Here is a 288,358-nt window from a genome sequence, read left to right as displayed (position 1 = left end):
GGCAAAACAGATAAAATAGACATTTAGACCATATTCAAGTGGCACTTAGTGTCTCCCGGTTTAATATGTTGGCAGCTCATGCATACATGCCAACATTACCCATTCCAATGTATAGGTGCTTCTTAAGTCTTTCTTTTATCCTTTGTCTCTGTCACTTCCAATTGCCTTGCCCCATTATAAAATTGCAACTACAAGTCCCAGAAAGCAAAGAAAAAACACGACTGAACTTCACACTTCGAAACTGTGACATGCATATCAAATAAACATATGAAATGCTGTGATTTTCAAAATATTTCTTGGAAGCCTTTTTAAGAAAGTTAAATCATGCATATCTGCATTTTCAGCAGCACTGATACACTTTTTCATAAAGGAAAGTAAAATCAGAAAACATAGATTTGTACACCATTTGTAATTGGCAGTCAGAGTGTGCCAGTTTGATATATTAACAGAACATGTATACTTCCAAACATAACCCATTACACTCCTCAGCTGCTTATGCAGTCCTCCATTTTTCTCTACATTCACAAGTGGAACTACAAGTCCCATAATGCAAACACAATCTCTATAACTACATACATATCTACAGGTTGGGATGCATCATGTTGGCAAGTAGGCATATACTCCTAACACATTAAACGTATACACACCAATTGCCATTTAAAAGTATACTACAAATCTTTTCCATCAACTGTTCTTATCTTTTACAAAATTTTACAGAGATTCTGCAAATGTACACCCACATTTCTTAAATTTCATGAAAATGCTCCTAAAAGCAACCATTTCTACTTGTCCACCAATTTTATTAACTTTTTACCCACCACTCCTCCTTCCATTACAAATATGACACTTCCTTCCTAAGAGTATTTCGCCATTACCACAAATCCTCAATAACTTTATTTCACAATTACAGGAAAGAAGCACATCAGTGCAATCAACAACCGAAAAATGAATACCCTTCACATCCGGCAAAGTAAGTACATTAATGTACCAGGTATATTTATGTTATTATAGGAGCACAGTGTCACTATAGATATCACCATAGACTACTCTTTTCACACCAACATTTCTTTCACTCTAGCCCATTATATTACACTATTCACACTCCTACTATTCCCATCTATACACCACCATTGCAACACCCACTCTATTCCTCAAAACAGCACAATCACTGTACAGATTCCAGCACACTACCACTGCCTTCATCACTAACTCAACACCATCGCACCTCTGTACACTTGTATTCTCACAACCTTTCCAACCACACCTAATATACCACCTCACAATCAAACAGCCCTCTATTCATCACTGCAATCACACCTACCCACACCTACCCACTCATGCACCATACATGCACAATTTTCCAAAACAACACACCAAGATGCCTACTAGACAGCAAATCCGTAGAAAAGAAAGAAAAACTGGAGCAGAGAAGACTAAAAGTATACCACATAGTCGTTCACCTTGAAAACAATTTATAGAAAAGATTAAAGGAGCCAGTAACCTCAGTCGCCAAAACTAAACCAACCACTTCTAAAGAAGGCAAGGCTGCTCTTGCAAAAACAAAAAGTAAAACGTTATGTGCAAAGAAAAGCAGACCTACTAACAAACCACAACCTCTATCTACCAGTGTTAACGTAGTCATGGTAAAGTAATCCAAATAAATGATGTTACAAAAACCACAGAGTTCTTCACAATCTTATGAAAACAAATGAAAAGTCACATTCTTCCCTTAAAAACTACCGCAGGAGAGTAATCCTGCAAGCTCTAATTGACAGCACTTTTCGACTAAAGCGAACATTGTTCATATTGATTTTAAACAGAATGCAACATCTAACTAAATGAATCAATACATTACAACAAGTACATGTGGAGTGTCAATATAGAGATCTTTCACACTTCTGTAACGATGAATAGATTCACACAAGCAGCACAGAACAATATTTCAATGAAGAAGCTTATAAAGAGAAACAGCAAAAACAATTCTCATAGACAATAGTGGTCGAGGGTATGAAATGGTGGAACAAACCATTATGGCAAAAGAAACCCTTATATAAAACCCTTTTAGAAAAAAAAATCACCAACAAACCAAATTATCCTTGCAACCAAACAAACCATCCAGTGTACAAATGGACATGCATTTCAATGTGTAATGTACCCCAACAATACTTTAAATCTTTACGGCAATTCCTCAATCACTATATAAACTAAAAGACACAAATAAAAGGAAAACTTAACAAACCAAAAAAGAAATAGCTAAAGTTCCATCCACATATCTTTTTCCACTCCCTCTCCATTCCCAGCCCCTCTTTCTACCACAAAATGACCCAAAATGTATTTCCACACATTTTTCCCACTGCGCTGTCCGCAGTCAGCTGCGGTTGTCTGCGGATCCAACATGGCAGGCGTTTCCAAAAATATGATGCACCTCATGCTTTGTATTGACCAATCAGTGGGGCGTGTCCGATGCACGTGGATCCCACATCACGCCCTGGACCAATCGGAGGCCAGACCTACTTTTTGGTAGTTTAAAAATAATGACTGGCCAGATTTACACTAAATTTACAAAAGCATGCATTCGGGACCAAGCTTGCGCTTCTGGGGAAAATGTTGTAAAAATCCGTCCAGCGGTGTGGCCTGTAGGAGTGAGCACAATTGTTTTTACATTGCATATAGCAGCAAAACCACAAATTTAGGGACTCCTATAACCTTACCCCCCCACCCCTTAACAAAACATCACCAAACTGTGCAGGATCAATCTGACTGGGCAATATACTTTCTATCCAAAGTTTTGTGAGGATTCGTCCACGGGGGGGAGAAGTTTTAAGCCATCCAAAAAGTACTCTTCCTATGGGTTGAGTAACTTAATCATAACTACAGGGCCGCTACCGCAGGCCCTGTAATATTCACTGAAAACACTTTGTTAAAGGGACGCTATGGTTATAAGTAAAACTGAACAACCTCAGAAATTCCCCATTCATGGTAAGCTAAGCAACCATCACTTGTGCCACCAACGTGCACTGCTAAGACTAACACCCAGTACATCAAAGATGACATCAAAAATGTCATTGATGACATCACTGATTACATCACATATCTGGGCCACTTATTCTTGTTTTTACTGACAATAAGAATTTCCAAAATGTAGAAAGTACTGTATATCTACACATTAACCTTTTCATATGTTCTTAAAGTACTTTCCTTAGAATTTAATCTGAACTCATAATGCACATATATGGTGTTTGTGCCCTCCACATCTTCAACGTGCAAGAGAATAAAACGGACACTCCCCAGACGGGGAATAAGGCAAAGAGAGCAGGCTGCGAGATTTCAAGGAAAGGTTTATCTAGATCTCTGAGAGCGCGCTGGCAAAATTAATGTTACAGTACATTATATAGGCACAATGACATATCTAACATATGATGCTACGTTGGACCCGGATTGGTCAGCCAGGGTGATGTCTTAGGTGTGGGAATCATCTCTTCCTCCTGGTTGGTGTTTGGTTGTTGGGAGGATGGAAGTCAGATATCTGTGCTCCGAATGGGTGAAGGTCAGGTCGCCGTGAAGCAGGATGGTCACTATCTAAGCTAAGGAACACATCCTAAATAATGCATGCACTAAATATTAGTTGATCAAAAAGACTCTCAGTAGTTTATCATGTCATTATACAAATCACACAGGTGTCTATATCATCTATACCATTTGGATTATACAGGTCACAGGTTAAGGTTCTTGACCACTATAATACACTGATTGAACTGTAGGTTTAGTCTCACAAGAATCTCAGGTATGTGGCATTTGTTAGTATTAGGCACGATATACTGCAGCAGGGGTCTAATGTTAGTTGGGGGTCTGTTTGGTGGGCCTTGTAGCATGGTCAGCGGTCTGGCACATGAAAGGAATATCTTGCAGGGACACAGGGTCAGAATGGCAGTAAGTTTCCACCGGTGAGGGTGCAGGGGCAAGGACACGTTTGTGGAGATGAACGAGCTATGTGCTTAGTTCATGCTGGTTCACATGCAGGACAGTGATCTCAGAGGAAGACTGATGTGATACATTTATTCATTGTTGCAAATACCTCCGGCTTCAGCGTGATAATGGAGCCGCAGAGTTTTCCAGTCAGAGTGGGAATGAAGGTGGGGGCCATGTGCTCTGTGTGCCCGACCGCAGTGGGGAGAGGGAGAGAAGCGTTTCGTACTATCGCAGTGAGGACTGGTCACCAAGATGGAGCCGAAAGGGGGTACAAAAGATGGATGCCCTGTGTCCTGCTCAGTGGTCCCATCTACACGAAAGTCAACGAAAGTTAACATCGCGTAAGGGCAAGGGGCGAACCCACTACTGGAGGCACTTGGTCCAAACTTTGTACTGAGATGTGAAGGCAGAGAGGGGCCTGCTGGCCCCCGCTCCCACACATTGGGGCAATAAGCACACCTAAAACACACAATTAATTTGTGTACATGATGATTAACTCTAATGGTATTGTAATTTTGTGGTGCTGTTGTTTCCTCCTTCCTCACTTTAGTTACCCTGTATGTGTGGCGCATTTGTATGCATTGTGCGTTTTGAAGGCATGTCCCCAATTAAGCACAGTCCATAATAAAGACAACCTGCTAGGGAAATAGGCCAGGCGATAGTGTTGCAAGGATAACAAGTTTTAAATATGCAGGATACAAACATCAGCAAAAGACTCTGCTAGTCGAGAGCGCTTGGACCAGTCCAGCTCAAATATCAGTTTAAAAAGGCACATTTTGACGTGGCATATAGTACATAATGGGTGCCGCCGATTGGTGGGACCCTACATATGGGATTGCTCCATAGGAGATGACAGGCTACGATTGGTTAGTTCTTCACTGTTGATCAGGATACACGTGGGTCAGCTAGGCTCATCCTTGCAGTGAAGGTCAGGTTGCGCGTTAAGACAATATTTCTATCTAAGCTAAACATATTAACCCAGAATATTAACTCATTGTGGCAGGCACCTGGGCAGCACGGGAAGTGGTGCCAGGTGGAAAGGGGGAAATGGGGTAATGAGGATAAATACAGTTATTCTGACCCACACAGTGAAGACTTCATTGATGCCACCATTATTGCGCTCAAGGTCTTCTCCGGGGGTTTGATCTTTAATTTATTCTTCCTTTTACCCTGTGTTACACGGAGCATGTGTTGCTGTTTGAGAGAAATATAGTTGTGTATGCTCGGAACATCTAAGGACACTTGATGGGGTTTGGGACCTTGGGTTGTGGGTTTATCAGGGAATTCAATGGTGTGGGGTCGATTCAGGGGTGTGAAGCTGGCTTCGACCTGGCTGGGTGTGGGCTAGAAGCCTAATGGCAGTTTAGGTGATATGATATGATAGGTTGTTTATAAAGTTATAAAGCATTTAATACCCAGAGTTTTCTAAGCATGGACCCGGGGATCGAACCTGTGGTGCTCCGTGTTGTTTTGTTTCCAAGACGAACACTTTGCCCCTGAGCTATCCTCCCAAAAAAGTGATGATGGATGAAATCAGAGCAGGGCCTGGTGCTGTTTCACGCTCATGCAAGATGGATTCCAGTGAAAGATACTAAATATTAGCCACACTGAAGGGACGAGGGGGAAGTGGACTTCCATGGGAACAAGGATCATGCGGGGCCAGTGTGTTGTACAGGAATTTCAGCCTTGTGTACCACAACTGCAAAAAACGTGAACCTGCAGCTTTTCCCTTCAGTGCTTAATAAAAAATCGAGTCAAGGGTAACAAGCTTTTCTAGTGCCATGCGCCTATGTCTAAGCACTATGGGGCCTGTATATATGGTCCGAGAGTGTGGATTGCTCCCCCCTTGTATGTTTTGTATGTTATATCATCTCATATGGTGTTCACCATACCTGGAAACCACTGGGGGGTTGGGATATGTCTATCTACGTCCTAACATTTTATATATCTATTTTTTCTACTAACACTAGTATGTGGTACATTTTAAATTGTTACCTATCTATTCCATGTTTAACATTACTTACAACACTGATAAGGTAGCATTTATTATTTTACTATCCAACATTACTAGATTTGAAATATTGTACTTCTATGGTGAATGCTGCAGCCATTGCCTATGTGTGTGTATGATTATGTTCCCGTATTTACAGCAACACTCCAATATCATGTTTTGTTCAGATGAGTACAGTCTTTAATACTTTAAGTACTTCGTAATAGGTCTCCCAATCACTCCTGACTTCCTGTTAGTAACATTATAAACACAACCCCTTTTAGAGACCTCTTATCAAAATGTATTTCATATATGATGTCATCAGTGAGTTCATCAATGACATTTCTGAGTTAGTCTTAACAGTGCACAGAGGTGGTGCGGGTTATGGTTGCTGACTTTACCATAACTGGTGAATTTCTGTTTTACTTGTTCCCTTTAACAAAGTATTTTAGTAATTTCATGGATTTTTACCAGTGTACTCTAATTTCCTACAACTTACTAATATCATACTTACCCCAACGTAGCAACATTTCTGTCCACTTTACAAAGTTTCACCTTAAATCTCTGCCATTTCCCACCTTCCAGCATTATTTGTAACACTTCTATACATTTTTGGCAACTTTTTCCAAAGTGTTTTCATTTGTTGACATCTACGAACGTCTGACATCATCGCGGACCTTTCGAACAGCGTCACGTGACTTTGAGCATGTGTCATGATGACATGGCTGCAAACTGGTCTGCACTTTGCGATTGGGTCTGTGCTTCGCGGACAGTTCGGAGCTTCATTTTCTACGGATCTAGGAACTTTCTCAGGTCATACACCTATTCTTATTCATGATCCATTAACAATCTACCACAGAACACATACTTGGAAGAATATTAGCAAAACTGCTATTTATCTTTAATATTTCATCAGCTATTGCCATCCCTCCTCCCCAAGAGCCACTACCACCACCAGCTGGAGGGCCTACACAGCAAGAAAAGTGCAGTACTTCCAAAGACAATGATGAAAACCAAGAAGATGAGGTAGAGGAAGTGCCTACTTCTAGAACCCAAAGTGAATCAAGGGTGTGGCAGTTCTTTACCACTGTTGGAAATGTACCAATGGCTAAAGCTACCAAAGTAAAATTCATTGAGTGCAATGTTGTACTCATTCGAGAACTACTTGGACAATACTGCAGAAAGTCCTGGTTACCTTGCAACAGAAGGTTTTTGTTGAACCTTATAAATAAAAAGATTCTCAGAGGGTGCTAGAGGGCCGACCAAGAAGGCGGCTCCCTAAGAGAGCTCCTTGCAGCTCCTCATAAATCCTGACTAATCTACATGTCTGTGGTGGACAAAAGGATTTCTCTATTGCCGAAAAGCTGCGGGGCGTGCTGACAGCCAGATCGAAGCCAGTATTGCTGCCAGTGGTGCAAGCCCCACGACCCTATGTAGCCCGAGAAGGCCGCTAACCAAGGCCTGCCTGCCCACGCGCTGCTGAGACCCACGTAAGGGAGATCATTGCTGACGGCACTGCGGGTGACTGCTGGAGCAGAGACCTGCGAGGGGAGAGCTGTCGGGCCGCAGAGGACCTGCCCGAGGGGAGAGCTGCCGGGCTGCAGAAGACCTGGCCGCTGCGGTGGGAGGGCCCCCACTGGACACCCAGCAGCATGACGCCCCAAGGAGAGGGGGTTGGCTAGGGCACCCAGAAGGAAGAGGGCGCGGGTGCACCGATCGCTGCTGCACACTTCAATGGCTGCCTAGACACAAAGCGCCAGAGCCGCACGACAGACTGCAGACAGCCCTCCAGGTAGGAGTGAGGCAGCCCAAGCGCAGAGCCAGTGGAACATGTTTGCTCCCTCAGCCGGAGAGCTCTGGGCAGACGCCAGCTGCGTGCGTGCCCGGCCTAACCACGCGGCAGCCCCTGCGGGGGTGAGCCCGGTCTGTGCCTCGGTGGGCACCGCTGCCCTTCACTGGAAAATGCTGCAAAGGCTAAATCCCTCCCGGGGTGCAGCAGAGTCACGCACAAGAGGCAAAGCACTGAACCTCCGCACAGACTATATAAGCAGCGTGTCTCTCCCCTATCCCCCCCAAGATCACAGAGGGGTGTAGGGGGCTGGAGAAACTGGAGCGCAGCGCTGAGTAACACCAGATAAAAATCCCCAGCGGTGACACAGCGGCTGCCCCTGACCCCCATCAAAGCAACAACTATAGTGAGCGAGCAGACAAAGAGTGCTCCCCTGATAACCACCTAATGTCCACCTTTGTTAATAGGCACGGTGACAAGGGGCCCACATTAATCCAGGAAGCTGCTTCTCTACTGCAGGTGCACCTCGAGGGAATCAACTCACACATAGTTTAAACAGTGTTCGCCATCAACGCCAGCTGAGGAGACGGCACCCCCCGCAGCACCCCTGGTGAGCGGACCCCTAAAATTATACTGACCACATGCCAACAGAGCCAGTAGCCCACCTCCACACTGACCTAAGGGTAGACACTGCCTAAAACACTTGCCTCAACCAAACACAGAACACTAAAAACCGTGAGGTGACCCCCCCCTGCTGGGCCTCCCAGGTTGCTCTCATCACGGGCATGGAACACCAGGCACTGCCCCACTGCCGAGCTCACATCGCTCGCCACACTCCTACATTAAACACCCAGACAACTAAGTCCCAACTGCGAACATCACAGAGTCGGCCATGGGTAAGACATACAAATCTCAGAGAAAACTAAACTTTGAAGCTAGCTCCTCTGCCAAGTCATCCAAACCCAACAGCAGGCCTGGGTCACCCACATAAGATGAGGCTCAAGAAGAAGAACAACCTCAGAACCTTGATATCAGATAAATCCTATTAGACTTGAAATACAGAATAGACTGGGAAGCAAACTGGACTCACTATCCTCCAAGGTTGACAGATGACAACATCGCCTTGATAAACACGAAGACCGGCTAGAGGCAGCCAAACAGCGGGTGTCTGGCCTAGAAGACGGTACAACATCCCTGACCTCGCAAGTCTCACTGCTCGAAACTCAGATGAAAGTCGTGAGTGAGAAGAATGAAGATTTAGAAGGACGCTCACGAAGAAATAATATTAGGATCATCGGGGTCAGAGAACACCAACTTGGAATCAGAATGGAAGAACACGTTGAAAAGATCTGCAGAGAGGTACTGAGATCCTTTCACACCTATTTGTGGTTGAAAGAGCGCATAGGGTTCCCAATGCGAAACCAATTCCAGGAGCAAATCCACGCCCGATCATAGCGGAACTTCTAAACTACAAAGACTGTGATTCAATACTTAAGGCAGCCATGGAAAAAGGAGACCTCCAATTCGATGGAGACAGCATCCAATTCTTTCCAGACTTCTCCCCAGCCGTCCACGCTCAAAGGCAGTCATACACAGCCGTCAAATGCTGACTGCAGGACAACCAAATACAGTACTCAGTGCTTTTTCCTGCAAAACTACGCATCCAGCATGACGGCAGAGTTCAATTTTTCGTCACCCCGAGGAAGCCAATGATTACCTGGACCGAGCCGGCTGTAAACCTGATTCCAATAACCCGAGACCATAACGCAGAGATCGGATGAGGAGAGATCCACCATAAACCGTCTCCCGAGCAGAGTAAGAAGTCGGAACATGATCACACACAATGCCACAAGACGTCCACCACAGATAAAATATCCTGTGAAAGGAGCCCTTCCCCCCCTTGGAAGGCTGCTGGCACCCCAAGCACAGCAATGTTTACTTATTTGTGTTTAAGGGAGGGCTCATTTTGGGTCAGTTGGGAGTTTCCCACGCAAGGGAGGGATATACGCGGGCAAGTTGGGGTTTGCCCGTGGGGGGGAAAGGAATTCTTTGGGGTTATGGAAGACACACTGCTCAGGGGAAAAGCACCAGGAAAAGAACCACCGCCCACCACCCGCTCAAGCCACCGCTCAGGAATCACATCTGAAAAACAAGAGCCCCAGCATCAACAAACTCCAGACAAAAGAACAACAGCATTTACCATCATATCCACAAACGACAAAGGGAAACACCATCGTAAAGAGATGAATAACAAGCCACATTCAATCTAGCTATGTTGAATATTAAAGGGGGCAACCAACCAACCAAAATGTGGAAAATCACCCAGTATCTCAGGAGACACAAGATCAACGTGGCTCTGATACAAGAGACACACCTCCTTCCCAACACAGAAAATAGCTGGGCCCGAGATTGGGGCTGTCACAGGTACTTTTCATTGTATTCTTCCTTTGCTATAGGAGTCGCGATCCTGATCAACAAAAAGACAAAGTTTAAATTATATTGGCAGAAGGACTCATGGTACGAGGGATACTAGAGGGAAAAGTGATTGCCCTGGTAAACTCCTATGGCCCAAATACTGATGGCCCAAACAATTTTAACTTGGTGATGACTCACCTCATGTCCACAAAGTCAGCTACGATCATCTGGGGAGGGGACCTAAACACACCACTAAACCCCCAAAAAGACAAATCCCACGGTGGGACGTGCCCCCCCACCAAAGCCAGCCTGCAGATCACAGAGATCTGCAAAGCATATGATCTCATTGATATTTGGATGCACGAATATTGGGAAGACTGTGAATACTCATTTCACTCGTGGGTCCACAACACAAGTTCCCGGCTCGACTACCTGTTATTGTCTTCTCAGAGTCAGTTTCGCTGAGGACAAAGTGAAATCTTACCTAGAACCCTCTGAGACCACACGGCAGTCACCTTGGAATGCACAGCGATGGATAAGAGAAAAGGCGGGCACACTGGAGATTCAAACCAAGCTCCCTCCAAGACCAAGTTTTTGCGGAAGAACTACATTCAGAAATCAACACCTTCATCAAAACCAACCAGGGCTCGGTCGCATCAGTCGGCACACTCTGGGAAATGCTGAAATGCTACGTGAGGGGGGTGTGTCTGGCAAAAGAAAATGGTATCTTGAAGTTGGTCAGAAGAGAATTCGACATGTGCAAATCCAAATTGAGAGAACTCAAACAAGAGCTTGCAACATCTAACGACCATCACCCCCGAGCTGCACTCAAAGAAGAATTGGAAAACTTCAAAATCAAAGCAGAAAGGGAAGTGAAATTCTTAGCCAGGGGCCACAAAATACGCCAATACAGTGAAGGGCAGAAACCAGGTGCCCTCCTCGCACGACTAGTGGATGCCGAGAGGAAGCCAACCCTGGTGGAAAGGATCCAAAACCAACATGGCACGCTAGTATACACAGAAGAAGAGATTACGGAGTCCTTTTGCACATATAACCAAAAATTCTATGACACAAGTTACTCCAACGATCCATCTGACCTAACCCGCTATCTCGAAAATATTGAACTGTACTGGGTGTCCGCCGAGCTGCGATCTGCGAGAACCGCTCAATATCCCCTCACAGTAGAAGAAATCCTAGAAGCAATTAAAGGGCTCCCTAACACAAAAGCCTCAGGGCCCGATGGGCTAACGGGTGAATTCTACAAACACATCGCCCACATGCTGGCACCACTCCTTTTGCAAACCTACGAGGAGGTACTCACCACTGGAATACTAGCACCATCTCTATGCAAAGCAAATGTCATCCTGCTACACAAACCTGGAAAACCCCAAGAGAAATGTGCATCGTACAGGCCAATTTCACTAATCAACCTGGACAACAAAATGTTAGCCAAAATCCTTACCTCCAGGCTACTCTCACTTATGCCGGGCCTGGTGCTGGCCGAACAGGCGGGCTTTGTACTAGGCCGTAACACAACATTCAGAATAAAGGGAATGTTTGGAGTCATGGAAGCGATCGACCCTGAGTGCCAGGCAGCAGCGGTTCTTCTAGATGCCGAAAAAGCTCTCGACTCTGTCGAATTGCCCTTCTTATTCACTATACTGAGATGCATGGGTCTAGGCAACTACTTCCTCAGGTTAATAGTACTCCTATACAAACTCCCAATATCTAATATCATCTTGGGGAACACGAAATCCACCGACATAGAGCTGAAGAGAGGAATGAGACAAGGATGTCCATTGTCAGCCATACTATTTGCGTAATGATGGAACCCTTGGCCTCGGAACTATGGACGGGCCACCTAGATAAAGGGATATCCCTCGGACCTCACAAACTAATAATTTCCCTCTACGCCGATGACATAGCCTTCTTTATAAATAACCTGGGAGAAAACTTGAACCCAATAATGAGAGTGGTGCTCAGATTCGGTGGATTCTCGGGACTGAAGATCAATCACACAAAATCAATCATCTTCACATTAACAGTGAACACCAGAGAATTCACCGACGACTTTGGATTCCACTGGCAACATACAAAAGTGAGATACCTGGGAATCTTCCTGTCCAGATCCCATCAAGACATTATGCGAGACAACTATGGAACAACTATTGAAACTCTACGGAACAAAATAAACAGATGGAAGCTCCTCCCGCTCTCACTGTGGGGACGAGTTTCCCTGGTTAAAATGGTTATTTTACCCAAACCCCTGTATCTATTTGCAAACATCCCAATCCTACTATCACAGAAATGTCTTCAACGCATCCAGAGTATGATTCTCGAACTCCTATGGGCAGACAAGTTGGCAAGAGTTGCATATGCAACGCTCATCCAACCAGTGGCAAAGCGGGGGCCTAGCACTCCCAGACATTGAATGGTACTACTGACCAGCACAAGCCCAATTCCTCAGTCATTGGTTCCCAACACATTTTATTAGACCCCATGTCCAGGTCGAGAGAGCACTGGCCACCCCCTATCTGCTCAAGGCTATCATCATTGGCCAGTTACAGTTCCACATGATACATTAAACATTGTAAAAGTCACCTACGCAATCTGGAAGAAAATCACACAAAAATATGACATTCAAACCAGGTTTTCCCCTTTACTTCCAGCAATGTTTATACCTGGAATATCTCTAACTACTGAAAAATGTACCTACAATGGACAGATCAATTACAAATCAAATTACTAGGAGACCTGTTCCCAGAAGGCACATTCCTATCGCCACAACAAGCAAAAGACAGGGGGAGTGTTAATGCCCTAGACCAGTTTATCTACTTCAGCCTACGCCACACACTCCAAACCAACTTCAACACTTTCCCAAATCAACTGCCCACCTGGAATCTACTCCATGAAGTGATACAAAAACAGGGCGAGGGCAAACTAGTATCGGAGATATACAGGACTCTTCTGGGTTACACGACCCCCCCCTGGAAAAAACCCAGGAAAAGATCAGAAAGAGCCCTGAAGAGGTCAATTCCAGATGACGACTGGACCTACATTCTACAACAAACCCAGAAGGTATCCCTCAACACCAAGTATAAACAAACTCACTTGAACTACCTGCATCAAGTGTGCCACACTCCAATGGAAGTCCACGCACATAGGCCAACAATCTCGGCGGCATGCAACCAACTCTGGACCCAAGTGCTTGAAAAAAACCTCCCCAATCATCGGGGAACAGCTGTCCCCGGATCACACGCTAACTTCCATCAGCCGTCCATAAACTGACAAGCCACCTGCTAGTCCTAGCAAGAAGAAGAATTGCATGCTCATGAGGTTGCGGACCCCCACCATCCCTACAAAGATGGCAAAACAATGGGAAATACTGTCAAGAGGTGGAAACGGACTTTATAAAGACACTACCACTCCACGCGCGTCCCCCGGACATCTGGGGCCCTTATATCGCATACTTGCTATCAACCGCAGGCAACCCCTCCTCTCAATCTCCGGCTCCAAACTTTACCTCAGGGGAACTGCCAAGATGAGGGAAGAGCACCGAAAAGATGTAAACTGTTGACACTTAACTGTAACAGAGACAGATACACTGGGCGGGGCGGGAAAGGGGGCGAGCGAGGGGTTCGGGGCTAGGTTCTAAATGGTGCATAGTTTGTTTGTTAATTTGTTGAAAATCCCAAAAATACAATTTTAAAAAATAAATAAAAAAGATTCTCACTCTGGTTGCTGTGTCTCAAAATGTGTTTCTTTTATTGTCCATAGTGTAGACCCATGGTCTAGATAGGGGATCCGGCAAATGGACAATACTCCTACGTGACCACCTCCATGCTCTGCCACACCACCTCCAACCATTGCAATGCTCTCAGAAAGGTTGTTCCTTTCTTAAAAAGTAGTAGGCCGTCTTCATCCACCTTATCTTCCTCAACAAATACTGTAACCACTACGAAACTGACTAGAAGAAAGGAAGTATGGATGGGTTAGCATGCCGCGATCCACACGCCATAGAAAAAAACAGCACGTACAAACCATTTCCACGCTTATCAAGGCTCTTCAATTTTCATAAAACTTTCACAATGGTCTCTCGCAATAGCTGCATTGCCAAATTTCACTGAATAATGAATTAATAAGTACAAATTGTAATGAAAAGTAGCAAGTCAAATGTTAGGACTTGGGTTTTTTCCTCCTGAAGAACTGTCCGCTTAATTTATGACAGAGAAACACGTGTCAAGGATCAGATTTGAGGATTTTTTTGAACTGGAAATCAATGCAAGATATTTGTTTTGAGAAAGAGTATTTGATCAACTAAGATGAACTGAAATATTACAAATCATTGTTTTATTTAAAAGAGGAATTGACAAACTGAGTCAAATTGAGACAAGAAAAATCTCTTGATAATTGAGAAACTGAATTGGGGATTTGAGGATCAGATTTGAGGATTTATCTTGAACTGGAAATCAATGCAAACTATTTGTTTTGAGAAAGAGTATCTGATCAACTAAGATTAACTGAAATATTACAAATCATTGTTTTTTGAAAAGAGGAAATGAAAAGCTGAGTCAAATTAAGACAAAACATCCTTAATAATTGAGAAACTGAATTGAGGATTTGATTTGAGGATTTATTTTGAAATGGAAATCAATGCAAATTATTTGTTTTGAAATAGAGAATTTGATCACCCAAGATGAATTGAAAAATTACAAATCATTGTTTTTTTTAAAAAGATCAGCATACAGTTATTGGTTAAAGTACAAATAAAACTTACAAAAAACTATGCAACTCAAAAATTACAAAAGAACAACAAAGGGATGCGTGCAAGGTTTACAGCATTCTGTCTTTTTGTGAAAGTCATTGTTTAAGCTTTCTGATCAGCGTCAGAAACAGGAGTCGCTGTGCAGCCCTTCCCTAAACAGATTAACAATTGAACAACTCTACATAACAAAAACACAAACAAAAAATCAAGGCTCACCAGTAAGTTGTGCTAAGGTTGATTCTCAATAAAGAACCACTAATGTAACCACACAGCCTACTTCTAAAAGAGGCTGTTGATCCATATCTTTGGAAGATAACAGTACTCTGTATATACTGCAACACACCAGTGTGCAGGGGGGAGCAATTCTGAAGTGCTTTTGAAGCTGTAATCAAGGAGCAAGAGAAACACTACCCCCTACCTTAGATGTAACACTGGCACAACATCTTCCCCTGTCCACCTGCTGCTCCATATAAGTGCTTGGTGCCTCTTCCCTCATTTCCCTCCCCACCTTACTTTCTGACCTCTCATGCAACAAAAGTAATCAAAAAACAACAAAAAAGGTTCGCTTAGGAACCACCTTTCACAGTTAATAAATTAAACTAATAAATTAATCTTATTGGGCCTCATTCCGAGTGCGGTGATAAGGGTTTAACAGACCAGGGAGCTGGATTATTAACAGGCCCGTTATTAGCTCCCTCCCCATTCCCATTGAGCCATATGGGGGCTCGAATGGGGATGGGTATTTTGAATGAGGAATTACCGGGTCCTCCAAGGTTGGAATGACCCAGTAATTCCTCATTCAATGAACTCGGCCCCCCAGACCCGAGTTTGGAGGCAGTCATGACGCTAATAGCATCATAGCTACCTCCAAACTCGTAATGAGGCCCATTGACTCCATCCATTAGCATTTTGTGTTATGCTAATGGAAATAATTTGGCATTGATCCTCTATTCCAGGTGCTTGAAATGGGGATAACGGCCCGGCAGCCCAAGTTATTGGGCCAAGCGAAGCAAGGGCAGATAACGAGGGCTCAAGACAGTTATAACCTTTTCCAGGCCCTGCATTGGGGGATAAGGCCATTATCACCCCGGGTTGCCAAAGAGGTAACCTAGGGTGCTAAAAACAAAAGGATTTTCCTTCCTACACCGTAACACGTGCAGCATCCTGCTGTAGGAAGGAAAATCCTTTACCAAGATGACCACCATGGAAAGAGAAGGTGGGGCGCCATACGGAGCCCCCCTTGCCTTTTCATGGCAGCCTGTGGCCTTTTCATGGCAGCCTGTGGAAGGCGAACAGAAGGAGTGAAAGTGGCTGCAGCGTGGGTTGGCCATGAAAATAAAAAATGGGGCGGAGCCTGGGGAGAAAGATGGCGGCACAGAGAGCTGGCCATCAGGTGCCTTGGAACACAGGCTTGAACAAGTGGTTCAAGCCTGTGTTCCTAGCCACCTGATTGACTGCCTTCCCAGCCCAGAGTGCTAATATGCAACTGTATATTAGAGAAAAATATAAAAGGACAGAAACAATTTTCTGTCCCAAATACTTTTTGCTAGCATACAATAAGGACCTTTATGACTATCCACAGTGTCCACATCTCGCTTTCCACACCATGGATCATTGAAAGAGCCACATGGCATGTGCACACCATTGCACAGAGCAGTCCTTCTACCCTTTTTAATTTTATATTTGTAACACTCCCCCAATGCATGCTTTCAGTCACACATCCATCCACCAATCACTTCCAAAAACTACAAAGAACCCTATGACCATATTAAGATTCCACACGCCAACCGACACTTAACAATCTTTTACAAATGTTTTGCATCTGCATTTCTCTTACTTATACAAAGGAATTGTACACAATACACATATGAATTATGCAGTGAGAGAAGTGCATAAATAGAAGGAGCAGTACAGATGGGCATGTGCTCATGAGAACCCAGGGGGGAAATGCCAAGGTATGCCAAGGTGGGACACTACTGGGTAACTACTGTAGCAGAGGAGTCTCAAGGGTGGGCTGCATCTGTGCCATAACATCCCTTTAACAAAGTTTTTTTCTGTCAATTTAATAGGTTTTTATATGTGAAAATGTTTTATAGTGTTATATCACTGTATATGCGTTATTAATCATTATTTTTCATATATATAAAAGAACTATAAACCTCCTGGGGCTGGACATTATAATTCAATTGGCTATGGGACATAGCTCCACCATGACCCCAGCTGAAACAAACCAACCCTCTCTTTCACTGCACCAACCTGCATCCTACCTCAGTGTCCACAATACCTGAATAATGTAACCAATGGCCAGTACTCATGCTTGCAGCCATATCCACTCTCAAAATCCATTGGGCATAGGCTTTGGTCATGACACATTGCCCAATAAGCAAATCAGAGTACACATTTACATTTGCCAAGGGCCAGGCCCACTACCCAGACACCAAATGTATATCACTCGTTTTTCAAATTACATTCAAACTTTTTCAAAAAATGAATAGAAGACGTATTTCCAAAAACATGTTTTCAGGCCCTTGCTAATGCTCATCACGCATGTTTGTTGTAATCTAGTCCATCACTTCCATCTGTAACCGCAAGCAGAATATTTTGCCACATACAAACCTACTGCTTCAGCTATACCGCATACCCCAATAAGCAAATGACAGTACACATGTCTCCTTGCTGACAGCCAGGCCCATTACCCAGACAGCAATGTTATATCACTGTGTTGTATACTTACATTGTATACTTTAAAATAAAACGCAGGACTTATTTCCAAAACCATGCATCCAGTTCTTGCTGATCCTCTTTGTGCATATTTGCTGCAATCCCATCCAGCAGTTCAACCTGTACCACAAGCACATTTTATTTCCCTTTCAAACCTATCCCAATTTCAAAAGACTTTACCAGCTTATCCCTGGTGCCCATGCCCACTTTAAACCCATTGCAGGTCCCTCGTAGTCATGGTCAGTAGCCTTATGCCATAACCCGGACAATCTGGCCACTGTCCATGGCCACAGGCTAGATCTCAGTCACCAATGGTATATCACTATTTTTTAACGTAATCGTACCAAAATGTCGACCTGACAATTGCGACGGACGAAAATGCTGACTGTTTTTTTTACCCTCCTTTCACCACATATATATGTGTGTGGGGGTATAGAATATAATATTAATATGGGGGGGCAGTGTGGGTGTCCGCCCGCATATATATGTGGTGTTAAGCATTAAAAAGAAAGTCTGCATTTTTGGCCATCGCAATAATCACATAGATCCTTTTTGAACCTATAGTATGACACTTTTTAAAAAATAAACCACTGACACATTTGCAAAACCATGCTTTCAGGTCCTTGCCAATGCTCTTTACATGAGTTTGCTGCAAATCCACCCTTGTTTTATTTTTCAAAGTGTCAAAATGTACATAGATACATTAGTCATATAACTTAGCTCCCGGTTGACAAAACACATTCTGACTTTGCAGACACATTCAAGGTTAGAACAATTAACTTTCTGGTAACTTTTGTATACAATCGTCAAACAGCAACAAAGTTATGAGCCATCTAAAATTGTTGACACCCTCCCTCTAAATCCCACCAAACTTTCCCAGAAATGTATTTCTAGATCTAAAATCTTTTTGCAAACTTTTGTTCAGATTCGTCAAATGGCACCACATTTATAAGCCTTTACAATATGTTGGGACCCCTAGAATAACATTTACAAATTTCATGCAGGTTCATTGATTGGAGCTAAAGTGATAAGCCATCCATAGTCTGCTTTTCACCAACCCTGTAATGCAGAAATAGGCATATATGCCCCCAAATATCTCATTATTGCCTTGGACATCCAGACTGTTCTCGGACATTAGAGTTGAAAGACACCTGTTTTCAAGGCTTTATAAGGCCATATCCCATCCCATCCCATCCTCATCACCCCTCACCTCCTTAGACATTAGTTTGACAGGTGCAATGTTTTAATATGTTTTCACTGCTATGTTCGCGCACAGCAGCAGCTGTTTGAATTTCTAAAGTTCCAAAATGTCTTAGACAATCTAGATGAGTTGTCCAAAAATGTCTTTTTATTTTGTTTTCTCCAACAACCTCGCAAATCCCCTGTTATCAATGTAATGATTTAATTATTTGATGATTGGGGTCCCTTATCTCTCATGAAGAACTTTGATTTCAGATAGAAACACATGTTGGCTATTTGGCTACCTATTAAAAGAATACATCACAACTGCGACACATCCAGTTTACACTGACCTGTTCTTGTGATTGTTTGTTTATAAGAAATGAAGTCTAACAAACATGTTCTATTGTAATGTACAATGGATTTTCTAATTTGGGATTAGTGTACTGTTCATACTATGTGAGACTTCTAATTTTGTTTGGGTGACCACTGGGCGGGTGTCACCTGGTGAGACCACTGCAGCTTCATAACCCAGTATACTAACTGAATTGTTTCTTGAATTGACCATTTGCTATTATTGGGCATCCGTAGCTTGATGGAGGCGTAGCCCAACTTCCCTGGACAAGTAAACTATAACTTGCAGACAATGCACATGAGTATAACCGCATACCCCTATCAAGTATAGTAACATTTAATAATAGTCAAGGAACCATTAGGGGCACTTATATGCATAGCAAGTGAAGATGATATTTTATACCATTTGCATAGATGATACTTAAGTAGGCTTGGAGACAAACTAAACCATCTCTGAAGCTAAAAAATCCTCACTGATTAGCAGAAAATATCAGGCAGACCCTTGCAAAGAAGCACACACATACAGAGCTGTAACTTCCCATAGCAAGACTGAATGCTGCGCAGTGATTGGTCAAGGCAGGTAGGCAAACATATTTGCAAGCCTGAATTTCGGTAGTCAGTTCATGCAATAGCAACAAAGAAGTAAAAGACTCCAGAGTTAAGGTACAAATACTGCACACCGACGAGTTAAGACACATATGCTCAGCTGAGTTCCCAAGCCAGTGTTCAAGAGATATATAAAAAAATGATGTTCCTTGCTCGCACATCGAAACGTATCACAATGAAGATCACAATTAGGCATGGGTGAAACAACGAGCAGGGCAGCATATACATGTTAAAAATGAATGACGAAGGAGCAATGCTGCCCTCTGTAGGAAAAACCTCACTGACAGCGATCCAATCACTAACACAAGAACCCTACAAAACATTGTTGCAAACCAAGTATAATGGATTAGGCCTTAATGGCTGAAAATATTCAGTGAGTGACTTCTTTTGGAGGAAAAAATCTCAATCCAGAGGAGAACCACACATCCACATGCTTTTGTGGTTAAAAGATGCTCCCAAATTCTGACATGTCAGTGACACCACTGTTTTACAATTTATTCAAACACAAATCACCTGTGATATCCCTTCATAAACCACACATAGTCACCTACATATTCTTACATTTCCAAAAACATAAAAGTGGCAAATACTGCTGACGTCCATATAAAAACAAAAGTAAATACTTTTTGCATTTGTTACAGCCTGCTGAACCCTTAGGTTTCTAGGCACTAGTTAAATTATAAGACAAAAATGAAATAAAGAGTATGACGAATGCAAGAAACAAACTAGACAACACGACAGGGAGTGAGGGGTGTCATGGTGTCTTGTTTCAAGAATCAGGGGTGGAGGATGGGGAGACGGTATCTGAATATCTTAGTGAGTTAGCTCAGTAGATCTTTTAGGCAAAAAGCCACATTTGTGTTTTCTTTCTGAAGGTCCAGTAGGAGAGTTCCTTTCTCAGGGTAATGGGAAGACTGTTCCAGAGCTTGGCGGCCATGAGAGGAAATCGTTGTCCTCCTGCAGTCTTTCTGGTAAAGGAGGGAACTCTAAGAAGATGGCTGTTCATGGATCTTAGAGGGCATGGTGGGGGAGTATTTCTACACCCGTTGAGATAGGTAGGCCGGGGCAGTGTTCATGGTGCACCTGTGTAAGGTGGAGAAGGTTTTGAATTTAATCCTTTCTCGATTGGGAACCAGTGGCTGTCTTTCCTGGCCTTTGTGACGTGGTCGTGTTTGGAGAAACCTAAGGCTGCTCAGAGGGCATTGTTTTGGATGGTTTGAAGCTTGCACATGTTGCGATGGAGGTTCCTACAAAGAGAGCATTATGGTAATCCAATTTGGCTCTGGTGGTGGCTCTGGCTATGGTGAGCTGGTTAGTTGTGGTGAGGAATGGCTTGCTGGCATTCAATAGTTTTGCAGTGTGGGCAGCGGAGAAAGCAATGGCATTGACCTGGCGATAGTGGTCATGAGTTGTGTCTATGTAGATGCCTAAGGTGTTGGCTGCAGAAGATTTTTGGATCCAGTTGCCGTCAAAGTCAAAAGCTTGGTAAACTGTGTCAATGCTGCAGAGGGTGAAGTGCAAGCCTACAATGAGGATTGTCATTTTGTCGCCATTGAGGCATAACTGAAGGGTTGCCATCCAGTTTTGGAAAATGTCATAAACTGAGTTGATGGTTGTGGCGTGAAGGTGATATGAACCAGAGAGGGGGAGGAAGATTTGTGTGTCATCGGCATAAAAAGTGTAGGATATGCCGAGGGCATCTAGATGATCAAAGATGGGTTTGGTATAAATGTTGTACAGGGTTGGGGAGATGCAGGACCCTTGTGGGACTCTGCAGGTTACTGGTGCCGGTGGGGCAGCATGGTCGTCCTTAAAGACATGGGAGGATCTGTCTGCTAGAAAGGATCTGATCCAGTCTGTTGCTGCTAGTGAGAAGTTAGCTGTCATGGTGAAGTGCTTGCAAAGTGTCTGGTGGTCGACAAGGTCGAATGCTGCTGATAGGTCCAGCATGAGGAGCAGGACGAGTAGATAGTGGAGATAGAGGGATCAAGCACATTTTTTTTTTATTGAAGCAGGTGGATCCAGGCTTCTTTCGCGACAGTTGGCATAGTATTTTTTGCAAAGGAGGAATTGATGACAGAAGTGTTGATGGGTGCAAGTGTCTATATTGATACGGGCAGCACAGGCATCTCCTTTGCATCAGGAGGTTTTGAGGCCTTTGGTTATGCTAGTGACTTTGGATTCCGATACTTTGCGAAAGTCAAATTGGGGAATGGGTTGCATGGTAGGAGGAGTGGGTGTGAGGAGGTGGCTGGTGGTGATTTGGCAAGTATGGATAATTGCTTAGCACAGATTTTCACCTGAAGAGAGGCCATTTTATGATGAGCCCTGAGGGAGGGGAGACTGGCGACTCGAGTTTGCATGGGATCATGAAGAGTTTGCGGGTGTTGGATTGTGCGTTGTTCATTCTGACATCGTAGTTTCAGGCTTTGGTGGTGTGAACAGCTCTTTTGTACACTTTGGCTAGGGAGGTATACAGGGCTTTCTAGATGGAGGAAGGGTATTTTCTCCACGCTGATTCTGCAGCACGTATCTTGGCAAGGAGCTTGAGGGTGAACCAGGTTTGTTTGGCTTTGCGCTTTTTAAGTGAGGCTATAGTGTTGACAGCTAGACAAATTATGCTGTTGAAGACTTTGACCGGGGACTCTGGGTTTGTGTCCATGTTTGACGGGTTTATGAGGGCTGAGAGGAGGGGAGTGAGGCGGTCCTTGATAAGGTTTTTGGTTTAGCGGGCTAAGGCATCAGGTTTCATTAGGTGATGGAGGCTGGGACTTTTGTTGATGGGGAGGTTGAATGTGATGTTGCGGTTAGACCATGGGCAGGTAATGGTGGCGAGCCGGCGGAACCATTGCAGTTAAGGTTGGCAATCCATTCGAGGGTGCAACCATGGATCTGGGCAAGTTTAGTGGTTTGCTGGGCACAACCAATGTGACTGAGGGTAGTGTCTACCCTTTTAGCGTGTGGGTTTGTGGGGTCATTGAGGATGTTATTGGTTTTATCTGGGTGCTATTACATAATCGGGGTGGCATTTAGATTTGCAGTAAAATAGCAGTATTTTAACTTTGTAGTATTATAGTGGTATTTTAGGATCGTGGTAAAAATAGTGGTGAGCTTATTTATGGAAAATGCCCTAAACAATGAAATAAACATCCCTCTCCCTTTTATTTATATTCTGTTTAGTGCTGTCTGTAAGTGTATACTAATGGACTTCACATTTATAGGAACAGAGTAGCATCAGCTGTTTTGCTGGTGAGTTATTTACTAAACCAGCCTACCGTCTTTGATGGGTCTGCTCAGCTACCAGCATGTGCACACACTTTTCTAGCTGGTTCTACAACCTTTACCACAGGAGGTAACTGTTTTACCGCTTTTGAGTTGCACTATGAGGGTTACACTATGACCCTTTCTTATTAGTTCCAATTTTAAAACTATTCATGTGGACACAATAAAACAATCCCACTAATTCCGTTTTTGCAGTTTTTATGTACATAGTATAATGTCAGAAACAGTTTTTTGCAATGCACATGTTAAAACCAGTTACAATAGATACATGTAATTTTTGTTCACAATGAACAACATTCATTTATCTTACCAAGGCCTTGAAAATCGATGTGGTTACAGAGTGTACTTGTCTAAGAGAAAAGATATAATACACACAGCACAAAACATGTATACTTTCTCTTTATTACAAATGCTTGAGAAAAACATTAAAGACTTTGTTAAAATACTATTTAATCCCGACTGCTTGACTGACAGAAAATGCACATGCTCTCCTTTGCAGGCTCCTCAAAGTTACCATACTTACTCTTAATATGTAGTATTTATGTGCTGAAGGAGCCCCTCTTTGGATTATCTCATCTGCAAACGGAATGTTGCAAATGTTGCAGCATTTGGCAACCCAGTTAAAAGTTGATGACCTCACCTCACCCTCTTTCGTATTACTGCCTGGTATCTCTCTCGTGCACAGCCTGGCTATGCCCACATGCACAGCCCAGCTGAAGACTTGATCTCTTCTCTCTGCAAAATGATGACTCAACTCCACCCCGTCTTCTAGCTAGATTTATAACATAGTACTGTCAATCTTTACTCATCCTGCCTTTTTTCTGACGTCTCCCATCATCCTTCTAGAATTCGGACATTTCTCTCTCTCCGCCCAGCTTCTGATCCCACTTGTTTCCATTTTTCTTCCTTCAGCACAAAATGCCCTTCGGAATGGAAAAGACAGCCAATTCATTTTGCAAACACGTTTAAAATTCCCACTAAAGAATAAACAGAATCTGCCATCTGAGACATTTGCACTACAATGTTAAAGGGCCTCATTACAACTCAGGCGGTAAGGGTTTTACGGCGGCGTAAACAGCGACGACCCTTACCGCCTGAGTACGAGGTCCCTTAGCGCCATGGCGGATTTAACACCTGTGTTAAAATCCATGGCACTAAGGGACCATGGAGTTAATTACGCCACCGTAATTTACGGTGGCGTAATTAACGCCTTCCCCACTCCCATTATGCCCTATGGGGCAAAATGGGAATGGGGAAGGGAAAATGGGTAAATGGGGATTTACCGCCCCGCCCAGGTTGGAATGGGGCGGTAAGTCCGCCTACCACCATGGCGTAAACGTAGTTTACGCCATGGTGATAAAGTCACGGCCCAGGCGGTAACTTACCGCCTGGGTCGTAATGAGGCCCAAAGTCTATATTAATTAATTACTGGGGAATGTTATTTAATAGGGATTAGTTTGTTGATTAATCTCGGTTCGCGTGTTCAATGTAAACTATACAGTTGACAAATTCTCTATAAAATAGAACATTTTTTGCATTCATTTCACTGCCTCCATTGAAAGTAATGAATTGTCATGTACCACCCCACATAGGGATTTTGTACTGTCATGTGTCATTCTACGTGTGCCCGAGGGTAGTTGCTATATTTTTACATTTTTAGCATGTGTGTCTGTGGGATCATTGAGGCCAAGATTGAGGTCTCCCAGGATCAGGATTTTTCAGATGGACTTGATGGTGAGATTGATGATAAACATGGGGTCTTCCTCAAAGGAGGAGATGGGGCTGATGGGTGGTAGATGAGATAGAGGTTGAGCATGTTGGTGGGCGAGACAGTGATTTTGGTGGACAGCATTTCACAGTTTGGGATTGGGCTGGGTTGGTGGCCATGATGGTGATGATTTTTTTGAAGCCTCTGATGTGGGTTCTGTCATTGTGCATGATGGCATATCCTGGGGGATAGAAATGGAAATAGCAAGGCCTGCTGCAGGGTGGAGCCAAGTCTCGCATAAGGCAAGCAGGTCCAGATCATTGGCAGTGAGAAGGTCGTGGAGATCGGTGGCTTGCGCACGGACTGATCTGGAATTGATCAGGACGCATTATAATGGCTTGCTAGGATAGGCCTCTGCGGGTGAGCGAATGCAATGTTTTGTGGCAGTTGTGGGGTAGATGGCCAGGTGGGTAAAGGTGAACCAAATGTCGCTTTAGCTTCCCAAGACCAGTTGCCACAAAAGGACCAGTAAATAGCTTGCTGTCTTCTGGTAGACACAGTGAAAAGTGAAATCCCCTAAAAACACATACAACCTTAAAAGAGATGAGGCATCCATGTACATCAATGATTACAATGCAATAATTTCCCTCCTGTAGAATGTAAATATAGACATACAAGACATTTTAGACAATTCACATGAACTTGCATGATATGTCACAGCCTATCTCACCAAAGTTGAAAAGACAGCGCAAAAGACCTTTAGGATGACAAAACCCTGTCACAAAGATGGTACAGCTTTGGTATAAAAAATGCTGCCACATAGAGAATGTGGGTGCTACGATGATGCCTTCTCTCTCCTTATGATTCCATCTCCTCCTCACTCTCCTCTCTAGGCTGGCTCTCTTTTCATTCCAAAGTCAAATATGTGGCCTTGCTCCACCCTACCTGTCCTCCCTCCTCTCCTTCTACTCTCCTTCTGGCCAACTTCGCTCCTCTGATCATTTCCTACTCACTTTGCCTCCAGCACCCTGCTCTCCTTCCTACTTCCATTCTGTCAAACTTCTCGCCCCTCTTCACAGGAATCCTCCTCCTGCTCCCAACTGTGAGGCTAAAAACCTCAGGGTCATATTTGACTCCACACTCTCCTCCTCTCCTCAAATCTCTGACATCTCTAAGAAGTCACACTACCAGCTGCACCTCCTTAGAGGTATTCTTCCTTTCCTCTCCTTCCCCCAGAAGCTCACTTTCTCCAGAGCTCTGGTACTCTCTAGGCTGGTCTATTGCAGCAGCCTCTTCCTAAATGTGGCTGCTTCTACTCTCCGCCCCCTGCATCTCATCCAGAACAGGACTCCAAGACTTGTCCTTGGCCTCAAGCCCAGGGATCGTATCTCTCCAGGACTGAAATCTCTCCACTGGCTCCCAGTGACTGCTAGGATTAAGTTCAAAATCCTCTGCATTGTCCACAAGGCATTATGGGGCCTGGGGTCTCAATACCTTCAACTATCTCTTCCAAAATAACTTCCTTCTCGAGCTCTTCACTCATCCGCCTCCAACTACCTTAGGGTTAGTCGCTTCTCCAAGCAACGAGTTGGAGGTAGATCTCTTCCCTCAGCTGGGGCCTCCTTCTGGAACAGCCTTCCTGGCTCCCTGAAACTTGAGGAGAATCATCTCTGGTTCCGGAGCACCTCAAAACCTTTATCTTTGCTTCTGATTTTTCTCCTCCTCTCCCCTGCGGACTTCCTGGTTTATACTGAAACTGCACTGGTTACCTGGCCACCACATGATCTTGGGCCCAGGTCCCCCCGCCAGTAGCACACCTGCACTGGCTTCCTGCGGTTATAGTTAAAATTTTCAAATGGGTCCCCTCCTCTCATCCCCTTTTGAGGCAAAACACCTTGATGTCATCTTTTACTCATCTCTCTCCTTCTCTCCTTACATCACAGACCTTTCAAAGAAGGCCCACTGTCAGCTGCACCTCCTCAGAGGCATTCTCCCTTTCCTCACCTTCACCCAGAAACTCAATGTCTCCAGAGCTCTGGTCATCTCTAGGCTGGGCTACTGCAAAAGCTTCTTCCTCAATCTTCCTTTATCCTACCTTCGCCCCTTCAACTACTCCAGAATAGGACTATGAGACTTACCCTTGACCTCAAGCCCAGGGACTGCATCTCTCCAATCCCGTGGTTGAAGCTAGGATTAAGTTCAAGACCCTCTGCATCATTCACAAGGCTGTATGTGGCCTGAGGCCCCGCTACATCCATGGTTTTCTAGCTTCAATTCTCAGCAGATCAGATGCAGAGAGTGAGGGTAGATCTATCTCCTCCGCTGTAGCCTCCCTCTGGAATGGTATCCCTGCCCCACTCAGGCTTCAACCGGATCTCAATTTGTTCTGGAATCTCCTTAAAACCCTCCTTTTCTATTCTTACTTGCCCCCCCGCTAACACTCTTGTCTGCTGCAGTAACTAGCTGCCTGTTTTCCCTCTGAATTCTACCGGGCCCCAGGTACCCCGTCCAGTACACCTCCTTCATCGCACTTAGCATGTGGACCATCACCCCCTGCAATCCATGCAATCCCTGGCACTTACACAAAGGGCCCTCCCCTTAGCGCAGACCAGCACTTCCCTCCTCCGTCCTACTTCTTGTTACTATACTTGCACGATCCAAATGTCACAAGGCCTAGTAGGACCATTATTGTTGCCTATCTTCCGTGTCTCCCTCCCCATTTTTGTATTGTTGTGCCTTGTTAGACCATTTGTGGTATAGGCGCCTTATCTATTTCCAATAAAAATACAATTGCAAGAGAATTAAGTTTGCGAACCTCACAGCCCCTAGCTCATAAGGTAACATATCATGTTGTTGCCACAATTTCAAATTTCACACAGGGAATGGTTGAAATCTATGAAATCTCTCACTACACAAATACACCTTCTGGAACAGCCAATCCACAATTAAGTCTAACAGTAGCATCTAATCAGCATCATGAGACGGAAAATGATCTCAGTGTTAATCAAATAATAAACTGATGTCTTAGCATGGTCACGAGGTTAGGATAAGCCAATAGAGCTAGGTATTGTATAGAGTCACAAATGATGATGCCCAATCACATGCTGGGGATTTGTGAATAAACAATAACATTTGATGTCATTTCACTTCTGATGTTTACTATAAATGCAGCCATTTTCAGAAGCCATGTTGAATGTCTTTTGATTATCCCCCAGCACAGGCTGTGTTGTTATAAACGTGTGTTATTCTCACATAATGTGCATACATTTCTGGCACTTTGGATTGATTTTAGTTATCAGATTTTTGGACTTGCCTTACAATGATAACAAATAGAGCACTTTATTGCCGGTTACTTACATATTTGTTTCTACAATCTCCATGTTTAATACAGAGTAATATTTATTTATACATGTTAGGAATGTTTTATGATACAAATGTGAACTCTATAGGATAAGAAACCCTACCAATTCACTTAAAGAATTTAGTTTAGGTGAAACATACTTATCATCAAAACCCTTGAGATTCAGTAAAATGTCTTTGGTAGAAGAGAAATGTAGGTGAAGATGTAATGCAACAAACCTCCTGAAATTTGGCAGCCACTGGAAGCAAGTCATCCTTACCATGTGCCCACTCTCGGCCAGGGTATGACCCCACTGAGGACATCTGAGATGACATCACTGATGTGATCACATATATCACTTATGAAATCTCAGCTAACTTAATGGTTGAACTTGATATGAAGATTACTGGAGTTGAATCCACTCTAAGGGTCACATATCATTCAAATTTTATTCAAACCCCTGCATTTGGGGGGGGGAGATGGACACTAAAGCTGATGTTAACAGGAGATAGAAGGATAACTTAACCAAGTTGAAATGAGGAGGACATTTGACTGTGGATTTCGGAGTTGTCATGGATGAATTTATTGGTACGACGTTCATTGACCACCCATTTGTTTTCTGAAAATGTTTGCCCCAAAAAAAAATCATCAAAGGATATGGGTGTGGGGCCATATGAGCGGTAGGGTTTGTTGGGAAATTGGGAATAGATAATCGGGGAGGAGGGCCTGGGGGAGTCCCCAAATAAAAAAAGAAAATTATTTGATTTTTTTTTGGGCAAAAATATTCTGCAAAAAATGCAGCGAAAAAAGAATTGGGGATGAATGAACATAGTACCAAATTTATTACAGGAAGGGAGAAACCCAATGATGAAAACTTACTGTTCAAAAACAGGTAAAGAAAGAAGCAACCTAACAATAAACTGATGAAGAAAAAAGTAAATACAACTTTACATTAACAGATTGCAAACACAGGGATAAAATCACCACCATATGCAAATAAAGGCTCAATTAAATAATAGCCCTATGATTTCTACACTTGCTATTATGAACAATTTATAATTGATTGTATTGCTACTGTAAGGATATTTGGCGTGTTACAGCACAGAGTACAGCACTACTGCACAGGTAGCAAACAGCACAGAGTACAGCACTACTGCACAGGTAGCAATTTTTTTTTTGCAGCACCACCACAAGGGTGCGGTGCATTGCTATATGTGTTACCAGATTAACAAGGAAAGACAGGCCATTCAGTCAAAAACGATTTTAACATATAAGATGCAAATCTATTTTTACAGTTAAAAGCACACGTGCACATTCAAAAATGCACACTATTTTTCACCTGAAATGCATATGGTGCGAGAGACACATTTGAAAATAATAACTAACATTACTTATAACTAACCTGACTAATGAAACTAAAGTTAACATAATCCACTAATAAAAATGTGTCTCCACTGCAGAATTAGGCCTATTCTGAAAGTGAACTTTTAAACGCACATCCATTTTTTTTTCTTTTCTCTGCTGCCCTGTCCACATAAATTCAGGAAGCAAAAGAGCTCGAAAGAACAGGAAATCAGTTGGTTACAAAGTATTACTATAAAAATGAGCCATTGTGTAGAGAAGGAGGAGATGGCATGATTGATTCTGATTGGAGCAGCGTCATAGCAAGTATCATGCTAGAGGGAGTGATCAGAGTTTTTCTGGGGGGAGTTTGAGGAGAGAGAGGGCAGTCAAGATTTGGCAGAGCTGGGAGAAGGACCTATTTTTTCCTGGTTGGAGCATGCCTATCTGCAAAAGCTGAGAATTCCAGGCAATGACCCCGGTTTGAGAAGGAAAGGTGATCCTTTTTACTGGGGTTAATCTTCAAGGGAGCCACATTCAGAAAGAGAACAGCTGAAGAAAACTCTGAACAGATAAGGTAATTACATAAGTGTGGGAGCTGAGTGTGTACGAGACGAGAATGTTCAGTCAGAGTAGGAAAGGAGATTCCGGTGCCTTAATCACACGTTAATGTTGCAAATTGTGTTCTGTTCTCCGCCAGTTTTTTTTCAGTGTATTACAGACAATGCTGTTAATGTGCTGTTTTATTTATTTCTGTAAAGAGTGAGATCGTGTTTAAATGCAACTTTTATAATACAGAAAAATATTTGAAAGCAGACGGGTGGTGTGTCTTCTATTTACCAATACAGTGCTGATGATGAGGGGAGATTTTAAACAATGCATTTGTCATTTTAAGACAGATGTGTGCATGATCATATTCAGTATGGAGAGTTGAGAGTGATTGTTTGTAGCATAGCTCGTTGGAGGTACATGAGCCAACGGGAAGAGGGACTCTCTGAACATAGTTCCCTACCGTATATAAGGTAGTGGAAATTACCACAAAATTACCACATATAGCTCTCTGTCGTAAATAAGTCAGTGAGATCGCCCATGGTGGCACACTAACACTAACACTGAAAATGTGGTATTCCTAAAATGTAGGTCTGAGGTCTCTCTAGTGATTACACGAAAAATCTAAGCAAAGATAAGGGATTCTGGACATTGGGGCCACAAATAAAACAAGGGAATTATGCTCACCAAAATACCACCAACCACACATACCAACCAAGTATACCAAATATGCAGGACTGGGTGCTGAAATAATGCATGTCCACTGTATTATTGTTGCACATTGCCAAATCTGAATACAAAGAGTGATTATTGCTAAGTTATTTTTCGGCGGTAATAAAATACCGTCAGGCACCAAATCTCCACAAAATACCCTACACTACTTATGTTTGTAGTGTAAGGATTGCAGCTTTTGAAGAAAGGATGGTTTAATAGAATATGAAACAATCAAAACATGCCTCAACTATCGTAAGTTCCCTGGGTGATCAACAATGTGTAGGATGCAGGGATCATACTCTAAAAATGAAATGTCAAACAAGGATTTGTATCCAATGTCTGAAAAAACAACATATAGAAACCTGGCACAGAGTGGATGAAAATTGCTCACCTATCCAATTCCTTGAATTATAGGAAGTCCTCACCCAATTGTGGGGGATGAACAATAATAGAATTGTTTGGGTACAATGAAAACTCCAGGGGTTTTTCCAGCCTTTCAAAATCCTCAAAGCAATAAGCTGATGTGTAAGGAGGACATTATTTTGCTTCCAACATAGGCAGCATGTTCAGTTGTTGTGCTCGTGCAAGTAACTTAATTAGCAACGTCCACCAAGGATTTTATTGAAATGTTAATGAACAAATTGTCCAATAGCTACATTTTAACCTAAGAGGTAAGCCAATCATTCCACAATGTATATTTATCAGGCATCCACTTTAATTACATAATACTAAGAAATATATGAAAGGGGAATGTGTAGTTCTCACTATGAATAATCAATGGGCCTCATTACGAGATTTGCGTTAAAAAGCAAACCTTACCGGCATGGAGGCAATACTGCGTCCGGGTAGCTCTAACGCCACTAACAGCGACCGATTACGAGAATGTGTGCACACGTGTAGCGGCGTGCTGGTATCGTCTTTACCGGCATGCCGTAAATGACCCTAAAACCCCTGTTAGCCGCATCATGCAAAGTGCTGACACCTCCTCCACCTTTGTCCAACCCTAAATAATTGGCACTGGCAATAACGGGTCCAGCAATACTGGGCCCAGCAATACCAGACTCGCCAATACCAGAACCGAAGTAACAGCATTGGGCCAGAACGGGAAATAATACGGTGGCCATCTTGAAAAACACAATCCATTGCAATCCTGGAGACACAGGACCTGGATCCACACAACACCAGCTACTTCTCCAGCTACACCTCCAGCACAATGCCAAAGGTCATTAAAAAGGAGCATCCCGCCAGCGAAAGGAGCGATTCTTCAAGGACGAGTTAAACATGCTGGCAGACACTCTGGCTCAGAATGGAAACGTGGTCTTTGCATCAGACCTGAGGCGAGCTACCCAGCAAAAGAAAAAAGAAATATGGGAAGAAGTGGGCCAGAAGGTCAGTGCAGTCGGCACCACCCCTACACCGTCAAGGATGTCAAAAAAATGTGGATGACCTGCGCCTCCGTGTGCACAAAATCCTATCTGCAAATCAGCACCAGGGTCTGGCTACAGGCGGCTGGTCCAACTCCCCCATAAAGCTCACCCGATGGGAAGAAACATGTGCTAGCCCCATTGGCATGGAGGCCATTGGGGAGTGGGAGACATGGAGCATGGAGTGCTGTCATCGGCAGATGGAGGTGAGTGTCCAAACAAACCACTTGAATGCAAAGTACGATGCTGGCCCACAAATGTGACAGTGACATGAGCCAATGTATGGGCCATCACACACAAATGGACACATCCCTGCCTAGATGCTGTCCCCAGCACCGTCACATCTACATGCCTGCAGCATGCCAATGTCATACCTGAGACACACCACACAAACAGCGAAACAGCATGTGTCACACTGCACGCAGTGCACAACACAAAGGCATGTCACACAGCATACACCACCTTACACATGTGAGAAGCAGACGTATGCCTGAATAACCCCCCATATAGCAAGAAACCTGTATGTCACAACTCCAAGACAGCAAATCATCATATGTGTACAACTGCTATAATACCAATGTATGCATGATGCATGTACAACCATCACTGATGCCGTCCCTCTCTCGGTCCCCCACAGGCTCAGATTCCAACAGAGATGCTCAGGACACAGCTGCACAGGCCTTCCACATCTAAGGGTCTAGGCAAGCAACAACAGCCACCGAAGGCAAAGCCGACACAGGATGGCAAGGTACAGGGGCGGCAAAGAGTGGCGATGAAGGACAGTGCCAGGGTGAGGTATGAGTCCCTGAGGACGACAACCTGTCAACTGAAGTGGTAGGCACACCCAGCCCTGGGTAAACACCCCAGAACACCCCAATGTGCACCCCAATAGCACCACGCTTAACCAGTCTGGAGCAGAGGCAATACCAGAGGCCTGGAGCCCCACAGAGGACCCACCTGCATTGGGCCCCTTGCAGATGTCCCATCCACCTCAGCAGGGATCCGGAGCCAAGAGAGGCACATGGCACAAATGGAGGCACGGCAGCAGGAGCTGACAGGGCTCGTGCACCAGTACATTTCAGATGTACCCTGACAGGAGGCCTGTGAGAACACTGCAGCCATGAAAGGGGCCATTGAGTCAAGCACCATGCGCATATGTGAGGAGCTGTCAGCAGCGAGGCATGTCCTGGCCAGGATTGTCGATGCCTTGGAGGCTCAGCGTCCTGCCCCAACAGTGGAGCATGCGGGCACGGGGTAATCGTCCAGCTCCATCAAGACGAGCCCCCTGAGCAGGACTTCGCGCACCACGCGGCACACTGCCATGCCACCGCCAGAGGCTGACAGAGGACACAAGTAGGAGGGGCAGCCTGCATGTGCGGACTAATTTAGACTCATGTTGCATACCATTGCACACCATGAGTGGGGGAGTTGTGGGGGGAGGTGGTGGGGGAGGAGGTGTGTGTGAGGTGGAGGGTTAAAGCACTTTGTTCATATTACCTGTTCAATACACCTGTTGTGTACCAAAAAATCACATGACTGGGCATTGCTTATTGTGTATGTGTGCTTTATTGGTTTACAGTGCACAGTGTCCATGTACCCCTACACCCAGTGGCCAGAGTCCCACAAACATGGCACCCTCTGCATCCATGTGTCTTAGAAATATTGGCCTATCACAGACTGGTGCACAGCACGTCCCTCCTGTGCATCGCCACCTGGCTGATGTGCAACCCCTTCTTCTTCATCATCTTCATCCTCACCTGGTGGTTGCTGTTCAATATCAGGGGGCAGAGGCATGTTCCGTTGGATGCACATGTTGTGCAGCGTGGCAAATATGATGATCTTGGCCACCTTATCATGCCCGTACAGGAGTGCCCCAACCGACCTGCTGAGGCAGCGAAACCGTGCCTTCAACAGGCCAAAGGTCTGCTCGATCACCACACGGGTGTCGATATAGGCCTGATTGTAGTCCTCTTTGTGCCTGTTCTGCGGATTCCCAGACAGGGGTGAGGAGCCACAGCTTCAAGTGATAGCCAGCATCACCTGCATGAGGGCAAAATAAGGTATGTGTGAGTCAATTCCTAACATGACACCTGTATGTATCACTCTCATGCCTGCAGATATTTGTTGTTCACATGCACATGTCCCTGGATGTATGCACACATTTTAACTTGTCACAATGTGTGCTGTCCCATGGTCTACAGGTGTGGGTTGTGTCATCCAAATGATGCAGGGTGTCCACTTCCTTGCTGGTGTTCATACACTGTGGATATTTTCAGCTGTATTTGCTATCATCTATGTGATGTGGAGTGATTTGTATATTTTTGTACTAGCAGCATTGTCACAAGTCTCATCATGATATGATATGATATGATAGTTTATTCATATAGCGCCTATACGCAATGTGTTTCAAAACGCTCAATTAGTCGTTAGTCATTCAGCGCTTATTATTCCCATGGTGACATGCAGCACTACTGTAGTGGTGGGCCAGTGACAAGCAGTGTATTCCCTTGGTGGAATTGATTTGTGAGCACTCATGGATGCATGTCCTGTGTTGTGTTTTGCTGCGGTCATTTACATTGTGCATACTCACAGCATGTTGCTGCATTGTGTTACGGAGGGTAAGGTCTGATGATGTGCAGTGGATGTGTTGTGGGATGTGGGCTGGTTGCAAGTCAGGCACATTGTCATTGGTTTGCAGCTTCCATCATTTCTATGAGGTTTTGGTGTCATGTTCAGTTTGGGATGATTTGGAGCACAGTGTTTTGCAGTATAGGCATTGTCCAGTCACCACCCCAATCACACCGGGTGGTGTGTGCATCCCCCCCATTACACAGCCATGTGCCTGTCATGCAATTTACCAAGTAGCCAGGCACGTCGTCCAGCATGTCACTCCATGTAGCGTGGTAGCGTGGAGTTCAGCAGGACCATTGAATCATGAGTTGATCCAGGATATCGGGCACAACAATGTGTGATTAACTTGCTGGAGTCACATACCATCTGCACATTGATGGAGTGGTATAGCTTGGGATTGTGCTACGCCACCTCCATGGCATGTGGGACCACATGGGTGCAGTCGAGGGCACTGATACAAGTTGGTATGCCCACCAGCGCATGTAAGCCAATTTTGTGTCAGAGATCTCCTAGGCAGTCCGATGTAGGGATATGTAGTCGCTTGAGTGCTTCAGGAGGGCATCCAGCACTTAGTTCAGCATGCTTGAAAAAAAAGGTTGTGATATGACATGCATCTGCCCCACTGTGTGCTGGTATGTGCCTGTGGCCAGGATGTCGAGCACAGACACTACCTTCAATCAGGCTGACAATGTCATCGTGTACCATGTCCACAATGGTCGTGATGGTGTCCCGGTCCTGGCGGTACAGGGTGTGGATCTGCTCAGGGGTTAGGTTAAAAGGACTGGCTCTGATGCAAGGGATTGGAAGCTGACTGCGTGGTACCACTGGCTGCACTGGTGGGACTTGCTGCACCTGTCTCACCCTCATTCTCCTCCTGTGTCTCCTCTGTGGCGCCTGTTGTAGTTGTTGCTCATGGTGTAGCAATTCAAGCATGTCCTCCAGCCCCAATATCGCAACTGCAAGTGAGATCATTTTGGTGTGGGAAGGGGTATGTGGTGTGCTCCTTTTGTGCTGGGCCAGGCTCCATTGCTTCCGCCTGTGCTGATTGTGTGCACCTGTGGCAGTTGGGAACACTGCACATTGCTGTTAGCGGGTGATACGCGATGCTGGTGATGCTCGCATCGCGGTATCCCTTATTACCGCCTTTGTGATGCCAGTAGTTGCATGTCCACGTGACTTGTGATTTCCTCCTGTTAGGGGCATACCGTCATTGCCAGCCCAAAGGCCGCGTGCCCGCGCGCATGCCGGTATGGAGGAGCATGGTCTCAGCGGTGGCACTGATACCGGGTTGTCGACTCGTAATGGGCCAGAGCGGTATGCGGTGCCGTTATTCCCTTTCCGGCATCGTTTTTCCATTACCGCGGTTCTCGTAATGAGGACCAATGTATTGTTATATATTTACTTAATTCTGAACGTGTGAATCCAATGTTGGAAAAAAGAGCACATTTACTATCTCTCTACTATTTGTGTCCATCACATTTGTGCATTAGTTAAATGATGGGTGACTCAGGATCTTGTTTCATCAAACATCCCTACTCAATTCTGATCAGGTGTACATGCTTGTAATCGAGTTTAACCACTGAATAACTTGGAGGAGAATTGTAGACTCAGCTCACAGTACATTTTGGTAAATAATGAAGATTTAATTTATATTAGTGGGGACTTTAATTAGACATAGGATGCTCTGGGATTAATATTTCAGATGTAGATGATTCTGTTAATGTTAGGCTAATGTCTTTGTTTTTATTATAACGGAATATAGCTGGTGTTGCAACAAGCATGCTCCAAGAAATGTGGGCACTTACTGTTCCAAGTTTAGAGCGGCCCACTAATGTTCATGTTACCGCCACAAGGAAACAGGTGAGGTTGTAATTCTGGTTTAATTTGAATGTTAACTCTGTAAAGGCTTCTTCATTTGAACAATATGTTGAACTTGTCATTTTTCAGCATGATTGCATTTTTATTATTATTTTATTAGCATGCAATATGTTAAGAATAACACATTTTGATGACTCTGAATTATATTATCTATGTGTTAACAGTAAATAATAGTGAAGATAACATATTAGTTACTCTAGGATGTGATTTTTTAGTAATGTGTGTTCATTGAATTTCGTACGTCTTTGTGGGAGACAAATAATCATATAATCCTTTAGCAAAATCTTCTTAACTGATTCTTATAGGTTTTTCTTAAATCAACTTTTTAACAACCTCTGTACACCCACAATATTTGTGATAGTTATCATGTATCAACAATCTTATTCTCCACCTTCCATGTTGTATTGCATCTGCAAAAAGTCTTGAATGATTGCGGCCATCCATCAGGCTATTGATTTCAAAGGTATCCAAAGGTACAGTTTATATTTTTGAATACGATGATGGTTTCACTGTAAGAAAACTGTACAAAAAACATTTTTAGCATTGCACCACATACTGAAGTAAACTGGAAGGCACTTTCGAAACAATCACGTTAACACCATACAGGTATTGAAACAAATTTGTTTGCTATCTTCAAAACATTTCAGTAAGTGGTGCCCTCTATAATAAACCGACACTCATTTTCCAGATTTTTTATAATCATGCATGTAAGTGTTCTAAATACAGAACACTTGTTTAAAATCATAATCATAATCATAAGGAAATACAATGTTCTGTTTTCACTTCACGTTTTATAGAACTACACGTCAAGAATTTGACATATTTTTTCAAACTGCAGCATCATAGTAAAATGTGGTGTTCATAGATATAAAGCACAATATGTTTTACAGTTATAGTAACAATTACAAATACACACACGTATTAATGTTGATTATGATACACATATAGCTACTATATGTCATTATATGTAATTATTAAACACAATTTTTTCTAGCAGATATGAGCTAAAACTCAGACGGATTGCTATTGTAATTTCTGGAAAAAGATATGCCTTAAGAAATACAAAGTGTAAATGGTAAATCATTATGTAGCTTAGCATGCTGCAATGTTGTCTCCCCATTTGAAATTAAAAAGTAATGCTGCCATCTATTACGTAGAGTTCGTACTTAGCAATTTAGGAAAACAAGAAAGCAAAACACAGGAACATTCACAGAACAATAACGAATCCTCCACAAAACATAACAATATTAAAGATGTGACAAAGTTTCCATCTCGCATTGCCCAAATCATACGAATGCTATGCTTTTCGCAATCTCATCTTTTTATAATGACCCCTGGCTATCTTTCCTCGTTTTAGTTAGAAATAATTAGAAAACAAATATTTACCCTGTTCACGCTGATGCATTCAAATCACATAATTTTGCAGATGATGATATTCGGAAACAGAATAACATGATTATGGACATCATACCACAATGACGCCCATCCAGCTTAAACGTATTTCAAAATGTACATTTATTTTCCAACTGTACACCAACTTCAACCATTGTATATTATGTCCATTGTATAAAGTCCTAATGCTCATTCATACACATTACCAAATATACAAACTAAATCTTGGAAGCTGTTTTGTTATTGCAACCAGGCTCACCTAGGCTTGAAGCAACACAGAAAGGCCACCTCCAAACCATTTCAAATCATGCTCCATTTCTTAAAGCTTTAAACTCCCACAACAAATACGTTTAACAGTTGCTTCAACGTTGCGCTTGGCAGAGATCAGACATCAAGGTGATTTACCTGCATATTCTTTTAATTGCTACCCAGTTTCTCAACTTCCAAATGTGTATTCCATTCTCAGAGAAATGTATTTATTGCAAAAATGTTGTCATACCTTTTATTTAGTACAGGCCGAGCAGCTAACATTATTCTTTGCACTGGCAACAACTATTGAGATATCACAACTAAAGCAACATAAATGATTACACAACAGTCATGCCATCTTTTCTCATTAGAGGTCAGTGGACATGTCACAACTAGTCTGTAAAAAAATATATTGCTAGAGTTTTTGACAGGCAGTGTTCTAAATGCACTAGCATTTACCTATGCCCTAAAGCAATGTATTTCAAGCATACATACACTGCTGTATTAGAATTTACAGTGTATCATTTGGAAGAGATCACTGGTATCACTCTTGGAGATCTCAGGACTCGGTAAGTATTGCTGCCGGGAACGAAGTGGACGCACTGGAAGCCCTGTGTGCAGTGATTTCCATGATGGAGAAAACCCCATCCCCAGCCTTTAAATCCAACCTTGCAAGGAGGGAACTTTCAGGGACTCTTTTTAAAAACATCTCACATCCTGCTCTTACTTCCCACCCGGGTGAAAAGGTTCCTTTAACTTGTGATAATGCCAACAAAGTTCCTTCCTTCAACTGCTTGGACGGTAAAGAGACGGCACTAGACATGCAGTGACCTTAAAGGGTCCCTTTGATAGGTGGACTGTTTCCAAGCCTGTCCATGCTTTACACCATCTGCAAATGGGCACTGGCCCTGGAATAGGTATAGGGTCCAGTAAGACCAGATTGGCAGTACCACTGGAAAGATAGATATATTAGCCCTCTGTACTCACCTACCCCTGGTCCACACGTCTTGGCCCTGCATGATCCCATCAACGAGCGCCAGTCACTTACTATGGCAGGAGGTTGTAGTTCCAGCAGGAGACTCTTAGATGGAAATACCCTGAGTGGTATGCAGCATGCTAGTGGTTAGGTGCCCAGGTCAAGTTGTCCATACAGTGCAGCTGCCGGTAACATGGTGAAGTGTCCAATAAGGCTGGGTTCTTCAGCGAAATTGGAGGAAATTCACACCTCTGATCACAGTCCATTCTTAAACAGATCAACCCTCCTCCGGCTATGGGCCATGACACCATGGTTACCTTCAATTACCTCTGCGGACATGGTGCAACTTGAACTGCCTAAATGGGGGAGCCCTACCATCTGAGTTTTGATACACTTTGTCTCATCCTGTATTGTCTCTCTATTGTGTGTGAATCTGGAATTTTTGTTCTTCCTAGGTTTGAAACTGATTGCCGCGAAATTCAACCACGCACCAGGTGCCCTGATGCATATAAGGGGGGGTCTTCACTTGGCAGGGAAGGCTAGCTATGATGGTAACGTGTACAGATAGTCATAACGTTGCATTGTTCCCCTAGCCACCCTCGGCCCAGGTCACCCAAGCTTTTGAAGAAGTTCATTGGATAATGATGGCTCCAGGAAAGAGTTGATCCCAGAGGACCAAATGCAGATAGGAACCTTAAGGATCGCTAGCTGGAACATTAGGGGGTTGAGCCACTTATTGGCGGCCGAGGGGTCTTGGCATGTTTCGGCTAAGTTTGACATCTTCTTGTTACAGGAAACCTGGCTCGATTGCCCATTGTACGTGGAGGGTTTGCACCTGTACCATACACTGGCAAATAAAGGCCCCAGGGGACACCCTTTTGGGGGACTCATCATCGGTGTGAGCCAAGAAATCGGATAATAATGTGTGGTCACAGCGCACATGGGGGTAGTGTCCTGGCGGTAGAGCTTTGGTCAGATGCCACTGGGGAGAAGTGGAGGATGTTGCTTATAAACATCTACACGCCCCTTAGCCTGGGAAACATGGAAGAGGTATATGATCTGTTGGAAGAGGCTTTAGCTGTGAACAATGTGTACTCTGCTGAGAACCTGATCCTTTTGGGAGAAGACCTTAACGCTACATGCTCAGACGATTTGCATTGTGCCCCCAATAAGAAATGGAAAGCGGCAAGGGAAAAGTAATAGAAAGGGTAAGCAGTGGGTTTCTTTCCTGAGAAATTGGGATTTGGTTATGCTTAATGGCAGAACTAGAGGGGACATCCCGGGAAACTATAAGTGGTCCGGGAGAAATAGTCAGTCCACCCTGCATTACTATTTTGGGAACAATCAATTTCTTATGGTGGCTAAGGAGCTCAGGGTGGTTGATAATGAAGGCAGTGACCGTAATATAATGGCCCTTACTAGTAATCTTTTACCTACGACTAGTAATCCTCTGGGCTGTACAGGGTTGTTACCAAACCATGGGGGTAATAACATATCCTGGTCCGCAATATGAATACATAAATTGGGAGCTTTCGTCGATGCCCTCTCGAGTGAAACTATCAAGGGTCTGGGTATGCTTGGACGGACATAGGAGTAAAAATCAGATCTTGCACTGCTGCCCCTTTTCTACTTAAAACTGCAAATAAATATGATTGTGCTATCTGTGATGCTAAAAGAGCAATGCTTAGGAAACTAAGGGTAGTACGATGTTTGTCAGTGGCCACAGATGGAAATGATCTGTAGGGTGAAGCAGATTAAGAATGGATACAACAGTTGGCTCAAGCATTGGAAACCCTCAATACAAAATTCCCATTGGCAGAGTATGATCACGGTATTACGAAGACGTAATGCTAAGAATATATATGGAGCATTATCAAGGACTAGGGAGGATCCTAGAGCTAATATACTTAACCCCATACAGGAAAACAAGTGTCTTAGTGAGAAGGGAAGCACCCTATGCTGGAGGGCTGACCATTGGATATTGGGGAGAAAGAGATTGAAATTGTTATTAGAAACCTTAAGAGTTCTAGGGCCCCAAGGCCGAATGGCCTTGCTAACGTCATTTTTTTCAAACAAAACCCTAGTAAGTGGGCTGGAATTCTTAATGTGTTGTACGATAAGGTGTGTAACACATAGGAGATTCAATTATCATGGCAGCAGGCTGTGCTGGTCCCAGTCTATAAAAAAGGGTATTCGGCCATGCCGAATAACTACCAGCTGCTGTCACTTTTGGTTGACTCAGAAACATTGTTTTCCATATTTATGCAAAGGGTGTTGCAGAGCTGGCTGGAAAATAGATAATTGGTACACATTACAGAAACTTGTTTTCAGCCTGGGTGTAACACTTGCCACAATTTGAGGATGATGGACGTGCTGTTCCATGGAGCTTCTGACACCAGGGTTCCACCTTATATGTTATTAAAGTGTATTTTGGGTGGCTTTTGATGGTGTCTACCGTGGCAAGCACTGGGAAAAATTGAAAATTGGGACTGGCCCCTTGATGTTCTCAAGGGGCTGCACTATGATACCCAAGTCAGAGTCTTCCTAGACAATCAGGGAGATATGACTAAGTTAGTTCATATCATCAGGAGTGTAAAGCAGGGTTGCACCCTGGAGCCCCTTTTACATAACATATATATGGCTGACTTACCCCTGTCCTCCCCCACGCGGGGTTGGGTCCTTCCCTAGAATATGTAACTGCCTGATACCATGCATATGCAGATGACTTAGTAATGTTAAACTATACTTTGAGTGTTGAACCTATCATGTTTGATATCCTAACCAAATTCAAAAATGAGAATGATTTAATTATAACATGGGGAAAATGAAAGCAATGGTGATCGCACACAAAAGGTTACAAGCCCAACCTTTGTTACTAGCTTAGGGACACTTGAATATGTGGAGTCATACCCGTACTTGGGCCTGGACCGGAGTGCTAATAAAACACAGCTGGCTATTACCTGGGATAATTACCATATACACCCAGTGCTTCTATCCTATGGTCTGCTATGGATTGTAAGCCTTGACCATGGGTGACGTTAAATGGCTGGATATTACAGACGGCTAATTTTGGAAGCGTATATTAAGATTGTGCCCATTAACTCTTATAGAGTATCTTAGATTAGAACTGGGGCTTGTCTCCTTTAATGACCAATTTATGTCTAGACAGAGTTTGTTACATATAAAAACGAATTCCCATCCAAGATTCCAACTTTTGGCCCTGCTTGTTCTTACAATTGAAAATAATCCTAAGCGAAGTGAAGTGGAGTGGAATTTGATAAACTTATTGCTAGGCTGTGTGAGGGTATTGGTTGGTCTCCCGACGTCAAACATGGCACCAGGATCCCAATATTAAAACACATGTTTACAAGCAAATTGAAGAAATGGGACTGGACTAATAACTACCTGCACTTGTCTACATTATGTAGTTACAAGTATGTATCTAATGTCACACATCGGCATTTCCAAACACAAAGATACCTGAGACAGTGCCCCAACACCACGATGCAGTTTCTACTACTGAGTTTAAGGACGATTCAACTTCCTCTTCAAATTTTCCTTGGTGCAAGGCTTAAGATCCCAGTACCACATAGGACATGTCGAATATGTAAAGTACTGGGGGTAGTGGAAACCGCAAAGTACTTATTTACTGAGTCGGATAATGTCCAAATGGCACTGTTTCTGCTGTGGTGTATTATTGCAAAAGTACTACCTAATGCTAATGGAGGGCGGTCTGAGTAAAGAACACGGTCTAAAGAATTTTCCGCTTGACCTGACCCTATGATTGTGGGACTGATTTAATCTGCATGAATCGCTTGTTCAACCTTGATTCTAATTTTATCTAACAGTGTGCATCCTAACTCCGATTAGAGAATTTTATCGACTGATTTTCAGTTACGAATGACTAAAGTTTGATTACTGCGATTTTAGTGTTATTTATTATGTCGATTACTGAATTGGATTTTAGCTGGTCTTTTATATTTATTTTTTATAAGGTATTTTAACTGTGTTATATAATACGTTGTGCCAGAGCAGTATGGCATTTGGTGCTGAACCACGATGTATGAAATATAAAATAGGAAATATGTAATATGTAACATTGTAATTGGATTTGCAACTGTAATTTGTACCTGTGTATGTGCTTGTTAGTATTTGTTTTGTAAACGTTCTTTGAACTAAATAGAAATGCATTAAAAACAATATGTATATATATATATATATTTATATATATATATATATTCAGTGAAAAAACTTTGTTAAAGGGACATTATGGTTAAGTTGCGCTGCTAAAAACCTTTCAAATTCAGTGAAAAAACGTTGTTAAAGGGACGTTATGGTTAAGTTACGCTGCTAAAAAACTTTCAAATTCAGTGAAAAAACTTTGTTAAAGGGACGTTAAGGTTCCAAGTAAAACCGAAAAACCCTTGAAATTCACCAGTTATGGTAAGCTAAGCAACCATAACTTGCGCCACCACTGTGCACTGCTAAGCCTAACACCCAGGACATCAAAGATGACATCACAAATGTCATTGATGACATCACTGATGACATCACATGTGCATTTACCTTTCATGAAAAGTCTGTACAATGGATTCTTAGTGTATGTTTGATTGTTATATCATAACATAGAAACATTTAACAGATTCAAAAAGGAGCACACAAACACATTATATGTACTAATACATAAGAAATGTAACCCATATATACAACATACTAACCATTCATTTAAATGCACTATGTTCTAAAATGGAATATACCACAAGAAGATAAATTGGCTTCCAACATAATTACCTCACAAACACGACAGAACTGAGAACAAGAGCAGACCCACTGAGTACATAGGACATATCTTACCTGAAATAGTAAGTGTACTTAATTGTATTCATATATTTATAAACTTTCTATATTAGATAAAAAAATATATTATCTTTTTTTTTTTCTCACAGAAATGTCTAGTACTCTGGAATGGCTAGAGGAACATTTCCCACATGAAGAAATGTCACAAGATAGTGAAACTAATGGTAAACACTTTATAATATAAACCATTTAATTATTATTATTTTATATACATTTAACATATATATATATATATATATATTTATTTTGTACAGAGCATACCAAAATAGAAAATACTTCAGAAAAACCTGTTATGGATAACACTTTTCACAGAATAGAAGAAAAAATGGATTTATTGTTGACTAATTTTAATAATTTGAAAACTTTTGTGGAAGATCATTTTAAACCAAAAACCTCGTACCATTGCCCCACATGTACTTGTCCCTCCTCACCATATCCCAGTCAATTATCCCCAAACCCTCTCCATAACCCAAAACGTTTTGATGGAATTCCATCCCTTCTTCACCTAATAACAATCATGTTGAAACCCCTAATTCTCCTGTTTTTGTTTCTGTTTCTGCCTCACCTTCTCTGTCATAAATTATTAATATATGTTAAATAAAGTTTAATTTTTATATTGTGTTGTAAATAGTTTCATTTTTTTTTAAAACAATGTAGGTGTCCGCGGACAGTGCAGGTGTTCTGAAATGTTCATAAATAAATGAAAATGGAAGTGTCCTGAAGAACACTATACCTGTTCGTACTGTTCACTAGCAAGTTCAAACTGTGCTAAGAACACACGCGGTGTCATGAAATGTTCGTAAAAAAAAAAAAAAAAAATGTTCTAAAGAACACTATATCTGTCCGTAGTGTTCGCTATCAATTTTAAACTGTTCTAAGAACACAATTGGTGTCCTGAAATGTGTGTACGTAAACGAAAATGGAGGTGTCCGGAAGAACACTATACCTGTTTGTAGTGTTCGCTAGCAAGATGAAACTATTCTAAGAACAAACGCGGTGTCCTGAAATGTTCGTAAAAAAAAAAATTCAAGTGTCCTAAAGAACACTATACCTGTCCATGTTGTTCGCTAGCAAGTTGAAACTGTTCTAAGAAACCAATCGGTGCCCTGAAATGTTCGTACATAAACGCAATTGGACGTGTCCTGAAGAACACTATATCTGTCCTTACTGTTCGCTAGCAAGTTTAAACTGTTCTAAGAACACACGCAGTGTCCTGAAATGTTCGTTTCACGTGTGACACATTTTTAATTACTTCAGGACCCAAACAGTGTCTGTAGAACATCAACGCGCATGCGCTAACCAATCTCCGTGCATTTGGTGTCCTGCGGACATGCGCTTCCTTCGCGGACTTGTTCGCGAATGGATCATATGACCGCGCCCACTCTGATCGCGTGTTCTGAATGCGGACACTGTTAGTGTCCCCGAACAATTTAAAAGTACATTTTCAATTAATCCATAATATTTTTCAATAAAACCTCACCATGGCACAAGTCCCACATAGTAATCCTGAGTTTCTACATACCTTTTGAAACTTTTTGAATTTTTTTTGTGTTCGATCTGTCCGTGGACAGCGTGCATCTCTGCGGACCGCGCACAAGCACCCCTATAAAAGACCGCGCCCTAGAGCTTATTCTCATTGTGTTTCTGGCTATTCTTCAGAACACAGCGATTTTTGCTGCCACCTGCAGATTACACCATCATCGAGATGGGATCCATGGCTGAACTACTGCCATCTGGTTCTGCCCCTGCTTCAGCACCACCCCCACTCCCTCCACCACCACCTCCCCAAGGGCCTGAAGAGGGGAACAGGAGTGAGGATGTAGAGGAGGAAGAAGAGGATGTTGAGAATGAGGTAGAGGAAATCCCTACTACCCGCACTAGGCGTGAGTCTTGGGTGTGGCGGTTATTTACCATTCATGGGAATGGTCCTAAGACTTGTGCGAACCGTGTTACCTGCAATGAGTGCAAAATGATACTCAGTCGCGGGAAGCACGGTAAGTACAGCTTTGGGACCACTACTATGAAGCGACACCTGAGGTCATTTCACTCTGGGGCTATTCGCAGGGTTGTACCTTGCGAAGAACATAGCAGGTTGATTTCCTCTACTTCATCCTCTGTTTCTGATCCTGTCACCACAAGGACCACCTCTGTGGGACAGCGTCTTCCTCAAGCTGCCTCAAAGGCCATACAGAATGCTGATGACCCTTACCTTTCGAGGGTCACAGTTGTATGTATGTACTGTGACACAGTACTCTGTAGGGGGGAGCGACTTCGTAGTGCTTTTGAGACTATTGTCTCAGAGCACGAGAAGATCTGCTCACTACCCAAATAAAACCCACTCTACATCTTCCTCTCTCAGCTCGCCCTTTCTTATCCCCGTGGTTGGTGTCACCCCCTTTACCTTCCTTTCCTCTCCTCTCCTAGTGTGTCGTGTATAAAAAAACAAAAAAAATACAAAATATCAAAAATCAAAAATAAAATAAGTATCTTTTCAGAGCCGCTTTTCACAGTTAAAAAATAGAAGTGAAAATAAATGAAGCAGGGCCCTTTGTATTTTTTAGAAGTCCGCGGACAGTTTGCGAACTTTTAAAAAATTGGGTTGCTACCCTATCACAAACATTACAATTTTCTCTGGGAGGAAGTGGTGGCTCTGAAAAGAGCCTTTGGGAGGTGTTTGTAAGTCAAAAATTATAAATGCTGAACCCCTACTTCAAAATGGATGTTGTAATTCCAAAAAAGGTCGCAATGCATTTTGTACATTGTTTGTACTACGAAACAGAATATTTTCATTGTGAAAAGAGGACATGCCAAAATCTTTTATAAAGGCACAAACAGCTTTATTAACATTGCGCCTTGCTTTTTCCATTTGTGGACCAAATGAAGAAGAACGAAGCCACATTTGTCTCTGCGCAGTCCGTGAGAATTAGGAAACATGTCCATAACCTTCCCAAGTCCTTCTTTCATATCAAATTGCAAAATAATTCCAGTCACATGTCCTAAACTGTTCCCTCCACAATGAATTACAATTATGTCTGGTTGTTGCTCTGTCTCCAAAGTAGCACAGAGAGGTAGCAAGTCCAACCACTTCATTTCACGTACTCCATGCCAGTGTACTTCCACATGTGGGAATCCAAGATCTACAGCTACTCCACAGCTTTCTGCATGCACCTTCAACCAATATATCCATGAATCTCCCAAAATCCATACAATCTTTTTCCTAAAACACACAGACATAGCTATCTGTTGTTCTCTCAGCAAAAACAGTATATGAGAAACTCTCTTCTGGCACAACACACCCACTAAACTTTCCTGACCAATCCCTTTCAGTGCTCATTCTCATTTGCATGACTTCTGAACCCAAAAATCTGCGGATGTAACTCCCGATGTCCGTGAACTACCGCCATGTCCGCGGACGTATCGTAACATGAACAGCCCTTCTACCATTTCCACTTCACTCTCTCTGCCATTCCCTCATTGGATGTAGCTAAGAAGTCACATGACCATGCACCAATCACATTCAAGACCTCTACATCTAACTGCATCATCATAGATCAGCACTGCAAATGTACTGTGAATCTCTCTGAGTACAAGTGTCATATCATTGGCAAGCGCCATCTACCAGAAATACTGTACAAGTCTCCAAGATTTCTACTTGCAGCTCCATGCATATCCATATGCATGAACACAAACTTCAGGTAAGCATATTTTCTGTACAGTAGATGAACACATTTTCAAACAGACTTTTAGCTTGTGTAATCTGTAAAATGAATTTACTGTATTTTTTTCAATTTCCCAAAATCAACTATCACTTATAAACCTTTATTCTATTTACACTCAAATCATGTTAAACTAAACAATTTTAAATGAAATATATAGACTACATATATTTAAACAAACTTGCATGCAAGCACAATCTATGTTTAAATCTTTAAAAAAATACTTATACAATTTCATATTTTTTTGTTATTTATTTATTTACTTAATTACTTTAATTTAGACATGACATTGAGGCGCTATTACCTAGAACAGCTTAGTTACAGAAATAGTGGTATTCACTGGTATATAATAAATTTCACAAGACATAGTAAAGATTATTTTTTTTTGCTACAGTTAGTCATGCAATACAATTTGTTCATTAAGAAAATATCATATGTACTGAACTGATGCAATGTATCTTATGTAAATAAATTAGTGTAATGGTTTTGAAGAAGGCACTGAAGATTTCAATTAAAAAAATCAATATCTAAATTAAAAACAGCGCTATATACAAACAAAGTTACTAATTTGAATCTTTTACAATTGCAGTGAAGACCATTCTCCTGAAAAGAAGCAGCCGAATTTGAAGAATAAAGAAGTACTAAGAAGTTACCTGTTAATTTAAGAAAAAAAGTAAGTAGAATATCACCATAATATTTGTATCATTACTCAAACATACTGTAAAGTTAATACAAGCTATTTCTGTGCCTAAAAATAGAGATTGTGTACCATTGTGTCCAAAAATCTCCATGTCTTAAACAGCGATTTACAGCCAGCATGGCCCACAAATTCCTATTTTTGGACACACAAATTACCCAACTGAACCGCTACAATGTTCATATTATAGAACAAATAACTGTTTTAATTGTATACATTAGATTTACTATTTGTACTTTTCCACACCACTAGCTTACTTTTTTTTGTCATCTGAACCCCAGTTTAGTAACACATAAATTCAAGAATACCTATCCCTACTAGTTGTAGTTCCCAATGCACAATCACACACCATTACATACATCTTTATCATCCTACTCAAACACTCATGCACACAGCACACATACATTGCAGAACATCCCAACCCATACCTTCTTTATTTTTTTCAACAGACCCTAAAGAATGCCTACCAAAAGTCAAGTCCGTAGAAAGCAACGCAGAAGTAGAGCAAATGAAAATAAAAGTGTCCAACATAAGCATCCATCTCTAGCAGAATTTGTAAAAAAAGGTTGAAACAAAACAGCTAATACAGTCATTTAGTGAAACACAAGAAGTTTCAAGTACAAAAACTTTGCCTCCTCTATCAAAATGTAAAACAAACCAAAAAACAATTAACAGAAAATCAGCTATCACTACAGATAAAAACTACTTCTTTAAATGTTAATATAGTGCAAAGTTGGCATACCAAGAAAAGTATTTTAGCCAAAATGTACCGTCACAAAGTCCTTCAAAATCTTATAAAAACAGGAGAGAAATCAAGTTCAATGCTTAAAACCTAGCGTAGGAAATTAATCTTAGAAGCGTTGATGGACAGTGCAATTATTCTCAAAAGAAAGTTATTTATTTTACTGTTAAACAAAATGGAACCACTAACAAAACTAATAACTAAATTCCCAAAAAAACTTCTCAATAAGCGAAATGTCAACAGAAAGAACTTCTGAAGTATCTGCGGAGGTGAATGGAATCACACTACGAGCACAGAACCATATTTTAATGAAGAAGCGTACAAACAAAAGCAAACAAATACAATTGCCATACATAGCAGTGGTCAAGGTTATGAAAAAGTGAATAATACCATAATGGAACAAGAAGTACTCCTTACAAAAATATGCCCTGAAAACTTAGAATTACCCCTCCATTCAACTGAATCAGAACGACTAGTGTACAAATGGCAATGCACGTCAATGTGTAACATTCCCAAACAATGTTTCAAATCTTTCCACCAATTCCTCAATAAATATGTAAAAAGCAAAGACAAAATAAAAATTAAATTACTGCAAAATATGGATACCTGTCCAGTGCACAAGTACACAGGACTACAAGGACATTCATTGGACTGCATTACAGGACCTACTTGTAAACCACTTTCCATGATATAAAAAGGATATCAACACATCATTCAACTATAAGAAATCTAGTCTATAAACTGTACTATGCTAAAAGTCCTGCTTTAGCACTAGCAAAGTTAAATAACATCCTTCTACATGGTACAGCGAAAGACCTACTTGAAGAAATTGACTATATCCAGAAAAAAAAATTTGGAAGTGAAAGCCATTTACAGAATGAAATAGCTTTAAACCAATTAAGCAACAATTCTACACATGGCAACCTTTTGCTAAACACATACAAAAAAGAAATACTAAAATGTAAAAGTGCATCGGCTGAAGTACCAAACCATGTATGTGTATGTTGCGGTAGAACTTTTTATAAAAGTAACACAAAATCTGTAGACCTATCATACAAAATAGAAGACAATGAAGATTCTAAATGGTTTGAATTAGCTCTCTACCTTGTAGCAGAAAACAAATATGAAATAACTGAGCCCTTAATACTTTGCAGTTACTGCACTACAAAACTTGACAACAACCAAACTCCTTCACGTGCTATCACAAATAATTTGGAATTATACCCCGTACCAAAACCCCTACAACAACTTAATTTATATGAGAGCATCATAATTCAAACAGTACACCCATTTCAAGCATTAATACTCCTTTAACCAAAAACAGCAAAATTACCTCCCTCTGAATTGGTAAAAGGCATTTGTGGAAAAGTAGTTTATTTAACATTAGTTCTAAAAGAAAATGTGCATACTCTAGGAGTGCAATGTCCAATGCAGCAATCTTTAATTATCTTAGTAAATGGAGTACCTACAAAAGACAAAAAAATATGGCAACAGCTGGTAGATTTACATAAAGTTAGACAAGCCTTCCAATATCTTAAAGAGAATAATGAATATTACAAAGAAATTAATATTGAAGAAAACTTGAAAGATACAACTGAAATAATTCAAGAAACACAAGCAGCTGGTCAATTTGAGCTACTAGATCCTGCTACAATATCAAATACTTTAGACCATTATACAATTCATCCTTTGCACTCTAATGAAACCATGGAAGATGTACTGGAAACGTACCAAATGCGTCAAACAAAAGGATCACCAATCAGCATATGGGAAAAAAGTATAGAAGCACCTGCTTTTCCTCTACTCTTTCCTACTGGCAAAGGAGGAAGGTATGATGATAGACCTATTAAAATATCAGCTTCAGAATACCGCTCATTACGGATGTATTCTGAAGATCCCAGATTTATACAAAATGTGGAATACATATTCCACCTACTCTTTGAAAGTGAACTAGCAACTTTATGTTACGGAGTTGCACACATATTAAAATCAGGATCACACTTTCAAAATATAACAGCTACACAATTATTAGAAAAAGTGCAACAAAAGGATGAGGTTTTACAATCAAATATTCCAAATCTATTAGCAAATATGCGTGGTACTAAAGAGTACTGGTTTTGACGTCATGGAGATGTACGTTGTATGATCAGAAAGCTTGGCACACCCACTTGGTTTGTTACATTAAGTTGTGCAGAATATGCATGGGAAGATTTACATGATTTCCTACGCATATCAAATAAAAACAAAACAAACATAGATATTTTAACACCTGGAGAACTTTGTTCTTTGGATCCTGTTAATGTTTCAAGATATTTTCACCATCGCTTCATTGCTATGCTACATTTTATTTGTAATAAAACTGTTCATCCCCTTGGATAAGTGCAACACTTCTTCTGGAGAAAAGAATACGAAGCCAGAGGAGCACCACATATCCACATGCTTTTATGGATTAAAGATGCTCCTAAATTTGGTCAGGACAGTGATGCCACTGTTTTACAGTTTATTGAAAAATATGTCACTTGTGAAATTCCATCAGAAGCCACAACTAGTGATCTTCATGCACACATTTTACAATTTCAAAGACACAAATGTGGAAAATATTGTCGTCGCAAATACAAAAACAAAGGGAAATACTACACCAAATGCCCATTTGGTTTCCTTAGACAAGTTACAAATACAGGTCAAGTGAACAACCTCATGTCTTCAGTTAGACATAGTGTTAAAGGTAAGTCACCTAAAAATACATATTACATAAAAAGAAAAGAAGAAGAAAAGTATATCAATGATTATAATGCAATCATTGCCCACTTATGGAATGCAAACATAGATGTGCAGTACATTGCAGACAATTCTACTGCAGTTGCACGATATGTCACAGCATACTTAACTAAAGCAGAAAAGATAGAGCTCCAAGACCTCTGGAATGACCTGTCATCAGATCAAACAGTGTCTCAGAAATTAGCTGAAAAAAGCTGTTTAAAAATGCTCACCCATAGAGAATGTGGATCATATGAAGCAGCTGATCGTTTAACTGGTACTGCATTGTATGGTAAATCTGAAAATATAGTATGGCTAAGTCTTGGTCCAGCTAAATCTAGAAAAAGAGTTCTAAAATCATATGAAGATATAGAAACAATAGCCAAATGTGATCCCAACAGCCAAGACATTTTAAAAAACAATTTATTGGACACATACTACCCAAACAGAAGTAATACTTTGGAAAACATGTGTCTATACCACATAGCTCAAAACTACACATACAAAAATAATATGAAACCTGATGAAAAAAAGGTAAATATAGAGTGAAGGCAGCTTAGTTAAACTCACTAAACCAAATTTAATTAATTATATCAATTGTCATTAAAGACTCCTCAACATAAAGAGGTATATTACATGTCCCTGCTACAACTCTTCAAACCATGGAGAAAAGAAGAACAAATACTAGATAACAATGACTCATATGAGGATGCTTTCAAAGCAAATGAAAGCACTATAACTGATGTAAACTTTACACCGTACAAAACAATGTTGCACAATGAACAGCAACACGAAGAAGAACTCCAAGCCCAACTAGATAAGGACACTCCTGACAGTAGTCAACCTTCTGTAACAGGAAGCCAAGAACCACTGGGAGAACCACTAATAATAAATGAGGCAGAATTATCTATGATAGAAGTAGAAAACACCATGTGTCAGTATGAAGATAAAGAAGACTTAACTATACTACAATCAAAACTAAACAATGAGCAACGTAGCATTTTTCAAGAAATAACAAAACAAATTGCACATGGTGTAAAACATGAAAATAAAGAATGTTCCTGCCATAATTATAAACCTATACTACTATTCGTCAGTGGTGAAGCTGGTTCTGGCAAAACATTCCTAATCAAAATCATTAGTAAGTTCCTTCAACAATTGACAAACAACAAACTGTCAGCTGTTGTCACTGCCCCCACTGGATTAGCTGCCTACAACATAGGTGGTGTTATATTTCACCGATTACTACTATTACCAGTGGAACACCTGAACAAATTAGACTATTACAAACTTTCAGCAAAAGCTGCAATGGAACTACGCAGAGTATTGAAACAAATGAAAATGCTAATAATAGATGAAGTGAGCATGGTCTCCAACCTGATGTTAGCTTTGATTCACCTCAGATTACAAGAAGTACTCAAAACAGACTTTGAAGAGCTCTTTGCAGGAAAACACATTATTGTTTTTGGAGATCTGCTTCAATTAACACCAGTAAAAGGTGAGCCTATTTTTAAAACATTAGGACACAAACTCTGCCGTAAAACGGTTGGCAGCATTGGAAATGTCAACCTTTGGCAACATTTCCAATACAGAGAATTAACAGAAAACATGCGGCAATCTGCAGATCTCATTTATGCCAACATTTTAAAAAGTATCAGAGTTGGTATACTTTCTAAAGAAGCAGAAGCAATATTGAAAACCCGGCACATTAATGCACTTTATGGCGATAATGCATGTGCTACAGATGTTATGGAACAATTAGCCCACAAAAATGTCAATTGTATGGCCTTAATGCCAACTCTTGAAAGCTGTTTCAAATTCAATGAAATCATGCTAAGTAAAGAAATGCAACCAATCATGGAAATTAGCGCCACAGACAATCTAGATGTACATGGAATGACACTAACCATGTGTGACCAAGCCACAACTAGACTAAATAGTTTAGAAAAATCAATCTCAAAAACAGCAGGCTTAGAAAAGATATTAAAATTATCCTTAAATTGCAGAGTAATTCTTAAACGTACCCTTGACGTGGACCAAGGACTAGTTAATGGAGCACTGGGTACAGTTGTTGGCTTTCAAACATTCCCACGAGACAACAAAATTCAGTTTGTCAATATAGTCTTTGACAAACTTTCAGAAGTAAAAAGGATAGCACGCTCAACAGCTAGATTCCTTCTCTTCAAAGATATTTATGTACACAGAGAACAATTTTCTCTAACTCTTGCATACACAGTCACGATTCATAAATCACAAGGTCTTACCCTAGACAAAGCAATGATAGATATTGGTAACACAGTCTTTAAAGAAGGCATGAGCTACGCAGCACTATCACGCTTACGTACACTTGACGGTCTATTTCTAATCAACTTTGATCCAAGTAAAATCAACGCTGTTTTTCCTTGCATTTTAGAATACAATAGACTTCGCTCACTATACACCCCCCACCTAAACACATATTCTGTTCCACAAAAAGTAAAACTTTATTAAAGAAAAATAAATCAAACAGAAATGGAACAGGATGTCACTGCAAATCCTCCAAAGAGAGTAAAAGAAACTAATACTTCATCACGTACCACAAGCAAAAAAGAATCAATTAGGGAAAGTAAACCAGGTACTTCTTTAAAGAAGGAAGACAAACTCCAAAAAAAGCAGTTAGATACAGAACTACCTGGACCATTTAAATTCTCAAATATAGTTGGTGTAAGTTGCTACGCAAATGTAGCAATGAATATTCTATTTCAATTACCACCAATTGTTGACAATATTTACTTACACAGTACAGACCCATTGTGTTTGCAAATTTTAGTACTTCACAGAAATGCAGCAAACAATCCTGACAACACGTATAGTGTTTATGGAATAAGACAACAATTGGACTACTGTGCTGGAATGGTGAAATTCACTATAAACTCACAGGAAGATCCACAAGAATTTCTAATGTACTTACTACAAGTACTGGGAGACAAAAACATACCTATAAATGAAATCTTTCAGATTTCATACATGTGAAACATACATGCACTCTCTGCAACAATGTGACACAAGAAGAAATCCCCAATAAACGCTTCATATATATATCAATACCAAATTGTGAATCCATTCCATTTCAGCGACTTGTACAATGCAAACCATGGTAGATTATGCTCTACCTGCAATTCAGATAATCGCTCCACGTTAGTAATACAAACACATAGTAAATACATAATACTAATGCTTCAACGTTACAATGCAGATGGTACCAAAAACAACTCCAAGCTGACTGGATTCACACATGGTCAAATATCACTTGGTAAGAAAACCTTCACAACAATGGGTATAATCTACCACGCAGGAGCCACAACCAATTCAGGGCACTACACTGTATATATAAAAAAGAAATGTGGATGGTTTGAATGTAATGATAGTACCATTACTCTAAAGCAGAGATTACCAAAATTTGATAACTAAACTATATTTAAACCCTAAGTAAACTTGTGTTAAAAAAATATAAACTGTTAGAATACTCCAAAAGCTATCTAACTGCTCAAAGATTCTACAACAACTAATCAGATAAATGAATACCACTAAATTAGACCAAAAAATGCACAGTTAGAATACGCCAATTGGTATCTAACTGTCCCAAAATTTAACAATATCCAAATAGACAAATCAATACCACTAAAATATATCAAAAAAATAGACAGTTAGAATACGCCAATTGGTATCTAACTGCTCAAAATTTTATGATGTCCTAACAAATAAATAATATGTTACTGCTCCAAAAAAATGCAACAAGCCAAAGTATAAAGCATTAGCCAGAAACAACAAGTGAACACTGAAAACAAACAAACAAATAAACTGTAGCATAACAGAAAAAGGTTGTTTTTTTTAATCCAACATGTATTTTTTTTTCTCCCACAGACCCAATGATTTTAGCAACAAATACAGAAACTGAGCAAATTGCACAGTACTCTGATTTGTAATCTACTAAATATGAGGGTCCAAAAAAAAAAAAGTATGTTGATTATACAATGTAATAAGTCATTAAAAAATACTAATACTAACATGCTATTTTCTTTTATCACAGAAATTAACAAGAAAAACATGTACTCCGGTTAGTAGACCAAACAGTAAGTATACAATACTAAGGAGAACCATCGCAGCATATCACATCCATAGTATCTAATACCTTTGTTCCTTATACATTTGTTTTTCACCCAAAGTTATAAGCAAATATGAATGTGATATGCTGCGGTGGTTGTGGCCAGAGCATGCACCCAAGACTCTATGCCCTGGCCACAACCACCGCAGCATATTACATCCATAGAGTCAAACATTTCAACTATGGTCTATGGAAACTTTTAATGTCTGTGGACATTATAAGTGTTCTTAGAACACTTTCAACTTGTCAGCGAACAATACGGACAGCGTTTTCAGGACACCCCCTATGAACATTTCAGAACAACGCGATAGTTCTTAGAACACTTTCAACTTGTCAGCGAACAATACGGACAGCGTTTTCAGGACACCCCCTATGAACATTTCAGAACAACGCGATAGTTCTTAGAACACTTTCAACTTGACAACGAACAATACGGACAGTGTCCTCAGAACACCCCCATTTCGTTTATTTGCGAACATTTCAGGACACCGTGAGTGTTCTAAGAACACATTCAACTTTCCATCGAACAATACGAACAGCATCTTCAGGACACCCCCTACGAACATTTCAGAACAATACAAGAGTTCTTAGAACACATTCAACTTGACAGAGAACAATACGGACAGCGTCCTCAGGACACCCCCATTTTGTTTATTTGCGAACATTTCAGGACTCCGCGAGTGTTCTTAGAACACATTCAACTTGCCAACAAACAATATGGACTACACCTTCAGGACACCCCCTATGAACATTCCAGGACACCGCGAGTGTTCTTAGAAACGTCTTCAGAACACCCCCATTTTGTTTATTTGCGAACATTTCAGGACACCGCAAGTGTTCTTAGAACACATTCAACTTGACAGAGAACAATACGGACAGCGTCCTCAGGACACCCCCATTTTGTTTATTTGCGAACATTTCCGGACACTACGAGTGTTCTTAGAAGCGTCTTCAGAACACCACCATCTTGTTTATTTGTGAACATTTCAGGACACTGCGAGTGTTCTTAGAACACATTCAACTTGACAGCTAACAATACAGACAGCGTCCTCAGGACACCCCCATTTTGTTTATTTGCGAACATTTCAGGACACCGCTAGTGTTCTTAGAACACATTCAACTTGCCAGCCACAACCCCCATTCATATTTGCAAACATTTCAGGACACAGCGAGTGTTCGACAACGTCTTCAGAACACCACCATTTTGTGTATTTGCGAACATTTCAGGACACCGAGAGTGTTCTTAGAACACATTCAGCTTGACAGAGAACAATACGGAGAGCATCCTCAGGACACCCCCTACGAACATTCCCCGGACACTGCGAGTGTTCTTAGAAACATCTTCAGAACACATCCATTTTGTTTATGTGCAAACATTTCAGGACACCGCAAGTGTTCGACAATGTCTTCAGAACACCCCCATTTTGTGAATTTGCGAACATTTCAGGACACCGCAAGTGTTCTTAGAACACATTCAACTTGACAGAAAACAATACGGACAGCGTCCTCAGGGCACCCCCTACAAACATTGCCCAGAACCCACGAGTGTTCTTAGAAACGTCTTCAGAACACCCCCATTTTGTTTATTTGCAAACATTTCAGGACACCGCGAGTGTTCTTAGAACACATTCATCGTGACAGAGAACAATACGGAGAGCATCCTCAGAACACCCCCATTTTGTTTATTTGCAAACATTTCAGGACACCGCAAGTGTTCTTAGAAGCGTCTTCAGAACACCACCATCTTGTTTATTTGCGAACATTTCAGGACACCGCGAGTGTTCTTAGAACACATTCAACTTGACAGAGAAAAATACGGGCAGTGTCCTCATTTTGTTTATTTGCGAACTTTTCCAGACACTACGAGTGTTCTTAGAAGCGTCTTCAGAACACCACCATCTTGTTTATTTGTGAACATTTCAGGACACTGCGAGTGTTCTTAGAACACATTCAACACATTCAACTTGACAACGAACAACACGAACAACACGGACAGCATCCTCAGGACACCCCTATTTTGTTTATTTGCGAACATTTTCAGGACACCGCGAGTGTTCTTAGAACAGTTTCAGCTTGCTTGCGAACAAAACGGACACATATTGAGTCCTCAGAACACCCCCCATTCAGTTCATTTAGAACATTTCAGAACACCTGTGATGTCCGCAGAAAAATCGAACACAAAAAGAACGTCTAACACATAAAAAAACATAACTTTCATCCTATCTCATACACTCCCACCCTCCCCAAACACTCCTACACACCAACCTGACGCGCTTCACGCTCCACGCCGTCCATTCAGCGAACACGTTGCATGCCCGTGGACATCACGCAAGCCGATTGGCCAATCAGGACACTGTCCGCGGAGCGAACAGGGAAGTGTGTCCGCGGACCGAACGCAGATATCACTAATTTTTAACCTACTTTTTGGTCATTTTAAAAAAAACTACTGGATGGATTTTCACCAAATTTGCAAAAGCACACTTTTGGGACCAAGCCGCTGCTCCTGGTCCAAATTTGGTGAAAATCCGTCCAGCGGTTTGGGCTGTAGACACAAGCAAAAATGTTCCCATTCAGTCTATGGGGAAAAAAAAAGTTTTGGGACCCCCCCTTTAACTTTGCCCCCCCTGGACGAATCCTCACTAAACTTTGCAGAGAAAATCAGAGTGACCCAAATACTTTTTTTGCAAAGTTTGATGAGGATTCGTCAGGGAGAGCGAAGTTATAAGCCACCCAAAAAGTGCTCTTCCTATGGAAACACCAACTTAACCATAACTACATGGCCACTACCGTGGCCATGTAATATATGTATATATATATATATATATATATATATATATATATATATATATATATATATATATATATATATATATATATATATATATAAATATTTCGCCCACAAGGCCATACAAGTACATCCTAACATTCAAAATCACAATATAAGAAATAATAATAACAATATATCCTTCCATTTGGTAATGTGACAGGAACAATGGCCTCTGAGTCCCTCTTTTGACCAACAAGCCCATTATTCAATTAGGTTCACTTCAAATCGTCTAGAGGCCCAAATGTCCCTGTCCAACCGAGGTTGCCTAGAATCCTTTTCCCCACTGGCACTGCATTAGCGTTGGATAACACAGATTACTGGGGCCTGATTTAAGAGGGATTATCTTTGGTACAATGGTTGTGAGAGCAATTTCAATTAGACTGTGCATTGTTGGGCAGCATCTCATATTAATACCCAGAATCCCATTGGCCACTCTCTGATCCCTAAATTCTATCCATCGAAAGTCAAAGAGGCTCTCCCCCTGATATTCGAATCTGGTGCAATTTCGGACATCCTCATAGATTTTGGATATGCATCCACGTACCACACGGAGCCAATTTGTGCACTAGCACTTTTTCTAGGTGGTTAGGAGCCAATTTGGGGACATGGTTCAAAAATACTGTTCAACTTATATAGCTCCCCCTCAACTTGCTATTTGTCATACCCTACTCTGGCTGTCGTCTGCAAGCTGTGGGGCGAGCATCATTAGGGGCAGGAGCAGGATCTCGTTCTGCAAGACCATTCCTACCAGCTGGCTTGTTAAACATTGGATTGGCGGTGAGTGCACAGCCTGCCCTCCCAACTGTGGATTGCTTGGGTAGTTGCACTACTTGGACCAATAATGTTTTGGGGTGGGCCTGGGGAGCCAGAAGGGTATGGGGGTGTGGCCACTATTGGGACCAGTGCGCTCTCTAGTTACATGGATGGATCCTGTCCCTGCATAGTGCATAATATTAATAGGGGCATCATGTTTATAGTGTACTGTCTCCTCTGGTACTTGGATAACCTCATGGCACCCATTAATCTGGATGAGGACTCACTGTAACTCCTGCTCTCCCCTGGGCTTCTATGAGGGTCAAGAGAAACCTCTTTAGATCTATAAGCTTAGCCAGAACATGATTGCATTTGCATCTGCTGAACCCCCCCCCCCCCCCTAGCTGTCTAGTCCACAGTGGGCAAAGTCAGTGTGCCAGGTGGAGTAGATGGGCAAGGTGGACTGAAACACATCAGGGTACTGCTCCCAACACACATGGCCGGCTCCTCCTAGTTGAGGGCAATGCATGTTAGGGGGGACTAAAAACGGGTACAGCAGCAGATACAATGCAGTGTTTGTCCTCTGGCACTTCTATTTCTATTTTTCCCATGGGTACTGCAGTACTGTGGGGACCTGAGAGTGGTACCCACATGTTGGGATCTGGTTTGAATCCCTTTGAGATTTGAATCTCATTGTCCTTAAGTGTTCTCATAGAGAGGTCCCAGGTTGGCACTGCCCTCAATCTGCTAAGTTTGATTGTGCACTGTTTAGAACGGTATGGGCTGGGCTCAACAACACAGGCACTACTTCATCACTATCTCTGTCCATGTCCATGTCAGTTTTAGTTGAGGGGGTGTCAGCAATGGCGTTGGCATTGACAGCACTTGTTACTGGGTACTTGCTAAAGATCAGGGCTTCAATGACTGGGACAGCTCCACAAACACCCCCTGTCGCCCTGCGCAGGGACTGTGCCTGCCTGGGACACTAGAGGAGCTCCAAGGCAGACCCTTTGTCATTACTGTCTGTTGTAGAGGTGACTATGTTTGTTGAATTGTCTCTAGCTTGATGCTCTGGGCTGTGTGTGGCCGCTCGGCTACTGCCCGGGTGTGATTTTCCAAAATGTGGGTCAGACCATACATTGCTGTTCAAATCTTTAACCCCCACCCAGGCATCCTTGTTGATGCCAAGAAACATATTAATCTCCTTAATTAGGGTTTACGCCTCTCCAGTTATTATTGGGGGCTATGTATCTGTTTCTTATCAGCGCTGATAGCAGAACCATTGCCAGGTAGCAAAGGTTCAATTTTCCACTTCACAATCAATATGTTATGTTTTTATGTTGCCTGATCTTGCAGTGCTTATGTGCGTGATATGGAATGGGATTTCACCCAGGGTCCAACAGTCACAACAGTCACAAATACAAACTCATTGTGCCGTCCCAACCCTGCTCAACCTTCAACCTTTGTCCACAGAGAATCTCACCTCACGGATCGCGTTTAACTTCCCCCTGTGCGTGCACTCTACTGGGTTGTAAGCCACCTTCCAATGCGTGAGCCAAACACCCGTGCGGTTTCACTGCAGGTTTACAACGTTGCAGGTCGGATCAGGCAGCTTTAAAGGGATGTGGGCATGTCCTCTTGCAGTCCTGCGGTCCTCCCGGTGATCCTGTAGAAAGCCCCCTGGGCCGGTGGAATGAAGCCTGACACTTGCAACCTTTCCCCGTCAGGCTTTAAATTACAAATGTACAGTGCGTGTATGTTATATGTGTTTAGATGTGCCTACTATCTACAGTAATATTTTAACATACTTCAAAATTTTTCAAAATAGTTTATTAAAACATACCTTCATAATGTCTTCCTAGATGTGATGGCTGTAAAGCATGGAAGAGTAAAGGGGTACAAGTTTGGCAAAGCAGCTTGTAATGCAGCAGCCTCTGATTCACAGGACATATGCACTCTCAGAGTTGAAGGGACATCGGAACTCAGATGGTTATATTGAGAGTCTGTGCATCTGATGTAGTTGATAGTGTTTGAATGCATCCACTCAGAGTGAGTTGAATATAGTGTAGTGTCCAGGGTCACAGGACAATCAGGAACGAAGCAGGAACCACACAGGACGAGGTGAGTACACAAGGAATGCACTGTATCAGTTACAAGTTACACGTTTAGGTGGTAGACAGGAGAGCAGGGTCTGTGCATCAATCTAGTATAAGCTCCTATTCTGAAGTTCCGACCAACGGTCACTACCAGAATGTAGGGACCCCCAAGTTCTATGGTCCACTTAGCATTCCATAAGTATAGCTTAGCATGATGATACTAAAGATACATAATAATAAAGAGAAGGACACATTCAGGCCCTCGCTCATGCCTTTATCTCACCACGTAGTGACAGATGGCTTCAATGCTCGCATACACACATTGCTGTCCACTGACAGCAAGCGGGCCAGATACGAGTTTCAAAAAAGAAAATGGTGCTACACATGACTGTATGCATTGCTCACATTATGAATGAGAAGACTATGTGCGTAATTGGACCATGTAGATTCAAGGGCATATATCTAAATCGGTTTTGTACCCTACATGGCCTTGATCTTATTAATTAGGTGGGGCCATATTAAGCAGATTATAGCATGGAGTGAATCAACTGTTACCAATGTATCATCACGTGGTGAATTACAAACAACCACAAATGAAGAAAAATAATTTGGAAAGTAATAGCTAATCCAGCCATGGCCTAGATCCCCCTTAATAGTAAATAACCAGTTTCCAGCATCCACTGACTTTGCCTAATGTCCCCATTGCAATAATTCAGCTAGAAGCCTATGGGTCAGTGCCAATGCCGCCCACTTTTTCTGTGTTCTTTCATTCCAGAGATGGTTTTGCATGGACATGTCTTATGGAAATAAAATGGTTAGAATCATATCACCTTGTATTCCTTCAAGTATCCTTCCCACAGATGTGCAGTGTTCTCCTTTTGAACAAAGAAACGTGTCGATGCTACAAAATCAAACCATCTTCCCCATCCACACTGCCACCCTACAGGTGTACCCCTCCTCACATTTAGGTCCACACACCTTCCTCCACTGTCTACATCCGTGTCGACCGTCTACACTTTATCCTCTTTCACCCAACCTTTCTGATTGTGTATTATCATTCTCACATTGATTTCCTGGGATTTTGTATGATCTGACTCAAATCAGGCCCTTCAGACCTCCACAAAGTTGCCAACTACACATGTGGTCCTCTTTCACCTTCCTCCCCACGAGGCACAGATGTAAAACCACCCCTTCCCTTCCCTTCCTCAAAATGTGTTTTAAGAACATTTCTTTTTTGCCTTTCGATGGGATTACCCTAGAAAACCCTTGCATGCAGCAAAAAACGAACAGCTGTTCATTTCTGAAAGGGCAATGTATCATGGGTGAGTCCAGACACATTTTTCAAAAACTACTAAACAGATTTACACCAAACGCACAAAAAAGGAAAATATGTGCTATTATGTGGTCGACTTTTTTCTTATTTGACGCAAATCCAATTGGTGATTTTTGCTCTGTGTCTGTTTGAAAAATGCACATTGTTCTCTGTAGGAAAATGAATATCAGAACAAAAAGAGCTTTTTCTGCAGTTGTGCACATCTCACCTCCTGTATGTATTCTCTCTGCCTAGAATATGTGCATTTTGTTAAACCATTGATAATGAAGTAGTGTATGCATTATTATCTGTAATGCTCTTGCTTTTTGTGGGTTAGTGCATAGTTCCTACATAGGATTTTAGTATCATGAATCATGCACGGTCATGTCAAACATTTGTTGGGGATTTGGTGGTCTAAAGGCCTTTTGTGTCACCTATTGTTCGGTGCTTTCATTCTCAAGGATTGTAATTGTTCAAGTCGGTCGCGTGTGGACTTGTCATAGGTTTAATCCACACAATATTAATACATCATGCATGTTTTTTGTAGACATGTATTTTCAAGCCCACTGTTGCTGAGGCCATAGTCATTAGTCAGTCGAGCACTGTTTCTTTTGGGGATTTTGTGGGGAAGTGCAGCATGACATTCTGAGTTTTGGTAACAGCATTATATGATCTACTTTTTCAGTAAGGATGCACACAGGGCCAGGCACTTGGCTTCCATACTAAAAAAAATATAGGAGGGAAGGCAGCCAACATTCAACACGTTTACATTTGTGCAAATTCTGCATTTAATAATCCATAGGAATAGAAAATACATTTAGTGCAATTGAGAATGTGCCTGCATCCAGCATGCATTGCCCGAGCCTTTCTGCAAAAACAACCATTTTTTTTCTCACATAGAACAAACTGTTCTGTTTTTGCTGAGGCAGCCTGTGCATCCATATTTTAGCTGAGGAGAATACAAATGTAAGCAGAGTCCCTCTGCACACACTTGCATTCCTTTCAATCTTTTTGAAATTTCTGTTGCATGCTGAGTCTTCTTATTGCTCGTTCAATATGCAAACAAGTAACATTTTAATGTTTCAAGAATTCCTTCAGGCTAACCCACAAGTTAATGGAAACTCTTTAAAATCAATACTGCGATTTCAACTGCCAGTTTTTCAGCAAAGAAAGTGTCACAATTGTAAACGTAAATTAAGCTTAACTGGTTACATTTCAGTGGTTTACTCATCTACAGTAACTATTTGTGTGGATATATATAATTGTGGAAGACCTTCTACTCAGAATTAATATGGTTCAAATTACTAGAATGGCGTACAACCACATTTAAGCTCACTGCACCCTTCGCAAAGGAGAAATATGTATTTGCATATCAGCCTGGTCCCACCCAGAAGCAGGGACGCCATTTCACCAAAATGCCAGGGGTAGCAGAAGTGGCATCACACCACCCTTGAAACCCACACTGCAATTACATCACAGGAAGTCAATGGAACATGACCTTTCACCCCTTGAAAAAACAGCAAATCGTATCACATTGCAATGTTCCTAAGTAAACAACGAAAAATATGGTTATGCTATCACGGTGTGAGGATGGACTTCGAGGCACGGAGGAGGCGGAAGCAGAAGGTAGCACTCCAACTTGTGCAACCAGAAAAGTAGCTGCAGGGCTGGCTGTGTCGCACAGGAGAGAATACGGCAGCAAAAAGACTCTTGGTCATAAGGCAGTCTGTATAAATCAGAATGAGCAAAGAAAAAACATACGGTCAGCGAGAGATGTGGAGAAAGGGTTTTTTCACCAGGTTGCAGAAACAAAGTCTTGGAGTGGTGAATCCAGGACTACAGATCCCAGCATGCCCCTCTTCATTAATTGTGCACCGGTGGGAAAAATAAAAACAAGAAAATAAAAAAAAACGTACCTTACCCCCGATAGACTACATAATGGGACAAAAGGGGCGGGGAAGAGGACCAGGTGAACAAGGGGGGAGCAGGGAGTATGGAGGAACGAAGACGGGATGGGGGAGGTGTCGACACCAGCAATTGGGAGGGCAGAAACACCTGATAGGGGAGGAGAGGGGAAATAAAACAGACAAAACTCCGACTAACGAGGTGCTGGGAGTGCTCTTTTCCCCATTTTGATTGCAGAGCACTGAATGGATGAGGATGCTGCGGGCTATGAGTGGGCATATTAAGGAGGTGAACTACAGACAGCAGGGGTGCCCGCACTTGCAATCTGCTAAATTGCCAGAACGAAGTTGGGGAGCGACGGCGCATGACTTTGGTTGAACTTTTTATTTTCTCATGTTTGGACCGGACGGTGAGCCCGGCATCAGAGGCGTATTGGCAATGTCCTGACAGACAACGGCTCGCCGGACCACGAGAACATGGTGGTTCTTGTTTCTGGGGTGCGTCATAGCCTTTTATTTTCATTTTTTTGGACTTGGACGGGAAGCAGTGGTCCATGTAAGTCTTCCCTCCCGTTCTAACGACCACACAGAAAAAGAAAAGACTTTGAAGGTGTTTATGTTCCTAATTGTATCCAGAATGAAAGGTGTTTGAAATACATTCCTGACCATGACCGGCCTGCTATTTAACACACGGTAATGTGATATACATTTCATATAAGAATGGATCAACATATGTATCATTAATATCAGTGTGTATAGGTTCATATTACCAAATTACTGTGAATGCAAGCATTCATCGAAGGCCAAATGATAATGATGGCCCCGGGACCAGATGGACTGACCAACATAGACCTGAAACAGCATCCTAAAGCCTGGCCGAGTATGATCAGAGAGTTGTTCGACCAATGTGTAAAACGAAAACAGATCCCGAAGACCTGGACGGAGGCAGTCCTCGTACCAATCTACAAAAAGGGGATCAGAACCAACCCGTCCAACTATAGACCAATTGTCTTACTAGACATCATCGGAAAAATATTTGCCTCACTGATACTCAGCCATTTGAAAGAGTGGGCCAAGAAATCACCGGCCCTAGACATTCTCCAGACCGGCTTTCAAAAGGGAGCGGGAACAGCAATAAACCTTCTGATACTTAACACCATCAAGGCCAAAGTGAAGGGAGGCGCCCCAAACGTCCACATGGCCATGATTGACTTATCGCAGGCCTTTGATACAGTGGACCGAGACAAACTATGGTCCAAACTAGCAAATTGGGATTGTCCAGGGCCGATTCTCGACCCAATCAAGGCCCTGCACACGAAAACATCACTCCGAGTTTGACTAAGCCAACAGGGAACTCTATCAGACAGGATTTATACAAAAAGAGGCGTCAAACAAGGCTGCCCGCTAACACCTGCACTTTTCATAGCTTTTATCGGCGACTTTCAAACAACAGAAGATCAGGTGCAAGCCTTCCCTCCGAAGCTGGGAGAAGTAAAAATATCTAGACTGTGGCATGCGGATGACTTGATCCTACTGGATCAAACGCCATTGGCCTCCAAAGACAGATTGCCAACCTATCCACATATATGGAACATAACAACCTAAAGATCAACTCAAAGAAAACCAAAATCATTTCTTTCTGCAAAACCACTAAAGAATCACAGACGGCACACTCATGGTATCTGAACAAGTCAAAAATTGAATCAGTGAAAGAATTCAAATACCTGGGCGTTGTGATTGACAACACATTGAAAGATAACTCCCTCTTGAACTCTCTGTGGGAATAAATCCGAAGCCTAACAGCCCAAACTCGTGCTGTAGATAACAAATTTGGAAAATTCTCATGGTCACCAGCGCTCCAGTTTTACAAATCCATAGTAATACCAGCACTAACCTATGGAATGGCGGCGAATCTGAACCTACCACCGGAAACCTGGACTAAGCTCGAAGGTTACCTATGGAAGTCAGTCCTGGCTTTGCCAAAATCTGCACCTATGCCAGCCATACGACGTGACTTAGGCTTACCATCTGTAGCCTCAGTGGTAACCCAAAGTGCTGTACAACTGTACAGGAAAATTCTCTCTCCCAGCTCGCCGCCGATTTTTCGACTCATGGAAACCGAAATCTCCAAGGGAACCTGTAAACCTATACTAGAATGGGTAAAAAAAATACACGAAAAACTGGACGAAGTGGCATGCTCGACTGAAACGCTCCTAAGTAATCCTGGGAGAGTAAAGAGGAAATTGGAAAACCAGGACTGGATCAACACCAGTGAAAGGATCCTGCAGTACAAATCCCTAGAGCACCTCCCTCCCACCCACAATCGTCCGAGGGTCCCTTTAAAAAACTGTGAGAGATTCCCAGAGAAGAAGCTGAGGAAAATGTTTATGAGAGCGCGACTAAATTTACTGAACACAAAGGAAATCTTGGCTTCACGAGCTCGTATCCCTGATTCCCACTGTCGCCTATGTGAAGATACAGTTCAAGCTGAAACGATCTACCATCTTCTTATGTTGTGCCCAGTCTTAGAAGCAGAAAGGCAAAAATACTTGGCACCACTTACATCAGATGAAACTACACTGGACGAAGAAACTCGCTGGTATCGGCTAATCGCAGGAGACTCCCCCAGATGGTCCAGGATGACAGCTAAATTCTTGGACGTTGCACTCAGAAGGGCCAACACTCCTGTCACAAGTGGCCTACCAGCACACATGGAGTAGAAGTGCTTGCGAGCTCGACAGGGAGCCTGCTCGCTGGACAAAAGTGGTGTCCCAAGTTGGAAAATGGATTTTTGATTTTTGTAAAAACCAAAGAGGTTAAAACAAATAAAAATAAAAAAAATAAAAAAAGATGTTATTATATAGCACTTACGCTTCAGCGCTTTATATAGAACAAATATACATACAATATCACTTGGTACTCATTTATTAGGCACAGCCCAGGATCTTCAATTTAAAAAAAACAAACATATACGTTTTATTTTTAGTGGTATCAACAGAGACCAAACGGGTAGCAAGGGAGACCTCCGGAATCACAGGTGCGAGTGTGGCGACCCCCAAATGATATCCATGCCCAGAAGGGCAATGCAGCTCCAAAATGCAAGGCGATTCTTCTCTGAGCTAGAGTACCATCAGCAATCCCATACACGTGTTTCGGCCTTGTTGGTCCACTGTAGTAAGATGAAGCTGAGCCTCCCTAAGGCAAAGTGAGCAAGGGGTCCACATCTAGATTACCCATAACGACATAGGGTGAAACACCACATCTTGCAACACATACACAATCGTGGAAGCCCTTTTACAAAGAATATATATACACTACAAAAAAAACGTTTTTGAGGGGACGCTATTGTTAAGTTGCCCTAACAAAAACCTGTACACTTCACTAAAAAAAAACTTTCCACCTCCCCTTTACGCTTCAAATTAAAACCGAAAAACCCCTGAAATTCGACAGTTATGGTAAACTAAGCCCCCAACCCTGTCACCATCCCTGTGCACTGCTAACACTAACACCCAGACCATGAAAAATGTAATCGCAAATGTCAATGATGACATCAATGACGACATCACTTGTTTAGCCCCTTTCTTTTCCTTCCCTGCCATACATATATAAGAACAGTCATTAAAAAAATATCACTAAAGGAATGTTATACTTTACAATGCAACGAAACACCACTGCACATTCCCCCATTATAGTAAGCTAAGCAACCATAACTCGCACCATCTAAGTGCATTGTTAACACTAACACCCAGGACATCAAAGATGACATCACAAATATCATTTCCCAAAGAGGATAGCGCAACACCATCTCCTTCAAAGTAATGTGCATTGCTTGGAGCAATGTTATCGTGATGATGCACCTCCTGATGCTTTGATCTGGACAGAAAACAGAAGTGTTGTTCCATTGTAGTCTCGGGAGTAAAGCAGAAAAAATAACTTTCGATGTTGGGAAGATGGTCATGAGTGCTTCAACCAACTGTGCGAAATCTGCCAACAAAGTACGTTAAGTCAGGTATCCCAAGTGGCAAGCACCGTAGTGCAAAATTACCACATGAGGAGTGGTCATTCTACGCATGTATCTGCAAACTTGCCACAGCATTGGCATCAGTGTCAGCGCTCCACACCCCCTCCACTCCTCGCACATCGAAATGGTGTGCCACATGCCTACTCTCGGCATAGTGTTGTAAGCCTTGCACAAAAATGTCTCCAAGCAGCAGAACCCTGACCCTCTGCATCTCTGCCATTTTCAGTGTGCACACCGTCTTTCGACACAAAAGAGTAATGTGAACATCTGATTGACTGATGCCTACAGTCGTCTTTCCATGCAGGATTTGCTGTAGAAACCCGTATGTGACACTTCCTACCAGCGGACAAGTGTTGTCTACGTGCGGCGCGTAACTCTTACCCAGTCCTTCCACCCTTTCTACAGCGATATCAATGCGAGTCCCTCATTGGACACAACTAAGCAGGCGCACAATCATCCACCAATCACATAGACCATTGCAAATGTTATCTTCGTCATCAACATTGCGCAATTCAAAATTACTGTCAATGATTCTTAATGGAAATTGCATACCATTGCAAAGCACCTACTTCACAAGCTACTGTCCAAGGGTTGCAAATTTCTACGTACAGCTCCATGCATATCCACATGCATCAGTATAATGTACAGGTATGCACATTTTAATCAGAGTACATGTGGAAGTCTTATGATTTAAAATAGACAAAATAATGCCGGTAAATTTCCATAGGGAACACATAACAATACTCCCCCTTTTAAAGTGCAAGATTGCAGATTTGTCATTAACAAATTGCACGATTGCTTACTGTCTTCTGCATAACCTGTACATATGTTGCAAGCATATCTATTTAGGCATAGCTCTCAACCATTTTTGTCTGAAATGTGGATGAAATCAGCCGCTTTTGTTTTTGGCGGGTGAGACGCCCATTGGAATGAATGGCCGTGCAGGAGACTTGGCGGGTAAGTCTGCCCTTTACAAGGCAGGTGACACCCACCAAAAGCGTGTGAGTTGAGAAGTATAATTTAGGGCAGACCTCAATTTTGTATGTGAAAATGTCAGAGTTCTGTGCTCTGTACTGCCAACAGTAATGCTACTTGCAATGTGATCGTATGAGAATAGTAATCGCTCCCGATTGTGGTGCTGACATGTCCTTCGGAGGGTCTCCCGATTTTTGGACATTGTGCTTTTCATTAAGAAGTACAAAATGTTTGCCCATCTACTACTTTGCCCTATCGCTTACAAACCTCTCTCCTGTGCATACTACACTTTGTAAAGAACAAGGCATTTGCAAACCCTTAAAAAATGTAGTTATTTTGAAGGACTTTCAAGTACCATATTGAAAGTAGTAAGCAAATACTGCATAGAGAGAAGTCAAATGTGCACGTGAATTGGGTTGCAATATGAAAGTTGAATCCTCTGACGAAAGAAGTACAAGTAAAGTCTGCGGTATCATGACGGCTGAAAAAACACACAAAGTAATTGATATCGTTTTTTTAATACACAGTGAAGACTACTCTCCTGAGAATCAACAGCATCTACACTGCAGGTGACATATCTGAAGAAACCTGGTCATCTTGCACAAAAAGGTAAGTACAGTACAACCTTCATATTGTAACTACTCCTTAAAGAAGCTGTGTGGGTTATTTGTTTATTTTGGGCACCAAAGGAAGCATTCATTTGTAAACCATTCTACCTACAAATATCCATTTATTGAACAAATAATAACAGGTGGAATGGCTGACAAATCCCTGTGTGTTTGGTACTGAAATAGTATAGGACATCCTTAGAAGGTTAGATTGTGAAAATAAGTTGCAGTAGCAAGTTTTTGGCATTTTGGTTATTAATAATGGTTCTCGTCACAAGTAGGGCACTTTGTATTCTCATCTAAAGCACATTGTACTAGTATACAAACAGTAAAGTAGCTTTACCAAATGATAGTTAGAGGTCACTGTGCGTTGACACACCATGCCAAAGAGCTTCCCCATCACACTTATGCACACATGCACACAGCACACATACATTGGACAACAGACCAAAGTATACATTTTTTTCTCAACAGACACCAAAGAATGCCTACCAAAAAACAGCTCCGTAGAAAGGAACACAGAATTAGAGCAAATACAAATAAAGGTGCCCAATGTAAGCATCCACCTGTTGTAGAGTTAGTGGAGAATCTTGGTACAAACCACCTAATGCAGTTGGGTAACATAATAAAAGAAGTCTCAACTACCGAAACTGTACCACCTCCATCAAAAAGTGTCACAAAACTCAGAAATGTTGTCAAAAAACGGCTGCCAGTACAGCTAACAATGTTCCTAATAATCCTGATAGTGTAAGAAGAACCCATAGTAAAAAAAGTATTTTAGCAAAAGTGTTCTGTCACAGAGTCCTTCAGAATCTACTAAGAAGCGGACCAAAATCATCCACGCCCCTTAAAACGTACTGTAGAAAGTTAATTCTACAAGCACTCGTGGACAGTGCAATCCTTCTCAAAAGGAAGTTGTTCATATTAGTGTTAAAAAGGATGAAAGCACTAACAAAACTAAGTACCAAACTACAAATGAAACTCAGCAATAAACGGAATGTGAACAAAAATAATTTTTTGCATGTTTGTGGTGGTGAATGGAGTCACACACAACCACAGAGCCATATTTTAATGAAGAAGCATACAAACAAAATCAAACAAACACAATTGCCATCCATAGCAGTGGACGAGGGTATGAGAACATCAATATTACCATCATTGAACAAGAAACACTGCTTACAAAACTGTCTTCTGAAAACTCAGAATTACCTCTCGATTCAGCAGAACCACACCGTCCAGTATACAAATGGCTGTGCACATCAATGTGTGCCATTCCAAACAAAGCTTTCAAATCTTTACGTCTGTTCCTCAATCAATATGTAAAGGTAAAGACAAAAGTAAAATGAAAGTTCTCTAAAATATGGATATTTGTATAGTGCGGAAACACACAGGACTAAAAGGACATTCATTAGCCTGCATTTCTGGGCCTATTTGCAAAAGTACCTTCCATGATATCAAAAGAATATCAGTACATCATTCCAAAGTAAGAAATGTAGTGTATAAAATATACTGTGCAAAATGTCCAGCTTCAGAATTAGGCGATTTAAATACCACTCTTCTGCATGGTACACCCAAATACTTACCAGAAGAAATGGACCGTATTCAGAAAAAGTATTTTGGAAGTGAGAGCCACGTAGAAAATGCAACAGTTTTAGAGCACAGTAGCGACAATTCGGCACATAGCAACCTTCTATTACACACATACAGAAAAGAAATACTAACATTTAAAAGGTCATCGGCTGAAGTACCAAACCATGTGTGTGTATGTTGCCGCAGAAAGTTTTACAAAAGAAACACAAAAAATGTGGCCATAGCATACAAAATAGAAAACAATGAAGACTCTAAATGGTTTGAATTAGCTTTGTACCTTGTAGCTGAAAGCAAATATGAATTGACTGAACGCCTAATATGTTGCAGTTACTGTACTGCAAAATTAGACAACAACCACACTCCTTCACGTGCAATTACAAATAATTTGGAATTGTTTCCATTACCAAAAATCCTGCAACAGCTCAATTTGTATGAGAGCATAATAATTCAAACAGTTCACCCATTTCAAGCAATTATACGCCTTCATCCAAAAACAGCAAATTTACCTTTCTCTGAATTGTGGAAAGGCATTCGTGGCAAAGTAGTTTACTTGCCATTAGATCTAACGGAAAATGTGCACACTCTAGGAGTGGAACGTTCATTAGAGCATTCTTTAATAGTCTTGGTAAATGGAGTACCAACAAAGGACAAAAACATTTGGCAACAATTAGTAGACTTACACAAAATTACATAAGCATTGCAATATCTAAAAGACAACAATGAGTACTACAAGGAAATAAATATTGATGAAAGCTTAAGGCAAACCATTGAAATAATTCAAGAGCCATCAGAAACTGGACAATTCAAACTTCTGGATCCAGCTACAGTATCCACTCTTTTGGACCATTACACAATTCATCCATTGCATTCCAATGAAAGTATAGATGATGCACTAGAAACTTACCTAATGCGACAAACCAAAGGCTCACCAATGAGTATTTGGGAAAAAGGTATGGAAGCACATACTTTTCCACTGCTATTTCCAATTGGCAAAGGTGGGAGATACGATGATAGACCAACTCAGATTGGGGCATCAGAATACCGCTCATTACGAACGTATTCGCAAGATCCCAGATTTAGAGAAAATGTGAAATATATATTCCACCTACTCTATGAAAGTGAATTAGCAACACTATGTTATGGAGTTGTACACATTCTTAAATCTGGAATGCACTTTCAAAATATGTCAGCTACACAGTTAATACAAAAAGTACAAGAAAAAGATGAGGTTTTACAATCAAGTTGTGGAAACAGAAAAATGATATGAGGCCGGGAAGCCCAAAAAGCAAACACACCAACACAGGTTACAAAGAACATACAAGTGCTTTATTTAAAAGCTACAGCAGTTACCAAAGTCAATTGACAAACGGATAGCTATTTGGCTCTCAGAGTAACATAACGAACTTCAACGAGAGTTCAATGCGTTAGTGAGAGAGACCGTACATTGGAATACTTGGGTATTTTATACTGTTTGTCCAGCCCTTTGCCAACCCCCTCATGGGTTAACCATTCTAGGAGCCGGGCCTATGGGTTCCTTGCCAGGTCAATCCTTTAATATATGCATTTTGATTAGTTTCACTGATATAGTTGTACATTTACATATAGGTTAATGGTAGGACAAGGACTGAGTTCGCGACCCCGACAAGTGGCCTGCAGGCATATTAATTATTCATGTGTACGGAGGTCACAACGGCCAGAATCTTACCCAGAATGTCATTCGGCCTCCATTTTGATGTTCAGGGTGACTTCCATATAACAAGAGAACCTAAAATGGCGGCTTAATCCAAGATGACGACTTACATTACTTTCTCTAAGGTCAAGACATTGCCGTGGAGTTTGCTAGCATACGATGTTAATACAACTTGGCGTAGGCCAATACACATACAATTGTTGCGATAGGAGGAATAATATTGTTTCAATTCCGACAAACCCTCCTTTTGGCCTATGCCAAGTGCTAATATCATTTCTAATATCTTTGTAAATAACTCGATGCATTGTCGTCCATACATCCTGAATCATTATCTGTAATGTCTATAGCCATTAGGTCGTTCATCAGAACCTCTTTTAACACAAACTCTTTAGATGCTGTATCTGGGGCATACATTTTGTGCCCTACTGTGCTCACTGCTTGAGCACAACATCCCCCTAGCATTGCACATACACTAGGTAGACATTGGAAACAGCAACAAAGGAATAGCAGGATTCCCAAAATAACCAGAATAACAGAAAGCACCTTCCAACCCCAGGATCGTAGAGAATCCCAGAACCAGGCGCTAATATTCCAATCTCCCACAGGAACATGCACTTCAGAACTAAGGACGTGCAAGTTCTGTATTGCTTTGAAAATTGTCGGTGAGGAATCTGGTACGAAAACACAGCAAGCGGACCACACTAATTTGCATACTCCACCACGTTCTGCCAGGATGACATCTAATGCCATCCGATTTTGGAGCGCTACCAATCTTATTGCTTTTTGTTCTAGTGTCATATTGTAGAGTATATCCGTGGTCCGGTTGATGGTTCTCTCCAGTACCCTTGCTAGTCCCCTAATATTTTCAGAATTTGCTATCTGTCCCCAAAATGGCACAACTGATTTTGCTATATCTCCCAATACTTGCCCAGGGGTATCTCCGTTCTCGTCCTGCCATGGGCGAGCCTTGGAAACCTCCAATTTACTAGCTATAAATACCCCAGGTAACAGGATTCCTAAATAACAGGTTCCCTGCCAATCCTTGGGCAACCAGGGAAATGCTGAACTACCACAAACGAAATAGACAGGCCCCCCTACATACAGAGGCCTGTTCTCCCCGGTCAAATTTACAATGTTTACACAACCTTCAAAATCTCCCATTGACCGAGTGCCATTTCTTTGTACACAAAAGGGGACTGAATCGGGGCTATGATTAATAGAGCAGGAAGGAGGCACAGCATCCTTATTGCCTATCAGAGCCATTTTAAAGGAAATCAGAGTTTCAAAAGGAAGAGATAGATTATCAGATGGCCTAATAGAAGCAACATTAGGTTTACTTCTATTTGCAAAAAGCGAGCATCCCAGGGGAGTCAATTCACGTTTTTCAAAATCATTTAAATTAGTTCCATCAAAGTTCCCTGAGATGCTATCATTCCAACGGCCAAAGAACAGTGCTCTAAGAGAGGCATAGCAAGCAGCCGTTAAAGGTAAAGGGTGAATATACCATCCTAGCCCCTTGTTCCCATGTTGCGGTAAATGGGTACAAATCCAGCAATTACTCTTATTAAAAATGTCATGCGTTGCATTCATTATTATCATTAAAGTGTTATTATGGTACTTTCGTCTATGCTGGGAGTCTCTAGGTGACAAAGTGTGAAGGTGTACAGAGGGAGTCAAAGCAGTAGGTACAATCTCAATTGGCAGTAGAGGTTTTAGAGGGTACATTTCTTTGAAGTACCAAAGTCCCACAGCAGTAACTATACAAATTCCAATTATTATTAACACAACACAGCAATACGTTTTCGGGGCCCAGGCACATTGTTCGTTGTCCGAGTTGGTCACCCCCTTATTTATAAGTCCAATGCGAGCAGCAGTGGAGGTGGCAGGCATCGTAGTTTCTCAATCGACGACCCTAATGTTCGTTGCTGGCGACACTACGGTCGCGCAACTTCTTAGTCCTTCTTCAACCCTAGCCAGCAGAATCCCTTTTTTAAAAAAAAACCCTTCCTTTTGCAAGAGAAAAGACTCTCAGTAACTTTTTCTTTCCAGATGCACAGGCAAAACCCGTGCCGTAGTTCTATTTTCTTCGTCGAAGATTGTACCTGGTGGTACCCGGTACTGTTTGATCCGGAAATAGGGTAACGTCACCTCCTGAGGGAAGCAACGTATCGGAGGCGACGGAAGTCGCAGAACTTGAAACAGTGTTTTCCGGAAGTGACTTTTTCAAAGAGTGCGGAGACGAAATGGACTGTTCCCCAAGCTCCACGGGCTCAGAGAAATTCTCCGACGCACTCACAGCGCTGTTTGCTACTCCAGGATCAGAGATTGTAGCATCAGCGAGGGGTTCTGCTTCTTCTGTAACGTGTGGCGTCGGTGAGGAAGTTTCTTGACATGCGTCGCGTGGATCCAATGCTTCTTTCCAGCCACCCGCACTGCTGTTTTGCTGTTTGGGTGACCAACAGTACCTGGTAGGGTCCCCGCCAGCGAGGCGCGAGACAGGAAGACCTTTCGTAGGCCTTCACTAGGACCCAACTCCCAGGCTGAATATCGTGCCCTGGGCCTGTAAACCGTACAGGTAAAGCTGATTGGACCTGATGATAAATGAGATACAGATTTTTAGTCAACTGGTTACAGTAGTCTACAAGCAATACATTTTCTACCTCCCTCAAGGTTTTGGGCTTCGGAAGGCCCCAAATATTAGCAGGTCTCCCCATCACTAACTCAAATGGAGAGAGCCCAGTCTTAGTTTGAGGGGTGGTCCGCATGGCTAACAATACAATAGGTAAGGCATCCAGCCATTTCAGTTTGGTGCCGGCACATGTTTTTGCAAGCTTATTCTTTAGGATACCGTTATGTCTCTCTACCAGCCCAGCACTTTGAGGATGTCTAGCCGAGTGAAATCGCTTTTCAATGTGTAACGCTGTGCATATCTGCAAACTTACTGCTGCAACAAAATGGGGACCATTGTCCGACCAAATTACCCTAGGTAGCCCAAATTGTGGAAAGAATTCCTTTACCATAGTCTTTGCAGTGGTCATGGCAGTAGCATCCTTAACAGGGAAAGCCTCAACCCATTTACTAAAGGCACAAATAATCACAAGAACATATTTTAGATTGTTACACCGTTCCATCTCAATAAAATCAAAGTGGATGACCTCGAAGGGAACAGAAGGGGGCCCAAAGCTACCCCTTGGAGTTACTGTCCCCTTCCCTACATTATGCTGTAAGCAAATCATACAATTCTGAACATGTCGCTGTGCAATCTTCAAAATGTTATCATTCACCCAGACTTGTTCTAACATTTTCGTGATCTGTTGAGCACACACATGCGTAGGACCGTGTGCCATCGTAACCATTGCCAGCACATATGAATCAGGGAGCAACCATTTTCCTTCAGATGTATCCACCCAACACCCATCCTCATCCAGTTTCCCCATCCCTTCAGCCCACCTTTTGGATTCTTCTATTGTGGCATCAATTTGGATATCCTGCACAGACCCGATACCCTCATCCATTACATAGGCATATTTTGTTTCCCTTAGAGCATACATGTCTACTCTAAGGTCTGTAGCCGTTTGCCTGGCTATCTGGTCAGCAAAAGCATTCCCTTTTCCCACATCATCTATGACCTTACGATGTGCTGCACATTTCATGATCGCTAACTGACTAGGGAGTGAGAGTGCCGAGAGCAATTGCACTATCAGGGGACCATGCTGAATCTTGGTCCCATGTGAGGTTAGGAACCCTCTTTCCGACCAGAGCCTCCCGAAGTTGTGAGCCACCCCAAAGGCGTACTGGCTATCAGTATATATGTTTACTGTATGCCCTTCAGAGAGTTCACAAGCTCGGGTCAACGCTTGAATGTGAGGGGCAAACAGAATTAATTCATACCTTGTCAGCCATGCAGAGGTGAGGTGTTTTGCATTTGGGTCTTATTCAATAGGACATCTACAGAGTGAGGTACCATCAAAATTAAATCATGGCCTAGGACCATACCCTCACTCTGTTTTACAGACGCGGCAGCAGCAGCGACAGCTCGCAAACATCTTGGCAAAGCGCATGCGACAGGATCAAGGGCGGAAGAGTAGTAGCCGCACGGCCTATTCTTCCCTCCGTGTTCCTGTGTTAGCACAGCCAAAGCACATCCATCACATTCATGCACAAACAACACAAAGGCCTTGTCATAATTTGGAGTACCCAGAACCGGTGCAGAGCATAACGCTGTTTTGAGAAGCTCAAATGATCGTTGATGTTCCGATTTCCATGGCAGCGGCAAAGAATGTTGCCTACCTATCCCCGTGTGCTTTCAAGAGTTACAAATTTCCTGTCCACTACATGGATTGAAGTGTTACAAATTTCATGCCCACTATATGGTCTGAAGTGCTATTGTTATTACCCCCCACATTTACTGAACATACAAGGTGTCCATAGAAATTACATCATGACGACCGAAGAACAAATGCATAGATCACCCATTTCTTACTGTGTGAACCTTTCCCAATGCTCTGTGACACAACAAAATAGGGTAATGAAAAAAGCATGTGTACGCTGGTTGTTGCACCGCTTTCCGCGGATCCAAGATGTCGGGGCGCATCCAAACCATCTGACGCAGAACACGTCTCACAGCAGCCAATGGGCAGAGACTTTGCGTTCTTGTTCGTCGACCAAACAAGGAAGTGTGACCGTGGAGCGATCATAAATATCACTAATTATTTCGAACCTACTTTTTCATAATTATAAATAAACATTTATGGTGACAGAATTTATAAAAGCACGCTTTCTGGACCAAGCCCCTGTACCTGCTGCAGATTTCATCAAAATCCGTCCAGCGGTTTCACCTGCAGTCTATTGGAAAAAAATGTGTTTGGGACCCCCCTATAACTCCGCTCCCCCTGGATGATTTCTCGCCAAACTTTACAAAAAAAATAAGAGTAGCCCATATACTTTTTTTTGCAAAGTTTGGTGAGGATTCGTCCAGGGGGAGCAGAGTTATAAGCCGCCCAAAAAGTGCTCTTTCTATGGAAACAGCAACTTAACCATAACTACATGGCCACTACTGTGGCCATGTAATGTATGTTAATATATATATTCAAGGAAAAAACTTTAGTTGCAGAGACGTTAACGTGAGAATTTAATGCAACAAAACCCTGGAAATTCATCTTAAGCGACCTTAACTGTGTGACCCGATTGTGCAGCCTATGATCACAATGATGGCATCACAGATGACATTACTGATGACATCACTGGTGACAACACTAATTACATTGTATATAACTGATTGTATCACCGATGGCATTAGACATAACATAATTAATACGTTCGCTCATTAAAAAAAAAAAACTTCATTCTCTTAATAACAATTTAGGATGTGGACTTAGCGATGACAAAGGCTGTTTCACTGACCATCATCAAAGGCCATATCTAGTGGCCAGTTAGTGTTGCAAAATACCAATGTAGTACCTATCACTGTTTTAAAATAAACAGTGGACAATATTAAAAGATGTAGTCCGTAGCCATGGAGAAAGGCCATAGCTTGTGTCCTTTAATATGTTAGAATATACAGTAAGCACAGCCAAAGGCCATGGTCACTGGCTACTTTTGTGTTAAAGACCATGCCTAGTGGATGGTTAGTGTATATAAAGTACAATGGGCACAGCCGAAAAAACAAAGCTAGTGGCCAGTTAGTGCTGTCTAATACGCAGTGGGCACTGCCGAATGCCATTGCTTCAGGCATGTTAGTATTTTAAAATATACAGTGGGCAATGAAAACAGATGTACAAACTGCTCATGGTCAAAGTAGCAAAGGTTGTGGCTACTGGCCAGTATTTTGCTAAAGGCTAAGGCTTTTAGCTGATTAGTGTATATAACATACAGTGGACATGACTGAATGCTGACGTCTATGGTTTTTGGCCTGTTGGTGTTTTAAAATATACAGTGCACATGGCTGAAGACTGTGGCCAGTGCCCATGCTCGAAGGCCATGATTAGTACCCATTAAAGTGTTACAATATATTTGGCCACGCACACTGACCATGCTGAAGGCCATCCTTAATGCTGATTAATGTTGTAATGTAATTAGTGATGTATTCTGTGATGTCATCATTGTGGTCAAATGCTGTGCAACAGGTGCCATGAAGGTAAGGGAGATTTAGCAGAATTTCAGGGGTGTTGTTGCGTTAAGTTCTCACCTTAAAATCCATGCAACTAAAGATTGTTCCCTGAATTTTCAAGGGTTTTGTTATTCCATACATAATTGACATTACCAATACAGTCAATTAGTCTAATGAAAACAATGTATCATGTCTAGAAAGTAAAATTACAATAAAGTGCAACCACATTCCCCAAATAAACCTGTTTTAAAAAAATGTTGTTTGCATATTTATTTTTAAAGTGTTTACATGTATATATACTGTTGATGAATAGAACGTTTTTAAAGTGTTACTCTAGTTGTGTACAAATACTACATTCAATGCATCCTAAAATAAATCTGTACAAGACTGCTGCCCACATCTATATGTACACATATCTTTTTTTTCTTTTTTAAACAGTTCTATAGCTGCTGCTACCAAAGAGGCATGCGTGGCTAGATGCGACAATGAATGAGGGTGGTTACCCACAGCTTCCACAGGGCAAAACCGCGGCTATAATGCCGCGGCTATAATGAAATCATAAGGGTATGTATTCTTTTTAACACACAGTGTATTGAAAGGAACAATTAGAGGTCGTTGATGCATATATACAGTATGTGTTTTTATTGTTTGTTTTTATAACTAAAAAGATGGCCCTGAAAAGGACCGTTGTGTGGGATAAGGAAAAAATAGGAAGGAACTGGGAAGGCAAAAAGCACTGGGATTCATACATATACAAGACGGTAAACAAAAAACATTTTCTTTTCCACTTTTTATGTTTTGCACATTTTGTTACTTTTATAAGAATGGGGTAAAGAAAATTGACATTTAAAAATACTCCTTGTGTTAGCAATTGGCCGTATGTCCGAAAGAGCCTTGACCAAAGCATCTAGGGTGCTACCTCCCACCTCGAGCAAGCTGGGACAGGCTTTGCACATCACCACAAAGTTTGAAAGATCGGGTGCAGCTGGATGGAGTGAGGTTGGGTGTTAGTTGGTGGAAAGTAATGAGTAATTGTATTGGAACTCTGTAACGCAGATGATAAATACTGCTGTGCAGATCTTGCTCCATGCACTTTGACCTTATGTTTCACATGAGTCTTCCTATACAATTTGTCCCAATGCCTGTGGACAAGATATTGAATTAAAGTTTATGTTACCAAACTTTGTGACGGCTTGTGTGAAGGTCCTCTCTGCAAAACCTTACCACAGTAATTACACATGACTACCTCAGTCTCCTTCTTGCTGTGTTGGACCTTTAGCCGGAAATATTGCCAGAAAATGTGTTTGGTGCACATTGCTTCTTCTGTGGAGGTAAAGCCAAAGACACCCACAAGACCTCATCAACAATGCTGGCCGTAGATCTTTTAAAATACAATACCGTTGAGGAAAAATGAAAACTGTAAAAATAAACAACACAAAAAAGGACTCTGGCGCTTAATATAGAAAAAAAAAGAAACAAAATAGTATAGCTGTGTTGAGGAAAGGCCCAATCACTTCCAAAGCTGTATTCACACTGTTACACAGCTTTGCGTTTGTTTTTGACAGCTAATTGAATCAGTGGCTCCCGCTGCATGCCTACACAAACCGAATTCAGAATTCATTCCATTTCACCATTGTCTGCAGAATGCAAATCACAGTATATTATGCTCTTTTTGAAATTCAGACAACCGCTCCAGCATACAAATATGCTCACATGGAGAATATGTCATAGTAATGCTTCTAAAGGTGCAATGCAGATTGTACCAAAAATAACTGTAAGCTCACTCACTTTACACACAACCAAGGATCTCTAGGCAAGAAAACCTTCACAACAGTAGACATAATCTACCACACTGGTGCCACAACCACTTCAGGCCACTATGATGCATATGTAAAAATAATAAGTGTTTGGTTTGAATGTAACAACACTTCTGTTACTCTAACACATACGTTACCAGCAAATCTAACAAATTCATACTTAATAATATTACAATAAATTTACTCACTAACATATATTACAATACATGGTCAGAATATAGCGAACAATATCTTACTACTTTACACATATTCTTCATTATAATACACTTCAAATGTGCCATCACTATTATACTTACATAATACGTCTATAGTACTACAATAGTACTTGTAAAATCCAATAGAGTTGGAATACACCAACGGGTGCCTAACTGGAATCCATACCCTTCATTACAATACACACCAAACATGCAATCACAATGAAACTTACATAATACATCCATTGTAGCACTTACATGTATTCTGTAACAAGCATATAAATTAAAATCAAATCATGTAAATGCCTCAAACTATATGTAAATACAGGAGGGATTTGTTGATCCAAAATGGTCAGGCCTGCCAGTTATTTAATGACCCAGCAGGCAGACTCAAAGTGAGCCCAGCTGGAAAAGCTGCTGTTAACTTACGGTAGGCCCATAGTCTTCTTTTTATGTTATCACTTCTTGGTTGTATACAAGTCACCATTTTCTGTAGTTTTCTCATTTTAATTTCAGAACTCATTCTGTACATTTGCTGAATGTGTGGCTGAGGTAGAAGTAAGTGTCAGTAAAGATGTAAATATGCAAAGGTTTGTTTAGGTTGTTGTGTGTGAAATAAATTACCACTGCTATCAGATGGCATATCTCGTCAATATTTTTCATCAAGATAGATGAAGGGGCTGTTAATGTTTGATGCATTATTTACCTTTCACTACCATATTGCCTAAATCATATGTTACAGTTATATTTACTACTACTACTATCGAATGGTGTAGTTTGGTACTGTTTTGCACATTCTCAGATTAAGTGTTAGTTCATTGTTATGCATGTTTTTACCTTTAACTAACCCACACTTTAAAAAATATGTGACAGTTATATTTGCTTCTACTATCAGATGTCATAGTTTGGTACTATTTTGCGCATACTCAGATTAAGTTAAGTGGTAGTTAATTTTTTATGTATTTTATTAACTTTCACTACCATGCTGATTAAAATAAATATATTTTTAAATCAATAGCCTGTAAATGCATCTATTCATTTCCTGTATGCAGGTTTTTGAGAGTAAAGGTTTACTTCCGTATGCTTGTCCACTGGTCTGTTGATTGTGAACCATGCACTCTCACTTCGGGCCTGATTCACAGAGCGTTTTCCTATTGTGTGGCACCATTATAAAACACTTCTATGAATCAGGCATGTGTATTGAACATCACTCTTCCTATGGGGTTCCTCTACATCATCCTGATGGATAAAAAACCAAAACTGTAATAAAAAAAAGACATCACAAAAAGGAGTCTGCAACATACCTAAAATTGACAATGTAAGAAAACAAGATAACAAACTAAAATAAAAAAAAAATGCACAAACTGGTGTGCACTATACTGTCACTTTGTATATGCAACACATCCTTTCCCTCTTTTTTAACTTTATTTACTGTGCTCTAGTTTTAGATGAACCACCCACTGTATTTTCGGCCTATGCATTTTCAACCTACTGCATAATGTGTATCTGTATCCATTGAATGTACCTTCACCCACTCTACTCCACCCATTATATATTTATTAATGTATTTTTTTTATCCATTGTGTTTTTTGCAATGACCCAATGATTACTATGTGTGAAGATAACAACAATGTTATATGCAAAAATGTTGTATCTTATAATGTGCATGTGATGCACCACATACGAGATATGAGGGTAAAAAAGTGACTGTTTAAATGTGGTTCATAAAGTGTGGGTGTTTTCTAACTAATTCTGTTTTCTTTCTTTCAGATAGAAGGTTATTACTGTATTTTTACTTTTCTACATCCAATGAACATATTCACAGTCTCTCTGCCTCAGACACCACACTCCCACCTCTTTATTCTTATTACATTTATGTATATATAGGGATGACACTATTTTTGTAAACATATATGCATAAGCGTGGCTACCGTATCAGCCATTGGGTATTACATTTTGGAGGCGCGGTAAACCGCAGCAGCGCATGGAGGTTGTAGCCATGGGTTCAATGGTTCTTACCCTTGGTTATTAGGCCTCAATCTGCTGAAAGTACACTTACAGGCCGATTCATGGCAGAGGTGCCAAAACATGCGAATCGCAGAACAAGTGCAAAAATTGCAGGGAAACCAGTGCACATCGATTAATGGAAGTCCGTGCGCGAGAAAAATATTGGATGTGCGCTGAAAAAGTGCGCGGCGCACGCCGGCACACAGGTCATCCAACGGCATGCGCCACGGCCACAGCGAAATCGCACATAGCGCGGCGCACATAACAAAAGTTGGTGGAACACGGGGCGTAACACTCGGAATGGGGAACAAAGCGTGAAAATATGGGCGTCACGGGGGAAGTACAGGAGGCAAGTGCGCAGAACGCCCACACGCTTGCCTACAACTCGTATTCATGGAATCGAATAGGGCAAACCAGCGCACGGGCAAAGACGGGCACAGGGCCAAACAAGTCTGCCACAAGAAAGCAGGCGGTAGCGTCCCTACACCTGAAATAAATGTGCGCCAAAAAGTGCGCTAACAAAAAGCACCTATATACAGCTATGATGAATGATCCATACTGTGGCCCTCTAGGACAAATGAGGTGCAAAGGGGTACGCGACAAACACGGACACCCGCTGTGTGAAAAATAGCGTGTGCGTGTATTTCGGGGTGCGTGGGAAGTTCCACACGCGATTGGCCTTGGTACGTGTATTTTCGGGGTGTGCGTGAAGTTTCACACGCGATTGCAGCAGGGTACGTGTATTCCGAGGAGCGCAGGAATTTTCACACGCGAATTTGCAGGGTACCTGTATTTTGGGGTGCGCGTGAAGTTCCACACGCGATTTCAGCAGGGTACGTGTACTCCGGGTGCGTGGAAAGTTCCACACGCGAATCCAGCAGCCTACATGTATTTCGGGGTGCCGGGGAGTACTACACAATTGGCCATGTGGGTCCTCCCAGGTGTTACCTCTACACCCTCCACGGCCCCTGCAGGCAGCTAACACCACAGGGGACTACCCTGCACCCCTGCACATGGCCCGCAGGCCGCCCATCCACCATGGCCATGCCCCCCAGCCAACCCACATGTCACCTTGCACTACTGTCCACCAACGCATGTCTCCTAGCACCCCCACCCCCCAGCATCCAGGGGCACCCTCCACCAGGCCCCCATCCATGTCCAACTCATGTCCCCCTGCACCCCCACCCCTCAGCAGTCAGGGGCACCCTCCACCAGGCCCCCACTCATGTCTCCCAGCACCCCCACCCCCCAGCATCCAGGGGCACTCTCCACCAGGCCCCCACTCATGCCCAACTCATGTCTCCCTGCACCCCCACCCCCCAGCAGTCAGGGGCACCCTCCACCAGGCCTCCACTCAAGTCTCCCGGCACCCCCACCCCCATCAGTCAGGGGCGCCCTCCACCAGGCCCCCACTCATGTCTCCCTGCACCCCCACCCCCCAGCATCCAGGGGCACCCTCCACCAGGCCCCGCACTCATGTCTCCCAGCACCCACACCCCCCAGCATCCAGGGGCACCTGCCAGCAGGCCCCCACTCAGGTCCAACTAATGTCTCCCTGCACCCCCACCCCCCAGCAGTCAGGGGCACCCTCCACCAAGCCCCCACTCATGTCACCCAGCACCCCCACCCCCCAGCAGTGCAGGGCACCTGCCAGCAGGCCCCCACTCATGTACAACTCATGTCCCCCTGCACCTCCACCCCCCAAGCAATGTGGGGCAACTGCTAGCAGGCCCCCACTCATGCCCAACTCATGTCTCCCTGCACCCCCACGCCCCAGCAGTCAGGGGCACTCTCCACCAGGCCCCCACTCATGTCTCCCAGCACCCACACCCCCCAGCAGTGCAGGGCACCTGCCAGCAGGCCCCCACTCATGTCCCCCTGCACCCCCACCCCCCAGCAGTCAGGGGCACCCGCTACCAGGCCCCCACTCATGTCTCCCAGCACCCCCACCCCCCAGCAGTGCAGGGCACCTGCCAGCAGGCCCCCACTCATGACCAACTCATGTCCCCCTGCACCCCCACCCCCTGCAGTCAGGGGCACCCTCCACCAGGCCCCCACTCATGTCTCCCAGCACCCCCACCCCCCCAGCAGTGCAGGGCACATGCCAGCAGGCCCCCACTCATGGCCAACTCATGTCCCCCTGCACCCCCCCGAGCAATGTGGGGCACCAGCCAGCAGGCCCCCACTCATGTCCAACTCATGTCTCCCTGACCCCCACCCACCAGCAGTCAGCGGCACCCTCCACCAGGCCCCCACTCATGTCTCCCAGCACCCCCACACCCCAGCAGTGCAGGGCACCTGCCAGCAGGCCCCCACTCATGTCCAACTCATGTCCCCCTGTACCCCCACCCCCCAGCAGTCAGGGGCACCCTCCACCAGGCCCCCACTCATGTCTCCCAGCACCCCCACCCCCCCAGCATCCAGGGGCACCCTCCACCAGGCCCCCACTCATGTCTCCCAGCACCCCACCCCCCAGCAGTGCAGGGCACCTGCCAACAGGCCCCCACTCATGTCCAACTCATGTCTCCCTGCACCCCCACCCCCCAGCAGTCAGGGGGACCCTCCACCAGGCCCCCACTCATGTCTCCCAGCACCACCACCCCCCTGCAGTGCAGGGCACCTGCCAGCAGGCCCCCACTCATGTCCAACTCATGTCTCCCTGCGCCCCCACCCCCCAGCAGTCACGGGGACCCTCCACCAGGCCCCCACTCATGTCTCCCAGCACCACCACCCCCCAGCAGTGCAGGGCACCTGCCAGCAGGCCCCCACTCATGTCCAACTCATGTCCCCATGCACCCCCACACCCCAGCAGTGCAGGGCACCTGCCAGCAGGCCCTCACTCATGTCCAATTCATGTCCCCCTGCACCCCCACCCCCCAGCAGTCAGGGGGACCCTCCACCAGGCCCCCACTCATGTCTCCCAGCACCCCCACCCCCCCGGCATCCAGGGGGACCCTCCACCAGGCCCCCACTCATGTCTCCCAGCACCCCACCCCCCAGCAATGCAGGGCACCTGCCAGCAGGCCCCCACTCATGTCTCCCAGCACCACCACCCCCCAGCAGTGCAGGGCACCTGCCAGCAGGCCCCCACTCATGTCCAACTCATGTCCCCCTGCACCCCCACCCCAAGCACTGTGGGGCACCTGCCAGCAGGCCCCCGCTCATGTCCAACTCATGTCTCCCTGCACCCCCAGCCCCCAGCTGTCAGGGCCACCCTCCACCAGGCCCCCACTCATGTCTCCCAGCTCCCCCACCCCCCAGCAGTGGAACGCACCTGCCAGCAGGCCCCCACTCATGTCCAACTCATGTCCCCCTCACCCCCACCCCCAGTAATCAGGGGCACCCTTTACCAGGCCCCCACTAATGTCTCCCAGCACCCCCACCCCCAGCAGTGCAGGGCACCTGCCAGCAGGCCCCCACTCCTGTCCAACTCATGTCCCCCTGCACCCCTACCGCCCAGCAGTCAGGGGCACCCTCCACCAGGCCCCCACTCATGTCTCCCAGCACCCCCACCCTCCAGCAGTGCAGGGCACCAGCCAGCAGGCCCCCACTCATGTCCAACTCATGTCTCCCTGCACCCCACCCCCCAGCAGTCAGGGGCACCGTCCACCAGGCTCCCACTCATGTCTCCCAGCACCACCTCCTCCCAGCAGTGCTGGGCACCTGCCAGCAGGCCCCCACTCATGTCCAACTCATGTCCCCCTACACCCCCACCCCCCAGCACTGTGGGGCACCTGCCAGCAGTCCCCCACTCATGTCCAACTCATGTCTCCCTGCACCCCCACCCCCCAGCAGTCAGGGGCACCCTCCACCAGGCCCCCACTCATGTCTCCCTGCACCCCCACCCCCCAGCATCCAGGGGCACCCTCCACCAGGCCCCCACTCATGTCTCCCAGCACCTCCACCCCCTAGCAGTGCAGGGCACCTGCTAGCACGCCCCCACTCATGTCCAACTCATGTCTCCATGCACCCCCACCCCCCAGCAGTCAGGGGCACCGTCCACCAGGCCCCCACTCATGTCTCCCAGCACCCCCACCCCCCAGCAGTGCAGGGCACCTGCCAGCAGGCCCCACTCATGTCCAACTTATGTCCCCCTGCACCCCCACCCCCCAGCAGTCAGGGGCACCCTCCACTAGGCCCCCACTCATGTTTCCCAGCACCTCCACCCCCCAGCAGTGCAGGGCACCTGCCAGCAGGCCCCCACTCATGTCCAACCCATGTCCCCCTGCACCCCCACCCCCCAGCAGTCAGGGGCACCCTCCACCAGGCCCCCACTCATGTCTCCCAGCACCCCCATCCCCCACCATCCAGGGGCACCCTCCACCAGGCCCCCACTCATGTCCAACTCATGTCTCCCTGCACCCCCACCCCCAGGCAATCAGGGGCACCCTCCACCAGGCCCCCACTCATGTCTCCCAGCACCCCCACCCCCCAGCAGTGCAGCGCACCTGCCAGCAGGCCCTCACTCATGTCCAACTCATGTCTCCCTGCACCCCCACCCCCCAGCAGTCAGGGGCACCCTCCACCAGGCCCCCACTCATGTCTCCCAGCACCCCCACCCCCCAGCAGGGCAGGGCACCTGCCAGCAGGCCCCCACTCATGTCCAACTCATGTCCCTCTGCACCCCCACCCCCCAGAAGTCAGAGGCACCCTCCACCAGGCCCCCACTCATGTCTCCCAGCACTCCACCCCACAGCAGTGCAGGGCACCTGCCAGCAGGCCCCCACTTATGTCCAACTCATGTCTCCCTGCACCCCCACCCCCAGCAGTCAGGGGCACCCTCCACCAGGCCCCCACTCATGTCTCCCAGCACCACCACCCCCCAGCAATGCAGGGCACCTGCCAGCAGGCCCCCACTCATGTCCAACTCATGTCTCCCAGTACCCCCACCCCCCAGCAGTCAGGGCCACTCTCCACCAGACCCCCACTGTTAGGCGGAAACCTGTGCAGTTCCCTCTGGGACCACTGCAAAAGATTTAGGACTACAGGCGTTGGCGGTGAACCCACTTGGTAGCAGTCTGCACCAAACAAATTCACGTGGTAGCTGTGGCTGAGCAGTCAGACTTCTCTCAAGAAAAGTTGAGCAGTATGTGGAGTATACAAAATAGGGCAATTCTTCACAGCAAGACAAGCAAACACGCAACGAGGCTTAGTGTAAAGATATTAAGGTATTTATTTATAACAAAATGTCTATGAAAAACACTAAGGCAAATCACGGCAAACAAATCAAACACAATTACTCTACGGAGTAGACGATCAATCCCCCTAGCAATATCGACAACTCTAGGTTCTACTGGTACCACTTATTTTCAGACAGAGGTGTATACCTCAACCCAGATGACACTAGAATATTAGTTAGGACGGGAGAGAAAAAGATAGGCAGGTTACCAAATCAACACAGTTCGATCCTATCGGATAAAATGCAAGGCAGGAAGGCAAGAATCACAATAGATCGTAAAGTTCAGAGGCCAGGCCCACTCGGAGAGAGGCAAGGTGCAATGTCCCAAAAAGTCTCTAGTGGAGATGCATTCAAGTCTGTATTGCAAATTGTTATCGGTGGATTGAACCAGTTCAGAACAACAAATGAGAAAAGCTTGGAGGCTACCCAACGGAGAGGATTAAGACACCTCAATCAAACCGATCGAAAGGGAAGCCAGGCGGACACGGTACCTTGCTGTGGATAGCAGCTCCGTCGGGGGCAGTTGTTCCTGGTGGTGGATGCACGTTGGTTCTTTGCCAAGAGTAGAGATGATCTCATCGTCGAAGAAAAGTGAAGTCCGGTGCACCACCAGGGTAGAGACTATCCAAGGAGTGCTCCGTCACAAGGCACCACCTTTTGGTCGCGGTTCAGGGGTAGTGGCTATCCGGTTGCCGGGGTGCTTCTGCATGGGCAATTCGACCACCGCATCCTGAGGCGAATAAAAAGCAAAGGGGACTGGTTGTTCCCACCAGTCACGGGAAGAGACTCTCCGGCAGGGAGATCTCCTCTGTCGTCGGGAAGTGGTGAGTCGGTTCCGCAGGGCTCCACCAGAGGTGTCGTCGTGCAGGTCGGCTCAACGTTACCCTAGTCAGATTCTTAGGTCCTGTGGCGACTTCTGAAGATCCAGTCCCAAAAGCCCTGCTTTTATGCAGAATACCCCCATTCATTCAGCCTAGCTGTCAATCAACACATGCTAAGTGGTGAGCGGGAAGGCTCACCACCTGGGCCAATCACTCCAGAGTGCAACCGAGTTGGCAAGGCAACTCGGTCCAGGGTGCCTAAACCCCCTCCCACACCCCTGTGGTAACCCAGACAGAATGGCACCACTTTGAAGGGTCTCTGTACAGAGGCCCACCAAAAGTGGAACAAAGGGCTCAACCTTTGGTTTAGGAGTCACAGAAACGAACACAGACGCCATTTTACAAACCGAGTTCTGGCAGAAAATACCACTCAATAAACGTATTTAAGATAAGTAGATCGGTGGTACGTCAGAGATTAATGAGAAAAAGTATCAATCTCCAACAATGGGACGAGTCCCATAGGGTTATGTTCGGGGACGAACATAACAAGTAGTTTCCACTGCCACCAGCCAAAACTCGATGAGGGGGGACGGGACAGTGCCCCCTCGAGTAACAGATCCAGGAGTAATCGAATTACCCCTACTAGTACGTCCACAATAAGATGGTTTGTACTAGTTATGATAGTAAATTTAGGTCTAGTAAAACCAATGGTGATTTTACATGCCCGGGGAGACAGTAGTCAGTCCCCGGGTATGGAGTCTATGGTGGGGGACCCGCTAGGACGCCCCAGTGTTACGGCACGTAGGGTGCGGTGTAACACACATAGAAAAACATATGAAACCCTATGGAGTAAAAGACCCCATAGCCCATAGAACACATTGACATTCAAAGGAATTAACACACATTCATGTCCAAGAGTGGGAGAAAAAGAGTCTCACTTTTGGCAGGATGGAAAAAATAAACTCCAGAAATCCAGCAAAGCTGCTGGGGGACTCACTAGGTTAGGAAATTCAGCCTAAACAGAGAATTCCCCCTAACACTCGCCCCCCCAGACTAAGGGACAGGAGGATTTAATCCACTCCTGGATGAATCTCATACCTGTAGTCGATGACATACATCCTAGAGAGACCATCAGCATTTTGGAGGTGACACCCTGACCTGTGCTCAATGGTGAAATCAAACCCTTGCAGGCAGATCGACCATCTCAGTAGTTTTGGGTTTTCCCCTTTCATCTGCATTAACCATCTCAAGGGTTGGTGGTCAGTCTGAATGACGAAAGTAGAACCATACAAGTGCGGCCTAAACTTCTTCAGAGCCCACACGATAGCAAAGCATCTCTTTCGATTGTTGCCCACCTTGTTTCAGGATCCTTCAGCTTGCGGCTGATGAAGCAAACGGGGTGCTCCCTACCTTTCCCATCCAGTTGACTGAGTACGCCACCTATTCCTACATTTGAAGCATCTTTCTGCACAATGAAGTGTTGGCGGTAATCAGGAGCTCTGAGTACTGGGGCTTGGCAAAGAGCCTTTTTCAGGTTTTCAAAAGCCTGATTGCACTCCTCGTTCCATTTAACCTTTTTAGGAAATTTGGGCGAGGAGATGACATTCAGTGGAGAAGCTATGGACCCATAGTTCTCTATGAAATTCCTGTAACACCCAGTGAGGCCTAGGAAGGCTCTCACCTGGGTTTGAGTAGTCGGTGTTGTCCAATTTTGCACAACTTCAATCTTACTGAGAAAAGGACTTATTTCTCCACCACCTACCTCATGTCCAAGATAGACTACCTTACTCTGTCCAATTTGGCATTTGCTTGCCTTTATGGTCAGATTGGCTCGTCCAAGAGCCTGCAAAACATCTCTCAGGTGGGTTACATGTTCTTCCCAGGAATTGCTGAACACTGCGATGTCATCCAAGTATGCCATGCAGAAGTCCTCCATCCCATTTAGAACCTGGTTTACCATCCGTTGAAACGTAGCAGGTGCATTCTTCAGCCCGAAAGGCATTACCTTAAACTGGTATAAGCCAACGGGGGTAGAAAATGCAGTTTTCTCCTTGGCATGGTCTGTCAGGGCTATTTGCCAATAGCCTGACGTCAAGTCAAATGTGCTGAGTAACTTGGCGGCGCCAGGTTTATCCACCAACTCATCTGTCCTTGGCAAAGGGTGGGCATCAGTCTTGGTGACTGCATTAAGAGCTCTATAGTCCACGCAGAATCTAAGCTCTTTAGATCCGGCCTTTGGTACTAACACAACTGGGCTAGACCATGGACTAGTAGAGGGCTCTATTACCCCGAGATCGAGCATCTTGCTGACCTCACCTGTGATGTGGGTTCGTACGTTTTCTGACATGCGGTATCCTCTGCTTTTGACTGGCAGACAGTCACCAGTGAGTATGTCGTGCTGGCCCCAAGGGGTCAAGCCTGGTGAAAGCGAGAACAGGGAGTCAAACTTATTCAACATAGATTTGCACTCTTCTTGTTGCTCGGGTGTCAGATTGGAGGAGAGATTTACTCCTTCAATTTTTTCATCTTAAGGTAAGCCTCTGAGGAGATCCAGAAGAGCTTCACTCTCTTCTTCTTCCTCGGATGACGCTAGAAGCAACGCTCCTACATCAGGTCGCGAGACATACGCTTTAAGTCGGTTGGTGTGAAAGACTGTCGGAGCCTCCTTGGGATTGCCCAAGTCCACCAGATAGATAACCTCTCTGAATTTACCCACAACTCTGAAGGGTCCCATCCACTTGTCTTGCAAGGCCCTCTGCCTTGTTGGGATCATAACGAGAACGAGCTGGTCTTGAGCAAACTCAACCATGTTAGCCTTTTGATCGTGCCAGTGCTTGACCAAAGCTTGCCCAGCTTTCAAGTTATCGCTTGCTTCCGTCATCATGTGTGAAATTCTCCTCCGGAGACCTATCACGTAGTCAGTCACTCTGACTGGCTTGGGGGAAGGAGCACTCTCCAACCCCTACTTAATCAGGGCCAATGGACCTCTGACAGGATGACCATAGAGAAGCTCGAAGGGAGAGTAACCTACTCCCTCCTCAGGGACTTCTCTATAAGCAAAGAGAAGGCATGGCAGTAGAAGGTCCCACTTACGTTTAAGGGGTTCTTCTAAAGCACCTATCATGCTCTTCATGGTTCGGTTGAACCGTTCCACCAACCCATTGGTTTGAGGGTGGTAAGCTGTTGAGAACTTGTAAGTAACTTTACAGGTTTTCCACATGGCTTTCATGTAGTGGGACATAAAGTTTGACCCCCTGTCAGAGATTACTTCCTTAGGAAACCCGACCCTAGTAAAAATACCAAGGAGGGCCTTAGCCACAGCCGGAGCTGTAACAGTCCTCATAGGAATTGCCTTAGGATACCTAGTAGCATGGTCTACTACAACAAGTATAAACCTGTTGCCTGAGGAGGTTGGAGGATCAAGGGGACCAACAATGTCAATCCCTACTCTCTCAAATGGGACTCCCACACTGGGAGAGGCACTAAAGCTGCCACATTCTTGGAGCCAACCTTACCAGAGGTCTGGCAGGTGTGGCAGCTCCTGCAGTGTTTTTCCACTTCGGCCCCCATCTTTGGCCAATAGAAGTAGAGAGAGAGCCTTTCCTTAGTCTTCTTTAAACTCAAGTGACCAGCCAAAGGAATCTCGTGGGCTAACTGCAAGAACTGTGGTCTGTTCTCTTGGGGTACTACAAGTCGTCTGTAGTCTCAAGGTGCAGACTCGGTCGGTTCACTGTAGAAGAGGCCATTTTCCCAGTGCAACCTGTATTTCCCAGGCTCTTGCCCTTCAGCCTGAGCTTCTGCCTGGTGGCGAAGAACTTCTAGAGTCGGACATTCCCTCTGTCCCTTACTGAAGTCTGCCCTGCTGGGTCCACCTTCTGCCAGTAAAGACTGCAGCTCAGAATGGTCAACAGGATTCAGATCTCCAATGAGTTCCTAGCCTTCCATTAGCTCTTCCTCAGAGTCTAATTCTACCACACAGGGTTGTACCTCCCTCTCAGCCTCGGCTGGAGGTGGAGTTACGGGTGTAACTTTGGACAACCGCGGGGAAGTCCGTGTTGGCTGCACTGGAATGCTAGCTGCTGGGTTCGGGATAGAAGTCTTAGGTTTCCCTTTCGCTTCTGATTTCTTGGAGACAGCGACCGACAATTCCAGTGGAGCAGAAGTGATATCTTTCTTCATTATCTCCTGGAGAGTACCGCGCATGGTCCTCTCTCTTGCGTGTCTGGTTAGCTCCTGTAATCGTTTACTAGGAGGTCTGGGAGTATGTGATACAACTCCGAGAGTTTTCAAATTGTTACCCAACAGTACGCGTCCTGGTACCTCACTCTGTATGCTGACAGGTATCTTCACAGTCATGTCGTTACACTGGATGAGAACTGGTAATTGGGGAAGCATCTGCACAGGCCCTCCAGCTAACTTGGTGAGGCGTTTTGATGCCTTAGCAACATCCTCAGCCTGAAAAAACGATTTATCCACCACAGTTATGCTGGCCCCAGTGTCCCTAATGGCAGGAGTCTCCTGACCATTCACCTGGACACTGTCCTTATAATACTCTTTAGTATTATCGGGGATAGAATTATAGACATCTAAATTCTGTTGTTCCTACAACCCCAGAGATACTAAAGAAACGCTGGCTGAGACTCCAGTGGGTTTGTCAGCTAGCAGTAGAAAGTTTCCACTTCCTCCTCCTCTGGAGCGAAGGCTAAGGAGACAAGCTGAACCCCTGAAGGTTTACCCTTACATCTGGTATCTCCTTTCACGTGGTCAGTCGAGCCACAAACAAAGCATTTACCGAATCCTTTCTGGAATGGTGGCTTGTTCTGACCTCCTTCCGGTTTGGCACCAGAAGACACAATATTCTGCTGTGGTTTTCCCGGTGGCTTACCCTTCTGGTTTTGTTTGGGGCCCTCGTTGGAATTTGAGTTATTAGAATTCTCTTGTGAGTCTTTTTTAGGCTGTTTTCCCTCATCCTTTTTCTGAGTTGCCCCAGAATCCATGAGTAGCCCTGTTGGCAATCCATAAGTCAGCAGCCTTAGCTAGCTTCCGGGAATCCAATTTTTCGAATCAGCCAAGTGCTGTCTGAGCTCAGGAGAACAGGCATCATAAACAGACTCCAACATAAAAAGATTCCTCATACCCTCATAAGTGTTCACTTTCTTAACCCTTAATCCATCCCTCTAAGTTTTTCAACCATTCACTCACCCAGGTAGCCCAAGGGGTACCATCATAATTTTTTGAGGGTTCTAAACCTCTTAAGATACTGGGAAGGGGTCTTCCCGAATCTAGCTATCAAAGCTAGTTTCACACTTTCGTAATCCGTCTTATCCGCCTCCCCCAACTCCATTACAACATCAGTCGCAACAGGAGGGAGCCTAGAGAACAACCAGGGAAGTAAATCATTCCCGATGATGTCCTGGAGCCCATGATTGTACTCAAACAGTTTCAATCAATCCAACACATCCAATCTCGGTTCATACATACCCACTAATTCCTTCGGCATCCGGGGTCTTTTGGGACTGGAGCTCCTAGAGGAACCAGAGGAGAGAGAAGCATTTTCCATAGACAACTTTTTCATTTCTAACTCGTGATTAAGTTCTATTTCCCTGAGTCTTAACTCAGCTTGCTTCTGCTCAGCCTGGGCATTCATCCGTCTGAACTCGAGCTCTTGGTTTCGTTCAGATTGAGCCAAGAACCGTTTGTATTCTAATTCGAGCTTCATTTTTTCAAGTTCAAAATAAGCAGGGTTACTTGTGGGACCGGGTATGGGCCCCGTAGGCACAGCTGGTAAGGCAGGTAGAGGAGCTGGGGAGACAGTTTTGTTTGCCTCTCCTTCCTCGTCAGCCTCTTCATCGCTATTATCAGAATTATGATTTAGATCAACACCATCACTGTTATCTACATTTGCTGGAGAAATTGGTTCCTCTGAACCAGTACCCAGACTTTGGTTCGCCGCAATCTCTCTATTAGTTCTAACTTCTTGCCTCTTACAGGAAGATTCTCTTGCCTACAGAGAGCTCGCAAACTCTCAGTATTTTCACCTGACAAGGACTCTTGACTGTAAGTTTCCATCGCAGACATGTTTCTGAAAGTTGCTTTTTAGTGCTAAGCTTTGTGGTTAGTTATCCTAAAGTGTAGAAAAGCACTCTAAACTGTATACTCGATACAAATCCCACCACTGTACACCAGTGTTAGGCGGAGACCTGTGCAGTTCCCTCTGGGACCACTGCAAAAGATTTAGGACTACAGATGTTTGGCTGTAAACCCACTTGGTAGCAGTCTGTACCACACAGATTCACTTGGTAGCTGTGGCTGAGCAGTCAGACTTCCCTCAAGAAGAGTTAATCAGTATGTGGAGTATACAAGATAGGGCAATTCTTCACAGTAAGACAAGCAAACACGCAACGAGGCTCAGTGTGAAGATATTAAGGTATTTATTTATAACGAAACATCTATCAAAAACACTATGGCACTATCACGGAAAACAAATCAAACACAGTTACTCTACGAAGAAAAGAATGATCAATCCCCCTAGCAATATTTCGACAAGTCTAGGTTCTACCGGCACCACTTATTTACAGTACGGAGAGAGGCAAGGCGATATGTCCCAAAAAGTCTCTAGTGGAGATGCGTTCGAGTCTTTGTAGCAAATTGTTATCGGCAGATTGAACTAGTTCAGAACAATACGTGAGAAAGCTTGGAGGCAACCTAATGGAAAGGAGAGGATTAAGACACCTCACTCGAACCGATCGAAAGGGAAGTCAGGCGGACACGATACCTTGTTTGTGGAGAGACAGCTCCGGCGGGGGCAGTTGTTCCTGGTGGTGGATGCATGTCGGGTCTTTGCCAAGAGTAGAGATGATCTCGTCGTCGAAGAAAAGTGAAGTCCGGTGCACCACCAGGGAAGAGACCAGCCGCGGAGTGCTCCGTCACAAGGCACCACCTTTTGGTCGCGGTACAGGGGTAGTGGCTATCTGATTGCTGAGGTGCTCTGCACGGGCAATTCGACCACTGCGTCCTGAGGCGAAGAAAAAGCAAAGGGGACTGGTTGTTCCCACCAGTCAGGGGAAGAGACTCTCCGGCAGGGAGATCTCCTCTGTCGTCGGGAAGTGGTGAGTCGGTTCCGCAGGGCTCCACCGGAGGTGTCGTCGTGCAGGTCGGCTCAGCGTTACCCTCGTCGGATTCTTAGATCCTGTGGCGACTTCTGAAGATCCAGTCCCAAAAGCCCTGCTTTTATGCAGAAAACCCCCATTCATTCAGCCTAGCTGTCAATCAACACATGCTAAGTGGTGAGCGGGGAGGCTCACCACTTCGGCCAATCACTCCAGAGTGCGACCAGAGTTGGCAAGGCAACTCGGCCCAGGGTGCCTAAACCCCTTCCCACACCCCTGTGGTAACCCAGACAGAATGGCACCACTTGAGAGGGTCTCTGTACAGAGCCCGCCAAAAGTGTAACAAAGGGCTCAACCTTTGGTTTAGGAGTCACAGAGACGAACACAGACGCCATTTTAAAAACCGAGTTCTGGCAGAAAATACCATCCGATAAACTTATTTAAGATAAGTAGACCGGTGGTACGTTAGAGATTAACGAGAAAAAGTATCAATCTCTGAAAATGGGACGAATCCCATAGGGTTATGTTCGGGGTCGAACATAACATGTAGTTTCCACTGCCACCAGCCAAAACTCAACGAGGGGGGACGGGACAGTGCCCCCTCGAATAACAGATCCAGGAGTAATCGAATTACCCCTACTAGTACGTCCACAATAAGATGGTTTGTACTAGTTCTGTTAGTAAATTTAGGTCTAGTAAAGCCAATGGTGACTTTACATGCCCGGGGAGACAGTAGTCAGTTCCCGGGTATGGAGTCTATGGTGGGGGTCCTGGTGGGGGTCCGCTAGGACGCCCCAGTGCTACGGCACGTAGGGTGCGGTGTAACACACATAGAAAAACATGAGACCCTATGGAGTAAAAGACCCCATAGCCCATCGAACACATTGACATTCAAAGGAATTACACACATACATGTCCAAGAGTGGGAGAAAAAGAGTCTCACTCTTGGTAGGATGGAAAAAAACAAACTCCAGAAATCCAGCAAAGCTGCTGAGGGACTCACTAGGTTAGGAAATTCAGCCTAAACAGAGAATTCTCCCTAACATGTGTATTTGACAAGGGTGCAACAGTGATGCAACATGGATGCATGTGACACAGATGTGGAAGACTGATTGGCAGATGTGACATGGATGCCAATCTCAACACTGCGACAGTTGGCAGAGGTGTACACATGCATGCAAGTGTGGTGGTGTGTGTGCATGTGTAGTGCACTCCCTGTGTTGCATGTGATGTCTGGCTCACCTTTGCCTGCTCATGCTGTTGTATGTGTATGGATGGTGCTGGCTGTTGCAATATGACTGTGGTATGGCTCATGTGTGCAAGTTGAAATGACATGTGTGTTGGCGATTGTGATGCCATGTCTTAGGTTTGCCAATGCCACTCATGTACAACTGTCATGTGTGTATGTGTCCATTGTACAGTGCCCTGATGCCTGTGTCTTATTTCTCCCTGTCTGCGGCACCAACTGATGAAGAGGGCGGAGAAGGTGCTGTGGAGCACAGCGGCAGGGATCGCACCGTCAGCTGGAGACGCAAGGCCCGGCTCCCCTCCCAGGTTGTCATCTCGTCGGGGAGTGAGGAGTCCGGTGCCGCGTCCCAGGCCGCAGCTGCCGGGGGTAGGTCCAAGAGGCGGAGGTTGGAGTTGGACTCCTCGGCAGCAGAAGGGGCAGCTGATACCCCACAGGGCCCAACGGGGGAAGGTGGCACGGAGTCATCCAGGTTGGTGGGGGGTTTGGTAGAGGAGGAGCCGTGCAAGCGACAGAGACGGGGTCTGGAGGTGCGGATTCCACTGGTGCTAGTGGTGCAGTGCAGGACCAGGGACAGGAGGCAGCACAGGCCGCCACGGAGGTGCCTGTGTGCAATCCTGTCCCTGATCCTGTCACTGCATCATCTTGCACCAGCAGGGATGCCTACGTCCAGACCCGTTGTCAGGCAGGGGATGAGCTTACAACAACTGGCCTTCCTCTGCCTGCGGACGTGGCTATCCAGGTACGGGTTGAGCCTGTCCTGACTGGTGTGGCATTGCGATAACGGGCCATGCGAGGTGACCTGCAGTCTTTTCATGAGGAAACTGCACGTCATCTCGAATGGCTCGTTGACCGCGTCAGCATACTGGGACAGGTCACCCAGGCCGGATTCCTTCGTTTGCTGGAGCTTGTTCTGACCCCCTCCTCAACTGAACACCCTATGCGCCAGTCGTCCTCCGTGCCATCTTTCCATCCATTTGTCACCTGGGTGCCCTGTGGAGCTGCCTCTAATGGTGCGGCCAGGCTGGTGGAGGACACATCCCTGCCACAGTCGGGAGTCGGACGTCCAGCAGGGGTGGCCACATCAACGACTGCACCCCGGCCGGTGGAGGATGTGCAGGCAGCAGGAGCCAGGGCACGGGCACAGGCACAGCAGCAGCAGCAACGAGGTGGGAGCCATGATGGCTCGGGGCCTTTGACATCGGAGGAGCAGGCATCGGCCGGAGGGCAGGAGGACCCAGGACGGGAAGTGTCTTCCGTGTGGCAGCGGTTGGGCCACGCCATAGATGCGGAGCGGCAGCGGGCAGAAGAGGCACGGCTCACGATGGTCAAGGCGGAGAACTACATGCGGAGGGCCCTGAGGCAGGCCGAGTGCTTTTAGGCAATCCGCAGGGAGTTGGAGGAGAACATGTCGTCATCCCTGCGGACCCTCGGGGCCATGGAAGAGGACCGCCTCCGGGACATTGAGCAGGAGTTCGATGATGCCCTGGCCCGGAACATCCAGAAGATAGCCGTCGGACTAGCCCGCTGCCCTTGTAAATAGTTCTTTAGTGTTAAGTTTCTTTTCGGTTTTGTTTTGTTTTGGGGCGCTTGGACAATGCCCCAACTTCTTGTATATAGTTCTTCATTAGGTAGGATTTTATTTTATAGGTTTCATTTAAAGGATTGGGCACATGGACCCTGGATGTTCACTTTGTGTATAGTTTGACAATGGATTTGGATTGTTGATTTTTTTTTCCCATGGATCAATGGTTTTTTATTATTTTTGCACCTTGGATTTAGACTGACACTTTGGAGACTTGCTTTTGGATTGCTTTTCATTTGGATTTCATGCATCTTTTTCATTTATTGGACATGCTGGATTTCATTTATTATTTCCATTTTCTTCTGTTCCATTTCATTGCCTTGCTTTTCTGTTTAATACATTATCATTTGGTACTTAAATGTGTGGTATTCTCTCTTTGGTTTCATGCATGTAACAATGTGTGTTTTATCATTCACATGCTGTCATTGTGTGGGTTTGACGGATATATGTTGATGTGCAGACTAGCCATTTGGGATGCATCATGTGCTGGTGATTTCTTTGTGGGATGGATGTCATACCTGGTGGTGTGTTCGGACTGGGGTGGCGTAGGCAGTGTATTGAGGGGGCATAGGGGCCATGATTATCGATTGTCATGAGGTGCTGGGGGGAGATGTATGGGGGCCTGCTGGCAGGTGCCCCACAGTGCTGGGGGGTGGGGATGCAGGGGGACATGAGTTGGACATGAGTGGGGGCCCACTGGCAGGTGCCCTGCACTGCTGGGGTGTGGGGGTGCTGGGAGACATGAGTGGGGGCCTGCTGGCAGGTGCCCTGCACTGCTGGGGGGTGGGGGTGCTGGGAGACATGAGTGGGGGCCTGCTGGCAGGTGCCCTGCACTGCTAGGGGGTGGGGGTGCTGGGTGACATGAGTGGGGGCCTGGTGGAGGGTGCCCCTGGATGCTGGGGGTGGTGGTGCAGGGGGACATGATTGGGGGCCTGCTGGCAGGTGCCCTGCACTGCTGGGGGTGGGGTTGCTGGGAGACATGAGTGGGGGCCTGCTGGCAGGTGCCCTGCACTGCTGGGGGGTAGGGGTGCTGGGAGACATGAGTGGGGGCCTGCTGGCAGGTACCCTGCACTGCTGGGTGGTGGGGGTGCTGGGAGACATGTGTGGGGGCCTGCTGGCAGGTGCCCTGCACTGCTGGGAGCTGGGGGTGCTGGGAGACATGAGTGGGGGCATGGTGGAGAGTGCTCCTGGATGCTGGGGGGTGGTGGTGCAGGGGGACATGAGTGTGGGCCTGGTGGAGGGTGCCCCTGGATTCTGGGGGGTGGAGGTGCAGGGGGACATGAGTTGGACAAGAGTGGGGGCCTGCTGGCAGGTGCCCTGCACTGCTGGGGGGTGGGAGTGCTGGGAGACATGAGTGGGGGCCTGGTAAAGGGTGCCCCTGACTGCTGGGGGGTGGGGGTGCTGGGAGACATGCGTTGGACATGAGTGGGGGCCTGCTGGCAGGTGCCCTGCACTGCTGGGGGTTGGGGGTGCTGGGAGACATGAGTGGGGGCCTGATGGAGGGTGCCCCTGGCTGCTGGGGGGTGGGGGTGCTGGGAGACATGAGTTGGACATGAGTGGGGGCCTGCTGGCAGGTGCCCTGCACTGCTGGGGGGTGGGGGTGCTGGGAGACATGAGTGGGGGCCTGCTGGCAGGTGCCCTGCACTGCTTGGGGGTTGGGGTGCTGGGAGACATGAGTGGGGGCCTGGTGGAGGGTGCCCCTGACTGCTGGGGGGTGGGGGTGCTGGGAGACATGAGTTGGACATGAGTGGGGGCCTGCGGGCAGGTGCTCTGCACTGCTGGGGGGTGGGGGTGCAGGGGGACATGAGTTGGACATGAGTGGGGGCCTGCTGGCAGGTGCCCCACAGTGCTGGGGGGTGGGGGTGCTGGGAGACATGCGTTGTTGATCAGTAGTGCAAGATGACATGTGGCTTGGCTGGCGGGCATGCCCATGGTGGATGGGCTGCCTGCGGGACATAAGCATGGGTGCAGGGTAGTCCCCTGTGGTGTGGGCTGCCTGCAGGGGCCGTCGAGGGTGTAGAGGGAACACCTGGTAGGACCCACACGGCCAATTCACGTGTAGTACTCCCCGGAACCCCTGAAATACACGTACCCTGCTGAATTCGCGTGTGAAACTTCCCGCTCACCCCCAAATAGACGTACCCTGCAGGATTCGCGTGTGAAACTTCACGCGCACCCTGAAATACACGTACCCAGGGCAATCGCGTGTGGAACTTCCCGCGCACCCATGAAATACACGTACCCTGCTGAATTTGCGTGTGAAACTTCCTGCGCACCCCGAAATACACGTACCCTGCAGGATTCGGGTGTGAAACTTCACGAGCACCCCGAAATACACGTACCCAGGCCATTCGCGCATGGAAATTCCCGCGCACCTTGAGATACACGTACCCTGCTGGAATCGCGTGTGAAAATTCACACGCACCCCGAAATACACGTACCCAGGCCAATCGCGTGTGGATCTTCCTGCACACCCCGAAATACACATGCCCTGATGGAATTGCATGTGACACTTCGAGCGCACCCCTGAAATACACATACCCTGTTGGGATTGCGTGTGAAACTTCCCGCGAACACATTCCCCGCTTGGCGTTTGCTGTTTGACAGCCCTGTAATCTGGTCCAGGGTTAGCGCAGACATTTGCGATGAATTGGGGATTTTGATGGATTTTCCTTGCGCGAGGGTGTTCTTGGGGGCGTAACTGGCGCTGCTGCAGGGTCGCTGCGCCACTCTGCGCCACGGCTGGTTTTGGAGGCTAAAATCCATGAATACGCTGTGCGATGAAATGGTTTTTATCGCACGCGGATGGCGCAGCGTATCGCACGGGGACACTGCGCGCCAGACGCATGCGCCATTTTTGTGCGAAATTCTATGAATTACCCTGTTAATGTACCCACAAGAGTACTTTTAAAGAACTATCTTTTACATAAATATGCATATATGTATAACAACCGATGTGACTCACTACCTCAAGTATGATCTTTAACTGTGGCTATTAAAAAAGTCAATGAACTATAGCCATGTTTCTACTGAAAAATATGTTTTCATTGTATTTGTGTATTTATATGTGATAAGTAGTCCTCTGTACAATGTTTTGGGGTACACTGAGTGTAGTACGTTAGCACATTTGAAGTACTGCTTTGATGTTATGAAGAAACGTTGCATTGCCTTCATCGGTTAGGTGTACTCTGTCATGTGTATACAAATTGGTTATGTAGAACTATATGCTGTTGTTTGAAATCCATAATTAGTTGTGGTCTATCATGAATGCTGAAACTACGTAATTAAAATGTCTCTGTCATTTTTCAATTTTACCTTTAAATCTGGTGGCCCATCTCCATTTTGCCTCTGAGTCAGATTGGAAAAGGTAAAGACGGTGTGAGGAAAAAGTTCCTTTACTTTTTCCAAGTCTTGTTTCATCACCAAATCTTTGCCAAACCCTGTACTTCTCAGACTGAAAAATGTTGGAAATATTATGGAAAAGGAAACACTTTTGATGGCTTTTCATATAAAAACCTGTGGCTATGACAGCTGCCAGTGACACGTTGTTCTCTGTCAGAACGGGTTAATGCCAAGGGTACCAACAAGCCAAAGGGACGTTGTGTCTCTTTGGCAGCTGCAGCTGTGGCTATTACTATCTCCTTAGCCATGGGTATAGCAATACCAATTGTTGTGCATTGATCAAGATATTTCATGGATTTTACACTTCTGATTCTATGCCCTCATCTGTACCTTTGTGTTGTTTGAATGTTTACACGTTGTTAATATGTCTTTATGAATCTGCAAATATGTTACTTGTAGCCACGGCTACTGGTGGTTGCACAGACGTATGCCTGTCAAAGCTCCAATTGGATTTCATGCATTATGGCAGGCTATTGTAACCGTGAATATAAACTTGTTGGTCCTTATAATTGTTTGATGCAGTGATGACATTATTTTATGGATGTTTCACCACAGATGTTTACATGACTTTCTTTTTGGATGTTCTCACCTCAAGGCATGTGTGATTTATATCTGAAACGTTTCAATGTATGGAAAAAATGTACATGTCGCTCCGGCTATGGCTGGCCTCTCGTTTTAACAGGGTGTATAGCCGCGACTATGGAATTTGACTAATTTAAAAAATAAAATGTTGGTTTTGTTTAGTTGTCTTTTTCTATGTTCTACAAAGTAGTGTTTCAAAGGATTGTGGTTATAACAACAAATCTGTTCTCACTCACGGCTGTCTTCAGGCCAACAGGACCTAATGTATTTTTGTGGTTTATGTCACTGTGGTTATAAGGCCCCCTTCTGTATCTGCGGCTCCAATTGTGATGTAAAGGAATGTGTGATTGGTTGAGTGATGATATATTATGAAACATGTTGTTTTATTGGAGGGTGGTGTTTGCTTTGCATTATACTGAAAGTAAGCTGTGTCATTAGCATTTCTGAGGTTGAAGAGTGCACATCTGATATTTGAGTGGATATTTGTGGAACATTTGTATAATTTGGAAAATGGATAAAACTACTGATGAAGACACTAAACACGCTTCCACTGATTTCTCAGGGCCTGCATCCTTTTCAGAGGATTGCTGAGGAATAAGTGGTTTTGACTTAACATCATACAGTAAATGCAGATTTTTTAAGAAACAATGGCTAAGTTCATTATTTTTGGTTTGAGGGAATTGCAGAGTTTGACACATTGTCAAAATAATGCAGAAAGCAGTATTCTGAATATGCTGAAATGCTGCAATCAGTGTATTCCAAAACAGCCCTTTTAAGGACTACCGATTACACAAGTATGTATGTACCTATGTAACTCACTGCCACAAGTATCATCTTGGACCTACGGCTATAAAAATAGCCAATAATGTTTTAGGATTTGTTTTCATTGTTTTTGTGTTTATATGCAAAAGTACTGTTTTGGGGTACACTGAGTGTAGTATTTTAGCAAATTTAGATTACTTCTTTAATGTCATGAAGGAATACTGCATTACCTTCATTAGTTAGGTGTACTCATTCACGTCTATACAAATTGCTAATGCAACTGTATGCTGTTGTTTGAAATCCATAATTGGTTGTGGTCTGTCATGCATGCTGAAACTACTTTATTAACATTTCCCTGCAATTTTTCAATGTTGCCATTAAATCTGGTTGTCCATATTCATTTTTGCCTCCGAGTCACATTGGAAAAGATAAAAATCGTGTGAGGAAAAAGTTCCATTAGTTTTTCAAAGTCTTGTTTCATCAACAAAGCAAGGGACACACCTCATACATTACCCAATTCATTGCATCCACAATGAATTAGTATGATGTCTGGCAGCCCTGTACTTCTCAGTCAGAACAATTTTGGAAATATTTGGTGCCAACGCATTCCTCACAGTTCAAACCATTTAATTTTGAAATCACTCAAACCTAGGTCCATGTTAATATTTAGTTTTTTTTAAAAAAGACAGTAACCAAAATAGCCAACTATCTCTGATCATCCACAGAGTTTTAAAACCAGCCATGATATCCAAAGTCTTTCTCTATTTCTCGGACCATGGGCCTCATTACGACCATGGCAGTCCGGGAATTACAGTACCGGTAATGCTACCGGTACTGTAGTTCACGGCCCATCAGAGTACGAGTAGAGCTCGCGGGTGCCTGACAGCCCACCAGTTCTGACCTGGCAGGCAGTGCGGCACCCGCGAGAACAACTCATCGGATGAACCATGAATGAGCAAGTACCGCGTTTGCTACAGTCGCCATGACCCAGTAATTGCCCATTCGCGGGTGCTGGTCCCGGATGCATTTCCGGCGGCAGCCATGCAGGTTTCACCAGCACGGCTACCGCCAGAGTTGTAGTGAGGCCCAATGACTCCTAGTTTGAATGTCTACTAATGTGTAGGAGTAGGGTCTATATGATCTGTTTGTTATGGTGTTTGTAATTGGTTGGTGTTATAGTTTATAATTTATAATTCTATATTATAATTATAATATAGTACTTGTCTGTGTACTTATTTTGTACAGTCAATATTTGTCAGCCATTTTAGTATTTTGCATAGTAGATATAGTCTTCTTTTTGTGGTTTTTATTTTTGGAAAGTATAAAAGGCATCATGTTGTGCAGTGGTGTGCTTTTGATTGTAGAAGTCATTATTCACCATACTTTCATTCTTTGTGTCCAGCGCATCCTTTACCTGTCTTTTAACCTCATTCACCCTACCTAACTCCAATGTTCTGTATCCTAAGTACTATGTATACTTTATTTATCATCATTCACTTTATATAACTCCTTGAGCAGTCAGTTATTGCATTGAAACATTTTAAGTGCTATTGTAGTTCTATTGTCTCTTTCAACGTGTATATTCCATACTCAGATTTATTTATTTTAAAAAAAGGAATTATTATAGCTGCAGCTATACAAAAGGTGTGAGATTGGTGTATTGAGGATCGCGCCTAGCAATAGCTTTTACTGGGGTGTTTACCCACGGCTATCCAGCACCCACCAGGTGTGTGGCATTGCTATCCATGGGTAAAAGTTGCACCCTGTGCCATAGTGGTTATATACGGGCCAAAGGTACGTTGTGTGTTTGTCGACATATGGTAGCCACGGCTATCTGACATTCTGGGTGGAGCAGCATCATGGATACATGGAGTATTTTTCGGCGGATTTGGAGATACCAGGGGTGATGGGGAGAGCCATGGAGAGTGGGGGGCTTGTGCCCTGTTAGGGACACTTGTTTGCAATTTGGGTGAGTGAAAATAAATGTCCTTTTTAAAGTTTTTCTGTATAGCCGAAGCTAACAATACCTGTCCATGAGTTTTTTAAACATTTATTATAGCCACGTGTATGAAAAGCAAGTGCGTGAGCCCATTCACGCTTGTTGTTATCTTATGAGTTGATTTGTAGGCAAGTCTATTATTTAGCTGTGTCTATAAAGCCTATATATTTCCAGTGCAATAATCATATTGTTAAGTGCATGATACAATACAGAATATCATTTGTGTTTGTTATTTAATGTGCTTAGATGTTCCATTGTTTTAGTTGAAGTTTTGAAGGCTGGCTTAGTTTGATTTTGGGTTTGCAGAAAATGTATATGTAGCTGAGGTTATAAGGCAAAATTTAGAGCTGTGTCAAAAGAGATGCTGGGCAGGGATAACAAAGATTTCTGTAAGTTTGATTGTTATTGATTGTTTTTACTGTTCTATTTGTATAGCTGTCTGTGATAGGTTGTGATGAAAATGGTCATCAATTTTAATAGTTTTATTAGTATAGGTTCTCTTTTTGTGGTTTTCAATTTGGAAAGTATCAAAGACACAATTTTCTGCAGTTTTATCCTTTTGGTGCAAGAACTCACACTGTGCACATGGCAAGAGTATGGCTGATGGGAAAGTAAGTGTTAATAAATATTAATGTATATGAAGGTTTAGTTGCAGGTTGTGTGTGTTAGTTATATTAACCACTGCTATCAGATGGCGTTCATTGTCATTTTTTGTATCTGCTTGGATTTTGTGGCAAGTATTTATTAATGTATTTTTTAACTTTTACTAACATAGAAATACAAATTAGATTTGTCAATCAATGACGTTTATAGGTAGGCATTTTGTTGTATTCATATTGATGAGGTTGAAAGTGTATTTCATTGCATTTGTTGTAATTTTAATGCACTTTCACTATGTGTACTTTTACTTTTAAATGTTTTCAGATTTCTGTGAGGTAATACAATTGATGGTGTTTTGCAAGTTAATTTCAGTAATTGTATTATTTTTGTATTTTCTTGTGGCTGTGTTTTAGTATCTGTTGAAATAAAGTTGGATTTGTTGCATTTATTTTATGATTGTGTCTATATTGCTTTTACGGTGGGAAGGTACTGATTTGGTTCAAATACTTGTGGTGTTCTGTGACCACTGAAGAAGCTGTTCAGTTAACTCCAGTGAAAGGTCAACCTGTTTTCAAAATAAAGGAGTAGATAAAGAGAAACTGAAGAAATTACTTGCATAGGGAAATGAGGATTAGGTAAAAAGTAAATGTGGCAATCAAATTGTGTCTATGGAACACTTTAGTTTCTTAACAGATAAATTGGTTGCCAGTAGTTTAGTAAGAGGTTAAATTGAAACAGTATTCAAAGAAATTGAGGATTGACTGTTTGTTAAAGGTTTCCCACTGCCGGATGGACTCGCTGAATGAGGTGCTGACTGCTATGTAATCCATGAGGGATATACATTTTCATTTTGTGGTGCTCGTGCAATTTCCGATATGCATCGTTCTCATCATCCCAGAGGACTTGCACCAGATGTTGTACAGTTAACTCCCATGAAAGGCTATCCCACTTGTGATGTCATCTCTGATGTCATCGGTGTTAGTCTTAGCAGTGCGTGGTGGTGTCACGAGATATGGTTGCTCACCATCACTGGCAAATTTCTGGGGTTTTTCGGTTTCACTTGTAACCGTAACATCTCTTTAACAACGTGTTTTCATTACATTTCATATGTTTTTATTAGTGCAACTTAACCATAACGTCCCCTTAACAAAGGTTTTTCATTGAATATATATATTTATTTATTTGGGAAAGAGTTGAAGAAAACATGTTTATATAAGCATACCTGTACTATGTTTTGCTGGATGCAGATCTTGTTTAATCTGGAGAAAAAAAATCTTCAATAGTTGGACAGAAGTTTTTGATGCAGATATCTTTCATTAACAGGAGATATGTACTCTGAGAGTTCAAGTGTACATTTGAAGTGTTGACTTGAGATGATAGGGTTAGGTGTAGATGTTTTTGATGTGATTGGTGGATGGATGTGTGACGTTTTGAAAGCAGCCAATTAGGGAGTGTTGAGAACATGAAAGTGGAAAGGGTAGAATGTTTTCCCCTGTTCTACGTGGTCCATGGGCACTGTGGTAGTACAAGGACCGCAGGTGCCACATCTGGGTCATTTGAGGATGCCTGGCATGGAAAGAGTACTGTGGGGATTAGACATTTAGGTTTGCTGGGGGTGGTGTACAGGAAGAGAGGGTAGGAGGAGTTTTGTGTGCAGGAGTTGTGAGAGGAGTGACAATGGCTATGTCTAAGTGTTTGAGAAGGCAGAGTGTGCGCATTCTGGGGGACTCTTAAATTCATTCATCGAAGGAGTATGCTGAAAATCATGGCATCCTTGGAAATATTGGATTGGCAGAAGTGGATGTTTTCTGGCATGCAGTTTGTGGCTTATATTGGGCAAGCTTGCTTTCATTCTGTGAGAGTATGGCTCACTTTATATATACAGACATTGTGATTAGGCATTGTGGAGGGGACAGTTTTGGGTTTGAGACTACAGTGTCTTTGCAAATTGCCCTGAAGGATTTCGTTAAGCCTAATACAACTATTGCCTGCTGCACAGATTATATATTTTTTAAATAAATCAGAGGTGATCATGGAGATGTCCAACACTCTTTTTCAGTCCACAAATTGAAGAATCAAGGCAGCTTGTCAGTAGATCTGTATCTGCTTTTTTATATGCTGCAGGAATGTCATCTTCTGAGAGTGATACTATACATTCTGATGGTGTGATTTTTTGTTGTCAATATGAAGTTCCCTTCACAGATGTCAGAAATGAAATGTTCCTTTACAATCTTAAGAATGCATTGAAAAAGTTCCTGTAAGAAAATTAAAAAAGGAAGATAAAGAATGTACAGTACTACCGTACATAAAAGCAAAACAAGGGAAACAAAAGGTGTTTGTTAACAAACTCCCCAAAAAGGTTATTTTCAAAGCCACCACTTAAGATTACATAACTGACATTGTGTTTAATTTTCCCCTGACCCTGTTCAGTGGCCACAATGTCAGCAGTCACCGTAGTAGTTTGTGGATGGCACATGCCACATCTGGGTCTTTCAAGGATGCCTGGCATGGAAAGGGGTCTGTGTGGATTAAACAATCAAGTTTTCTGGTTGTGGTTTACATGAAGAGAGGGTAGTAAGTGTTTTTAGTGTTGAGTGTAGGGAAGATGGATGTGGCTAGCGCTAAAAAATGCTCTTTGTGTGAACGGTGGGAGATTGCTGGGTGAATAATTTGAAAAGGTGCATTGAGTTATGTGACATAACTTGTACTATTGGAGTGGAAGTATGCTTGTATACTGTGTCTGGATAAACTGGGTGAGGTTACTATCATTTTGTAAGACTATGGCTCATTTTAAATGCCCACATATTATTGTTGTTCATTGCGGAATAAATCGCTTGGGGTACATTAATCCACTATGTTTTCAGGTTGCATTAAAAGATATGTTATGAGACTGAATGGAACTATTTCTGTGTGCACAGATTCATTTTTTCAGAAATACATCCAAGGGAAGTGAGGAGATGCCCAAACGTGTTTTGTGCACAACTATAACAAGGTAGGCATATTGTGAATAAAGGTGTATGTGATTCTTTGAATGGTGTAGGCATGGCATCTTTTGAAAATGAAAACATCAAGATGAATGGTGCAAACAATTTTTGGAGTGATGGAGTGAATTTGACTGATTTTAGGAATCAGATGTTTCTTGTAAATATTCAATAATGCATTGAGAACTATTATGTGAAAACATGTACAGGGTATATGTAAAATGTAAGTAGTTTTAGAAAATAAACATCAGAAAAGCAAAAAAAACAAAAGTGAAAAGAATCTCTTTTGAGAGCCACCATTGTACAATACATTGTTTAAATTAAGTGTAAACCTCCTCACTCCTTCTAATTGGATGTTCAGTCTGTAGAGAAGGAGCCAAGAACACCGCTCCCATGTTGCCTATATTTTGGGAACCATAGTGTGAAATATGTGCAGTGCCAGTGAAGATAATACCAAGGAGAATCCTGGAAGCAAGGTTTCCATTGAGAAAACCATACCTGCATTCACGACAGTATGATGGCCATTTGAATGAAATCTCCTAAGAAGTGGGGAAAAGTGAGCAGAAGGGAAGATTGGTGATGCCACACGAAGCAGGGCTGATGCACCCAGAAGAGGCAAGAGAACATAAACATTCTATAGATGTTAAGAAAGTGTTGAAGATAAGCAACACTTTGAGATTGAGATTAAGATGTTTATGCTACATAAACTATGAAGATATAAAGTCCTTTTACATGTGTATAGATGCAAGAAATGCAAGCAGACAAAGCATTCTTAAGGCTAACTATGTAGTGAATAGATTTCGGCATGTGTCAAATATATATGTATAGGCGTGAATGAACTATGGACGATTCCACTATGCATTTTACCAGAGCTACCCAGAGATAGAAAGGCTTTCTCAGTGTGTCGCAGTTGAAAAGCAATTGAATTACAAAGGTGAATCAAAGAAAGGCGACACTGGACCAGCACCAAGAAGCCAAGGCTGCTCTGGGCCTGAAGGATCAGGCAGTGGTTAAAAGTCTGTGAAAAGAACAAACTCCTGTTCAGAAGACGGGCCGAGAACAATGAAGACGTCAGAGGTTCATTAAATAAGAATATTTTAAATGTATTTATTTATTTAGTTGTATTCAGTAATACAACTTTTACAAATTTCAATTATGAATCAATCAATTATCAATCAATTATTTAAAATACATTCACTGTAATCCCATTATCAATTAGCAACATCATATTATGAAATACTTATGTACAAATTCAAATTCAATTAATATAATTGTTATAATAGTTACAACAATTATAATTTTGATCTGCAGATTTCAATTTAGTTCAGTTCAGCATCTAATATCTTGTTTTACTTTTCAAACTCGTCCTGAACCGATCGGATAATACATCACCTCTACTACAGTAAAACCTATATCATCAGCACTACAATCTAAAATTAAATTAAAATCATCCATGTACTCACATCAAGAATTAATATAAGTTATTATACAATTCCATTAATCTTAATTTAATAAATAATTAATAATTAATACAAACTGAAACTGAATAACTGAAAAACAGAATAATTCCAGTTTACATACTTAAAATACATAAAATCACCTTTGAGAACCCCTAGCATACGTGTGTACTTATGTAAACCCCCCCCTACACAACAACATCTTCAGCTCCCCAGATTACACATGGAGGGTACATTCAGCCATATTTTCAAAATCATTTTCAACAGACGATATAACGCTAAATGTAACTTTGGACTTTCTGAATTTAGGCAATAGGACCAGGCATGATCCATTTGTATTTACTCAAGATCATTAACAAAGCTCCCAAGAATCTCAGTAATATCAGATGCCAGTCCTAGACACTGCGTAAACAAATGTATCGTAGATTCCAGTATACTCTCACTGCTGCATACCCGGCATGTGCATTCTTTATGGGGAATATTAAAACAAGGACATATCGTCAACAATGTAGATAGTTGGTTGGTCCTTAGTCTAAACAAAAACATTCTCAGTGCCAGACTCACACAACACTTAATATATCTTTCTGCCCTAAGATATATATGATTACCGCACACCACTTCCATGTGTGTACTTAAACTATACAAGTGATCATAATAATTAGTCCAGTCCCACAGGCACAGCTTCTTTTTAAATATCCATTTTAACATTTTACATTTTATAGCTAGTGCCACGACTGCAATCAGGGCTCCAAGCACTTTGACTTAGATATTTTACAACACAGAGTCCTTACTTACCCCCTTTCAAGTACTGACATGAGTATTTGACAAGAGAGAAAGCAATTCACAAAGTAGGGCAGTACATGTTTTAAGATATAGAGATCCTTGCCTCGCAATGGCCTGTCCTTCAATGATGTCAAGTCTATTTCCAGTCTAATATCTTCAATAGGCACCGACCGGGCCAGGCCAAGGACAGTTTTCCAAAAATAACATTCAACTCTATCTAACCACAGCATGTTCCACATTGCCAATTCTTCCAATCCATAGAGTATCATAGGGCTAATTCACTGCTTACATAATACCAGGATCCCTTCCAACGAATGCCCAGCCATCTGAATTGCACATTTTTTAATCAGATTTGCTAACTGTATTGCCTTGTGTCTTTTGTTTCCTTAATATAGTTATATCCTCTAGATGAGCTCATCTCAAGGTCCAAGTAAGGGTATTTATCAACCCTCGCTATAACGCCCATGCTTGTGGATAAGACAGGGCATTTAGTAATTTTCTGGTGCTGTATGCACACCCTTTTTATAAACAGGCCCTAGTACTGCTTCCTTCCAGGAATGAGGAATACAAGCTCTATTAAAGAGTGAATATAGTATTTTTGCCCACATCCCTGGGTTCACTTGAGTACTATATTAGCTAGACCATTAGGTCCGGGTGCCCTAGAGCTATTTAAACTCAAAATCGTTTCCTCTAGTGTACCCCCATTTATCTTCAAATGCCACCCTTGCAAAGTAAAATGAAAAATTACCTTTACCATTAGCCTTCATAATATAGTCAATCCATGCTGTTTTCCTGTATAGGGTTTAGGGTCGTAACTTCATTAGCTATTTTAGCTATATTCAGTTGCGGCCATAGAGCCTTATGATTTCTCTTACTAAGTACCACCACCATTTCTTGCCAACGTTTATTTCTAAGGGAGTGTTTACATCACTTACTCCACTTCCTATAAGCATTCTTAGCCATGCGTATTTTAGCATTCTTCACTTCATAAGTTTGGTAGTATCCCTAATCTTCTTAATATCCCTGCACATATTTCGCTTAGCTTCTCGAACCACAGGGTCGAAGGAATTATTATGCTTAGGATGTAACAAATATTGCCCGATACGGCAGTTCCCAATGGACCTAGACAATTGCCTAATCCAATATTCAATGGCGTTTCCACCCATGACACCCAAAGACAACATCACATTAGGATCAAGGCTGTCCACCTTCCTGCCAATCTTCTCCAGATTTCTTTCATTCCATCTTATAAGATTTCCTGCATGATTAGTCTGGGTAAGTCCCTTGTAACCAGGACTAATGTCTGGCAGAGGGACATTAGTGCGACCATTAGTGCGACCATTCATCATACTGATGTCCCACTGTTTATGGAACCTAACCAGTTGTTTCCCTCTATAATTATCCATTCCCTGGAGCATAGTACTTCTCTGGCCAACATTTGTATAAAGTGGGCCAGAAGAATTATCAATACAGCGAGCATTAAAGTCCAAACCCAACAATATTAATCCATCATTCCCATTTACTTTCATATTTTCAGCCAAACACTCCTCTAGTTTGAGCAGAAAACCCAAGATGGATTTTAAGCTAGTGGGTAAATAAACATTGATGACCAACAGAACACATCATTGCCAATAGTGCCCCCGGTCACTACCCCAAGGGCAGACACCACCTCATTGGTGTGCCACACTTCACGTGAGCACAGCCTCTGACTAACACCTATAACCAGCCCTTCTGTAGGCCTACCATTTTGCCCTTACTGGCCAACAAATGATATAGATGAAAACATAACAATGTCAGTGCCCATCAATATTGCCAGAGATCCATCCTTACGAAACAAATGACTGTGCCCACGAGTGTTCCAACTAATTAATACAATAGATCAGCACCTTTTGACTTTGTCCTGCTGAAAGTCACAATCGCTGTGTACCTCCCACAGTCACTGTGCATAGATTTAGCAGTTCCCAATTCCCCTGAAATGCTAAATATACCAAATTTTCCTGCCCCCCCCCGAGTTATCATTAATTATTTCCCCACATACCAACAAACTCAAGCCCATTACTTCCAAGGCATCAAAATTGGCACACATATATGTTAGGGAGAATTCTCTGTTTAGGCTGAATTTCCTAAACTAGTGAGTCCCCCAGCAGCTTTGCTGGATTTTGTTTTTTTCCATCCTGCCAAGAGTGAGACTCTTTTTCGCCCACTCTTGGTCATAAATGTGTGTAATTCCTTGGAATGTCAATGTGTTCTATGGGCTATGGGGTCTTTTACTCCATAGGGTCTCATATGTTTTTCTATGTGTGTTACACTGCACCCTACGTGCCGTAACCCGGGGGCGTCCTAGCGGACCTCCATCATAGACTCCATACCCGGGGACTGACTACTGTCTCCCCGGGCATGTAAAGTCACCCTTGGCTTTACTAGACCTAAATTTACTAACAGAACTGGTACAAACCATCATATTGTGGGCGTACTATTAGGGGTAATTCGATTACTCCTGGGACTGTTGTTCGAGGGGGCACTGTCCCGTCCCCCCTCGTCGAGTTTTGGCTGGTGGCAGTGGAAACTACTTGTTATGTTCGACCCCGAATATAACCCTATGGGATTCTTCCCATTGTTAGAGATTGATGCTGTTTCTCGTTAACCTCTAACTTACCTCCGGTCTACTTATCTTAAATCGGATGGTATTTTCTGCCAGAACTCGGCTTTTTAAAATGGCGTCTGTGTTCGTCTCTGTGACTCCTAAACCAAAGGTTGAGCCCTTTGTTCCAATTTTGGCGGGCCTCTGTACAGACACCCTCCAAAGTGGTGCCATTCTGTCTGGGTTACAGGGGTGTGGGAGGGGGTTTTGGCACCCTGGACTGAGTTGCCTTGCCAACTGCGGTCGCACTCTGGTGTGATTGGCCCAAGTGGTGAGCCTCCCCGCTCACCACTTAGCATGTGTTGATTGACAGATAGGCTGAATGAATGGGGGTTTTCTGCATAAAAGCAGGGCTTTTGGGACTGGATCTTCAGAAGTCGCCACATGACCTAAGAATCCAACGAGGGTAAAGCTGAGCCAACCTGCAACGACGACACCTCCGGTGGAGCCCTGCTGAACCGACTCACCACTTCCCGACGACAGAGGAGATCTCCCTGCCGGAGAGTCTCTTCCCCTGACTGGTGGGAACAACCAGTCCCCTTTGCTTTTTCTTCGCCTCAGGATGCAGTTGTCGAATTGCCCGTGCAGAGCACCTCGGCAACCGGATAGCCACTACCCCTGTACTGTGACCAAAAGGTGGTGCCTTGTGACAGAGCACTCCGCGGCGGGTCTCTTCCCTGGTGGTGCAACGATCTTCAACTTTCCTTCGACGACGAGATCCTCTCTTCTCTTGGCAAAGACCGGATGTGCACCCAACACCAGGAACAACTGCCCCGCCGGAGCTGTCTCTCCACAATCAAGGTACTGTGTCCGCCTGGCTTCCCTTGTTGCCGGATAGAGTGAGGTGTCTTAATCCTCGCTTCTCCATAGGGTCGCCTCCAAGCTTTCTCTAGCGTGTTGTTCTGAACTGGTTCAATCTGCCGATAACAATTTGCTACAAAGACTCGAACGCATTTCCACTAAGAGACTTTTTGGGACATATCGCCTTGCCTCTCTCCGATCTGAACTTTATGATCTATGGTGGTTCTTGCCTTCTTGCCTTGCATTTTTCCTGTGAAGTATTGAACTGTGTTGATTTCGTAACCTGCTTATTTTTCTCTCCCGTCCTAACTAATATTAGAGTGCCATCTAGGTTGAGGCATACACATCTGTCTGCAAATAAGTGATGCTGGTAGAACCTAGACTTGTTGAACTATTGTTAGGGGGATTGATCGTTTCTTCTTCGTACAGTAATTGTGATTGAAGTGTTTGCCGTGACAGTACCATAGTGTTTTCCATAGATGTTCCGTTATAAATAAATACCTTAATATCTTTACACTGAAGCCTTGTCGCTTGTTTGCTTGTCTTACTGTGAAGAATTGCCGTATTTTGTATACTCCACGTACTGCTTAACTCTTCTTGAGTGAAGTCTGACTGCTCAGCCACAGGTACCAAGTGAATCTATGTGGTACAGACTGCTACCAAGTGGGTTTACTGCCAAACACCTGTAGTCCTAAATCTTTTGCAGTGGTCCCAGAGGGAACTGCACAGGTTTCCACCTAACACTGGTGTACAGCGGTGGGATTTGTATCGAGTATACAGTTTAGAGTGCTTTTCGACACTTTAGGATAACTAACCACAAAGCGTAGCACTAAAAAGCAACTTTCAAAAACATGTCTACGATGGAAACTTACAGTCAAGAATCCTTGTCAGGTGAAAATACTGAGAGTTTGTGAGCTCTCTGTAGGCAAGAGAATCTTTCTGTAAGAGGCAAGAAGTTAGAACTAATAGAGAGATTGCTGGCGAACCAAAGTCTGGGTACTAGTTCAGAGGAACCAATTTCTCCAGCAAATGTAGATAACAGTGGTGGTGTTGATCTAAATCGTAATTCTGATGATAGCGATGAAGAGGCTGACGAGGACGGAGAGGCTAACAAAACTGTCTCCCCTGCTCCTCTGCCTGCCTTACCAGCTGTACCTACGGGGCCCATACCAGGTCCCACAAGTAACCCTGCTTATTTTGAACTTCAAAAAATGAAGCTCGAATTAGAATACAAACGGTTCTTGGCTCAATCTGAACGAAACCGAGAGCTCGAGTTCAGACGGATGAATGCCCAGGCTGAGCAGAAGCAAGCTGAGTTAAGACTCAGGGAAATAGAACTTAATCATGAGTTAGAAATGAAAAAGTTGTCTATGGAAAATGCTTCTCTCTCCTCTGGTTCCTCTAGGAGCTCCAGTCCCAAAAGACCCCGGATGCCGAAGGAATTAGTGGGTATGTATGAACCGAGATTGGATGTGTTGGATTGGTTAAAACTGTTTGAGTACAATCATGGGCTCCAGGACATCACCGGGAATTATTTACTTCCCTGGTTGTTCTCTAGGCTCCCTCCTGTTGCGACTGATGTGGTAATTGAGTTGGGGGAGGCGGATAAGACGGATTACGAAAGTGTGAAACTAGCTTTGATAGCTAGATTCGGGAAGACCCCTTCCCAGAATCTTAAGAGGTTTAGAACCCTCAAAAAGCATGATGGTACCCCTTGGGCTACCTGGGTGAGTGAAGGGTTGAAAAACTTAGAAGGATGGATTAAGGGTTACAAAGTGAACACTTATGAGGGTATGAAGAATCTTTTTATGTTGGAGTCAATTTATGATGCCTGTTCTCCTGAGCTCAGACAGCACTTGGCTGATTCGAAGGAATTGGATTCCCGGACGCTAGCTAGGGCTGCTGATTTATGGGTTGCCAACAGGGCTACTCATAAGGATTCTGGGGCAACTCAGAAAAAGGATGAGGGAAAACAGCCTAAAAAAGACTCAAAAGAGAATTCAATTAACTCAAATTCCAAAGAAGGCCCCAAACAAAACCAGAAGGGTAAGCCACCGGAAAACCACCGCAGAATAGTGTGTCTTCTGGTGCCAAACCGGAAGGAGGTCAGAACAAGCCGCCATTCCAGAAAGCATTCGGTAAATGCTTTGTTTGTGGCTCGACTGACCACGTGAAAGGAGATCCCAGATGCAAGGGTAAACCTTCAGGGGTCCAACTTGTCTCCTTAGCCTTCGCTCCAGAGGAGGAAGGCCAAGTGGCAAGTGGAAACTTTCTACTGCTAGCTGACGAACCCATTGGAGTCTCAGCCAGCGTTTCTTTAGTATCTCTGGGGTTGTGGGAACAACAGAATTTAGATGTCTATAATTCTATCCTCGATAATACTAAAGAGTATTATAAGGACAGTGTCCAGGTGAATGGTCAGGAGACTCCTGCCATTAGGGACACTGGGGCCAGCATATCTGTGGTGGATAAATCATTTTTTCAGGCCGAGGATGTTGCTAAGGCACCCAAACGCCTCACCAAGTTAGCTGGAGGGCCTGTGCAGATGCTTCCCCAATTACCAGTTCTCATCCAGTGTAACGACATGACTGTGAAGATACCTGTCAGCATACAGAGTGAGGTACCAGGAGGCGTACTGTTGGGTAACGATTTGAAAACTCTCAGAGTTGTATCGCATACTCCCAGACCTCGTAGTAAACAGTTACAGGAGCTAACCAGACCCGCAAGAGAGAGGACCATGCGTGGCACTCTCCAGGAGATGATGAAGAAAGAAATCACTCCTGCTCCACTGGAAATGTCGGCCGCTGTCTCCAAGAAATAAGAAGCGAAAGGGAAACCTAAGACTTCTATCCTGAAACCAGCAGCCAGCAGTCCAGTGCAGCCAACACGGACTTCCCCGCGGTTGTCCAAAGTTACACCCGTAACTCCACCTCCAGCCGAGGCTTAGAGGGAGGTACAACCCTGTGTGGTAGAATTAGACTCTGAGGAAGAGCTAATGGAAGGCCAGGAACTCATTGGAGATCTGGATCCTGTTGACCATCCTGAGCTGCAGTCTTTACTGGCAGAAGGTGGACCCAGCAGGGCAGACTTCAGTAAGGGACAGAGAGAATGTCCAACTCTGGAAGGTCTTCGCCACCAGGCAGAAGCTCAGGCTGAAGGGCAAGAGCCTGGGAAATACAGGTTGCACTGGGAAGATGGCCTCTTCTATAGTGAACCGACCGAGTCTGCACCTGGAGACTACAAACGACTTGTAGTACCCCAAGAGAACAGACCACAGTTCTTGCAGTTAGCCCATGAGATTCCTTTGGCTGGTCACTTGAGTTTCAAGAAGACTAAAGAAAGGCTCTCTCTCTACGTTTATTGACCAAAGATGGGGGCCGAAGTAGAAAAACACTGCAGGAGCTGCCACACCTGCCAGACCTCTGGTAAGGTTGGCTCCAAGAATGTGGCAACTTTAGTGCCTCTCCCAGTTGTGGGAGTCCCGTTTGAGAGAGTAGGGATTGATATTGTTGGTCCCCTTGATCCTCCAACCTCCTCAGGCAACAGGTTTATACTTGTTGTAGTAGGCCATGCTACTAGGTATCCTGAGGCAATGCCTATGAGGACTGTTACAGCTCCGACTGTGGCTAAGGCCCTCCTTGGTATTTTTACTAGGGTCGGGTTTCCTAAGGAAGTAATCTCTGACAGGGGGTCAAACATTATGTCCCACTACATGAAAGCCATGTGGAAAACCTGCGGAGTTACTTACAAGTTCTCAACAGCTTACCATCCACAAACCAATGGGTTGGTAGAACGGTTCAACCAAAACATGAAGTGCATGATAGGTGCTTTAGAAGAACCCCTTAAGCGTAAGTGGGACCTTCTACTGCCATGCCTTCTCTTTGCTTATAGAGAAGTCCCTCAGGAGGGAGTAGGTTACTCTTCCTTCGAACTTCCCGTCAGAGGTCCATTGGCCCTGATTAAGGAGGGGTTGGAGAGTGCTCCTTCCCCCAAGCCAGTCAGAGTGACTGACTACGTGATAGGTCTCCGGAGGAGAATGTCGCACATGATGACGGAAGCAAGCGATAACTTGAAAGCTGGACAGGCATTGGTCAAGCACTGACACGATCAAAAGGCTAACATGGTTGAGTTCGCTCAAGACCAGCTTGTTCTCGTTCTGATCCCAACAAGGCAGAGGGCCTTGCAAGATAAGTGGATGGGACCCTTCAGAGTTGTGGGTAAACTCGGAGAGGTCAACTATCTGGTGGACTTGGGCAACCCCAAGGAGGCTCCGACAGTCTTTCACACCAACCGACTCAAAGCGTATGTCTCAAGACCCGATGTAGGAGCGTTGCTTCTAGCATCAGCCGAGGAAGAAGAAGAGAGTGAACCTCTTCCGGATCTCCTCAGAGGCTTACCTTTAGACGAAAAAATTGAAGGAGTAAATCTCTCCTCCAATCTGACACCTGAGCAACAAGAAGAGTGCAAATCCATGTTAAATCAGTTTGCCTCTCTGTTCTCGCTTTCACCAGGCTTGACCACTTGGGGCCAGCATGACATACTCACTGGTGATTGTCTGCCGGTCAAAAGCAGAGGATACAGAATGTCAGAAAACGTACGAACCCACATCAAAGGTGAGGTCTGCAAGATGCTCGAACTTGGGGTAATAGAGCCCTCTTCTAGTCCATGGTCTAACCCAGTTGTGTTAGTACTAAAGGCCAGATCTAAAGAGCTTAGATTCTGTGTGGATTATAAATCTCTTAATGCAGTCACCAAGACTGATGCCCACCCTTTGCCAAGAACAGATGAGTTGGTGGATAAACTTGGCGCCGCCAAGTTCCTCAGCACATTTGACTTGACGTCAGGCTATTGGCGAATAACCCTGACAGACCATGCCAAGGAGAAAACTGCATTTTCTACCCCTGTTGGTTTATACCAGTTTAAGGTAATGCCTTTCGGATTGAAGAATGCACCTGCTACTTTTCAACGGATGGTAAACCAGGTTCTGAATGGGATGGAGGACTTCTGCATGGCATACTTGGATGACATCGCAGTGTTCAGCCATTCCTGGGAAGAACATGTAACCCTCCTGAGAGATGTTTTGCAGGCTCTTAGACGAGCCAATCTGACCATAAAGGCGAGTAAATGCCAAATTGGACAGAGTAAGGTAGTCTATCTTGGACATGAGGTAGGAGGTGGAGAAATAAGGCCTTTGCTCAGTAAGATTGAAGCTGTGCAAAATTGGACAACACCTACTACTCAAACCCAAGTGAGAGCCTTCCTAGGCCTCACTGGGTACTACAGGAATTTCATAGAGAACTATGGGACCATAGCTTCTCCACTGAATGTCATCTCCTCGCCCAAATTTCCTAAAAAGGTTAAATGGAACGAGGAGTGCAATCAGGCTTTTGAAAACCTGAAAAGGCTCTTTGCGAAGCCCCAGTACTCAGAGCTCCTGATTACCGCCAACACTTCATTGTGCAGACAGATGCTTCAAATGTAGGGATAGGTGCAGTACTCAGTCAACTGGATGGGAAAGGTAGGGAGCACCCCGTTTGCTTCATCAGCCGCAAGCTGAAGGATCCTGAAACAAGGTGGGCAACAATCGAAAGAGAGTGCTTTGCTATCGTGTGGGCTCTGAAGAAGTTTAGGCCGTACTTTTATGGTTCTACTTTTGTCATTCAGACTGACCACCAACCCTTGAGATGGTTAATGCAAATGAAAGGGGAAAACCCAAAACTATTCAGATGGTCGATCTGCCTGCAAGGGTTTGATTTCACCATTGAGCACAGGTCAGGGTGTCACCACCAAAATGCTGATGGTCTCTCTAGGATGCATGTCATCGACTAGAGGTATGAGATTCATCCAGGAGTGGATTAAATCCTCCTGTCCCTTAGTCTGGGGGGGTGAGTGTTAGGGAGAATGATCTGTTTAGGCTGAATTTCCTAACCTAGTGAGTCCCCCAGCAGCTTTGCTGGATGTCTGGAGTTTGTTTTTTTCCATCCTGCCAGGAGTGAGACTCTTTTTCTCCCACTCTTGGTCATGAATGTGTGTAATTCCTTGGAATGTCAATGTGCTCTCTGGGCTATGGGGTCTTTTACTCCATAGGGTCTCATATGTTTTGCTATGTGCGTTACACTGCACCCTACGTGCCATAACACGGGGGCGTCCTAGCGGACCTCCATCATAGACTCCATACCCGGGGACTGACTACTGTCTCCCCGGGCATGTAAAGTCACCCTTGGCTTTCCTAGACCTAAATTTACTAACAGAACTGGTACAAACCATCATATTGTGGGCGTACAGTAGGGGTAATTTGATTACTCCTGGGTCTGTTGTTCGAGGGGGCACTGTCCCATCCCCCCTCGTCGAGTTTTGGCTGGTGGCAGTGGAAACTACTTGTTATGTTCGACCCCGAATATAACCCTATGGGATTCTTCCCATTGTTAGAGATTGATACTGTTTCTCGTTAACCTCTAACATACCTCCGGTCTACTTATCTTAAATAAGTCTATCGGATGGTATTTTTTGCCAGAACTCGGCTTTTTAAAATGGCGGCTGTGTTCGTCTCTGTGACTCCTAAACCAAAGGTTGAGCCCTTTGTTCCACTTTTGGCGGGCCTCCGTACAGAGACCCTCCAAAGTGGTGCCATTCTGTCTGGGTTACCACAGGGGCGTGGGAGTTGGTTTAGGCACCCTGGACCGAGTTGCCTTGCCAACTCCGGTCACACTCTGGTGTGATTGGCCCAAGTGGTGAGCCTCCCCGCTCACCACTGAGCATGTGTTGATTGACAGCTATGCTGAATGAATGGGGGTTTTCCGCATAAAAGCAGGGCTTTTGGGACTGGATCTTCAGAAGTCACCACAGGACCTAAGAATCCGACGAGGGTAAAGCTGAGCCGACCTGAAACGATGACACTTCCGGTGGAGCCCTGCTGAACCGACTCACCACTTCCCGACGACAGAGGAGATCTCCCTGCTGGAGAGTCTCTTCCCCTGACTGGTGGGAACAACCAGTCCCCTTTGCTTTCTCTTCGCCTCAGGACGCAGTGGTCGAATTGCCCGTGCAGAGCACCTCGGCAACTGGATAGCCACTACCCCTGTACTGCGACCAAAGGGTGGTGCCTTGTGACGGATCACTCCGCGGCGGGTCTCTTCCATGGTGGTGCAACGATCTTCAACTTTCCTTCGACGACGAGATCCTCTCTTCTCTTGGCAAAGACCGGACGTGCACTCACCACCAGGAACAACTGCCCCCGCCGGAGCTGTCTCTCCACAATCAAGGTACTGTGTCCGCCTGGCTTCCCTTGTTGCCAGATAGGGTGAGGTGTCTTAATCCTCGCCTCTCCATAGGGTCGCCTCTAAGCTTTCTCTAGCGTGTTGTTCTGAACTGGTTCAATCTGCCGATAACAATTTGCTACAAAGACTCGAACGCATTTCCACTAAGAGACTTTTTGGGACATATCGCCTTGCCACTCTCCGAGTGGGCCTGGCCTCTGAACTTTATGATCTATGGTGGTTCTTGCCTTCTTGCCTTGCATTTTTCCCAGGAAGTATTGAACTGTGTTGATTTCGTAACCTGCTTATTTTTTTCTCCCGTCCTAACTAATATTAGAGTGCCATCTAGGTTGAGGCATACACCTCTGTCTGCAAATAAGTGATGCTGGTAGAACCTAGACTTGTCGAACTATTGTTAGGGGGATTGATCGTTTATTCTTCGTTGAGTAATTGTGATTGAAGTGTTTGCCGTGAAAGTGCCATAGTGTTTTCCATAGATGTTCCGTTATAAATAAATACCTTAATATCTTTACACTGAAGCCTTGTCGCGTGTTTGCTTGTCTTACTGTGAAGAATTGCCCTATTTTGTTTACTCCACATACTGCTTAACTCTTCTTGAGGGAAGTCTGACTGCTCAGCCACAGCTACCAAGTGAATCTGTGTGGTACAGACTGCTACCAAGTGGGTTTACTGCCAAACACCTGTAGTCCTAAATCTTTTGTAGTGGTCCCAGAGGGAACTGCACAGGTTTCCGCCTAAAACTATAAAACAGCCACTACCGGGCTAGCACCTTGCAGCAGCACCCAGTTCATGGGACTATCCCATTCGAGTAAGTCTAATTCCAATATGTCAGCAGATCTAATGATAGACAACGATGGCACCGAAGCCAACATTGGGAACAAATTGGCTCTATTAAAAAATGGGCTTGCCGCCGTAGTGATCTCTTCAACCAGTTTAACCATACACCTGGTCTGACGTGTAGCTAATGACTTATCCCATAACTTAACTTTTAAGTCATTGTTAGGCACCATTCCTTTATCCACTCTTGAAGAGGAGAGAACCACTTCTTTCCCTGGTAGCCCTTGAGCAAACTTAACCCCTGATGATGACCTCATTTTAGGGTTCCGCTCCTCCAAGAGACACTCTCATTTACAACTTCCTGTTTAGGACATATACCAGGCTTGGAAGTAAATACTAAAGCAGGTTGAGGCAGTGATGGCCCCACACTTTTAACCCCAGATAAGGCAACTGGCTCTCTGGCCCCAAATATGGTAGGATCCATTTATAAAGAGGACCTCTTAATAACACACTCCTACTGGTCCCATGCACTATGAGTATGAGTAACTCTTTTATCTTTAACAGGACCAGTTGGTCTTTCAGCCGCTGCCATAGATGGTTCCACAAAATCTTCCTGGTTAATTACTAACCGATTTTGTGTCCCCATTGATTTAGTCTGAATATCATTAAACAGTTTATCACCACATTTTACAGACATTGTGGTTTGAGATCTCCCAATAAGTAAGATTTTGGCACATAGGGCCTCATTACGAATCTGGCGGTAACCAAGGCGGTAAAACCACCTGGTTACCGCCGGACTCGTATTACCATTCCGCCTACGTGCTTCCCGGAATTACCGGGGCATTACAACCCCGGTTTTCCGGGAATCACCGAGGCGGAATGGTGTTAATCCCCATTCCCGTTGAGTCGGGACTCAACAGGAATGGGGATATTGGAAACACCCGCAGCATCTCGTAATGCTGCCGGTGTTTCCTTGTCTGCCTGCAGGCGGGCGGTGTTAAACCCGCCCGGTCAGAGCTGGCGGGAACATCACCTCCCGCCTGCAGGAGTTGTGATCAGGCGGTCCAGAAACAACGGTGGCGGCGGTTTTACCGCCACCGTTTTTTCTGGACCCCTTGATTTGTAATGAGGCCCATAGAGCCTCTAGTGTATCTCCCTCATTTGCTTCTGCTATGTTAACCGAAACATCTGTTCTCCAAGTATTCCCCGTGTCATCAAGTGAGATATAGCTACCTCTTTCTCCCTGCTTATCAAAATGTATAGGTACATCAGCCTGTTCTACCACTCAACTTGCTTCCTTTATATATTGTTCCTTCATAGAGCAGGTGTTCATGTGTTCACCCGGGTACTCAGGGTCCAGAGTCCATAGTCCTAAAGCCTTAATCACAACATTCAATTGTTTTTGGGTTCGGAGCTGGTATACTGCTAAACTAGAACAAATCCTATGCACATCATCCAATCTCTCTGAAATTTTTTATACTCAAAAATTAATGGAGCCATTGGCCACTAAAGGTGGAACCTCCCATCTTTTAACATCCCCACCTTGAGTTGCCATGTCTCCATAGAAGCGATCCATATCAGGAGACAAGGATACATTTCCTGGGTTTCGTACCTCCTTCCCCAGGGGAATTATGCTCAATGGCTTACTTTGTAAAGACTTACATAAGTTGAGATCCATTATTGTCAATTGAGCGCACCAAAGAGGAGCAGTCAATAATAGTATCCTTAATAGCATCCAAAATAATCTCTCCAACTCCTATCTAAGATACAGTAATATCCTCCGTCTCCATCTCCATGCTTTCCTTCTGTCCTGAAGGCAAACCTGAAGCAAAAAGGGCAGACTGATTTAACCTGTTGCCTTAAACTTCATCATTATCCAGCCCAATGAAGTAACCAGGAATTGTATATTGAGCCATCAAATGGTCGATCTTTCTTATTTTCTTCTTAGGCTGGTCCTTCAAATTCCGGACGGGACCAGGATTTGCTGTCTTTTTCCCTTTAAGAGCGTGTCACTCCTGAGGCCCACCAGTTTCATATTTTTAATTTTCATTATACACCACTGTATGGGCTCACAGGTCGTATTATGTGTCTCTGTGTGAGGAAATAGTGGGCGTATCCTTATTTATTAGGGAATATACATCACCTAGTAACAGGGGGGAGGGGTCACACTTACAATCTCAGATAATATAAAAACACAAAAAAACATAATAAAACCGTAGTGCTGATGGTTTATCCTTAATGTAGTTTGGCACACTAACCATATTTTTTCAAATGTAGCATCAGTAATCCAAAGATCACTCGCCTTATAGGCGTTCAGGTTACATCAATTTTAAAGTGCCAGTGCTAAAAATCTATCTATGATGTAAGCATTAAATACTAGTAATCCACATTCTTAGAAATACTCCAAGAAAAATATAATCCAACAGAGCTGGGAACGCCCGGCAGTTTAGGGAGCCGCCAGAGTCTGTCTCTCCCCCCAGCCCAGTGACGTTTACAAATACTATCCTTAAAAGGAATCAGTCAGAAGGTTTTAGAATTACCAAACACCAGTATCATAATGGCTGAGAGGAACATTTCTAATATCCTTTCTCAAACCAACAGGAGCAATGTGGTATGCGTGTCCTGCTTCTCACAGACAAGTGAAGTACATTTTGTAACAGGTTTTTCGCGTCCAGCCAAACAGCCCAAACAGTCTCTCCTTTTCAGAAAACACCCTTTTCTCCTGTTAGGCGGAAACCTGTGCAGTTCCCTCTGGGACCACTGCAAAAGATTTAGGACTACAGGTGTTTGGCAGTAAACCCACTTTGTAGCAGTCTGCACCACACAGATTCAATGTTGGTAGCTGTGGCTGAGCAGTCAGACTTCTCTCAAGAAGAGTTAAGCAGTATGTGGAGTATACAAGATAGGGCAATTCTTCACAGTAAGACAAGCAAACACGCAACGAGGCTCAGTGTAAAGATATTAAGGTATTTATTTATAACGAAACATCTATCAAAAACACTATGGCACTATCACGGCAAACAAATCAAACACAATTACTCTCCGAAGAAGAAACGATCAATCCCCCTAGCAATATTTCGACAAGTCTAGGTTCTACCGGCACCACTTATTTACAGACAGAGGTGTATACCTCAACCTAGATGGCACTCTAATATTGGTTAGGACGGGAGAGAAAAATAAGCAGGTTACGAAATCAACACAGTTCAATACTTCACAGGAAAAATGCAAGGCAAGAAGGCAAGAACCACAATAGATCATAAAGTTCAGAGGCCAGGCCCACTCAGAGAGAGGCAAGGCGATATGTCCCAAAAGTCTCTAGTGGAGAAGCGTTCGAGTCTTTATAGCAAATTGTTATCGGCAGATTGAACAAGTTCAGAACAATACGTGAGAAAGCTTGGAGGCGACCCAACGGAAAGGAAAGGATTAAGACAACTCACTCAAACCGATCGAAAGGGAAGCCAGGCGGACACGGTACCTTGTTGTGGAGGGCAGCTCCGGCGGGGGCAGTTGTTCCTGGTGGTGGATGCACGACGGGTCTTTGCCAAGAGTAGAGATGTTCTCGTCATCGAAGAAAAGTTAAGTCCGGTGCACCACCAGGGTAGAGACCAGCCGCGGAGTGCTCCGTCACAAGGCACCACCTTTTGGTCGCGGTAGAGGGGTAGTGGCTATCCGGTTGCCGAGACGCTCTGCACGGGCAATTCGACCACTGCGTCCTGAGGCGAATAAAAAGCAAAGGGGACTGGTTGTTCCCACTAGCCTGGGGAAGAGACTCTCCAGCAGGGAGATGGCCTCTGTCGTCGAGAAGTGGTGAGTCGGTTCCGCAGGGCTCCACCGGAGGTGTCGTCGTGCAGGTCGGCTCAGCGTTACCCTCGTCGGATTCTTAGGTCCTGTGGCGACTTCTGATGATCCAGTCCCAAAAGCCCTGCTTTTATGCAGAAAACCCCCATTCATTCAGCCTAGCTGTCAATCAACACATGCTAAGTGGTGAGGGGGGAGGCTCTCCACTTGGGCCAATCACTCCAGAGTGCGACCGGAGTTGGCAAGGCAACTCGGTCCAGGGTGCCTAAACCCCCTCCCACACCCCTGTGGTAACCCAGACAGAATGGCACCACTTTGGAGGGTTTCTGTACAGAGCCCGCCAAAAGTGGAACAAAGGGCTCAACCTTTGGTTTAGGAGTCACAGAGACGAACACAGACGCCATTTTAAAAACCGAGTTTCTGGCAGAAAATACCATCCGATAAACTTATTTAAGATAAGTAGACCGGTGGTACGTTAGAGATTAACGAGAAAAGTATCAATCTCCAACAATGGTACGAATCCCATAGGGTTAGGTTCGGGGTCGAACATAACAAGTAGTTTCCACTGCCACCAGCCAAAACTCAGCGAGGGGGGATGGGGCAGTGCCCCCTCGAATAACAGATCCAGGAGTAATCGAATTACCCCTACTAGTGCATCCACAATAAGATGGTTGGTACTAGTTCTGTTAGTAAATTTAGGTCTAGTAAAGCCAATGGTGACTCTACATGCCCGGGGAGACAGTAGTCAGTCCCCGGGTATGGAGTTTAAGGTGGGGGTCTGCTAGGACGCCCCAGTGCTACGGCACGTAGGGTGCAGTGTAACACACATAGAAAAACATATGAGACCCTATGGAGTAAAAGACCCCTTAGCCCATCGAACACATTGACATTCAAAGGAATTACACACATACATGTCCAAGACTGGGAGGAAAAGAGTCTCACTCTTGGCAGGATGGAAAAAAACAAACTCCAGACATCCAGCAAAGCTGCTGGGGGACTGACTAGGTTAGGAAATTCAGCCTAAACAGAGAATTCTCCCTAACACTCGCCCCCCCCAGTCTAAGGGTCAGGAGGATTTAATCCACTCCTGGATGAATCTCATACCTCTAGTCGATGACATACATCCTAGAGAGACGATCAGCATTTTGGTGGTGACACCCTGACCTGTGCTCAATGGTGAAATCAAACCCTTGCAGGCAGATGGACCAGCTCAATAGTTTTGGGTTTTCCCCTTTCATTTGCATTAACCATCTCAAGGGTTGGTGGTCAGTCTGAATGACGAAAGTAGAACCATACAAGTACGGCCTAAACTTCTTCAGAGCCCACACGATAGCAAAGCACTCTCTTTCGATTGTTGCCCACCTTGTTTCAGGATCCTTCAGCTTGCGGCTGATGAAGCAAAAGGGGTGCTCCCTACCTTTCCCATCCAGATGACTGAGTACGGCACCTATTCCTACATTTGAAGCATCTGTCTGCACAATGAAGTGTTGGCGGTAATCAGGAGCTCTGAGTACTGATGCTTGGCAAAGAGCCTTTTTCAGGTTTTCAAAAGCCTGATTGCACTCCTCGTTATATCTAACCTTTTTTGGAAATTTGGGCGAGGAAATGACATTCAGTGGAGAAGCTATGGTCCCATAGTTCTCTATGAAATTCCTGTAATACCCAGTGAGGCCTAGGAAGGCTCTCACTTGGGTTTGAGTAGTCGGTGTTGTCCAATTTTGCACAGCTTCAATCTTACTGAGCAAAGTCCTTATTTCTCCACCTCCTACCTCATGCCCAAGATAGACTACCTTACTCTGTCCAATTTGGCATTTACTCGCCTTCATGGTCAGATTGGCTCGTCCAAGAGCCTGCAAAACATCTCTCAGGTGGGTTACATGTTCTTCCCAGGAATTGCTGAACACTGCGATGTCATCCAAGTATGTCATGCAGAAGTCCTCCATCCCATTCAGAACCTGGTTTACCATCCGTTGAAACGTAGCATTTGCTTTCTTCAATCCGATAGGCATTACCTTAAACTGGTATAAGCCAACGGGGGTAGAAAATGCAGTTTTCTCCTTGGCATGGTCTGTCAGGGCTATTTGCCAATAGCCTGACGTCAAGTCAAATGTGCTGAGGAACTTGGCGGCGCCAAGTTTATCCACCAACTCATCTGTTCTTGGCAAAGGGTGGGCATCAGTCTTGGTGACTGCATTAAGAGCTCTATAATCCACGCAGAATCTAAGTTCTTTAGATCCGGCCTTTGGTACTAACACAACTGGGCTAGACCATGGACTAGTAGAGGGCTCTATTACCCCGAGATGGAGCACCTTGCTGACCTCACCTTTGATGTGGGTTCGTACGTTTTCTGACATGCGGTATCCTCTGCTTTTGACTGGCAGACAGTCACCAGTGAGTATGTCATGCTGGACCCAAGAGGTCAAGCCTGGTGAAAGCGATAACAGGGAGGCAAACTGATTCAACATAGATTTGCACTCTTCTTGTTGTTTGGGTGTCAGATTGGAGGAGAGATTTACTTCTTCAATTTTTTCATCTAAAGGTAAGCCTCTGAGGATATCCGGAAGAGCTTCACTCTCTTCTTCTTCCTCGGATGATGCTAGAAGCAATGCTCCTACATCAGGTCGTGAGACATACGCTTTAAGTCGGTTGGTGTGGAAGACGGTAAGAGCCTCCTTGGGATTGCCCAAGTCCACCAGATAGTTGACCTCTCCGAGTTTACCCACAACTCTGAAGGGTCCCATGGACTTGTCTTGCAAGGCCCTCTGCCTTATTGTGATCATAACGAGAACGAGCTGGTCTTGAGCGAACTCAACCATGTTAGCCTTTTGATCGTGCGAGTGCATGACCAATGCTTGTCCAGCTTTCAAGTTATCGCTTGCTTCCGTCATCATGTGCGACATTCTCCTTCGGAGACCTATCACGTAGTCAGTCACTCTGACTGGCTTGGGGGAAGGAGCACTCTCCAACCCCTCCTTAATCAGGGCCAATGGACCTCTGACAGGATGACCATAGAGAAGTTCGAGGGAGAGTAACCTACTACCTCCTGAGGGACTTCTCTATAAGCAAAGAGAAGGCAGGGCAGTAGAAGGTCCCACTTACGCTTATGGGGTTCTTCTAAAGCACCTATCATGCTCTTCATGGTTCGGTTGAACCGTTCTACCAATCCATTGGTTTGTGGGTGGTAAGCTGTTGAGAACTTGTAAGTAACTCCACAGGTTTTCCACATGGCTTTCATGTAGTGGGACATAAAGTTTGACCCCCTGTCAGAGATTACTTCCTTAGGAAACCCGACCCTAGTAAAAATACCAAGGAGGGCCTTAGCCACAGCCGGAGCTGTAACAGTCCTCATAGGAATTGCCTCAGGATACCTAGTAGCATGGTCTACTACAACAAGTATAAACCTGTTGCCTGAGGAGGTTGGAGGATCAAGGGGACCAACAATGTCAATCCCTACTCTCTCAAACGGGACTCCCACAACTGGGAGAGGCACTAAAGGTGCCACATTCTTGGAGCCAACCTTACCAGAGGTCTGGCAGGTGTGGCAGCTCCTGCAGTGTTTTTCTACTTCGGCCCCCATCTTTGGCCAATAGAAGTAGAGCGAGAGCGTTTCCTTAGTCTTCTTGAAACTCAAGTGACCAGCCAAAGGAATCTCGTGGGCTAACTGCAAGAACTGTGGTCTGTTCTCTTGGGGTACTACAAGTTGTTTGTTGTCTCCAGGTGCAGACTCGGTCGGTTCACTGTAGAAGAGGCCATCTTCCCAGTGCAACCTGTATTTCCCAGGCTCTTGCCCTTCAGCCTGAGCTTCTGCCTGGTGGCGAAGACCTTCCAGAGTTGGACATTCCCTCTGTCCCTTACTGAAGTCTGCCCTGCTGGGTCCACCTTCTGCCAGTAAAGACTGCAGCTCAAAATGGTCAACAGGATCCAGATCTCGAATGAGTTCCTGGCCTTCCATTAGCTCTTCCTCAGAGTCTAATTCTACCACACAGGGTTGTACCTCCCTCTCAGCCTCGGCTGGAGGTGGAGTTACGGGTGTAACTTTGGACAACCGCGGGGAAGTCCGTGTTGGCTGCACTGAAATGCTGGCTGCTGGTTTTGGGATAGAAGTCTTAGGTTTCCCTTTCGCTTCTGATTTATTGGAGACAGCTGCCGACAATTCCAGTGGAGCAGGAGTGATTTCTTTCTTCATCATCTCCTGGAGAGTACCACGCACGGTCCTCTCTCTTGCGGGTCTGGTTAGCTCCTGTAACCGTTTACTAGGAGGTCTGGGAGTATGCGATACAACTCTGAGAGTTTTCAAATCGTTACCCAACAGTACGCGTCCTGGTACCTCACTCTGTATGCTGACAGGTATCTTCACAGTCATGTCGTTACACTGGATGAGAACTGGTAATTGGGGAAGCATCTGCACAAGCCCTCCAGCTAACTTGGTGAGGCGTTTGGGTGCCTTAGCAACATCCCCAGCCTGAAAAAACGATTTATCCACCACAGTTATGCTGACCCGAGTGTCCCTAATGGCAGGAGTCTCCTGACCATTAACCTGGACACTGTCCTTATAATACTCTTTAGTATTATCGGGGATAGAATTCTAGACATCTAGATTCTGTTGTTCCCACAACCCCAGAGATACTAAAGAAACGCTGGCTGAGATTCCAATGGGTTCATCATCTAGCAGTAGAAAGTTTCCACTTGCCATTTGGACTTCCTCCTCTGGAGCGAAGGCTAAGGAGACAAGTTGGACCCCTGAAGGTTTACCCTTACATCTGGGATCTCCTTTCACGTGGTCAGTCGAGCCACAAACAAAGCATTTACCGAATGCTTTCTGGAATGGTGGCTTGTTCTGACCTCCTTCCGGTTTGGCACCAGAAGACACACTATTCTGCTGTGGTTTTCCTTGTGGCTTACCCTTCTGGTTTTGTTTGGGGCCCTCTTTGGAATTTGAGTTATTAGAATTCTCTTTTGAGTCTTTTTTAGGTTGTTTTCCCTGATCCTTTTTCTGAGTTGCCCCAGAATCCTTATGAGTAGCCCGGTTGTCAAGCCATAAGTCAGCAGCCTTAGCTAGCTTCCGGGAATCCAATTCCTTCGAATCAGCCAAGTGCTGTCTGAGCTCAGGAGATTCCTCATACCCTCATATGTGTTCACTTTGTAACCCTTAATCCATCCCTCTAATTTTTTCAACCCTTCACTTACCCAGGTAGCCCAAGGGGTACGATCATGCTTTTTGAGGGTTCTAAACCTCTTAAGATACTGGGAAGGGGTCTTCCCAAATCTAGCTATCAAAGCTAGTTTCACACTTTCGTAATCCGTCTTATCCGCCTCCCCCAACTCCATTACCACATCAGTCGCAACAGGAGGGAGCCTAGAGAACAACCAGGGAAGTAAATCATTCCCGATGATGTCCTGGAGCCCATGATTGTACTCAAACAGTTTTAACCAATCCAACACATCCAATCTCGGTTCATACATACCCACTAATTCCTTCGGCATCCGGGGTCTTTTGGGACTGGAGCTCCTAGAGGAACCAGAGGAGAGAGAAGCATTTTTGATAGACAACTTTTTCATCTCTAACTCGTGATTAAGTTCAATTTCCCTGAGTCTTAACTCAGCTTGCTTCTGCTCAGCCTGGGCATTCATCCGTCTGAACTCGAGCTCTTGGTTTCGTTCAGATTGAGCCAAGAAACGTTTGTATTCTAATTCGAGCTTCATTTTTTCAATTTCAAAATAAGCAGGGTTACTTGTGGGACCTGGTATGGGCCCCGTAGGTACAGCTGGTAAGGCAGGTAGAGGATCAGGGGAGACAGTTTCGTTAGCCTCTCCTTCCTCTTCAGCCTCTTCATCACTCTCATCAGAATTATGATTTAGATCAGCACTATTACTGTTATCTACAGTTGCTGGAGAACTTGGTCCCTCTGAACCAGTACCCAGACTTTGGTTCGCCAGCAATCTCTCTATTAGTTCTAACTTCTTGCCTCTTACAGGAAGATTCTCTTGCCTACAGAGAGCTTGCAAACTCTCAGTATTTTCACCTGACAAGGATTCTTGACTGTAAGTTTCCATCGTAGACATGTTTTAGAAAGTTGGTTTTTAGTGCTAAGCTTCGTGGTTAGTTATCCTAAAGTGTCGAAAAGCACTCTAAACTGTATACTCGATACAAATCCCACCACTGTAAACCAGTGTTAGGCGGAAACCTGTGCAGTTCCCTCTGGGACCACTGCAAAAGATTTAGGACTACAGGTGTTTGGCAGTAAACCCACTTGGTAGCAGTCTGCACCACACAGATTCACTGTTGGTAGCTGTGGCTGAGCAGTCAGACTTCTCTCAAGAAGAGTTAAGCAGTATGTGGAGTATAGAATATAGGGCAATTCTTCACAGTAAGACAAGCAAACACGCAACGAGGCTCAGTGTAAAGATATTAAGGTATTTATTTATAACAAAACATCTATCAAAAACACTATGGCACTATCACGGCAAACAAATCAAACACAATTACTCTCCGAAGAAGAAACGATCAATCCCCCTAGGAATATTTCGACAAGTCTAGGTTCTACTGGCACCACTTATTTACAGACAGAGGTGTATACCTCAACCTAGATGGCACTCTAATATTGGTTAGGACGGGAGAGAAAAATAAGCAGGTTACGAAATCAACACAGTTCAATACTTCACGGGAAAAATGCAATGCAAGAAGGCAAGAACCACAATAGATCATAAAGTTCAGAGGCCAGGCCCACTCGGAGAGAGGCAAGGCGATATGTCCCAAAAGTCTCTAGTGGAGAAGCGTTCGAGTCTTTATAGCAAATTGTTATCGGCAGATTGAACCACTTCAGAACAATACGTGAGAAAGCTTGGAGGCGACCCAACGGAAAGGAGAGGATTAAGATACCTCACTCAAATCGATCGAAAGGGAAGCCAGGCGGACACGGTACCTTGTTGTGGAGGGCAGCTCCGGCGGGGGCAGTTGTTCCTGGTGGTGGATGCACGACGGGTCTTTGCCAAGAGTAGAGATGTTCTCGTCGTCGAAGAAAAGTGAAGTCCGGTGCACCACCAGGGAAGAGACCAGCCGTGGAGTGCTCTGTCACAAGGCACCACCTTTTGGTCGCGGTACAGGGGTAGTGGCTATCCGATTGCCGAGGTGCTCTGCACTGGCAATTCGACCACTGCGTCCTGAGGCGAATAAAAAGCAAAGGGGACTGGTTGTTCCCAGCAGCCAGGGGAAGAGACTCTCCGGCAGGGAGATCTCCTCTGTCGTCGGGAAGTGGTGAGTCGGTTCCGCAGGGCTCCACCGGAGGTGTCGGTGTGCAGGTCGGCTCAGCGTTACCCTCGTCGAATTCTTAGGTCCTGTGGCGACTTCTGAAGATCCAGTCCCAAAAGCCCTGCTTTTATGCAGAAAACCCCCATTCATTCAGCCTAGCTGTCAATCAACACATGCTAAGTGGTGAGCGGGGAGGCTCACCACTTGGGCCAATCACTCCAGAGTGCGACCGGAGTTGGCAAGGCAACTCGGTCCAGGGTGCCTAAACCCCCTCCCACACCCCTGTGGTAACCCAGACAGAATGGCACCACTTTGGAGGGTTTCTGTACAGAGCCCGCCAAAAGTGGAACAAAGGGCTCAACCTTTGGTTTAGGAGTCACAGAGACGAACACAGACGCCATTCTAAAAACCGAGTTTCTGGCAGAAAATACCATCCGATAAACTTATTTAAGATAAGTAGACCGGTGGTACGTTAGAGATTAACGAGAAAAGTATCAATCTCCAACAATGGGACGAATCCCATAGGGTTAGGTTCGGGGTCGAACATAACAAGTAGTTTCCACTGCCACCAGCCAAAACTCGGCGAGGGGGGACGGGACAGTGCCCCCTCGAATAACAGATCCAGGAGTAATCGAATTACCCCTACTAGTACGTCCACAATAAGATGGTTGGTACTAGTTCTGTTAGTTAATTTAGGTCTAGTAAAGCCAATGGTGACTTTACATGCCCGGGGAGACAGTAGTCAGTCCCCGGGTATGGAGTCTAAGGTGGGGGTCTGCTAGGACCCCCAGTTCTACGGCACGTAGGGTGCGGTGTAACACACATAGAAAAACATATGAGACCCTATGGAGTAAAAGACCCCATAGCCCATCGAACACATTGACATTCAAAGGAATTACACACATACATGTCCAAGAGATGGAGGAAAAGAGTCTCACTCTTGGCAGGATGGAAAAAAACAAACTCCAGACATCCAGCAAAGCTGCTGGGGGACTCACTAGGTTAGGAAATTCAGCCTAAACAGAGAATTCTCCCTGACATCTCCTCAGGGCTTATCGCCACAAAGGTGGCCGGGCTGCAATTGAATACGTTTCTTATTTCCATGTGATGGCTGAACACACAAGCCCGAACTCCGTAAGGAAACTTGAGCGCCATCAGTTCCAGCAATACTATTTGTAACTCGGCATAGGCACAGCAGGTAAAACAGAATAATACAGCCCAAACAGACTCTCCTTATCAGAAAACGCCCTTTTCTCCTAACGGCTTATCGCTGAGGCTATTAAATGCAGCAGAACTCTAAAACATGGTATTCAGTCACGTGGATAAGTGAAAATAGATTGTCATGATATGCTACGCAACTCCAGGAGACAGAGTATGCTATACTCCCTCTTATTCCCAGGCACGAAGAACAATCTCAAGGTCAATTTTCAAAGGGCTTATTGACTGGCAGACATTAGAGGGATGATGGATAGTAGGCTTATTGGTGGGAAACTATGGTGAAGCCCAACCCACCAGTACCTGGATCCCTGCCAGCCTGCGTGCTGATGACGTATGTGGAAAAGTATTAACGGATACAAGGGTGCCAACCAATTATAGATGGCCATGCAGTAAAGGTCCCTATAGTTTGTGTAACCATTGGGATGTCATGTATTTGATGACATTTGTAGTGACCTGCACTAGAAGAGGGCTTAGTTGTACCACCTGATGTTAGAGACACAATCATTTATGGAATGTATACATAGATTTTCCCACTAAGCCTATCACTTTCTCAAATATGTTTTTGTAGTTTACTAATAGGATGACATTAGTAATGAAAGGTGTTTACTATATAACCTGCTTTTATATTAAACTTGCTGAGCGAGAAGATCTAGAGAATTGTCGATGTTCGTTGCAACTGTTTTTGACAATTTCAAATAAAACAGGTGTGATTTGCCAACTTCCTGAGTTAGTTTGATTATTGATGTTTGAGTATCTCTGCATCCCCGTCCATCTCAAAGTATTTCTACATCATATTAAAGGGCTGGGTCGATAAACCCAGTTCATATCTGCAGACACTGCGGTAGTCGGCAGACAGCATGTGCCACATCAGGTCCTTTGAGGATGCCTGCGATGGAAGGGGGGCTGCAGAGACTGCAGACATTTGTGGTATCCACTGACATTGGAGGATCAGCCAATCAAGTTTCCTTGGTGTGGTTTAGAGGAATAGAGGGGTAGCAGGAGTTTTGTGAGTAGGAGTTGTGAGATGATTGAAAATGGCCATGACAACGTTTTTCAGCAGGCAGAGTGTTTGGATTTTAGGAGGCTCTTAGGTCCATTGGTTGAAGGTGTATGCTAAGCATTGTGAAATAGCCACACATCTTGGATTCCCTGAATTGGAAGTGTTCTGGTATGCAGTGCAAGGCATGAGGTGGGTGGACTTGCTCCCATTATTTGCAAATATGGTTGAACTGAAACATCAGACATCATTATTGTTCATTGTGGAGGGAACAGTTTGGAGAATGTGACTGGAATTGCATTGCAGTTTGCAATGAAGGAGACATTGGGAAAGTTGAAGTAAATGTTCCCTAATTCAAAAAAAAAAGGAACGCATTGGCCAGAGACAGATGTGGATGCGTTCCAGTTCATTTGGCCTTCAAATGGAAAAAAGCGAGGCACAACGTCAATAAAGCTGTGTGTGCTTTTTTTCATGACATTATTACATAATGAGAACATATCATTTGGTATGGCCACCATTTTTCAGTGAGATGGAGTACATCTAAATGATTTGTCAGTGAGATGGATTACATCTAACTGATGTGGGAAATCAGATTTTTGTGGAAAACAATAAAAATGCTTTGAATCAGTATTGGTCAGTGAGAAGAAATAATTAAATTCAATGACATTTTTTCTTAGTTCAGTTTGTAAAACCAACATTTTTTAAAAGGTATTAGTCACCCTTTTTGAACTCAAAAAAATTAAAATTATTTCAACGCCCATGCCTGGAATTTTTTTAGAAGCAGGAGCTACCTGAGAAAGATATCGCGTTTCTCAAGCAGTCTGGTGTGTTAATTTGGTGTGGCACCTCATGGAAGTAGTCTTGTATGAATAAAAGCCAGGTTTACGTTGACTGAGTACACATTTGCGCTCAGTGCAGCAAACCTTGCTTGCACAAGCCTTTGGGACATTTCCAATAGTCTTAAAAATTGCCACACCCAAGTCTCCCTCCGAGTACTGGAGACATGGACTTCCTCCACTTGTTCCTCTTGATCCTCCTCTTCTGTATCACCATACCTGTTTCCCTCTCCAGGACCTTCAGATGATGATGATGGCGGGGGGGAGGGTTGGGAAGCAGAGATGGCAATAGTAGATGCCATTGAAGCAGGTTTTCAGAAATCTGCACAGCATGTAATTTCCAAATGCTCTCTCCTGCACAGCCAGATTGAGAATGAGGAAAGGTAATGGGTGCGTCCCGTCTGACGAACCGTGTGCGGACTGTCGTACTATCCATGACTACCAGGTCAAAATTAGACCTTGAAAATTAAACTGCCAGCAATCACGGACACCGTTCACGGACACCCCTGTCACGCTACACAGGTGCAGTGACATGATTATGTCTGGAGAGATACGCGGCCCTGAGTGCCGTCCGCAAAAGTGCATCATACCGAAACTGACATCGTGCCTGTCTGGGGGCACCCTCAATTTTGAATGCAGACACCACGAACAGTCATAGTTTTCGCTGACTCATAATGGGAGTTTTAAAAAAAAAAATTATTTCAGTGAATATTAATATATACAGCTGCAGCTACATCACCAGCCAATAAAATGCATGTATTTGTAGGCACAGCTAAGTCGAGCCACGACTGGGATGATTCTATCCATGGATACAGGCCCACTCAGCAACATTATACCATAGTCAAAACAGAAATTGGGGGGTTTTAGCACTGAAACTGCATAAAAAAAATTACAATGATATGATACATTATATGATATGATATGTTAAGTGATTTATAACGTGCCTGTACACAAGTGTTTCTAGGTGTGGCAAGCTTAGGAAGGGGTAGATAAAGCAGAACAAAACAAGCAATCTTACCAGGCCTTGTTTCATTCAGATCGTGCAAGGGGAAGGGAGAGGAGAAGTGCCAGAGGGAGGGAAGGGCAGAATGCAATAAGGGTGGCCTGCTATAGGTAAGAGCAAGGAGGCAGGGGACTTTAGGGTTCAGATACAGTCTCTAGTGCACAGTGGGCCGGAGGCAGTGCATGAGGCTACTGGTCATGAAGGAGCCTGGTCCCCATAAGGTTCAGAGGGAAGCCAGGTAACTAGTTAGTGCAGCAGGCAAGAACATCATCAGGGGAGAGAGAGAGAAAGCAGAAGCAAAAAGGAAGGTTGTGAGTTGCTTCTGGAACCTGAGGGGGTTGTGGTCAAGTCTGAGAAAGGCAGGAGGGCTGTTCCAGAGGGAGGCGCCAGTCAAAGAGAGAGATCTACCCCCTACACTCCTTTGGAGAAGTGTTTGACCCCCGGAGAGTTGGAAGTGGATGAGTGGAGGGCAAAAGAAGGAAAGTGCTTAGGAAGGGAGAGTTGGATATAGTGTGGTCCCCAGCCCCAGAAAGCCTTTTTGTCAATGCAGGGGGTCTTGAACTTGATCCTTACGGCCAGTTGAGAGATTTCAGGGCTGGCAACATACTATCCCTGGGCTTGAGGCCAAGGACCTGTTCTGTTCTGGATTAGTTGCAGAGGGCGATGATTAGAGGCAGAAATATTTAGAAAGAGGCCGTTGCAGTATTCCAGCCTAGAAGGAACCAGAGCTCTGGAGACAGTGAGCTTCTGGGGGAAAGTGTGGAAAGGAAGAATACCTCTGAGCAGGTGCAGCTCCTCAGAGATTTGGGACTTCTTCTGTGTTGTGAGGGGAGAAGTAGAGGGAGGAATCGAAGATGACACCAAAGTTGTTTGCCATACAGGAAGGTGCAGGTAAAGGGCCCAAGATGGGCAGCCAGGGTGAACGAGGGAAAGTGGGAGCATGGATAGCTATAAGAAGGATCTCAGTCTTAATGGCATTAATGCAGAGATCGTTGGAGGCACACCATTCATGAATCGCAAATAGACAGACAGGAATTAGTGATTGAGAAGAGGAGGCCCGACGGGAGCCTGAAGGAGAGCTGAGTGTAATTGTCATAACACTGAAAGTTAGGACAGAATGTAGAGATGAGGTGGTCCAGAGGTGCCAAGTAAAGGTTGAAGAGCCAGGGTGAGAGGTTAGAATCCTTGGGAGCAACACATGTGGAGAGAGAGGTGGTGGAGAGAAAGGACCCCGGTTAGACCTGGGAGGGTTGATCAGAGAGGAAGAGGTCAACCAGGCAGGGGCCTGATCCATGATGCCGGGTTGTCACAGAGAAAATTGATTAGGATGTCATGGTTGAACATGTACAAAGCAGATGAAAGGTCAAGGAGGATGAGGACAGAAGGAAGGCTAGAGTCGAGATTTTGTTCAGGAGAGCAGTTTCCATGCTTCTGGCTGCCCCAAAGCCAGACTGATGGTCATTGAGACAACCAACAGATTCAGTATGGAGAGTAAGCTGGGAGATGGCCAGATATTCCCGGAGTTTGCCCAGGAAAAGAGTGATAGAGTTTGGGTGGTAGTTTGCCAGAGAGGAAGGCTCGGCAGAAGGCTTCGTAAGAAGGGGATGCAGAGGCCTGTGCTTTAGGGGAGAGGGGAAAGTTCCAGTGGCAAAAGAGAGATTGCAGAAATTGGCCAAGGCTGTACAGAGTGTGCCAACGTGGTTCTTGATGGTTCTGGAGGAGCAGGGGAGCACCTGCTTGGATGACAGTCTCATAAATCAGACTAGATACATTGTTGGGAGTGAAAACTCAGAAAGGGTAGACAAGTGGAGGAGAGGGAGAGGTGACCGGAGAGGGGCTAAGAGAGGTTGGGTAGAGGAAGAGGAGAGAGAGCAGTCAGGATGTCCTGAGTTTTAGTGGTGAAGTAAGAAGCCAGTGCTGTGGAAAGGGTCTGGGAGGGAACAGGAGAGGTGGAGACTGCAGCAGAATTGGTCAGCTCCTTGCAGATTTTGTAAAGTACAACCATGTTGTTAGGGACCACAGAGATGCTGAGACACAGAGACAAAGGCTTGGATGTAGACTCTCTTCTTGGATGTGACAGAGAGTCTGTATTAACTTTGGAGCAGGCGGCAGGCCAGCTTGTCAGATCATACGTGACTCATAGCTGAGACATTGGGAGCCGGGAAAATTGGAACAAGTAGAGTTGACACTGCTGCCAAAGCCGAGGGTTCATTCAGTGTCAATGGCATCACAGTGGTGGAATCAGGTGCTGGACATGGTGCCAATTTCTGTGCACATAATGCATGAGCCCCATGCATATTAGTTTTGTGGTGTTTGTGCGATTTACGATACGTGTCATCCATATCATCCCAATTCATTCTCACCAGATGAAAGATCATCACAGATGTTCCAAGACTTTGCAATGGCACATTTGTTGGTCCACGTCTTAGAGTCTACATGCACAATGTGCACTATACATCATATGCCTCCTTTTTAGAGCAGTTTTCTTTTACCTTGAAATATCTCCAACTGTCTGCAGTAGTTTTTATTCCTATGGCTTTCTTCCTGTGTGGTGATGAATTGGGGACCAAGAATACATCATCATCGTTGCTGCTGCTGTTGTCATGGTGAGAAAAAATTGTAAAACTAAAAATAGACAAACTGAACCAATGACAAGACAAGGGAAAAGAGGATTAGTTTAAACATGTGTAAAAAGGAGGAACAATTAAAGGGTTAAACCGGAAAAAATTCTTGCAGTTACTTGGTTAACCTTTCACTAACAAGCACTAGTAGCAATCATCAATATACACTTTTTTGTTCTTGTGGGTGGGGTTCATTTTTCACAGCTCTGATTGGTCACTTTTGCATATACGGATTCCATCATATGGCGTGGGTGTAGCCATGTCAATACACCTCAAGTGTGATTGGACTGTTCAATGATGCGGATTGGAGTCACGAGTAGGCACGCAGTCGCAGCGTGTGACACGATGGGCTGGTGCATCAGGCATGAATACGCGCAGCCACTTTGAAGGTGCTTGACACCCTAATGGGTCATATCGCATGACAGGATTTTGTCACACGGCATGAGTGTAGCACAGCTGCGTCAATACATCACAACATGTGATTAGTCTGTTTGTTGACATGGCCAGCTTGTTATATGTTTGGCTGTTGCAACGGGTTCAGACAACTAGCTGCGTTGACGATGCCCGATGTCCTATTGAGTCATTTTACATGAGCAGATTTCATCGCATGGCATGGGCGCAGCCGCGTCAATACACTGCAGTGTGTGATTTTGTTGTTCTTTGGTAGGCGAATGAACGCTGCAACAGGAACAGATTGGCTGTCAAAAAAACAAAAGTGAAGCCGCATCAACTTAGCTTTCAATGTGATTGGGTCTTCCCTCGGCACGGCTACAGCCACGTGTAGGTGCGTCTTCTCATTAACTAAGGCAATTGGTCAATAATTTAGGCGCAAACAACATCATTGTGTTTAGGCATACCCACGTATACATAATACATATTCTGGTTGGCTATATCATGTAACTTCGGTTATACCCCTCCCCAAAGCATCTCGTTCCTGTTTTCTGTCTTTGCTTTTTGTCTCGTGGTGGGTGAAAATCTTTGTTAGCTTTCAGGAACTTTTAAAAGCAGTACATGGATATATCAGGGAGTCTTTTTTTATTTTGGATGTATGTCTTCAGACTTTGGAGAAAGATAGAAGAAAATAGTTTAGCAAAATGAATATAAAAATAAGCAATTGTAGTCTAGTTTTAGATGTGCCATACAATGTATTTTAGTACAATGTATTTTAGGTTGTGTATTCAAAATTATGGTATTATGCTGTGTGGTTGTGCAATGTTTGCCTATCTAGTTTACTGCTATGTATTTTTTTCACGATTCTTATTTTTCAGTTACTTTACATAAGTACACGAGTAGTGTTGTTCTGTATTAATCATTTAAGTTGGATTTTAGTATAAAACTTGAAGTAAGTCTCCCTTTTACCTGACTTTTTGTAGCTGCGGTTATGGTAAACAGTAATGAACTGTAGCTGCCATTCTAATAAATTTTTTTTTTTTTTTAATTATGTATTGTATTTTTGTATTTATGTATGATACGTAGTCTTAAAAAGGACTGTTTTGTGGTACACTGAGTGTCAAACTTTTGCACCTCAGGAGTACTGTTTTGGTGTTATGAAGGTAACGTGTACTCCGTCATGTCTATAGAAATTGGCCATGTAACTGGAAGTTGTTGTTCGCAATCCATATTTGATTCTGGTCTGTCATGCATGCAGAAACTGCTTTATTAACATTTCTCTGGGATTTTACCATTAAATCTGGTGGTTCATATCCATTTTTGCCTCTGAGTGAGATTGGAAAAGATAAAGATGGTGTGAGGACATAGTTCCATTAGTTTTCCCATGTCTTGTTTCATCATTAGAGTAAGGGTCATCCCTCGTACATTTTCAAATTCATTGCCTTCACAATTAATTAGTATGATATCTGGGTGCTCTGTACTTCTCAGACTTAACAATTTTGGAAAAACCTGGAACCAACACCTTCCCCGCAATCCAAATCATTTGATTGTAAAATCTCTCAAACCAAGGTCCATATTAATATTCAGTTTCTCACAAAAAGCCAGCAATGGAAACTGCCAACTGTCTCCAATCAGCCACACAGTTTTTCAAACCAGCCATGATATTGGCAGTATTTCCAGGAACATTATTTCTAGTTTGAATTTCTAGTAGTTTGTATGAGCAGGGTATGTATGATGTGTGTGTGTTTAAATTCTAATTGGGCGATGGTGCTGTTGTTAGTATTTGCGGCTATCCAACAGTTTACCAGCATGTGGCATTGCTAATCGCGGGTACATTCTCACATCCCCCCAATTGCAGCCACGGCTATATTCAAGCAAGTGACACTACATGTGTTTGTGGACGTGTGATAGCCATGGCTATCTGACATTATGGATGGGATGGCATCTTATATGCATTTGGGGATTGTAAGAGACTAGAGGATGTGGAGGAGGACCATGAGAAGTGGAGCTGGTGTTGGTAGACATGTTGGGGACATTTTCTGGAGTTTGGTGCAGTGGAAATGCAAATTTGAATTTGCATTTTTTATGAATAGCTGCAGTTATCAGCAGATGTCTAGGAAGGGCTCTTGTATAGCTGCGTCTATAAAAAGCACAAGCATAGGCACATCATTACTATTCTGCGTTTCATTCATTGCGCCTGGATCCGCAGGTATATTTAAAGCTGCGTCTATAAATATACATTTTCTGTGCAATAATCAAATGTTCATGTGGATGATATAGTTCATACTTTTATTTGTGTGTCTTATTTCACATACTTAGTTGTTCACTTATTTGATTTGAAGGTTTGACGGCCAATTTAGTTTGATTTTGGGCTTGCAGGAACACTTGTGTGTAGCCGCGGGTACACATCAAGATATGCAGACGCATCAATTAGCCATGGCTATGAAAGATGCTAGCTGGAGTAAAAATGGGTTTGTGTCAGTTCCATTGTTTGTTATTGGTTGTTGTTACCTTTGCATTTGTGTAGGGCTTAGTGATAGGTTGTGCTGAAAATGAGTTAGCCATCTCAATAGTTTTATTGGTATATAGCCCTCTTTTTTTGGTGTTTGTTTTGGAAAGTATAAAAGCGTTAGTCTTTATTTACACATTTGAAGGTTTATTTGTTGTGTGTGTTAGTTGTAGTGACCATTGCTATCAGATGGTGTTCATTATTATTTTCTTCATTTGCCAGTGTTTGGATTGTGTTTTGAGGTAGTTCAATTGCTGGTGTTGTGCAAGTTCATTTTTGTAATGTGCTTATTTTTGTATTCTCTTGTAGCTGCATTGTTGTCATCATTTCAGTGGATTTGCACTAAATGTTGTACAGTTATCTCCTGTGAAAGGTCATCCTATATTTAAAAGATAGTGTTACCGCTGCAGATGAGCAGAAGATGTATGAAAATCTTTCTTAGTGACCTATGCAGTATATATCATGATTTTTCACATGGATTGGAATCTCTCCCATTCATTAACTGTCTCATCTCCCATGGCTACCCATTCGAGGCATCATCACTGAATCTTGGAAGAGGTATGAGTCAGTGCACCTGGTAAATGCACACTTGGTTATGATAATGCTGTTGAAGTTCAGAAAAACGGGGGAGAAATAAATCGGCACTTAAAAAATTAAATATGACAGGTAATCTGGTGTTCTGTGATTACGTGCTGCCGTTCGGTAGATCTGGCATCTTCCTTAACTACCCAGTCACCACATTTTGTACACATCACTTTCATCATGATTAGATTGGGTGTCAGTAATAGAGGAGTTTGTGTACTAGATACCACTGCTGATGTAGAGGCTGTATTTGCAGTTGAGTTGTTGATGCACTGGTGGATGGAGGTTATGTAGGTGGTGCTGATCACATTCTATGCAAGGATTAGGCCCCATGTATTTTTCTTTTGTGATGTTCATGTGCTTTACGATAATCATCATCAAACATCATTCCAATGGATTTGTACCAGATGGTTAATCATAATAGATGTTCTCAGGCTTTGAGTTGAAACATCTGTAGGTCCATAGTGTAGTGTTTTATTGCAGAAAGTGCATAGTACCTACTGTGGCTCTTTTCTAGAGCAGTGTTCTTTCACTTTCAAGAAGCACCAACTGTCAGCTGTATTTTTTCATTTTTGTGTACTTCTTCTTTGGTGTTGAATGATGTTGTCACTACTCGGGCTCTCATATCCAGACATGTTGGTACGTCTTAGTAGGAAGGACAAAGCACAACTTTCAAAAAGACAAGTGAGAAAGACAACACTGCAAAAAAAGGAAACATTTTAAAAAACTTGTTTTCCAAGTTTAGTGACTTATCCTACTCTATTTTCTCTTGTTCTCCAAGTACTTATTCTACCCTATTTTCTCTTGTTCTCCAAGTTTACTTGACCTTCCCATCCTTTGTCCTGCATGCAACTAGTATAATGTTCTTTGTTTATTTTCACCCAGTTTATATAGCCCCGTTTGTTTTTTTTGTGGTGATATTTTCTTATAGATTTAAGTATTGTTGTATGAGTTTTTTTTTAATCCAGGTTGGATATTTGTTTTCCAATGATTAGTATGTGCAAAGAGAACTACAGTGCAACTGTGCACTAAAGTTCAATCTTTTATACAGCACATGTGACACACTGCATATAGAATATGAGGGTCATAACAATATGTGTATTAAATTGTGTTTATTAAAGTGTGTGTGTCAATTAACAGATTCTTTTTTCTTTTTTTCAGATAGAAGGCTATTATATATTTTTTTAAACATAGATGTATCACCGCAGCAATGATCCAGCCCAATGAGCCATTGGCATTTGGAGACACGGGTAACCGCAGAAAAGACTGGGAGGTGTCCTAGGTGCGATTTCGATGACGCATACCAACTGCTATAGCTGTAATGTGTGAAAAGTGCATTCTTCACATACTGCCTTTTTAATGTGTCTTTTGTTATTAATATTTTGCATTACATTTATGGACAGAAAGACACGCAATCAAATAGCCGCAGTTATACGATTTGGAGCATAATTTAATTTTTTGGTAATGCTTGCTCTACATTTTCTGATACATAAAATGTAATGTGGAACATTTTTTATATATGTGTTCACGAAGAACCTGTTTGATGATCTTGATGGTCTGGGTATCACCTACACTAATTATGCCGACGATACCCAGATCCTCATCCCGTTTATGCGAGATTACAATAAGGATTTGGCCTTGCCGAGGCCATCCAGGCATGGATGGCCTCCTACAGTCTATGCCTGAATGATGACAAGACTGAACTCATCATCCGCAGATCCACCCACAATCTAACTAAACTGGGCCACAACTACACCAGCTTCACTATAGACGGCAATCTCATCAAGGTAGCCAAAGAATTGAAAACCCTAGGAATCTTCATAGACTCCGCCCTCTCCTTCCATAAACAGATTAGCTCCATGGTCACCTCCACAGTTTACACTTGTAAGCTTATAAGAGCAGCTAAACCTTTCCTTGCCACCCAGAACTGCATCACCCTAGCCAGAGCCCTTGTACTATCAAAACTGGACTATTGTAACGCCCTCTATGTAGGAGCCAACAAACAGGTTACTAATAAAATCCAGACCTTGCAAAATAATGCTCTCAGAGCTGTGCTCAGCATCGCTAAGAGAGAACACATCTCCAACATCAGGAAAACTCACAACTGGCTCACCATCACTGACATAATTCTGCTCAAAGTAGCCTCCTTAACACACAAATGCAACAACAATGCAGCCCCTCGCTACCGTGCTGACAGAATAAAGAGATACACCCCCAACAGGCCCACCAGATCTGCAAACACCAACCTTCTTACAGTTCTTAGATACAACCGAACTAAAATGTGCAGTAACAGCTTCCAAGTGAAAGTGGCCCAACACTGGAACTCCCTACCACCCTCCCTCAGGACACCTCAAACCTATCCCCACTTTAGGCATAATTACTTACAATGGTTAAAGAATAAGGACCAATAACTGACCTTGCCGTTCTATCCATGTAAATATGTTCACCTGCTAACTGTATATCACTAACCAACTACTGACCAACTTTGCTAATTATGTAAATATGTATACCTATATTCTTTATATCAATGTATCCACCTGAAAATGTATCTACCTATGTATACACTGTAATTAACGTACAGCTCTGTAACCAAGCAGAGAATATTCCTGCTGCTCCTGCGCCCTCATACCTTCAGGTCTGGCACGCAACATAAATAAATAAACATAAACAGACATAAACATAAACATGTATAGAGTGTAGTGTTTGCAAACATTTAATGTAAAATTTGAAATATGTTTTGATAAATAATAATGCATATAAGTGTACATACTTGAAAAGGGTAAATAAATATCCAAACACATTTTGTTAAAAACAGGTTTATTTGGGTGGGGATGTGGTTGTGGATTTTCTTTCTGTTTTAGTTAGAACACATTATATACCTTGTTCTGTCGCTAAATTTTCTGGATTTCTACTGTCCAGGATTAGGCTTAAATGTTCAATGTCCTTTTTCATTGATTGCATGTCTTCTTGAATATTCATTAATAGTTCTTTTAATTTGTGAGTTATTCCAAAATTTGATTTGTGGGTCCTTGTTGTGGTGCTTCCTTTTTGAATCTCCTAGAGACTTGAATCACGTCTTCATCTGTTTGAAAATATTTGAAATATTATAAAATGATTGAAGATAAAATACACTTTCAAAATATTTGTGTTGGTTGTATACACATTTGATAGTTTGATAATAGGTAGATCAATGGTATTTGTTTGGTAACTGATATTTGTTCCTTTAAATATAAGTGTTAGTCTAATTATACATGAATATATTGAATGTCCTTACACAATCCTGATTGTGGTGCATTTTCTTCTGGAGCATTGTTTTGAGCATCTTCAGTTTTTAATGTCCTCCTCTGCAGGGTTATTCTGCTCCAGCCATTCATTGTACTGTTCCATTGTATTAGTGGTACAGAGAATAACTTCTTCTGAGTTCAGATTTAGAATTTGGAATGGAGGTAGATTAATGAGGAGAGAAAGTGGAATGTTTGTGTTTGCTCATTGATTGGTTGTTCATTGTTTGCCATCCTTAAATTACGAGAGTTAATTTTTATCTATGCTCCATAATTCACTAGTATTGCACTGCTGTGCTTTGCTGCCAATACGAAACTTCCAAGACGTTTGCAGTGGCCCAGAATCACTGGGCTGCATTGATCCACCATTGCCCTCAACATGTTTAATGGCCGCATCAAATCCTACTTAGCAGTGAGAGGTGGACCTCTCTTCTGGAAGCTAGCCTGTGATTGGATTGACCAAACTACATCCGCCTACCGTCAGCAGCAGCCAATTCCAAGGGCCACGACTAAGGGCCTGCCTGTGCCTGTCCGTGGCGGGCCGCTGGCCCTTCACGCTACCGTGCATCTCATCAGTCACTTTGAGTGAGTACCACTCTCCTCTTACAGTACCCATATCCCTCCTCTACCTATTTATTGTTGTCTGATATTTACCCAAGTCCTCTGCACTAAGCACGCTGCATATTGCCCCACCAGCATTATTAATACATAGTCAGCTACAACTCCACATTAAACAGCCACCTCACCTCGTGTGACCTGAAGTGACTTGCCGTACCACCTCCTCAAAGTCTACCTGAAACTCAGGTCGCTGTCTGCCAGTCTCCGCCGCATCTCAAGTGTACCCTAATATGCTGCATCGGCCCAAGAAACATCGCCACTTACCTCATACTCGCCACTCCTGCCCTTGCCGGGCACTCGATCACCCGCCAATGGAATTTTAGTTCACAGTGCTTGCATCGCCTGATATTAATATAACTGTTTTTATGACTATCCCAATTCGGATGCATCCAATTGTCCTGATACTCACGCTGTTTCAGTATCTACTGTTACAGTCATCAATTGTACAGCCCCTAGCACAAATGTCAATTGTGCAATTTCTGCTACACCTTCATTTGCGTTATCAACTGAGTAGCCTTCCGTTCTGTCATCAACTGTACCGACCATTCTCATGGAATCAATTATGCTGCCTTCCAACATGTTGGAAATTGAATTGCCTATTGCCATGCTATCAACTATGTTGCTCATTGCCTTGCGATTAATTGTGTAGCCCACTGCCACGCTCTCAATTATGTTGCCCATTGTCTTGCTTTCAATTGAGTAGCCCCCAGCTCTATTATCAATTTTACTGCCTACTGCCATGATATCTATTGCTGCCTCTCATCATGCTTTGATCTGAGCTGCATGATGCCACGTTATTAACTGTGAAGTTCATTGCCCTGCGATCAGTTGTGTAGCCCTTTGCAACAATTTCCATTGTGCTGCTCGCTGCCCTGCTTACTATTGAGTAGCCCATCACCTTGTTACTAATTCTACTGTCCAATGTCATGATATCAACTGTATTGCTCTCTGCCCCGCCTTCAATTGAGTAGACCCCTGCACTATTATCAATTGTACTGTCCACTGCCATGACATCAATTGTTGCCACACCTTCAATTGTGTTGCCCATTGCCCTGTTATTATCTGTGCTGTCCATTGTCATGTTATTAATTAGACACCGCATGTCACTGTACTGCCTGCCACATGCCTATTTCAGCATCAGCCACTGTGTATTAGCTGCTGTGCCACCTATCTTGCCGCCTAATACAGCAACCCAAAAAAATTGCTACGTTTGTCACATTCCTGCTGCCCACTCTCCTAAACTTGCTATTGGCAGCAAATTACCATCTGAAGAAATTCCCTCACACCCACCACATAATGGATCTGCCTTGTATTGCAGACACTTATATCCAGTTAGGAAAGGCCCTAGCCCATTTACGTTGCACTTGCCATCACCCTACTCCTTGCCCCACTCCTTTTCTCAATAACATTGCACCTTTCCCCATTACCTCATGTCCTACCAAACCAAGTATGTCCAGCAAAGGCTTGATCACACCACACTCCCACACCAAGGACATCCCATTATCTGCCCTAGCCCCTGACATACATACAAGACTTAACTGTCTTTCTGCGAGAACCTGGCAGAGATACGCTCATGCTGCTTAAACCCTTCACCCACAAAAACACCTGCTCACAGACTCCCAAGCCCTTACTCTCCCTATGCTCTCATGCCCCATCACGGGATCTATGAGAGCGCATAGACTCTCCTCTCGCTCATTCCTACGGCTGAGTAAACTACACTCCTCCACCAACATCAACCTCACATCACCATGCCCACATGCACCAAATGTCTATAAACTTCACATATTTGCCCATAGCAAGGCATCTACCAGGATGAAGGCTACCACTGTAAAAGGGGCACTCATCAACACCAGATCTATCACTGCGCACGCACTGGATATTGCAAACGGCATCACATTCAACTGCCTTGATTTTCTAGCAGTTACAGAAACCTGGTTATACTCAGACTATACACAGGATACACCATCTTCAGAAAAGATAGAGACACTTCTAGAGGAGGCATCGTTGCTGTATTTGCTAAAGCAGGGGAAGTCATCACCTTAAAAATATCCCTTACACCCACTTGCACACTCACCCTTCACATCAACTATAGGGCCCCTGGAGCCATCTCGATCTTCAGAGATGACATCTTAACACTCCTGATTCACAATATCAAACCTCAATCCAAAGTAATCATTATGGGTGTCTCGACCCTTCTGACGTCCATGCAGACCTCTTATCTAAATCTATGGAAGCCTATGGGTTCACTCAAAGGATTCTTGCCCCCAACCACAAAAAAGGACATAGTTTGGATTGTTTAGCGGACACCAACTGTATCACCAAAATACTATATAATACCCCTACGCCTTGGTCAGACCACAACACCATAATCTTTACCACTAACTTCAACATTAAAAATCAGAACCATTCTGTTTCAGCATCCACGGCTCTCTCTAGAAGCTTTAAAAATATGAATAAAGATACTGTTCTACCTCTCCTAATTCCCTTCTTGGACTCTAGGCATCTCGACAATGACCCATCAACCTTGGTATGTCAATACAATGAAATCATGTTAGAAGTTATTGATAAAGTAGTTCCCCTAAAAATAAAAAAATAAACGCTCAGCACACATCAACCCTTGGTTCACCCCAGAACTAAGAACAATGCATGCTTCTAAAAGATCTGCGGAAAACAACTGGCGCAAATCGCCAAATACAGTAAACAAAAGCCTTTTTCAGGCAGCAGCTAATAATTACAAAAAATAAATTATTTCACCCTAAAACAAAGTCTATAATCAGAGAATAACCAATGCTTAATCCAGTACTAGAGAACTATTCACTATCCTCCGTGAATTAGAATCTCCAGCACCTACCCCAGGCCACACAGTGAAAGATGAGCAATGGTGTTCCAACATGCAAAATTCGTTAGCAGACAAAGGGGGTAATTCATAGAATTCAGCACACAAGTGGCGCACGCGGCTGGCGCACAGTGTGCGGGTGCAGCAGTCTGCGAGAACCGCGTGCGCCAAAATCCATTTCCGCGTGTTCATGGATTTTAACATCCAAAACCAGCCGTGGCGCAGAGTGGCACAGCGACCCTGCAGCAGCGCCAGTTACGCCCCAACCCCTCCCCGTGCGCCATGAACAGCGTACAAATCCCGTACATGGTGCACCGGCCAGTGGACCAGCATACAGCACCCCAACCACGAAAAAGTTTGTAAAAATCCCCGCGCACCGCTCTGAATATACTTACCACGCTGCATGGGAGGTTTTACATGCGATTGGCCCTGTGCGAGCGGGGTACGTGTATTTCGGGGGTGCGTGGGAAGTTTCACATGCGATTGGCCCTGAGCAAGCGAGGTACGTGTATTTCTGGGGTGCGCGGGAAGTTTCACACGCGATTGGCCCTGTGCGAGCGGGGTACGTGTATTTCGGGGGGGGCGGGAAGTTTCACATGCGATTGGCCCTCTGCGAGCGGGGTACGTGTATTTCTGGGGTGCGCGGGAAGTTTCACACTCGATTGGCCCTCTGCGGGCAAGCTATGTGTATTTCGTGGGTGTGTAGGAAGTTTTACATGCGATTGGCCTTGGGCGAGTGGGGTACGTGTATTCTGAGGGGTGCGCGGGGAGTTTCACACGTGATAGGCCTTGGGCAAGTGGGGTACGTGTAATCTGAGGCGTGCGCGGGGAGTTTCACATGCGATAGGCCTTGGGCGAGTGGGGTACGTGTATTTCGGGGGTGCGCAGGAAGTTTTACACGCGATTGGCCCTGGGCGAGTGGGGTATGTGTATTCTGAGGGGTGTGGGGGGAGTTTCACACGCGATAGGCCTTGGGTGAGCAGGGTACGTGTATTTTGAGGGGTGAACGGGAGTTTCACACACGATAGGCCTTGGGCGAGCGGGGTACGTGTATTCTCGGGGTGCGCGGAAGTTTTACACGCGATTGGCCTTGGGCGAGTGGGGTACGTGTATTCTGAGGGGTGCGCGGGAAGTTTTACGCACGATTGGCCTTTGAGCGAGTGGGGTAACTGTATTCTGAGGGGTGTGCGGGGAGTTTCACACGCGATAGGCCTTGGGCGAGCAGGGTACATGTATTCTGAGGGGTGCGCAGGGAGTTTCGAATGTATTCTGAGGGGTGCGCGGGGTTTCACACGCGATAGGCCTTTGGCGAGCGGGGTACGTGTATTTCTGAGGGGTGCACGGGGAGTTTCGAATGTATTCTGAGGGGTGCACAGGGAGTTTCACACGCGATAGGCCTTTGGCGAGCGGGGTATGTGTATTTCTGGGGTGCGCTGGAAGTTTTACACGCGATTGGCCTTGGACAAGTGGGGTATGTGTATTCTGAGGGGTGCGCAGGGAGTTTTACACGTGATTGGCCTTGGGCGAGTGGGGTACGTGTATTTCGGGGGTGCGCGGGAAGCTTTACACGCGATTGGCCTTGGGCGAGTGGGGTACGTGTATTCTGAGGGGTGCGCAGGGATTTTCACACGCGATAGGCCTTGGGTGAGCGGGGTACATGTATTTCGGGGGGGCACGGGAACTTTGACACGCGATTGGCCCTGTGTGAGCGGGGTACATGTATTTCTGGGGTGCGCGGGAAGTTTCTCACGCGATAGGCCCTGTGCGAGCAGGGTACGTGTATTTCGGGGGCGCGGGAAGTTTCAAACACGATTGGCCCTCTGCGAGCAGGGTACATGTATTTCTGGGGTGTGCGGGAAGTTTCACACGTGATTGGCCCTCTGCGAGCAGGCTATGTGTATTGCGGGGGTGCGCGGGAAGTTTCACATGCGGTTGGCCCTGTGCGAGCGGGGTACGTGTATTTCCGATGTGCGCGGGAAGTTTTACACGCGATTGGCCTTGGGCGAGTGGGGTACGTCTATTCTGAGGGGTGCGCGGGGAGTTTCACATGTGATAGGCCTTGGGCAAGCGGGGTACGTGTATTCTGAGGCGTGCGCAGGGAGTTTCACATGCGATAGGCCTTGGGCGAGCAGGGTATGTGTATTCTGAGGGGTGCGCAGGGAGTTTCACACGTGATAGGCCTTGGGCGAGTGGGGTACATGTATTTCGGGGGTGCACAGGAAGTTTTACACGCGATTGGCCTTGTGCGAGTGGGGTACGTGTATTCTGAGGGGTGTGCAGGGAGTTTCACACGCGATAGGCCTTGGGCGAGCGGGGTACGTGTATTCTGAGGGGTGCACAGGGAGTTTCACACGCGATAGGCCTTGGGCGAGCGGGGTACGTGTATTTCGGGGGTGCATGGGAAGTTTTACACGCGATTGGCCTTGGGCGAGTGGAGTACGTGTATTATGAGGGGTGCGCGGGAAATTTTACACACGATTGGCCTTTGGGCGAACGGGGTACATGTATTTCAGGGGTGTGCGGGAAGTTTTACATGTGTTTGGCCTTGGGCGAGTGGGGTACATGTATTCTGAGGGGTGCGCTGGGAGTTTCACACGCGATAGGCCTTGGGGGAGCGGGGTACGTGTATTCTGAGGGGTGTGCAGAGAGTTTCGAATGTATTCTGAGGGGTGCGTGGGGAGTTTCACATGCGATAGGCCTTTGGCGAGCGGGGTACATGTATTTCTGAGGGGTGCGTGGGGAGTTTCGAATGTATTTTGAGGGGTGCATGGGGAGTTTCACACGCGATAGGCCTTTGGCGAGCGGGGTACGTGTATTTCTGGGGTGCGCAGGAAGTTTTACATGCGATTGGCCTTGGACGAGTGGGGTATTTGTATTCTGAGGGGTGCACAGGGAGTTTTACACGTGATTGGCCTTGGGCGAGCGGGGTACGTGTATATCGGGGGTGCGCGGGAAGTTATACACGCGATTGGCCTTGGTCGAGGTGGGTACGTGTATTCTGAGGGGTACGCAGGGATTTTCACATGCGATAGGCCTTGGGCGAGCGGCGTACATGTATTTCGGGGGGCACAGGAACTTTCACACGCGATTTCACTCTCTGAGCGTGGTAAGTGTATTCTGAAGGGTGCGCGGGAACTTTCACATGCAATTCCGCTGACTGAGTGGGGTACGTGTATTATGAGTGGTGTGCAGGACTTTTACATGCGATTTCTCTTGCAGAGCGGGGTACGTGTATCCAGTGGGGTGTGCAGGGTGTTAACCATGTAATTTGCCAGTGTGGGTCCTCCCAGGTGTGCCCTCAACCCCCTCCCCAGCACATGCAGGCAGCCCACACCACAGGGGACTACCCTGCAACCCTGGTCATGTCCCGCAGGCAGCCCATCCACCATGGGCATGCCCCCCCAGCCAGCCCACATGTCACCTTGCACTAGTGATCACTGACTCATGTCTCTTAGGACCCCTACCCACCCAGCACTGAGGGCCACCTGCCAGCAGGCCCAGACTCATGTCACTCAGCACCCCCACCCACCCAGCATTGAGGGGCACCTGCCAGCAGGCCCCGACTCATGTCCCTCAGCACCCCCACCCACCCAGCATTGAGGGGCACCTGCCAGCATGCCCCGACTCATGTCCCTCAGCACCCCCACCCACCCAGCATTGCGGGGCACCTACCAGAAGGCCCCGACTCATGTCCCTCAGCAGCCCCACCCACCCAGTATTGAGGGGCACCTGCCAGTAGGCCCCAACTCATGTCCCTCAGCACCCCCACCCACCCAGCATTGGAGGGCCACCTGCCAGCAGGCCCCGACTCAATTCCCTCAGTACCCCCACCCACCCAGCATTGAGGGCCACCTGCCAGCAAGCCCCGACTCATGTCCCCCCCAACACGTCATAAAGATGCACAATCAGGGGCCTCATGTGCACCAAAATCCCACAGCAACCCACCCCAGTCTTGAGAGGCAATCAAGTCCCCAATCCACCCCACACTGAAATGGCTTTTCCATGACACAAACTGAAAGTCAACTATGTACATCAAAACATGTCCCTCACACACACACCCTGGGTGCAAGTGATTGTCTAAATCTACTTTTTCACATGCAGTAACCCAATGAGCGAATACCACTCATGGAAGTAAGAAATAAAAAAGTATTCAGAACAAAATGAATGAAATGAAATGAAAGCATAAAACATATTTCAAACGATGAAATGAAATGTATGTCTGAAACATAATAAAAAAACATATGAAGAACCAATCCAAAGTGATGAAGAAAAAAAAAACATGTGTCCAATCTCACGGTCCACCAAATGAAATCCAAAGGAAACGTAAATTGAAAAATCCATTGATCCATGGTGATAAAATAAAATCCTCACATGATCCACTGTTCAACTATGTACACAGAGTTCATCCTGGGTCCATGAGCCCAACGAAAGAAGTGAAACCTATCCAGAAAACTACCTTAGAAAAGAACTATATACATATGTGTGGGGCATAGTCCAAACACCCCAAATCAAAGAAAAACAAAAATGAAACCTAACAGTAAAAACTATATACAATGGCGACTGGCTAGTCCGACGGCTCACTTTCCGATTTCCCGGGCCAGGGCATCATCGAACTCCTGCTCAATGTCCTGGAGGCGGTCCTCTTCCATGGCCCCGAGGGTTCGCAGGGACGATGCCATGTTGACCTCAAACTCCCTGCGAATTGCCTCGAGGCACTCGGCCCCGCCTTAGTGCCCTCTACATGGAGTTCTCTGCCCTGACAATTGTGAGCCGTGCCTCTTCCGCCTTCCGCCGCTCCGCATCTATGGCCTGGCCCAACCGCTGCCACGCGGAAGACACTTCCAATCCTGGCTCCTCCTGCCTTTGGCCGATGCCTGCCCCTCGGATGTTGAAGGCCCCAAGCCATCATGGCTCCCACCTTGTTGCTGCTGCTGCTGTGCCTCTGCCTGTGCCCTGGCTCTTTCTGCCTGCACGTTCTCCTCTGGCTGGGGTGCAGTTGTTGTGGTGGCCACCCCTGGTGGACGTCCGACTCCCGACTGTGGCAGGGATGTGTCTTCCACCAGCCTGGCCGCAGGGTCAAAGGCAGCTCCACAGGGTACCCAGGTGATACATGGGTGGGAAGATGGCATGGAGGACGACTGGTGCATTGGGGGTTCAGGTGAGAGGGGGTCGGAATAAGGTCCAGCATATGGAGGAATCCACCCCTGGTGACCCATCCCAGTAGGTCAACGAGGCATCCAAGATGACATACAGTGCCTTCACGAAAACACTGCAGGTCACCTTGCATGCCCCGTTGACGCAACGCCATCCCAGCCAGGACAGTCTCAACCTGGTACCGGATTGCCACGTCCGCAGGGAGAGGAAGGCCAGTTGTTCTGCGCTCATCCCCACCCTGAAAACGGGTCTGGACGTAGGCATCCCTGCTGGTGCAGGATGATGCAGTCACAGGATCGGGGACAGGATTACACACAGGCACCTCCATGGCAGCCTGTGCTGCCTCCTGTCCTTGCCGCTGCACCTTTAGCACCAGTGGAATCCCCACCTCTAGACCCCGTGTGTGTCCCTTACATGGCCTCCTCCTCCACCAAACCCCCCACCAACCTGTATGACTCCATGCCATCTTCCTCCGTCTGACTCTGTGGGGTCTCAGCTGCCCCTTCTGCTGCTGAGGAGTCCACCTCCAACCTCCGCCTCTTGGACATACCCTCGGCAGCTGCGGCCTAGGACACGGCACCAGACTCCTCACTCCCCGACGAGATGACAACCTGGGAGGGGAGCCGGGCCTTGCGTTTCTGGCTGGGGTGCGATCCGTGCCGCTTTGCTCCACAGCACCCTCTCCTCCCTCTTCATCATTTGACACTGCAGACAGGGAGAGATAGAACACAGGCATCAGGGCACTGTACAATGGACTGATACACACATGACAGTTACACATGAGTGGCAGTGTAAAACTACAGACATGGCATCACACTCCCAACACACATGTCATTTCAACTCACAACATTGAGCAAATCAACAGGAATCTTGCACCAAGCAGCACCGTCCATACACAAACAACAGCACGAGCAGCCAAAGGTGAGTCTGACGTCACATGAAACACGGGGAGTGCACAACACATGCACACACACCACCAGACTTACATGCATGTGTACATCTCCACCAACTGTCGCAGTGATGAGATCGCCATCCATGTTACATCTTGCATTCAGCCTTCTACATGTCACATGCATCCATGTTGCATCACAGTTGCACTCTTGTCACATACACACACATGCACATGTACACAGTGCAGATACATGCAGCAGGAACCTACATCCATGTGTGACACCACAACCATGCTACAGTACATACACATAATTTTCACATGTGCGCACCCACACATGCATTTGCCCAGCATGCTTGCCAACACATACACCATCGATGTGTCTCACACATGAGAGGAATCACATGTGGCTGGTTCACGTCCCTGTACATATGCATCCATACATGGCCCTACAAAGACATTTGTTGAACCTGCACACTCCTGGCACACCACAACACGCGCAGCATACAATCAGTAGGCATGTACACTTACCGCTCGACTCCAGGCGGGTCTGCCTCTCAAGGACCTGGACGTGGAGCGCTGGGTGTATACGTTCCAGGACCCTCATTTGGATGGTGGTAAGGCGGACCCGGCACCCCTTGCCATCCGCTGGCTTCAAGAGGTGCCAGGCCGTGCTGAGGGTCCTGGACCTGAAGTCCTCCCAGCGCTTCCGGACGTGTTGAATGTCGTGGGCTGCCACCTCCTCCGCGTTGATGGCAGTCACGATGTCCATCCAGATCCTCTTGCATCCTTCATTGTCGGCGGGCGAACTTCCAAAGAGGGCATCATACTGCCCCACGACATGCTCCACCAGGACAACAACTTCACTGGCACTGAAGCTGGTGGCCCTTTGCCTCTCTGGCTGGGGTTTGCCAGTGGTGCCAGATGGTGTAGACATGGCAACCCCAGAGGCAGATGTGGGTGGGCAACTGGGTACTGGAGCTGGGCTGTGGAGCGATGGTATCCCAGTCGGGAGTCTTCAGTTCCAGTAGGGGTGGTCACAGCAACTGCAACCCTGGCTGACGTGCAGGCACCAAATAGCAGGGCATGTGGGCAGCAGGCAGGCAAGCAGCAGCATATGGCAGGTGGGAGCGTGCTCGGGGTTCAGGGGGGCAGGAATATGGCCTTCTGGGCAGGAGCATGGTCTTCCGTATGTTGTTGCGTGGCCAGCTTGATACGGAGTGATTTGGCATGTGAAAAAATTGCACATCAGTGTGAAATTCGAGCAAAGACCCTTGGCGCATCTGTGACGTTACGCACATGTATGTTTCCAACAACACGGGTGCATTGTGGATCAGCACGTGAAAAAACCACATGTCTGTGTGGGAGTACTTGTAATTCAAGGAAAGGGCCGAAGCGCGTAAGTGACGTGACGCACGCGGCCGTTTCCTTCAGCACGGGTTAAAGGTGAGCGGGGCCAGCAGTTCACTGTACGTGCCTTTCATGGAGACCGACGTGTGTGTTGCTACTTCGTGTTGTTTCGTGCGCCATCACTACTTCACAGCAGATCAAGGACGTATCTCTTCTTTTGGCAGGGGTATTGGCTACACATGTTTTTCATCATCGCGCTAGTCGGACGGTGAATCGTGCATGCTATTTTTCCCATTGCGGGTGCCCCTGTGTATCGCACCCGTTTTCGAGGTCATAGTAGCCTGCGTGTCCCACGCGTACATGTTGTTCGTGTTACTGTGTGCCACCAAGTACTGCGGGAGGTTAATTCCACGCACGTAGGCTGCAGGGGTTGCATGCACGATTTTACTGCAGTTTTTGGGTGCCTGTGCGTTGCGTGACCCTTCACTACATCACCAGGGTCACATACAGCCTTGCAAGTGCAGGGGTGCTGTTAACATCTTGCATCCCACCCCCTTCACCAAAATTGCCCAGGACAATTGTGGTGTACACCTCCCATTGGCACTCCTCCATCTGTGCCGGCACTACTCCATCTGTGCTATGGTTGGGAGGCCACCAAAGGTGAGGGGCGCCTCAGCTAGGCATCCTCCTTGTGGCGGGCATGGTCAGGGACGTGGCCGGGGTGACCAGGGAGTAGGGGGACTCCAGGGTGTCCAGGGAGGCCGCAGAGGGGGAAGAGGCAGGGGTGTGCCACTTGTGCACAATGTTGTGCCATGTGTCAGTGCAGTCATGCCACCACCCCCTGTGTTTCCGGGAGATGCAGCTTCTGCATCTGGCACCGGCGCCCGTGTGACCCGCCAGTCCGTTTCATCGACTGCCACCGGTCCAAGGGTAGTGGTAGCTGCAGGTGCATCTGTGGACACCACCACACAGGCTCATGGTCTGCCAGCGCAGGCTGCGTTGGCACTTGAAGAGTCCTTGGAAGATTTCCAACAGGGCAGGAGGGAAACCGTAGGTGCACGCAGGGCTGCCCTGACCGAGACACGTGTCCCTGGGGCAGTAATGTCATCTGCTGCCCCGACCAGCCGGGTGTTGGCAAGTGCAGGGGCAGATGCAGCCAACAACACCCCGGTTGTGAGTCTACCAACCAGGACAGTCGCGGTCAATGACCCTGGCATGGCAGATATTGCTGCGCAGGGTCCATTAGAGGGAACCCAGCTGCCACTGATGCAAGTCAGGTCTTTGGTCGTCCCTCCACCTGCCACTCTCTTGGCTCAATCCACCGGTGCCACTGGCCATACTGATCAGGGCGGCATTTACCAGCCAGGGTCTGGCCACAATCCAAGAGGAGGAAGGTTGCACCTTCAGCACAGGCTGGGACCCCATACACAGCCACAACCTCCTGCATGTCGAGGAAGAAGCATTTCTGCAACCAGGAACTGGACTTCCTCGTGGACTACATGCGGGACCACAGCCGTGACATGCTAGTGGGGCCTAATTGTCAGACTATGGCTGCCCATTGTGATACCCACTGGAAGCAAGTTGCGGAACACGTGAGTGCATTCGGCCATGAGGTGTGCACGGTGCAAGAGTACAAAAAGCGTTGGAATGACCTCAAACGCAGTGCTGAGGATAAGCGAGCCTCAAATTACAACTTGATTCTGGTGACTGGCAGTGGGCCTGCACCTGAGGAGGAAGACCTCACTCCGCACGAGACACTCGTTGCGGAGTTCATACCACCTGAATCGGTAGTAGTGGGAGAGATGCCAGACTTTGATGCCCAGCCCAGTGAGTGTTGCTGCGTGTTTGCTGAGAACATGTGTCTTTTACTTGTGTGATGTGTTGTGCATGACTGCCACTACACGTGTACATGGTTCAGATGTGCAAGTAATGCAATGCTTCACTGATGCATGTCTGCTCTGCTGGATGGTGGGCATGTGGAGCGGACGGGGACCGCATCACCACTATTGCACCCTACTCACATGCTGGTCACCAGGATGCCCCTCCGGTCCATGTTCCAGCTCACTGGACCTACTGCATGTAGCCTGGGGTGACCTTGCTCTCAGCCCTGGGACTACATCATAGCATGACTGACGTGCATGTGTCCTCTGCCTGCATGTGGGTACTCCACGTAGGCATGCTCCCTTGCCTCTCCACCCCTCTCTGCACCCCAATTCCACCTTTGCACTGGTCTGCTTCAATTTTGCCGTCGAGTACTTGCCTGTTCATGCGTCCTGTATACATGCTAACTTCCACCAGCCAATCTGCCAGACATATGCTGTGGGGTACATCCTTTGTACTTGATGCAGGGTGTCTCACTTGGACTGTGCAGAGGTCAGATGCCCCGCAGGGACATGATTGTCCATGCATGCTCCTTGTGGATTCCATGCATGCCCCTATGTGTCCTTGCCTGGATGATCATTGTAGTACGTGTCCAGGGTGACATACATTGCATGGCATTTCATCAGCCTTCCCATGGCCACAGTGGCTCAGTCCTGCGTCGCACACATGTTTAGGGTGTGACAGTCTGTGTGGCTCACTGGCCTCAGCCTGTTTCATGGCCAATGACTCTGTCCAACTGGTATAGTGTCTTCTTCACACGTGGGTGTGCTCCGGAGGTTTCATCATGTGTCCTGTTTACTGTCCCATCATCATCTGCTGTGTTGTCACTTGAATCACATGATGCAAGTGGTGCTAGTCAACACTGTCTGTCAATACACAGGTCTATGGTCATCCTTTTGATACCATGCAAGGCATCTTTGCATTTGCACTTGGGGATAGGGGTGGTTTGCTTGTAGCCATGCTACCCCTTGCATGCACATTGCACGTGATGGCTGAAGTTGACCTTGCACTGCCTTCACGCTTTCTGATACACATCATGAAGTACTTGTACATGTGGATAGTGAGTAATGTACAAAAGTTCTGCACTGCATCGACCCACTTCAGAGCGATATACCACCCTTCTACATGCCTAATCACAGAAGCATGTCAAGTTGTCCCAGCATGCATGGCAGGTTCTCTTTTGTGTGTGACATGTCTGCTTCATGTGTCTGGTGTCTGTGTGATGTCTGTGTGTGTGTTATGTGCTTCTAACATGTGTAGTGACCTTTATTCTCTCTACTTTTCAGATGATGATGCAATGGAGCCAGAGGATGGTGTTGTCATGCCAGGTACAGGGTTGTTATCACTACAGCAACCCGGCACAAGTGGGGGTTTGGGGTGGTAGGCCACGAAAACCCACATGTGCTACAGTCCATCTTGTCTCTGGCTGGCAATGAATCCAACCCTGATGACCACTCTGACGTCCATGTCGAGTTGGATGAGCATCAGGTCCATATGTCAGGGGTGAGTGATTCTGATGTGGGCACTCCTCTGTCCGCGACACCTGCACTGAGGGGTCAGACAGTCTTGGAACCTCCACCTGTGGTGGATCGGGACGCAGGGTCACTGTCCACACCAATCGCTGATGTGTCTGGCCCATCACATCGACGGGGGCATGTGCAGTCGTGCAGCCGCGCGCTTCCAACACAACAAGGACACCCGGTCCTTGGGTCCTGCAGGAGTCAAGCGCAGCAACGCGGTCGCCACGCGCATCCGCAGTATACTGAGTGGGAGCAAGACGTGACTGCCAATTCTGAACGCCAGGGGCAGCAATGGAGAACATCGCTGTGAGCATGGAGTGTGTGGCCCAATCCGTGCACCCCCCTGCTAGGCAGGTGCTTCTCCAGCAGCAGGCGGCACGGTCCACGGCCAGCTGGGCATGGCGGCCTCAGACAGGGTACGCCAGGCTGAAATGGTGTCTTTGCGTCGAGCAATTGCTGCTCACGGAGGCCCTGAGGGAGGAGTATGCTACCTCAGATCCACTCTGGGTGTCCTTCTGATGTCCCAGGGGGAGTGATTAGAGGAGAGGTTTGAGCAGCTTGAGCGTACCATCTCGGCTGAGCTACATGCTTGCCGGGAGGTGCATCAGTTGTCCAGCCAGGCCGTGCAGGAGGAACTCTGTGTTACACGTGTTATCTTGCAAGAGGAAGCACGCATATCAAGTGAGGTTGTGAATGCAGACCTACGTGTCATCGCCGCACAGAACCAGGCTCACCCATCTGGCGACTTGCTGCCGACGAGGGGCAAGCTGCGGCTAGGTGTGGTCAGGCTCCTGTGCCACGTCCTCCTTTCCAGGAAGAGCCAGACTCGGATGACGAGGTATCTCCCACATAGGTGGGGCTGTGCAGGTGTTGAGCCCATGGAGGTTTTTTTTTTCCTGAACATCATCGCATGTGGGTGTTGAGCAGCACCCTGTACCTCCCCCCTCCTGGGTGCCCCCCCAACCCGGGTCGTATGTGGCCATTTTTGATTTTTCTTTTAGTTTAGTTAGTTAAGTTTCTATTTGATAGTTAGTTTAATTAGGTAATGTAGGTTTTTCATAGTTAGTGTAATTAGTTAATATAGTTTAAAATTGCTTGTCTATTGTGCTTTCATGTGACGGTCTGGTGCTTTGTGGCTTTTGAAAGCATCCACTGTCTGTTCCAGCTGGTCCCTTCAGGCTTGTCTTGTGTATGTGTTTGCAGCTTGGGGTCCTGACTCACATATGCCACTCCTGCTTCCCTTATCCATGGGCTCGCAAGGATGGTTCGGTGTAACAGCCTATTACACAAGGGCTTTGGACTGTCATATCTGTGGCATGTCTGCTGCTGTCCTACTTGTGTTAACACCCCTAGTAGGGATAATAGTGGTGCTATTGACCACTGTTCTTCTTTTGCTAGATGGGGGGTTTCATGGTTCTTGTGTACATTATTTGCTATACATTGTGTAGTATGTTTCTTATCTTTACTGTACATGTGCTTGTTGCAATTCATGCTGTAGATAGTGTCTACCACACTTTGCCTGTGAAAGTCGCACTGATGGTGTGATTTCTGATGTACGTCTCTGACATGGTCCAGTCATGAAATGCCTGAAGAGATACACACAGGTGATTTCAAAGCATTAACCATGTGTTTCATGCCCTTTCTGCAGGGGGATGAGCCTCCAGACCACCTTTGCCAGCAGACACGGCCCTTTGGACATCTGGAAGTTGGACACGTTTGGTGGTCCCGACATGCGCATGTGTTCGCAAGCAGAGCCACAGGGATTGTGCTCATACATCCAAAAAAAGCTGATGTGTTTCAAGGGACTCCAGGCAAGGTGAGCAGCACAGGTGGGCCACACCGCAGCCAACCTTCCACCAGGCCAGTTGCACATGCATGCTTAGTAGCTGCACTGACGGTGAGCTTGGACAAATATTGGTGTTGAAGCACACAATACAGCTGAGATTAATGGCTAGTTGATGGAAAAGTTGTCTGGGGCACATGCAGGGGCAGTGGCACATACACTCAGGTCGACCATGGTCCATTGAGGCAGTTGTATTAGCCATGTAGCGTTCCAAGACATGGAAAGAAGCAGCTCACAGGGACAGACAGAGAGGGACAGACTTGTGTGCAGTGCATTTTAATTCCATGTAGAATCTGACACATGCACTACCTACTTTATTTTGGTTATGGTAGAACAGGACTTGTTTTGAAGTCGTACCTTGCTATATGAGTCTGGCTGCTTACCAAGGGAACATTGCATGTTGTGTGAATCGTGAAACATTGGTCTTCCATTTGCCACGCACCCACCGGCGCCTTACTTACTGCATTGACTGTGTATGAACCATCACAGGGTGAATGTTACGTATGGGTACGAAGCACCACTCCAGATTGTTTCTTTGTAGAGTAGTTGGTTACTTTGGGGCATGTATGGTGGTGTGTTTGTGTGTTATGGGCACGCACAGCTTAGTAACTGTAGCTCTCTTTGCAGCATTGAACTGTTCCTGTTACTGGACCTGAGAGTGCACAGGCAGGAGGCCAGCACTCACCCCAGAGATCAGTTTCTCTTTGAGTTCCATTTTAGTAATTTGGTACTATGTGAATGATGAACAAGTTTGGTCTGATTGTGTAAGTGTTAATGTGGGTAGTACATTTTTGTGCATTCCCTACTTTCCCTTGTCAATCCTACTCCCCTCTCCTGCCCCTCTTTCCGGTTTTCCAGATTACCAATGCCTGTCCCGACTGCATATCACTGACCCTCCTTCCCCACCAGGGTCGCAGAGGCCTGTGTAAGTTTGGCCTTGCAGGCACCCAGACCACGGTGGGGGTGGTTGGTTTTTGCCACTCCTGCGCCTGTACACAAGAGCTGTGACAGTACAGATCAGTTTGTGGTGCATCATTGTATATCATGTACCAAACATGGTACACATCCTGTTGTGACATTGTTTTACTGTGCTACCTTGGTTGTTCCATTATTTTGCTAGTACTTGTGCTTTGTGATGTACTCATACTTCAAGTCATCTACTGAAGAATCTTCTGGTGTATTTTGCTGCCTGCAGGCTTTTTGCTTGTCATGTGTGTTTGCCTACTTTGAGTTCTCTTTGATTTGGCATTTTTGCATGTCAAGGTGGACTCTGAGGGTACTGGACACTTTTTACACGCAAGGTGGAAGATGGAAACAAAGGGGAAGGGTGATCCTGTGGCCAGGTAGGCTTCAAGGAAGAAGGCTACATACCCCAGGCACTGTTGATCAGTGGGTCATGGTGATTTGTGAGGGAGGGGGGTATTTTGTTTTTGACAGTTGCCTTGCCCTACAGTGTAATGGGCACCCTGATATTGTAATTGTGGTATCCTATGTACATGATGTATTCTGCTTATAAATGCCTGTTCATGTGTTGTGTTTACCTTTCAGGTGTAAGGGCATAGTTGTGGTTTGACATGCTGGGGTGTACACATGGTCAATGTTCACATGTGATGTGTAGAGGACACTGATGGTCACTTGATTGCACATGCATGTGTTGAATGCATGTCCCTACTGACACACACACTTGCACTATGATCAACAACATGTACAACCACCCTTCCATGTCTACATGTACACTCAGTTTGCCTTCTGTGGCACACTGTGTCCCTGCAGCACATGATCTATGACCATTTGTGGATCCTATACATGCGTAATTTGCTTTTTGATGTAGTTTGTCGTTTTGATGTGATGCTCAGGGTGTGCGTCACACACAATGGCTGGTCACTATGCTGTGTGCTGAGCAGTGTGTTGCAGGAGATGGACACAGCACACGGATTCTGCAGTGTTGATTTTGCAATGCACAATGTTCATTGTTATGTTTCAACTACAACTGTTGGAATGCATTTGTTGGTCAGTTATTTCATCTGATTTCATGTCAGGCATCATTGTCTGATGCCACTTTACATTTTTCACATGTCAATGTGTACATTATTGTTACTGTGTTGGTGTTTTGCTATTGCTTGCCATGTCATGTTGTGGTTTGGGAGGGTTTGGGTGACATACCATAACAGTGATAGTCATGGCCTGTTTTGCAGGTCTGTGTGATTCACACCTTGCATGTGTGCCTTTTGGTCACACAGGATTGGTTGGTTTGAGTAGCTAGGGATGCACACAATGTGGCAATTTCATGGCAAGATTCTCAGGGTGGTAAGGTTGTGACAGTTGACCATCTCTTTGTCATCATTGATTGTCACCTGGTATGTGCCAGGCATGTGTGCACTCCGCAGGGGTGGGAGTTTAGGTGAAAAATGTTGGCACAAGCTGGGTCCGGGCTGCCTCGCCACGTGCCCTATCCCCTCCCATGGGCAGCGCCTGTGCCTGTGATTGGGGATGTGGGGGCACCACCATGTCCACCGGTATGCCCTGCCGTGTTGCAATATTGTGCAGGACACATGCTGCCACAATGATCCTGCACACTACTGGGGGTGCATAGAGTAGCTGCCCGCCAGAGCGGTCAAGGGAGCTGAAGCGTGACTTGAGCAATCCGAATGTGCGATCCACTATGGCCCTGGTTGCAATATGGGCCGCGTTGTATCTTACCTGGGGTGGTGTGGTGGGGTTCCAGATTGGCGTCATCATGTGGTTGCTCAGAGGGTAGGCACTGTTCCCTGGAGAGGTGATAATGGTTGTGATTATTGGGGTTTGTGTATTTGAGTGTGTTTGACATTCATGCATGTGCACAGGCATTTGTACTCAACTAGGAGCCATGTGTCACCATGCTGCCCAGCTTCCAGGTCCCGCTCAGGGCAGACATTCTGTATATGAAACTGTCATGGGTGGAGCCAGGGTAGTTTGCATAGACAGAGGTGATGATTCCCTTTGCATCGCATACCACCTGTACATTGATGGAATGCCAGTGCTTGCGGTTTCGGTAGATGTGCTCAGTGGCCCTAGGTGGACGTAGGGCCACATGGGTGCAATCTATGGCACCGAGCCTTTTGGGGAAGTGTGCCACCCTGTAAAAGTCCTGGACAATGGCCTGCCTTTCTGCGGGTGTTCTGGGCATGTATATGTGCCTGCGGACTGAGGGACACGCAGTCATGATTGCCAAGACCTGGTGTAGGCAGCATGACTGTGTGGCCTGTGATAACCCCCCCCCCTACTATGGCAGTAGTCCGCTGAAATGACCCAGTGGCCAAAAAATGCAGGACATTGAGCACCTTCTCCAAGGGGCTCAATGCTTGGGAGCAGAGGGTGGGGGATGTAAGGTCATTTTCCCACTCCCTGACCAGGTCTAGGATGACACGAGGTGGAAACCTATACCTGCCGTAGACCTGGTCGTCAGGCATCCCAAAAAGGCTTGTCCAGGGGTAAAAAATGCAGGCCCTGGCTATTCTCCTCCTCCTGCGGTGTCCCACGATCAGTGCTGCGACAAATGGGGCATTCATCGTAGCAGTATGTACATGTCTGTTGTTTGTGCGCGCTTTTATACTGTGCGCGGGGACGCTTCCGCCTGCCTTTGTGTGGCAGACATGTTGACGCCTATGCGCGTCTTTTGCCGTGCGTGGGTTTCCCGTATTCAAATCCATGAATACGAGTTGTTCGCGTTCGTGTGGACGTTCCGTGTATTTCCCTGCAGTACTTCCCCAGTTACACCTTCTTTTTCACGCGTTTTTCCCCATTCCGCGTGTTACGCCCCGTGTTCCACCTACTTTTGTTGCGTGCACCGTGCTGTGTGCGCTTTTGCTGTGCGTGTAGCGCACACCGTTTGACGACGTGTGCGACCGCGGGTGCCAACCACAATTTTAACGCACATCCCAGGATTTACATGCGCACGGACTTCCATGAATCGATGTGCGCAGCTTTGGCACGCATGCGCTGCAATTTTCACGCTTGCGCTGCAATTTTCACGCTTGCGCTGCAATTTTCCGCACACATTAATTCCATGAATCGGCCTGAAACTGTCTTCACTTCAACGGAAAATAGAACAAAAAAAAGCTAAATTCTGTCTCGTCCAAACTTAGCCAACCTCACCTCCTCCAGCAAAGGCTAATAAATTCTCATTTTCACCACTTTCTATCCCAGACACTATTGACATCATTAGCTTAAAACCACCTAGAAGCACTAATAAAACACTAATAAAACAATGTGCTTCAAAATGTGTACCTTTCATCACCAGTCTTATTAACAGCTCATTTGCCTCTAACACAGTGCCGAGTGATTTAAAAACAGCCTGGGTTCTACCCCTACTCAAGAAACCAACACTAGACTCCAACATCCCGATAAACTTCCGTCCCATCACTACCATACCGTTTTTATTAAAAATACTCTATCGTGCACCCTATTTGCAGATCCAAAAACATTTTGAAGAGAACAACCTCCTGGTCCTAAGACAGGTATCAGGCCAGGTCACGGCACAGAGACTGCCTTATTAGATTTGAAAACGCAAACAGATCAATACAAAGACAAAGGGAATCTGTGCATCCTCCTTCTCTCAGATCTATCCACAGCATTCGATCTAGTCAATCATGATATTCTTTGCCAGAACCTAGAGAGCGCTTCCGAATTCTCATCAGACTCCATCAAGTGGATCAAGTCATTCCTTACCAATCGAGCCATGAAGGTTTTCTCCGACAACTCGGCAGCCCCTCCAGTCCCTGTAGCCTGTGGTGTACGGCAAGGCTCTTGTGTGTCACCCACACTTTATAATGCTTTCACTAAGCTCCTGTTTGATCAATTGGACAGCATGAGTATCATGTACACAAACTACGCGGATGATAGGCAAATACTAATACCCATTACTGGATGCCATGACACTGACTCTAAAAACCAAAACAAGATATATCTGGCCATTCAGGTATGGATGGTGCTTAACAAATCGTGTCTTAATGATGATAAGACCGAGCTAATCCTGATTGCCAATAAAACCAAGCAACCTCCCTCAGACATACAAATCTTTCTATATCGACGGTAATACTATTATAGTCGCCAATGAAATAAAAACATTGAGGGTGTATATCGTCTCCTCTTTTACCTTAAACAGACAGGTCAACGCTGTCGTCTCATCAGCCATTCACACTGCCAAATTCATAAGAGCCAGCAGATCATTCCTCTCAGCTGATAATTTGATCACCTTGTCCAGAGCCTTGATATTATCCAGGATTATTGCAACTCACGATTTGCAGGAATTAGCTCAAGAAACATCAAAAGAATTACAAGCTGTCCAAAACAAGGCCATCAGAGCTGCCTTAAACATTCATATACACAATCACATTTCTACTATCGGAAGGAAAATCCACTGGCTCCCTGTCAAGGACAGAATTAATTTCAAAATCCTGACTCTCATCCACATATGTATTACAAATAAGGCACCCTATACCTCAGCAACCTCATCCGCAAAGTCCATTCTAACAGACCAACTGGTTCCCAGTACACCAATCTCCTCATCACCCCAAATACAAAAGACAGAAAGCAGGACGAGCAAGTTTCTCTACTATAGCTCCTAAATGGTGGAATGCCCTCCCTACTCATCTCAGAAAACAACACCTCTTTCTGGTCCTTCAGAAAAAGCCTAAAAACCTCACTTTTCAAGACAGACCTCCAGCAATAGTTGCTCAGACATTAGCTCAACACCTGCACGAGGTGTGTATATAAATTGTATATAAATGCATACCATATCTTGTGTAAAATTGTAATTCTGCAATCATGAAGCTATGTGCCAAATAATTTGTAACCAACTTCTTAAGTATCTAACAGCGCCTAGTTGCCTCTGGGATTTGAGTGCTTTATAAATGAATAAATAAATAAGTAAGTAAATAAATATATAAATAAATAGTGTGTGTGGTAGGAGGTTGTCAAAAGTATGTCAAGTACCTCAGATGCTGTTGAATTGTAAAGAGCATTCGAGAGAATGTATTTTTTTTTATTGATGTTGATATATGCCAATGCATTTGGAGATAATATTGTATTATTATATTAAGAGTTTTTGTAAGTATTACATTTTTTATTGTTCGAGGGTGAGGTGTACCCTTAGGAAATAGTGCTGTTTTTGGGTATAGTTATTATTTCTTTTGATATTTGAAAGATGGAGCCAATTTCAGAAAGAGAGGAATCTCTTTGTTCTGAAGATTGTGGAAAATATTTTGATAATGGGGTTAATAGTGATGTTGAGGACATAGCTGATGAGTTCTCAAAGCATTACCTTGGAAGATTTTTTGGGTTTTATAATATTAGTTTAGATGGAGTGTTTGAAATTAGAGTTGTATGCTGCAATTGTGGAGAAATATTTTTGACAAGGAGCACAGGTTTTCTAAATGTTATTAAACATCATTGAGATGAAGAGTATGTCTCTGATTGAAAATATATATGTTGGTGATATGTTGGAAAAAGATCCCAAAGGCAATGAATGGGCCAATCGCATGTTGTGCTTAATTTTGTTGCAGTGATTATATTATTTTTTGGATGTTTTAGCTCAGATTTCTACATGTGTTTCTGTTTGGATGTTCTCACATGAAGGATAATGGGAATTGATTTTAAAATCTTTGTAATATGTTTTTCTGAGCACATTAGAAACCTGTCTGTGTACCCACGTCTATAGGTGGTTTTGGTTGTCTAACCGGGGTTATAGTCGCGGTTATGTTATTGGGAAAATCAGAAAAAAAAATTAAGTTTTCTTTTAATGTAGTGTGTACATATTGTATAAAGTATTCTTTGAAGGATTGTGTTGGGATTATTGATTGATATAGCTTGTAAGAGAAATGTGTAAGTTGTTTTACTTGTTATTGAATTGTGAAAGCTATGAAAGGGACATTTGTGTGCACTTTTTTTTTTAAACATATTTTTATTAAGATAGCAGGTCAGCTGTACGACAGTAACATACACACATCTGTACAGCCTCTGAATTTCTTACAACACACAAGGAAAGGAGCAAAAGAGAGAATTAAGGCATCTGTGTTACAGGTATGATGACACCACATACAAGATAAATAGAATTTACAGGTCAAGGTGAGGATTCAGGCGTTACATCTGAGTCTGAGTCAAGGCCACACAGGTAGAGGCGCAGCAAAGTCCAAATGTCCTTGGGCCGAGAGGGCGACGGGACCGACAGTACAAATAGTTCCTCATCGTCATTCACCATACAAAGTTCTTTCAAGAAGGTGGCCCTGGTCGGGGCGGTAGGGGACTTCCAACATTTAAGAATACAACATTTAGCGATGATGCATGATATATTAAATATGGTTTCCTTCACCTTTCCTATGTCGCCCAGAAGGTATTTCAAGGGCGAGAGGTTTGCCTGGATGGCTGTAATGTCTTCGAGAAGTTCCGCCACCTCCCTCCAGAATTCAACAACCAATGGACATGACCAATACATATGATAGGGCCCCGCATCGGGGGCGTCACATTTAGGGCAGGCACCTGTACAGTTATCCACAAATTTAGCCACTCTGGAAGGGGAGTAATGTAGTTGGTTCAAGACTTTAAACTGGATTAGCCTGAGCCCAGAGTTCATGGACACTGATCGGGTTAATTGACAGTACCGTGCCCAGCGGACCTCATCTATCGGAGTGCCTGTGTCTCGCTCCCAGACCTCCCTCATCGTGTTGCGTGAAGGGGAGTGGGCCTGCACCAGGGTGTATAGCATGGAGACCCCCTTGCGTAACTATTTGTGGACACTATTGACCTGATACACTCATGGGACTGAGGTTCCTGTGGGAATGTTGGCCATTTTGCCGAGAAGGCCGCCCTCATCCTGTAATATTAGAGGCGTTTAAGCTGTCCCCTTCCCACCACTTCAACAAAATCCTTGAGGTCACAGAACTTCCCATCAGGGAACATGTCACGTAGTGTGAAAAGTTAGTTGGGATCCCAGGATTGCTGAAGGGCCCGATCGAACGTGGGGGAGATGCTAGAAAAGTCCCAAATGGGAACTTCCAGGTCATAGGGGGATTCCAGGCCAATCCTCTTATATGTCTTGGTCCATGCATGAGTGGTCGTATATACTAGGTCAAACGGGCATATGTCAACATAGCGTGGGTTAAGGAGGACTGAACGAATGTCATTTGGGCGGACAGAGTGTTTCTCGATCAATATGTGTAGGGTCGTGTCCTCAGGGTCAAACCAATGTTTAGCAAATTGAGCTTGCGCACATAAATAATATAACTCGAAGTCCGGTGCAGCGATACCACCCTGCGCAAAAGGTTCAACCATTTTATCCCAACCCATCCTGGCTGTCTTCCCATTCCAAAGAAACGAGGAGGCAAGAGATTTAAGTTTGGCCAAGAAGTCTTACCGGGCCAGACAGGGATATTATTAAAGTAGTAAAGGAGCTTTGGGAGAACCACCATCTTCATTAACGCCACCCTCCTGTATAGGGATAGCGGAAGGTTGGCCCACAGTTGAAATTTAGTCAAAAGGGTAGACAGCGATTCCCCATGATTGTGCATGTACAACAGGTCTTTATTTCTGGCAACCAGTATCCCTAGGTACCTTACTTTAGTGGGGGCAGATCTAAATCCCTCTACTTCAGTTAGGTCTCCCGTGCCGTCCGTGAGAGAGAATATTTCAGACTTTGGTACATTAATTCTGTATCCAGAATGCTCTGAGAATTCCTGTATATCTGTCATGATGTGTTTTATATTCTCAATGGGGTCTCGAACATATAGCAGGGTGTCGTCTGCATATAATAAAATTATCTGAGGAGGGCCGGACATCCTGAGCCCTCTATGTGCGTGGTGTTGACGTATCTATTCTGCCATTGGTTCGATAGTCAGAGCAAAAAGTATGAGTGAAAAGGGGCATCCCTGACTAGTCCCCCTATGTAGATGGAAAGCCGGGGAGAGAGTGGTGTTGGTCAAAACCTTAGCCGTCGGCTGTGTATATAGTAGACGCACACAGTTAGTGTAGTACTGACCAAGGCCAAACCGTTCTAGTACCAGAAAGAGATAGGTCCAGGACACTGAATCAAAGGCCTTCTCTGCATCTAATGCGACCAAGGCCGCCTTGGCATCTGGGTCTATTTGTGCCATAACATTAAATAGGTGCCTCAAATTGAGAGCAGTAGACCGAGCTGGAATAAAGCCTGCCTGATCGGGGTGTACGGGAGAAGTCTGGTGGCCAGCACTTTTGCAAAAATGTTTTCATCAGTATTAATTAAGGATAGGGGTCTATAGGACGCCATGTCTTGTGCCGGTCTGCAAGGTTTCAGGAGGACAGTGATAATTGCCTCTCGCATCGATTCCAGAAGCACCCGCAGGCCCATCGCCTCCTCCCATACTTTTTAACAATATCGGGGCTAGTTCATCACTGAACTCTTTATATAATTCCGCAGGTAGGCCATCAGAGCCAAGGGAGCGACCGTTCGATAAAGCTTTTATGGACTCCAATATCTCTTCCACAGTGATTGGCCCATCCAATGCACTTCGGGTCTCAGCAGTTAATGTAGGAAGGTCGAGGTTGTCCAAATATCAGAACGTATCCTCTGTGTTTTTTTGATTGTGGTTGGAATAGAGGAAGGAATACAACTCCATGAATGCGGAGTTGATGTCCTGTTCTCCGTTCACCAGTGTTCCATTAGGGGTCTGTATACTAGGGATCGGATTATGGTGCCTATCAGTTCTAAGCATGTTGGTGAGGAATCTCCCAGCCTTATTACTTTCCCCATATCGTCGGGCTTTGGCTGGTGCGGCCATATACAGCACTTCTCTATGGGCTAACTTATGGAACTCTCCCAATGTAGTGTGAAGTTGCGAAAGGGTTTCCTTGTTCTGTGTAACACTATATTCAGTATGTATTAAGTCAAGCTTAACCTCAGTTGCGCCCAATTCCTCCCGTACCAACTTCAACATACCTGTTGACTTACCCAGGATGGCTCCCCAGACCCAGACCTTAAATGCGTCCCACAGGATCGCATAAGTGGAAACCGAACCCTCAGTTAACCCCAGAAACTCTGCAATCTCAGTATGTAGCGACTCACATATGTTGGGGTCTCTTAGGATTGTGGGGGGCATCCTCCATCTTCTCGCCGGGGGGGAAACGTCACTCAAGTTGATATCAAGTGTTATCGGCGAGCGATCCTATAGGGTACGAGGATGTATATCGCATCAAGAGACCGCCCCAGCTAGGGATTGACTAATGATCCAGTAGTCAATGCGCGAATGAGAATCGTGCACCGACGAATAGAAAGTGTATTTCCTCTCACTTGGATGTAATGCACGCCATGTGTCAAACATGCCCATCTGTTCCATCAATTGTTTAACAACAAGTGCGGCCCTGGAGGTAGTCCTGGGGACCGTCGACGAGCGATCCAGGGATTGGTCCAGTATCATATTGAAATCGCCACCCCAGATTATTCGCGCCTCCCCAGATGGAGTTAGCATATCCATTATTGTACGATAGAACTGTGGATCGTCTAGGTTGGGACCATATGTATTAATCAGGATCGTCTGATATCCCGCCAATTCCCCCGACACCAGCACGTATCTACCCTGTGGGTCTATTTTACTGGATTGGTATTTAAAGCAGAGCCTGGGGTGTACAAGAGTCAGTACTCCCCTGGATTGTGTCGAGTAATCTGTGTAATACCTGTGGGGCCCCCACCTCGGCAAAAATTTAACATTGACTTGCCCAAGCGCATGTGTCTCCTGCAGAAACAAAATGTGAGGGTTGTGGCATGCCACATACGCTGAGATATTCCTTGCTTTGATCGGGTTATTTAATCCCCGGATATTCCAGGAAAGGAGCTTAATGTCCAAACCCTTGTTAACCTGTGTCATGTTCGTACCACAAACTGGGTGGATGTCCACACTCCCGCCCCTTCCGCGAGAAAAATGGAAGTCTTGCTGCAGAACTGCTCTCTGATTTAATCATAACAACTCTGAACGTGAGATCCCCCAACAAACCCGGCATATCATCCGGCCCAACCATACCTCTATTCCGCCCCCAACCCCCACCCACATCATCAACTCCAACTGGACAATGTACCCCTAGAACCATAACCCAGGAACACTCCTGGGGGTATGAGCTGCACTCACATGACCTCCAACCCAAGCGATCTGCACAGCTTCATTTAAACAAACATTAATATTCAGGGCCGCCCAACAGCCAACGGATTAAAGCATTATAGCAGTGTGGCATCAAGGAAGACGCATCAACCCTCGGGCCGTCGGGTTCCACTTCACCCCGAGGGGCAGATTGTGGTTCCCAGCCCGGTCCCGGACCGGCAAAGGGATGGAGGCCTCAACGTACAACATGGCGTCAGTTGGATTTTCAAAGAAATGAGCCCGGCCACCATGCTGTATTCTCATTTTTCCGGATAGACAAGGGAGTATGGGACCTGGCGAAGCCTCAGTTGCCTTTTGACGGGTTCATAAGATCTTCTCAGTGTTTGGACATTTGTGGAAAAGTCCGGATATATATGTATCCTGTTGTTATCATATAATAAAGTGCCCTTTTCCCTGGATATTCACAGGATAGCATCTCTGTCCCTGTAGTTGAGAAGACGGGCAATTATTGTGCGAGGCGGCGTTCCGGGTTTGGGCGGAGGTGCTGATGTACGGTGTGCTCGCTCCACAAGGAAGTGGTCCGAGAATGAATCCGGGCCCAGGAGTTCTTTCAAAAGGGCTTCTACTTGGCGTTCAATGGATCCCTTACCAAATGTTTCGGCCACCCCGACCAGACGGATGTTATTCCTCCTAGCGCGAGATTCCAAATCCTCGCATTTATCAAGGGTTTTCTGGAGGTCCCCCTTCAGTTGAGCAATATCGCGGCCATGTTGTGCTATCGAGTCTTCATTGGTAGCGATTCTGCCCTCGGCCTCAGTAATGCGAGAGCTCTCCTTGTCCACCCTCGCCTTTAAGGAACTGATTGTTGCCCCTATGTCATCCAATTTTGTGTTCACCGCCAGAAAGCCATTCTGGACCATAGCCATCAGTCTATCCACCCTCTCCTCCATTGGCAATTCGGGTGGACTAACTGCCTGCTGCGACAAGGGCTCTGCGGACCCGCTAGGCTGGGCACTAGCAAAGGAGTCCATTGGGCCGGTTTTCTTGGAGCGTACTCCCTTCTGCTCGTGGCGGCCCATATGCAGAGGAGGGCGGGCCGGGTTCTCTAATACCTCCAGTGTCCCTTATATCCATGTGTCTTAGAGGCGCTATATAGGGCTGGCGGCGTATCCAAGCTCAGTCGTCGCGTGGTAGGGGCTCGGAAAGTGTTAATATCGGAGGGTTGATATAGTGTGATCAGGAATCAATCGGGCCGCAAGGCCTGGTGATGATTGACTCTAGTAAAACGAGGTGTTAGTGGCACCAGCAAGGAGGACTTGTGGGTACAGTGTAGGAGGGTGATAACCAGTCTCTCAGGATCAAGCGGTACTGTATGTGGTGTAGCCCACCACAGATCAATAGAGGCAGCTGGACATAGCCACCTAGTTCAGCCACGGGGTTAGTGTTATGGTGCCCCAGTCCAGTGTCCCAGCCACTTGTGTTGTCACCAGGAGTATAGCCCAAGGTTCACGTCGTAGCTCGCAGGTCCGCACCCTCAGTTGTTTCACCGTATAAGCGGCTTCAAACAATGCCTCACACCCCCAACAGAACCCACTGACCGGGGGAAGCCGCATCCAATGTATTTATCGCCTCCAAAGCCAGCTCCCCGTGAGGCGCGAACCTCCCTCACAGGCTGCCCCACTCGATCTTACTTGTGTTGTGGCAGGGGGACCTCAGGGAAGGGGGCGTCCCGTTCAGCAGGAGACACCAGGCAGCGCTGCGGATGGTTTCCGCAGGATCCGGGCCCCACGCAGCCCCCAGGGAGATCGGGGGGGGGCGGCCACCCGGGAGGACCAACGGGCGGCTCTGCAGCGGTCTGCGTAGCGTGGCGCAGCGGTCGTCCTCACGGCACACGGCCGCCGACGGAGCTCACCACGGCCCCAGTCTCCAACCCGCGGGCCCGCGGATCGATTCCAGCAGGGAGAGCCCGCAGTCGCTAGGCCCTGTCAAGTCCACACGTCGTGCTGATCCGCCGGTCACAGCGCTCCACTCGTCTCCAGGACGTGTTGCCACGTACGGCCCCTACCCCCGCGGCCCCGAGGCGAAGTCGCACGGAGCCCGCAGGCGGCCAGCGTCCTGGCCTCAGTCCGCGGGATCTTCAGAGCGGTGTATCTGCCGCACGGTTCAGCGCACCAGCCCTCTCCGCCACACAACGTTGTGTTTTGTTTACTTCGAGGGCGGCCCCAAATCAGGATGATCAACTGCGAGGATTCATGGAAGCCGGAGCTCAGGGATCAGTCGGCCATCTTCGTTGTGCGCAACAGCGCCCCCCCCCATTTGTGTGCACTTTTAACAGTATGATTTGGGAACTTGGTTGTTTCATAGTGGCATTAGAAGATTTGATATGAATGAGGGTGCAGAAGAAACCCTAGTGTGAACCAAGCAGTATAACTTTACCCTTGACAACAATTGTGGCTGTGTGTGTGTGTTTTGTAGTTGAGTATTAAGCTGTTTAGTGTGACCCTATATTGGTGTTTTTCTACTGTGTTAGAATTGTGGAAGTGTGAAATTACAAAATGAAGAAGGTAAAGTTATAGTAGCTAAGTGGGTAGGGTTTCATAGTATATGGGACATTGTTTGATACAGCAGGATGTTCAATGTCATGTCATTGTTGTTACTAATTTAGAAATAATAATGAACAATCATAATTGTCATTTTTCAAATTTGCTTGAAACCCGTATGTTTTGGAAGTACAGGAATCTATTTGGGTTCCTCGCTATGTAATGCAATATGTTGTTATGAAATGCACTGACATAGAGAGATGTAAACTGAATGGGGGTACATAGTGGGTTGGGGGAAACAGTAGTATGGATGAGGTTTGCTAACATGGTTTTCTGTGTCTGCTTAGGTCACATGGCCATTGCAAGTTTAGTGCAATGGGGATGGGCAGTGAAGGGAGGACATACATGTTAATATGTTTTGTTGATTAGTAGTAGTGATTAGTTTGTAGGTGAAATGTAGTATAGTGGGTATGGCAGTTGGCCCAATGATAGTCAAATAGATAGAAACAGGTGAGGTATTACGCTTTACATGTTAGTGGATGAAGATGTCTAAGAAGGGCTGATTAAATGGGTGCCAGAAGGATGAAGGTGTTGACACAGCACAGTTGTGTTAGTAGCAGTAGACTGAATGTTGTCTATCTGGAGTTGACCTACAGTCCTTAAGCCGATGGTTGTGAGGTGTGAAAACTGGAGCTGGGTGGAGTAGCCCAGTTCCAGTGCATTATTTTGCAGCTTTGTATGTAACTTTTTCATGAATGGTTTGTGTATATATTACTTGTATTATGCGAATACGCTATTAAGAATTGTTATGTAAGAAATGGGTAGTGTGGTGTATAAGTTTAGCTCACTTTTCATTTAGGTACAGATAAGTTCGAAGTTGGCAAAGTTAATAGCCAGGTAATGATATTCTACTTTGTGTAAGTTATGTATGGTATATGAGCTGTTCAGTTGTATTACACAGTAGTTAAGCAGTTAAAGGTGAGGTGTAGATAGGACATTTCTTTGTACTGTAGGATTTTTTCTAGGAGTGATGGCTGATGACTTTGTAAAGGTGTGGGGCATACATGGAGGTTCTCTGAGTTTGTGAGCATGTACATCCTCCACAATGGGGTCGGAAGGGTCTCCCCAGGTATAATGTGTGCAATTTGCAGCATATTTTCCAAAAGAAGCTCCTTAAGAACATTTTGTTTTTGATGCAATAGAGTATTTTAAAGCAAGTTGTACTGTATTTAGTTTTTACTAATATGTTGTACAAACAAAAACATCTTTATACTGTATTTTTCATTATGGAACATGGGTGTGCACGATAGACATAGAGACTTTAACCATAAATTTCATCCTAAAGAGTTCTTGTTTAATGTACACTTGTTAATCAAAGGCATCTAAGGAGACCATCCTGAAAAATGGATGGCTTTCCCTGTCTGTTATTATTGATGGATTGAACTTCTATGCCAGCTGCCCTCTGAGGTGTCTACTTGAGCATATGTGGCGTTTCTGCTTCCGGTACGAGCATTACTAGAAACAATGATACATTAGTGGTTTCCTCCAATGCAAATTTGTTGTGGTTTTAAATCCAGTAATAACTGTTCATGCATGTGTGGTGGCAAAGGTCTGATCATCCAGTACACCTCTCTTTACCACATATGGTATTAGCATTTACCAGATTGATTTTCTGCAGACATTGTATCACCATCATCTTTGAATAAAGCACTGAGCACATTATGAATAGGTGACAAAATTACTGAGAATAATACCAGCGTAGTTGAAAAAGAATAAGCAGTTAGTAGTATCCTTGCAATACCCAGACCCGCGCTGCTCCGGAGCACTTACTCAGAGCATTTCTGCCCTGTTTTCCCCTCCCTTCTCCCTTGCATGTCCTCCCTACTTTTCTCTTTGTACTTTTTGTTCTTGCACGTGAATTATCTGAATGATGCAGGCCTAGTAAGATCGTGTGTCTTGTATTCCCTCTGTCTTCCCTCCATTGTCATGTCACGTCTAGAAACACTATTGTACAGGTGCGTTATAAATGACTTATGATATCATGTCATTTGGGATGCTCTTTGGTATATATTTGATAATTGTAGTTCATATGATAACTGTCCACTTCCAAACAGACATGTCCCATCACCCCTACTCTCAGAGGTAGTCCCACTTGAGCCCTCCACCTTAAGTAGGCACTCTTGAACTTCTCATTCACTCCCATGTCACTCTCTATGTTTCACTTACAAACAAAGGAAACATGACAGTTGTCCCATGTGCGTGGCCATTAATGCATCTAGGGTTCTGTTTCACAGTGCCATGAAGTCCTGTGTGGACCTAGGGATCCTGGTGAAACAGAGTGTGCAGGTTGTGTCTGCATCACATGTAATCTGTTTACAGTTGTGGAAGACATGCTTATTCCCAATGGGTGACACAAATGGCGTAATGCACATGTATGCAGTTCAGTAAACCATTGGTGTTTGGGAACTGGTCAATGATGTAAAATCATCTTTTTATATCATCTGTTGCCACAGGTATTTTGGGTAGCCATGCGTTATGTTGCATGGTGTAGGGAAGCTATTAACATCTCTATCAGTATGTGTGCAAATGTTCGCCGTATCAGGTCATGAACCATGCCAACAGTGTATTGGGAGGAATCTGTTTAAAACACTGTTGTGTAGCTAACAACTTCAAATGGTGTGACATGACAGTGTGTAGATTTCCTTTGCATTCGATGTCTCTCTCAATGGGTTGAAGTATGTAGATGGTGGGCTGATGCAGCTAATGTGGTCTTCTGATTTATTCCTTTGTTTTCCCCTATGGGGACAGTCTGACCTTGGGTATGTGTGGCCATCATGTTCTCCACCTTACTTGCAGGGCCATCTGTTGCATGAATGGTATTATGCCTTTAATTAGTAGGGACAGCTTCACAAGATACAGCAGGAGGTTTCCACCAGGTTATATGGTACTCTGAGTCTTCTCTGAGGTGCAGAAGGCTTGTCATGTCCACAGCGGGTCAAGTGGATGCACCTATGCTTCCTTTCAGAGCGTGTGGCAGTCATACCCGCCTCCTTAGTGGTAGAGGTTATTTTGGTGCTATATTTGGCATTGCAGGTAGGCCAAATGGCTGATTTTCCAGCATCTGTTTGTCAGGCTATCTACATCCTGTTTGTTCCAAATGATGTTTTCCCTGTTATTGCATGTATTGGGTTGGACATATCAGACGCTTTTATTCTGGATGGGGTGTGGATGTTGAATTATTATGGTATGTAAGAAATGGGTAATTTGATGTATAAGATGCCAATTTAAACAGGGTGCATAGTGGATTGGGGAATCAATATCATTGATGAGGTTTGTTAAGAACGTTTTCTGGGGCTGGTTAGGGCATATGGCCATTGAAGCATCAGTAGAGTGGGGATGGAAAGTGAAGGGCAGACAGATATGCTGATATCTTTTATTGGTTAGCAGTAGTAGTTATTAGTTTCTCGGGGAAAGGCAGGATAGTGCATTAGGCTATTGTGTTACTATGCTGAAATGGGTGGAATCAGGAAAGGTAGTAAATTGTACATGCGTTTCATTGAGGATGTCTAATGAGGAGTAACTAAATGGGTGCTAGGAGAAGCAAGGGTGTGGTAGGGCCTAGTTATGTGAACACTCATATACTTAATGCTGTGAACTTGGACTTGTCGGTTAGCTGCTAAGTAGAGGTTTGTGGGGCATTTTATGGCACTGCTAGGGGACATAGCCATTAAAACTGTAGTGATAGTGGGGAGGGATAGTGGAGGGAGGGTGGACATGCTGATATGTTTTGTTAAGTAGTAGTAGTAATTTTATTTTAAAGGTTCCTTTTTTTAATAATGGTGGGCAATGTAGAACAGTTGTTTTTATGTTTGCTGTAATTTAAAAAGAAAACAAGTGTCCTTTTGATTTAAATTGTGGTGCCATTTTTTTTTTGGTTGGAGGTGTATTCACTTTAGTATATATCTTGTCAGGAATAAAAAAGAAAATTATCTGCACCCAGGAAATCCCCAGGGTGCGAATAACTATAACACTTAGGTTGACAGGCAGACACAGGCTTTTCTGTTAGTGTCTTGTTTTGCTTAGCCTTACAAATCCTGGGTTGGCGAGCCATGAAAGTCCATCTCCACCTGTTAGCCTGGGCTTGAAAGTTTTATTTTACATTGAAAATATAAAGAAACTCAATGTGTGAACTTAATCATTTCATTTTTTTATACAGCTTTTGTGTAAGATACCATCAAGGAAACAACAACAGAGCTATAAGAAATGGTTGTCTGCAGAGAAGTAAATTCAAACAGTATCATTAAAAATGTTGAAGTTGAAATAAGAGATATGCCAACACAAAGTTTTGCTGAAACAGATACAGTTTTTATTGCAATTAAAAAACATTTTTTTTTCAAATGTGTTGTTAGCTAGTACAAAAAGAATTTTTTTTAGGAAAAAAGGTAGCAAATGTGCTATCAATTTGAAAAAGAGGAATAAGTATATCTATAGAAAAATATATCACTCCCAGGTTTTTACCAATCTTTGGAGAAGTGGGAAACCAAAATACAGATATGTGGTAAAAAGTTCTTTGCAAAAGAAAAAAGTAGAAGTAACCACTAAGAAAGCTTTTGATATGAAAAGAAAATTGATAATGTTTGTATTAAACAAACTTAAGAAATTGTTTATGGTGACTACACCATTCTATAAAAATATACAAACTGTTCATTTGTGTACACGTGACAACTTTTGTGAAATCTTTGGTCGAGAGTGCAAACACACTTCTCACACGGAACAATTTTTAAATGAGGAGAGTTACATTCAAGGAAAGAATGTTTCCCTAGCTATTGATGAGAGTGGATGTAGCTATGAAGTCCGAAATGGTGTGATTTCTAAAAAAGAAGACATCATACTGGGTAATAATATGTAAATGGAAACTGTAGGTCTGTCAAAATTAAACAAAAGAAGAATTGTGAGGTATGGACTTGACATTTTTTGGGCAATATTGCTAAATTTGTTTGTAAAGTTTTAAAGACATGTTTGCAAGTATTGCACATAAATGATAATATTCAAAGACAAAACAAGATGCTACAAACAATAGATGACTGTAAACATTGTGAACACACAGGACTTTTTGGGTCACCAAGCTTGCCTTGATAAAAGTAGATGTAAAAGTCAGTTTCATTATGTAAGGATGCTGGCTGCAGATCATACTAACATTAAATACCTTCTAGTTAAATTGTATGAGTGCAAAACACCAAGTATGTCTCATGCAGTTTTAAATCAAATACTTTAGACTGGAACTGTAGAAAGAGTATGTGTACATAGATGAAACACTTACAGGGAGAGGAAATGGTGATCCTATGCTTTCAAAGGATCAGATCTTTCAACAGTATAACATAAGTATTGCAATGTTTGAGTTGTCTTCTACTGAAAGACCTGACATTGGTTGTCTATTTTGTCAACACACTTTTTATAAGTCTCAAGTGCAACTAGTGCATGTTGAAGAACAACATTAAACACACTGTAAAAGATGTTTGGAAATAACTTTATCTGTATTTGTTTGTAGAACGATTTGCCTCAAGTGAGGCATGTAATGTTTGTAGACACTGTGTTTGATTTTATAATCAAGCACGTATTGCTCCAAGAAGTGACTGTTCATCCTTTTCAAGTTATTAGACTGCAAACAAAGATGTCAAATAATAATAAAAATGTATATGCTTATTATTAGCCACAGTGTGTGGTGCTCATATATCTAACTCGGACGGATGAAAGGCTGAGTTTGTCCCTGCCAGGATTCGAACCTGCGTCAGTAGGCTCTGCACAGATGTCAAAGCAAGCAATCTACTCGCTGTGCTATCGGACAGGCTTATTGGATGGGTTGTGGAATCTGCCTAAGAAGTCGTTAGTGCAAGGTCTGAGAGGCAATGTTTTGTATGTAACCCTGAATTTGAATACTCTAGGAGTGAAGCGTGACATTGCAGATTCTTTGTTTGTTTTAGTAAATGGTGTTGCCACTAAAGATAAAAGAATTTGGCAACAGCTTATCCATATTGGAAAAGTGAAAATCGCATTGGTGTTTCTATTGGAGCACATTTTTGTAAAAGGCAGTCTGACTGTACAAGACTTGTCTATTCTTGATATTGAGTCAGCAAACAAAAGCAGTGAAGGACAGTTTCAGCATCTATCTGTTGCAGAGGTAATAGTTTGTATGATCATTACATTATTATTCCTCTACACTCATGTGTAGTGATGGGCTATAGTTTAGAATTATATTAAATGAAAGGTGTACCAATTAGTATCTGGGAAAATGTATTAGAAGCCTGTTGTTTTCCTATTATTTTTCCAACTGGTACTGGAGGGAGATTGGATGATTGGAAGGTGTGAATGTCTGCTTCAGAATATTGTTGTACAAGAATGTATTCAGAAGATTCACAAATCAGCACCAATGTTCAATAGATTGTTCACATATTGTATGAAAGGGAATTGTCAACATTGTTATGCTGTTGCTCATGAACTTTAGACCGGAACAAGATTTCAAACTCGTTCTGCATGAGAGATGCTGCAACAGGGGAAAGAAAAAATTAAGTTTTAGAGGGCACATATATCAATATTTTTGCTACAATGAGAGAAAATAAAGAATATTGATATAGGAGACACTCCAAGATTAAATGCATGATCAGAAACCTGGGATAACCAACCTGGTTTGGGACTTTAAGTTGCTCTGAGTATGCTTGGGATGATCTTGCAGAGTGGATTCAGGAAACTAATGCAGAGAAAGACAACACAGAACACATGACACCGGGAGAATTGTGTTCTATGGACTCTGTAAGTGCATCACTGTGTTTTTAGGCATGTTACACTTAATATGTAATAAAGAAAATGGTCCACTAGACCCTGTAGAACATTTCATTTGGAAGAAAGAGTACCAGGAACATGGGGCTCTACAAAAATGTATGCTGTTATGGATTAAAGATGCTCCTCAGTTTGGTAAGAAAAGTAATGGCTGTGTGACGGAGTTCATTGAAAAATATGTTTCTTGTTCTATTCCAGCGCAGGACGTGAATACTGATCTACAGAACAAGGTGAAAATGTTTCAACAGCATTCATGTGGAAAGTACTGTCAAAGAAAATACAAACATACAGAAAAGTACTACACTCAGTGCAGATTTGGCTTTCCAAAGGTTGTGACACCAGTTGCTCAAGTGAATAGTTTAATGGCATCTTTTCGACACCATGCTACTGCTAAGTCTCTGAGAAATACCTATCAATTAATGATTACAATTCTGTGATTGCTCTTCTATGCAATACACATACTGATGTACAGTTTATTGCTGATAATTCAACGCTGTTGCGAGTTATGCTACAGCATACGTGACAAAAGCAGAAAAGAGCAATGCAGCTGACGTATGGGCATATTTATCATCAGATAAAAATCTCATTCAGAAACTTGTAAGCTTTGGTTTGAAGATGATTTCACGTTGAGAGTGAGGTAGCTATGAAGCAGAAGAAGCGCTAACTAGTTATTTATTTTTTGTATTTTGAAGTTGTTCTTACCATGGTGTGCATAAAAAGATTTACTTGGATGCTTTGAAAATGTGTAATTACATATCCAAAATTTGAGCAGTATTTGGAGCTACTGGAGAAAGAACTACGCCAAGAAGAACTTTTAGCAGCTGAATTGGCCAAAGAGACTCCTGGGGGCAGTTAAGAATCTGTGGCAGGAAGTCAAAATGTTCTTGGTGAGCCAATTATTCAAACAGATATTGATCTTGTTATGGAGGAAGTAGACATTGCAATGCAACAAAGTAAAGTTGCAGACGTGAATTGTGATGAAATTGTTAGTAAACGTAATATAGAGCAAAAAGAAGTTTATAATAACATTAAAGATAGGTTGCTACATGGTTTACTGCATGACAAGTGTGAATGTTGTTGTGTGCAATACAAACCAGTATTTGTGTATGTTAGTGACAAGCAGGAACAGGTCAATCTTTTTTAATTAATGCAATATGAGCTGTGTTCCAAAATGTAACAGATTCCTCTTTGTCATGTATTGTAACTGCTCCAAGAGGTTTAGCAGCATTTAATGTAGGAGGTGTTACTTTATATCACCTCTTAATGTAACCAGTGGAGCATGACAACAAAATAAAATATCAGAAACATGTATCAAGTGCAGCACAAGAAGTAGTAAAAGTTCTTAGAAAATGTAATACCTTGATTGTAGATGAAGTAAGTATGATGTCTAACATGATGCTAGCTTTCATTCACTTGTGAATGCAAGTGGATCTGAAGACTGACTACATTTTGTATGGTGTCTAACTTGATGCTAGCTTTCATTCATTTGAGAAAGCAAGAGGATTTGAAGACTGACTACAACATTTTGTTTGTCGGTAAACATGTACCTGTTTTTGGAGACTTGTTACAATGAACTAATGTGAAAAGTCAATTTTTAGAATTCTGCAATATAAGGATGCTCGAGAAAGTATAGAAAGTATTGGTCATTTTAACCTTTGGTATTGTTTTGATCTAAAGGAACTTCCCATTAATATGAGGCAATCTGGAGACTTACAGGCCGATTCATGGAATTAATGTGCGCCGGAAATCGCTGCAAAAGCATGCGAATCGCAGCGCAAACGCAAAAATCGCAGCGCAAGCGTGCGAAATCCACGCACATCGATTCATGGAAGTCTGTGCGCGTGTAAATCCTGGGATGTGCGCTAAAATCGTGCGTGGTGCATGTGGGTGCACACCTCATCAAACGGAGTACGCTAGGCGCACAGCGAAAGCGCACATAACGCGGCGCACACAACAAAAGTGGGCGGAACACGGGGCGTAACATGCAGAATGGGGAACAATGCGTGAAAATGTGGGCGTTACGGGGGAAGTAAAGGTGGTAAATGCGTGGAATGCCGACACGTGCGCCTACAACACATATTCATGGAATCAAACAAGGGAAACGCGTGTGCCAAAAAAAGACGCGCTAATCCAGAAACACATACGCCAGCAGGAAGCAGGCGTACACGGCCCCACGCAGCATAAAAGTGCGCGCAAACAACAAACCAGCTCAGACGCTACGATGAATATAGCATTCCTGGTGAGGGATGGGTGCTGCTCTCATGTACATGCATGGTGCACATGTGTGTGTGTCTGAGAAGTGTGTGTGTGTGTGACTTTGAAACGCATTGGATGCATGACACTTGTCTGTGATGATGTGTAGGTTCACTCATGCAATGCGGACACTGTTGTATCCACTGTGTCTATCCACTGTGTCTGTGGTATACAAGCCATGATGCATGACCCTCCGGTGATGTGTGTGCATGGGATCAGTGTGAGCCAGGATGCATGTGAGTTTGAAGGCAACATTTTGGTTAAATGAGGCCCTTGTACATGGATGCTGATGTTGATTGCAGGCGCCGTGCCTGTTTCTGCATGTGTGTTGCATGCATTCACCCATGTATTGTGGAGGGATAGGATGGAAGTGACATTTGACAGTGCCACTCATGTCTTATTGCTTCCTGTCTAGGGGAATATTGTACTGTACCCTTCAAGTGAAGAAGAGGACGGAGATGGCACTGTGGAGCCAAGCAGCCGGGATGCCTCTACCGGGCGGCGACGCAAGGCCCAGCCACCCTCCCAGGAATTGCCATCGTCCGGGAGCGAGGGGACTGGTGCCGCGTCTGCCACTATGGCTGTAGCGGAAGGGCCATTGTGAGCCCCCACAATGGCATGCAATGGCGGAAGACGGTGTGGAGACATCCAGGTTGGTGGTCTCCACAGAGGAGGTGGAGCCCGCTACTGAGTCACACATGGTGCCTGGTGGGGGTAGTACCACTGGTGCAAGTGGTGCAGTCCAGGGCCAGGGTCAGGAGGCAGCACAGGTCACCGTGGAGGGGCCTGTGTATGTCACCGCCTTGACCATGTGACTGCACCACCATGCACCAGCAGGGATGCCCCATCCCAGGCCTGTCCGCAGGTAGGGGGAGTACCATGTGAGGCTCACTGCTGGGTGGGTGGGGTGCTGGGGGACATGAGTCAGGGCCTGAGGCTCTCTGCTGGGTGGGTGGGGGTGCTGGAGGACATGAGTCGGGGCCTGCTGGCAGGTACCGTCAATGCTGGGAGGGTGGGGGTGCTGGGGGACATGAGTCAGGGCCTGAGGCTCACTGCTGGGTGGGTGGAGGTGCTGAGGGACATGAGTCGGGGCCTGCTGGCAGGTGCCCCTCACTGCTGGGGGTGGGGGTGCTGGGGGACATGAGTTGGGGCCTGCTGGCAGGTGCCCCTCACTGCTGGGGGGTTGGGGTGCTGGGGGACATGAGTCAGGGTCTGAGGCTCACTGCTGGGTGGGTGGGGTTGCTGGGGGACATGAGTCGGGGCCTGCTGGCAGGTGCCCGTCAATGCTGGGTGGGTGGGGGTGCTGGGGGACATGAGTCAGGGCCTGAGGCTCACTGCTGGGTGGGTGGGGGTGGTGGGGGACATGAGTCGGGGCCTGCTGGCAGGTGCCCCTCACTGCTGGGGAGTGGGGGTGCTGGGGGACATGAGTTGGTGATCACTAGTGCAATGTGACATGTGGGCTGGCTGGGGGGGCATGCCCATGGTGGATGGGCTGCGTGCGGGACATGACGACGGGTGCTGGGTAGTCCCATGTGGTGTGGGCTGCCTTCAGGGGCCGTGGAGGGGGTAGAGGGCACACCTGGGAGGACCCACACTGCCAATTCACGTGTTGGACTCCCCGCACACCCCACTGGATACACGTACCCCGCTCTGACAGTGAAATCGCTTGTGAAACTGCCCGCGAACCCCCGAAAAACACGTACCCCGCTCGAACAGGGCCAATCGCGTGTGAAACTCCCCGCGAACCCCAGTAATACACGTACCCCACTCACACAGGGCCATTCGCGTGTGAAACTTCCCGCGCACCCCCAAAATACACATACCCCGCTCGCACAGGGCCAATTGCGTGTAAATCTTCCCGCACACCCCCGAAATACACGTACCCCGCTCGCACAGGGCCCATTGTGTGTGAAACTTCCTGTGCACCCCAGTAAATACACGTACCCAACTCGCACAGGGCCAATCTCATGTGAAACTTCCCGCGCACCCCTGAAACACACGTACCCCGCTTGCACAGACCAATCGCATGTGAAACTTCCTGCGCACCCCCGAAATACACGTACCCCGCTCGCACAGGGCCAATCGCATGTGAAACTTCCTGTGCACCCCCGAAATACACGTACCCTGCTCGCACAGGGCCAATTGCGTGTGAAACTTCCCGCGCACCCCCAAAATACACGTACCCCACTCGCACAGGTCCAATTGCGTGTGGAACTCACTGCGAACCCCAGTAATACACGTACCCTGCTCGCACAGGGCCAATCGCGTGTGATTCTCCCCGCGCAGCGGGGTACATGTATTCGGAGGGTGCACGGGGAGTTTTACAGGTGTTTTCGTGGTTGGGGCCTCTATGCTGGTCCACTGGCCTGTGTGCCATGTACAGGATTTGTGCGCTGTACATGGCGCATGGGGAGGGGTGAGGGGCGTAACTGGCGCTGCTGCAGGGTCGCTGCGCCACTCTGCGCCACGGCGGGTAATGGATGTTAAAATCCATGAATACGCTGTGCGCGGAAATGGATTTTGGCGCACGCAGCTGGCGCAGACTGTCGCACACGCCCACTGTGCGCCAGCCGCGTGCGCCACTTGTGCGCTGAATTCTACGAATTACCCCCCAAGAGTATGTTCTTGAGGAAAATGTGAAAGCAGTCTTAAAGGGAGAACTGAATTCTAACATGTTTCATGTAGACTGCAGTCCGTCTGATGTTATGTTGACTCTTAAGGAAGGTTTTTTGTGTTGCTGTGATGTGCACCCTTGCAGAGTGTAACAAATATAACTCTACAATGCTACTGTCAGAGAATCAACATATTGTAGAGATAACATCATGTGAAGTTTTACATGTTCATGTTATGCCTTAAGAGTTCGATAAGAGAGCAACAGCTCATTTAGGTCAACTAGAGAATTCAAGTTCTAAAACAGCATGTCTGGAAGGAGTTTTAAAACTGTGCATCAATGCACAAGTAATGTTGAATTTTGTCAAGTCAATGGAGCAATGGGAAGAGTGATTGCATTTCACACTTTTCCTCACAGTACAAGTATTGAACATGTTGAAGTTAAGTTTGATCATGTAGAACATATTCATTTGATGTCTCTGAGCTCTGCACTATTCTTGCTTTTTAGCGATACCTTTGTGAAAAGAGCATAGTTTCCATTCTGCTCTGCTTATGCAATAACTATTCATAAACCACATCGATTGAGATTAGAAGCAGCACTTATTGACATTGGTCATATTGTATTTAAATATGGAATGTCATATGTAGCTTTTTCACGTGTGAAAAATATAGAAAGTTTATTTTTAATAAACTTTGATGAAGGAAAGTGGCAACACTGATCCAGGTAATTTAAGGAGTCAGTGCAAGCACATTCAAATGAAATCAGTCCTTATAAGACAAAAACAACAGAATCTAACAAAGTTGGAGAGTGGTTGAATTATAACATAGGGCCTCATTACAAATTGCCCGGTATGGAAACAACGGTGGCGGTAAACCCGCCGCCACCGTTGTTTCCATGGTGGGTGATCACAACTCCTGCAGGCGGGAGGTGATGTTCCCGCCAGGTCTGACCTGGCGGGTTTAACACCGCCCGCCTGCAGGCGGACGAGGAAACACCGACAGCATTACAAGATGCTGCCGGTGTTTCCATGATCCCCATTCCCATCGAGTCCCATAGGACTCGATGGGAATGGGGTTTAACACCATTCCGCCTCCGCGATTCCCGGAAAACCGGGGTTGTAATGCCCCAGTAATTCCGGGAATCACAGAGGCGGAATGGTAATACGAGTCCGGCGGTAAACAGGCTGTTTTACCACCACGGTTACCGCCAGACTCGTAATGAGGCCCATACTCTAATTGCAGCTTTAGTAATGAAACACGAGTTGAATGCTATTGTAATGCAGCTTTGTGTGAGTCCCATAGGACTCAATGGGAATGGGGTTTAACACCATTCCGCCTCCGTGATTCCCGGAAAACCGGGGTTGTAATGCCCCAGTAATTCCGGGAATCACAGAGGCGGAATGGTAATACGAGTCCGGCGGTAAACAGGCTGTTTTACCACCACGGTTACCGCCAGACTCGTAATGAGGCCCATACTCTAATTGCAGCTTTAGTAATGAAACACGAGTTGAATGCTATTGTAATGCAGCTTTGTGTATGTTGTTTAAAATGAGCCAATTGATGCAATAAATAGCTTCTACAGCAGATAAGAAGCTATTTGTTGACATTTAACTTCTAAAACATATGTAGATGAAAATCCACACAGTTTACATTCAGCAATGCCAATCCAAATTGTTGCAAGTGGAAATCAACCATTTTCTCAAAATGCACTTGAGGATAGTCAATCATTCTTTTTTTATGAATCTATTTGAGATATTAGTGGAATAAACTGTTAATGTAGATAGGTATGTAGGAAACAGTTATGAGTGGAATCATATGTGTCCAAAATGTAACAAAGGTCATTCTACTCAGGTCTTTGTGAAAGATATGTCTATCTGCATGTGCTTGATCAGAGAAGTGTAAAATGTTCTGATCTTGTAACTAAAGCATTCCATGATGTGCAATGCAGTGACTGTTATTGTAATTTACAATCAGCACTGCAAAATCTAGTTTTTAATAAGTTTGTATTGATTATGTTTCAAAGATACAATGCATATGATAGGAAAATTAACATGTCAATAATGAATTTTGTAAATAGTCAAGTTTCTGTTAGTAAGAAAACTTTTAAAATGTGTGCAATTATTTTTCATGAGGGGGCATCCATTGAAACTTGACATTTCATGACATGGGTGCATGTAGACGTTGATTGGCTTGTTTGTAATGACTCTATAGCCACAATATATATGTAATTTCCTTTGTGAATATAAACATGCAAAATAAAAATGTGAATTAGAAAAATAGGCTATTAAGTGTTTTATGTAAAGTAGGACATGGTTTGTTACTAGGATGTTTTTTTTTAAGTACTACATAAATGTAGAGGAAGAATTGTGAAGATTATAAAATGTAGACAAGAAAATAACACTCTTCAAACCTCTACTTCTGTTTTATTGTTTAAAACACTGTATATTTGTATGTGTACAAGTGTTCCCTATAAGTGTAAGGTTACATAACGTCCCATGTACATTATTTTGAGTATGAGGGAGTGTTGAAGCTGATGACTGTTTACATATGAAACAAGTTAACAATAGGTTGTAGTTATAAAAACATATATTGCAATTAAAATATAAAATCAAAAGAACTGACTGAAAAGGTAACTTAATTAAATGTATAAATATGTTTTATGTGCAGTGTGGAGTTTTTAGAAAGGTCAGACAATCTATTCAGTCATTAACCTGTACATAGTCTTTCATTTTATATGGTAGGTTTACGATAATTGTTATTAGCTTCTAAAGTGTGAAGGTGGCCAGAAAAAGGACAAACACCAAAATATGAAAGAAGTGATGAAATGGCAATGCAGATATAATTTTTATAATTTAAAATACATTTCATATAGAAAAGAAGGTATTCCACACTGTGTAGCAGTATCATTGTGGCCACACAATTGACGCACACAGATTTCATAAGAAGTATGGAAATGGCATTTGTTATATTACTAGTGTAGTTTTTGATAAGTGTTAATATGTTTATTCCCAAATGATGACGTCATCCTCATTGCTCCTACTGTCATGGTCGGATATGTTGGAATGTCCAAACAGGGAAGACAAAAATGACAACACAAAAAAGACAATACTGCAAAAAATGAAAAAGTAAAAAAAAAAAACTAAACAAATCACAAGACAAAGGAAAACTGAATTTTAGAAAAACTGGGCAAAAAGGATAAAGAGATTAATGGGGTTTAGTGCCAAAAGTGTGTGCAGTTACTCAGAAACACTTTCACTAGGAAGTACAGAAAGCAATCATTAATGTAAAGTTATGTTTTCGTGGGTGTGTTGATTATTCGCGGCTACAAACTGATGTGTCATCTGATTGGACAGTCTCATATGCGTGGATGTTGTCAAACAGCATGGGTATAGCTTCTTCGATACAGCACAATGTGAGATTGGATGGTTCATTGACGCATATAAAAGGCAGGTGTAGGCGCGGAGCCGGAGCACTGGCCATGATTGGCTGCCGCATTTTGCGAGAAGAGGAATAGCCGCATTACAGGAGTTATACGTCCCATTGGCTTATTCATATGCATGGGTTATATCAAATGGCTTGGGCATACTCAGATCCATAATTTGCAATATGTGATTGATTTGTTTTTTGGAGCGTATAATGTGTAGGGACGGAACCGCAGCGCTTGACATCTTTAGCTGGCGTATTAGGCGCGAGGATGTAGGGATGTTCTATTGGCTCATTTCGCACACACGGGTTACCCACTCCTCTCCTTGCTGTGTGTAGCTGCACATGTATCCTTGGTAGACACAGCTATAAAAATAATTTTAACATAAATATAAATGTATCTACAAACATATGGGCAGTAGCCTTGTAAATATTTATTTTAAAATAAATATTTAAGACGTTAATAACTATTCATGAACAGCACAGGCATGTAAATGCGTTAACAAGTTAAGTACATATGTAAACACATTTTTTTATTTTTGTAACAGCAGGTTTATTCGGGGGAATGTGGGTGTCCAATTGATTTTTATTGTACTTTCTAAACATAATACAGTGTTTTGATTAGCTGAATTTTCTGTATTATTAATGTTAAATATGTATGCAAAAACAAATCCTTTGCAATTCAAGGAAAACACTTTAGTTGCAGGGATGTCAATCTGAGCAATACAATGTAAAAACATGCTTGAAATTCAAGGAAAAAACTTTTGTTTCATGGAAATTAAGGTGAGAACTTAATGCAACAAAACCCTGGAAATTCAGCTAAAGCCACCTTAATTTCACACCTCCATTGCGCAGCCTATGACTACAATGATGACATTACAGAACACATCACTGATGACATCACTAATTACATTACAACAGTAACTCACATTAAGCATGCCCATCAGCCATGGTCAGTGTGCATGGCCAAATATATTTTAACACATGAATGGGTACAAGTCATGGCCTTCAGTTATGAACAGTGGTAAGAACAGTGCTTTGGTACCCATATTCTTTTAAAGATGTGGTTGAAGGCCATGGCCAGTGATTCAAATGCCCTATATGTTTCACATTCATGCAGTAACAAGGACACACGATTCATAGCTTGAAGTGAGGAAGGGGCCAGCCTCCTCAGGCCATGTTGCATGATAAATGAGCCAAACTTACAAGACCACTTAGAGGAATAGGCCGGACCTTTTCATGCTTTTAAGCCAAGGTAGGTCAGCCCAGTTTTGAAGCTAAGCATGGTCAGACCTGGTTACAGAAGGCATGGGTGACCGAAAAGGGCATTTGAATGATTAACTAAGGGCATCTGAATGATTAACTTTTTTTAAACCGTGCTACTATCATTGTTTGAACGTTCTGCACCCAGAGACAATTTGTTTGCCTTTTTGCTGAATTGCATTCTGGTATTTGTAGCCTCATAGTCAAGATGGGTGGAAAATGGCACAATTGTACACTTTTGCCTTACATAGTTCTATAAGGATTTATATATTTGAATGGCACTATGGTATGTGTACTTTGAAGTTTGCTTTATAAAGCAGACTATTGTTAAAAGACAGACATAGGGGTGATGAGGGGAATGATGAGAGGGGAAGTAATTCATGAGTATTTGCCCACGATGTGGCGAGAGACGAGTTTGCAATCCTGGATACTGGTGCAGTTGTGTTCCCCTGATAGTGGTTGCTTTTCAGGGCACCAGTAAAGGACACATGTGGGTGGACAGCATAACTTCTTTCAGAGGGTGGATGCAACCCCTGTTTTATTTTGTTGAGTTTGGTAAGGTTGCTAAAGTATTTAGATACCAGGATTTTACTCAGGTTGTCATGTTCCCAGTGCAGATGCTTACTCAACACAAGCACTTGTTTCATATTGGCATTTTGTTTTCTATGGAATATTTCACTACAGCTTGCTGGATTTAAAAGGTGAATTTTCTCTGCTGCTTAAATGCAGGTAGTTGGGGTTGTGTGATGTATCACAACAGTCACCAAGAGGTTGTTCATAAAACAAGGGGCTTGCCGCACGCTGCTTAACAAAAGTGTGTGACCCTCAGCAAATAATTTAATCGCACAGGGTGTTAACTAAAGATAGTGGGTGTTTTCAAAGCTTGCAATGTTTTATACATAATAAGAACATTGATATTTGTACAACTACAGTGACATTGAGGGGGATAAATCACTGGTGATCCAGGTCTCCCTTACATGCAATAACCAGGACTGACCTTGCTTAGCTTCAAAAAGAGGAAAAGTCCAGCATCCTCGAGTCATTGTGCCTAATAAATGAGACAGACTTACAAGACCACTTAGAGCAACATGGCCTGAGGGGGCTAGCCCCTTCCTCATTTTGAAGCTAAGCAGTACTGTGCGTATATTTATGAGCGCCAGTTTTTGATTTTCGTGATGGGTGCAGAAAGTACCTGGGCATATGTTATTGTTGCAGCTGGTCATTTTTTTTCCAGTTTCCATGCTGCTTAAATGTCGTTAAGTTGGGTTGTTCGATGTATCACAACAGTTATAAAGAGACTGGCCATAAAACAAGGGGCTTGGAGCAAGGTACAGGACATTTCGGTATGGCCAGTTTGGTACACGCCATTATGGCGCGACCTTTTCGCGCATTTCCTGTTTGGGCGTGCCCAGCTAAAGGCAGCCAGTTGGGATAGGGACCTCTGTGCACAAAGATGTTTTGGCGTGAGAGGTTGCAATTTGCGCAGTATGAGCCTGCAGGCACTTTGTATTTTGTAATATAGATTAAATGTGAAAAAGATGTATTTACTGCAACATTATAAAACAGGATGGGACATACATTACACCATCTTTGCGAGATTGAACATGTATTAAACATGAAACAAATGTATTTACTGCAACATTATAAACTGCATGCAACTCTCCCTCACAAACAACTTTACACCATGTGCAAAGACAAATATGCTCACATCAAACATACACACATGGTATGCACACCCTCTCAGATGACATACACACCCTCATATAACACATTCCCTCTTACACTGCACATATATTCAAAAAGGGATCTACAACGTCTCTGAGCAACATTATAAGCTGAGGTGCTATGAGAGAACCCTGGCCTTGAGGAGTATGCGGCACAGCACTTAACCATTATGCTAAAATGATGTTATTGTTTGAATTTAAACAGGTTTTGTACCTAGCCTTTTATCATTGAAGATATAAGATGATAGGCTAAGTATTAAATGTATGCGTCATGAAATACCAAAACATTGTGGCATAGGGGTAAATGCTGTGCCTCGAACTCTGGCAGAGCTGGGTTCAAGACTGTATATTTATTTAAGAAAATTGAATTACTTTAATTGAATAAAAAGAAAAGCAATACAAGTGGGAGGTTGTCAGGTTTGCTGCAGTGCAGTCATGTTATCTTATGTAGCATGAGGGCATTTCGAAGTGTCAGCCACGTCCAAACATCCCTTGCACCAAAATAATGGCGCCGGAATGGCTTCTGCACCAAAAAGGGAATGCCGAAATGGGTGCTCCAGGGGAGCGGGTGTGCCAAATCGTCCCGCGCCAAAATAATGGTGCCGAAAAGGGGTGTACCACTTGGAGAATGCTGCTTAACGAAAGTGTGTGCTCCATGGCAAATAATTTAATCTCACTGCCCATTGCCTTAAAACATTGTGAGTTATCAAAGTCTGCAATCTGAAGGCCACAGCTAGTGGTCTGTTTTGGTTATAAAATGGGCAGTGGACATGGCCAAAGGCCATGCCCATTTACCATAGCCGAAGACCATGCTAGTGGTATTGAATCATTCTAAAATCTATGGCATAACAAAACACTTGAAATTCAAGGAACAAAATTAGTTGCAGGTTTGTTAAGGTGAGCAATACTTTGCAACACAACCTTTTAGTTTCAAGGAAAACACTTTAGTTGCAGGGAGGTGAAGGTGAGCAATACATTGTAACAAATCCTTTGAAATTCATGTTAAAAACTTTAGTTGCAGGGATGTTAAGGTGATAAATTAATTGTAACAAAACCTTGATCTGTGATGTCATCATTGTGGTCATAGACTGTGCAACAGGGTGCACAAGGTTAAGGTGGTTTTAGCTGAATTTCAGGGGTTGTGTTCTAACCTTAACATCCATGCAAGTAAAGTGTTTTCCTTAAAAATATATACATATGTAGATATATGTTTTGGAAGGTAATCCTGAAAACTTCTACTTCGCAATATATTAAGTGTAGTCTTTGTGCAAAGTTACTCTAACAATGTAATGACTTCTTCTTCATTAACCATATTTAAAAGAAAATAAATAAGCATGCAGTTTTGCCCCATCGTTTGGGGCAAAGTGGTTGTGGAATTTCTTTTGTGGAATTTCTTTTTCTTTTTGTATTTGCAAATTATAGATATTCTTCCTCAGCCCATTTGTCTGAATTTCTGCGATGTATTTTTCATGTTAGATCTTTCATGTCATTTTTCAGTGTTTCCATAACATTTTGAAGATTCATTCAAATGTCTTTCATTTGTTTTAAAGTATCCATGATTGTATTTGTTAAAAATTCCTTGGGTGACTGCTGCCTAATCCTTATAGATACTTGAACTGCTTCTTAATCTGATTGTAAACATTTACATTGGCGAATAGGGTAGCTAAGTGGTTTGCAGTTACTGAAGTTTTGTGTTTATTCTGTTTCTTGGGAGTGTTGGAGGAAAACAGTAATGTACCTTTAAACAGGACAAAATCAGTGTGGGGACATTGTGTTGAGCGGACATGCTCCACCCCATTGATTGCATACTTACCTCCACCTGCACCGCGAAGCAGCCACGAAGTAGGTAGCTATGTGGTTTGCAGTTATTGCAGTTAAATCAGTTACAAGCAGTTTTTGACTATATTAGCTTGTCAGGTGTCCCCTTTGCATAACAATGGTTTGATGCTCTTCATGATTAGTAGGACTTCAGGAATTGTTACTTCCCTGAATGCGAATTGTGAAGGCTTGTTTGTACAATGTGGCGGGTCGCGACTGATGGAGGGGTCGGTGACTCTGGTAAGGGCAGAGTGATTTTGATAACCATGAGTTCACGTGGAGGCTGTGCTTGGCTTTCTTTAGTTTGAGTGGGGCTATGGTGTCTAATACCTCTTTAATAGTGATATTGTAGATTTCAACTAGTTCTGTAGGATCATGAGAGGTTGTGTGGGTGAGCACATTAAGTAACCCCCTGTAACAGCGCCACGATGATCACGGGCCGCCGGGCGCTTTATAAAGTCAAATAAATAAATAAATACACTACGAGTGTACCATTTGGACAGTGCCATTGAATAAGAAAAAGACCGGAGAGTCCTATTTTGGGTAGCTCGAAGTACGCTACTTAGATGTTTGGGCAGCCCTGAAACTTCGGAGGTCTTGATTCTGGTTCCATGACTGACAAGTAAGTGAGGAAAACACTGAGGTTCGTGGCAGGGAGACTGCAGGAGTAAGTTCCTTTGATCCCCGCTGCGGTAACAAGGTCTTAGCCAGCAGGCTGTTACTTACTAGGTCACCAGAAACACTGTCACAATCCTACATGGTAGCGACAAGCAGACAAGTTAAATTGTGACTCCTATTACTCCTATGGGCACCTTTGTGTATTTATAATAATGGTTAATGGTGTAACAAGCTGCAAGGAAATGATGCTAGGAGAAGGAGAGATTATAGCAACAAGCCCCCATGGTGTCACTGAAGGAGGAACAAGGGAGGATCAGAGGTCTATGAACTGTAGCACTAAGGGAGTCTTAGACTGGAGAGAGGCTCCCTGCCTCAATTGAGGAATTTTCATCCAATATCGAAGTAGTCATTGAAATTACACAGTCCACAACCTCCCCGGACAATATTTTGCAGCTAAGTAACCAGCATTATGGCTCAAGCTCCCCCGATGTTTGATGGGACCTGAATCCTTAGAAGGAGTGAACGGGCCATCCAGTTGCACCAAGAGGGGTGAATGGGTTGAGAGTGAGGGAATAGCAATGGACATAAGGGGTGAGGAGGAGACCCGCCAATCTACTGCTATAAGGGAGGAGATGCTACCCCCACAACCAAACTCTGAGCATACAATCTCTAGGTTCGGTAAACCTCGCCATGAATTAACAACTAAGAAATACAATCATTTCTCAACAAAATCAGTGTGGAAAACACATGGTCTTACTCCAGCTATTTTGGCTTCCAAGCAAATGTTTTTTTTTTTTTTAGGAGACAAGACAGTACTTCACAACTGATTTCTCTGGGAGACAATGTAGAGAGACAAAAATCTAGTCCAGGCCCAATGAGAGTTTTTTTTTTTAATGATATCCCCACAGAGCGGGAGGTCTATAAAAGCCTCCCATAGTGGATCACATAAGGAGGTCTGAAGCTCAAAACATGAGCCACTGGTGGCTCAAAGAGCGCAAAAACAAAGGGAAACACAAGCAATCCCTCAAACCACCGGCTAGATCATCAGTGGGGGAAACCCTCAATGGATGAAGCAATGGATGAAGACCTTTTAATGGATCTCACTGTCTTTCAATTGGAGGATCAAGCTGCGAGTAAGGGGCATGTAGACACAAGTTTAATTGCGATCCTCACTTTAACTCTTGCCCCTTTCATGAAACTTCATGAGTCCCAAAATCAAATTAGCGACCAATCCACCCTGCTCACAATGATAAACTCGAAGATGGTCTTTTTGGAGAGCTTTGTGACTGCTATTCGGTCCAAGCTAGACAAGAACACAGAAGATACTACAAAGATCTTACAGAGTATCATAGAGCTGATCATCCACGATAAAATCAAGAGACAGGCGGACATGTATAAACAACGCGACGAAGGAAAAGACGCTGAAACATCTACTATTACTCCATTGATCCAGATAACTTTGTTGAATTAGCAAGTCTTCCCGAAAGGAATAGCAACTTCCATCTCCCAGAAAGAGGAAAGCCCAATGCCTATTGAAGAGCTAAAAGTGGGAAAAACTCCTTGTCAACTAAATGTAGACATCAGGCATCAAGTGGGAGATGGTTTAGTTTAGTTTAGTTTAGTTTATTATTTATAGGGCGCGCCATACCCTGGGGCATCAGGGCGCACAGGACAAGAAAATGCTCGGCTTAGTTACAAGTACATAGTAAGTGGTAACAGTACAAGGTATCAAACAATAGTACAGGGTATCATACAATATACAGTATATAGTAGGCATATATATACGCGGCCGGAGCTAGGTCCAGAGTCAGCGCAGTTTTGCAGGTGTGGGTACACTATCAGGAGTATACAATAATATCTACAGTAGTAATATATATACAATATATAGTGTACAATAATATATACAGTAGTAATATACAGGTATCAGGAACATTCTAGTGTAAAAGGGAGTTGATTTAGATAGTCTGGTATAGGGGTGCCAGTGGAGCTTCAGTTAGTATATCAATGGAAACAGTCAGGACAGGGGGGTTAGTTAGTCGTCATTTACTCTCAGCCAATTGATCAAGTTCTGCCTAAATTTGGTCAAAATGAGGTCTGTGATATTCCAGACAATTTTGTCATCCAACATATGAATAAAGAATTTTGGACATTATGAAAGTAGAAAGGCCCCTGGGCAGAGGGATCTCCAAGAAAAATTGTTTCTAAATTTGGCACAGAGGCAAATATGGATTATTCTCTCCAAACTAAAAGAATACTGCTAAAAAGGGCAATATCAAATACTACCAAACTACAAGAACTGAAGAAACTGCCTACAAAAAGGGGGCAGGTCAAGACTGTGTATGGAACCTGGGCTTGCATTAGAAACCTTATGGTTCCTAATCCACAATGTATAATAAAGGAAGTGAGTGGCACAAAATAAATCCTCTCAGAAGGAAGCCAATACCATGGAAGAAGACATTGAACATCTCTCGACATATTTCATCTCGAGCAGCGAAGCCGGTAATGAGGATGACTTTGCAAGTAATCATACTAGTAGCATATATGAGGAAGAATCACTAGAATATGAAGAAGGGTAGGCAATAGTGTTGGAAGAGGAAAATACACAGTTAACTCCACAAGTCGCCATGAGGAGGGGCACTCCTAAAAAGGAAAATTGTTGGTTTTGGCCCAACTAGTGAACCGCAAGGGAAAAAATGCAGACAAGTTTGTCTGTAATAGATGATGATTTCAATGAGTTATTGGCTCATTTCATTCCGGTTCATTACACAAGGCCTGGAAGAACATTGGGCCTCATTATAACTCAGGCGGTCCGGAAATAATGGTGGCAGTAAACCTGCCGCCACCGTTGTTTCCGGACCGCCTGATCCCGACTCCTGCAGGCGGGAGGTGATGTTCCTGCCAGGTCTGACCTGGCGGGTTTAACACCGCCCGCCTGCAGGCGGACGAGGAAACACCGGCAGCATTACGAGATGCTGCCGGTGTTTCCATGATCCCCATTCCCATTGAGTCCCATAGGACTCAATGGGAATGGGGATTAACACCATTCCGCCTCTGTGATTCCCGGAAAACCGGGGTTGTAATGCCACGGTATTTCCAGGAATCACAGAGGCGGAATGGTAATACGAGTCCGGCGGTAACCAGGCGGTTTTACTGCCTCGGTTACCGCCGGACTCGTAATGAGGCCCAGTGTCTGTTCCCTTTTTAACATTGGACCAAAAAAGGAATAAACTGAAAGTAACAGGCAAAACTGTGAAAAGTGGAAAAGTAAAAAAGGACACAAGATAGACAGGAGAAAGGAGAGCACCCAAGAAGCACAATCAAGGGACCGTACTATTCATCGGTTGCTTCTCCAAAGAATAATGTTATTCAAGGACACACCACGTCTTTTACATTGTGTACCCTCTCTAAAAAGTATACGTTTGGCAGATTTATTTTTGATAGAGTTCCCGGTTGAGGAAAGACTGGACATGGTAATCCTATATATTTCTTCACAAAAGAACAAAACTCTTATAATGCAAGCGGGAAATAAATTAAGGCCTCTGAGATTTGTTATATCCAATTATGATGGAGAGGAAGATTCGGAACAGTGCAAGAATGAGAACTACCAAGCTTAAGGAGGAAAAACTCTGCTAAAGGCTAATTCGGCCCCTCAGAGGTTAAATAACATGAAAACAAGAAACTTTGAGGATCATAGGCCTCAATCAAATAAGATTCAAAAAGAGAGCCTGCAACTAACATTTGATAATATCAGAAAAGTCAAGGAAAAACATCACCATAGAGATAATCTTCAAGAACAGTCCTGGGCATGGCTGGCAGGAGCACTGGAAATCATCGAGCGGCATAGATGCCACTGACTAAAGACGGTAACCCCGGGGCCGAAGAGCACACAGAAATGTCCCTTGTACCCTGGAATACAAGAGGCTTCACCCATATTTTTAATGGGTGTGAACTCAGTTTTGAAGTTCATGATATACTGTGTTTCCAGGAGACCTGGCTAATAGATAAACCACTCTTGGAGGTATACATAAATCCAGCTACCAAGAGCCTGAAGGGGCGCCCGATGGCGGGTCTGCTGATTGCTTTGAAAAACTAGGTTTTGATGAAGGTAATTATGGAAAAATGCCCTTCTCCACTGATTCAAGCCATATTTATAAAAGAATGGTCAAGGGAAGGAATGTACGCCCAAGGGTTCCGATCATTAAACCTCTATTGGAACACAGCTTCACCGGGGGCTGAAGGGTTCACCAATCCGGTCATCTCCCTAATTGAAGAGGCAATGGGGACCTGGGCTCCATTGGATATTCTGATTTGTGGAGATTTAAACATTCATTATTTTGATGCTAACGCAGCACCTATTTGGGAGCAGACTGATTATCTAACAAGTCAAGAAATCAGGGGCCTGTCCTGGAGGGCCAAATCAGAAGACAGGGACATTAATATGACAAATGGACAGTCAAAAGGATATGTGCCAACCGCTTGCACATGGAGAAGAGGGGCAGATAAAAAAAACCTAGGTTATGTCTTCGCTTCAGAGAACCTCTTCTTTGCGCTGACAACTATGCCAGTGACACAGTCATTAGCAAGCGATCATGCAATGGTATGTGTTACTTTTAAGGGATGGAAAAGTACAAATCAAAAGAAGATACAGGCGGATTTCATTATTAATCAAGGACATAATAGACTGTTGTCCATGCAGTATGTGCTGACCCAAACTATACAAAAGGACCTTCAACAGGATCATAAAAAGAACTAATATAAATGTCTATGTATAAAGAAGTAAGGTTGAAGGGTACTTGGGCCCCATTTACAAAGCAACACTCTTTTGATAGGGAGGTTTTCCTTAAAAAAAGAAAATCGTGGACTGCAGAAGGAAAAACCTTGCCAATAAACATGCTCAGCTCAGCAATATAAAAATGGGCTGAAAGGCCACACATGGCTAATGCACCAGCAAGATGCGGTAGAGATGCTGAACATAATCTCAGCAAGGAACACAAGCCAAATGTGGAGACTTTTCGATAAAGAATTTACACCCCAAGAAGCTTTTACATCTAATGCTGCCTCTGAGGAGGGATGGATACAACATTTTAGCACTTTATTTACTGCAAATAAGGTGAAAATACCACCTCAGGGAAAGATGAAAGGTGGTTGGGTATTTGCAACTGAAAAAGAGGCGATAGAATCTCGAATTAAAACAGATAGTAACTCCAGGGCGGCGGGACCCGATGGAATGACCAACATTTCATTAAAACAAGATCGTGAAAAATTGGCCCATATACTGTCGAAATGCTTTGAAGAGATCAAAAGAATGGGTGTGTTCCCTAATTCTTGGTGCTCCTCGATTGCAGTCTCTGCAAACTTTAGACCTATCGCCCTCTTGGATGTGTCCAGCAAATCATTTGGTGCCTTAATAACAAAATCCATTCGAACTTGCAGTAGAAATACAGTCCACTATGATAAATGGCAAGCAGGTTTTGTTGTGGGTATAGGGCCCGCCTCAAATCAAAGATAAAACAGAAAGGTAAGGGCAATATCTATTTGGCATCCATTGATCAGGCCCATGCATTCAACACAATCGAACAACAGCATCTATGGGGGAAAATAAAAACATGGAACTTCCCAGATAGATGATTTAAGGGGAGCTTTGACGTCCATACATACAAACACCAACCTGCAGGTCAGATTAGATAAAAAGAGATTCTTATCTAAGCCCATTGAAAGGGACTGAAGCAGGGATGTTCATTGGCACCCACGATATTCAATCTCTTCATTTCGGATATGAAAAAGCATTGCATGAAGTGCAATGTTTTGCACTACAGGTTTCTTGGAGTACCAGTCAGCCGCCTGTTGTATGCGGATGATATCATGCTGCTGGACCAAACTAAAGTCGGTCTTCAAATACAGTTGAATGCCATGCAAATCTATCTAGAGGACAATGGGTTTAGGATCAATGTCTCAAAATCAAGAATGCTCATCCTGACTTGGAGTACTGTCCAAAAAAATCATCCAAGAGGAAATGCTTGGTATCAAAAAGGTGAAAAATTGAGACAAGTTTCATCCCTCCTATATTTGGGAATGTCGATCAATAACAGTTCTTGTGATGCACAAAGGGAGGTAGCCTTAAGAAGTAAAGCTCGCAATTTGGCTGTACCGGCATCTCTTTTTGTAGGGAAATACTGTAAGTACTCACTGAAGCCATTAATTGGCTTTTATTGCCTTCAAGTGGCTCCTATTCTTACATATGGAGTCCTCATTTTCGATAACTGCGGCAGTTTGGCCAAAGTTGGAGGCCATCTTTTGGAGAAGGGTACTCTACTTGCCTAAAAGTTTACCCATTCAAGTGATAAGACGAGAATTAGGTCTTACATCATTATACGACATCACAGTATGGAAAACTTTGGTCTTTTACAGGAAATGCCTTCTAGGGTAACCAGAAGTGGGATTCAAAGTTATGAACAGTGCACTGCACAAGACCATGGAAACTACACTAAATGCCTGGAAACAGATTTGCGGGGCAATTTGGGAGTATCTGATCTCCTCGGAAGAGTCTTTGAAACTTTCCCCAGGAAAAGTCAAGTCCAAGTTGTGCGATCAAGACTGGATAGATACCTGTGAAAAGAAGACATCTAGGAACATGTACGGGCAGCCTATTATGGAGAGAAGATCAAGACGAACGTTACCAAAATACCTACTAACATTTCCAGACCACTTCCTCAGGCATCAATACATGAGGTTCCGTATGAATCTATTCCCCACAAGGGAAATCATGGAAGTGAGGCTGAAAGAAAAACTACAAAAAAAGACAGTGGCCCTCATTCCGAGGTTGGTGCTAGTCATGGCGCTATTAGCGCCATGACTAGCACAAATACCGGTACCGCCACTGACTTGGTGGTATGGGGACTTACCAGTCTATTCCGACCATTGCGGGACCGGTAAGTCCCCATCTGAAAAGCCATTCCCCATTACCATTTGAGCCCCCATAGGGCTCAATGGGAAGGAGGAAGGCATCAATAACAGTACAGCAAATTGCGGTACCATTATTGACCCCGGTATCCCTTTGCGGGTCCCGCCCATAACACCTGGTGAAACCAGGCACTAAGGGAGGGACCCGCAAAGGGACCTCGGAATAGGGTGCAAAGGGATTACCGGCACTATTGTCATTACCGGTGCCCGGTATCCCTTTGTGCCCAGGTCGTAATGACCCCCAGTATGTAGACTTTGTAATGCTCCTAGGGAAATGTAGGAGATTTTGTCTTATTGGGGTAAATTTTCTTACCACAAACATATTAGCGGTAATTTGGCAGTAAATTAGTCTTACATCTAGAGTGGGTCTGGTATCACACTATTCTAGTGACCATACCTTGTTATCTTGTATTGGTGGTAATTTTAGTGGTATCTTGTTTTGCAGTATTTTATTCCTGTGGTATAGTGGTGAACATGGTTTCTTACCTTTTAGTTGTCTGTAGAGAACCCCAGACCTAATACATCTATTAGAAGTCAATGATGTCATCCATAGCGCCGCCTACAGTTTGGCTGGTTTTACTGGATTATGTACATCCAGTAACCTATGTGCCATTAGGCATTACTGGCTTATGTACATCCAGTAATCTATGAATCAGATTAGACACCTTCCCATCAGCATGCAAGGAAGGGCTCACTCATGACATAACACACACATCTTTTACCTTGTAGCTATTTAATACTGACTTTCTCTTATTTACTAATTCAATTATAGTGGTAAATTAGTAAATGCACTACTGCACTGATATAAACGTCCCCTTTGTACTTCATTTATGTAAATAACTCACATATGCATGAATGACACAAAAATCCCAATTGTTTCTATATACGCTTTTTCTATTGCATCTCATTTACAAGTCACACAATCTTACCATGTTATTTACAGCATCCCATTCCCAAGAACACCCATTGCGCAATGAAAAGCCATTGAAATCCCCAATGCAGTGCAAAGGGCTGTGCTAACCCTGGACCAGTTTACAGGGCCGCTGCACTGTAATCGCGTGAAAATACTACGCAAACCCTGCTCACGGCAGCCAAAACCATGAAAAAGTACTTGTGCACCCCTCGGAATACGTGTGCCCGGCTCGCACCAGGTACATTGCATAGAAAAATGTACCCTCTGTGGTGTGGCCTGCCTTTGGGGCATGCCCAGGGTGGTTGCGGTGCCTGCGTGTATTCCGGGGTTACACGGGAAGTTTCACATGCGATATGCCTTGGGCGAGCGGGATACATGTATTTCGGGGGTGCGCAGGGAGTTTCACATGCGATATGCCTTGGGCCAGCGGGGTACGTGTATTTCGGAGGGTGCACAGGAAGTTTCACACGTGATAGGCCTTGGGCCAGTGGGGTACATGTATTTCTGGGGTGCACAGGAAGTTTCACATGCGATAGGCCTTGGGCCAGCGGGGTACGTGTATTTCGGTGGTACACCGGAAGTTTCACACGCGATAGGCCTTAGGCCAGTGGGGTACGTGTATTTCTGGGGTGCGTGGGAAGTTTCACACGCAATAGGCCTTGGGCCAGCGGGGTACCTGTATTTCGGGGGTGCACGGGAAGTTTCACACGCGATAGACCTTGGGCCAGCGTGGGGTACGTGTATTTCTGTGGTGTGCGGGAAGTTTCACACATAATAGGCCTTGGGCCAACGGGGTACGTGTACTTCAAGGGTGCGCGGGAAGTTTCACACGCGATAGGACTTGTGCCAGCGGGGTATGTGTATTTCTGGGTGCGTGGGAAGTTTCACAGGCAATATGCCTTGGGCCAGCGCGGAACGTGTATTTCATGGGTGCACAGGAAGTTTCACACGCGATAGGCCTTGGGCCAATGGGGTACATGTATTACTGGGGTGCACAGGGAAATTCACACGCGATGTGCCAGTGGGGTATGTGTATTTCTGGGTGCGTGGGAAGTTTCACAAGCAATAGACCTTAGGCCTGCAGGGTACGTGTATTTCCGTGGTGTGCGAGAAGTTTCACACGTGATAGGCCTTGGGCCAGCGGGGTATGTGTACTTAAGGGGTTCGTGGGAAGTTTCACACGCAATAGGCCTTGTGCCAGTGGGGTATGTGTATTTCTGGGTGCATGAGAAGTTTCACATGTGATATGACTTGGGCCAGCAGGGTACATGTATTTCGGGGGTGCAAAGGAAGTTTCACACGCGATAGGCCTTGGGCCAGTGGGGTATGTGTATTTCTGGGGTGCACAGGAAGTTTCACATGCGATAGGCCTTGGGTCAGTGGGGTACGTTAATTTCGGGGGTGCGTGGGAAGTTTCACACGCGATAGGCCTTGGGCCAGTGGGGTACGTGTATTTCAGTGGTGCACAGGAAGTTTCACATGCGATAGGCCTTGGGCCAGCGGGGTACGTGTATTTCTGGGGTACGCAGGAAGTTTCACATGCGATAGGCCTTGGGTCAGTGGGGTACGTTAATTTCGGGGGTGCGTGGGAAGTTTCACACGCGATAGGCCTTGGGCCAGTGGGGTACGTGTATTTCAGTGGTGCACAGGAAGTTTCACATGCGATAGGCCTTGGGCCAGCGGGGTATGTGTATTTCAGGTGTGCGTGGGAAGTTTCACAAGCGATAGACCTCGGGTGAGCGGGGTACGTGTATTTCTGGGGTACGCAGGAAGTTTCACACGTGATAGGCCTTGGGCCAGTGGGGTACGTGTATTTCAGGGGTGCGCGGGAAGTTTCACACGCGATATGCCTTGGGCCAGTGGGGTATGTGTATTTCGGGGATGTGTGGGAATTTTCACACGCGATAGGCCTTAGGCCAGCAGGGTATGTGTATTTCGGGGGTGCGTAGGAGGTTTCAAACGCGATAGGCCTTGGGCCAGCAGGGTACGTGTATTCCTGTGGTGTGCGGGAAGTTTCAAACGTGATAGGCCTTGGGCCAGCGGGGTATGTGTACTTCAGGGGTTTGTGGGAAGTTTCACATGCGATAGGCCTTGTGCCAGTGGGGTATGTGGATTTCTGGGTGCGTGGGAAGTTTCACATGTGATATGACTTGGGCCAGGAGGGTACATGTATTTTGGGGTGCAAAGGAAGTGTCACACGCGATAGGCCTTGGGCCAGTGGGGTATGTGTATTTCTGGGGTGCACAGGAGGTTTCACATGCGATAGGCCTTGGGCCAGTGGAGTACGTGTATTTTTGGGAGTGCACGGGAAGTTTTACACGCGATAGGCCTTGGGCCAGTGGGGTACATGTATTTCTGGGGTGCGCTGGAAGTTTCACAAGCGATAGGCCTTGGGCCAGCGGGGTACATGTATTTCGGGGGTGCACGGGAAGTTTCACACACAATAGGCCTTCGGCCAGCAGGATACGTGTATTTCGGTGGTGCGTGGGAAGTTTCACAAGCGATAGGCCTTGGGCCAGCGGGGTACGTGTATTTCTGGGGTGCACGGGAAGTTTCATACACGATAGGCCTTGGGCCAGCGGGGTATGTGTATTTCGGGTGTGCACGGAAACTTTCACATGCTATAGGCTTTGGGTGAGTGGGGTACATGTATTTCTGGGGTGCGTGGCAAGTTTCACATGGGATAGGCCTTGGGCCAGCGGGGTACGTGTATTTCAGGGGTGCACGGGAGGTTTCACATGCGATAGGCCTCGGGCCAGTGGGGTAGGTGTATTTCTGGGGTGCGCGGGAAGTTTCACACGCGATATGCCTTGGGCCAGTGGGGTATGTGTATTTCAGGGGTTCGTGGGAATTTTCACTCGCGATAGGCCTTTGGCCAGCAGGGTATGTGTATTTCGGGGGTGCGCAGGAGGTTTCACACACGATAGGCCTTGGGCCAGCAGGGTACGTGTATTTCTGTGGTGTGCGGGAAGTTTCACACGTGATAGGCCTTGGGCCGGCGGGGTATGTGTACTTAAGGGGTTCGTGGGAAGTTTCACACGCAATGGCCTTGTGCCAGTGGGGTATGTGTATTTCTGGGTGCATGGGAAGTTTCACATGTGATATGACTTGGGCCAGCAGGGTACATGTTTTTCGGGGGTGCAAAGGAAGTTTCACACGCGATAGGCCTTGGGCCAGTGGTGTATGTGTATTTCTGGGGTGCACAGGAATTTTCACATACGAAAGGCCTTGGGCCTGTGGGGTACGTGTATTTCGGGGGTGCGTGGGAAGTTTCACACGCGATAGGCCTTGGGCCAGTGGGGTACGTGTATTTCAGTGGTGCACAGGAAGTTTCACATGCGATAGGCCTTGGGCCAGCGGGGTACGTGTATTTCTGGGGTACGCAGGAAGTTTCACATGCGATAGGCCTTGGGTCAGTGGGGTACGTTAATTTCGGGGGTGCGTGGGAAGTTTCACACGCGATAGGCCTTGGGCCAGTGGGGTACGTGTATTTCAGTGGTGCACAGGAAGTTTCACATGCGATAGGCCTTGGGCCAGCGGGGTATGTGTATTTCTGGGGTACGCAGGAAGTTTCACACGTGATAGGCCTTGGGCCATTGGGGTACGTGTATTTCAGGTGTGCGCGGGAAGTTTCACACGCGATAGGCCTTGGGCGAGCAGGGTACGTGTATTTCTGGGGTGCGTGGGAAGTTTCACATGCGATAGGCCTTGGGCCAGCGGGGTACGTGTATTTCGGGGTTGCACGGGAAGTTTCACATGCGATAGGCCTTGGGCCAGTGGGGTAGGTGTATTTCTGGGGTGCGCGGGAAGTTTCACACGCGATATGCCTTGGGCCAGCGAGGTATGTGTATTTCGGGGGTGCGTGGACATTTTCACACGCGATAGGCCTTGGGCCAGCAGGGTATGTGTATTTCGGGGGTGCGCAGGAGGTTTCACACACGATAGGCCTTGGGCCAGCAGGGTACGTGTATTTCTGTGGTGTGCAGGAAGTTTCACACGTGATAGGCCGTGGGCCAGCAGGGTATGTGTACTTTAGGGGTTTGTGGGAAGTTTCACACGCATTAGGCCTTGTGCCAGTGGGGTATGTGTATTTCTTGGTGCGTGGGAAGTTTCACATGTGATATGACTTGGGCCAGCAGGGTACGTTTATTTCGGGGGTGCAAAGGAAGTTTCACATGTGATAGGGCTTGGGCTAGTGGGGTATGTGTATTTCTGGGGTGCACAGGAAGTTTCACATGCGAAAGGCCTTGGGCCTGTGGGGTACGTGTATTTCGGGAGTGCACGGGAAGTTTCACATGCGATAAGCCTTGGGCCAGTGGGGTACGTGTATTTCTGGGGTACGCAGGAAGTTTCACATGCGATAGGCCTTGGGTCAGTGGGGTACATTAATTTCGGGGGTGCGTGGAAAGTTTCACACGCGATATGCCTTGGGCCAGCGGGGTATGTGTATTTCGGGGGTGCGTGGACATTTTCACACGCGATAGGCCTTGGGCCAGCAGGGTATGTGTATTTTGGGGGTGCGCAGGAGGTTTCACACACGATAGGCCTTGGGTCAGCAGGGTACGTGTATTTCTGTGGTGTGCAGGAAGTTTCACACGTGATAGGCCGTGGGCCAGCAGGGTATGTGTACTTTAGGGGTTTGTGGGAAGTTTCACACGCATTAGGCCTTGTGCCAGTGGGGTATGTGTATTTCTGGGTGCGTGGGAAGTTTCACATGTGATATGACTTGGGCCAGCAGAGTACGTTTATTTCGGGGGTGCAAAGGAAGTTTCACATGTGATAGGCCTTGGGCTAGTGGGGTATGTGTATTTCTGGGGTGCACAGGAAGTTTCACATGCGAAAGGCCTTGGGCCTGTGGGGTATGTGTATTTCGGGAGTGCACGGGAAGTTTCACATGCGATAAGCCTTGGGCCAGTGGGGTACGTGTATTTCTGGGGTACGCAGGAAGTTTCACATGCGATAGGCCTTGGGTCAGTGGGGTACATTAATTTCGGGGGTGCGTGGGAAGTTTCACATGCGATAGGCCTCGGATGAGCCTGGTACGTGTATTTCTGGGGTACGCAGGAAGTTTCACACGTGATAGGCCTTGGGCCAGTGGGATACGTGTATTTCAGGGGTGTGCGGGAAGTTTCACACACGATTTGGCATTGTGGCCCCTCCCGGGTGTGCCCTTCTCCCCTCCACATGCCCTGCAGGCAGCCCACCCCACATTGGACTACCCTACACCCCTCATCATTCACTGCAGGCAGCCCACATGGCACCATGCTCTTGTGAGCCCACTTGTGAGCCCCGACTCATGTCCCCCATAAACCATTAATGGGCACCTGCCAGCAGGCCCCGACTCATGTCCCCCACCCATCCACCATTGATGGGCATCTGCCAGCAGGCCCCGACTCTTGTCACCCACCCATGACGGGCATCTGCCAGCAGGCCCCGACACATGTCGCCGACCCATCCACCCACCCACCATTGACGGGCACCTGCCAGTAGGCACCGACTCATGTCCTTCAGCAATGGCACCTGCCAGCAGGCCCCGATTCATGTCCAACCCACCCACCATTGACGGGCACCTGCCAGCAGACCCCGACTCATGTCCCTCAACAATGACGAGCACCTGCCAGCAGGCCCCGACTCATGTCCCCCAAGCACCCGCCCACCATTGACAGGCACCTGCCAGCGGGCCCGACTCATGTCCCCCACCCGACACGTCATCACACTCCAGTCCCATGGCCCTATGGCCACCCAAATCCCACCCCATAGCTCCCCAGTCCAAACACCCAACCAAGCATTCCATCCACTCCACACTGAATTCCCAATGTCATGATAGAAAATAAATAAGGAGCATGCCCATGAATACATGTCCCTCAGACCCACACAATGGCAACACATGACTGTGAAAAACCACATTTATATGCGTATGTATACGCCCCGCTCGCACCAGGTAAATTGTGTAGAAAAATGTACCCTCTGTGGTGTGGCCTGCCTGTGGGGCATTCCCAGGGTGAATAGCCTGCCTGTGGGGCTTGGAGAGGGTGAGTGGGGTGCCTGTAGGGGCATGCCCAGGGTGGTTGGCTGCCTGTGTGTATTCCGGGTTACACGGGAAGTTTCACACGCGATAGGCCTTGGGCGAGTGGGGTACATGTATTTCGGGGTTCGTGGGAAGTTTCACACGCGATAGGCCTTGGGCCTACGGGGGTAAATGTATTTCGGGGGTGCGTGGGAAGTTTCACACACGATAGGCCTTGGGCCAACGTGGTACATGTATTTCTGTGGTGTGTGGGAAGTTTCACACGTGATAGGCCTTGGGCCAGCGGGGTATGTGTACTTCGGGGGTGCGTGGGAAGTTTCACATGCGATAGTCTTTGTGCCAGTGGGGTATGTGTATTTCTGGGTGCGTGGGAAGTTTCACACGCGATAGGCCTTGGGCCAGTTCGCACGTGTATTTTGGGGTTGCACGGGAAGTTTCACATGCGATATGCCTTGGGCGAGCGGGATACATGTATTTTGGGGGTGCACAGGAAGTTTCACATGCGATATGCCTTGGGCCAACGGGGCACGTGTATTTCGGGGGTGCACGGGAGGTTTCACACGTGATAGGCCTTGGGCCAGTGGGGTACGTGTATTTCTGGGGTGCACAGGAAGTTTCACATGCGATAGGCCTTGGGCCAGCGGGGTACGTGTATTTCGGGGGTACACCGAAAGTTTCACACGCGATAGGCCTTAGGCCATTGGGGTACGTGTATTTCTGTGGTGCGCGGGAAGTTTCACACGCAATAGGACTTGGGCCAGCGGGATACGTGTATTTCAGGGGTGTGCGGGAAGTTTCACACACGATTTGGCATTGTGGCCCCTCCCGGGTGTGCCCTTCTCCCCTCCACATGCCCTGCAGGCAGCCCACCCCACATTGGACTACCCTACACCCCTCATCATTCACTGCAGGCAGCCCACATGGCACCATGCTCTTGTGAGCCCACTTGTGAGCCCCGACTCATGTCCCCCATAAACCATTAATGGGCACCTGCCAGCAGGCCCCGACTCATGTCCCCCACCCATCCACCATTGATGGGCATCTGCCAGCAGGCCCCGACTCTTGTCACCCACCCATGACGGGCATCTGCCAGCAGGCCCCGACACATGTCGCCGACCCATCCACCCACCCACCATTGACGGGCACCTGCCAGTAGGCACCGACTCATGTCCTTCAGCAATGGCACCTGCCAGCAGGCCCCGATTCATGTCCAACCCACCCACCATTGACGGGCACCTGCCAGCAGACCCCGACTCATGTCCCTCAACAATGACGAGCACCTGCCAGCAGGCCCCGACTCATGTCCCCCAAGCACCCGCCCACCATTGACAGGCACCTGCCAGCGGGCCCGACTCATGTCCCCCACCCGACACGTCATCACACTCCAGTCCCATGGCCCTATGGCCACCCAAATCCCACCCCATAGCTCCCCAGTCCAAACACCCAACCAAGCATTCCATCCACTCCACACTGAATTCCCAATGTCATGATAGAAAATAAATAAGGAGCATGCCCATGAATACATGTCCCTCAGACCCACACAATGGCAACACATGACTGTGAAAAACCACATTTATATGCGTATGTATACGCCCCGCTCGCACCAGGTAAATTGTGTAGAAAAATGTACCCTCTGTGGTGTGGCCTGCCTGTGGGGCATTCCCAGGGTGAATAGCCTGCCTGTGGGGCTTGGAGAGGGTGAGTGGGGTGCCTGTAGGGGCATGCCCAGGGTGGTTGGCTGCCTGTGTGTATTCCGGGTTACACGGGAAGTTTCACACGCGATAGGCCTTGGGCGAGTGGGGTACATGTATTTCGGGGTTCGTGGGAAGTTTCACACGCGATAGGCCTTGGGCCTACGGGGGTAAATGTATTTCGGGGGTGCGTGGGAAGTTTCACACACGATAGGCCTTGGGCCAACGTGGTACATGTATTTCTGTGGTGTGTGGGAAGTTTCACACGTGATAGGCCTTGGGCCAGCGGGGTATGTGTACTTCGGGGGTGCGTGGGAAGTTTCACATGCGATAGTCTTTGTGCCAGTGGGGTATGTGTATTTCTGGGTGCGTGGGAAGTTTCACACGCGATAGGCCTTGGGCCAGTTCGCACGTGTATTTTGGGGTTGCACGGGAAGTTTCACATGCGATATGCCTTGGGCGAGGGGGATACATGTATTTTGGGGGTGCACAGGAAGTTTCACATGCGATATGCCTTGGGCCAACGGGGCACGTGTATTTCGGGGGTGCACGGGAGGTTTCACACGTGATAGGCCTTGGGCCAGTGGGGTACGTGTATTTCTGGGGTGCACAGGAAGTTTCACATGCGATAGGCCTTGGGCCAGCGGGGTACGTGTATTTCGGGGGTACACCGAAAGTTTCACACGCGATAGGCCTTAGGCCATTGGGGTACGTGTATTTCTGTGGTGCGCGGGAAGTTTCACACGCAATAGGACTTGGGCCAGCGGGGTACATGTATTTCGGGGGTGCGTGGGAAGTTTCACACACGATAGACCTTGGGCCAGCGGGGTACGCATATTTCGGGGGCTGCGCGGGAAGTTTCACACGCAATAGACCTTGGGCCAGCGTGGGGTACGTATATTTCTGTGGTGTGCAGGAAGTTTTACACGCGATAGGACTTGTGCCAGTGGGGTATGTGTATTTCTGGGTGCGTGGGAAGTTTCACACACGATAGGCCTTGGGCCAGTTCATACGTATATTTCGGGGGTGCACGGGAAGTTTCACATGCGATATGCCTTGGGCGAGCGGGATACATGTATTTCGGAGGTGCGCAGGAAGTTTCACATGCGATATGCCTTGGGCCAACGGGGCACGTGTATTTCGGGGGTGCACGGGAGGTTTCACAGGCAATATGCCTTGGGCCAGCGCGGAACGTGTATTTCTACGGTGCACAGGAAGTTTCACATGTGATAGGCCTTGGGCCAGCGGGGTACGTGTATTTCGGGGGTACACCGGAAGTTTCACACGCGATAGGCCTTAGGCCATTGGGGTATGTGTATTTCTGTGGTGCGCGGGAAGTTTCACATGCAATAGGCCTTGGGCCAGTGGGTACATGTATTTCGGGGGTGAGTGGGAAGTTTCACACACGAGAGACCTTGGGCCAGCGGGGTACATGTATTTCGGGGGCTGCGCGGGAAGTTTCACACGCAATAGACCTTGGGCCAGCGTGGGGTACGTATATTTCTGTGGTGTGCAGGAAGTTTCACACGTGATAGGCCTTGGGCCAACGGGGTATGTGTACTTCGATGGTGCTCGGGAAGTTTCACACGCGATAGGACTTGTGCCAGGTGGGTATGTGTATTTCTTGGTGTGTGGGAAGTTTCACACGCAATATGCCTTGGGCCAGTGCGGTACGTGTATTTCAGGGGTGCACGGGAAGTTTCACACGTGATAGGCCTTGGGCCAATGGGGTACATGTATTTGTGGGGTGCACAGGAAGTTTCACATGCGATAGGCCTTGGGCCAGCGGGGTACGTGTATTTTTGGGGGTGCACGGGAAGTTTCACGCGCGATAGGCCATGGGCCAGTGGGGTACGTGTATTTCTGGGGTGCGTGGGAAGTTTCACATGCGATATGCCTTGGGCGAGCGGGATACATGTATTTCGGGGGTGCGCAGGAAGTTTCACATGCGATATGCCTGGGGCCAGCGGGGTACGTGTATTTCTGGGATGCACTGGAAGTTTCACATGCGATAGGCCTTGGGCCAGCGAGGTAGGTGTATTTCGGGGGTACACCGGAAGTTTCACACGTGATAGGCCTTAGGCCAGTGGGGTATGTGTATTTCTAGGATATGTGGGAAGCTTCACACGCAATAGGCCTTGGGCCAGCGGGGTACATGTATTTCGGGGGTGCACGGGAAGTTTCACACGTGATAGGCCTTAGGCCAGTGGGGTATGTGTATTTCTAGGGTATGTGGGAAGTTTCACAAGCAATAGGCCTTGGGCCAGTGGGGTACATGTATTTCGGGGGTACACCGGAAGTTTCACACGCGATAGGCCTAAGGCCAGTGGGGTATGTGTATTTCTAGGGTACGCGGGAAGTTTCACATGCAATAGACCTTGGGCCAGCGTGGGGTACGTATATTTCTGTGGTGTGCAGGAAGTTTTACACGCGATAGGACTTGTGCCAGTGGGGTATGTGTATTTCTGGGTGCGTGGGAAGTTTCACACACGATAGGCCTTGGGCCAGTTCATACGTGTATTTCGGGGGTGCACGGGAAGTTTCACATGCGATATGCCTTGGGCGAGCGGGATACATGTATTTCGGGGGTGCGCAGGAACTTTTACATGCGATATGCCTTGGGCCAACGGGGCACGTGTATTTCGGGGGTGCACGGGAGGTTTCACACGTGATAGGCCTTGGGCCAGTGGGGTACGTGTATTTCTACAGTGCACAGGAAGTTTCACATGCGATAGGCCTTGGGCCAGCGGGGTACGTGTATTTCGGGGGTACACCAGAAGTTTCACACGCGATAGGCCTTAGGCCATTGGGGTATGTGTATTTCTGTGGTGCGCGGGAAGTTTCACACGCAATAGGCCTTGGGCCAGCGGGTACATGTATTTCGGGGGTGAGTGGGAAGTTTCACACACGAGAGACCTTGGGCCAGCGGGGTACATGTATTTCGGGGGCTGCGCGGGAAGTTTCACACGCAATAGACCTTGGGCCAGCGTGGGGTACGTATATTTCTGTGGTGTGCAGGAAGTTTCACACGTGATAGGCCTTGGGCCAACGGGGTATGTGTACTTCAAGGGTGCGCGGGAAGTTTCACACGCGATAGGACTTGTGCCAGGTGGGTATGTGTATTTCTTGGTGTGTGGGAAGTTTCACACGCAATATGCCTTGGGCCAGTGCGGTACCTGTATTTCAGGGGTGCACGGGAAGTTTCACACGCGATAGGCCTTGGGCCAATGGGGTACATGTATTTGTGGGGTGCACAGGAAGTTTCACATGTGATAGGCCTTGGGCCAGCGGGGTACGTGTATTTTTGGGGGTGCACGGGAAGTATCACGCGTGATAGGCCTTGGGCCAGTGGGGTACGTGTATTTCTGTGGTGCGTGGGAAGTTTCACATGCGATATGCCTTGGGCGAGCTGGATACATGTATTTCGGGGGTGCGCAGGAAGTTTCACATGCGATATGCCTGGGGCCAGCGGGGTACGTGTATTTCTGGGATGCACTGGAAGTTTCACATGTGATAGGCCTTGGGCCAGCGGGGTACGTGTATTTCGGGGGTACACCGGAAGTTTCACACGTGATAGGCCTTAGGCCAGTGGGGTATGTGTATTTCTAGGATACGTGGGAAGCTTCACACGCAATAGGCCTTGGGCCAGCGGGGTACATGTATTTCGGGGGTGCGCGGGAAGTTTCACACGTGATAGGCCTTAGGCCAGTGGGGTATGTGTATTTCTAGGGTACGTGGGAAGTTTCACAAGCAATAGGCCTTGGGCCAGCGGGGTACATGTATTTCGGGGGTGCACCGGAAGTTTCACATGCGATAGGCCTTAGGCCAGTGGGGTATGTGTATTTCTAGGGTACGTGGGAAGTTTCACACGCAATAGGCCTTGGGCCAGCGGGGAACATGTCTTTTTTGGGGGTGCACTGGAAGTTTCACATGCGATAGGCCTTGGGCCAGCGGGGTACGTGTATTTCGGGGGTACACCGGAAGTTTCACACACGATAGGCCTTAGGCCAGTGGGGTATGTGTATTTCTAGGGTACGTGGGAAGTTTCACAAGCAATAGGCCTTGGGCCAGCAGGGTACATGTATTTTTCGGGGGTGCGCGGGAAGTTTCAAACGCGATAGGCCTTGGGCCAGCAGGGAAGCTGCGCGGGAAGTTTCACACGCAATAGACCTTGGGCCAGCGTGGGATGCGTGTATTTCAGTGGTGTGCGGGAAGTTTCACACGTGATATGCCTCGGGCAAGCGTGGTACGTGTATTTCAGGGGTGCACGGGAAGTTTCACACGCGATAGGCCTTGGGCCTATGGGGTACATGTATTTCTGGGGTGCACAGGAAGTTTCACATGCGATAGGCATTGGGCCAGTGGGGTACGTGTATTTTTGGAGGTGCACGGGAAGTTTCACATGCAATAGGCCTTGGACCAGCGGGGTACGTGTATTTCGGGGGTGCACGGGAAGTTTCACACACGATAGGCCTTGGTCCAGCAGGATACGTTTATTTCGGGGGTGCGTGGGAAGTTTCACACGCGATAGGCCTTGGGCCAGTGGGGTATGTGTATTTCGGGGCTGCACGGGAAGTTTCACATGCGATAGGCCTTGGGCCAGTGGGGTACGTGTATTTCTGGGGTGCGCAGGAAGTTTCACACGCGATATGCCTTGGGCTAGCGGGGTATCTGTATTTCGGGGGTGCGCATGAATTTTCACACGCGATAGGCATTGGGCCAATGGGGTACATGTATTTCTGTGGTGCACAGGAAGTTTCACAAGCGATAGGCCTTGGGCCAGCGGGGTACGTGTATTTTTGGGGGTGCATGGGAAGTTTCCCGCGCGATAGACCTTGGGCCAGTGGGGTACGTGTATTTCTGGGGTGCGTGGGTGTTAGGGAGAATTTTCTGTTTAGGCTGAATTTCCTAACCTAGTGAGTCCCCCAGCAGCTTTGCTGGATTTCTGGAGTCTGTACAGAGACTCTCCAAAGTGGTGCCATTCTGTCTGGGTTACCACAGGGGTGTGGGAGGGGGTTTAGGCACCCTGGACCGAGTTGCCTTGCCAAATCCGGTCGCACTCTGGAGTGATTGGCCCAGGTGGTGAGCCTTCCCGCTCACCACTTAGCATGTGTTGATTGACAGCTAGGCTGAATGAATGGGGGTTTTCTGCATAAAAGCAGGGCTTTTGGGACTGGATCTTCAGAAGTCACCACAGGACCTAAGAATCCGACGAGGGTAATGGTGAGCCGACCTGCACGACGACACCTCCGGTGGAGCCCTGCGGAACCGACTCACCACTTCCCGACGACAGAGGAGATCTCCCTGCCGGAGAGTCTCTTCCCCTGACTGGTGAGAACAACCAGTCCCCTTTGCTTTTTATTCGCCTCAGGACGCAGTGGTCGAATTGCCCGTGCAGAGCACCTCGGCAACCGGATAGCCACTACCCCTGAACCGCGACCAAAATGTGGTGCCTTGTGACGGAGCACTCCGCGGCTGGTCTCTTCCCTGGTGATGCACCGGACTTCATTTTCTTCGACGACGAGATCATCTCTAATCTTGGCAAAGACCCGACGTGCATCCACCACCAGGAACAACTGCCCCCGCCGGAGCTGCCCTCCACAACAAGGTACCGTGTCCGCCTGGCTTCCCTTTCGATCGGTTCGAGTGAGGTGTCTTAATCCTCTCCGTTCCGTTGGGTCGCCTCCAAGCTTTTCTCATTCTTTGTTCTGAACTGGTTCAATCCACCGATAACAATTTGCGATACAGACTTGAATTCATCTTCACTAGAGACTTTTTGGGACATCGCGACTTGCCACTCTCCGAGTGGGCCTGGCCTCTGAACTTTACGATCTATTGTGATTCTTGCCTTCCTGCCTTGCATTTTATACGCTAGGATCGAACTGTGTTGATTTCATAACCTGCCTATCTTTTTCTCTCCCGTCCTAACTAATATTTGAGTGTCATCTGGGTTGAGGTATACACCTCTGTCTGAAAAGTGGTACCAGTAGAACCTAGAGTTGTCGATATTGCTAGGGGGATTGATCGTCTACTTCGTAGAATAATTGTGTTTGATTTGTTTGCCGTGATTTGCCTTAGTGTTTTTCATAGACGTTTTGTTATGAATAAATACCTTAATATCTTTACACTAAGCCTCGTTGCGTGTTTGCTTGTCTTGCTGTGAAGAATTGCCCGATTTTGTATACTCCACATACTGCTCAACTTTTCTTGAGAGAAGTCTGACTGCTCAGCCACAGCTACCACGTGAATCTGTGTGGTGCAGACTGCTACCAAGTGGGTTCACCGCCAACGCCTGTAGTCCTAAATCTTTTGCAGTGGTCCCAGAGGGAACTGCACAGGTTTCCGCCTAACACTGGTGTACAGCGGTGGGATTTGTATCGAGTATACAGTTTAGAGTGCTTTTCGACATTGTAGGATAACTAACCACAAAACTTTGCACAAAAAGCAACTTTCAAAAAACATGTCTACGATGGAAACTTACAGTCAAGAGTCTTTGTCAAGTGAAAATACTGAGAGTCTGCGAGCTCTCTGTAGGCAAGAGAATCTTCCTGTAAGAGGCAAGAAGTTAGAACTAATCGAGAGATTGCTGGCGAACCAAAGTCTGGGTACTGGTTCAGAGGAACCAATCTCTCCAGCAACTGTAGATAACAGTAATGGAGTTGATCTGAATCGTGATTCTGATGATAGCGATGAAGAGGCTGATGAGGACGGAGAGGCTAACGAAACTGTCTCCCCTGCTCCTCTACCTGCCTTACCAGCTGTGCCTATGGGGCCCATACCAGGTCCCACAAGTAACCCTGCTTATTTTGAACTTGAAAAATTTAAGCTCGAACTAGAATATAAACGGTTCTTGGCTCAATCTGAACGAAACCAAGAGCTCGAGTTCATACGGATGAATGCCCAGGCTGAGCAGAAGCAAGCTGAGTTAAGACTCAGAGAAATAGAACTTAATCACGAGTTAGAGATGAAAAAGTTGTCTATGGAAAATGCTTCTCTCTCCTCTGGTTCCTCTAGGAGCTCCAGTCCCAAAAGACCCCGGATGCCGAAGGAATTAGTGGGTATGTATGAACCGAGATTGGATGTTTTGGATTGGTTGAAACTGTTTGAACACTATCATGGGCTCCAGGACATCACAGGGAATGCGTTGCTCCCCTGGTTGTTCTCTAGGCTCCCTCCTGTTGCGACTGATGTGGTAATGGAGTTGGGGGAGGCGGATAAGACGGATTACGAAAGTGTATAACTAGCTTTAATAGCTAGATTTGGGAAGACCCCTTCCCAGTATCTTAAGAGGTTTAGAACCCTCAAAAAGCATGATGGTACCCCTTGGGCTACCTGGGTGAGTGAAGGGTTGAAAAACTTAGAGGGATGGATTAAGGGTTACAAAGTGAACACTTATGAGGGTATGAGAAATCTTTTTATGTTGGAGTCTATTTATGATGCCTGTTCTCCTGAGCTCAGGCAGCACTTGGCTGATTCGAAGGAATTGGATTACAGGGAGCTAGCTAAAGCTGCTGACTTGTGGGTTGCCAACAGGTCTACTCATAAGGATCCTGGGGCAACTCAGAAAAAGGATGAGGGAAAACAGCATAAAAAAGACCCAAAAGAGAATTCGAATAACTCCCATTCCAAAGAGGGCCCCAAACAAAACCAGAAGGGTAAGCCACCGGGAAAACCACAGCAGAATAGTGTGTCTTCTGGTGCCAAACCGGAAGGAAGTCAGAACAAGCCATCATTCCAGAAAGCATTCGGTAAATGCTTTGTTTGTGGCTCGACTGATCACGTGAAAGGAGATCCCAGATGTAAGGGTAAACCTTCAGGGGTCCAGCTGTCTCCTTAGCCTTCGCTCCAGAGGAGGAAGTGCAAATGACAAGTGGAAACTTTCTACTGCTAGCTGACGAACCCATTGGAGTCTCAGCCAGTGTTTCTTTAGTATCTCTGGGGTTGTGGGAACAACAGAATTTAGATGTCTATAATTCTATCCCCGATAATACTAACGAGTATTATAAGGACAGTGTCCAGGTGAATGGTCAGGAGACTCCTGCCATTAGGGACACTGGGGCCAGCATAACTGTGGTGGATAAATCGTTTTTTCAGGCCGAGGATGTTGCTAAGGCACCCAAATGCCTCACCAAGTTAGCTGGAGGGCCTGTGCAGATGCTTCCCCAATTACCAGTTCTCATCCAGTGTAACGACATGACTGTGAAGATACCTGTCAGCATACAGAGTGAGGTACCAGGACGCGTACTGTTGGGTAACGATTAGAAAACTCTCAGAGTTGTATCGCATACTTCCAGACCTCCTAGTAAACGGTTACAGGAGCTAACCAGACCCGCAAGAGAGAGGACCATGCGCGGAACTCTCCAGGAGATGATGAAGAAAGATATCACTCCTGCTCCACTGGAATTGTCGGCCGCTGTCTCCAAGAAATCAGAAGCGAAAGGGAAACCTAAGACTTCTATCCAGAAACGAGCAGCCAGCATTCCAGTGCAGCCAACACGGACTTCCCCGCGGTTGTCCAAAGTTACACCCATAACTCCACCTCCAGCCGAGGCTGAGAGGGAGGTACAACCCTGTGTGGTAGAATTAGACTCTGAGGAAGAGCTAACGGAAGGCCAGGAACTCATTGGAGATCTGGATCCTGTTGACCATCCTGAGCTGCAGTCTTTACTGGCAGAAGGTGGACCCAACAGGGTAGACTTCAGTAAGGGACAGAGAGAATGTCCAACTCTGGAAGGTCTTCGCCACCAGGCAGAAGCTCAGGCTGAAGGGCAAGAGCCTGGGAAATACACGTTGCACTGGGAAGATGGCCTCTTCTACAGTGAACCGACCGAGTCAGCACCTGGAGACTACAAACGACTTGTAGTACCCCAAGAGAACAGACCACAGTTCTTGCAGTTAGCCCACGAGATTCCTTTGGCTGGTCACTTGAGTTTCAAGAAGACTAAGGAAAGGCTCTTGCTCTACTTCTATTGGCCAAAGATGGGGGCCAAAGTAGAAAAACACTGCAGGAGCTGCCACACCTGCCAGATCTCTGGTAAGGTTGGCTCCAAGAATGTGGCACCATTAGTGCCTCTCCCAGTTGTGGGAGTCCCATTTGAGAGAGTAGGGATTGACATTTTTGGTCCCCTTGATCCTACAACCTCCTCAGGCAACAGGTTTATACTTGTTGTAGTAGACCATGCTACTAGGTATCCTGAGGCAATTCCTATGAGGACTGTTACAACTCCGGCTGTGGCTAAGGCCCTTCTTGGTATTTTTACCAGGGTCGGGTTTCCTAAGGAAGTAATCTCTGACAGGGGGTCAAACTTTATGTCCCACTACATGAAAGCCATGTGGAAAACCTGCGGAGTTACTTACAAGTTCTCAACAGCTTACCACCCACAAACCAATGGGTTGGTAGAACGGTTCAACCGAACCATGAAGAGCATGATAGGTGCTTTAGAGGAACCCCTTAAGCGTAAGTGGGACCTTCTACTGCCATGCCTTCTTTTTGCTTATAGAGAAGTCCCTCAAGAGGGAGTAGGTTACTCTCCCTTCGAACTACTCTATGGTCATCCCGTCAGAGGTCCATTGGCCCTGATTAAGGAGGGGTTGGAGAGTGCTCCTTCCCCCAAGCCAGTCAGAGTGACTGACTACGTGATAGGTCTCCGGAGGAGAATGTCGCACATGATGACGGAAGCAAGCGATAACTTGAAAGCTGGACAAGCATTGGTCAAGCACTGGCACGATCAAAAGGCTAACATGGTTGAGTTTGCTCAAGACCAGCTCGTTCTTGTTATGATCCCAACAAGGCAGAGGGCCTTGCAAGATAAGTGGATGGGACCCTTCCGAGTAGTGGGTAAACTCGGAGAGGTTAACTATCTGGTGGACTTGGGCAATCCCAAGGAGGCTCTGACAGTCTTTCACACCAACCGACTTAAAGCGTATGTCTCGCGGCCTGATGTAGGAGTGTTGCTTCACGCGTCATCCGAGGACGAAGAAGAGAGTGAAGCTCTTCCGGATCTCCTCAGAGGCTTACCTTTAGATGAAAAAATTGAAGGAGTGAATCTCTCCTCCAATCTGACACCCGAGGAACAAGAAGAGTGCAAATCTATGTTGAATCAGTTTGCCTCCCTGTTCTCGCTTTCGCCACGCTTGACCACTTGGGGCCAGCACGACATACTCACTGGTGACTGTCTGCCAGTCAAAAGCAGAGGATACCGCATGTCAGAAAAAGTACGAACCCACATCAAAGGTGAGGTCAGCAAGATGCTCGATCTCGGGGTAATAGAGCCCCTCTACTAGTCCATGGTCTAGCCCAGTTGTATTAGTACCAAAGGCCGGATCTAAAGAGCTTAGATTCTGCATGGACTATAGAGCTCTTAATGCAGTCACCAAGACTGATGCCCACCCTTTGCCAAGAACAGATGAATTGGTGGATAAACTTGCCACCGCCAAGTTCCTCAGCACATTTGACTTGACGTCAGGCTATTGGCAAATAGCCCTGACAGACCATGCCAAGGAGAAAACTGCATTTTCTACCCCCGTTGGCTTATACCAGTTTAAGGTAATGCCTTTCGGACTGAAGAATGCACCTGCTACGTTTCAACGGATGGTAAACCAGGTTCTAAATGGGATGGAGGACTTCTGCATGGCATACTTGGATGACATCGCAGTGTTCAGCAATTCCTTGGAAGAACATGTAACCCACCTGAGAGATGTTTTGCAGGCTCTTGGACGAGCCAATCTGACCATAAAGGCAAGCAAATGCCAAATTGGACAGAGTACGGTAGTCTATCTTGGGCATGAGGTAGGCGGTGGAGAGATAAGGCCTTTGCTCAGTAAAATTGAAGCTGTGCAAAATTGGACAACACCGACTACTCAAACCCAGGTGAGAGCCTTCCTAGGCCTCACTGGGTATTACAAGAATTTCATAGAGAACTATGGGACCATAGCTTCTCCACTGAATGTCATCTCCTCGCCCAAATTTCCTAAAAAGGTTAAATGGAACGAGGAGTGCAATCAGGCTTTTGAAAACCTGAAAAAGGCTCTTTGCCAAGCCCCAGTACTCAGAGCTCCTGATTACCGCCAACACTTCATTGTGCAGACAGATGCTTTAAATGTAGGAATAGATGCCATTCTCAGTCAACTGGATGGGAAAGGTAGGGAGCACCCCATTTGCTTCATCAGCCGCAAGCTGAAGGATCCTGAAACAAGGTGGGCAACAATCGAAAGAGAGTGCTTTGCTATCGTGTGGGCTCTGAAGAAGTTTAGGCCGTACTTGTATGGTTCTACTTTCGTCATTCAGACTGACCACCAACCCTTGAGATGGTTAATGCAAATGAAAGGGGAAAACCCAAAACTACTGAGATGGTCGATCTGCCTGCAAGAGTTTGATTTCACCATTGAGCACAGGTCAGGGTGTCACCACCAAAATGCTGATGGTCTCTCTAGGATGTATGTCATCGACTAGAGGTATGAGATTCATCCAGGAGTGGATTAAATCCTCCTGTCCCTTAGTCTGGTGGGGGGCGAGTGTTAGGGAGAATTATCTGTTTAGGCTGAATTTCCTAACCTAGTGAGTCCCCCAGCAGCTTTGCTGGATGTCTGGAGTTTGTTTTTTTCCATCCTGCCAGGAGTGAGACTCTTTTTCTCCCACTCTTGGTCATGAATGTGTGTAATTCCTTGGAATGTCAATGTGCTCTATGGGCTATGGGGTCTTTTTCTCCATAGGGTCTCATATGTTTTTCTATGTGTGTTACACCGCACCCTACGTGCCGTAACACGGGGGCGTCCTAGCGGATCCCCCACCATAGACTCCATACCCGGGGACTGACTACTGTCTCCCCGGGCATGTAAAGTCACCATTGGCTTTACTAGACCTAAATTTACTAACAGAACTAGTACAAACCATCTTATTGTGGACGTACTAGTAGGGGTAATTCGATTACTCCTGGATCTGTTACTCGAGGGGGCACTGTCCCGTCTCCCCTCGTCGAGTTTTGGCTGGTGGCAGTGGAAACTACTTGTTATGTTCGTCCCCGAACATAACCCTATGGGACTCGTCCCATTGTTGGAGATTGATACTTTTTCTCATTAATCTCTAACATACCACCGATCTACTTATCTTAAATAGGTTTATCGAGTGGTATTTTCTGCCAGAACTCGGTTTGTAAAATGGCGTCTGTGTTCGTCTCTGTGACTCCTAAACCAAAGGTCGAGCCCTTTGTTCCACTTTTGGCGGGCTCTGTACAGAGACCCTCCAAAGTGGTCATATTCTGTCTGGGTTACCACAGGGGTGTGGGAGGGGGTTTAGGCACCCTGGACCGAGTTGCCTTGCCAACTCCGGTCGCACTCTGGAGTGATTGGCCCAGGTGGTGAGCCTTCCCGCTCACCACTTAGCATGTGTTGATTGACAGCTAGGCTGAATGAATGGGGGTTTTCTGCATAAAAGCAGGGCTTTTGGGACTGGATCTTGAGAAGTCGCCACAGGACCTAAGAATCCGACGAGGGTAAAGCTGAGCCGACCTGCATGACGACACCTCCGGTGGAGCCCTGCGGAATCGACTCACCACTTCCCGACGACAGAGGAGATCTCCCTGCCGGAGAGTCTCTTCCCCTGACTGGTGGGAGCAACCAGTCCCCTTTGCTTTTTATACGCCTCAGGACGCAGTGGTCGAATTGCCCGTGCAGAGCATTTCGGCAACTGGATAGCCACTACCCCTGAACCGCGACCAAAATGTGGTGCCTTGTGACGGAGCACTCCGCGGCTGGTCTCTTCCCTGGTGGTGCACCGGACTTCATTTTCTTCGACGACGAGATCATCTCTACTCTTGGCAAAGACCCGACGTGCATCCACCACCAGGAACAACTGCCCCCGCCAGAGCTGCCCTCCACAACAAGGTACCGTGTCCGCCTGGCTTCCCTTTCGATCGGTTCGAGTGAGGTGTCTTAATCCTCTCCGTTCTGTTGGGTCGCCTCCAAGCTTTTCTCATTCTTTGTTCAGAACTGGTTCAATCCACCGATAACAATTTGCGATAAAGACCTGAATGCATCTCCACTAGAGACTTTTTGGGACATCGCGCCTTGCCTCTCTCCGAGTGGGCCTGGCCTCTGAACTTTACGATCTATTGTGATTCTTGCCTTCATGCCTTGCATTTTATCCGCTAGGATCGAACTGTGTTGATTTCATAACCTGCCTATCTTTTTCTCTCCCGTCCTAACTAATATTCGAGTGTCATCTGGGTTGAGGTGTGCACCTCTGTCTGAAAATAAGTGGTACCAGCAGAACCTAGAGTTGTCGATATTGCTAGGGGGATTGATCATCTACTTCGTAGAGTAATTGTGTTTGATTTGTTTGCCGTGATTTGCCTTAGTGTTTTTATAGACATTTTGTTATAAATAAATACCTTAATATCTTTACACTAAGCCTTGTTGCGTGTTTGCTTGTCTTGCTGTGAAGAATTGCCCTATTTTGTATACTCTGACTGCTCAGTCACAGCTACCACGTGAATCTGTGTGGTGCAGACTGCTACCAAGTGGGTTCACCGCCACCGCCTGTAGTCCTAAATCTTTTGCAGTGGTCCCAGAGGGAACTGCACAGGTTTCCGCCTAACAGTGGGAAGTTTCACATGCGATATGCCTTGGGCGAGCGGGATACATGTATTTCGGGGGTGCGTAGGAAGTTTCGAATGCGATATGCCTTGGGCCAGCGGGTTATGTGTATTTCTGGGGTGCATAGGAAGTTTCACATGCGATAGGCCTTGGGCCAGCGGGGTACGTGTATTTCGGGGGTACACCGGAAGTTTCACATGCGATATGACTTGGGCCAGTAGGGTATGTGTATTTCTGAGCTACGCGGGAAGTTTCACCCGCAATAGTCCTTGGGCCAGCGGGGTACATGTATTTCGGGGGTGCGCGGGAAGTTTCGCACGCGATAGGACTTGGGCCAGTGGGGTACGCGTATTTCGGGGGCTGCGCGGGTAGTTTCACACGCAATAGAATTTGGTCCAGCCCGGGGTACGTGTATTTCTGTGATGTGCGGGAAGTTTCACACTTGATAGGCCTTGGGCCAATGGGGTACGTGTACTTCGAAGGTGCACGGGAAGTTTCACACGCGATAGGACTTGTGCCAGTGGGGTATGTGTATTTCTGGGTGTGTGGGAAGGTTCACACGCAATATGCCTTGGGCCAGCGCGGTACCTGTATTTCAGGGGTGCATGGGAAATTTCACACGCGATGGGCCTTGGGCCAATGGGGTATATGTATTTCTGGGGTGCACAGGAAGTTTCACATGCGATAGGCCTTGGGCCAGCAGGTTACGTGTATTTTTGGGGTTGCACGGGACGTTTCACACGCGATAGGCCTTGGGCTAGCAGGGTACGTGTATTTCTGTGGTGTCTAGGAAATTTCACACGTGATAGGCTTTGGGCCAGCGCGGTATGTGTACTTCAGGGGTGCGCGGGAAGTTTCACATGCGATAGTCCTTGTGCCAGCGGGTTATGTGTATTTCTGGGTGCGTGCGAAGTTTCACATGCAATATCACTTGGGCCAGCAGGGTACGTTAATTTCGGGGGTGCAAAGGAGGTTTCACACGCGATAGGACTTGGGCCAGTGGGGTACGTGTATTTCTGGGGTATGCAGGAAGTTTCACATGCGATAGGGGTTGGGTCAGTGGGGTACGTTTATTTCAGGGCTGCGTGGGAAGGTTCTCACGTGATAGGCCTCGGGCCAGCGGGATATGTGTATTTCGGGGGTGCGTGGGAAGTTTCACACGCGATAGGCCTTGGGCCAGTGGGGTACGTGTATTTCAGTGGTACGCGGGAATTTTCACATGCGATAGGCCTTGGGCCAGCGGGGTATGTGTATTTCAGGTGTGCGTGGGAAGTTTCACACGCGATAGGCCTTTGGCCAGTGGGGTACGTGTATTTCGGGGGTGCACGGTAAGTTTTACACACGATAGGCCTTGGGCCAGCAGGGTACGTGTATTTCTGTGGTGTGCGGGAAATTTCACACGTGATAGGCTTTGGGCCAGCGGGGTATGTGTACTTCAGGGGTACGCAGGAAGTTTCACACGCGATAGGCCTTGTGCCAGCGGGTTATGTTTATTTCTGGGTGCGTGGGAAGTTTCACATGCAATATCACTTGGGCCAGCAGGGTACGTGTATTTTGGGGGTGCAAAGGAGGTTTCACACGCGATAGGACTTGGGCCTGTGGGGTACGTGTATTTCTGGTGTGCACAGGAAGTTTCACATGCGATAGGCCTTGGGCCTGTGAGGTATGTGTATTTCAGGATACGTGGGAAGTTTCACACGTGATATGCCTTGGCCAGCGGGGTACGTGTATTTCAGGGGTGCATGGGAAGTTACACACGCGATAGGCCTTGGGCCAGTGGGGTATGTGTATTTTTGGGGGTGCACGGGAAGTTTCACACACCAAAGGCCTTGGGCCAGTGGGGTACGTGTATTTCTGGGGTGCGCAGGAAGCTTCACATGCAATAGACCTTGGGCTAGCGGGGTATGTGTATTTCGGGGGTGCACAGGAAGTTTCACTCACGATAGGCCTTGGGCCAGCAGGATACGTGTATTTCAGGGGTGCTTGGGAAGTTTCACATGCGATAGGCCTTGGGCCAGCGGGGTACATTTCTGGGTGTGCGGGAAGTTTCACACGCTATAGGCCTTGGGTCAGCGGGGTATGTGTACTTCAGGGGTTCGTGGGAAGTTTCACACGCGATGGGCCTTGTGCCAGCGGGGTATGTGTATTTCTGGGTGCGTGGGAAGTTTCACATGCGATATGACTTGGGCCAGCAGGGTATGTGTATTTTGGGGGTACAAAGGAAGTTTCACACGCGATAGGCCTTGGGCCAGTGGGGTACGTGTATTTCTGGGGTGCACAGGAAGTTTCACATGCGAAAGGCCTTGGGCCTGTGGGGTACGTGTATTTCGGGAGTGACCGGGTGGGACGTTTCACATGCGATATGCCTTGGGCCAGTGGGGTACGTGTATTTCTGGGGTATGCAGGAAGTTTCACATGCGATAGGGGTTGGGTCAGTGGGGTACGTTTATTTCAGGGCTGCGTGGGAAGTTTCACATGTGATAGGCCTCAGGCCAGCGGGATACGTGTATTTCGGGGGTGCGCGGGAAGTTTCACACGCGATAGGCCTTGGGCCAGTGGGGTACGTGTATTTCAGTGGTACGCGGGAAGTTTCACACACGATAGGCCTTGGGCCAGCGGGGTATGTGTATTTCAGGTGTGCGTGGGAAGTTTCACACGCGATAGGTCTCGGGTGAGCGGGTACGTATATTTCTGGGGTATGCAGGAAGTTTCACATGTGATAGGCCTTGGGCCAGTGGGGTACGTGTATTTCAGGGGTGCGCGGGAAGTTTCACATGCGATATGCCTTGGGCGAGCAGGGTACATGTATTTCAGGGGTGTGCGGGAAGTTTCACATGCGATTTGGCATTGTGGCCCCTCCCGGGTGTGCCCTTCCCCCCTCCACATGCTCTGCAGGCAGCCCACACCACAGGGGACTACCCTACACCCCTCACCATGCCCTGCAGGCAGCCCACATGGCACCATGCTCTTGTGAGCCCACTTGTGAGCCCTGACTCATGTCCCCCATAAACCATGGATGGGCACCTGCCAGCAGGCCCCGACTCATGTCCCCCACCCACCCACCATTGATGGGCATCTACAAGCAGGCCCCGACTCTTGTCACCCACCCATGATGGGCATCTGCCAGCAGGCCCTGACTCATGTCGCCGACCCATCCACCCACCCACCATTGACGGGCACCTGCCAGTAGGCCCCGACACATGTCCTTCATCATGGGCACCTGCCAGCAGGCCCCGACTCATGTCCAACCCACCCACCGTTGACAGGCACCTGCCAGCAGGCCCCGGCTCATGTCCCTCAACATATCACCCACCCACCATTGATGGGCACCTGCCAGCAGGCCCCCGACTCATGTCCCCCAAGCACCCACCCACTATTGACACCATTGACAGGCACCTGCCAGCAGGCCCCGACTCATGTCCCCCATTGTGATTGATGGGCAACCTGTCAGCAGGCACCGACTCATGTATCCCACCCACCAACCATTCACTGGCACCTGCCAGCAGGCCCCGACTCATGTCCCCCACCCATCCACCCACCCACCATTGACGGGCACCTGCCAGCAGGCCCCGACTCTTGTCCCACATCCAAACACCCACCCACCATTGACAGGCACCTGCCAGCAGGCCCCGACTCATGTCCCCCCTCCCGACACGTCATCATACTCCAGACCCATGACCCTTATGGCCACCCAAATCCCACCCCATGCCACCCCAGTCCAAACACCCAACCAAGCATTCCATCCACTCCACATTGAATTCCCAATGTCATGATAGAAAATAAATAAGCAGCATGCCCATGAATACATGTCCCTCAGACCCACACAATGGTGACACATGACTGTGAAAAACCACATTGTGACATGCACAAAAGAAATGAGAGATGACCACACAAGTAAAGAATGGAAAAAAAGTGTATTGAAGAATAAACCAAACAAATAAAACAAAAGCACACAATAATAAAACAAAATATTCCAAGTTCGGAAGTCCAAAAATGAAAAAAAAAAATATGAATGCTGTAGCCAATAAAATGCAAACGGAAATGGCTCCAATGGGTCTGTCCATCAAAAAAAAATCAGAGTTTTAAAAAAGAAAAGTATTTCACCATGGGTCAAAGAAGATGAAATCCAGGTCCAAAACTATTTGCAAATGAACATCCAAGGGTCCATGAGCCCAACAATCCAAAGGAAACCTAACCTAAATCCTAGCTAATAAATAACTATATATAAGAAGGAAAAAATAATTGAAAGGAAACTTACACCTACAGAACCATTTACAAAGGCGGCAGGCAAGTCCAACGGCTCACTTGTTGATGTTCCGGGCCAGGGCATCATCGAACTCCTCTTCAATGTCCTGGAGGCGGGCCTCTTCCCTGACCCCGGGGTCTTGCAGGGATGCAGCCATGGCCTCCTCCAACTCCCTGCGAGTTGCCTCGAGGAACTCAGCCCGCCTCAACGCCCTGCACATGGAGTTCTCTGTCCTGACCATAGTGAGCCGTGCCTCTTACGCCAGCTGCCGCTCCCGATCTATTTGCCGGCCCAACCGCTGCCACACGGAAGACACTCCCAATCCAGGGTCCTCCTGTCCTCTGGCCGATGCCTGCCCCTCTGATGTTGATGGCCCCGAGCCATCATCGCTCCCACCTTGAGCCTGCTGCTGCCGTGCATGTGCCCTGCCTGTTGATGCCTGCACTTCCTCCTCCTGCTGGGGTCCAGTTGATGTGGTGGCCACCCCTGCTGGACCTCTGACTCCCAACTGTGGCAGGGATTTGTCCTCCACCAGCCTGGCCACTGGGTCAGGGGCAGCTCCACAGGGTTCCCAGGTGATACTTGGGCAGGAAGATGGCACGGAGGATGACTGACGCATAGGGGGTTCAGTTGAGGAGGGGGTCAGTAGAAGGTCCAGCACACGGAGGAACCCAGCACTGGTGACCCGTCCTAGTAGGTTGACGCAGTCAATGAGGCATCTGAAATAACGTGCAGTGTCCTCACGAGAACAGTGCACGTCATCCCGAATGCCATGTTGATGCAACGCCACCCCAGCCAGGACAGGTTCACCATGGTCCCGGATTGCCACCTCACCAGGGAGAGGAAGGCAGGTTGTTTGCGCATCCCCTCCCTGAAAACGGGTCTGAACAAAGGCATCCCTGCTTTTGCAGGATGATGTAGTCACAGGATCAGGGACAGGATTACACACAGGCACCTCCGCGGCCACCTATGCTGCCTCCTGTCGCTGCCCCTGGACTGCACCACTAGCACCAGTGGAATCCCCCCTCCAGACTCCATGCGTGGTCATTCCACGGCCTCCTCCTCAACCAAACCCCCCACCAACCTGGATGACTCCGTGCCATCTACCTTCATAGGCCCGTGTGGGGTCTCAGCTGCCCCTTCTGCTGCCGAGGAGTCCACCTCCGTCCTCCGCCTCTTGGACCTACCCTCGGCAGCTGCAGCCGCAGATGCGGCACCAGACTCCTCACTCCCCGACGAGATGACAACAAGGGGAGCTGGGCCTTGTGTCGCTGGCTGACGGTGGGATCCCTGCTTCTGTGTTCCACAGCACCGTCTCTGCCCTCTTCATCAGTTGACACTGCAGACAGGGAGAGACAGAACACAGGCATCAGGGCACTGTACAATGGTCTGATACACACATGACAGTTGCACATGAGTGCCAGTGTCAAACTTCACACACTGCATCACACTCCCCAACACGCATATCATTTGAACCCACACACATTGGCAAATTAACAGGAATGTTGCAGCAGGCAGCACCATCCATACACATACAACAGCATGAGCATCCGAAGGTTAGCCTGACGTCACATGCAACACGGGGAGTGCCGAACACATGCATACATGCCACCAGATATACATGCATCGTACATCTCCACCACCTGTCGCTGTGAAATCATCGGCATCCATGTCACATCTGCCAATCAGCCTCCTACATGTCGGTGTCACATGCATCCATGGTGTATTACAGTGGCACACATGTCAAATCCACGCACATGTACATTGTGCACATACATGAAGTTGGAACCAGCATCCATGTGTCACACCACAACCATGCCACAGTACATACACAGAAATGTATACATGTGTGTACCCACACATGCATTTGAACACATACACCATTGATGTACCTCACACATGACTGGACTCACATGCGGCAGGTTCATGTCCCTGTACATACACATCCATACATGGGCCTTTCAAGACATATGTCCAACCTGCACACTCCTGGCACACCTCAACATGCACTGTGTCCAATCAGTATGCATGGACACTTACCGCTCGACTCCGGACGGGTCTGCCTCTGATGGACCTGGAGGTGGAGCGCTGGGTGTATGCATTCCAAGACCCTCATCTGGATGTTGGTAAGGCAGACCCGGCACCCCTCTGCATGCGCTGCCTTCAAGAGGCGCCGGGCCTTGCTGAGGGTCCTGGACCTGAAGACCTCCCAGCACTTCCGGACGTGTTGCATGTCGCGTACTGCCACCCCCTCCGCAATGTCCTTCCAGATCCTCTTCCGGCCTTCATTGTCGGCGCGTGAACTTCCCAAGAGGGCATCATAATGCTCCAGGACTTGCCCCACCAGGATACCAACTTCTGCGGCACTGAATCTGGTAGCCCTCTGCCTCTCTGGCTGGGGGTTGCCAGTTGTCTCTGATGGTGTTCCCCCCGACATGGCAACCCCCGAGGCAGGTGTGGATGGGCAACTGGGTCCTGGTGCTGGGCTGTAGAGCGATGGAACTTCAGTCGGGAGTATTCTGTTTCAGCAGGGGTGGTCACAGCAACTTTACCCCTGCAGTTGGCTGACGTGCAGGCACCAAATAGCAGGGCACGTGGCCAGCAGGAAGGCAGTCAGCATCAGATGGTAGGTGGGAGCGTGCTTGGGGATCTGGGGGGCAGGAAAATGCTCTTCTGGGCAAGAGTGTGGTCTTCCGTGTGTTGTCGCGTAGCCAGCTTGATACGGAGTGAATTGGCACGTGAAAAAATAGCATGTCAGCGTGTAATTCGAGGAAAGGCCTTCAGCGCGTAAGCGTGTCTGTGACGTAATGCACGCGGGTGTTTCCCTCCACACAGGTGCATGTTGATTGTACACGTGCAAAAACGTCACTGCGTATAATTGGAGGAAAGGCCCTTAGCACGTACGTGCGTAAGTGACGTTGCATGTGTGGGTTGGGTTAAAAGGTATGCGTAGGATGCCATTTTCTTGTACGTGCTTTTTGTGGAGAGCAAACGGGTGATTCTTGTACTTCTTGTCAGTTCACATGCGATTACTTCACAACGGTTCCATTTTGTACTCCTTGTATACTCAGACAGCGTTCAATTCTTCTTTTGGTGGGGGTGTTGTTTTCACGTTCTTTTTCCAGGCAGATGGTGAGTCGCACACGTATTTTTCAACTGTGGTTGCCCCCATGTGTCGCGTTCCCTTCAGAGGTCATTGTAGCCTGCGTGTACTACGCGTACACTTATTTTTGTGTTTCTGGGTGCCACAGCATATTGCGTGTTCTTTATTCCACACATGTGGGCTACCAGGGGTCGCGTGCACGTTAAATTTTGTTTTTGGGGTGCCTGAGTGTTGCGTGACCCGTCATCTTCCCCCAGGGGTCACAGACGGCCTTGCTAGAGCACTAGGGTACGTATTCCATCTAGTACCCTGCCCCTTTCACCCCAATTGCCCAGGACAATTGTCTACTGCACCTCCCATTCGCACAAGAACATCAGTGCCATGGTTGGGAGGCAAACAAGTGGTAAGGGAGGCACAGGTGGCCGACCTACAAGAGGTGTCCATGGTAGAGGACATGGCCAGGATGTGCAGGGTGGCCCAAGAGGCCAGTGTGTGGAGGACCAATCAGGGACACCTATGCCCCCCACAATGGGTCGGGGAGATGCAGCTGACACCATCCCAGCTCACGCCTTGTCAACCCGGCCCGTATTGTTGACCGAACCGGCGCAGGATGACTCACAGGCCGATTTCCGTGTCACCAAGTCAAAGCCACATGTGGCGGTGAAAGTTGCTGTCACCAGGCCACATGGATCTGGGGCAGCAATATCATCTGCTGCCCCAAGTAGCCAGGGTGAGGAGGCTGCAGGGGCAGCTGCAGCTCAATCCACCCCAGCTCCTAGTTACCCAGCCGGGACAGTGTTGGTCCAAGACCATCACACAAAGGTTGGTCCTGCCAACATCACCCAGCAGCCAATGCCTGCAGTGAGACCTTTGGTCATTGTGCCTTTGGCTACTTCCAGTGCCCAGTCCACCTGCGCTTCAGCCCCTACTGACCAGAGTGGCATAAGCCACTCAGGGTCCGCACCACCTCTCAAGAGGAAGAAGGGTGGTCTTGCGGTACAGGCTGGGAACTCAGACACAGCTCCCCCCTCCGGCATGTCAAGGAAGCGGAGTTTCAATGATGTGGAACTAGACACAATTGTGGGCTACGTGTCAGCCGTGAAATTCTGGTGACTGCAGGGTGCAAGACTACGACTGCTTAACGTAGGGCCCACTGGCAGTGCATCGCGGACCAGATTAGTTTCCTTGGATTTGTGAGGCGCACAGCTGATGATTGCTCTAAGCGGTGCAATGACCTCAAACGCAGATCAAAGAACAAGCTGGCTTCCAATCATACCTCTACTCTGGTGACTGGCAGTGGGTCTCCACCAGAGGAGGAAGTACTCACAGAACATGAGTCAATCGCTGAAGGCTTCATCACAGAGGATTAGATCCAAGGCGTGGGAGACCTACCAGATCTTGAGGCAATGTCTGGTGAGTGGCCATACATGTGTGTGCAAACCATGTATATGTTGCTTGGGTGATGTCTTCTGATTGAGTGCCAGGTGAGGCTGTGTAGTCATGACTGCTATGGGTCACCCATGTGGTGCCTCCAAACATTCCCCTGGCCTTGGGTTTGGGTTTTAAAGTATCCCTTCTGACTGCAATTAACACTTTCCACGTGATTACTGCACATGCCCTTCAACTGCCATCATGCCACAACATTGTTCATACTGTTTTCCTGTTCATTCTGCCTGATTGATGGAATCCTTTGCATGTTTAAGTCACATTTGTGTGCTGTTGTGCCCCAAATTTAACATACTTCAGACATAGATTACACCCCACAATGCCCCACATTTCTTTACTTATTATGGGAATGATTTAATTAATCAGGCCCTGCACACAATCAATTCGGGGCCCTGTTTGAATGTTCAACATGACAATTATCTTCTGACATGTCCAAGTGACCAACCATTGATGTATCCATGTGCCTCCCATCACTGCATTAGTGAACACTGGCTTTGTTGCAGCGTGTGGCACATGCGTGTTTTGTCACACTCTTTTGCATGTTCTATTTCAGGATGTCCATCTCACATGGATGGGTGACAGTACTGATTTGCTACCATCTGGGTGTCCTTGTCAAATCTGACATGGCTATGCATGTATGTGGATTGTCCATGCCACTCACAGGCTGATGTGTGATGCAGGTGCTATGCAGCATGCAGCAGATGTGTTGCTTTTCCATCTTGGAGTCCTCAGTGTCTGCATTTTGGCTCCCCTTCCACTTCATTGCCAGTGCATGTATGCAGAGTTATTGTCATGTGTGACATGTGTAACCAATGTCTACCTCATCCTGCCTATGTGTGTGGGCTATGCTGCTCATGCCTGCTTTCATTACTTTTCGTTTATGTTTTTGCAGGTGATGAGGCAGGAGATACTGTTGAGGAGGAGGAGATGGTGCAGAGGCAAGAGTACTCACAGCCACAACCAGGCACCAGTGGCGGATGTGGGGTGGTGGTGGGTGAAAATCCATTATTCCTACAGACCATCCTGTCCACGGGTGTCTCTGGGTACACCTCTGGAGACCTCTATGAATCAGGTGCTCAATCTGACATTGAGACATATGTCCCGTCACAGGTGAGTGTTTCTGGCAGGGATGCTTTTCTGTCCAACCCACCTGCACTGGGGATAGACCCATCTATGGGGCATTCAGTGTTGGAAAGTCCACCTGTGGTGGTTACGGATGCAAGGTCAAACTCCACATGCAGGGTTCTCGTGAGGACACTGCATGTTTTTTCAGATGCCTCAATGCTCCTGTTCCTGGGCCAGCAGATCAAAGGAGGAATGCAGTCCTGCAGCCTCAGGCAGAGGCCAGCACAGCAAGGTGCACATCACCGTGCCCAAAACAGGTGTGGTGCCCGCCAACGTGGTGGCCGTGCGCCACCTGGCAATACTGTGTGGGAGAACTCATGTATACTATTGCAACACAACAGGGGGCATTGTGTGAGATGATGGCTCAGGCCGTGGATAGGATGGCCACTTCCATTCTCCCCCCCTGAAAGGCAGGTGGAGCTCCAGCAGCAGGCAACAGAGTCCATGTGCCGCTCACACATGGAGGAAATGTTGGCGTCCAACAGGGACCGACGGGCTGGGCTGGAGACTCTGCGCACAGCTATATCTGCAGAGTCACAGGCCAACAGGGATGCCCTGAGGTTAGAACACAGGTCCCTCAGAGATACTCTGGGTGCACTTGAGGTGTCCCAGAGTACAAGGTCAGAACAGCAGCTGGAGCAGCTAACACGCACACTCTCAGCTGAGCTCCAGGCAACCCGTGAGGAGATCCAGGCATCACGTGAGGCTTTGCAGGCAGAAATGCATGCTACCCTTGAGGTGCTGCATGGGGATCTCCATACCATCATCCTGCAAAACCAAACCTTTCAGATCTGCATGCTTGCTGCCATGGAGGAGCATGCCAGGGCTTTGCATGGTCTGCCTCCCATATCACGCGCACCTTCTAATGTAACACCAGAGGGTGATGGCAGGGACGGCAGTTCTCCCACTGTAGGGTAGCCGTGCAGGCCATGTGCCCATGGAGGGTTTTTATTATATTTTTCTCCATATCCACGCATGCGGGTGTTGGGGTGCACCCTGTACCTCCTCCCTCCTGGGTACCCCCCGGTCCACACATGGCCATTTTTGTTTTTTGTTTTTATTATTTTTTTCTTTTTGTTTTTTCAATTGCAAAATAGAATTAGTATTTTATTCATTTGTTATCTTTTTTATCTTCTTTTTTCAATTTATTGTTTTCATTTATTTTTATTTAATTTGTATTCTGAATTTTGCTTTATTATTTTATTTATTTGGTTTACTTTACATTTACTTTTTCTTTTTCTTTAGTTATTTTGCATTTACTTTTTTGTTCATAGACATTTTCTTTCAGATTGTGAATTCATGTTACAGTGTGTTGCTCTGTGTGGCTCCCGTAGGTATCCACTGTGTATTTCAGCTGGGCACATGCAGGCTTGTCCTGTCTTTGGGTTAGAAGCTTGGGTTCCTGACACACATGCCCCTCCTGCTTCCCCTTTCCATGGGCTCGCAAAGGGTGTGAACATGTGACAGTAACTTACACAGAGGCATTGGGCTCCCATAAGCTGTGTGGGCAGTCTGTAGTCCAAACTGTGTATAGATCCATAGTGGGATTGGTGTTCATTTCTCCACTGCATGGTGGATTTGTACATGGTTTTACATACATGACTTTTGCATAAATACATGTAGCTTCTTCATGTCTTAACAAGCCTGTCTCCATTGCAGATGCAGTTCATGTTGCAGTACACTGCCACATTTGCCTACCAGCAACACACTGAAGTTGGAAGGGGTTGATGTGCTGCCTTTGTCAGGTTGTGACACTTGCACTACTTTCATTTTTTACTGTTATATGTTGCCACTGTTGGATCCTGTACTGATGTTTTATCTTGCTGGTAAGTATTTGTTCATGTGTGCTGTTTTTTTTCATTAGTGAGAGGAAATTGTCTGTGGCCTGTTTCCATTTGGGACGGTGCACTTTGTGACACTTGTGTCATGTGTTGTGCATTTTCACATCGCATGCCATGCCATGGTGTGTTGGGTAGCTTAGATGGGGTTAGGGAGGGGTTGGGTGACATGCCACTATTTGGTTGTAGTATTTTGCAAGGGGGTAGTCCTTCATACTGCATGAATGTGTGCCTTTTACTGACACAGCATTGGGTGTGTTTAAGTAGCTAGGGATGCACACAATGTAGCACTTCCATGTAAACAATCTCAGGGTGGCATGGTTGTGACAGTTGACTGTCCCTTTTGTCATCATCATAAATTGTCAGCTGGTATATGCCTGGCCTGTGTGCACTCCGCAGGGGTGGGATTTTAGTTGAAGAAATATGCCACAAGCAGGGTACGGGCTGCCTCACCACATGCCCTTTCACCTCCCATGTGCAGCAGCCGTGCATGTGGTTGGGGATGTGAGGGGACCCCCATGTCCACCGGCACGCCCCGCCGGGTTGCAACGTTTTGCATGACACATGCTGCCACTATGATCCTGCACACTACTGGGGGCGCATATAGCATCTGCCCACCAGAGCGGTCAAGGGAGCGAAAGCGTGACTTCAGCATTCCGAATGTGCGCTTCACTTTGCATCGGGTTGCAATATGGGCTATGTTGTATCTTACCTCGGGTGGTGTGGTGGGGTTCCGTAGTGGTGTCATTATGTAGGTGCTCAGAGGCACTGTCCCTTGGGGAGGTGATGATGGTTGTAATTAGTTGGGTTTTCCCATTTATCAGTGTCTGACATGCATGCATGTGCAGAGGCATTTATACTCACCAATTAGCCATGTGTCGCCATGCCTTCCAGCTTCCAGGTCCCGGTTTAGGGGTGACATTCGGAATATGAAACTATCATGGATTGTTAAGCAGAAACCTGTGCAGTTCCCTCTGGGACCACTGCAAAAGATTTAAGATTACAGGTGTTGGCAGTAAACCCACTTGGTAGCAGTCTGCACCACACAGATTCACTGTGGTTTCTGTGGCTGAGCAGTCAGACTTCCCTCAAGAAGAGTTAGGCAGTATATAGAGGATACAGGATAGGTACAGAGGCACAGTAGTACAAGCAAACACTGACCAGAGCTAGGTGTAAAAGTATATACTTATTTATTTTAAAGGCACACTCATAAATTACACTAGCACAGAAAAAGGTAAGTAAGTCAAAACACAGTCACTATTACTTATATGTACCTCCCTAGTCATTTGTTGGACAAGTCTAAGTTAACCCCACTTATTTCCAAACAGAGGTGAGCGCTTAACGTCAGATGGCACTCCAACAAGTTATTAAAAAAGGGAGGGAAAAAGCAGAAGTAATGAAAGCAGCAAGGTAAAGCACTTTTCACATAAGGTTAGCAAAAGCAGTCAACTGTGGAGCAAGGAGAATTGGTTCGAAGACCGTTTTAGAGAGAGCCGGGCGAAAATATGCCCAAGATCACACAATGTCACAAGTCTTTGCAGGTGAGTAGAAAAGGCTTTACTGAGTTTAGAAAAAGTTTAGTTAGGGTGTCCCAGGCTTACCCAGGGTTGAGAGCCGAGGGCTAAATCTACCCCGTAAAATCGGTGGCAAGGGAAGCCGGGCGGAACACAGTACCTTTAAAAGTGGAAAGGATCCTCCAGCGGTGGTAGTTGTTCCTGGTAGTGGGTGCAAGTCGCGGCGTCGTCCAGGGGAAGAGGTGATCTCAACGTGGAGGAAAGCTGCAGGTCGTTGCACTACCAGGGATGAGACCAGCCGTGGAGTTTTCCGGTCACAAAGGAGTTTACCCTCCTTTCGCGGTTGAGGTAAAAAGTGGTATCCCAGTTGCCGGGGTGCTTGGCACAGGCAAGGCGGTCACGAGATGTTTCGGGACGGCGAAAAGAAGGCAGCAACTGGTTGTCCCCACCAGTTAAGGGAAGGAGACTCTCCGGCGGGAGATCTCCTCTGTCGTTGGAAAAAGTGGTGAGACGGTTCCGTAGGGCTTCACCGGTGGTGTTGTCTTGGCAGGTCGTCTCGGCTTCTCCCTCTTCGGCTTCTTAGGTCCTGTGGCGACTTCTGAAGAACCAGTCCCAAAAACCCTGCTTTTATGCAGCAAACCCCCATTCATACAGCCTAGCTGTCACTCAAACATGCTAAGTGGTGAGCGGGGTGGCTCACCACTTGGGTCAATCACACCAGAGTGTGACATGAGTTGGCAAGGCAACTCAGTCCAGGGTGCCTAAACCCCCTCCCACACCCCCTGTGGTACCCAGACAGAATGGCACCACTGTGGAGGGCTTCTGTGCAGAAGCCCGCCAAAAGTGGAACAAAGGCTCGACTCGGGTTCAGGGTTACTGAAGTGAACCTTGACGCCATTTCGGCGGCGAGTTCCGGCGAAAAATCCCAACCGGTGAATTTATATTAAATAAATAAACCAGCGGTATCTATAACATTGCACCAAAAAGTGGTGCATTAAAAACAATGGGAAATTCCATTGGGAAATATTCCGGTGGAATATTTCCGTGGTATCCACTGCCACCAGCCAGAACTCGGCGAGGGGGGACGGGACAGTACCCCCTCGACAACAGACCCAGGGGCAATCTAATTGCCCCTACCAGTACTTCCACAGTAAGATGGTTTGTACTGGTTAAGTTCCCAAGTTAAGACTAGTAAAGTCAATGGTGACTTTACAGACCCAGGGAGACAGTAGTCAGTCCCAGGGTGTGGAGTCTATGTTTGGGGGTCTCTATGACACCCCTGTGTTACTGCACTGAGGGTGCTGTGTAACACACATTCAAAAAACCAATGATAGCCTATGGGGAAAAAATACCCCCTAGCCCATAAGCACATAGCAAGTCACAGAAACACTCTCAAATCATGTCCAAGAGTGAGGGTAAAAGAGTCTCACTCTTGGCAGGAGAAAAAAATAAACCCCAAAAATCCAGCAAAGCTGCTGGGGGACTCACTAGGTTAGGGAATTCAGCCTAAACAGAGAATTCTCCCTAACACTCGCCCCCCCAGACTAAGGGACAGGAGGATTTAATCCACTCCTGGATGAACCTCATACCTCTAGTTGATGACATACATCCTAGAGAGTCCATCAGCATTTTGATGGTGACACCCTGACCTGTGCTCAATGGTGAAATCAAACCCTTGGAGGCAGATTGACCATCTCAATAGTTTTGGATTTTCCCCTTTCATTTGCATTAACCATCTCAAGGGTTGGTGGTCAGTCTGAATGACAAAAGTAGAACCATACAAGTATGGCCTAAACTTCTTCAGTGCCCACACAATAGCAAAGCATTCTCTTTCAATTGTTGCCCACCTTGTTTCAGGATCCTTCAGTTTTCTACTGATGAAGCAAATGGGGTGTTCCCTACCCTTCTCATCCAGTTGGCTAAGAACTGCACCTATACCTACATTGGAAGCATCAGTTTGTACAATGAAAGTTTGGTGGTAGTCAGGAGCTCTGAGTACTGGAGCTTGGCAAAGAGCTTTCTTCAGGTTTTCAAAGGCCTGATTGCATTCCTCATTCCATTTGACCTTTTTTGGGAATTTTGGGGAGGAGATCACATTCAGAGGAGAAGCTATGGTCCCATAGTTCTCAATGAAATTCCTGTAGTACCCAGTGAGGCCTAAGAAGGCTCTCACCTGGGTCTGAGTAGTAGGTGTTGTCCAATTTTGCACAGCTTCAATATTGCTGAGCAAAGGCCTTATTTCTCCACCTCCTACCTCATGTCCAAGGTAGACCACTTTACTCTGTCCAATTTGGCATTTGCTCGCCTTTATGGTCAGATTGGCCTGCTCAAGAGCCTGCAAAACATGTCCTAGGTGGGTCACATGTTCCTCCCAGGAGTGGCTGAAGACTGCAATGTCGTCCAAGTATGCCATGCAGAAGTCTTCCATCCCAGCTAGAACTTGGTTCACCATCCTTTGGAATGTTGCAGGTGCATTTTTCAGTCCAAAAGGCATAACCTTGAATTGGTATAGGCCAACTGGGGTAGAAAATGCAGTTTCTCCTTGGCATGGTCTGTCAGGGCTATTTGCCAATAGCCTGACGTAAGGTCCAGTGTGCTGAGGTACTTGGCTGCACCAAGTTTATCCACCAACTCATCTGTCCTTGGCAAAGGGTGGGCATCAGTCTTGGTGACTGCATTAAGAGCTCTATAGTCCACACAGAATCTCAACTCTTTGGATCCTGCCTTTGGTACTAACACCACTGGGCTAGACCATGGACTAGTAGAGGGCTCTATTACCCCGAGATCAAGCATCTTCTTGACCTCACCTTTGATGTGGGTTCTGACATGTTCTGACATTCTATATCCTCTGCTTTTGACTGGCAGACAGTGACCAGTGAGTATATCATGCTGTCCCCAAGGGGTCAAGCCTGGTGAAAGTGAGAACAGGGGGCAAACTGATTTAACATTGCTTTGCACTCCTCCTGTTGCTCAGGGGTCAGATCTGAAGAGAGATTAACTCCTTCAACCTTTTCGTCCAAAGGTAAGCCTCTCAGGAGGTCAGGTAGAGCTTCACTCTCCTCCTCCTCTTCTGGTGAAGTTAGAAGCAAGGCTCCTACTTCTGGTCTAGAGACATAGGCTTTGAGGCGGTTGGTGTGGAAGACTCGGGGAGCTTCCCTGGGTTTGCCCAGATCCACCAGATAGTTGACCTCTCCAAGTTTTCCTACAACCTTGAAGGGTCCCATCCATTTGTCTTGCAAGGCCCTCTGCCTTGTTGGAAGCATAACTAGAACTAGCTGGTCTTGAGTAAACTCAACCATGTTAGCCTTCTGATCATGCCAATGTTTGACCAGAGCTTGGCCAGCTTTCAAGTTGTCACTTGCTTCTGCCATCATGTGTGACATTCTCCTTCTGAGACCTATCACATAGTCAGTCACTCTGACTGGCTTGGGGGAAGGAGCACTCTCCAACCCCTCCTTAATCAGGGCCAAGGGGCCTCTGACTGGATGGCCATAGAGAAGTTCAAAGGGAGAATAACCTACTCCCTCCTGAGGGACTTCCCTATAAGCAAATAGAAGGCATGGCAGTAGAAGGTCCCACTTCTTCTTAAGGGGTTCTTCTAAAGCACCTATCATGCTCTTCATAGTTCTGTTAAACCTTTCTACCAACCCGTTTGTCTGAGGGTGGTATGCGGTTGAGAACTTGTAGGTGACTCCGCAGGTTTTCCACATGGCTTTCATGTAGTTGGACATAAAATTTGACCCCCTGTCAGAAATCACCTCCTTAGGAAACCCAACCCTGGTAAAGATACCAAGGAGGGCCTTAGCCACAGCCTGAGCTGTAACAGTCCTCATAGGAATTGCCTCAGGGTACCTAGTATCATGGTCTACTACAACGAGGATAAACCTGTTGCCTGAGGAGGTTGGAGGATCAAGGGGACCAACAATGTCAATCCCTACCCTATCAAATGGGACTCCCACAACTGGGAGAAGCACTAAAGGTGCCACATTCTTGGAACCAACCTTACCAGAAGTCTGGCAGGTATGGCAGCTCCTGCAATATCTATCTACTTCAGCCCCCATCTTTGGCCAATAAAAGTAGAGGGAGAGCCTTTCCTTGGTCTTCTTGAAACTCAAGTGACCAGCCAAAGGAATCTCGTGGGCTAGTTGCAAGAACTGTTGTCTGTTCTCTTGGGGCACTACCAGGCGTTGGTAGGCTCCAGGTTCAGATTCAGTGGGTTCACTGTAGAAGAGGCCATCTTCCCAGTGTAACCTATACTTCCCAGGCTCTTGCCCATCAGCCTGAGAAGCAGCCTGTTGGCGGAGACCCGCCAGAGTTGGACATTCTCTTTGTCCCTTACGAAAAGCTGTCCTGCTGGGTCCACCTTCTGCCAGTAAAGACTGCAGCTCAGGATGGTCAGCCGGGTCCAGATCTCCAATAAGTTCTGGGCCTCCTACTAGCTCTTCCTCAGAGTCTAGTTCAACCAGACAGGGTTGTACCTCCCTCTCAGCCTCAGCTGGAGGTGGAGTTACAGGTGTAACTTTGGACAACCTCGGGGAAGTCCTTGTTGGAAGCACTGGAGTGCTTGCTGTAGGCTTTTTCCTAGGAGTCTTGGGTTTCCCCTTTGCTCCTGATCTGGTAGTTACTGCAGTAAGTTGCTCCAGTGGGAGAGGAGTGATTTCTGTCATCATCTCCTGAGATAAACCTCGCAGAGTTTTCTCTCTTGCAGGTTTGGTGAGCTCCTGTAACCTTTTACTAGGAGGTCTGGGGGTATGTGACACAACTCCAAGAGCTTTCAGGTCATTTCCCAACAGAACTCTTCCTGGTACTTCACATTGTATACTGACAGGTATCTTCACAGCCATATCATTACACTGGATGAGAACTGGTAACTGGGGACACATCTGCACAGGCCCTCCAGCTAACTTGGTGAGGCATTTGGGTGCCTTAGCAACATCCTCTGCCTTGAAAAATGATTCATCCACCACAGTTATGCTGGCCCCAGTGTCCCTGATGGCAGGAGTCCCCTGACCAGTCACGTGGACACTGTCCTTATAATACTCTTTAGTATTGTCTGGGATAGAATTATACACATCTAAATTCTGTTGTTCCCACAACCCCAGAGAGACTAAAGAAACACTGGCTGAGACTCCAGTGGGTTCATCAGCCAGTAGTAGAAAATTTCCACTTGCCATAGTGACTTCCTCTTCTGGAGCGAAGGCTAAGGAGACAAGTTGGACCCCTGAAGGTTTACCCTTACATCTGGGATCTCCTTTCACATGGTCAGTAGCCTTACAAACATAACAGGCCCCAAAGGTCCTTTGGAATGGAGGCTTGTTCTGACCTCCTTCTGGGTTAGCACCAGAAGGTATACTACTCTGGTGTGGTTTCCCGGGTGGCTTACCCTTATGGTTTGGTTTGGGGCCCTCTTTGGAATTGGAATTATTAGAATTCTCTTTGGAGTCTTTCTTAGGCTGTCTTCCCTCATCCTTCTTCTGAGTTACCCCAGAATCCTTGTGAGTAGCCCTGTTGGCAACCCACAAGTCAGCAGCCTTAGCTAGCTTCCTAGGATCTAATTCCCGTGAATCAGCCAAGTGCTGTCTGAGCTCAGGAGAGCAGGCATCATAAATTGACTCCATCATTACAAGATTCCTCATTCCTTCATAAGTGTTCACTTTGCAACCCTTAATCCATCCCTCTAAGTTTTTCAACCCTTCACACACCCAGGTAGCCCAAGGGGTACCATCATGCTTTTTGAGGCTCCTAAACCTCTTAAGATACTGGGAAGGGGTCTTCCCAAATCTAGCTATCAAAGCTAGTTTCACACATTCATACTCTTTCCTATCCTCCTCCCCCAACTCCATTACCGCATCAGTTGCAACAGGGGGAAGCCTAGAGAACAACCAGGTGAGTAACTCATTACCTGTGATGTTCTGGAGCCCATGATTATACTCAAACATAGACAACCAATCCAACACATCCAACTTAGGCTCATACATACCAATCAATTCCTTAGGCATCCTGGGTCTTTTAGGACTGGAACTTCTAGAGGAGCCAGAGAGAGAAGCATTCTCAACAGACAATTTTTTCATTTCTAGCTCGTACTTAAGCTCCATTTCTCTTAGCCTTAGTTCTTTGTCAGTTTGAGCACTAAGTTTCTGGTACTCTAATTCAATTTTCATTTTCTATAGTTCAAAGTATTGAGGGTTAAATGTGGGACCTGGCAAAGGTCCAGTAGGTACAGCTGGTAGAGCAGACAGAGGCCTAGAGGGAACATCTACACCAGTTTCATCCTCCTCTTCTGGTTCTGACTCAAGATCATCAATACTTTGTTCAACATTAATATCATTGCTGTTCTCTACATTTGCTGCAGTGATAGGTTCCTCTGAACCATCATCCAGACTTTGGTTTTCTAACAACCTTTCTATTAGCTCCATTTTCTTTCCTTTAGTCGTGAGATTCTTATGCTTACAGAGAAGTCTTAGACAATCAGCAGTTTTTGTAGCAAGGGATTCTTGACTATAACTTTCCATAGTAGACAGGTTAGAAAATGACTTTCTTTCTTGTGCTTAAGCTTTATGGTTAGTTGCACTAAGGTATCTCAAAAGTACACTAAAGTGTATACTCAATACAAATCCCACCGCTGTACACCTGTGTTAAGCAGAAACCTGTGCAGTTCCCTCTGGGACCACTGCAAAAGATTTAAGATTACAGGTGTTGGAAGTAAACCCACTTGGTAGCAGTCTGCACCACACAGATTCACTGTGGTAGCTGTGGCTGAGCAGTCAGACTTCCCTCAAGAAGAGTTAGGCAGTATATAGAGGATACAGGATAGGTACAGAGGCACAGTAGAACAAGCAAACACTGACCAGAGCTAGGTGTAAAAGTATATACTTATTTATTTTAAAGGCACACTCATAAATTACACTAGCACAGAAAAAGGTAAGTAAGTCAAAACACAGTCACTATTACTTATATGTACCTCCCTAGTCATTTGTTGGACAAGTCTAAGTTAACCCCACTTATTTCCAAACAGAGGTGAGCGCTTAACGTCAGATGGCACTCCAACAAGTTATTAAAAAAGGGAGGGAAAAAGCAGAAGTAATGAAAGCAGCAAGGTAAAGCACTTTTCATATAAGGTTAGCAAAGGCAGTCAACTGTGGAGCAAGGAGAATTGGTTCGAAGCCCGTTTTAGAGAGAGCCGGGCGAAAATATGCCCAAGATCACACAATGTCACAAGTCTTTGCAGGTGAGTAGAAAAGGTTTTACTGAGTTTAGAAAAAGTTTAGTTAGGGTGTCCCAGGCTTACCCAGGGTCGAGAGCCGAGGGCTAAATCTACCCCGTACAATCGGTGGCAAGGGAAGCCGGGCAGAACACAGTACCTTTAAAAGTGGAAAGGATCCTCCAGCGGTGGTAGTTGTTCCTGGTAGTGGGTGCAAGTCGCGGCGTCGTCCAGGGGAAGAGGTGATCTCAACGTGGAGGAAAGCTGCTGGTCGTTGCACTACCAGGGATGAGACCAGCCGTGGAGTTTTCCGGTCACAAAGGAGTTTACCCCCCTTTTGTGGTTGAGGTAAAAAGTGGTATCCCGGTTGCCGGGGTGCTTGGCACAGGCAAGGCGGCCACGAGACGCTTCGGGGCGGCGAAAAGAAGGCATCAACTGGTTGTCCCCACCAGTTAAGGGAAGGAGACTCTCCGGCGGGAGATCTCCTCTGTCGTCGGAAAAAGTGGTGAGACGGTTCCGTAGGGCTTCACCGGTGGTGTCGTCTTGGCAGGTCCTCTCGGCTTCTCCCTCTTCGGCTTCTTAGGTCCTGTGGCGACTTCTGAAGAACCAGTCCCAAAAACCCTGCTTTTATGCAGCAAACCCCCATTCATACAGCCTAGCTGTCACTCAAACATGCTAAGTGGTGAGCGGGGTGGCTCACCACTTGGGCCAATCACACCAGAGTGCGACATGAGTTGGCAAGGCAACTCAGTCCAGGGTGCCTAAACCCCCTCCCACATCCCCTGTGGTACCCAGACAGAATGGCACCACTGTGGAGGGCTTCTGTGCAGAAGCCCGCCAAAAGTGGAACAAAGGCTCGACTCGGGTTCAGGGTTACTGAAGTGAACCTAGACGCCATTTCGGCGGCGAGTTCCGGTGAAAAATCCCAACCGGTGAATTTATATTAAATAAATAAACCGGCGGTATCTTTAACATTGCACCAAAAAGTGGTGCATTAAAAACAATGGGAAATCCCATTGGGAAATATTCTGGTGGAATATTTCCGTGGTATCCACTGCCACCAGCCAGAACTCGGCGAGGGGGGACGGGACAGTACCCCCTCGACAACAGACCCAGGGGCAATCTAATTGCCCCTACCAGTACTTCCACAGTAAGATGGTTTGCACTGGTTAAGTTCCCAAGTTAAGACTAGTAAAGTCAATGGTGACTTTACAGACCCAGGGAGACAGTAGTCAGTCCCAGGGTGTGGAGTCTATGTTTGGGGGTCTCTATGACACCCCTCTGTTACTGCACTGAGGGTGCTGTGTAACACACATTCAAAAAACCAATGATAGCCTATGGGGAAAAAATACCCCCTAGCCCATAAGCACATAGCAAGTCACAGAAACACTCTCAAATCATGTCCAAGAGTGAGGGTAAAAGAGTCTCACTCTTGGCAGGAGAAAAAAATAAACCCCAAAAATCCAGCAAATCCTGCAATCCTGCTGGGGGACTCACTAGGTTAGGGAATTCAGCCTAAACAGAGAATTCTCCCTAACATGGATGTACCCTGGATAGTTGGCATATACCGAGGTGATGATTCCCTTGGCATCACATACAACCTGCACGTTGATGGAATGCCAGTGCTTGCGGTTTCAATGGATGTGCTCAGATGCCCTGGGAGGACGTAGAGCCACATGGGTGCAATCAACGGCACCTAGCACTTTGGGGAAGTGTGCCACCCCGTAAAAGTCCTGGACGATGGCCTGCCTTTCTGCAGGTGTTCTGGGCATGTATATGTGCCTGCAGACTGAGGGGCATGCAGCCATGATCGACAACACCTGGTGTAGGCAGTGTGACTGCGTGGCCTGTGAGACACCCCCCACTATGGAACTTGTCAGCTGAAATGACCCAGTTGCCAAGCAGTGCAGTACATTGAGCACCTTTTCCAAGGGGCTCAGTGTTTGGGAGCACAGGGTGGGTGATGTGAGGTCATCCTCTCACTCCCTGACCAATTCTAGGATTATTAGTGGTGGAAAACTGTACCTCCCATAGACCTGGTCATCAGGCATCCCAAAGAGGCTGGTCCTGGGTAAAAAAATGCGGGGCCTGGCTTTCCTCCTCCTCCTGCGGTGTCCCACGACCACTGCTGCAAGGAACGGTATATTCATCGTAGCGTAAGAGCTTGTTTGTTGTTTGTGTGCACGTTTATGCTGTGCGGGGCCGCTTACGCCTCCTTCCTGCTGGCGTACGTGTTTCCGGATTAGTGCACCTTTTTTGGTGCACCCGTTTCCCCTGTTCGATTCCATGAATACGTGTTGTTAGCACGCGTGTGGGCGTTGCAAGCATTTACCTCCGGTACTTCCCCCGTAACACCCACATTTTCATGCGTTGTTCCCCATTCTACGTGTTATGCCCTGTGCTCCGCCCCCTTTTCTTGTGTGCGCTACATATTGTGCGCTTTCGCTGCGCACGCCGCGCACTGCGTTTAGTGATGTGTGCGCCCGTGTAATCCACCCACGGCTTTGGCGCACATCCCAGGGTTTACACGCGCAGCGCATTCCATGAATCGACGAACGACTGCGTGCGTGGCTTTCGCACACGTGCGCTGCAATTTTCATGCTTGTGCTCCCCTTTTCGGCGCACATTTATTCCATGAATTACCCTGTTCGTTTTTCTATGTATGCTCTGAATATCTGCAGTTTCGAATTGGGCCTGGCTGTGTTGTAAATCCTGTACTTTGCATACTACCAATAATGCTATGTATTATACTGGCAAAAAAAAATGCTATATTACATACTGGCAAAATGCTATTGTCTGCTGGCAATAAAATGCTATTATATTTTGGCAAAATGCTATACATGTCCTTACAGAAACCTTATACCACTTGACATTAATATGTCTGCGTGTGGCTGAACAAAGATGCAGATAGCTCGGATGGTTCTTGAACCAATTTACCACATCATCCGTAAAGGACTGGTGGAGGTTTTTGCTCTCAGGAGATCAAGTTTCTATTACAATCGCCCAGCTTACATATTTGAAAGAAGTGTTTGATCTGTTGGAAAAATGGGATAAAGTATGCATGGAAATACCAGTCTTCATTCCAGATTGCCATGATTCACTGGTGCTGACAAGGGGGAATTCCCCCTGCTAAGATACATGAAAAAAGATCTTTTATACATTGAATATTTTGTTTTCTTATCTTCTTTGCAGCAATGTATGTTTCATACATCTGTAATCTCTATATAGTTTAAGGTTTGCTTTGTTTAAACCATGACTACATTTTTTTAAAAAAAAAACATTTCAATAGTTGTAATCAATTGACACATAATTGATTTTAAAGTACTTGTGCTGGTAGCAAAGTGTATATAGTAAGTGAGAACATATAAAAGAAATTACACAACCACACTGCACAATTGCAAGGTGTATTTATTCATGGATGAACTGTGAATCTGTACAGCTGTCTCACAAGGAATAGCTTATCACTTGTATTCAAGATGTATAGATGTCAAACATGGCAGAATACCTACTGACGCGCAATGACGACATTATTTGCACAAAGAGGATCTACACTTTTAAAAGACATCTCAAAATGAGAATCTACGCTACAAATTCCTTAAATTGCAAAAATTAAGTATCAAAGAAATTAATACATTTTGGGAGATGACTGCCCTAACACACTATTTAGAGCAACACAAGGTCCCACAGGGCTTTCTTATTCTCATACTCTCAGCCCTTGAAAACCCTTTGGATGGTAATCTAGCCACCCAATGGGAAGAGAACCTTGCAGCCAGCTCGAATAAGCTGATCGAGCATGCAGCACGCAAACATTCACACATAATTATTCAAATAGACACATAAAAAAAGAGATTGATGAATTTAAGGCACCCTCAACGACCAAGGAAAAAAACGTTAAGACCATGGGCCTCATTACAACCCAGGCGTTAAGGGTTTAACGGCGCCGTCGGCGCCGTTAAACCCTTAACGCCTGATTACCATTTTAACGCCTGCTTTTAGCAGGCGTTAAAATGCAAGGCGCTAACCCGCCTTGGTGCTAATTACGGCATCGTAATTTACGCTGCCGTAATTACCGCCTTCCCCACTCCCATTATGCCCTATGGGGCAAAAATGGAAATGGGGAAGGGTAAATGGGGAGTGGGGATTTACCGCCCCACTCACCTTGGAATGGGGCGGTAAATCCGCCATCCACCATGGTGTAAACAGAGTTTACACCATGGTGGTAAAGTAGGGAACTTACTGCCTGGGTTGTAATGAGGCCCCATGTATTCCATCCTGCGCCAAAGCCAAGATCAGATTAAATTATGTAAATCTTGCACATTTTCCAGAGAGGATCGGGACTATAGAGATAACAGGGTATATACATACCAACCGAAATATGATGATTTGCCCTGATTTAGAATGAGCAGTGTAACTTCATCACCGGTAAGCTCAGACATAGAGAGAGATCCAGATCCACAAACAGCTGGTACAATTGACACAATACCTCCACCTCCCAGTGAATCAGGAACAAACAATACACTATTAGTCTCACCTTTTCTGGATCAAATTCAAAAAAAGGAAATCAGAGGCCTCCTTTAAAACAAGACAGGTTCCAAGACCCTGTGGCAAGGGATATTATGATACCAGGAGCAAACCCAGGGGCACAAGGGGTGGCAAACAATGCACACACAAGCAGAAACAATCAAATATTAACTTGCAGAGTAACCCGAGCATCGTAACAACAACTGAGCCAACACAGATGACCAATCTAGTGTATAATCTGTCCACATACCAACCTTCAGATAAAGAAATTGCCCTATTAAATGAAGGTTTATCTTTCACACCTTCTGGCTTCAATAACTTTATTGAGATGAACATAGATTTGTTTAAATTCATTCACAAAATAAAATTGAAAAATACTTTGCAACACACGTTTAACAATATGTATCAACACCAGAAGCATTGATACCATCAGATATTTAAATTCAAACACTGCATTCTATTCAGACTCTGATCTCTTTTGAAGCCAGTCCGCAAGAGCCAGAGATCTCGGCTTTTGATACATTACAAGATGAATGTATTAAACAGAAGAATATGATTTATACACTTTACAATGCTGTGATTAGAGATGTACACTCACTAGCTAGCCAGAAGCCAGAACTGGCAAAGAATACTCAACCTTACACCATCCGAAGTACAAGCCATGAAAAGACGAATGGCCAATACCTCCCTTGTCATCAGAGGCGGATAAGGGGGGTAATGTGGTCAAAATAGAAAAGACAGACTAGATTCAGATAGCAAACAACCATCTGAACATAACAGACTGTTATTTGGTACTACCTAATTATCCCATCAGAAATACAATCATGTCAGCCTCCAAACAAATTTGCAAGTGGCATCAGAAGGGCCTCTTGACAGATGGCTAACATAAAATGTGATAGTTGAACACCTGATAGTACTGACAGCAAGTTGGTATGGGTGCAAGCGTTGCTCCTTCCCTTGCAAATATTTGTTTGTACAATTTTGAACAACAATATGAGCTAACTAACCCTATGTTTCAGCCATATATCCATTGATCACAATGTTTTATCGATGATGTAATTATGGTGTGGACTGGATCAATGGATCAACTTGAGAATTTTGTCAGTTATCTTAATGCAAATGACTGGGGGCTGACGTTTACCTATTCTAGCAGCAATATTAGCATTGTCTTTTGTTAGGGAGAATTCTCTGTTTAGGCTGAATTTCCTAACCTAGTGAGTCCCCCAGCAGCTTTGCTGGATTTCTGGAGTTTGTTTTTTTCCATCCTGCCAAGAGTGAGACTCTTTTCCTCCCACTCTTGGACATGAATGTGTGTAATTCCGTTGAATGTCAATGTGTTCTATGGGCTATGGGGTCTTTTACTCCATAGGGTCTCATATGTTAGTCTATGTGTGTTACTCCGCACCATACGTGCTGTAACACTGGGGCATCCTAGCGGACCTCCACCATAGACTCCATACCCGGGGACTGACTACTGTCTCCCTGGGCATGTAAAGTCACCATTGGCTTTACTAGACCTAAATTTACTAACACAACTAGTGCAAACCATCTTATTGTGGACGTACTAGTAGGGGTAATTCGATTACTCCTGGATCTGTTATTCGAGGGGGCACTGTCCCGTCCCCCCTCGTCGAGTTTTGGCTGGTGGCAGTGGAAACTACTTGTTATGTTCGACCCCGAACATAACCCTATGGGATTCGTCCCATTGTTGGAGATTGATACTTTTCCTCGTTAATCTCTAACGTACCACCGGTCTACTTATCTTAAATAAGTTTATCGGATGGTATTTTCTGCCAGAACTCAGTTTTTAAAATGGCGTCTGTGTTCGTCTCTGTGACTCCTAAACCAAAGGTTGAACCCTTTGTTCCACTTTTGGCGGGCCTCTGTACAGAGACCCTCCAAAGTGGTGCCATTCTGTCTGGGTTACCACAGGGGTGTGGGAGGGGGTTTAGGCACCCTGGACCGAGTTGCCTTGCCAACTCTGGTCGCACTCTGGTGTGATTGGCCCAAGTGGTGAGCCTCCCCGCTCACCAATTAGCAAGTGTTGATTGACAGCTAGGCTGAATGAATGGGGGTTTTCTGCATAAAAGCAGGGCTTTTGGGACTGGATCTTCAGAAGTCACCACAGGACCTAAGAATCCGACGAGGGTAACGCTGAGCCGACATGCAACGACGACACCTCCGGTGGAGCTCTGCTGAACCGACTCACCACTTCCCGACGACAGAGGAGATCCCCCTGCCGGAGAGTCTCTTCCCCTGACTGGTGGGAACAACCAGTCCCCATTGCTTTTTATTCGCCTCAGGACGCAGTGGTCGAATTGCCCGTGCAGAGCACCCTGGCAACCGGATAGCCACTACCCCTGTACCGCGACCAAAAGGTGGTGCCATGTGACGGAGCACTCAGCGGCTGGTCTCTTCCCTGGTGGTGCACCGGACTTCACTTTTCTTCGACAACGAGATCATCTCTACTCTTGGCAAAGACCCGACGTGCATCCACCACCAGGAACAACTGCCCCGCCGGAGCTGTCTCTCCACAACAAGGTACCGTGTCCGCCTGGCTTCCCTTTCGATCGGATCGAGTGAGGTGTCTTAATCCTCTCCTTTCCGTTGGGTCGCCTCTAAGCTTTTTCTAACGTATTGTTCTGAACTGGTTCAATCTGCCGATAATAATTTGCTACAAAGACTCGAATGCATCTCCACTAGAGACTTTTGGGACATATGGCCGTGCCTCTCTCCGAGTGGGCCTGGCCTCTGAACTTTATGATCTATTGTGGTTCTTGCCTTCTTGCCATGCATCTTTCCCGTGAAGTATTGAACTGTGTTGATTTCATAACCTGCTTATTTTTCTCTCCCGTCCTAACTGATATTAGAGTGCAATCTAGGTTGAGGTATACACCTCTGTCTGAAAATAAGTGAATCCGGTAGAACCTAGACTTGTCGAAATATTGTTAGGGGGATTGATCGTTTCTTCTTCATAGAGTAATTGTAATTGAAGTGTTTGCTGTGATAGTGCCATAGTGTTTTCGATAGATGTTCTGTTATCAATAAATACCTTAATATCTTTACACTAAAGCCGTGTTGCGTGTTTGCTTGTTTTACTGTGAAGAATTGCCCTATATTGTATACTCCACATACTGCTTAACTCTTCTTGAGGGAAGTCTGACTGCTCAGCCACAGCTACCAAGTGAATCTGTGTGGTACAGACTGCTACCAAGTGGGTTCACAGCCAAACACCTGTAGTCCTAAATCTTTTGCAGTGGTCCCAGAGGGAACTGCACAGGTTTCCGCCTAACACTGGTGTACAGCGGTGGGATTTGTATCAAGTATACAGTTTAGAGTGCTTTTCGACACTTTAGGATAACTAACCACAAAGCTTAGCACTAAGAAAGCAACTTTCAAAAACATGTCTACGATGGAAATTTACAGTCAAGAATCCTTCTCAGGTGAAAATACTGAGAGTCTGCGAGCTCTCTGTAGGAAAGAGAATCTTTCTGTAAGAGGCAAGAAGTTAGAACTAATAGAGAGATTGCTTGCGAACCAAAGTCTGGGTACTGGTTCAGAGGAACCAATTTCTCCAGCAACTGTAGATAACAGTGATGGTGTTGATCTGAATTGTAATTCTGATGATATCGATGAAGAGGCTGACGAGGATGGAGAGGCTAACGAAACTGTGTCCCCTGCTCCTCTACCTGCCTTACCAGCTGTGCCTATGGGGGCCATACCAGGTCCCACAAGTAACCCTGCTTATTTTGAACTTGAAAAAATTAAGCTCGAATTAGAATACAAACGGTTCTTGGCTCAATCTGAACGAAACCAAGAGCTCGAGTTCAGACGGAAGAATGCCCAGGCTGAGCAGAAGCAAGCTGAGTTGAGACTCAGGGAAATAGAACTTAATCACGAGTTAGAAATGAAAAAGTTGTCTATGGAAAATGCTTGTCTCTCCTCTGGTTCCTCTAGGAGCTCCAGTCCCAAAAGACCCCGGATGCCGAAGGAATTAGTGGGTATGTATGAACCGAGATTGGATGTGTTGGATTGGTTGAAACTGTTTGAGTACAATCATGGGCTCCAGGACATCACCGGGAATGATTTACTTCCCTGGTTGTTCTCTAGGCTCCCTCCTGTTGCGACTGATGTGGTAATGGAGTTGGGGGAGGCGGACAAGACGGATTACAAAAGTGTGAAACTAGCTTTGATAGCTAGATTCGGGAAGACCCCTTCCCAGTATCTTAAGAGGTTTAGAAACCTCAAAAAGCATGATGGTACCCCTTAGGCTACCTGGGCGAGTAAAGGGTTGAAAAATTTAGAGGGATGGATTAAGGGTTACAAAGTGAACACTTATGAGGGTATGAAGAATCTTTTTATGTTGTAGTCGATTTATGATGCCTGTTCTCCTGAGCTCAGACAGCACTTGGCTGATTCAAAGGAATTGGATTCCCGGACGCTAGCTAAGGCTGCTGACTTATGGGTTGCCAACAGGGCTACTCATAAGGATTCTGGGGCAACTCAGAAAAAGGATGAGGGAAAACAGCCTAAAAAAGACTCAAAAGAGAATTCGAATAACTCAAATTCCAAAGAGGGCCCCAAACAAAACCAGAAGGGTAAGCCACAAGGAAAACCACAGCAGAATAGTGTGTCTTCTGGTGCCAAACCGGAAGGAGGTCAGAACAAGCCGCCATTCCAGAAAGCATTCGGTAAATGCTTTGTTTATGGCTCAACTGACCACGTGAAAGGAAATCCCAGATGTAAGGGTAAACCTTCAGGGGTCCAGCTTGTCTCCTTAGCCTTCGCTCCAGAGGAGGAAGTGCAAATGGCAAGTGGAAACTTTCTACTGCTAGCTGACGAACCCATTGGAGTCTCAGCCAGCGTTTCTTTAGTATCTCTGGGGTTGTGGGAACAACAGAATTTAGATGTCTATAATTCTATCCCCGATAATACTAAAGAGTATTATAAGGACAGTGTCCAGGTGAATGGTCAGGAGACTCCTGCCATTAGTGAAACTGGTGCCAGCATAACTGTGGTGGATAAATCGTTTTTTCAGGCTGAGGATGTTGCTAAGGCACCCAAACGCCTCACCAAGTTAGCTGGAGGGCCTGTGCAGATGCTTCCCCAATTACCAGTTCTCATCCAGTGTAACGACATGACTGTGAAGATACCTGTCAGCATACAGAGTGAGGTACCAGGACGCGTATTGTTGGGTAACGATTTGAAAACTCTCGGAGTTGTATCGCATACTCCCAGACCTCCTAGTAAACAGTTACAGGAGCTAACCAGACCTGCAAGAGAGAGGACCATGGGCGGTACTCTCCAGGAGATGATGAAGAAAGAAATCTCTCCTGCTCCACTGGAATTATCGGCAGCTGTCTCCAAGAAATCAGAAGCGAAAAGGCAACCTAAGACTTCTATCCCGAAACCAGCAGCCGGCATTTCAGTGCAGCCAACACGGACTTCCCCGCGGTTGTCCAAAGTTACACCCGTAACTCCAGCTCCAGCTGAGGCTGAGAGGGAGTTACAACCCTGTGTGGTAGAATTAGACTCTGAGGAAGAGCTAATGGAAGGCCAGGAACTCATTGGAGATCTGGATCCTGTTGACCATCCTGAGCTGCAGTCTTTACTGGCAGAAGGTGGACCCAGCAGGGCAGACTTCAGTAAGGGACAGAGAGAATGTCCAACTCTGGAAGGTCATCGCCACCAGGCAGAAGCTCAGGCTGAAGGGCAAGAGCCTGGGAAATATAGGTTGCACTGGGAAGATGGCCTCTTCTACAGTGAACCGACCGAGTCTGCACCTGGAGACTACAAACGACTTGTAGTACCCCAAGAGAACAGACCACAGTTCTTGCAGTTAGCCCACGAGATTCCTTCGGCTGGTCACTTGAGTTTCAAGAAGACTAAGGAAAGGCTCTCTCTCTACTTCTATTGGCCAAAAATGGGGGCCGAAGTAGAAAAACACTGCAGGAGCTGCCACACCTGCCAGACCTCTGGTAAGGTTGGCTCCAAGAATGTGGCACCTTTAGTGCCCCTCCCAGTTGTGGGAGTCCCATTTGAGAGAGTAGGGATTGACATTGTGTCATGATGCCTACCTCCAAGGAGCCAGGTCCAACCCAGCAACCCCAGAGGCAGGCATCATTCCCCCCAGGGAAGTGCCAGCGGGCCCAAGCTGGGGCCCTTTGGACACAGTCCTGGCGCCTTAGGCGCCAGGCTCATGTTAGACCCCTGTCCTGGCGCCTTAGGCGCCAGGCTCATAAAGCTAGACATGTGTTCAAGTGTTTTAATGTGCACTTACCTGATGCAGACCATGCTGCCACATCCAGGCCCTCTTGAGGCCTGAATGGAACTACTTTCCCTGTGGGACTACTTTCCACCCGGGTGTGGTCGGGGAAGGATACATACCTGATCGGAGGAAGGATACACACTTGGAACTTCTTCCAAAGCTATTTAAACCACACCCGATCAGCAACTCACGCTTCGCGTTGTTCTGCTCCTTGCAGCTGGACGCTCACCGTGTTAGCTCCTGCATCTGGACTTCAGCCACGCCTGCCAGCATCCTGGGTCACCTGCAAAGGGAGACAAGAGACCTTACCAGCTAAATCTGCACCACGGAGACATCACACCGACGATCCTGAAAAGGAAGACATCATTTTTAAAAGCATTTTGTTACGTTGCATTTCACTCACCTTTCCTGGGTGCCTCCATCTTCAGCAGCGATCATCCGGATACACAGCCACTTCCCAGAGCCTAGAGAAAAAGACAAGAATAAGAGGTGAGAGAAGGAAGGGAATAAGACTTACCTGTTGGGTCATTCCCATTTCATTTCGGGTCTTGCCGCTTCCAGGCATTTTACGGTCCCCTGTCCCTATGGGGAAAAAAGACAAAGACATTGAATGAGCGTATGCAAAGACAGTTCCCGAGCGCTCATCCAGAACTAACCTGCCATTTACTGGAACTGGAACTGCACGTTTCACTTTGGGTCGGCGCCATATCTCCGGCATTCCGAACCCGGGCCCCTAAGGGGAAAAAAGACAAAAGCATTAGCGCTTGCTGCAAAAAGACAATGAACATTATTATTAAGCTTGGACTTTTGAACTTGCAACAGAACTTTTACAGAGCCTTACCTGAATAGCCAAGCTTACCTGAACTCCCATCAATCCTCAATCCAGTGAAGTAACTGGGTTTCAACGCGCCCCTGCATCAGAAGCAGGATGGAGAGCTCATCCTTCCTGACCCTAAGGTGAGACTTCACGGGGAATCGTGGAAGGGTATCGTGGAGGGTTGGAAGAGAGTTGGAGGCTTGAGCATAACTCAGTCAGTAGGTAATACTCCCTTTTCACGCAGATGGGAATATTCCTGCGAGCCGGAAAAGCCAGAGTAGAGGGCCCTTCCTGTCCATCTTCAGAGTCCTGCGCGTCACCATTGAAGAAGCATCAGCACTCGAAGCCAGACCTGCGCCTCCGTGGGAATCAGGTGAGCGTTACAGAACGCAAAGCCTACCCACAATTTCCCACCCGGGCACTATGGAGACTTCCGAGACTGACCAGCTGGCCCAGCTTTTGGGGGAATTACGGTCAGAGCTGCACTCAGCCCGCCAGGAGACTAACGCTTTCAAAAGAGAACTGATCTTATCCAAGGAAAGAACTGATGACCTAGCCAAAAGGTTATTACAGGCCCAGGCAGGGCACACTCCTTTACCTAATTCCGGAGACATTTCCCCATCAATGGGTTTGAGTAACCCGGTACAAATTAATCTACCTGGACACATGCCTTTGGCCCCGCCTGAACGTTTTGCGGGGGATCCCAAGAAATATGCCGTCTTTATGAACCAATGTTGTTTACACTTTCTATGCAGACCCGGAGCCTTCCCTAACGACCAGACAAAGGTAGCCTTTATACTATCTTACCTCAGTGGCAGTGCTGCTGATTGGTCTATTCCATTGGTAAATCAGGATGATCCCATTCTCCAGAATTTTTAGGGCTTCCAGGCCAGCATGGAAAGATTGTTCGCTCGACACTTTCAAGGACAGGCCCTTGATAACGAACTGCTATCCTTACGACAAGGTAATCAGGATCTTCTGTCCTACATAGCCACCTTTAACAGACTGGTTGTGGAAACTGGATGGCCAGAAAGCAAAAGGATCACATTGTTTCATCGAGGCCTGCGCGGAGAGCTTAAGGATGTTCTAGCTCAGATAGTAAACCCACCCCAGGTCTGCGCAGACTACATTGACTTGGTGGTTCAACTTGATCACAGACTTCAAAATAGAAAAGCAGATCGGTTCAAGTATGAAAACCGAGCACCGATCAAAACCCACGCTACCTCTAAGAGTACCGACGTATCTGAACCTATGCAAATCGGTGGTGTTAAAGGACCATTAACGCAGAAAGAACGAGAGAGAAGGCGGCAAATGCAACTTTGTCTGTATTGCGGGACTTCCGGTCACTTTCTTCGAAATTGTCCAGTTAAACCACTTAAGAAGGTGGTTGGAGCTACTGATAACGAATTAGTGACACCTGATTCGGGAAATGACCTAGCCCGGCAAGCGTAGGGGTCCGCTTGCCGAGCTTGAAAACAAACTCTTTGACCTCGCATTTTGCCATGCCAATGGTGCTCGTGGACCCAAAACAGCCTCAGCAGTTGCATGCTATAAAAGCATACATCGACAGTGGAGCTATTGGAAATTACATAGACCGTGAATTGGCTTCCAGGATTAAGCTTCCTCTCCGCCCGAAAGTAACCCAAGATGTCATTACTACAGTAGATGGAACCGAAATAGCCTCAGGGTCTGTAATGCATTCCACTGTTGAAGTGACACTGGTGGGTCAGGATGGACATTGGGAAGCAATCGTGTTTGATGTGATCAAGGCCCCACAATTTCAAGTAATTCTTGGAATTCCTTGGTTAGAAACACATAATCCCAGAATTGACTGGCGAGCAAAGAAGATAAGTTTTCCTGATTATGAACCAACTTGTTATCCAAGAAATCCAGCTATGGGTCTAGCCTCAGCAACTTCCACCCCTGTACAGCTACCGTCAGGATATCAAGAATTCCAAGACGTTTTTCAGAAAGAACAGGCTAACACGTTACCTCCTCGTCGGTCTTATGATTGCCAAATCGATCCGGTACACAATGCTCAACTACCTTGTAGTAGGATTTATGCTCTTACGGAACCTGAGAACATGCATTTGCGTCAGTATTTAGATCAGTACCTAGCCAATGGTTTTATTCGCCCGTCCAAGTCTCCTGTCTCTTCAGCTCTGTTCTTCGTGCCAAAAAAAGAAGGCGACCTTAGAACATGTATAGACTATTGCTCCCTAAATCTGTGATCAGATGCCCTTGATCCCTGAGCTTATCGACCAGGTGAAAGACGCTTGTGTGTACACCAAGTTAGATCTCCGAGGAGCTTATCACCTGGTGTGCATAAAAGAAGGCGACGAATGGAAGACTGCATTCTGCACCAAATTTGGGCTCTTCGAATATCAGGTGATGCCCTTCGGTTTGTGCAATGCACCTGCCGCCTTTCAGTACTTTATGAATGATGTTCTTCTGGAACTTATCGATGTCTGTGTCATTGTTTACATTGACGACATCCTGGTGTACTCTTCTTCAGAATCTGATCACAGAAAACATGTTAGGGCAGTTCTTGAGAAACTGCGCCAGCACAGACTATTTGCAAAACTCGAAAAATGCGTTTTTCATACCACAGAAGTTGAGTTTCTCGGATTCATCCTGACACCTCAAGGAGTCCGAATGGACTCGCGAAAGGTGGACGCCATCCTCAAATGGCCATCTCCAAACTCGGTGAAGGGAGTTCAGAGCATGCTCGGCTTTGCCAATTTCTATCGAAGATTCATCCCGGAATTTTCCCGAACAGTCCAACCTATCACCGCTCTCCTAAAGAAAAACAAACGCTTCGAATGGACTCTTGAGGCCGAACAAGCCTTCCAGGACCTGAAAACCAAATTCACCTCTGCACCTGTATTGAAGCACCCGCACCCAGATCTCCCGTACATAGTGGAAACCGATGCTTCCAGTTCAGCCATGGGAGCTGTCCTGTCGCAAAGAGACCCAAAAACTAACCAACTACACCCAGTGGCCTTTTGGTCCAGAAAATGTTCTCCTCCTGAAATCAACTACGCAATTACCGATAAAGAGTTACTGGCCATCAAATCTGCTTTCAAGGCTTGGCGTCACTACCTTCTCGGGGCAAGACACACCATCACCGTAATTACGGACCACAGAAACTTACAGTATTTAAAGACGGCCAAAGCTCAATCTTCACGACAACTCTGATGGGCTCTATTCTTTGCGGGATTTGATTTTGTAATTACCTATCGCCCTGGCTGCAAGAATGGAAAAGCAGACGCCTTATCCCGGATTGGCATGGAAGAACCTAATTCGAGCTTAGAACCTGTGCCCATCATACCTGAGCAAAGAATCTTAGGCTTAACTTCATTGCAAACTATTGAGGATATCCAAACACAAGTAAAACAACTCCTAGACTCTTCAACCTTACTGGAATGGAGTTAAAAGGGTCCTCATTACACCGTTAAGGATGACGTACCCTACTTCCAGGAGCGGTTGTTTCTGCCAAGTAAAGAATTGCAAGAACTTGTTATTGCCCATCATCATGAATCTTTAATGGAAGGACACCCTGGTATCGCTAAAACGGAGGAAAAAATCAAACGGCACTTCTGGTGGCCTTCTTGGAGAAAAGACATAAAGTCTTTTGTACTGTCTTGTGGAATTTGCGCCCAAAACAAGGCTCAAAAGAAAAGGCCAGCCGGCCTACTTCAACCCTTGGATATTCCACCGGCACCATGGCACACCCTGTCAATGGACTTTATAACAGATCTGCCTCCTTGTGCTGGTTACAACACAATCCTTCTAATTGTGGACCTATTCTCCAAAATGGCCCACTTTATCCCTTTAAAGGGTTTGCCTTCAGCTTCCACCTTGGCCAAAGAATTCCTGGAGAATATAGTTTGCATACATGGTTTCCCTTCCATATTAGTCTCGGATCGTGGAAGTCAATTTATCTCGCATTTTTGGAAGAAGTGTTGCCAACTAGCACAAATAGATGTGCGGTTATCCACCAGCCACCACCCCCAGACCGACGGACAAACTGAGAGAACCAATCAGACTCTCGAGCAATATCTTCGGTGCATGTTACACCAATCCGAGTTAAATTGGAAAGACATCCTTTGGATCGCAGAATATGCATACAACAATTCAGTGCATTCTGGAACCGGACAAACCCCCTTTTATACTTTGTATGGTCACCATCCTCGGACCTCTGACCTAGATCCACATCTGACCCTGGAAATGCCTGCAGTAAATCATCTGAATTCCACAATAACCCGAGCCTTCAAAGAAGCTGCAACTCATTTACAGCAAGCCAAGAAAAAGTATAAAGAAAACGCTGATTTGCACCGAAGTAAAACTCCTCCTTACCAAGTAGGAGACCAGGTATGGCTAGCAACTAAACATTTACCCCTCAAGGGCCCGTGAACCTTCAATCCCAGATTCATAGGACCTTATCCCATCAAAGCTATAATCAACCCAGTGGCCTTTAAACTGGATCTACCGTCCAACATGCGTATTCATCCAGTTTTTCATGCATCACTTTTGAAGCCAGTACAACCAGGAACCCAATTGTCCAAGCCTCCAGATCCAGTTCAAATTGAAGGGGAATTAGAATTCGAAGTTAAAGACATTTTAGACTCCAAGGTGGTAAAGTCGACACTCTTCTATCTTGTTGACTGGAAGGGATATGGACCTCAGGAGAGATCGTGGGAGCCTAGTAACCATGTCCACGCACCTCGATTAGTACAAAGGTTTCACCTGAGATTTCCGAACAAGCCCAAACCCCCGGAGGGAAGAACCTTGGGAGGGGCCTTGAGGGGGGGTACTGTCATGATGCCTACCTCCAAGAAGCCAGATCCGACCCAGCAACCCTAGAGGCAGGCATCATTCCCCCCAGGGAAGTGCCAGCGGGCCCAAGCTGGGGCCCTTTGGACACAGTCCTGGCGCCTTAGGCGCCAGGCTCATGTTAGACCCCTGTCCTGGTGCCCTAGGCGCCAGGCTCATAAAGCTAGACATGTGTTCAAGTGTTTTAATGTGCACTTACCTGATGCAGACCATGCTGCCACATCCAGGCCTTCTTGAGGCCTGAATGGAACTACTTTACCTGTGGGACTACTTTCCACCCGGGTGTGGTCGGGGAAGGATACATACCTGATCGGAGGAAGGATACACACTTGGAACTTCTTCCAAAGCTATTTAAACCACACCCGATCAGCAACTCACGCTTCGCGTTGTTCTGCTCCTCGCAGCTGGACGCTCACCGTGTTAGCTCTGCATCTGGACTTCAGCCACGCCTGTCAGCATCCTGGGTCACCTGCAAAGGGAGACAAGAGACCTTACCAGCTAAATCTGCACCACGGAGATATCACACCGACGATCCTGAAAAGGAAGACATCATTTTTAAAAGCATTTCGTTACGATCGCTGCAGTGCTGCATTTCACTCACCTTTCCTGGGAGCCTCCATCTTCAGCAGCGATCATCCGGATACACAGCCACTTCCCAGAGCCTAGAGAAAAAGACAAGAATAAGAGGTGAGAGAAGGAAGGGAATAAGACTTACCTGTTGGGTCATTCCCATTTCATTTCGGGTCTTGCCGCTTCCAGGCATTTTCCGGACCCCGGCCCCTATGGGGAAAAAAGACAAAGACATTGAATGAGCGTATGCAAAGACAGTTCCCGAGCGCTCATCCAGAACTAACCTGCCATTTACTGGAACTGGAACTGCACGTTTCACTTCGGGTCGGCGCCATATCTCCGGCATTCCGAACCCCGGCCCCTAATGGGAAAAAAGACATAAGCATTAGCGCTTGCTGCAAAAAGACAATGAACATTATTATTAAGCTTGGACTTTTGAACTTGCAACAGAACTTTTAAAGAGCCTTACCTGAATAGTCAAGCTTACCTGAACTCCCATCAATCCTCAATTCAGTGAAGTAACTGGGTTTCAACGCGCCCCTGCATCAGAAGCAGGATGGAGAGCTCATCCTTCCTGACCCTAAGGTGAGACTTCACAGGGAATCGTGGAAGGGTATCGTGGAGGGTTGGAAGAGAGTGGGAGGCTTGAGCATAACTCAGTCAGTAGGTAATACTCCCTTTTCACGCACAGGGGAATATTCCTGCGAGCCGGAAAAGCCAGAGTAGAGGGCCCTTCCTGTCCATCTTCAGAGTCCTGTGCTTCACCATTGAAGAAGCATCAGCACTCGAAGCCAGAACTGCGCCTCCGTGGGAATCAGGTGAGCGTTACACATTGTTGGTCCCCTTGATCCTCCAACCTCCTCAGGCAACAGGTTTATACTTGTTGTAGTAGACCATGCTACTAGGAATCCTGAGGCAATTCCTATGAGGACTGTTACAGCTCTGGCTGTGGCTAAGGCCCTCCTTGGTATTTTTACTACGGTCGGGTTTCCTAAGGAAGTAATCTCTAACAGGGGGTCAAACTTTATGTCTCACTACATGAAAGCCATGTGGAAAACCTGTGGAATTACTTACAAGTTCTCAACAGCTTACCACCCACAAACCAATGGATTGGTAGAACGGTTCAACCGAACCATGAAGAGCATGATAGGTGCTTTAGAAGAACCCCTTAAGCGTAAGTGGGACCTTCTACTGCCATGCCTTCTCTTTGCTTATAGAGAAGTCCCCCAGGAGGGAGTAGGTTACTCTTCTTTCGAACTTCTCTATGGTCATCCCGTCAGAGGTCCATTGGCCCTGATTAAGGAGGGGCTGGAGAGTGCTCCTTCCCTCAAGCCAGTCAGAGTGACTGACTACGTGATAGGTCTCCAGAGGAGAATGTCGCACATGATGACGGAAGCAAGCGATAACTCGAAAGCTTGACAAGCATTGGTCAAGCACTGGCACGATCAAAAGGCTAACATGGTTTAGTTCGCTCAAGACCAGCTCGTTCTCGTTATGATCCCCACAAGGCAGAGGGCCTTGCAAGATAAATGGATGGGACCCTTCAGAGTTGTGGGTAAACTCGGAGAGGTTAACTATCTGGTGGACTTGGGCAATCCCAAGGAGGCTCCGACAGTCTTCCACACCAACCACCTCAAAGCGTATGTCTCACGACCTGATGTAGGAGCATTGCTTCTAGCATCATCCGAGGAAGAAGAAGAGAGTGAAGCTCTTCCGGATCTCCTCAGAGGCTTACCTTTAGATGGAAAAATTGAAGGAGTAAATCTCTCCTCCAATCTGACACCCGAGCAACAAGAAGAGTGCAAATCTATGTTGAATCAGTTTGCCTCTCTGTTCTCGCTTTCACCAGGCTTGACCCCTTGGGGCCAGCACGACATACTCACTGGTGACTGTCTGCCAGTCAAAAGCAGAGGATACCAAATGTCAGAAAACGTACGAACCCACATCAAAGGTGAGGTCAGCAAGATGCTTGATCTCGGGGTAATAGAGCCCTCTACTAGTCCATGGTCTAGCCCTGTTGTGTTAGTACCAAAGGCCGGATCTAAAGAACTTAGATTCTGCGTGGATTATAGAGCTCTTAATGCAGTCACCAAGACTGATGCCAACCCTTTGCCAAGAACAGATGAGATGGCGGATAAACTTGGCGCCGCCATGTTCCTCAGCACATTTGACTTGACGTCAGGCTATTGGCAAATAGCCCTGACAGACCATGCCAAGGAGAAAACAGCATTTTCTACCCCTGTTGGCTTATACCAGTTTAAGGTAATGCCTTTCGGATTGAAGAATGCACCTGCTACGTTTCAACGGATGGTAAACCAGGTTCTGAATGGGATGGAGGACTTCTGCATGGCATACTTGGATGACATCGCAGTGTTCAGCAATTCCTGGGAAGAACATGTAACCCACCTGAGAGATGTTTTACAGGCTCTTGGACGAGCCAATCTGAGCATTAAGGCGAGTAAATGTCAAATTGGACAGAGTAAGGTAGTCTATCTTGGACATGAGGTAGGAGGTGGAGAAATAAGGCCTTTGCTCAGTAAGATTGAAGCTGTGCAAAATTGGACAACACCTACTACTCAGACCCAAGTGAGAGCCTTCCTAGGCCTCACTGGGTATTACAGGAATTTCATAGAGAACTATGGGACCATAGCTTCTCCACTGAATGTCATCGCCTCACCCAAATTTCCTAAAAAGGGTAGATGGAACGAGGAGTGCAATCAGGCTTTTGAAAACCTGAAAAAGGCTCTTTGCCAAGCCCCAGTACTCAGAGCTCCTGATTACCGCCAACACTTCATTGTGCAGACAGATGCTTCAAATGTAGGGATAGGTGCCGTACTCAGTCAACTGGATGGGAAAGGTAGGGAGCACCCCGTTTGCTTCATCAGCCGCAAGCTGAAGGATCCTGAAAGAAGGTGGGCATCAATTGAAAGAGAGTGCTTTGCTATCGTGTGGGCTCTGAAGAAGTTTAGGCCGTACTTGTATGGTTCTACTTTTGTCATTCAGACTGACCACCAACCCTTGAGATGGTTAATGCAAATGAAAGGGGAAAACCCAAAACTATTGAGATGGTTGATCTGCCTGCAAAGGTTTGATTTCACCATTGAGCACAGGTCAGGATGTCACCACCAAAATGCTGATGGTCTCTCTAGGATGTATGTCATCGACTAGAGGTATGAGATTCATCCAGGAGTGGATTAAATCCTCCTGTCCCTTAGTCTGGAGGGGGGGGGGCGAGTGTTAGGGAGAATTCTCTGTTTAGGCTGAATTTCCTAACTTAGTGAGTCCCCCAGCAGCTTTGCTGGATTTCTGGAGTTTGTTTTTTTCCATCCTGCCAAGAGTGAGACTCTTTTCCTCCCACTCTTGGACATGAATGTGTGTAATTCCGTTGAATGTCAATGTGTTCTATGGTCTATGGGGTCTTTTACTCCATAGGGTCTTATATGTTTTTCTATGTGTGTTACACCGCACCCTACGTGCCGTAACACTGGGGCGTCCTAGCGGACCTCCACCATAGACTCCATACCCGGGGACTGACTACTGTCTCCCCGGGCATGTAAAGTCACCATTGGCTTTACTAGACCTAAATTTACTAACAGAACTAGTACAAACCACCTTATTGTGGATGTACTAGTAGGGATAATTCGATTACTCCTGGATCTGTTATTCGAGGGGGCACTGTCCCGTCCCCCCTCGTCGAGTTTTGTCTGGTGGCAGTGGAAACTACTTGTTATGTTCGACCCCGAACATAACCCTATGGGATTCGTCCCATTGTTGGAGATTGATACTTTTCCTCGTTAATCTCTAACGTACCACCGGTCTACTTATCTTAAATAAGTTTATCGGATGGTAGTTTCTGCCAGAACTCGGTTTTTAAAATGGCGTCTGTGTTCGTCTCTGTGACTCCTAAACCAAAGGTTGAGCCCTTTGTTCCACTTTTGGCGGGCCTCTGTACAGAGACCCTCCAAAGTGGTGCCATTCTGTCTGGGTTACCACCGGGGTGTGGGAGGGGGTTTAGGCACCCTGGACCGAGTTGCCTTGCCAACTCTGGTCGCACTCCGGTGTGATTGGCCCAAGTGGTGAGCCTCCCCGCTCACCACTTAGCAAGTGTTGATTGACAGCTAGGCTGAATGAATGGGGGTTTTCTGCATAAAAGCAGAGCTTTTGGGACTGGATCTTCAGAAGTCGCCACAGGACCTAAGAATCCGACGAGGGTAACGCTGAGCCGACCTGCAACGACGACACCTCCGGTGGAGCCCTGCTGAACCAACTCACCACTTCCCGACGACAGAGGAGATCTCCCTGCCGGAAAGTCTCTTCCCCTGACTGGTGGGAACAACCAGTCCCCTTTGCTTTTAATTCGCCTCAGGACGCAGTGGTCGAATTGCCCGTGCAGAGCACCCCGGCAACCGGATATCCACTACCCCTGTACCGCGACCAAAAGGTGGTGCCTTGTGACGGAGCACTCCGCGGCTGGTCTCTTCCCTGGTGGTGCACCGGACTTCACTTTTCTTCGACGACGAGATCATCTCTACTCTTGGCAAAGACCCGACGTGCACCCACCACCAGGAACAACTGCCCCCACCGGAGCTGTCTCTCCACAACAAGGTACCGTGTCCGCCTGGCTTCCCTTTCGATCGGATCGAGTGAGGTGTCTTAATCCTCTCCTTTCCGTTGGGTCGCCTCTAAGCTTTTTCTAACGTATTGTTCTGAACTGGTTCAATCTGCCGATAACAATTTGCTACAAAGACTCGAACGCATCTCCACCAGAGACTTTTGGGACATATCGCCTTGCCTCTCTCCGAGTGGGCCTGGCCTCTAAACTTTATGATCTATTGTGGTTCTTGCCTTCTTGCCTTGCATCTTTCCCGTGAAGTATTGAACTGTGTTGATTTCATAACCTGCTTATTTTTCTCTCCCGTCCTAACTGATATTAGAGTGCCATCTAGGTTGAGGTATACACCTCTGTCTGAAAATAAGGGATACCGGTAGAACCTAGACTTGTCGAAATATTGTTTGGGGGGATTGATTGTTTCTTCTTCATAGAGTAATTGTAATTGAAGTGTTTGCCGTTATAGTGCCATAGTGTTTTCGATAGATGTTCCGTTATAAATAAATACCTTAATATCTTTACACTAAAGCCTTGTTGCGTGTTTGCTTGTTTTACTGTGAAGAATTGTCCTATATTGTATATTCCACATACTGCTTAACTCTTCTTGAGGGAAGTCTGACTGCTCAGCCACAGCTACCAAGTGAATCTGTGTGGTACAGACTGCTACCAAGTGGGTTCACCGCCAAACACCTGTAGTCCTAAATCTTTTGCACTGGTCCCAGAGGGAACTGCACAGGTTTCCGCCTAACATCTTTTTGGACCTAAAAATTACAATGACTACTAATGGCTATGAGACCAAGACATACAGAAAGAGTACATCCATAAATGAAATATTACATGCTAATATTTGCCACAGGAAGGCTGTTATCACTAACATTCTCAAGGGGGAATGTATACGAACCAGGCACAATTGTAGCCACCAAAGTGACTTTGAATATGAATGTGAGCATATTAAAAGGAGATTTCTGGCTAGAGGCTATCATAGTTACACATACTATCTCTGTAGGACTACAATACCGGATAAGGCACAAGGAGAAGTGAATAAGATGGAGTGGGTTGCACTGCTAACACCCATAAATGGCAGCTCAGTGAGGTGACATCTAAGATTTATCATCAGGTACAAGTCAGACAGTCAGACCCTACTCAAGATTTTCAACATACATTGGTATTGGTATTTACTTAATCTTGATAAAGATTTAACCAGCCATATTGACATAAAACCTTGAATTACATTTTCTAAATCATCCACGCTCAGGAATAGACTTTGTCCATCCTTTATGAATAATTCAATCAGAGTGGGTGACTGGTTACAGCGTATTTGGTTGAATGGCTTGAATGGCTTCTTCAAATGTGGTAGCTGCTCCATGTGCACACATGCTTTTGAAACCAAGGTGATTGACTTTGCTAGGACAGAAACACAACAAATGGACACATTTATCAATTGTAACACCCTGTAGTCGCAGCATGAACATTGGAGCACTTTCAGGTAAGCCGACCTGGGAATGGCGTTTGCCTTCCATTTTGGAATACGGGGCATATATGATTGTTAACACTAGATTTGTAATTTCATTGTGTTTTAAGATCAGATGGGTGCATTCGCAGATTTAAAAATAGAATCAGGATGTATGTCACAGGTTTTTTGTTGGACTCAGGTGTAATTTTCTTTAGTCATGATTAGTGCTGTGCCGAATAGCATATTTAGTATTCAACCGAATACCAAATAGTTTGTGAACTATTCAGCGGAAGCCAATATGAAGTCGAATAGTTGCTTTTATTAATAAATAATGTTCCAAACTTGAAAAAACACACTTATAAAAAGAAAAGCACCATTTTAAATGCATTCTATACTTGTATTTCTCTTCATTGGCCCTCATTACGACCCTGGCGGAATTCGGAAAACGATGGCGGAAATGCAATACCGCCATCGAATAGCGCTCGGTGCGACTATGACCCGTCACCGCAAAGTACGAAGCCATTAGCGACACCGTAGTGAACGCCAACGCTAACTGCACCAAGCACGCGCGCGCGCGCCATGCCAAACCGTAAATACCACCATGGCGCAAGGGTACGCTAATTCCGACCCTAGCGGACATGTACCTAACGCCATCAGGCATGGCGGAATGTACCATTCCGCCATGGTGAGAAGTACGGCATCGCGAATCAACCGTAAACGGCCCCACTGAGTGCCTGTACACCGCTCCCTGCCCACAAAGTACAACTCCCCGTAGGTGCAATGAAGTCACAATGCAACCAGTGAAATGTACAAGTCACCCATGCATGCCAACGAACAAAAGAAACACAAGAGGGGCCAATGGGAGCTGCAGGGCACAGATGGCACGAATACAAAAGCCAATCCAATGGACATGACCACAGTCCCCCCCCCGAAACGCACGCAAACACAGGCACCTGTGACCAGCAATATTCCGAAAATCACATCATTCCACCAGTCCACCTGGCTGACCGGCATCTGTTACACAAAACCCAATCCCCCGCCCCTGAGCATGACAACATTCAAACAGTCATATTGGCAGCCCTTATCCCTGACCTCACTGGGCTTCGTAGGCAAACGCGCCCAGTACAGTACCACGCAACTAAACTCCGAAGCTGGAACCCAATGCAGATCTCCTCCCAATACATCGCTCCCCAAATAGGAATATGCCACATCACTTGCAAAGAAGAACGCTACACGGGCCAAATCAGAATAGAAATTTAATGCACAACAAAATCACCAAGCCCATACAGCCATTAGGCCATGAACTCCAAAACACATTTCACCATTGTGGGCTGCATCCGCAAGAAATGACCAGCCACTACTTGTGTGACGCCCTGTTCCATCATGGTACACAGAGCCACATTCACGTACGAAAAGGCAACATGGAAGCGCACAGAACCGCAGGGCCGTCCCAATGGGGAGGCACTAGTCCAGCTGAAAGGCCGAAATGTTGCTCCGAGCCACTAGTACTGCGTAAGGGCATGTGGCCCATTGGCGATCGTCCCATAAGATCGTAATGCTGCTCCACTGATTAACACGAAGCAGCAGGTGTCGGGAGTAAAAGCCATCTGCAGGAGTGGCATACAGATGGCAGTGGCAAAAGGGGAGGAGATACCTGTCAACCAAAAGAAAAGAAAAAGAACAGAATGGCAATCAGAACTACATCCGAACAACTCACTTCAATGATCACACTAAATCCACAGCCATATGCATGCTAGCCCACTCCAAAGGATCATCACCACCCCAAAACCACTTGCGACTCATAACCATCTATATCGAGGTGTAAACACCATCACAAACGAGTGTACCTGTGCATGCGTCTGTCAAAACAGAATCCATCAGATGGGATTGGTAACGTGCATGGACACAAGTGTCTGAGGGCGCGTCGAGACAGGGAGGGCTCAACAAGGCCAGATAGACGATGGTCCCACTATGGCAGCCCTGCATCACATAGCGCAGGGGAGGCGGATAGATTCCAAGAAGCCCTGTACATGGCAAACTCTGTATCAAATCACCTGCCCATGCATCCATTCATCATTCCCTCATCCCGGGATTAAAACGCCTGAATATTTACTCACATAACATTAGAAATATCCATTGAGTCTGTGCGTTATGCAGCCTGCAAAATCCACAGTGCCCCAGCCCGTAATTCCAGTGTAGTGAAGTAACATGTATTTGGGAACGTCCGGCCTCATCGCCCACGTCGCTATTGCGCATCCCAAACCATTCATATCAATCATTGCATCCTCGCCATGGCCCCTGTCTCAAGGACATTGAACAATAGAACGTTATATTTGCAGTCAGACCTGTGGGCATTTCCTCGCCGCTAGCTGAAAACCGAAAGCGCCGCCCTTCGAATTCCTCATTTGCAACATCACGTCGAAGAGGCATCTGTGGCCGTTTGAAATCTCTAATTAATCCATCTAGTGCGGCTGTGTGTGAAAATGGCAACTGCCTTCACCCACAAATGGGACGCCCCGCCCGTCGTTGCAACTCGGTACAGTGATGCATGAGGGCCCACCGTTACTCGAGTACTACGTTCCACTGACCCTTCACAAGTCTGTTCGCGACTGCACAGATAGTATGTGAAACAATGGGACCACAGCAGAATGAACATATCAACCAATGTTACATGGCCATCGTGTACAAATACATGATTGCAATAGCAAGATGCCATTCCTCGAATTGCAGCGTTGTGTGCGGGACGTGCTCGGCCAAAGGGGAGAGCAGTTTGCACAGGTGGAATGAATCACCACAGGTGGAGGCCATACAGCCTGAAAACACATAAATTGCACACCCAGTCTCCTCCCACAACCACACCCACTCCGAAATGCTACCGGCAGGACTAGCCATGTTGGCCCTGGGGGACCTGATAGCACTGCAAGTACTCCAACTCCAAGAAGAAGACGAACACCAACTACAACCGGCCGCACGGTGGAGACGCAGGAGGAGGAGGAGGGCAAGGCAGGGCCAGCAAGGGCCGCCAGCACAGCCACTACCACCACGCAGGCAGCCCGCAATCCCACGCCTCCGAGCACATCCGTTCAACCTCACTGATGAGCAGATCCACACCCTCTACCGTCTGGACCGGGACACCATAGCCGCCATTGTGGACATGACACAGGCTGACCTTGTCAGCATGATAGATAGCCCAACCGCCATCCCACCCCTACTGAAGGTGGTGTCTGTACTACACTTCCTGGCCACAGGCACCTACCAGCACACAGTCGGACAGTTGCATGGCATTTCTCAGCCACTGTTCTCACGGACACTATTGCAAGTGCTCGATGCCCTCCTGCAGCACGCAGACGACTACATCTCTCTACCACGCTCGGAGCAGGAAATTACAAACACAAAAGTGGGATTCCATGCACTTGCCGGCATACCGGGTTGCATTGGTGCCATCGACTGCACCCATGTGGAATTGGTCGTCCCACATGCCATGGAGGCCCAGTACCGCAACCGTAAACAATTTCATTCCCTGAATGTACAAATGGTGTGTGACTCCAACAGGATCATTACACATTGTTGTGCCAGATTCCCAGGATCAACCCATGATTCTATGGTCTTGAGGAACTCTACTATACCACGCTACATGGAGCGACACGCAGGGAACAGATCCTGGCTACTCGGTGAGTCTCATTTCATGCATGATGATGTGGGGTATGTGATGCGGCAATGACCTGGCAGGAAGGGGGGGGGGTGTGTGCGTACGTAGCAATGGCATTCCACATCATACGTTTCTCGTCCACATACAGGTGATGCTGGGTATCCACTGAAGAGATGGCTCCTCACACCAGTCCGGAACCCACGGGACCAGCATGAGGAGGACTACAACCATGCCCACTCACGTACCCGTGTAGTCATAGAACAGGCATTCGGCCTACTGAAGACTCGTTTCCACTGCCTCAGCAGGTCTGGCGGGGCACTCCTGTACCGCCATGAGAAGGTTGCAAAGATGGTGATGGCATGTGTCATGCTCCACAACATGTGCGTACGTAGAAATGTGCCCATGCCCCCTGACGCAGAACTGCAAGCACCTGATGATGGTCATGATGAGGGTGGGGATGTGGCAGCACCTCAAGGAGTCTGCGAGGCACCGGAGGGCCGTGACATTCGTCAGCATCTCATTGATGCATGCTTCTAGCACTCACGCCTGGTGGCTGATACATGGACACGGGACTCGTGGCACTGTGTGTGTCTGGGACATGCACAATATGGACTGTACGCCTATGATGGCCTAGTACACAAAGATCAATGTCCACACATCTCATTGGTTGATCGTGCACTGTTTATGGCATATGTGATATCATGTTGAACACCCTATCGACCCGCCACCCAAGTGAGCCCAACACACCCCCTCCACCCTCCTACCTCCCCCCCGAACACCAGTGTCCAAAGATGCTCATTGTCAGTGGGCTGTCGCTATTGCAAGCCCCCTCTGCGGGTATCAGGGGCACCCCTTCCTGTGGAGCGCAGGTTCCTCCCAGATCTACGTTGGGGGCTGCCCTGGACGGAACTTGCAACAGATGATGTCTCTGCCTGCTCACGTCCATGCATGTCCCTAAGGGTTTGCGAGAGCTCAGTGAGCACACGGCGCACTGCGGCAAGTTCGGCACATACGTCTTTGGACGTCGCATGCAGTTCCCCCCTCAGGCTCTCGGTGCTTCTCTCCATTTGGACTCTCAGGCTCTCGGTGCTACTCTCCATTTGTGCCCTTAGTGTCTCTGTACCTCTCTCCATTTCTGCCCTAAGTGTCTCAGTTGATGTTTCTATGTCTGCCTTAGTGCGCCCACATTCATCGGCATGGTCCTTGAGGAGCGTGGCCAGTTGCTGCTGTTGCACGATTAACTGGTCGAGGGACTGTTGCCTCTGCTTGGCCATGGCCATTTGCGGGGGTGTCACAGAGGGGCTGTTGACCTCATGTTGCCCTGCCACAGGGCTTGTGGGGGATGGCCAGTCGTCGTCTTGTGGGTGCCCCTGCGTGGTATCCTCATGTTGTACGGGATGGGACAGACAGGGGGATTGGGACAGGTCATGGATGGATCTGACTTCGACATCCCCGTCTTCTGTGTCGGAGCATGCTGCCATCAATGGGGTGTCACCTATGGTGCTGCTGCCACCAGAGGCAGTGCCTTCTGTGGCATCCGTTGGGGGGACCTGTGGTGGTGGTGGTGTGGGCATGCTGGTTGCTGGGGTGCCTGTTGATGTTCCCTCCTCTGTGCTGCCACCTGATTTGTGCTGCTGCCGTGTCTTGATGCGTGCAGCTGAGGTGGAGGGTCTTTGGCCGTTGGTCTTGGCCCTCTTTGCAGGTGTGCTGGTAGGGGTGTGCTGATGCTCGTCGTTTGGATCGGACCCTGTGGTGGAGTAAAGGAGGGCGAGGGTTATTAATGGGTCTGTGGGAATTGGAATGGCATTGTTTCACATGCATTGGGGTGGTACCTGAGGGTGATTTGGGTCGGGGCCTTGGAGGTGCTTTCATTTGTGTGTGGAGTGAGGGTGCAGTTGTTTGGCAGCCTGCAGTTAGGGTGTGCCTGCTGCACGTGTAGTGCGTGTTTTAGGGGTTTAATTAATTATGTATTTATTGTGGGTTTTAACGTGCGCTATCAGGCCGATGTGTGTGGACGTTCTCCTGGACATGTGTTTCTGTTGCACTATGTGGACACATGGTACTTCACATGATTGGACTTTGTGGATTTGGCATTGTTTTATCTGGCCCACCTACTTGAATCTTCGGATGTCTGCACTCCTTTCTCCATCCCTCCGACTCCCTCTATGCTCTCCATTCCGATGGTGGAGGCACAGATTTCTTCCCAGGGGGTCAACTTGATGGGTGATTCAGGACCTCCCCCGGTGGCTGTGGCAATGTTGCGGTTGGCAGAGAGTATGCTGCGGACGCTTATCCGCAGGTCGTCCCATCGCTTTCTGCATTGCTGTGGGTTGCGGGGTGCGGTCCCCACCGCACTTACCCGCTGTGCCACCAGAGCCCATATGGCCTTCTTGTTCGCAAGTGCCGTCCTGGTCATTTGCGTGGAGAAGACGACGGCTGCATTCTCCTGGAGGGTCTCTGTTAGCACGGTGAGTTCCTCACGGGAGAAGTGGACCTGCCGCTTGCGGTCGCACGCTTTCTTCGCTACTTTTCCCATTTTTCTTGGTTTCGCTAGGGTGGATGACGGGTTGGGGTGTGTCTCAGGGTAGTGTTTTTGGTGGTTGTGTGGTTTTAGTGGTTTTATAGGTGTACGGCGGGATGTTTCCCGTTCCGGGCCCATGTTTTTACTTCCGTTTCCGTATATTTCCGGTCACCGTACTTTCCGGTAGGCGCACACTGCGGTGTCCGCTGTGATGGGTGGCGGTATTGCACCTAGGGCGCCGTACGGCGGCGGTGTGGGCCGTTTTGGGGTCATTTCTGCCATCGCGGACTTTGCACTTCCGCCATGCCGTGGTGCTCGTGCCCGATGGGTCGGAATGGGCCGCACTTTGCTCCTTCGTGCAATGGCGGAAACGCTATTTACGCTGTGGCGGTCCGGTCAGTCACTTTCCGCCAGGGTCGTAATGAGGGCCATTGTAATCAATGCAGCATCTTTATTTAAAGTATAAAAGCCAGAAAAAAAAAGCAGATTTAACCTTTGTTGTCTGATTGCTCCGAGTAGGTGTGGGGTGTTATTTATTTGTGTGGTCTGGGGAGGTGGGAGGCATGCAGGCATTTATGTTTGGTAGGGATGGGCAAGCAGAATTCCAGGTAGGGGATTTATGTTGTTAGGGTGGGAGGTGGAATGCCATGTATGGTATATGTGTAAGGGGTTCGCAGGCCCCACGTAGGAGGTTTGTGGATGTGTTGGGGAGGCAGGATGCCAGTAATGGGGGCTTGCACTGTATGCCAGCCAATTTTCAGCAATGGTGTCTTTGGTTCCAAGACATGCATACTAATTTTGCCGGTTCTGCCCATGTTTGCCACTTGGAGCCAATCCGGACTCCAAGGTTCGGTCCCAACTTGGCCCATCCCAGAAATTCTCTGGCTCTCCCAACTCTACATCCTACACATTCCACCAACAGAGCATCGCTCTCTGATTGTCTCATACAGAGTCCTCACACCTATCTTCACCGCTGTCACACACGGGCCCACTTTGGAACTGGAGAGAGTACCCAACGCACATTCCTCTGAGAGGCCTGTTAGGTGGGGGCATATTACTCTGCCTGACATAACCCAGCCATGCTAGGCTCCGCTACCTATTGTGAATACTTAGGTGTCGATTCATGGAATTAATGTGCGCCAAAAATTCCCGCGCAGAGGTGGCAAAACGTGCAAATCGCAGTAAAAGTGCGAAAATCGCAGTGCAAGTGCGAAAATCGCAGGGAAACCAGCGCACATTGAAGTCCGTGCGCGAGAAAAACATTGGATGTGCGCTGAAAAAGTGCGCCGCGCACGCCGGCGCACAGGTCATCCAACATCGTGCGTCACGGCCACTGTGAAATCGCACATAGCGCGGCGCACATCACAAAAGTAGGCGGAACACGGGGCGTAACACTCGGAATGGGGAACAACTCGTGACAATATGGGTGTCACGGGGGAAGTGCAGGAGGCAAGTGCGCGGAACGCCCACACGCTCGCTTACAACCCGTATTCATGGAATCGAATAGGGCAAACCAGCGCATGGTGAAAGACGCGCACAGGGCCAAACAAGTACGCCACAAGAAAGCAGGCGGTAGCGTCCCTGCACCTGAAATAAATGTGCGCCAAAATGTGCGCTAACAAAAAGCACCCATATACAGCCATGATGAATGGTCCATACAGTGGCCCTCTAGGACAAATGAGGTGCAAAGGGGTACCAACAAACACGGACACCCGGTGTCTGAAAAATAGCGTGTGCATGTGTTTCTGGGTGCGCAGGAAGTTCCACATGCGATTGGCCTGGGTACGTGTACTTCGGGGTGTGCGGGAAGTTCCACACGCAATTAGCCTGGGTACGTGTACTTCGGGGTGCGCGGGAAGTTCCACACGCGATTAGCCTGGGTACGTGTGTTTTGGGGTGCGCGGGAAGTTCCACACGCGATTGGCCTGGGTATGTGTGTTTCAGGATGCGCGGGAAGTTCCACACGCGATTGGCCTGGGTACGTGTACTTCTGGGTGCTCGGGAACTCCCACACGAGATTTCAGCAGGGTACGTGTATTCCGAGGTTCGCGGGGAGATTCACACACGATTCCAGCAGGGTACGTGTATTTCGGTGGTGCCGGGGAATGCTACACGTGATTTGGCCATGTGGGTCCTCCCAGGTGTTCCCTCTACACCCTCCACGGCCCCTGCAGGCAGCCCACACCACAGGGGACTACCCTGCACCCCTGCTCATGTCCCACAGGCAACCCATCCACCATGGCCATGCCCCCCAGCCAACCCACATGTCACCTTGCACTACTGATCACCAACACATGTCTCCCAGCACCCCCACCCCCCAGCACTGTGGGGCACCCTCCACCAGGCCCCCACTCATGTCCAACTCATGTGGCCCATCACCCCCAGCCACCAGCATCCAGGATCCAGGGGCACCCTCCACCAGGTCCCCACTCATGTCTCCCATCACCCCCAACCCCCAGCATCCAGGGGCACCCTCCACCAGGCCCCCACAAATGTCGCCCTGCGCCCCCACTCCCCAGCATCCAGGGGCACCCTCCACCAGGCCCCCATTCATGTCCCCCTGCACCCCCACCCCCAGCATCCAGGGGCACCCTCCACCAGGCCCCCACTCATGTCTCCCATCACCCCCACCCCCCAGCAGTACAGGGCACCCTCCACCAGGCCCCCACTCATGTCCAACTCATGTCTCCCATCACCCCCACCCCCCAGCATCCACGGGCACCCTCCACCAGGCCCCCACTCATGTTTCCATTCACCCCCACCTCCCAGCAGTGCAGGGCACGCTCCAGCAGGCCCCCACTCATGTCCAACTCATGTCTCCCACCACCCCCACCCCACAGCATCTAGGGGCACCCTCCACCAGGCCCCCACTCATGTCTCCCTGCACCCTCACCCCTCACCAGTCAGGGGCACCCTCCACCAGGCCCCCACTCATGTCCCCCTGCACCCCCACCCCCCCAGCATCCAGGGGCACCCTCCACCAGGCCCCCACTCATGTCCTCCTGCACCCCCACCCCCCAGCATCCAGGGGCACCCTCCACCAGGCCCCCACTCATGTCTCCCACCACCCCCACCCCCCAGCAGTGCAGGGCACCCTCCACCAGGCCCCCACACATGTCCCCCAGCATCCCACCTCCAGCATCCAGGGGCACCCGCCACCAGGCCCCCACTCATGTCTTCCATCACCCCCACTCCCCAGCAGCGCAGGGCACCCTCCACCAGGCCCCCACTCATGTCCAACTCATGTCTCCCATCACCCCCCCCCATCATCCAGGGGCACCCTCCACCAGGCCCCCACTCATGTCCCGCTGCACACCCCACCCCCCAGCATCCAGGGGCACCCTCCACCAGGCCCCCACTCATGTTCCCCTGCACCGCCACCCCCCAGCATCCAGGGGCACCCTCCACCAGGCCCCCTCTCATGTCTCCCATGACCCCCACCCCCAGCAGTGCAGGGCACCCTCCAACAGGCCCCCACGCATGTCCCTCTGCACCCCCACCCCACAGCACCCAGGGGCACCCTCCACCAGGCCCTCACTCATGTCTCCCATCACCCCCACCCCCCAGCAGTGCAGGGTACCCTCCACCAGGCCCCCAATCATGTCCCCCTGCACCCTCACCCCCCAGCATCCAGGGGCACCCTCCACCAGGCCCCCACTCATGTCTCCCTGGACCCCCACCCCCCACCAGTCAGGGGAACCCTCCACCAGGCCCCCACTCATGTCCCCCTGTACCCCCACCCCCCAGCATCCAGGGGCACCCTCCACCAGGCCCCCACTCATGTCTCCCATCACCCCCACCCCCCAGCAGTGCAGGGCACCCTCCACCAGGCCCCCACTCATGTCTCCCATCACCCCACCCCCCAGCAGTGCAGGGCACCCTCCACCAGGGCCCCACTCATGTCCAACTCATGTCTCCCATCACCCCCACCCCCCAGCATCTAGGGGCACCCTCCACCAGGCCCCCACTCATGTCTCCCTGCACCCCCACCCCTCACCAGTCAGGGGCACCCTCCACCAGGCCCCCACTCATGTCCCCCTGCACCCCCACCCCCCAGCATCCAGGGGCACCCCCCACCAGGCCCCCAATCATGTCCCGCTGCACCCCCACCCCCCAGCATCCAGGGGCACCCTCCACCAGGCCCCCACTCATGTCTCCCACCTACCCCACCCCCCAGCAGTGCAGGGTACCCTCCACCAGGCCCAAACACATGTCCCCCTGCACCTCCACCCCCCAGCATCCAGGGGCACCCTCCACCAGGCCCCCACTCATGTCTCCCATCACCCCTACCCCCCAGAAGTGCAGGGCACCCTCCACCAGGCCCCCACTCATGTCTCCCTGCACCCCCACCCCCCACCAGTCAGGGGCACCCTCCACCAGGCCCCCACTCATGTCTCCCTGCACCCCCACCCCCCAGCATCCAGGGGCACCCTCCACCAGGCCCCCACTCATGTCTCCCATCACCCCCACCCCCCAGCATCCAGGGGCACCCTCCACCAGGCCCCCACTCATGTCTCCCACCTACCCCACCCCCCAGCAGTGCAGGGCACCCTCCACCAGGCCCAAACACATGTCCAGCTGCACCCCCACCCCCAGCATCCAGGGGCACCCACCACTAGGCCCCCACTCATGTCTCCCATCACCCCCACCCCCCAGCAGTGCAGGGCACCCTCCACCAGGCCCCCACACATGTCCAACTCATGTCTCCCATCACCCCCACCCCCAGCATCTAGGGGCACCCTCCACCAGGCCCCCACTCATGTCTCCCTGCACCCCCACCCCCCACCAGTCAGGGGCACCCTCCACCAGGCCCCCACTCATGTCTCCCATCACCCCCAGCCCCCAGCAGTGCAGGTCACCCTCCACCAGGCCCTCACTCATGTCCAACTCATGTCTCCCATCACCCCCACCCCCCAGCATCTAGGGGCACCCTCCACCAGGCCCCCACTCATGTCTCCCTGCACCCCCACCCCCCACCAGTCAGGGGCACCCTCCACCAGGCCCCCACTCATGTCTCCCATAACCCCACCCCCCAGCAGTGCAGGGCTCCCTCCACCAGGGCCCCACTCATGTCCAACTCATGTCTCCCATCACCCCCACCCCCCAGTAGTGCAGGGCACCCTCCACCAGGCCCCCACTCATGTCTCCCTGCACCCCCACCCCCTCCAGTCAGGGGCACCCTCCACCAGGCCCCCACTCATGTCTCCCTGCACCCCCACCCCCCAGCATCCAGGGGCACCCTCCACCAGGCCCCCACTCATGTCTCCCATCACCCCCACCCCCCAGAATCCAGGGGCACCCTCCACCAGGCCCCCACTCATGTCTCCCACCTACCCCACCCCCCAGCAGTGCAGGGCACCCTCCACCAGGCCCACACATGTCCAGCTGCACCCCCACCCCCAGCATCCAGGGGCACCCTCCACTAGGCCCCCACTCATGTCTCCCATCACCCCCACCCCCAGCAGTGCAGGGCACCCTCCACCAGGCCCCCACACATGTCCAACTCATGTCTCCCATCACCCCCACCCCCCAGCATCTAGGGGCACCCTCCACCAGGCCCCCACTCATGTCTCCCTGCACCCCCACCCCCCACCAGTCAGGGGCACCCTCCACCAGGCCCCCACTCATGTCTCCCATCACCCCCAGCCCCCAGCAGTGCAGGGCACCCTCGACCAGGCCCTCACTCATGTCCAACTCATGTCTCCCATCACCCCCACCCCCCAGCATCTAGGGGCACCCTCCACCAGGCCCCCACTCATGTCTCCCTGCACCCCCACCCCCCACCAGTCAGGGGCACCCTCCACCAGGCCCCCACTCATGTCTCCCATCACCCCCACCCCCCAGCAGTGCAGGGCAGCCTCCACCAGGCCCCCACTCATGTCTCCCAGCACCCACACCCCCCAGCCGTGCGATTTGCCTGGGTACGTGTATTACTGGGGTGTGCGGGTAATCTCACATGCAACACCATCAGGGTACGTGTATTATGGGTCCGTGTGAACTTCCACACACGATACCAGCAGGCTATGTGTATTACGGGGTTCGCGGGAAGTTCCACACGCGATTGCCCTGGGTACGTATATTTCGGGGTGCGTGTGAAGTTTCACACGCGATTTTGCAGGGTACGTGTATTTCGGTGTGCGTGTGAAGTTCCACACGCGACTGGACCTGTGAGAGTGGGGTACGTGTATTCCAGGGGTGGGCGGGAATGTTTACTCGCGACTGGGCCTGGGAGAGTGCGTTACGTGTATTCCTGGGGTCGGCTGGAAGATTCACACGTTCGCCTACAACGCGCCGAAAAATAAATTGTCCAATCCTGAAACACGTATGCCAGCATGAATCAGGCGTACGTCGACCCGCGCAGCATAAAAGTGCGCGCAAGCAACAAACAAGCTCAGACGCCAGGATGAATATACCGTTCCTAGCAGCAGTGGCCGTGGGTTACAAAAGGAGGAGGAGGAGGATAGTGAGGGCCCAAATTTTCACTCCCAGAACCAGCCTTTTTGGGATGCCTGATGACCAGGTGTATGGGAGGTACAGGTTTCCACCACACATAATATTGGACCTGGTCAGTGAGTGGGAGGATGACCTCACATAACCCACCCTGTGCTCCCAAGCACTCAGCCCCCTGGAGAAGGTCCTTAATGTACTGCACTTCTTGGCCACTGGATCATTTCAGCAGACAAGTGCCATAGTGGGTGGGGTGTCACAGGCCACGCAGTCACGCTGCCTACACCAGGTCTTGAACATCATCACTGCACGCCCATCAGTCCGCAGGCACATATACCTGCCCAGGACACCTGCAGAAAGGCAGGCTGCCGCCCTGGGTTTCTACGGTGTGGCACAATTCCCCAAAGTGCTAGGTGCCATTGACTGCACCCATGTGGCACTACATCCCCCCAGGGCATCTGAGCACATCTATAGGAACCGCAAGCACTGGCATTCCATCAACGTGCAGGTAGTATGTAATGCCAAGGGAATCATCACCTCAGTATATGCCAACTATCCAGGGTCCACCCATGACAGCTTCATTTACCGAATGTCTACCCTAAGCCGGGCCTAGAAGCTGGGCGGCATGGCGATACATGGCTGCTTGGTGAGTATGAATGCGACTGCACATGCATGCATGTCAGATGCAGAGTTATGTCACTACCCCACTAATGATACCCATCACCTCCTCACCAGGGGACAGTGCCTACCCTCTGAGCACCCACATGATGACGCCAATTCGGAACCCCATCACGCCTACCGAGGTAAGATACAACACAGCCCATATTGCAACCCGGGGCATAGTGGAGCGCACATTCGGAGTGCTCAAGTCACGCTTTCGCTCCCTTGACCGTTCTGGCGGGCAGCTGTTATATGCGCCCCCAGTAGTGTGCAGGATCATAGTGGCAGCATGTCTCATGCACAATGTTGCAACACGCCGGGGCCTGGCTGTGGACATGGTGGTGCCCCCATATCCCCAACCACATGCACGCCCGCTGCGCATGGGAGGGGAAAGGGCACGGGGTGAAGCAGCCCGTACGCAGCTGGTGGCTAATTACTTCACATAGAAATCACACCCCTGTGGAGTGCACACAGCCCTGGCACATACCATCTGATAAGCAATGATGACTCGACCTGACAATTATGACGAACAAAGGGACAGTCAACTGTCAGAACCATAGCAGCCTGAGATTGTGTTAGGCGGAAACCTGTGCAATTCCCTCTGGGACCACTGCAAAAGATTTAGGACTACAGGTGTTTGGCAGTAAACCCACTTAGTAGCAGTCTGTACCACACAGATTCACTTGGTAGCTGTGGCTGAGCAGTCAGACTTCCCTCAAGAAGAGTTAAGTAGTATGTGGACTATACAATATAGGGCAATTCTTCACAGTAAGACAAGCAAACATGCAACGAGGCTTCAGTGTAAAGATATTAAGGTATTTATTTATAACGGAACATCTATGGAAACACTATGTCACTATCACGGCAAACACTTCAATTACAATTACTCTACGAAGAAGAAACAATCAATCCCCCTAACAATATTTCGACAAGTCTAGGTTCTACCAGCATCACTTATTTGCAGACAGAGGTGTATGCCTCAACCTAGATGGCACTCTAATATCAGTGAGGACGGGAGAGAAAAATAAGCAGGTTACGAAATCAACACAGTTCAATACTTCACGGGAAAAATGCAAGGCAAGAAGGCGAGAACCACAATAGATCACAATAGTTCAGAGGCCAGGCCCACTCGGAGAAAAGCAAGGTGGTATGTCCCAAAAAGTCTCTCAGTGGAAATGCATTCGAGTCTTTGTAGCAAATTGTTATCGGCAGATTGAACCAGTTCAGAACCAGACGTTAGAGAAACCTTGGAGGCGACCCAACGGAAAGGCGAGGATTAAGACACCTCACTCGATCCGGCAGAAAGGGAAGCCAGGCGGACACGGTACCTTGTTTGTGGAGAGACAGCTCCAGCGGGGGCAGTTGTTCCTGGTGGTGGATGCACGTCGGGTCTTTGCCAAGAGTAGAGATGATCTCGTCGTCGAAGAAAAGTGAAGTCCGGTGCAACACCAGGGAAGAGACCAGCCGCGGAGTGCTCTGTCACAAGGCACCACCTTTTGGTCGCCGTACAGGGGTAGTGGCTATCCGGTTGCCGAGGTGCTCTGCACGGGCAATTCGACCACTGCGTCCTGAGGCGAAGAAAAAGCAAAGGGGACTGGTTGTTCCCACCAGTCAGGGGAAGAGACTCTCCGGCAGGGAGATCTCCTCTGTCGTCGGGAAATGGTGAGTCGGTTCTGCAGGGCTCCACAGGAGGCGTCGTCGTGCAGGTCGGCTCAGCGTTACCCTCGTCGGATTCTTAGGTCCTGTGGCGACTTCTGAAGATCCAGTCCCAAAAGCCCTGCTTTTATGCAGAAAACCCCCATTCATTCAGCCTAGCTGTCAATCAATACACGCTAAGTGGTGAGCGGGGAGGCTCACCACTTCGGCCCATCACACCAGAGTGCGACCGGAGTTGGCAAGGCAACTCGGTCCAGGGAGCCTAAACCCCCTCCCACACCCCTGTGGTAACCCAGATAGAATGGCACCACTTTGGAGGGTCTCTGTACAGAGGCCCGCCAAAAGTGGAACAAAGGGCTCAACCTTTGGTTTAGGAGTCACAGAGACTAACACAGACGCCATTTTAAAAACTGAGTTCTGGCAGAAAATACCATCCGGTAAACTTATTTAAGATAAGTAAACTGATGGTATGTTAGAGATTAACAAGGAAAAGTATCAATCTCTAACAATGGGACGAATCCCATAGGGTTATGTTCGGGGTCGAACATAACAAGTAGTTTCCACTGCCACCTGCCAAAACTCGACGAGGGGGGACGGGACAGTGCCCCCTCGAGTAACAGACCTAGGAGTAATCGAATTACCCCTACTAGCACGTCCACAATAAGATGGTTTGTACTAGTTCTGTTAGTAAATTTAGGTCTAGTAAAGCCAATGGTGACTTTACATGCCCGGGGAGACAGTAGTCAGTCCCCGGGTATGGAGTCTATGGGGGAGGTCCGCTTGGACGCCCCAGTGTTACGGCACGTAGGGTGCGGTGTAACACACATAGAAAAACATATGAAACCCTATGGAGTAAAAGACCCCATAGCCCATAGAACACATTGACATTCAAAGGAATTACACAAAGGAATTGTCCAATTGTGGGAGGAAAAGAGTCTCACTCTTGGCAGGATGGAAAAAAACAAACTCCAGAAATCCAGCAAAGCTGCTGGGGGACTCGCTATGTTAGGAAATTCAGCCTGAACAGAGAATTCTCCCTAACACTCGCCCCCCCCTCGCCCCCCCCCCCAGACTAAGGGACAGGAGGATTTAATCCACTCCTGGATGAATCTCATACCTCTAGTCGATGACATACATCCTAGAGAGACCATCAGCATCTTGGTGGTGACATCCTGACCTGTGCTCAATGGTGAAATCAAACCCTTGCAGGCAGATCGACCATCTCAATAGTTTTGGGTTTTCCCCTCTCATTTGCATTAACCATCTCAAGGGTTGGTGGTCAGTCTGAATGACAAAAGTAGAACCATACAAGTACGGCCTAAACTTCTTCAGAGCCCACACGATAGCAAAGCACTCTCTTTCGATTGTTGCCCACCTTGTTTCAGGATCCTTCAGCTTGCGGCTGATGAAGCAAACGGGGTGCTCCCTACCTTTCCCATCCAGTTGACTGAGTACGGCACCTATCCCTACATTTGAAGCATCTGTCTGCACAATGAAGTGTTGGCGGTAATCAGGAGCTCTGAGTACTGGGGCTTGGCAAAGAGCCTTTTTCAGGTTTTCAAAAGCCTGATTGCACTCCATGTTCCATTTAACCTTTTTAGGAAATTTGGGCGAGGAGATGACATTCAGTGGAGAAGCTATGGTCCCATAGTTCTCTATGAAATTCCTGTAATACCCAGTGAGGCCTAGGAAGGCTCTCACTTGGCTTCGAGTAGTAGGTGTTATCCAATTTTGCACAGCTTCAATCTTACTGAGCAAAGGCCTTATTTCTCCATCTCCTACATCATGTCCAAGATAGACTACCTTACTCTGTCCAATTTGGCATTTACTCGCCTTTATGGTCAGA

This window comes from Ambystoma mexicanum, chromosome 2p (genome assembly GCF_040938575.1).
Source record: "Ambystoma mexicanum isolate Mex_15411 chromosome 2p, UKY_AmexF1_1, whole genome shotgun sequence".
Lineage (NCBI taxonomy): Eukaryota > Metazoa > Chordata > Amphibia > Caudata > Ambystomatidae > Ambystoma > Ambystoma mexicanum.
This window is presented reverse-complemented; position numbering follows the sequence as displayed.